The sequence below is a fragment of the Pelodiscus sinensis genome, chromosome 2 (assembly GCF_049634645.1).
Source record: "Pelodiscus sinensis isolate JC-2024 chromosome 2, ASM4963464v1, whole genome shotgun sequence".
Classification (NCBI taxonomy): domain Eukaryota; kingdom Metazoa; phylum Chordata; order Testudines; family Trionychidae; genus Pelodiscus; species Pelodiscus sinensis.
In genome coordinates this window covers 75,044,924-75,333,281 of record NC_134712.1, presented here as the reverse complement: position 1 = coordinate 75,333,281, position 288,358 = coordinate 75,044,924, and the positions used below count along the sequence as shown (strand labels likewise).

The following is a 288,358-nucleotide window of genomic DNA, read 5'->3' as shown; positions in this document are numbered from 1 at the left end:
TATCCTAGATTTGAGGGAAAGGAGGTTGTTATCTATTGGTTTAACTTGGTAAAATAAACTGATTTGACTGACTATAAGACTGTGTTTAAGCACTTGAAATTCTCAAGCAGCTCTTTTCACCCCCCTCATCCCTTAAAAAAATGTTTTCTTTTCTCTTTTACTTTTTGTTGAGGCCACAAGAGACTCCTGTCAGTACATTTGTGAAACATTTCCATAAAACACTATACAACATGCCCAAGCAAAACTTTTAGGCAACGAACCAAATAGTTCCTCTTTACCTTGTATGCTATGGTATCTCTGAGCAACCTTCATGAAAGAAGAGTATATGGCTCTCTTTTTTGTGTGTGTTAAGGCATTGCAGTAGGAAAGGGAGCTGTAGTCACATGTGGAATCCCAGCAGTGAGTTTATGAATGATGCATGAAATGAAATCTCCTCCCGCCTGGTACATAGAGGGAATATCAGACAGTGCTGTGAAATCACTGCTGTGCTGGGTTGTTTGATGTAAGATTCACTTCAGATGCAGTCAGGAAAGACCACCGAGCCCAGAAGTCTCAAAGTAAATGCATAAAAATGAAAAAAGAAAGATTTTAAATTGTTTTCAGAGGTGGGTTCCTTTTGCCTTGCTGCAACCCCACTTCCTCAAGCCTCTGGCTACAATGAATGGTTGGGAGGAAAGAGCTCTTCCTCTAGCACGCAAGCCTATCATCAGCCTTAAAAATGACAGTGTCTATTATACTCTTTGAAAAGAAAATGACCAATTTTACAACCTTTCCTCATTTAAGGGAGGTCTGAGGGGAAAGAGAAGAGAGTTAACAGGATAAATATAATGGAAAGTGACCTTATTACTAGTAAAATGGATTAAATTATCTCTTGAGAATGCTGCATGGTAGTAGAAGGATCACAGGGACAACAGATGTGCTTTCTGAGGTATGAGAAAGAAGGTGTCTCCTTCTCGATAACTTCCCTGTCTGGCTGCTCCAGACCTAAAGCTGAGGGCCAGTAGCAGTACGTGGTGCATAAGGATTAAAGTACTAACTCAGCCTGCATAATCCCAGGTCTCCAAACTAATCACCATCACTGACTGTTATGAAGACATGAGGCATCTTTCCATTTGTGTCATTGATTTCAACAGGCCTTGGGTCAGACTCAGCAGACCACCCTGAAGTTACATCACACCGAGCAATAAACACCACACTCAAGAGTCATTGGCCAGCAATCTTCTCCTGTTTTGTGGTGTTCACATGGCCTTGAGAAGCATGACATCTGCATCCCATCCAATCTACCATCAAACCACACTTGCAACAAGTGCGTCTCTGTCCCTGGCACCATTTTCTGTGAAGCTTGATTCAGCAATCTGCTCCTTCGAATGAGGGGAGGAAAATTGAACAGTTACTTAGTGGCCTGTAATTGAATTGTTCATCATCCAATCCACTGGGATGTGAAATGCCTCATATATAATAGATACGTCATTAGGATGCGGATGACTTATCCAACCAAACAATGGGTACTTAGAGGTGCAAGTTGTTCTTATCAGCCTCTTGTAACTTGAACAATCCAATTCACTTTTTTCTCTTTTTTTCCCTTCCCTCCCCTTCTCTTATTTATTCTTGGACCTGGACTTCTAATATTTCAGTCATCTGAAGTGGGTTGTATCCACAAAAGCTAATGATACCAGCTACATGTTTTGTTAGTCTTTAAGGTGCTGCTAGACTATTTGTTGTTGTTTAAGTTTTTCCAGTTACAGACTAACTTGGCTACCCCTCTGAAGCTTTTGGGCACAGAGAATGAGTCATCTTTTTACTCCATGAGAAGTGAGAGTGGAACTGGGTGAAATTTTGGGTTTTCTTGATGTTAACTGGGAGTTTCTGACTTTGGATGAATCTAAAATGCAAAATAAACCTCACAATTTGTTAACAAAATCTGCCAGACTCCCTGACATATACTACTCTTCCCCACCAGTCTATGCAAAATGTAGCTTCTTACATCACTTTCTTGTCTACTATCATATTATTGCAGATCTGACCAGATCACCTCTGAGTCCTTCCACTGATTTCCCCATCTCCACCAGTCCAAGTTCATACCTGTTGTCCTTTAAGGGTTTGCGTTTAATCCACTTAACTGCCTATGATCTCATCATAATGCCTTCTATACTCTTTTCTTCATTATGCCAGCTTTGGGGTCCAACATGTCTGAGCCTTCCACAAGCTTAATAGTTTCTTCCACAGGACACTAGAACTGGTGTTCAGGCTTTTTAGTTACTCTTTCCTCTAAGGACCCACTACTGCCACAAGGCCCACAAGAAATCGGCTGCCAAATAATTCCTAAGTAGAAGATAGCTGGGATTCAGTTACTGAGAGAGATGCAAATAATAAACCATTGCTTATATACAAGCAGTCCCCGGGTTATGTACAAGATAGGGACTGTAGGTTTGTTCTTAAGTTGAAATTTGTATGTAAGTCGGAACTGGTACATATTGTAGGGGAAACTCTAGCCAAACATTTCTCCAGAGCTCAGTTTTATTCTCCCACCCCTCACTTCCCTCAGTCCTTTATTCTCAAGCTGAGGCGTCTGCTGAGAAAAGCCGCTCCGCGTCTCCCTGGTCTGCTGGGGGGGGGGGGGGGGGGCACTAGCTTCGCGTCTCCCTGGTCTGCTGGGGGGAAGAAGCTAGTGCGGGGTTGCCTCACCCCGTTTGTAAGTAGGGATCTGATGTAAGTCGGATCCATGTAACCCGGGGACTGCCTGTACATGTTGTATCATACTCACTTCCCCCACATAGGTCTGTTAATCTATTTGATTTTTTAAATTGTAAGCTCCTTGGGGCAAGAGGCATTTCCTTCCTATACCTCTGTAGAGCATCTAGCACAATCTGTGCCTTACAGCAAGGTAGATACCCTTGATTTATATCTATGAGTGCAAGTCAAACTGTAACCTCAGACATGAAAGCACTAGTGCAGCCCTCCATACTACCAGATGGTCAGGACAAATTGTACAGCTGTTGACACAGGTTTTGTCATTTGCCTCAGGGGAGGGAGAAAGAAAAAACAAAGAAGGGTACCCCACAGAGGAAAGATCAAGAGGGCAGGAAGAATTAACCCCTAGACAACGTACAGTGCATCCAAATGGAACAAGCCACGCCGTTATAACCAAAAGTCTGCAGGTTATGCCTGATCAACAGCATATAACACACCTGATATAGGGTAACACATCACCAAGCTGTTTTCAACAGGAGTTGTCACTTGGCAGGAGTAAAGGACAAAGCAAAAGCTGAGCTCTGTATGGGGAAAAGACACAGAGGGCAAGAGCAATTAACCTCTGACAGACAATATAATGTATTATAGTCATCATCTGATTCATTAACTACAGTGCCCGGAGAAGAACTGTGCTCATACTTGTACGCAAATCTTGCAGGCATCATTTACAAAACACCACGTGCTCTGCATTCTATGGTAGCAATCTGCATTTTAGCTCATGTATCATTCTTGGACATGGTAACTGTAGCCTAAAATTCCTAGTGTAAAAAAAGATGACAAACAAAAATGCTAAAAATGTTGAAATTGAAACCTTAGTCATAGAAAAATATGGAAGAACTAATAGGTTAAAGGATTGTATAAAATGGCTGCTGGTTATACATTTGCTAGCTTACATCTACTCATTAGCAAAAAGTGACTACACCTCTTTCCATGACTATGGGACTTTGGAGCACTGGAAAACTGGGTCCTGCCACTGGATTGCGGGGTGATCTTGGAAAAGTTTCTGTATCTCAGTTTCCTCATCAATAAAGTGGGGTTAATGCTACTTACCTTGTAGAGCACTTTGGGAATATGGTTGGAAAAGTCTCTGTAAAATGGAGGCATTTTTATTCCTCATATGAATAATGTGATCTGCCATTAACTGCTATACACAGATGTTTATGTGATGTAGTTTATGTGAAACACTCTCTGAATGTATAAGGAGATGGCTTCCATCAGGGCTCTAATAGAGAGACCTTAGTTTACTGCGATGCTTCCCAGGGGTTCTCAGAGTTGTGAGGCAACTAACAACCACTTGCCTTTAAGGTGAGTAAAATTGGTCTGCCTGCTGGGGTTACCTCCCTCACTACAATGACCACAGGCAATGCAAGCACTCCCCTCTAGGCCTAAACGACGAGGAGTCCTGTGGCACCTTATAGACTAACTGAAGTGTAGGAGCATAAGCTTTCGTGGGCAAAGACCCACTTCGTCAGATGCATGTAGTGGAAATTTCCAGAGGTAGGTATAAATATGCAAGCCAGGATCAGGCTGGAGATGACGAGGTGGATCCAATCAAGGAGGATGAGGCCCACTTCTAGCAGCTGATCTGGAGGTGTGAATTCCAAGAGAGCAGAAGCTGCTTTTGTAGTTAGCGAACCATTCACAGTCTTTGTTTAATCCAGAGTTGATTGTGTCAAACTTAAAGATGAACTGTAGCTCAGCAGTTTCTCTTTGAAGTCTGGTCCTGAAGTTTTTTTGCTGCAGGATGGCTACTTTTAGAGCTGCAATTGTGTGTCCAGGAAGATTGAAGTGTTCCCCTACAGGTTTTTGTATGTTGCCATTCCTAATATCAGATTTGTGTCCATTGATTCTTTTACGTAGGGACTGTCCAGTTTGGCCGATGTATATAGCAGTGGGGCATTGTTGGCATATGATGGCATACATTACGTTGGTAGATGTGCAGGAGAATGTACCAGTGACGGTACGGCTGATCTGGTTAGGTCCTGTGATGGTGTTGCTGGTGTATATATGTGGGCAGAGTTGGCACCGAGGTTTGTTGCAAGGATTGGTTCCTGAGTTCGAGTTATTATGGTGCGGTGTATAGTTGCTGGTGAGAATATGCTTCAGGTTGGCGGGTTGCCTGTGGGCAAGGACCGGCCTACCTCCCAAGGCCTGTGAAAGCGAGGGATCATTGTCCAGGATGGGTTGTAGATCACTAATGATGTGTGGAGAGGTTTTAGCTGGGGACTGTAGGTGATGGCCAGAGGTGTTCTGTTGGTTTCTTTCTTGGGCTTGTCCCATAGCAGGAGGCTTCTGGGTACACGTCTGGCTCTGTCGATCTGTCTCCTCACTTCCTCGTGTGGGTATCGCAGTTTACAGAATGCTTGTTGAAGATCTTGTAGGTGTAGGTCTCTGTCTGAGGGGTTGGAGCATATGTGGTTGTACCTCAGTGCTTGGCTGTAAACAATGGATCGTGTGGTGTGTCCGGGATGGAAACTGGAGGCATGCAGGTAAGTATAGCGGTCGGTAGGTTTTCGGTATAGGGTGGTATTGATATGACCGTCACTTATTTGTATCGTGGTGTCCAGGAAATGGACCTCCCGTGTAGATTGGTCCATGCTGAGGTTGATGGTGGGGTGGAAGCTGTTGAAATCATGGTGAAATTCTTCCAGAGTCTCCTTCCCATGGGTCCAGATGATGAAGATGTCATCGACATAGCGTAGGTAGAGAAGGGGTGTAAGTGGACGAGAGCTGAGGAAGCGTTGTTCCAGGTCAGCCATAAAAATGTTGGTGTATTGTGGGGCCATGCGGGTGCCCATAGCAGTGCCACTGGTCTGGAGGTATATGTTGTCACCAAATCTGAAATAGTTGTGTGTGAGGATAAATTCACAGAGTTCAGCCACCAGTTGTGCTGTGACATCATCAGGAATACTGTTCCTGACAGCTTGTACTCCATCTGCATGTGGGATGTTTGTGTAGAGAGCCTCTACATCCATGGTGGCTAGGATGGTGTTTTCTGGAAGATCACCTATGCATTGTAGTTTTCTCAGGAAATCCGTAGTGTCACAAAGGTAACTGGGAGTGCTGGTGGCGTAGGGTCTGAGCAGAGAGTCCACATAGCCAGACAGTCCTTCAGTGAGAGTGCCAATGCCCGAGATGATGGGGCGTCCGGGATTTCCAGGTTTGTGGATCTTGGGTAATAGATAGAACAACCCTGGTTGGGGCTCTAAGGGTGTGTCGATTTGTTCCTGTGCTTGTTTAGGGAGTGTCCTGAGCAGATGGTGCAGTTTCTTAGTGTATTCCTTAGTGGGATCTGAGGAAAGAGGCCTGTAGAATTTGGTATTGGAGAGTTGTCTGGCAGCCTCCTTTAGGTAGTCAGGCCTGTTCATGATGACAACAGCACCTCCTTTGTCAGCCTCTTTGATTATAATGTCAGTTGTTCCGGAGGCTGTGGATGATATTGCGTTCTGCATGACTGAGGTTACCAGGCAAGCGATGCTGTTTTTCCACAATTTCTGCCTGTGCACGTCAGCGGAAGCATTCTATGTAGAGGTCCAGACTGTCATTTCGGCCCTCAGGAGAAGTCCATGTGGAGTTCTTCTTCTTGTGCTGTTGGTGGGAAGGTATCTGTGTGTCAGTGCACTGTTCAGTGTTGTGTTGGAAGTATTCCTTGAGACGGAGACGGCGAAAATAGGCTTCCAGATCACCGCAGAACTGAATCATGTTAGTGGGGGTGGCGGGGCAAAAAGAGAGTCCCCGAGATAGAACAGATTCTTCTGCCGAGCTGAGTGTGTAGTTGGAGAGATTGACGATATTGCTGGGTGAGTTAGGGGTACCACTGTTGTGGCCCCATGTGGCAGGTAGGATTTTAGACAGCTTACAGTCCTTTTTCCTCTGTAGAGAAGTGAAGTGTGCAATGTAGATCTCCTGTCTTATTTTAGTAAAGTCCACTTGTGCAGAAGGTTGGTGTTTTATGAGAGACTCCAGATTGGAGAGCTCTTTTTTGATGTTTTCCTGTTTGCTGTACAGGATGCTGATCAGGTGGTTCCTCAGTTTTTTGGATAGTATATGGCATAATCTCTCACTGTAGTCTGTGCAATATGTAGATAGCAATGGATTTTTCACCTTCAGTCCATTTGGTATAATGTCCATCCGTTTTCATTTGGAGAGAAAGATGATATCTGTTTGTACTTGTGCAAGTTTCTTCATGAGGTTGATAGATTTCCACTCCATACGGCTAAATGCAGTGCCTTGCATGGTGTCAAGTATCAGAGGGGTAGCCGTGTTAGTCTGAATCTGTAAAAGCGACGAGGAGTCCTGTGGCATCTTATAGACTAACTGAAGTGTAGGAGCATAAGCTTTCGTGATCTAAAAGTAGCCATCCTGCAGCAAAAAAACTTCAGGACCAGACTTCAAAGAGAAACTGCTGAGCTACAGTTCATCTTTAAGTTTGACACAATCAACTCTGGATTAAACAAAGACTGTGAATGGCTTGCTAACTACAAAAGCAGCTTCTGCTCTCTTGGAATTCACACCTCCAGATCAGCTGCTAGAAGTGGGCCTCATCCTCCTTGATTGGATCCACCTCGTCATCTCCAGCCTGATCCTGGCCTGCATATTTATTCCTGCCTCTGGAAATTTCCACTACATGCATCTGACGAAGTGGGTCTTTGCCCACGAAAGCTTATGCTCCTACACTTCAGTTAGTCTATAAGGTGCCACAGGACTCCTGGTCGCTTTTGCAGATTCAGACTAACACGGCTACCCCTCTGATACTCTAGGCCTAGTTGACCCTGCTCTCTCTCACTCACCCTCTCTCTGCAGGTCAATATTCACAAATTCCAATCCCAGAGCCCTCATGAGCATCACTTTGGACCATGCAGACCATATGCATTGGACTCTCAGTATTCACAGATTTGCTGCTTTCATAGCAGCACACACCCCCGCTTACCAGTTTTACCTCAGATCACCTCTCTGTGTGTATAGAGATCCAAGTGATGTATTGAAAATACATGGTTATATATAAAATAATGTTATAACATGCATTCTAGAACCTAAACTTAATTGGATAGTTTGTCTTGCACAGCAGCACTCATCCAACATCCTATCAGTGTTTTAAAGCCAGGCTGGTGTGTGACCCTCTATTTGTAAGATAAATCTTCTGTTAGCTTGCCTTCTCGGTGAAGGATCCAGAGTGTATCTCTGCACCTCTGCTATACCCCAACAATGCATTGTCTTTCCACGTAAAAAGGATCCCCTCCTGCTGTTTATTTCTACCTGTCCATTTCTTCTGTTGAAGATTTTGAAATCTTTTGATTAGTATTTGACTCAGAATACTACAGACAAGCACTTCATACATGACCAGTCTCAGAGATAAGCATCTTTTACCTTTTGTTTGAAAGGAGCCTGTCTCAGACCCTGATTGCTTATACCGAATGCTTGCCTGAACAACATAATTTTCAGTACAGCTTCCTAACTCCTTAACTATTATCCTTACTTACATCCACCGTGATTATGATGACCACGGGCTACTGGCTCTCAGTGGAGATTTCACACTTTGCTACCATTGGTGAATTATTTTACATATATCTGGTCCAGGAAATCCTGATAAAACTCTGTGCACCCACTGTGCCCTCTGTCAGTTGCCACTCAGGTTGCAATTATACACTACGATTTTTAAAGGCATTTTAAAATCAATACTCCAAAGAATATGCTCACTCTGCTTGTTTTCTGCTGGAAAAATTCTCCCGTCTAATGAGATTTTACTGTAATTTTTTCCAAATATGAGCATTTCAATATTTGCAGTGAGTACAATGCTGCAAATCGGATGGGTTGTAGAATGTGGCTGGAACCTGAACTGTGGAGAGATTCACATCTGCTATGATCCCAGTAGAACTCCCTCTTCCTAACTATTTACTGTGTGTGGATTCATTTCTTTGGTCTGCTGAACATTCTAGGTGTGGGTATGCTTTTAAGAAAATGGCTGTTTCAATGAAGTGCCCCAACAGCAGCCTATTCATTTCTTCCAGGAGAAAATGACAGACTGAGTTTAATGCAGCCTTAAGATAAAGGTAACATCTTTCCAGTCTGTAGAAGGAGTGAGTTTCTAGCCTGTGCTCATTTCTTCCCAGTATCTCACTCAGTCCTGCTTGCCTCTTATTATATAACTGTTATTGTTGCTGTTGGCAACTGGACTATTACATATTTGCTTCCCCAATGAAGCAACATAGCTTTTTCTTTTCTTCAGAGTGTAATTGTAGATATTTTTATTCATATAAGGCTCAGTACTGAGCACTTTGGCCCTGATTCAGCAAAACATTTAAGCAGGCGCTTAATTTAGGCATATGATTTAAGTGGTCTTTTTCAATGGGATGATTTACATGCTCAAAGTTAGGCATATGCCTAAAAGCTTTCCTGGATCAAGGACAAGGTGCTCAGCATCTTGCAGAATTGTGCCCATAGAGCCTGATCCAAAACTGTTGAAGTCAATGAAAAGACTCCTATTGACTACAACATGCTCTGAATCAGGCCCTAAATCCAATAGTCTTTTCTAGAACCCTACTACAGGTTGGACGTCCCTGATCCCGCACCCTCTGGACCTGACCGGTCCGATATGAGGGATTTTGCCGGTCCAGGGGAGGTCATTTCTGGCCTCCTGGCTGCCAGACCCCTCCCGCCTTGGCCGGACTGTTGCCCTCCCCATTGGCTCCCCACACTTGCTGGCCCTGCTGCCCTGTCAGCTCCCATTGCCCTACCAGGCATCCCCACCGCTTCTGCTCACCGGGCTCCCACTGCTGTGCCAGGCAGTCCCACCACCTGTGAGTGCACCAGGCTCCTGCTCCAGTGCCTGGCAGCCCCTCCATCTTCGTGCACCCGGCTCTCAGTGCTGTGCTGTGCAGCCCCACTGACTCTGAGCACGAGGTTCCTCCGGGCAGCTCCGCATTCTCTGCACCGGGCTTCTGCACCTACCGCTCTGCTGGAAAGCCCTGCTGCCACGCATAGGTTTCCCACAGCTCTGCCAGCCTATAGGGCTCCCAGGAGCAAACCCTCCAGGGGGACTGTCTGCTCCTGGAATATCCATGCTCATGCTGAACCACAGATGTTGCCAGACCAGAAAGTCCCGGTTAAGAGAGTTTCAATCTGTCCTGCCTTTTCTTGTAGCAATAAGTACCAGAAACTGAATGGTGAATATGTTCTAAAGGATTTCCTTGAACCAGTTTTAAATTAATTTCTTTTTAGTTTCATTGTGTTTCTTTATTTTTGTATTACAGGAGCAAACAGGTGCTGCTGACTGACCTTTTCTGTCCAGTTCAGTACTACATATACCTCTATTATGTCACCACTTATTTGTCTCTCTTCTCTAAAGTCCTTGCCTTTTTAATTTCTTCATATGCAGTCAAAGTCTGTCCTCATGCCTCTGATCTTTTTCATGGCCTTTCTCTGGACCTATTCCATTTCTGCTGTATCCCCTTTTGAACTGGTATTCAAGGTGAGGGCCCACCATCAGTTTACATAGTAATATATTTTTAGCTATATTTTCTATCCCTTTATTATTTCAAACTAAGATTTTGTTTGCTTTTTTAAACCACTGTTCCACACAGCTGTCCAAAATGAGGCCTAATTCTAACTACTGAATGCTTACATTTAATTTAGAACTGATCACTGTGGAAGTAGTCCAGCATTTTCCCTTTAATGTAGATTATCTTACATTTATTTACACTGAATTTCATAGGCCAGCATTTTGTGCACTGCCTAGTTTTGTGCAGTACACTAGAATTCCTCACTTCTTCCCCATCCTAAGGGTAATATCTTAAGTCCTGAATAAGACTCGTGGGCTTGTCTAGACAGTGTGTGAGTCTGCATGAATGTATCATGAACTAACTGGACGCATGGACCCTGCAGGCAAGCGCTAGAAGTCCCTGCTATTTATCTATTTCCATGCTAAAAACTCATCATTCGTTGCCACCATTTGCTTTCCACTTCTTAACCAGCATTACTTTGACTCAACCATTCCTTTCACTCCATGACTGCTTCTTTTTCCTTAGGTGGCCATCAGCAAATGGCAGCTACAAAGCTGTCACCTACAAAATGAAACTCAGTTGCCCCTTCTCCCAGCATTTCAGGCTCAGATGCTCAGAGCTTCTCTAAATTAGGCTGGTGCTTGGCAGCAGCACCTGCAGGTGCCAAAGCCCAGCATTCAGAGAGTGACACAACTGTCTCTGGCAGAGGTTGGAAATGGATGATAGGAGAGGGATCATGGGAAGATTACCTGTTCTGTTCACTTCCTCTGGGGCATCTGGTAATGGCCATTGTTGGAAGACAGGATACTGGGCTAGATGGACATTTGGTCTGACCCAATATGGCCATTTTTATGTTCTTAAGAACAGGTGCCACAGCAAGTGACTTTTGCCTGGAACAACAGGTCGTGTTTTGGTCTGAGTAAAGGCATCTGGCCTCTCTCTCCTCCTTGCAGAATGTTTCCTACCTCTTGTAACCTAGAGGCACTGAGAAGTGAACATGAAGTCTGCTCTATAGCCTTAGCTAAGATTACCCAGAAGCAAGGAAACCAGCAATTTCATGGAAGAATGTTCTGGACAAGTTTCCAAATGTTTTTTCTTCCAAACTCAAGGGGTTGAGATAGAATCCTAGGACTGGAAGAGACCTCAGGAGGTCATTGAGTCCAGCCCCCTACCCAAAGCAGGACCAATCCCAACTAAATCAACCCATCCGGGCTTTGTCAAGTCAGGACTTAAGAACCTCTAGGGATGGCGAAAGTTTTGTTAAAAATCTGAATTTCTGAGCATTTATCTGAACAAAACATGACACGACTGACATGTTTCCAGAGCTCATTCCATACTCTCAGTATACACAGAACCTCAAATGCCACTGAAAAGCAGCCCCCTCTGGAAACGGAACATAGCTAACAGTCTGCCCCAGCAACACTGCACAACAGTTTCTAGGGAGAAAAGTAAGAAAGTAACTTCTCTAACTAAAACCTCAGAGGAAATTTTAAAGAAAAAGGATGTGTCTCAGGCTGGAATGTGGGGTGGAAGCCAAGCAATTTGTATGTAGCCATTTTGACCTTTTGGTTAGCCCTCGTGCTAATTCTGAGCCTTAACAATGCAGAGTACTGTGAGAGGTGCTGTTTTCACCTCTCCTCTCTCTTGTGCTTGAGATAAGGATAGAATGCTGAGGCTAGTGAAGACCTTGAGATAAGGTGGCATCTGAAGGGAATTGTTAGGAAAAGGGGAATAATTGTTTATTGTTATTATATATAAACCGACAGTATATATATTGGCCTCTAATTGTTTGTTGCTCACAAACGCAGAGTGAAGGCCTGTTTTCTTCCACAGTGGCAAGGATACAGAGATTATTGCTTGAGAGAAATGTTTTCGGCTCTTTAATTACAAAAAATGATCAGGGCCTGAGCTTTATATCCAGCAGCCTTAATATCAGGTTAGCAATATTAGGCTACTAGCAGGGCTAATTGACTCAGTACTGTGTATGCACACATCTAGGCCATTGTTATCTCCCTTTTTGGCTACTGCAGGATCTCTCTCACTGGCCTCTTTGACACTCAGTTTGCCCCCACTGATACATTCGGATAAATCCCCTTCTTTCACAAGTCCACCTGTCTGCTATGTCCCCTGCCACAACCCCCCTTCCCACCAATGCTTCTGCTCCTTTCACACCAACTTTCTTAGATGCAATGCCCTTGTCAAAGCAATCTGTTAAGACACTACCCTCTTCTCTTTCAACTCACATTTCAAGATCTACTTCTACTGTGATGCCTTCAATCTTAACTGTAAAAACGGCAGGACATTGGAACAGACTGCCTAGGGATATGGGGAAGTTCCTTCACTGGAGGCTCTCAAAAAGAGGCTGGATAGTCGTCTGCCTTAGATGATTTAAATAAATAAATCCTGAATCTGTGCAGGGGGTCAGACCAAGTGAGTAGAGCCCTACACAGATACAAAATTTTGTGTCCATATTCGCATCTGTAGTCACAAAAATGAGCCAGGGTTATCTGCCTCCCTAAATGTGCAGTTTGAGAAACAAAATTTGTATCCATGTCCACATCTGTATCTGCAAAAAAGGACCCAGGGATATGTGCATCCACTCATGGATATAAAGCAGATATCTGCAAATTTGCAGGGCTTTATAGATGACCCAACAGTCCCTTATACCTCTATGGTTCTATAATACTAAGGCGCAGGTACATGCAAGCACTTGTGGCAGGGAATGGATTCTAACCTGGTGCTCCCTCTCGGACTCTTAAGAATGATGATACTAAAATACCAATTAATAAAAACTCCATACACTTGTAAACTACATAGCAAACTGAGCTGTGGCTTATGTGCATGTATTCCTAACATAATTGATTAAATCCCCAAAGCACACCCATCTGTAGATTTGAATGATCTTCAGTCTAAAAAGGCACCAAATGGCCAGGGACAACTGTGGTTACTGTTCTGTGATTATTTCAGTGATAGTGAATTGTAGTCACATTGCTCCGGGTCCCATCACGCTTTCTTCTCAATCACAGAAAATTCCGGAACGCCACAAATGGCTTTGAATGCCCCTCTTTGATAACAGCTCTGACTTATCTCACATCTAACAGAAATAATTTAACTTCAATCATTGTACTCTGTGCAATCTTCATTTATGGTTCCGGAAAACCTTTTCTTGTTAATTAAATCTGGACGTGGGATCTCACATTCCTTGCCAAACTACTCAGCAGCATGCAGATGTCACAAATGAGAGCAGTACATGAGGCAGTCTGGAGATTACTGGCTGTCACTGGGAGTCATTCCTTCCATACTAGAAACAAATTACTCTTGCTGAGTTTTGGGGCACCTATTTTAAGATGTTTTTTCTTTCTTTTTTTTTTTTTAAACAAATACTTTTGGTTGTTGCTTCTCAGAAAGCTGGAGTAGAGGTGACATCATTTGCTAACACTTCAAAGTGCAGATAGCAAAAAGTTACTTCTGTTCCAACTTCTGCAAGAGTCCATAAAATACAGAGATGGAAGATACTTTAATTTAGAACCCCAGATGTAACAACAGGCCCCAGATATTAAGATAGAAATGTTTCCCACTTCTCGGGGGAAAAAACATAGGTGCAGTCAAGACCAGCAGTTCTCCTGAAGTTTACAGGAAACGTACTTTGACTATAAAATATGTGTTATTCATTTTGCCCAATTAAACTTTATTTTTCTTTCAATGGCACTTCAACACCTGCAGTTGGGCTGTGTCTATATTGGCACCCCTTTCCGGAAAAGGGATGCTAATGAGACACTTCGGAATTGCAAATGCCGCGGGGGATTTAAATATCCCCCGCGGCATTTGCATGAACATGGCTGCCGCTTTTTTCCGGCTCGGGGTTTTGCCGGAGAAAAGCGCCAGTCTAGATGGGATCTTGCGGAAAATAAGCCCTTTTCCAGAAGATCCCTTATTCCTATTCTTTCAGGTAGGAATAAGGGATCTTCCGGAAAAGGGCTTATTTTCCGCAAGATCCCATCTAGACTGGCGCTTTTCTCCGGCAAAACCCCGAGCCGGAAAAAAGCAGCAGCCATGTTCATGCAAATGCCGCGGGGGATATTTAAATCCCCCGCGGCATTTGCAATTCCGAAGTGTCTCATTAGCATCCCTTTTCCGGAAAGGGGTGCCAATGTAGACACAGCCATCGTGTTTGTGAACATACAGCAAATCCCTGATTTAGAAGATGAGAAACTGCATAGAGGCAGGGTTGACTTAGGAGCTCAGGACAGAAAAGCCATGTGTAGGACTGACCTACTTGGGTATGTCTATACTGCTGCTAAGAGCATGCCTCCCAGCCTGTATAGAGGCTTGAATCAATGAGCAGAAAAGAGCAGTATGGAGATTGCAACACAGGGGGGCTTGTACTGGGATAGCTAGCCTATGCTGCAATGTCCATGCTGCTATTCTTAGCGCTCTATCTTGAGCAGAGTTAGTGCATGTCTGCCTACTGGGCTGGGAGGCATGTTCCCAGCTATAGTGCAGACATACCATTGAGAATAATACACAGAGCTATGCACATACAAAAAGACTACTACCATGTTTTCTTCATGAAGCACACAGTCAACCTGTGGAACTCCTTGTCAGAGGATATTGTGAAGACCAGGACATTAACAGGGTTCAAAAAAGAACTAGATAAATTCATGGAGGTTAGGTCCATCAATATTTATTAGCCAAAATGGGTAGGAATGGTGTCCTTAGCCTCTGTTTGTCGGGGCTAGAAATGGATGACAGGAGAGGGTTCACTTGATTACTTATTTCTGTTCACTCCCTTTGGGGCATCTGGCATGGGCCACTGTTGGAAGACAGGATACTGGGCTAGATGGACCTTTGGTTTGACCCTTCTTATGTTCTCATATTTTTATAGTCATTTCAGTTCCTGAGATGGGTTTTTCCATTGGATGATAAAAAAAAGTTAAAATTTCTTTCTTTTTATCTCTTTCATGAGAAAGGCGGGTGAAAATAATTTCCTGTCCAATAATTTCCTGAGGCTATTGTCTTGCATTCTAAGGTGAATTTGCTCTGGCCATGCTCCAACCCCTTTTGTGTTTGCTTTCCACATACTTTTAAGCAAGTTTTGTTACACAAGTGCTCAAGGAAAGGGAAGAGCTGCTCAAATATTCACACCAGAAATATAATATTTCATGATATGGGATTTTGTGGATGCATAAAATGCTTTGCAGGTCCCTAGCAAAGAAGTGAGGAAATAATTTAGAAGAGGCCCTATCCTCACCTTTTCGAAATTAAATCTGCAGATGCTGTTGCATTGCATAAGGTTATTTCTTCACTGCAAAGTGAACTCTGGCACTGGGTCTGAGCACTTGGGCTAAGTTTGCTCGCATCTGAGTTGCCACACTGCAAAATTACTGTCCCCCTGAGTTACTGTGTTCTTTCTTCTGATGAGCTCACCTGTGTATGTTGCCAGGCCTTCTGGGGGCATCTCTCATCTTAGCACCACAGCAAGCTAAGCCACTTTATGGTCCTTTCCCAAGAACTGGGGGAGAAATTGTTTGTCTTTTTGGGCACACAGAGATAACTGTAGGAAGGCATTGAAGGACCATCAGCATTCAAGTGGTTTAGCCTGAGATTGTATGTTACCACGCCCTCTGATAGTTTCACTCAGCCTATAGTCCAGGATGGGCCAGCTAGCTTAGGTGGGAAGCACCATTAAACTTGAGAAAAGGGATTTGGTGCCAAACCCAGAATCTTGGGGACAGGGAAGACACTGTTAAATTCTTTCCCTTTGTAGTCCATGAGTACTGGTCTTCTCAACATAATTCAGATAAAGCTTGACCCAGCCTTTGGAGTTCTCCTAGTCAGGCAGGTCTTCTGTTGCAACTCTTGAGGATCCTGTCTCTCTAGTTTGGAGGAAGGGGCTTGATCTCCCTGCTTAGCTTGAAAGATTCGAGAAGACTGTTGTACTGAGTGAAACAGCTGCAGGCATACAGGAGTAGATTCACCCTTGCACTGGGGCAGGCACGGTCAGAAGGAGTTTGTTGATCTGTCAAGGGAGATGTGGCATGTGCCTTCCCTGTTCAAGTTCTATGGAGGCCAGTAAAAACTCAGAGCCACTGTGGGGGCTGCAATTCAATGTGGCCCTCCAAAAATGGCCCCCACTGACAGCAAACATTATTGTCTCACATTAACTTCTAAAGAGAGAGGGTGACAGTTAGGATCCAAGATAGTTGACTAAGGGTATCAGTGGATGGATTAAATCCATCTGCCCTAACAATTAAGATTTGATTATAAGAAAATGCTGCAGAAGCCGGATAAAATATTTCAATATATATCAGCACAGTGGGGCGGAGGGGGAGACTCCAGCTGAGAAAAGTTGCAAAGCCACACACATACAGTGCAGGAGAACAAGATTAACATAATTTATTCACTTCTGAAGTTGGAGGAGTGAACACAACTAATGTGCTAATCAAAATACTAGAAGATTGTTGTACCCCAAAAATAAACACCCCTTTCTATACTGTGTGTTCAACATTTGCAAACAAAGAGCACATGAGACATCTGATCATTTTGTCACACACTTTCAAATAGCCTTCCTATTGGTGTGGGGACATCTCACAGAAGTGATTTGCAATAGCATTAAAGGTGGGTTTAAAAGTGATCAGGCAAGGCAGCGATAGCATGGACAGGAGCAGCTTTAATCTACAAGAGTGCATGGATGCATGCAGGGCAAGGGATGCTATGAGTCCTGCACAGTAACAAATGACAGCTCTGCGATAAGACTGTGCAGTAAGCGCTGTTCAAAAGAAAATAGTATGATACCAGACCAGGAAAACAAATGCACGCTTGTAAATGAGATACAAAACGAGCTTAGGCCAAAAGTCCCAAACAGAGCTAGGAATTGTGAGTTGCCAAGAAACCACGTAAGTGAAAATACTGAGGATGACCGGCTCCGCATTTAAGGCAGTGGAGTGAGACTGGAGAGATCAGTATTCAATTCCTGCTTCAGCCCCTGACTCCCTCTGAGACCTATGGCAAAATCAATCAGTTCCCATCTGCAAAATGGAGACAATTGTTCCTTTCTTCTACCCTTTGCCTGTCTTGTCTATTTAGACTATAAACTCTTCAGGCAGGGACTGTGTCATTTACACTTGACTGGGGCCTCTAGTTGCTACTGCAATACAAATAATAAGTAGGGTTCTGGAGAAGTGACAGAAAAGCTAAAATTGATAAAGGGTAGCCATTTTGAAAAATGCATAGCTTCAAAATAGAGTAGGAGACTGCCAGTGACCATGAAATAGAGTCTCTCTTTTTGTGTGATGAATGAATTCACAATCCCTTGTACGCAAATCAGACGATTGTTATGCTGACAGATGCTAATAGCTGCCAGCAGGTGAAACTTAGATCCAAGGACAATCACAGATATTTTTAAAACCAATGGATGTGCCAAGCACTTTTAGATTCAACAGGAGGAGTAGTCAAGCCTGTTTATATATGAAAGACAGCTGCAGGAAATGGTTGGACCACTCTTGCCCATGGCAGCCTATGTGAGGACTGAGGGGTTTGCCTGGTGGCAAATGCAGCATTAGAATACTACTTTGCAAGCTTTTGTGTGTTAGGGTATATCTACACTTGCACCCTCTTTCAAGAGAGGGATGCAAATGCAGCTGAGCAAAATTGCAAATGAAGCACGGATTTGAATTTCCTGTGCTTCATTTGCATAATTGTGGACTGCCGATATTTCGAAATACCCTATTTTGAAATAACAAACGCTGTGTTGACATGATTATTTTGAAAGAAACCCCTTCTTCCGAAATAACCGGTAAACCTCATTTTTTGAGGAGTAAGAGTTATTTCGAAAGAAGGGGTTTCTTTCAAAATAACCGCATCTAAACAATGTTTGTTATTTCGAAATAGGGTGTTTTGAAATAGTGGCGGTCTGCGATTATGCAAATGAAGCACAAGAAATTCAAATCCGCATTTCGTTTGCAATTTCGCTCAGCTGCATTTGCATCCCTCTTTCGAAAGAGGGTGCAAGTGTAGACATGCCCTTAGAGATAGGAAAAGCCATGAGCATGATACTGAAAGGAAGCAGAGAAAATTGAACTACATGTGCATAGAGTTTAGTAAACTGGCAGACTCGGGCATTTCTAAACCAGGAAACTACTTACTGTTTGTTTCTATTGTTTTCAGGGAAACAGGACTTTGTGCAAATAAACAAGATTATACCTGACTTTTATCATGAATTTCTTATCCTAGCCAAAAGGTTCTGAGTAGCAGCATAAAAAATATTACTAATGAACTTGCTATACGCAAGAATATGAAAAAAAAGTGACAGAGGAAATAGTTATTAAAAAGTGATTGCCAGGCATGTATAAAGCCTTATTGTCACAGGATAATCCTGAAATGACAGGGACGAACTGTGTGTTGTTCAAAAATGGCAGTAATGAAAGCTGAAAAACTACGTCTTCCAAATTGGAAGAAACAGGAGATATTAAAAGGAAAAGACAAGTGTGAGCCAAAGTGTTTGCTTCTAAGTTTGAATGTCCTCACAGCTTGTGAGCAGTTGGAATTACAGTTTTGCACTGGGTCCCATCTGTAATGGAGGGCCATTGTCAAATCTAAGATGGCAGTCCCAGCTCCTGAATGTGTGGAGTCAGTACACTCAGCTTCTGGAACCATCATGGTCTCTTAGATAGTAGCTGGACCCCATCCATCTTTACCAATTGAAAAGCAACCTTAATTGAAAAGCCTCATTTTTAGTGGGTGCGGGAGGAACCATGTTCAGTTACATGGAAAGGTCAGTCACTACATGGCCTTCTAAAACAGAGAAAAAGGAATTTTTAGTATGCTTCTTGCTTCCTCCCACTAGCCAGCAATCCCCATTTGGTCCTGTACATCAGCAACCATAAAGCTTATGGTATTTAGAAAGCAGCGCTATGCAAAAAATGTAACCTGGATTTCCTCTGTCACTACAGCCCAGCCTTTACGTGTCAAAACAGGAGGTTCTTTTCCTTGTATAGAATCATAGAACACTAGAACTGGAAGGGACCTTGAGAGTTCATCAAGCCCAGTCCCCTGTCCGCATGGTCAGACCAAGCATCACCTAGACCATCCCTGATAGATATCTGTCTAACCTGCTCTTAAATATCTCCAGAGATAGAGATTCCACAACCTCCCTAGGCATTTTTATTCCAATGTTTAACCACCTTGACAGTTAGGAAGTTTTTCCTAATGTCCAACCTAAACCTCTCTTGCTGTAGTTTAAGCCCATTGCTTCTTGTCCTATCCTCAGAGGCCAAGGAGAACAATTTTTCTCCCACTTCCTTATAATACTCTTGAAAACTACTATCATGTCCCCTCTCAGTCTTCTCTTTTCTAAACTAAAGAACCATAGTTCTCTCAGTCTTCCTTCATAGGTCATGTTCTCTAGAACTTTAATCATCCTTGTTACTCTTTTCTGGACCTTCTCCAATTTCTCCACATCTTTCTTGAAATACGATGCCCAGAACCAAACACAATGCTCCAACTGAGGCCTAATCAGTGCAGAGTAGAGAAGAAGAAGGACTTTTCGTGTCTTGCTCACAACACTCCTGTTAATGCATCTCAGAATCATGTTTGCTTTTTTGTAATAGCATCAGTATGTTGACTCATATTTAGCTTGAGGTCCACTATGACCCCTAGATTCCTTTCTGCAGCACTCCTTCCTAGACAGTCACTTCTCATTCTGTATGTGTGAAACTGATTGTTCCTTCCTAAGTGGAGTACTTTGCATTTGTCCTTATTAAACTTTGTCCTATTTACCTCAGACCATTTCTCCACTTTGTTCAGATCAATTTGAATAATAACCTTAGCCTCCAAATCAGTTACAACCCCTTACCAGCTTGGTATCATCTGCAAACTTACGCGTACTCTCTATGCCAATATCTAAATGAGATGATCTGCATCTTTCTTTTATGGAGACCCACTAGGAAAGGTAGAGTCAAGGATTGTGAAAATTTTATTCACAGTATCTGTTTCAGGGGATGAAGTTTTAAGGCTGGAAAACATAGATTTGGGAGAAATTAGGAGAGAGAGAAGCTACTCATGTACCAGCTTTAGCTCAACCAGACCTTGTTACACCTCAAGCAATTGTTCTTGTTCCAACACCGCATTGGAGGAGTCCTGTCCCACTGCAGAAATCCTTCTTGCAAGCAGAAGGCAAATCCAGAAGAGTGCAAATCACATTAGTGTTGCTCTAGTTTATTTTTTCAAAAGATGTGTTTAGCTCATTTGCCTTATTTATTATTTAGCCTTGTCAAGGGGCAACCCCCCTCGACAGTCTGGAGTCCCCAAAGTTTAGGTAACTGCCCTCCTTTTCCAGGGCGTACACGGTCTGTAGATTCAGTTCATAGCTAATGTCTCTCCATCAAGATATATATGGCCTATAGGCCTAGTTCAAAGCACAATTCCCTCTATCAGGGTACATACAGCCTGGTGGCCTAGTTCCAGAGTACAGTCCTCTCTATCATGGTATATATGGTCCTGAAATCCTAGTTCCAAAGCACAGTTCCCTCTATCAGAGTGTATATGGTCTGGCGGCCTAGCTCACAGGGGAGGCCTCCCAGATCACTAGGGAGCTGGTCTGTTCTGGGATGGGGGGGAAGGAGAGAACCCAGGCCCTCCCACACCATCTGTTGGCAGTGGAAGATTCCGTTGCCTGCTCAGCGGTGATACCTGCCAAAACGTTCCGAGCTCCCAGAGGACAACTCTCTTCCCTGGGCTATTTCCTGCCATTCCCGGCACGCTGCTCCACTCTCGGGGCATTGCTCAGTGGGTTGGACCCTCCTGCATGGCTTCCCTGGATGGGGCTGTCACTGGGGCTGGGGCTGCGAGGGCTCCTGCTCCTGGGACTGCTGCTCCTGGGGTGGCTGTGGCTGTTGTTGTCGTTTTGGCTGTGGTTGTTGGGGCTGTTCTGGAGCTCCAGCCTGAGTTCCTTCCCCTCTGGCGGTCAGCCCCAACTGAGTGGCTTCCTGGGCTTTTATACCCTGCCTCCCTTGTGAGCATGCCCAGCAGTGTTGTGGGGGTGGGGCCTTTTCAGCCAGGTGGGCCAGAACAACTCCCTGCTCTTCAGTGCAGGGTAGATACATACTGTCACAAGCCTCAAAATCCTAGTCTTCCCTTCCCCTTACACTTCTGAATAAGTGTGTCATCTTGTGAGACACCATTTGATGGTTTGTGAAACCTAATTACCTATAGAGTTTCTGGTTGAATAACTATCTTTATATTGGTTATTTAGTTTCCTGGTTATTTCATAGGAGAGGCAGGCATCAGGTTATAATAGCAAACACCAAATTTAAGACTCATTCAGATGTAACAGAGTTTGTTGAGAATAAGCCTAGTTATCTACCTAAAGCAAAATGCAGGACAATGTAGCACTTTAAAGACTAACAAGATGGTTTATTAGATGATGAGCTTTCGTGGGCCAGACCCACTTCCTCAGATCAAATAGTGGAAGAAAATAGTCACAACCATATATACCAAAGGATACAATTAAAAAAAATGAACACATATGAAAAGGACAAATCACATTTCAGAACAGGAGGGGGATGCAGGAGAGGGGGGAAAGGAAGGAAGGTAAGTGTCTGTGAATTGATGATATTAGAGGTTCTCCTGTTCTGAAATGTGATTTGTCCTTTTCATATGTGTTCATTTTCTTCCACTATTTGATCTGAGGAAGTGGATCTGGCCCACGAAAGCTCATCATCTAATAAACCATCTTGTTAGTCTTTAAAGTGCTACATTGTCCTGCATTTTGCTTCAGCTACCCCACACTAACACGGCTACATTTCTATCACTTACCTACCTAAGGTATTTCTGCAACATAAACCTGGCTATATAGCCTAGGCACTGATGGAAATTTACAAAGTTCTTCTGTCTTCACAGAGTGTGGTCAGTGTGTGAAATCTGTTTTGTTTTGTTTTTTTTTCCTGTGCATGAGAGGCTATCCTAAACTCCAAATGATGCACAATGTAAATGAGTTGGTAACAAGTTTGCAAATTACTTATGTGTAGAATCTGTATTAGTTTGTACACAAAATAGCATTTCAAACCATCATGTACTAACATTCTGACTATCTGCCAGTAAAGGGAAATTATAAATTCAATGGGAATTAATATTTCTCACCTGCTAAATCTTTGTATGTTATCCCTGTAGCTAGTGTCATTACCTTTGCTGTAATTCTAATAAACAGTAATGGGTAGGAGCCCACTTGGTAATAAGTGCTGAAAAAGGTGTGTAAGGTAGACATACTCTGTAGAAAAGAATCCAGGATAATTTGCAGCAACCATTCAGGCATCAGTGCCAATCAAAATTGCCTGCCTGTTAGAAACAACTGTTCCCTCACAGATGCTACCAGTTGTAACAGGCCAAATTAGAAATAACGAGAAAGTCAGAGACATAGTTTTGTTCCCAGACACAACTAATAATGGCTGCAAATTCACAGCCAGTCTAAAGTTCTCCCAGTCACTAACTGTGATGTCATTTTGAGGTCCCTGGTCAGTACACTCCACCATCCAGCATTCCTCAACATCTAGCTGCTCATTCAATCCTCTGCTTTTTTTGTGGTTAGCCTACAAAGGTATAAGGTGCTTCCTCAGCCCTGATATATAGGAAACCTCTAGGAAAACTGGGGCCCTGACAGGTTCCCAAATCTGAGCCATTCTCTATAAAAGTGACAAACTATAGTAAAGAACCCAGTAGTCAAACATATATGAAAATAATTTGTTGGGGAATAGATGGTTTTTGTAAAAGGAAATCATACTTCACCAATCAATAAGAATTCTTCGAAGGGGTCAACATACATACGGACAAGGGGGATCCCATAGATATATTGTACTTAGATTTCCAGAAAGATTTGACCAATGGCTCTGAAGCAAAGTAAGCTGTCATGGGATAAGAAAGAAGGTCCTTTAATGGCAAGTGGTTAAAAAATAGGAAACAAAGGGTATGTATAAATGGTCAGTTTTCAAAATAGAGAGAGGTAAATAATGATGTCTGATAAGGGTCTTTACTGGGACCAATCCTATTCAACACATTCATAAATGATCTGGGGAAAGGATAAACAACATGTAATTCAAAACTACTCAATATAGTTAAATCCCAGGCAGACTGCAAAGAGCTACAAAAGGATCTCACAAAACTGGATGACTAGGCAACAAAATGGAAGATGAAATTTAAAATTGATAAATGCAAAATGGAAAATGTGAAGCCAGATATACATATAGAATGAGAGGGGTCTGAAATTAGCTTTCACCACTCATGAGAGAGATCTTGACATCATTGTGGGTAGTTCCCTGAAAACATCCACTCAATGTGATCTGAGGAAGTGGGTCTGGCCCACGAAAGCTCATCATCTAATAAACCATCTTGTTAGTCTTTAAAGTGCTACATTGTCCTGCATTTTGCTTCAATGTGTAGTGACAGTCAAAAAGCAAACTGACTGTTGGGAATCATTAAGAAAAGGATAACTAAGAAGACAGGAAATATCAAATTACTGCTATATAAAACCATGATACACCCACTTCTTGAATACTTTGTGCAGATGTGGTCACCCTGTTTCAAAAAAGGTACACAAACCAGAAAAGCTTCAGAAAAGAGCAACAAAAATGATTAGGGGCATCGAAAGGCTTTCATATAAGGAAAGATTAATAATCCTGGGACTTTTGGGCTTGGAAAAGAGACAAAGTAATGGGACCATGACTGAGTTCTATAAAATCATGACTAGTGTGGAGAAAGTAAATGTTGTTTACTCTTTCCCATAACACAAGAACTAGGGGTCACCAAATGAAATACATGGGCAGCAAGTTTAAAACAAACAAAAGGAAGTATTTCTTCACACAATGCACAATCTATGGAACTCTTTATCAAAAAAGTTACAAAAGCCAAAACTGTAAATTAATGGAGATTAGGAACATCAATGGCTATTAGAAAGGATGGGCAGGGATGGTGTCCCTAGCCTCTGTTTGCCAGAAGCTGATAATGGTGAACAGGGAGATGGATCACGTGATGATTATTTGTTCTATTCACTACTTCTGGAATGCCTGGGATTGGCCACTATCGGAAGACAGATTACTGAGTGAGATGGATCTTTAGTCTGACCCAGTATGGCCATTTATATACTCTTAATTCTTCATCATATTGTGTGGGACTTACCTGATACTGAGTGGGTGGTAGCAGGGACTTTTATAGGCTCTTTTCTGTGGAGAAATACTACCATAAACTTAGCCCATTTTGAGTCGACCATAGGAAACACTGCCTATTGGACAGGACTGATTGCTGGAAGAAATCAAGGGTAAACAATTGGTCATTATCTCAGAGAAGCCAGGGGATGAGACCTGAGTGTTTAGACAAGGGGGTCCTAAAGACATGGGGAAGGAAATGGAGTCCAAAGATCAGACTGTAAGATTGAGGCCTACATTTAATCCATTTATTAACTTTCCAGCAACATTGTTCAAGTATTCCTGAGCAAGCACAAAGAGATACTTTAATGTATTGGCTAAGGTTCTCTATTGTAGAGACCATAAGCATACCATGAGTAACTGCTAATATCTGACTTTTCCATATACAATAGTTCTATTTATTTTTTTAAAAAAAATCCATGCTATAGTTTTGCTTTTCTACACCCACAGGTTTAATAATCTAACTAACATCTGAACAGCATATTGAAGGTGTAAAATCCCAGGTACATAGCACACAATCGTATTGATGCCACTTTCATCTTTCCTCATTTGTTACTCTTTCTTCTTTTCCCCAGATCCCAGGTAACATTTTGGCTAGGTCATTGTGCCAATAAATTACTATTGAATCAATATGTCTGAAGAGCCATCAGTTCTAGCTACATAATAAATAAGAACTACTAGTTGTACTGAATGACACATCATTTCACAGAAAATAAAGAGGGGCTAGTTTGTAAACTCTTTGGGAAAGGAACTGCCCTTTCAATTTATAGTGGCATAGTGTAACAGCATTTTGTGTTTCCCAGCCTTGATTGGTGCCTCTCTGCACTGCCACAATATAAATAGGTAATAAGTCGTCTTTCAGGATAGGGATTTGTGGGTACATTGTAATGATAAAGCTCTCTCTCTTTGTGGAGTTGGAAGAAACTTCCAAATTTGAGGCCAACTGATAAAAGATACAAAACCTTAAATATCCATTCCAGACGTCATTTTCCAGTTCAGCTGTCTTTGTCCAGGGCACATTTTGCATTTTGCTAATGACTTTGATATGATTAGTTCTTCACATTGGCCACAGCAATTCTTCCCATTACACATTCAAGAGACATACTGCATGCTTGGGTAAGATTCTGGAGATAGAGTCAAATGCTAAGTTTTATTTAGAGGAAGAAGGCATGCTTGATAAAACAGCTTTATCTTGAAAGGAATTCCAATTTTTTTAAGCTTATCATGCTTCTCTTGTATTCAGTCTAAATGTCACACATCACCATCTATAGGTTGGCTATTGTCGGTGACCTTTACATTACCTTGAAAAAGCACTGGCAGCTTTTTTTCTTCCAGCTACTCAAAGAAAGAAGGAGAGAGGGAGGGAAGACACTGAACTCTTTCATTGCTGGCTAACCTAATACCTCGTTTTCAATAACACATCTAGTCCCTAACAGGTGACATTAGGGTTATAGGCACTGAATACCAATAGCTACAGAATTAGAAGAAAGCAGTAAACTACACAGAATGTGCTACCAAAATAGGTCACATCATAATGGATGTAAACTGATATATGCACTATAAAGTATTAATTTTACCACAAGGGACTGTAAGTCCCCAAAGAGCAAAACATAAATAGGAGAGATAATGTGTTAAAAAAATTAAAAGACCAGTTTACATTGGATTGAAGATTAAACAAGAGAAAATGTTGGATAATTAAATGCTAATGATTCAAGCTGGGTGCTTATGTTTTGGCTTACTTGCCTAATAGTGTTAGCATTTAAATGGTCAGCTTTGAAGTTAACAAACAGCCTATTAAAATGCATGGGGGGAATTCTCAGCTCTTTGGGTGCCATTGTTTCAGGCTGTCTGGCTGCAGACTCAACAAAACAGCACTGATGGGATTTACATAGTGGTTTTGCAACTGGAAAGGCTAGAAACTTTTTTTTAATGAAAGCTTATATTTCCCAGCATGTGGGAAAGGCCTAAATCTGCTAGTTTCTTCCAAACCCTGGGATTTCTATTGTCCCAGCTGACTGCTTAAATGGAAGTTGTTTGGTCCCCAACCCCTTGCTATGTATAGTGATCATCCTACTGCAGCCAGCCAAAAGCTCCCCTGGATTGCTAAATTCACTTTTATGTGCTCTTGGAAGGGTTAATAGCAAATCCACTCCTGTCATAGAACGACAAAGGAGGTACAGAGGCGAAAATTACATCTCATAATGAAAATTCCTCAAGGTGCTGCCACTAGTGAAAGGACAGAAATAATTAAGAGATAATTGTCAATGGAACAGCACATTCTCACAGGATAATGGTCTCCTGCTGCTACAAGAATGCCAAGGCAAAGCCAAGGCTTTTATGGAAAATAAATGTCATGGTGAGGGCAAGACATTTCCCCCCCAAAGCACTGAACGTTGATCCTATGACAATGTTTTATTATTTCGAATCACCGATGTAGAGTTAATCATTTTATCTGACGGATACTGGTGCAGTAGCCTCTCTGTACCATTGCAGACCTGCTGCAATATGACATCCTCAGAGAAAAGGCTGTGTACTTCATGTGATGGGATTGATATAATATCCACATTATACTTACCATGCTTGCCGTTCCCAGTCTTCACCATGCAGGGATGAGAGATACCTCTGGTTTTTAACCCTTCCTAATAGGACGTACTGTGGTAATTTGGGCACTACTAGGTGGTAACTTGGTAAATATTTATATTGTAATGGCCACCACAGTAGAGACAAGATGCAGCTCTCATTAACATTCAATGGAATGCTTTTCTTTGACTTTACTGGGAGAGATTTCAGGCCCTGGTTAAACGTAGTGGTTTAGATGGAGACTTATAAATAATTGGTTTAAACTGGGCTCATAACCTATTTTGTTTCTTTATGGTATACAAAGAAGGCCAGAAGGGTTTTGGATTTTTCATCATATAACTATTAGGCATTAGAAAGACAATGTGGGTGAAGTTATATTTGTATTGATCCCTTAAAAGATATTACCTGTCTAACATCCTGGGCTCAGCATGGCTATACCAATACTGCACATATCTGTTCGGTTTGCCAGCTCAGACTACTCCTGGTTTTGATGAAGGAATTAGTGGAAGTGTCACAAGAAGACACAAGTCTCAGACTTCAGCAGAAGGGCTGGAGGCTCTGAATCTTTAATAAAGACTTCCTTTCTCCAAACAAACAAAAAAATGAAGACTAACAATAAGCTGACTAAAAAAAACCTTGTTTGCAGCATTGCTGTAGCAATGCCAATCACAGGCTATTAGAGAAAAGGAGGGTTAGGCAATAAACCTTTTTTAAAGTATTACCTCACTTACCCATCTTTTCCATTTCTGAGCTTTCGTCATTCGTTTTTATGCGGTCACTCTACCACTTAAAGGTAGCACTTTCGATCAGAAAGATGAGACAATACCAGAACCTATGTCTTTGATTCAGTCACTGATCAGTCACATCTTGCCAATAATTCAGATGGTTAACTCTTTAGGGAAGGGACTCTTTTTATCACTGCTCATTGTCTCTGCAGCAATACTGTTACCTACCTGATTTAGTGTGGGTGTATTGAGTGACTATTCATCAGGGCATTGTACTCTGTCTTTCATACACATTTTAATGTGGTAACAGAGTAAATTAAATCTGTTCTTTTAAAAAAATGAATCCAAGATATAGTGACGACACCGACAAAGGGAGATGCAAAATACAACAATTGTATCAAGATTACACTGACAATTAAAAACTGGCAAGCGTTTTGCGAATGAGTGCCTTAGGATTTTTAATATTGTATTTTTAACCAACTAGAATATCAAGAAAGTAAAGAAATATGACATTCACCGGGGTTTTCTGTCTGGTAAAATGATATGAGAAGCACTGTGATCAGGTTTATGATCTGAGGGCCACCTTTCATATTTTAAATTGTGTGTCAAAAGTGGCACTCAAATGAATCCTCCCTTATGGTCAAAACCTTTTCAGCTGTCTACTTCAAAAAAATTCTCTTTTTCTCCTTCATGTCCATTCGCATTTTGATTGTCAGCACATAACAAAGAGACCATTACAAATCATAAACGCTTTTCATGCTAAATCACACTATGTCATGTCACTTGGGTAAAAATCTTTTGTTCTTGTTGTTGTTTTTACTAGGTTAAAAGGAATTCTAGAAAGTTATTTGACAGATATTCACAGCACAACTTACTACATTCAGCTCTTTTGGTACTGGTGCATTTTTGTGCATCCTGCACATAATTATCATAAATGTAATTGCTGTACAGGCCATCTATGGTGTTCATGTAGTTTCTTTGGCTATGTTTTAGTCTATCTTGTTGGGCTGGACTTTCTGACCATTGTATACACCAACTCTAAACAACTTGTTGTAATCACATGCGAAGCACATTTCTCTAGTGGTGCTACACAACAGAATTCACCAATGGATGGTAGAGAATTTTGGAGGTAGGATCACAACATATGGTGTCAAAAAGGCATGTTACAAACCAACCTTATCTGTTTTTATCCTAAGATCACATGACCATCCACCGCATTGAACCTAGTAACATATTATTATGTATTTGCATAGCTGTAGCATCTAGGAGCCCTAGTAATGGTCCAGGAATAGTTTTGCTAGGTGCTCTATAAACACAGATAAAAAAAGATCTTGCCCTTACCCTTTGAGTTAACAAGGAGCTGCTATTCTGGGGTTAGTGACTCATCTCTCAGATGCTCCAAGCACACTACCGTGGCTGGTACTTAGGGGATTCTTTCCAACAGAAAGACAGCCTCTTTACCACCTTCATATTCCATGACTTACAGCAGTCTTCCAATGGGTGACTAGTACATGGTTAAATGCTGCTTAGCATGCTTTGGCTCTTTTGTGTTTGAAGAAGAAGAATAGGAAAGGTAATACTTCGCTCATAGCCAGTGCTTGTCTTCCAAGGATCAAAATGAGCTTTTTACTGGAGGCAACTAGTACACCCTTTTGTACAGAGAAGGATATAGAGGCACTGATTGGGTGTCTGAAAGTCCAAGGTCATTCCCAGGTTTTGTCTGCATTGCCACTGCACTCCCTGCTCCGGCAGTACTCAATGAACTTTTCCCCAGCAAGCTGTGTAGGATTGGGCTCTGAATTGTTGCATGAGTTGTCCTCTGCATCACCCCACAGTGTAGTAGCTCTTGTACAAATCACATATAAGAGTATAGAATTCTGATATGGTGGCAGTTTACATTCACTTTGCATAGGTAACTACAGAAAGTTCAAGGCAGTGAACCGTTAGGCATAGGACAGAGCATATCTGCACAGAGTAAATGTCAGTATAGATGTATATAAAAAACAGTCCCAAATCCTAACCCAGATTGTTGGGCAGTGCGCTAGGGAGCATCTCACAAGAAAAATAATAATCTTTCATCAGGACCATGACAGCAAAGCAGGTGCCACCCAAGTTGTTAACCAGGTCCTACACCTTTTGAATCATTGTATGTCTGATTTTTAGGACAGCTGACAAGGGTTTGTGTGTGATTTTTAAAAACTGGATTACACCAAGAAAACGCCACATTTCACGGGTTAGTTACAAAAGCCTTGGAGAGAACAAAGCAAGAGAACACTGACCACAAAAAGAGAAAAGTACAGTGGGTTTTGATAAATAAATAAATATAACAAGAGAACTGTATCATGAAAAGGCTGGCGAAGATATAAAGAGAACTGAATCTGGGTTGGAGCTTAGTCACATAGGTGACCAACCACAATCAGTTGTCCTGTTGGTGGTCTTTAAATAAAGGTCAAACAAAATTGTACTAAAAGCCACATGGAGATAATTTAAAGTGTTTTTTTAAAGCAGTAGGTTGCCGGGGGAGGTAGTGTTCTGGTCTACTATCACTGTATTTTTAATAGAACTTAATTTGTTCATCAGTGTTTGGAGTGACCCTTCTTTGAAGCATTCTATAAAGAACTTTTTGCTATAGTTCATTTTTTCTTTCATCTTACAAGGAGTGGTTACTCCCCCAGTATTTCAGTGGAACAGAAATCTTGAGGCTCGTGATTGTTTGCTTGCTTACCACTGTACCGTGTAACTTCTCAGGTGGGCAGCAGGTGCAGGGTTAGTCTAATGGGGCACAGAGCACAGCCAAAGCGTACCGGCTCCACACCCTTAGTCTCAATTCTCGTAGGACATAAAGAGCAGAAGATCTATGCACCCAGCATGTCAATTTAACTTATTTAATTATCAAACAATTGATTTAAAATATTTAAGGGCCTCTGGTTTTGATATTGTGCTGATTATGTAGATTTGGTTATGGCAAAGAATAGGTGTCCAGTTATACAGTTTTCACATGTAGCTGCCAATTTGGATATGAAAAGGAAGGTTTTGAATATTATGGTGGGCATGCAATATAAGTCAGAGACGGTAAGTAGGCTTGGACGAATTAGATTTTTAATGACAAATGTTTATAAATGTCGATTTCACTGCACACACACACACACACACACACAAATATTTTCAGTGATAATTTACAGATAGACAAAGTAATAAAAATGCTGCTTGACAACTTAAAGTTTGAGGATATTTACTTTGTATATTTTGACATATGGTGTTGACAAAATGTGTTTTAACAGTTACAAACTTTTAACTTCTTGAATTTTAACTGTCATTAACTTAGTATCTGTCTCCCTCCTCCATAATTTATTATAACTATGAACATTTAAAATCAATGAAAATCTGTTTATTTTCAAAGTTTTTGACATTATCCATCAAAATTATATAAAAATGCATATAATTGTAACTTTTTGTGGTTGGGCTGTTTTTGTACAGCAACATCAGGGGTCCAATCGGATACTTATTCAGAACTACCCAATACAAACACAAAACAAATGGAAACCTGTCATAAAGAACATATCCCTTTGGGAAGATGAGATGAGTGGATGAGGAAGGAAGTTGAAGGTCAAAATTAGTGATGGGGTATTTTATGGATAAATCAAGGCTGATGCTAAACATATATGCAGATATTTGCATCTCAATATAGTGAAATAAATATAAAAATAGTTTTAAGTAAGTTCTTAAAATTAAAGGACACTTAGACTCTGCATCAACCCTGTGCCAGGAGACATTTGCTTCCACTATGATATGTTCATGGACTGCCTTTTCATGTGAAACTATTAGAGAATGATGCAGATAGATGCTGTACATCCTACTGAAGTGGGACAGCTAATATCTTTTTTGGGACCAACTTCTCTTTACACAGAGCTTGTCTTGAGGTCTGGAAAAAGGTATGCAGTATCACAGCTAAATATAAAGTGAAATGGATTGATAAGCATAAGTAGTTAACACATTTCAAGAAACCATTCAAAGTGAAGTGAGCAATAAATACCTCTGTAGCCACAGTATGAAGAAGAGTTAGGCTTTGTTTATACAGCTTTTAGTAACACAGCCATGTCCATACAGCGATGGCTCTGGGCCCCCCCACTATAGAAAGGATGTGGACGCATTGGAGAAGGTCCAGCGGTGAGGGCAACCAAAATGATTACTAGTCTGGAGTGCATAACCTATGAGAAGAGACTGAGGGATTTGGGTTTATTTAGTCTGTAGAAGAGAAGAGTGAGGGGGGATTTGATAACAGCCTTCAACTTCCTGAAGGGAGGTTCCAAAGAGGACGGAGAAAGGCTGTTCACAGTAGTGATGGATGGCAGAACAAGGAGCAATGGTCTCAAGTTACAGTGGAAAAGGTCTATGTTGGATATTAGGAAAACTATTTCACTAGCAGGATGGTGAAGCACTGGAATGGGTTCCCTAGGGAGGTGGTGGGATCTCCATCCCTAGAGGTTTTTAAGTTTCGGCTTGACAAAGCCCTGGATGGGTTGATTTAGAGGGTGGGATTGGTCCTGCCTTGGGCAGGGGGCTGGACTTGCTGACTTTCTGAGGTCTCTTCCAGCAGCAGGATTCTATGAAAAGTCAGGCACTGTAAATGCTGTTTGTCCACATTTTTATGCACATACCAACCTAGGTTCAGGACCAGGTCGGAACTGACAGGATGACGAATAGAAGGTAAGCCCCCCTTTCACAAGGTAAGGTGCGGTAACTAGGCAACAGAGGGTGGCAATCTGGTACGTAAAGAAGTGATTTAAGTTGTTTGTACCTGTCTATAAAAGGACACCGCAAAGGGTGCTCTCCAGCCAACCTGGGGCGGGGGGGCGGGGGAGAGGGGAGGAGAGGGAGGGCGAACTAGGTGCCTAAACAGCAGGTGTCATTGCCTAAACTTACAGAATGCTCAGTAGCTTAATTCTGACTGACTGCTGTTAATATCTGTTATATGGCAATAGGCCTGCCCGGTGTTGGTACCTTGTCAATAACCCCAACTATACGTACAGTATGATGGGGGCTAATTTGGCTACGACAAATCAGGAAAGGGATCTTGGAGTTTTCGTGGACAGTTCTCTGAAAACTTCCACGCAGTGTGCAGCAGCGGTCAAAAAGGCAAATAGGATGCTAGGAATTATTAGGAAAGGGATAGAAAATAAGACACAGAATATCTTACTGCCCCTGTATAAAACTATGGTACGCCCACATCTGGAATACTGTGTACAGATGTGGTCTCCTCACCTTAAAAAAGATATTTTGGCCTTGGAAAGGGTTCAGAAAAGGGCAACTAAAATGATTAGGGGTTTGGAACGGGTCCCATATGAGGAGAGGTTAAAGCGACTGGGACTTTTCAGTTTAGAAAAAAAGAGACTGAGGGGGGATATGATAGAGGTCTATAAAATCATGAGTGGTGTGGAGAGGGCCGATAAAGAAAAGTTATTTATTAATTCCCTAAATAGAAGAACTAGAGGTCACCAAATGAAATTAACGGGGAGCAGGTTTAAAACGAATAAAAGAAAGTTCTTCTTCACACAGTGTGTAGTCAACCTGTGGAACTCCTTGCCAGAGGAGGCTGTGAGGGCTAGGACTATAATAGAGTTTAAAGAGAAGCTAGATAATTTCATGGAGGTTAGGTCCATAAAAGGCTATTAGCCAGGGGATAAAATGGTGTCCTTGGCCTCTGTTTGTCAGAGGCTGGAGAGAGATGGCAGGAGACAAATCGCTTGATCATTGTCTTCGGTCCACCCTCTCTGGAGCACCTGGTGCTGGCCACTGTCGGTAGACAGGATACTGGGCTAGAAGGACCTTTGGTCTGACCCAGTACGGCCGTTCTTATGTCAATGCGGGCCATAAAGCACAGTGGTGTAACATTGTACAGATCTCTGTTGTACAGATCTCTGTTGACAATAAACCTGCTCAATTGATTTCAAACCTTGCCTGCATCTGTCATTTCCAGGACCTCTCAGAGATCTCCTGTGTTGACCGAAATGCACGGGGTCTAACACTCTAGATAAAGGGAGCACCAATTGTTACGCATGCAGCCGAAAGTTTATCATCACCGACGGAGTAGGGGTCCTGACAGAAGCGCGCCAGGACAACCCAGGCCAGACAATGCTGACACTGACAGTTCAGAACACCAAAGGTACCGATGTACAGAACGTACGACACCCAGATTTTCTTCTCAGAACATATTCTGCGGTATCGGAGTGCTGTAAGTAAGAGATTTCTTGGTGTTTCTAGCATGTTTGCTGGATCTTTAAAGTGTGTGGTGTTCCATGGTTTCTTATTTACAGTTTTCTGTTGGGTTCCATTGCTGAGCTTGATGGTGCTGTCCAGAAAATTGATGCTATTGTGAGAGTGTCTAGAGAGTGTTTGATGGATACTGTTTGATGAACATTGGTGGTTGTTGAAGTTGTGATGAAAATCTTTGAGGGAGTTTAGGTCATCTGTACAGAGGAGGAAAATGTCATGTATCTCAGTAAGATCATTGATTTTATGGTATTTTTATCCAGAAACTTTTCTTTGAGGTGGCCTATGAAGAATATGGCATATTGGGAAGCCATCCTGGTACCCTTGACTGTTCCTGTTTTGGATAAAGTGATGGTTTGTTGAATGTAATTTTTTTAAGGTTGAAGATGAGCAGGATATATTTGGTGATGGTATTTGGGGTGGATATCTGAGTGTTATCCATTCTCTTGTAGATATTTGAAGCAAGACAGTCATGGCGAGGGATTTTGGTGTATAGGGATGCGATATACATGGTAGAAAGCATGCAGTTATGAGGGAGGTCTTTGATGTTGCAGAATTTTAGGAAGAAGGCAGATGTATCCTGGAGGAAATTAGTTCTTTTGTGTAATGAGTGGTTTGAGGATGGTTTTTATGAGTTCCAGTATTCCTTTGATAAGAATGCCATGGCCAGATGTGATAGATCTACCTGGGTTCCTTTTTTTTGTGTATTTTAGGAAGCATGTTGGAGGTCCCTAGGATTGGTTCATGGAAGAAGAGCTCTGTAGAACTTAAATGCTTGTCTTTTTCCCAAAGGCAGCTCATTCAGTAAAAGATACCCACTTGTCTTGTGCATATACTGGGATCAACATGACTAGAGCTATATCGCTAAACCACTGAAAATATACTGGGTTTCAAGAACACAGTACTATCATTTGCAGGAAAATATATAATAAAGCACAACTCTGGAAAAATCTTTCCTTCTTTGACTCAAAAAAATTATGTAAATCAAGCAAACAAGCCCTGAGGCCATTGTCTGTTGTAGTCTGGAGATTACTCAGGTAATCTGACCAGACAAAACACTTGCACAAAACTCTGTGTTGGGACCCCAAAATACATAGATTAATTCCAGTCCATCATCACTTATGGGCCACAAAAGAACGTATGCTGTGATAAATATTACTTTGTTTTTAGTAGAAACCACAAATTTCCATTTCAAGACAGGTACGATGAGGAATTCCCCTGTTGAATACACAGCAGTGATTCTCACATGCTATTTTTGAGGACACAGAACTCTGAGTAACTCCTAACTCTTACAAATCTCTTGGTTTCCCTGCACAACCAAAACCATCTGAGAGAAACAGCCCATTTGAGTAACAATTGGAATATTAAAAGAGAATGCTAGATATTGATGATGAGGTCAACAGTCTGTTAGATTACCTATCTCGTGTGTGTCCTTGAATGCAAAATGTGGGCAATGAACTATTCACCTTCCATTATTAGTATTCAGATTAAAAAGGCCTTGAACAGATCTTTACCCAGTACCTGAATTAGAACTGTGAGTATGCCTTGCTGCTAAGACTACTCAGTGCTGCATACTACCAGTACAGGATTGTACAGCTCCAGTTTAGGATCAAACCTGCTTTCTTAAGAAATGTCCCTTTCAGGCAAAAGAGATTTAGTATTACATAAGCCCTTCAGGGAACGTTCAGCTCTTTGCTTCTACAGAGAGAGCGTAGGTTATTCTCTACCTTTCACAAAGTGATATTTGATAGGTATTCCCATTAGCTGGAAAAGGTATTTTGCTCAGTGAAACCAGTTCATGTTTTGCTTCTGAATGACTACTGTTCCCTAAGGAAGAGCACCAGTCCCCTGCAATTCAGTACCAGGCAATGATTTTGTTATGCCCGACACACATCAATCAGACTAACAATTATTTTTAAAATAAGGGTGGGAAATGGCAGAATCTGAAGAGGAGACTTGATCAAACGGAAGAAGTGTTTTCCCTTGTATTTGACACTCTTTGTGTCTGCCAGCAGGGTGCTTTACAGGCACATACTGGGAGAAAAAGCAGTCACAGCTAATTTTATTCAGTGGAGATTATTCACTTCTCTTTCACTATGCTTCATTATCCCTATGCCATTTCTGGTGTAATTTGGTTTTGGTCAGTGACTTTTAAAATCCGCAACCATTGTTTTTAATATTTGCTCCAAAAATGTATTAACATGAGATGTTGATTAGCCTCTAAATGAGCCATAGACAGTGGCAAGAGAAGTTTGCTTTTGAACTGACATCTTATTTGCCTGGTTAGTGCTTCAAAGTGCTTGCAACTTTTTTAAGCTATTTGATCTTTTGGTTCCATTTCATCATTTTTACTATGTTTCTTCTTACACTCTCTTCTTCCAGGTTTTTGGTTTCCATTATCACTAGGTTTCTGGTATCCTATTATACCTGCCTTACTGGCCCTAAATTTACAACTACATAAAAAAGAAAACGAAGGGACATATGCACTATTAGGAGCAGGCAAACATTGAGATTCAGATGATATTTGCATTCAGAAGTCATCTTATTTGGATGATATACAGACTGCAAAAAATGTGCTCTGAATTTCAGATGCCAGGAATTTAGAGAAGCATTAAGCACACCTTTAGAAATCTAATTTCATAAGGTTAGAGCTCCCATATTGCTGGCACCAAGCCAGAACAGACCAAGTCTAGAGTACATAATGGCACACTAACTTCACAGGCCAGATGATACAGCCCTTATGGACTCAAGTAATCACAGCAGCTTTAATGGGAATTCACATATGAGTAAGTGATGTCCAGGATAAGGCATGGATCCACAATGCAGCCCTAAGTTTTTAAACTCCTAAATTAGAACTACTTACACTAGAGTAATGCTGATCTTTAACCTGTAGTCCACAAGCAGGGGACAGGAGCCACACTGAGGAGGGTCAAGCTTCATAGGCTTTTTAGGCCAAGTGTCTGTACCGGCCACCACTTGTAACATGGATGCCCCTGTTGGCAGCAGGGATTAAACATGGGATGTTTTGAGCTTAACACATGACTCTACTGCCTGAGTTAAAAGATCCAATTCTCCTAGTCCAGGCTGTGGCAGGCTCATGAATTGTTCATTGGTCTAGACCCACCTGCCTAAAAAGGGACAAAACACCATACCTAGCAGAGATAGCTTTCACTAGGTTTGCCAGAAAAAGCTACAAGTTCAGGCAAAACCAGACTCTGAGCGCAGAGAGCAAACTAACCTGTGATAGGGAGAGAAGTGAAGGCAGGAACATTGCAAGAGCAAGATTTCTGACTCCTTTTTTATTAGGGCAGGAGACTCTAGCAGCACTATGAGAGACATGCTGATACACTTGGCCGAGTGACCTCAAACACGTGTCTAGCATCACAGACCGGGCTGTGCATGGAGGAGCTAGCCTACCCCACAGTTCGGATTGCCACAGCTAGAGTCTATTTTTGGATGAGAGCTAGCACAAGTGTCACCTCTGGTTGGGAATCACACACCCCAGCTTAAAGAGTAGAGGTACCCAGAACCAGCCCCACTGCATCTGCAGTTACTCAGAATGAATTGTGTAATGAACCAGGGGCTCTGAAGCAATTGACATTAGAGAGCTTTTGCAGTAGACTTGGGCCATAACATCTTCTAATATCGATACTTCCTATTCCAAAAATGGCATTTTAGAACACAGCCACCAAATATTTCAGAGTACCCTGCAACCCAAAGGTATGTCTAGACTACATGGCTCTGTTGACGGAGCCATGTAGATGAGTTTACTAGACATAGGAAAATGGAGCAGCGATTTAAATAATTGCCACTTCATTTACATCAAAACGGACGCTGTGCCAATCAGCTGTTTGGTGGCACAGCAGGGCAGTCTGGACGTGCCGCAAAAGTCCTCAGGCAGAGGAAGGGCAAGCTTCTTGTCTGATTTGTGAACCTGACCAAAAGTACTATACCACACGTGCAATGTTTTACAATGTATTTCAGCCAGTAAAAGAAAGTGAACTCCAACTGACATCTGATAAGAAGGAATTCTGTTTTGTGGACTCCTTCCAGCTGATATCGTCCACAACTGGTTCCACTCCTTTAACAAATATTATCAAGACTTTAGTTTGGGCTCGTTAGGGACGTGTATGTGATAGTTTATATGTGGCGGAACAAAGTATCAATCACAAGTCCTTAATAAACCAAATGTTCTTTTGGGGTGTCTGCAGGCCAGTACTAGAATGAAAGTGATGGGATGGCTTGCTCAATCCAGCCCCATTGTTTTACTCATCCCAAGTACCTCCTTATTTCTAGCTCACCGCCTTGCAAGGCCCAGCAGCTTCTGTATTGAGAGTCTCCCGTAGAAGGGCTTTTCCCTTTGATTATAGTTGAGCTGTAATTGAGACCAGCTGGTTCTCCTCCTGCCTCTTCCCTGTCCCTTCCCTCAGGATGCAGGGTCTATTACTTCCATCACACTTGTACATTGGACTCATTCATGAGGTTCTGAAAGGTATGAACAGAAGAAAGTGATTAACATGGTGGATTTTTTTACCCTTAAATTATATTTCTCTGCCATTCTGTGCCATCTGAAGACATCCCAAGAATAACAAAACACCAGGTTCTGTCAGGTTCCCCAGTTGAAGCTTCAGATGGACTCAAATAAAGAGCTCTTTTCAAAAGAGAGCCTTACAGGGATTATGTAGGACAGTAGATGAAAGCTCTCACTACTGTGATAACAATGGAAATATTCACCAAATTAGTATTATCAGTAACTTCACGGCCTGTTATTCTCATTTGGGAAATAAGAACAGACATCAGGAAAAATGATATTTTCTGTAACCTGGGAATACTACTCTGGGAACTCAGAAAGAGAAGTATGTGAATGGGAAAATTACTGAAGAGAGGCCTTATTCAGCACTCCAGTTGAGGTGAAGCCACTAGAGCTACATATAGTTTTCCACGATCCATGGAGAAGTTCCTATGGTGGGATGGCCAACCAGTTAGACACGAAGAGTCAAAAGAGCTGTGGATAGTAGTGCAAACAGCCACACATCCCTCCCCCAGAGCCAGGCACCCCCAAATCCCTCCCATTCTAACCCAATGCCTGGGTCTCATTGGAGCTGCCACCACCAGAGCCATGCACTTCTCCCTCCAGGAACTGGGGCGCATGCACAAAGCAGGAATGTGGCTCTGAATGTGACAAAACCCTGAGAGCTGCATTTCTGTGAGCAAAGAGCCGCATGTGGCTCAAGAGCCACAGGTTGGCCACCCCAGTCCTATGTAGTCCATGGTTCTGACTCTATATGGGAAGGGTGAGCAGAGTGGTGATTTCTCCTTCCCTTTCCCCTCCAGACTTTCAGGCTGTGTCCAGACTCAAGGGTTTTTTCGAAAAAAACTTCTCCTGCATCTAGACTACAGCCGCATTCTTTCAAAATTAAATCGAAAGAACGCGGCTTTTCTTTCGACGGCGGTAAACCTAATTCCACGAGGAAGAACGCCTTCTTTCGAAAGTGCTCTTTCAAAAAAAGGCGTTCTTGAATGCAAACAGGGCTTTTTCGAAAGAGAGCGTCCAGACTGCCTGGGTGCTTTCTTTCAAAAAAGCGGCTTGCTTTTTCGAAAGAACTGCTTGCAGTCTAGACGCTCGTTTTCAAAAGAGGCTTTTTCGAAAGTATCTTTCGAAAAAGCCTCTTTCGAAAGAGGCTTGCAGTCTAGACGTAGCCTCAGTAAGTTAAGGAACAGCCAGAAAAAATGTATGTGGAAGCAGAAGATAGTGTATGAAATGACCACACTGGTTCAGGAACCCTAGTCCTTTGGCTTTCTGGTCATGTAGTTCCATTGGGTCTGTGTAGGCATGGACATCTTCCACTCCCACTGCCTCTTTCTACTGTACAGGGGACACCATAGGAACATTAGCATATAATGAAGCAAATTAACTTTTCTGCTGATTCTACACAGAGTAGGTGGGTGTTGGCAGAGGGGCAAGGAGAAGAGAGCGTGAGGGACCATCTTTGTCCACCGTGACACCAGTCCTAGCCAGACCCATCCCATTCTCTCCCATGGGTTACTAACCACTGGCAGGTTAAGTGGAGGCATAGCGCTGGGAGGGACAAGGGAAGAGTGCTTCCACATCAAAATATAAAAGTGAGATGATCTTTAAATGCTACTATTTTTCATAGGTTCAGATAGGGGTTAACAATAAAAAAAAACAGGCACAAAGAATTGGTTTTCTCTCTGTACACGCACACACCCACACATGTATATGAGACCACATTTTTAGCTAGTGAAAATCTGCCTGGCTTCAATAATGTCAGTGTAGTTGAACAGATTACCACAGGTGAATACATTATATTTTTTAAAATGTTAAATATGTATTTAAGTTTTAAAAGTCATGTATCAATTAAATGCAAACCAAGTTGAATCACTCCCTTTTCCAAAATAGGCCAAACCTGCATTCATTCTGTGATTCTATACCCAGGCAGTAATGTTTACTATTTAGTGCACAATTTAATGTGGCTATAGTGTAGAACAGGACTGGGACATATCTGAGGTTGGAGAGCATCACTGACATGTTTTTAGCCAAATGAGTCATTTGAAGATAGTGCCATTAACAATGAGGCATGATTCTCTAAAAAGTAAACCAAAACTTTTGATACCAAAAGGAATAAAAGATGCAAGGATTTACCTGGAACTTGTTTCCCATTCTCTCCTTCACACACTTTCTCTCAGCTACTGAATTATTCCCTCTCGTAAAACCGTCCTTTTCCTTTAACTTATGATGATTGACTCTCCCTGTAAACTGTTTTGTGATATACTCTGTATGAAAGATGCCATATAAAAATAAATTGCATTGTATTCTATCCAAGTGTCATTCGACTTGAAATTACATTCAAGGATTTTTTTTCCTCTACATTTTAGGACTGACTGGCAAGCCAAATCAGTTTGATTTGCTATCATAAAGGCTAAATAAAAGGGCAGGGAACTCATTGCCATTTCAATAAAATTCATGTCATTTTGAAATGCAGTTTTCTTTCTTACCTGCATGTTTGCATGGGATGCCATTTGGACTGCTTGTGTGTTTGCATAATACACTGCCTGCAGAAATTGTTTCATTTTTAAATGTGGGATCAATTTATGCCTCTTTGGTAGACTCATTCGCAGGGGAAAAGAGATAGTCCATTGGAAAATTAGTCTTTAGTTACAATATTGAGGATGGTGAATAAATGCAGCCTTTTGCTGATACACAGAGACTATTTCTTTCCTTGTAGTAAATCTCAAGACACCCAATTAAACCAAACCTACAGCATGCATACAGTCAGCCTGTTAAATTTGCCAGAGATAAGCTGTCACATCATCAGTCAACGTACTTTATATTAAACAGTATGAAATTGTGACAAAATCTCTGATTATCTGATTAGGTTGCAAGAAACAGAGTTCCTTATTCACACTGAATTTTGCATATTACGGATGTATTATTTGCATTATTAGCTGGCACATATTACTCACTAACTGTAATAAAGAAAAAAGGAAAAATCACTCTGTTGAACATTAGTTTTCAGCTGTTACTTCCCCCCAAATAACAGAAACATTTTTCTTATTTATTTCACCACAACAAAAACGTAGAGTACAGAAGAAATTTCAGGGACATGCAGGTAAAAGATAGGTCTTTCTCCTGTCTTCGTCTGATCTTGAAAAAGATTGAAAGAAAAATTAGACATTTATATGGATAGCAAAGATAGCTGGGGTTGTAAGAGTAAAAAATTGACCATCAAGGGTTTTGGAAATGATTAGGCTCCAGGCCTAAGCCAACCTCACAATAAATATTATTCCACACTATCTGCTATGTACAGGCAGTCCCCGGGTTACATAGATCCGACTTACATCGGATCCCTACTTACAAATGGGGTGAGGCAACCCCGCACTAGCTGCTTCCCCCCAGCAGACCAGGGAGACGCGAAGCGAGCGCCCCCCCCCCCCCCCCCCAGCAGATCAGGGAGACGTGGAGCGGCTTTTCTCAGCAGACACCTCAGCTTGAGAATAAAGGACTGAGGGAAGTGAGGTGTGGGAGAATAAAACTGAGCTCTGGAGAAATGTTTGGCTAGAGTTTCCCCTACAATATGTACCAGTTCCGACCTACATACAAATTCAACTTAAGAACAAACCTACAGTCCCTATCTTGTACGTAACCCGGGGACTGCCTGCATATATATTCCACTATATCCACACTATCTGGATTTTCTTGAACCTTCCTCTGAAATATCTGGTATTGGCAAATGTTGGAAATAGAATAAGGGATTGTGGACTTCTGCTCTGATCCAAGATGGCGATTCTATGTTCCAAGTTTCCAAATGACATGAGAAATAGCAAATCATTAAAAAAATAAATCAGGCTTTAACAATCTCAGAGAACTGGTAGGAAAGATTCCCCGGGAAGAAATTCTAGGAGACAAAAAGTTCAGGAGGACTAGCAGTTATTCACAGAGACTGTCAAGGCTGTTTTCTACCCACTAAGGCAATTTGAGTGCAGAAATTGGGGGCCTGCAAGGGACTTAAAAATACCCTGACACTAAAGACTTCTGTTTAAAAAACTCCCCAATGTCACAGATGCCTTGACCTTAGATATATCGCTGCCACCCTTTGAGAACCCTGGAAGACACACTTGGGAATTTCTTCCTATGGAGTACCCTCGGCTTTTCAACCCTCCCTGTGGAGAGAGCTTTAAAAAAACCCAACCGGCCATAGTATTTTCTCCAGGAATTGAAACTAGGAAGGGTATTTGAATGTACAGGAGAAGGGTGTCTGAACAAATGAGGGGGATACTATAAGGGTGAAAGTGGGCTGCATGATAAATGCAAATTAGTGCACATTGGAAAACACAATCTGAAGCATGTATACAAACTGTTGGGGACCAAGTTAGCTTTTACCACACAACAAAGGGGCGTTGGAGTCATTGCAGATCATTCTCTGAAAATGTCCACTTAGTGCACAGCAGTAGTCAAAAATGCTAACAGGATGTTAAGAACCATTAGGAAAGGGATGGATAAGACTGAAAATATTACAAAGTCGCTTTACAAATCTATGGTACACTCACATCTTGAATACTCTTTGCAGTCTAGTCACCCCATCTCCTCAAAAATATATTGGAATTGGAAAGGGTACAGAGAAGAGCTACTAAAATGAATAGGGGTATAAAAGAGGAAGAGAGATTACAACGACTAGGATTTTTCAACTTGGAAAAGAGACAACTAAATGGGGGTATGATAGAGGTTTACAAAATCTTGACAGATGTAAAAAACAGCGAATAAGGAAATGTTATTTAATCTTTCACATAATACAAGAACTAGGGTCACCCAATTAAATTAATAAGCAGCAGATTTTTTTTAAAAAAGAACTATTTCTTTACATAACATGTAAAGAAGGCCAAAGTTGTAACAGCTTTAAAAAAAGAACTAGGTAATTTCCTGGAAGATAGGTCCATCAGTGGGGTATAATAGCTGCCTTCCCAAATCACCAGCCTGGCCACCCCCTCAGACTCTGCCCCCAGAATGGCTATTATAGGTCTATTGGGAGCGATGTGTTGCAGCCCTTGAGCACTGGCTCATCTTATGCTCTGGGGCCGGGAAAGCTTCAACTCCCCATTGCCTACCTTCCCTATGCTCCGTGGCTGGGGATTCTTGGGCTATATGCTGGGGGAGGGTCGGGGGGAGGTTAGGTTCCCATGGGGGTGGGGTCTGGAGGAGGGGTTGGGGACTTGCCTCCCCCCACTCCTACTTTCACCCACTTCCCATGGGTGAGTTCATGTAAATATGGTCAAGTCCTGAAGCCTTCCCCCCATCTCTGGCTCATCACTGTGTGAGAAGACCAGTCTTTATTTATACTTTTCAAACCTATTATACTTTTTTTCAGGTAGAAGTATTGTACATGATTTTAAAGTCTACATTAATGTTTCCATTTCGATTCAAATTTACAACCAATCACTCCATTGGAAACACCACTTGTAACCAGTTGACTATAAGGATGTTGTTGGGAAAATTCAGGGGGAGAATTATACCCTCATTGTTGGAGATGTAGGGAACCCCCTGGGTACCTCTCCCCTTTGGCACTGCTTTCCTGTGCCTCTTTATCAGTGTTTAGCTGACACACTAAATTATCTCTGTATTGCATCCCCTCCCCCCCCAGCCTGATTAGCTACTTCCTTTTAATTATCCCAATCAGCTTTGGGAGAGGCCAACTAATGGGTGTCAGCAAGATCAACAAGCTCCCCTGTTAACTCCCTACTCTCTCTCACAGGCCCTTGCAGCCCTACATTTCTATGATTCTGTTATCATTGCTCTTCTTGTCACTGAGCAGTGAATACAAGCCTCAATTTGCACTCCCAGTTCTGCACGAGGTAGGGTAGGATTGCACCCATGAACATCACTCAAAGACAAAAGTAGGTGAGCATACAGGAAAGGAAGAATGCAAAATTCTGACAATCTAATTTTCTTTTCTGTTTATTAGAGTTAGCATGGGCTGTATGACAGCCAATAATGCACACAATACTCGTGGTGTTATGTATGCAAAATTCAATACAAGGAAAGCACTTTGGTTTCTTTTATTACATTTTGTGGCAGGAAAAAAAGATTTTGCTGAGTATCCTGCAACAGCAATTTCTATGGGAGCTGTTCCTGACTGTGTCACTACAGTATTGTATGTATCATCATCATATCAGCTATCGCTGTCGTCAGGTTTCATTGCAAGCTTCCTCTGTGTCACAACTGCTCCACCACTAAACAGTAATCTTGGCAGCAAGGGACCATCTTTTCCAGAAGGGAGAGGCAATTTAGCCTCCATAGCAGCATATCAGCTTCCAGCTTGTCTTCAAAAGACCATCAGTTGTGATGAATTATGTATAACGACGATGCGAGATATTGCCCACTAGGGAATGGGCTGACATTAACAATCTCATATCACTGAGGGCCTCAGATCACAAATTCTCATGGGCAGAGAAGAAACACTTGTTCTTTGCCCACCTATCTGTTTCCAAAATGGTCCCCTTCCATAGAAGGCTTTTAAAATTTGATAAAGTGTGTCACAAAACCCAGGAAACATCCCTTTAATATACTCACTGCGTACAAAATAGGGACCAAGTTAAAATACTCAAGAAATAGGGCATCATTAGCTTGAACATTTTCAACTATATTTTCACTATAGCCTCATCTAAAAGCACATTTGCAAGTGCTTTTTGTTGAAGGAACCCACACAGTATTATTATATAGAGATAAAATAATGTAAACAACAAATAGCTAGCACTCTTATCAATTCAGTTCCAACAGTAGGAAATAAAAGAGGATGTGCATAAATATGCAGTAAACACTAATGTGAGTTACTCATACGAGGGGGGGGGATAATACACCTTTAATGAGTTCTTTAATAAGCATGATGCAGGATTTTCCAATACATATTAACCCTATTTATCTAGTGCCACAATAACTATGCAGCAAGTCTAGATAGATCTATCTAATCTATGATTGTAATGAAATGCTATACACAATTCCACAATGTATGTCAGCATTTTATCAGATGTCAGTAATATATACGAGTGCATTTTATCATATATCATTCTAAACTAACATATACGAGTGAGGCAGTGGTGAGATTTTTTTTAAAGTAAACTTTGCGTCCTCCAGCAGAATGGTTACAAATCTGATTTTCTTGTGACAGCTACTAAAGGTCATAACATCTAGTATTCTTTCAGACTGTGACTCAGCCAATCAGAGAAGTTGTACTCTGAATACTTGTCCAGATCTACTGTCCAGAAATGGAATTCTGTAAAGCTGCAATCTACTCATTGTCATCTAGAATTACAGTTTGTGTCAAAGGAGCACAAATAAAGTGCCTTCATGGATAACATGAGTTTTAATAAAATTAAAAAGGCTTTTTCTATTTGTCTAGTAGTTACATAGCCATTTTGCAACAGAAGGTAATCCCTAATTTAAAACAATTTAGCATTGTTAATTGATTTATATTTGTTGTTGCCCACACACACACTCTCTTATCTATTCAATGGGACGAAGAAAAGACTATCAACCCATACTGCACTACAAATGAATGCAGACATTTTAGAACAGTAAATATGCTCTTTAGTATGAATTGTGCATTCTGGGCCTAATCCAAATTGCTGAAATTGAAAGGTGCTTTCTCCTCTGACCTTAGGAGGCTTAGGATCAGGTCTAGATTCTACCACCCTTCCTTACGTTAATTAGTGCCTTACTCCCGGAGTAGATGCACTAATTCCAATGGGAAAAGGGCAGAGTTGGGCAAATAAGAACTACTTTTCTGTTCATAAGTAACTGGCAGTTCGTGATCTACCTTAAACACCTTGGCCAAAAATGTTCACGCATGGTCTGTCAATGGGAGCTTGGGCACAGTGCACTCCTGAAGATCAGTCCACGTTTGCCTTCTCTGCACCATTTGACGATGATTGCCAAATGCTACTTGTCCCAACTCAAGATGCTGCAAGAATGAATAGAAATGCCCTGAAGTGATTAATTTTTTTTCTTACAAACCAAATGCAAAATCATGTTAAACAACTGTTTCAGACCTTCAAAGCCCTCACCTGGGTAGTCCCATGGGCCCAAAGTCCCTGGACTCAGTCATTTAAAAGCCAGATTTAGGTGACACTGAAATCCAACCTCCCTCCCACCCCCAGCTGCTGCCTAATCCTGTAGGAACCTAATTTTTCATTGCAAAAGTCCTATAGCACCCTACATTTCTGCCAACACACTGTGAACTCCTGCCTCAGACAGGTGTCCAACTGTCTGCTTCATGTCTAATCCCCAGCATGACTCACAAGCAGGATGCAGAAACGATGAAGATACAATGATTGCCTTGCTATGTAGTTTGTAGCGCTCAGACCCAGATATGGTCTGAGAATACCTAACTACACACACATTTGCATGGGGAGGGGTGTTTCCTTAAAAGCTTTAGCCCAGTGGCTAGTATACTCCTCCAGGATGAAGAAATTACTCACTTTGTACAGTGCCAATGATTCTTCAAGATGTGTGTCCCCATGAGTGTATGCCACTCTTAAGTGTGTCAGGGTCCCTGCACTGCTGATCAGAGAACTTAGTAGCAGTGTCTATTGGGCCAGTACATGTTCTCGAACTCCTTGTGCTACAGATGTTGAGGAATTGATTTTATAACTTCTCACTCTAATGTATAACTGATTTTATAACTTTAACTGGAAGAGTCAAACTATCTCCAGTTATAGCAAGCTCTTGTGAAAAGGGTCCCTGAAGGAGGATGTGGAAGAGTGTTGTGGAGATGTAGAGAGGTGAAGTTGACAGAATACATGGAACAGATGATCTCTTGGACCCATATGTCTAATATTATACATTCCCAGGCACAACAAAATGCTGCAAATGGTGGCCAAAGTGCATGTTCACAGACAGTAGGGAGGTATGGTTTTGTAGCAATTTGACACCCTGCTTCTAAGCACCACTTGTCAAACGTGGTATGTAGAGGCAGGAGGCTCAGTTCAAGATTGTGAACTGGACGGCTTATTTTTCAGGAATTTTCCATTTTTGTATGTGGCTCAAAATGGTTTTTGTTGGAAAATGAGATATATAAGGTCTGTGTTGGGGGAGGGAGAGGGGGGGTAAAATCTCTCTTTTGCCCTGTGCAAAATTCCTAATAATCTGAGACTGGCCTCAAAATCCTTCAGGATGTGGAAAGGGGTCTGGTTCTTCTTAGCAAAGGAGATATCTTCCACTGTGGTCTGCAGCTACTTCAGATCTCTGGACAAGTGGAGCCATGATGCCTGTCTCATCACTACAGTCATGGAGGTGGGGGACAAGATATTTCTTGTCTGCATGCTTGCATGTCAGGGCATGCTATGATGGCAGCATTTGAGAAGCTGTTTTAGCAGGGTCTACGATGGTTTCATGGATTGGGTAATCTTCAAGGATGAAGAGTGGAGGATATTGAGGAGCTGATGGTGTGTTCCTTTGGCTTCCTCCAGTGGTATGTGGAGGGTATCTAGTACTCTTTTTGCCAGATCCTGGAACACTGGTGGTCTGACATTGATGTTGGTGAATTCATGACCTCTTCATGTGGGGAAGAGGAGCATATGCTTTTTCCTTCTACTCCGTGCTTCCTTCTTGCTCCTCCATTTCCTGGGGCCTCAGAGTCTGTGACTGAAGGAGCATGTCGAGTGATGCTTGAATCTTGTAGGGTAGGTTGCCAGTGTGACACCCCAGCATCCCAATATGACTTTTGTGGCAGCATAGAACCTGGCAGAGATGTCCTTAGGTAGAGGGTGGTGGTGCCATCTGCGGTTACAATCTCATACCCTGTTGATGGTAGCTCCCATATGAATTTTGGGAGGATTATGCTGAAATCTCTTCAGACTCACTAGCTGTCTCCTCACTTGAAAGTGGAGGGCATGGCATAATTGTGGGAATATGTGCCATGCCCAGCAAAAACTTGGTGCCATGACATCACTATTGACAGGTGGGTCCAGGTCACCAACCTGGTGGAATTCTGTCAGTACTGATCATCCCATTGGTGGTGGCCGTTCTGGGAGTGGCGGTGGGGAATGGCAACTTTAGACCAATCTCTTGGGTGCCAGACAGGTTATTATCCCTGGCAGTACCAATGTTGACTTGCATACTGTGAGACTCTCTTCCTAAGGTCTGTCACTTGGTCCTGAAATTTGGTGCCCAAACCCAAAGAACCTGCAGGCTTGTCAGTGGTACAGGATACCAATGGTCACCAGGGTCTGTGGGTGCAGGATTTGGTTTCGGAGCCAGCAGCGTTGAGGATATCAAGCAAAATGGCAATTGGTTTTGACTAACCCTAGGCTTGCTGAGGGAACTTCCCATTGTCCTTTTTTTATTATTCATGACAGGAATCACAAGACTATTTCTTTGACCCACTATCCTTGGAAGTCAAAAAAAATTGAGGGGATGACTCACATCCACTGAAAGACTAGGATCAAAGAGCTTCCTCCATAAAGACAATTTTTTAGTGAAGCTCCTTATTCTGCAAGGATCTTGGCTGAAGCTATTGGCAGAGGGAACACTTTTTGTTCAATGTGGCCTTTGCAAGGCTGCAGATGCTCTGGGAATTCCTTTCTGTGACTAGGGTTGCCTCACTGCAAGTGAGGCATTGCTTGAAGTCCAGAGAACCAAGCATCATACCCTTGTTCAGGGGTGATCCCTCACTGGGGGATGACAAATGAACACAATCCTATCTTCTCTTTCTTTTTTTCTTAGGCAACAGCCAAATAAAGAGTAGAACGAGGAAAAAAACAAAAACAAAAGAGACTTCAAAGGAAGCTAAAAATGAGCAGTTGTAAAAGCTTCCATCTCTACTCGGGCAACGGAGTAGGAATTGAAGATGGTTAGTTCACACATGTTGGCTAGCCTTGCAGCACAACACAAGGAGAGATGGCCCAACTGACATGGCTATTTAAGTTCTCCAGTCAGCAGCCCAGGAACACAGACACAGGTACATTGGAGCACCCATAAAGACACTACTCAAAAAAGATAAAGTATGAGATGCCAGTTCAAATCCCCCTTCTACCTGATGCAGGATTTGAACAGGATTTCCTATCTCTCATGGGTATTCTCTGGGCTTGTTGGGTAATTCTTGTGTGGAACTCTCTCACTACCTCCTTTAGAAGCCGTTACTCTTTGCATAAAAATACAATAAAAAAACACAGTGGGCCAGGGAGTGTGAATGAGAATGACTGTATAACCCTGTGAGACAGGATACCCCTGTATGAATTCCTTCTCATCAGGGAGTAGGGGGAATTGAAAAGAACCTCCCACACTCTGCAGGAGTTCCATAAACTCTTCACTAACACTCATAAAGGAGGCTTCCATCTCCTTTTCTTTTATCCAGTTAGGCATTGCTGCTTCTGTTCTTGCTGCAGATTGCTTAGATGTCTGACTCCAGGTTCCTGGCTCTCGATCCCAAAGCATCCTATGTCCCAGAGAGGGATGTGACTTATGACACATCCTCTTCCCTCACATCTATTATTGATTAGGTTATGTGGCTCCCCTCCTAGTATACTGGTTTGAGGAAAACCATTCTTCGGCAACTCTCTCCATGAATTGTATAGAGAGACTAGCACCTAACTCAGGCTTTGTGGGTTCCATTGGGTGGCTAGAGCATCTAAGTTCCTTTATGGACTGGGTCACAAAGCCAGTCATTTTAACTCATAGCTGAAACCACTCTAATAACTGATGGGGTAACATAAGCTGAAGACAAAGTACAGAGACACACAGACACACGTCTACATACTCTTCTCATCAGTCAAACACCACTATCCTCCAGCTTTGATTCCTTTCATGACCCCTTTATTATGTAACCAGACACAGTCTTGTTCTGTGTGTTCCTGTTGGGGACATTAGAAATATCCCCACTTTTCTTTTTGCTGGTCGTCATCAGCAGGATCCTTGATGTACCTGTGGGTAACATGACAGGAGAGTAAAACCTGCACTACAGCTTGTGGCCTAGCATCCAAGGTCCCAGTTCCCTTGAGCATGGGTGTAACTTTCAGGCTTGAGGGGTGTTCTTGATTGGGATCTGATGGATAGCTCAGGCCACCTTCTGAGGGCTCAGCCAGATAGATCCGCCAACATCTTGCAGAATTCTTCCAGCAATGAAGAGAAAAAGGAGGTAAATTAATCATTTCATGAGAAAAGTTGGGACTCTGTTTTACATCATATAGTAGTGTTAAAGGGCTTCTTTTTGGTTGGCTACTTCATCACCCTTAAAATAACCGGTTGGTCAAATTGCCCCTTATGACTGCTGTATCCAAAATATACCAGTAATGACTATGTTTTTAGAATAAAATTTCCTCTAGATAATCAGCCTAACTGAAAAACTTTGCTTGGTTTCATACCTCCTTTATAGAACACCATCAGTAATGAATGCTTTAGAATTGGAACATAATTTTGATTATCTGAGCGTTACTTTTGATTTCTGGAGCTCAGAGACAGCAGGATTTTATAAGCCCACCCTGCTGCATTGAAGATAACAAATATAATACAATAATCAATCTTCTGTAACTTGGAACATAGAAGGGGTGTGCCTATAGATCTGTCTATCTACACATACACATACATACCACCATCAAGGAATTTTATCATCACAGAGAGGGATATAAAAATAATTTGCACAATGCTTGTATTCATTATTCATCTCCAGAGCAAAATATGTTTCTTTCAGTACCCATAGTTAGACTATGCATTAGGAAGTGAACTTAAAAGGTAATTTCATTAAATTATATAAACTTATATCACCATGGGGCTTACTAAAGCCCGAGTTAATAAAAATCAAGCATTACAAGAATATTACATTTTAAAAACTTAAAAATAACACAGTGAAGATGGTAGAATAGGAAAAAATAGTAAACTGAAAAAAGAAAGTCACACTAAATCCTAGCAGGAACATAATTTGATGCATCACATTAAAAAAGTTAAAAGACACAGACAACTTAGTTTATTTACAAAGGAATTCAGATTAAAAATAAAAGATCCTGTAATCAAAGGGAAGGAAGAAAATAAAAATACAAAGTCAGGCTTGCCAGGAAAAGATAAGGAAAGTAAAAAAGCAGAATGAGTTAATGAAAGCCAAAGGGTTTTAGAAATAATGACAGCAAAGGAAAATAAAAAAAGGACTAGAGAGAAATATATGTTACTAAGGGAGAAGAGAAAAATATCAACTATGATCCCAAAATGCTTTTTAAAAATCAACATTTAACAAGGCAATATAAATCAAGGGTACAGGCTATGAGAAAATAATTGACTTTGTCAGTGTAGCTATTGATTAAAAAGCCACTATGGGGATATTAGGAAGTATGGAATATGTAAAAGTGTCAGCATATCTGAACGGTATGCATCCTGGTGGTAAGATATATATGGCCTTTAAGTACTTAGGAAAGAAGAGATTAAAGAGGTGCAGCAGTTGTACACCAATTTGGGTTCTCCCAAGGACCCAGAGGAGGTCACTTTAGTAATGTCATCCACAAATGGAGATACGTGAGGGGCATTCCAGAGTATATGGGCACTGAACATGTGTAGTGGCTCATCCAGGTTATTCCTATCATGGGGCCGTATATGCAGTCATTAGGGCTATCCCGGAAAAACTCTGCTGCGTCCAGGGAATGCACCTGCTCTTCTGACATTTTTTGCGAAAGAGCAGACGCGCTCTTTTAGAAGCCCTATCTTTGTTTCATGAGGAAGAAAAGCTCTTCTGAAAGAGGAGGCTTTTCTGAAATTTGGCCTAGTGTAGGCAGGCCAAATTTTGGAAAAGCCTCTTCCGACAAAAACCCGCAGTCTAGGTGTAGCCCTAGGTGAACTTCAGGGATCCTATTAATTTTGTTTTTGCAACATAAGCATATGCCTTTGTGTTTAAAAAAAAAAATCAAAATAAAGTAACATCTGAATGCTTGAAGGAAGTCAAGCATTTTACTGAATTACTGGCAATTGCGCTATAGTAGTTCTTACTGGGCACAGAATGTAAAGGAAGAAAAGTAAAAACATCAAAAAAGGAAGTGTCCATCATCCTGGAAATTACCATTTGTCTTCAGTTTTTAGTGTAATATAGGAACAAATACAGGGTTCAGACTTTTGATTCAGCAAGGTATCTAAAATACATGGCTAATACACCTTTAGAGAAGAAAGTGGTTCTATGCCAGCTTCAAATAAAACCACTACAGAAGAGGCTGGCCAGTGTAGGCGGTTGCTGGATTGATGCTTATTCAGATCAAGTTGACAAAAAAATGGGAGTAGGTGTGCAAAGGGATAATGCCTCTTATTCCAGTTTATAAACCTGACAAGTTATGATGGAGGGGCATTGCTGAGCCCCTGTAAAATGTACATAGGCTGGAAAGGTATATTCTGCCCCCCCTTATCTCCCCACTCTGTGTGTGTGTGTGTGTGTGTGTGTGTGTGTGTGTCTACACTGCACAGTTATTTCGAAATAACTAGTGTTGTTTTGAAATAATATCTACACAGCCATTCCCTTAGCTCAAAATAATTTCGAAATAATGGACGGTTTATTTGGAAATCTTTAAACCTCATTCTACGAGGAATATGGCTTATTCCAAAATAGCTATTTCGAAATAAGGCGTGCGTAGATACTTCACTGCTGCTATTTCGAAACAGCCCCTCACCAGGGCCATTCTAAGTTCTCTCTCTCCAGTACCTCTTGGGGCTCTAAATCGAGATCGCATGTCTTCATTAGGGAAGCCTGCCTCGGATTAATTTTGAGGCTTCCCTGCAGTGTAGATACGCTATTTTGGAATAAGCTATTTCAGAATAGCTATTCTGGAATAGTTTATTTTGAAATAAGCATTCAGTTTAGAGGTACCCTAAGAGTCAATTGCACCCTATTATAACTGTTTATATTATAGTAAAACCAGTTAGGACAAGAGCCTCATTGTCCTAGGCCCCATACGAAGACATGGTCCCTGCCTGAAAGAGTTTGTAAACTAAGACAACATGATAAGTGGATACAACAGACAAGGGATATGGGTATATGGTAGAGTGAGAAGAGTAGTGTAATTATGCAAGTCATATGCTACAATATGCATGACTAGCTACTTCTGAGATACTAAAATTTATATAAATACATGAATATATAAACATATTCTAAATAAATATTGGTACAACTCCAGATCCTATGGAGATCACCAGAACCAGGAAGACCAAAGGGCACAAATTCACAAAGAAGAAATGCCAAAGCTGATCACCTCTGACAGAATTATAGAATGAGCAGATGTGGGAAATACCATCATAAAATTTAGCATTTCACAGTGATGCTAAATTGTGCTTTACCAATTCATTCTAATTGACTTAGATACAATAGGTAAGTTCAGTACAGGACAAAAGAACCTTCATTTTCCATTCTTTTGTCAATCAAGGCCAGCCTGGCAGTTCTGAGGTAAGATTCCATCCACACATCTACATTAGGACCCATTATCTACCTTTTGTTTCCAAGATAAGGCATATGTGAATGCTTCACCTAGCTCAAATAAAATAAAGAGGGTTTAGAGTCTACATTCAATTCTCAGAAAGCTACTTCACAGGGCCACTGATGTGGATGTGATTAAGAGGTAGATATTCTTTAGGGTGGGTGAGGAATTCTGGGATCCCAGAAAAAGAACACATAACATGAATGAAAATGAATCAGCCAACTACCCAAGCTATAGTCAATTTCAAATGGAGGGAAATATATTTTTCAGCTGCAAGCCCACCACCAATATTTAGGTTGCCCAATCTCATCTTCCTAGCATTATGGAACGCCTCCAAGAGGCTTGGAGGAAAGGATGGTGCTAGAGAGATGGCTGACCAATCCCCCCCCCCACCCTTGTTGAAGAGAAGTCATAGATCATGGTGATCCCTGTATGAATCATGGAACATAATCTAGCACCATGCTTTTAGAAAGGGAAGAACAGAGTTGAAATTTAGGGGAAATTTAAGCAGACTTTTGAGTCAATACATTTTGTCTTTGTAAAGAATGCTATGAAATCTACCCTGGCCATAAAATGCCAGGCCCTTTCTTTTATCCACTAGACAGAACACCAAATTTTATTACCATTATGGCTAGAACTCCAAAGTAACTCTTAGAATGAATTGTGTGATTACTCTGATCAAGACCAATGGCTCTGACTCTTTTCAGTGGATGCGTTTAACTCACAGCTTTTTGTAAGAGCTGTGTATTCAGAAAGAGAATTCTAAAAAGAAAAGTATGGTACAGAATAGGTATAGTGTAGAAGGGTGGGCATTTTTCATAATCCCCCCCCCTTCTTGTATTTAATGTCAATAGGGTAAATACCCTCAACTAACCTTTCACTTTCTTAGCTACTTGGGAAAATGCCCCCCTCCCAAAAAATGGTGACTATAAATAAATATGTTGCTGAGTAAATTACAGCTGCTAGAAAAGCAATAAAGACAGCTCTATGGTAACAGGGACCTTTTGCCTATCTCGATCATTTGTACGCATAAATCTTGCTTCCTAAATCATGACATCCCTCACTTATGCACACACGATGATGTCTTCTTTTGTTCATTTTCAACATCTTGGCTCATCTCAAAGTAAATATACATGCATTCTTAATAAAGGAAAAAGCTTGTTGCTACGTTTCACACCTGATTTAAACAATAGACATTTGGAATTAAGTTAAGATTAATTATAAATTTGCAAAACAGCCAAATAAAATAGCACTGAATGCGGAGACACTAAAGGGACCCCAGTGCACATCTACGCTAGTTTCATCTGATTTCCATTCAAGCAGGATGGAGCCATGGTTCATGAGAAGCCCTTTTGAGAAAATACAAAGTCTGTTCAGCAAAATCAGTGATGCAAGTTACTCAGATTTCAGGCTACACCTTTAGAACCCATGTCCAGATCCCATAAACAGCCTATGAATGCAGGAAGTATGTATGAAAATAGGAAAAGACCATGGGGCTGAAGGACAGAATCCTCGGCTTCAACATGCAGAAGTGTGGGGACCCAAATGTCCCACTGGCATGCACTACAACAGACAGTCGCCACACTAGCTAATGGAAATGTAGGCCTCCCCCTTGACTCCATCACCATACACAGAACATGTCACATTACTGCTGGGTTTTGAGTGTTATATGCTTTCCTGAATTTACTCCTCAAGGTCTGGGAAAGTAGGGAATAAAATGGCCAGTGAATGAATTTTTGTGTCTAACATTCTTTTGGCTTGTAAATAAATCCATGTCAGGTGAAAAGTGTACTTGGTAATTATTACCCACCAAATAGTACTTTTTAAAGTATCATTTTCCACTGATACGACTGCATTATTTTAAAGAACAATTTGAAGGACTTGATCTCACTCAAAATGGGGAGTATGGCTGAAGACATCAATGGAAGCAGGGTTTGGCAGGGGCTGGTTTGCAAAGAACTGCAAAGCCCTTCCAAACCTGTAATATTTATAGAACCAGTAATATAATCATCCCATTATTAAACCAGAAAGTATTCAAAAAAGCATCAGAGGGGAAGCTGTGTTAGCTGGTATCTGAAAAAATGAGGAGTCCTGTGGCACCTTACAGACTAAAGACAACAAAAGAAAGAGGGCACAGGTTGGACCTCCCTTGTTTGGCTCCCTTTGGACCTGACTGGTCCTGAAATAGAGGGGAATTGCCAGAAGGGGCGGTCCTTCCACTCGTGGCCAGTGCTCAGTCCCACTGCCTCCTCCCCCAGTCAGGGTTCCAGCCTAGCCCTGCTGCTACCTGCGTGGCTGTGGGTCTCCAGGCTGGAGCTTCCTGGCGGCTGTTGCCACCAAGACTGGCGCTCTGTGGTCAGGGTTGGAGCTCCCTGGTTCCTGTAGCTCCTCAGCTAGAGCTGGCTCCCTGTTACTGCCTGGCCGTTGGGGCTGGAGCTCCCCGCTGCGCCACCCATGCCTTGCCCCTCCCACGGAGCTCCCCCTGCTGTGCTCCTGCCCTGCAGCCAAACCTCCCTATATCTGGGCGCTGTGGACCAGGAACATCCGCAGTCCTGCTGGACCACGGATGTTGCTGGACCAAAGAGTCCCAGTTAAGGAAGGTAACAACTTATTTATTTAATACTTATTTACACAAGTAACGCCATTCTTTTGTTCTCCTTATAGATACACCCATGCCTCTGTAAACTCCACTCCAATTCATCTGATGAAGTGGGTTTTACCCATGAAAACTTATGCCCTAAGAAATCTGTTAGTCTCTAAGGTGCCACAGGACTCGTTTTTTCAAAAAGCATGATAATTAGGTTTTATTAAAAAAATGTATGTTAAAACTGAAGAGCCATCCATCCACTTAAAACAAGAGTTCTGGAGGTTTTGCCTTAATAGTTAACGCCTTTGGCTTTTCCCATTTCATTTTGGTACATTGCTTCCATTAACAAACTTCAGACTTTCTTCTAGCCTACATATAATTAATTCACAGCTCATTGTATACCGAGTGATGAAAAACGGTGCACACCTTTCGCAATTTAAACTTCTATATATATTTTTCTTTTTTGCTACAATCACAGTTGCTCAAGTACAAAAGAAGTTCAAACCAGCCACCAGATCCAAAATTAGCATTTTATTCAGAACATTGGGGTCAGAGGTGTATCATTTATATTCTGGTACACAATACAGAGGCAAAGCTGTTGTCAGAAGTCTCTCCAGTTCAAAAGCTCCTTTTCCCAACATACTGTTCCTAGTACCATCAGCATCAGGCCACCCCTGTCTTCTTTTTGGTACAAATTATGTAAAACGTTTGTGCTAAGAACTTTTCTCCCCTCCCCAAACCAAAAATTAAAATAAAAAATAAAAAATAAAATTGAGTACTCTAGCTACAGTTCAACAATTGAATCAATGCCACTTGTTTGCAACCTGTTTTGTAAATACTTTATCCATAACAAAAGATATAAACATGCAAAAACCTGAATCCATAGTCCAAATAATACATACACATGTTCTGAAGTTTCTGTACTTCCCAATAGACTATGCCAATAAAACATTATGTACACATACCATTTTTTACAGTGAAGTGGGAAAAAACAGTACCAGAATTTTAAAAAAAAAGTGTACATGGATTAAGACCAAAATGTGCCTAACATTCTACCATAAGAAAAAAAAATCAATTCTGCTACAAACTGGTGATATGAAAACTCCCTTTATTTGCAACCAGCTGCATAAGTTTTAGAATTTTAGTGAAAAAAACTCTAACATCTAAAACTAGAAGTAATGTACATTTTTCAATCTCATGGTCTTCTCCCCCAGATAATAAAATGGCTCCATGAGGGTTTTTTTGTTTGTTTTTTTAAATTTCCTTATTAATAAAAGCAATGCAATGTAACAAAAGCATGTTGAAGCATACTGTGATTTAACTTAACTCCTCCCTGCCCCGACATAGTTTGTCTCTTTAATGCATCATTTCAGAAATCAGTACCATTAAAGCCTTAAACATAAAACTAATTCCGATCTGTAAAAGGTACAAAAAGGCACATAAAATCCCAGTGCTTCTGTACTGTAAAATTCAAGTGTAACTGAGCTCAATATTTTTTTTTCCAAACAGCATTGGATTACTGATATTCCCACTGAGCCCAAATTGGTTTGCAGCCTATGCCAAAGCCTTCAGCAAGCACTTGTGCTAGTAGACTACAAAGTTAAAGCCTAGCTTCTGTATGCTTTTTGGGAATATCAGTTGAAATGTTTGTACTTGTCCAAAAACAAAGTTCACTTTGAAGTTCAGTCATCACCTCCACCATACATATCAGCAAGTTTCTTGAAACGTGGGCCCCAGTCATTTAGGTAGTCATAGTCTTGCTCACCACCACTACTTGAGGAGTTAAGAGAGCTCAAAGATCCAGCAGTAGAGCCACTGCCTTCATAGTCAAAGACTAGGAGGGAGTCATATGGTGGGGCCGTAGGGTCATTGTCAGCTGCTTTAAGTCCCTGAAATAAGGAGAAAAGAAAAAAGACAAAATTCTATATGTGATACAGGAAGCCAAAGTGTAATAAGAATACATCAATTCTATCACATCCTCTGCAGGCTGAGAAAACCAGATTCTTGCTCTCATACATTTCCTCAGATTTCAACCACTGAAACAGCATTCATATCTTTGAAACTTCAAGAATATAAATACATTGAGTTTTCTGTTCCTTCTGGTCATGTGGTTATGCATCTTTAGAAAACATCGTTATTACTGTGATTTCTACTGCAGTAGCAGCCAAATTAGGGTTAGGAGCTGTATAAACAAATATAAGACACCCCCTAAGCCAGAGAACTCACAATCTCAGATATACAATAGAGACCATGATTCAAAGACGAACTAAAATATCAATGTTTGTGATACATTAACAAACCACAAACCACTGGAGTCTGGAGGTAAAGAGGGGTAAAGAAAGGAAAGGTTAGGACAGACAAGTATGCTTGCATAGATCAGCTACAACACTGATCTCACATGGTCCCAGTCTAATCACTGAAGACAGCAGGTCTTTGGTTAACCTGCACATGCCACAAGTAGTAATTAGGGTATATTTAACTTCACTACTGTCCTTAATTTACAACACTCAGGTCACCTACCTCTAAGCCCTCTAAGTCTCTCTCTGTCTATATACATATATAGAGCCTAAGTTTTATGAATTCTACAATGATCACACATGAGCATCATTTCACAAGTACAAATGAATGTCACAAGTAAGCAAAGCTACATGTATGATAGAACTCTAGACATGTGTTAATGTCTCTTTCAATTATTGCCCTTTTGTGATTGTAAACTTTGTTTCAAAGTCTTCAATCAATTAGACAGCCAAGAAACAGTCAATGATTTTAAAATTGCAATTCTAAGGCTGAGAAAAAATAGAAAAAACCTAGCACCCTGGTGTCACCATAATTATCAGAGGAGCTGGAAGGTTTAGTGGAGAAGTAGTAATAAGACAGGTCTGGCAAATATAACCGCCTGGGATTGCTTTGTTGGTGGAGCTCATTCCCAAAACAGGGATGATAGGCAGATGTGGTCAATCTCATTTTGGAGGACATTTTTAAATCAATACAAAGCCAGACAGGAGTTCTGTTTTCATTTGTGGATGAAAAATTTCAGTTATCTACATCCTGAGGAGGAATGAAAGAAGATGACATGTATAGATATGTATAGCTAAGTGACTTGGCTACATGTCTGACACTTCTTCCCAGCACCTAGTAGGCAGCAGATTAACAGCCATTGCTGAAAAGGAGAGTACCACAGTGAAGGTACTCTCTGCCCCTTGAAGCAAGGGGAGAGTAGGGGAGGAAATCTCTCAATTCTTTCCTGATTCTCCCCACCCAACCTTCTTACCCAGGTAAAGCCTAAAACCTCAGTCTACCTCTAGAGACTGTAGAAGACTAAATGAGAGTCTTTTGCTAGAAATGTGGAACTGCTCAAAGGAGTGGACACAAAGGCTTAAGAAAGAGGGTTGAAGCCAAGAAGACAATGTCAACAGAGCTGTACCTCTTCGGGGGGGGGGGGGGGGGGTCAAGCCTGCAATTTCTTCCATTGGATGTGAAGTATTTTTTCAAGGCCTTCAGCTTAAGGATCTACTTTGGTAGACATTGTCCACAGATAAATTGTCAGCCAAAACACTAGAAAGCTTAATGAAGAGAAGACTGAGGGTCCTGTCAAGCCTGCCTTTCTTACATTAGCACTAAAATTTCTCTCACAACAGCTTCCTGACAAAACAGATTATCTGCAAGATTGAGTATTTCCTTGGAGATTATTATCTCTTTTCAGTAAAATTCCTTCAGAATGGTTTGACATGGGATGTTGTAGGTATAATCATGTGACATAATGGCCTATTGTATGGACACTGACTTTTCTAAATAACACCCTGGCATAGCTAATCCAATGAATTGGGCCAGATATCATGTATGCCTAAGAGGGAAACACCAGTAAAACTATGCACCTCATTCTCTTCTGCTTTGTGTAACCATTCACAAATATGCAAAATGAGTGTAAAATGCTACCAAAGTGATTTAATAGCATGTTATGCTTACTTTGCATGGGTGTATATGAATATATAAGGCAACAGAGAACCCAGCCCAAGGTATTTAGTCTTTGGATAGTTATGATACTAATAACCTCAGCCAAGAACATTTCTTTAATTTAAATAAATGTTTCGGGTAGGACAACGTCACTGAGCTGGTAATTAGTAGCCGGCATTACAGTCATCTTTTCGAATTATTTAACCAGGATAATTGTTATATTTCTTTTCTGAGTTTTCCATCCTGAGAGCTATAATAAGGACAAATGAGTCCATCATCTTAAATGTCTGTAGCTGGAATGCAATGTCTTATCTGGTCCAACTTCAAAGCTCTAGTCTTTTCTGTTCATTTATGCTCTTGAAACAGAAATATGATTTTACTTACTGAGTTATATATAGCTAGGTCTACACTGTTGAATATTCTTATTTTCAGCCAGTCCCTTAAGCTTGCTCAGGGCTACAGACTCTCCGCCTTTTGGATGTAGGTGACTGGGAAGGAAGAGAAGTGTTGCTTCAGCTGAGAAGGTTACATGGGAAGTATCAGGGGTCTCTCATAAAAGCCATACACAGTGCTGGCCTGGAGCAGAAATTCTGGAGACATTCCTACAGTTTACACAGTTGTGCCACACACAAGATGGGCTTGTGAGTCTGACTCTGGGATACGAGCTGAGCAGGTATTGGTAAATAAAAATAGCTCCCCCATGCAACTGTAGAAATTCTGCCAGGCACCAGGCATTAACAGCATAAAACTTGGCTTACGGACTGAACAATCTCTTATTACTTTCAAGTTGGTACTTGGATTTTCCTGGTTCAGCAGCATCCACTGCCAGCAGTGGATGAAATAAAACGGAGGCTGAGTTTACAGGGCAAAATGGCAATGAACAATTCATTGTTCCAGAGGCATACTTAATGTGAAAACTGTTTCCCTAAGAAAAGGCACCAAGAGGCAGCATTATGGAGAGATCAACATGACCAAACGTAAGATGACATTTGCACTTACAGCAAGGTTAAAAATCCCTCTATTTTATCATCTAATGCTCCAAATTTAAATACAGTAACTTTGGGGAAGGCAATTAAAATTTTCCTCAATGTATTCTTGGCAAAATATTAACTAAATGTTGTGGAGGAAGTTTAAAAGGAGACAATTTCAGCTTCCTGTTGCTGAAACACAATCGCCACATTAACCCAATATGCCGTATACTTCTATTGTCTGGTGATATTTCTATGACTAGCTGGCTCTCCCTGCCGCCATCGGATGTGTTCATTACTAGAGAAATCCCTGTCTAACAGAGCCAGTGAAAGTCATTTGGGCTGGGCATTCCCATTTGAAGAACCACAGGGCATTTGTCAGATGGACATGCTGCCTCAGTGGAGTTGTAAACTCTACTCAGACTTGGCTGCAACCTTTCCCTCTTTTGGTCTATGCCTCAGGCCCTGCTATTAATAGAGGAGACACGAAGAAGGGAAAATTATACCCGGAGTTAACCAAAAAGGTTTAGCAACCTTATGTTTATATAAATTAAGCACATATAATACTCTCCTTTTAACTAAATCCTGAACAGGAATGGGGAACATTAGAGAACGAATCAATGTTTTTGTGCTTATATTTTCATAAAGTCTAGTTCTTCTCACATACGAGAGATGTTTGGTGGTATTGGGATGCGGCATGGGGGATAAGGAAGTGGAGCCTATGGGGTTATATGAATGATTGTAACGATCTAAGAGTTGGCTTTTGAAGAGTGAGCATATTGAAGGGCACCATTTTGCAAAGAGCTTAATGCCATCAACAGCAATTTTACTTCCAAGTGAGTGAAGGGTTCTCTGCATCTCATAGGACAGGGCCTTTAGTTTGTAATTTAAATTTAATTTACCTCAGGCTATGTTCTGTATTGATTAGAAATAGATCTTTAGCCTCAAGCTCTCTGCCACAGTACAATTTGTTTAAGATCTCTGTTCAGGGACAGTTGACTCTTGAAAGATAAACCATTAGACTGAATAGTGCTACTGCAATGTATCCTTAATTTGCATGCTTTGCAAATCCTCAAGTATTCTAAGTGTTAATAATGTTCCACTTTTTAAAACTAAAAAAAGAATGCAGAATGTCTACAGAGGATTCCTAGTAACACATGACTTGTCTTACCCACTTGAATAAACTGGACTGGAAAAAAAGGAGTATTTTGCTTAAAATTAGAAACTCATCTATCCACTGAAACAGACAAAGCAAGCAAGTCCCTTTGGTAATTTTTGTTTATGCCTGCAAACCATATTACATTATAACTAACTCACAACTGGAATTCATTCGTCTTTGGAAAATGTTTATCTATTAAGCATAACTGTATAAATATTTTCAAAATGCTTGACTGTTTTAACAGCATATTTTAACAGTTGTTTTCAACTGGCAAGTCATTAGGACTGTACAGCATATTCAGTTTCATATTCCCCATCATATTAGGAAGATTTCCTTGAATATTACTTGAGTAATCAATTGATTACTAACATGAGAGAATACAGCACAGGGAACAATTCTGTACTGGCAGAGAAAGGGGAACAGTTAGACTCCATTTTCTGTTGCATGTCCTCAAAACAGAAATGTTCACCTTATTTCTTTTCTACTAGTAATATCCCTCACTCTCCATATTAGGTATACTATGCTTCTTCTTTGTGGAATTCAAAGATGGTTCTAGAGTGAATACTGGGCTAGCCATCAGCAAGTTGCCTGAATTTAAACGTATGGCAGAGACATCCTAACATAGCCAGGAGCAACACCACACGTGGCAGGAAAAAAAATATCTAGAGATACTATGTGTAGAATCTCTGACAGAAGATAGTGATATTGGCTTGTACCAGGAATCATTGCAGCTGGAGAGAATGGCTAATTATCACCATTGCTGAGTAAACAATGATGTGGTTTGATCTTAGCAAATTTTTCTTGTGACAGGAAGATACTGTCCATGATTACTTGGACTAAATAATCTCAAGCCCATAGCAAATACCCATAGTTGGGAGAGGGTACTTGTTAGAATGTCCTTCAGCTTTGGACAAAGATGTTTGATTATCTGAACTATTTAGTTTAGCTGTTACGAGTCAAGAGAAAGATCTTGGGAGTTACGTGGATAGTTCTCTGAAAACATCTGCTCAATGAGCAACAGCAGTCAAAAAAGCAAACTGAAAATTAGGAACCATTAGGAAAGTCATAGATAATAAAACAGAAAGTATCCTAATGCCAGTATATAAATCCATGAAAAACCCACATCTTAAGTAGTGTGTGCAGTTCTAATCTTTCTGTGTCAATAAAGATACATTAGAATTGAAAAAAAATACAGAAAAGGGCAACAAATACTCTAGCAAACACAAAAGAGATGTGAACACACCACATCTGGTTTTGGTTACAAATTCAAATATACACAAATGCATTTTTGAAAAACTTTCTTTATTTCAATCACTTTAAACTGTTTATTCAGATAACCAAGATTTGTGAAAGGCAAATGATTCTTTAAAATTTCTTCTGCCCAAAGAAATAAGCGTAAAGAACACACTGAAATGTGTAACATTTCAAGTTCCATAAAACAAATGACAAACATACTAAAACATTTAGTCAATGATTAAAAAAATAATAATAAGAAACGTTTATAGGGAAATATTTCTTTCATAACTGAAAATATCTTTTAAAATTAATTCTGAATCTTCATTCACCGTTGGTCACATTTTAGTTACTGCTGCAAGAATCAAAGAGGCACAGAGCCTCTTAAAAATTCTTTGACAAAGAAAGTACTTAAAGCACTTACATAACGTTTAATTTAGCTGCCCTACTCACTAATCTTGTTTGCTGGAACTCTTTGGTCTTTTTGAAGGAATTTGAATTTTCACCATTATCTGGATTCAAAGGGTAAATGTGTGAGGAAAATCAAAATGAACTTCTTCCATTATTAAATTAATCTGCATTAATAAATGAATTTAGGCTAAATTATAATTTTGTTAGTCTATTTATTACTTGGAATCCACGGTATAATCCCTCTTGGAGATATTGTGGTTAAGGCTGATAACATAGTATGAATGCAATTAATACAAATGTACAAAAGTTAATTGACATATCTTCCCTTTCTATTTGAATGAGTTAATTAAATTTGTCTTCTCTTTAAAAGGCCAGATTTATTTCTATCTACCAAGGTCATTTTAATTGTATAAGCAAGTTTTAAAAAGTTATTATGTTCCAAATGAAACAGCTATTCATGCAGAGTGCAATTAGCAACATATAAAAGCCTATCCCATCCTGCAAGGAAAAGTGTTTTTTCTCCTTTACCTCATTAATGAAGTCCCCAATATCCCCAGGATGAGGAGCAGCTGATCTGACTGGGTACTGAGGTTCTGCATGGATTGGTCTTTCATCAAGCCGTCTGATCCCCACAGGTTTAATGGCATCTGGTTCTATGGTATCGGGTTGCTGAAGCTGGCTTAAATCATAGTCCTGAAAAGAAGGAAACAAAAGCAACAAAAATGGATTCAGAGATTTTTTGTCAACAATTTTATAGGAAAATAAAATAAACCAAACCACATTCAGCAAAAGACATACTTTGAAAATCATAACATATATTGAGAATGATTCTGTAAGTATCCTAATTGAAATTTGTCATTTATATTCATGAATAATGAGTAAAACCATCATTTCTTTTATATTTCCTTGTCTACTTTGTCAAATGTCTATATCCCATCAGCTTTGCAGTGCATCTCATCAATTTTCAATTGAGAAACAGATTTGGAGTAGCACTATTAAACAACTAAACAATTTACCTAGTAAATACTGATTTACTGTAGGATCAGATGCCAAAGCTGACTTGTATTTTTCAAACCAAATAAATGCCAGATACTGTCACACAGACACATACAAAAGTACAGAGTTCTGCAATTGTATAATACCTTCAAAGACTGAGTTTTAAGACTGCTTGCTGATTTCATGTGGCTTTTCATAACAGAAAAGCTAAAGGAGAAAAATGACATGAAAAGTACAAAGCTTCTCAGATTTGGCCTTAATTCCAAGCACTTTCTGGAGATTACACTTGGATCTGATCACTAAGTACTTGATTCTGTAGATTCAAAACTCCTGGCTGACTGATGACACTAGCATAGATTATGAATTCCATGTTAACGGAAGAAAAAAAATTAACTGAATATCTATAGATTTAAGATATAAATCCCCATGCTGGTCTGCTTCGGAACAGCGCCCAATAACTGGATGCCTATCCAGTCCCTGCTATACAAGTAGCATAACTTCAAGGCTGCTCTACATTTTGCCAGCGGGTCACTAACCCCGGGCCATTCTAGCAGCCAGGCCACCCACACCCACATTTTATGCACTGTGCCTCTTACACTGGGATTTGAACTATGGGGAGTGTTGGAGCTGCTACTGTGGTCCTGTACCATCAGAGAGAGTTCCCTTTATAGACAAACTCCTCCTGGAGCTGGACCCCTTGGCTTTCTGGAGCTTTGTACCACTGATGTGGGGACCGAGATCTGACCCATGAATCCTTAGACAAGGGCTACGCCATATCTGGCCATCATTTTTTAAATTATGACCCTTTCAGAGAAAGATGCAAGAAGTTAAAACATGCCAATTATATTTATTGGAAATGTTCAAAATCCCTTCGTATTAGTTAAGATTATTTTTCCACATAGAATTGGCTTAGTAATATTATCACCGTTTCTCAGCTTTGGGACTGAGACCTGTTGATGGCCATAAATATGTAGTTAAAAAGGTGGAACAGCACTGATGACCTCTGGGAATGGAATTAAATTGGATTTAAACTGCAGCAAGGGAGGTTTAGGTTGGACATTAGGAAAAACTTCCCAACTGTCAGGGTGGTTAACACTGGAATAAACTGCCTAGGGAGGTTGTGGAATCTTTATAACTAGAGATACTGAGGAGCAACTTAGATAGGCATCTGTCAGGGATGATCTGGGTGCTTGATCTTGTCAGGAGGGCAGGGGACTGAACTTGATGACCTCACAAGATTCCTTCCATTTCTAGTATTCCATGTAGGGATGTAATAGTCCAGTAAATTAAATGACAAGTGAAAGCTTATAGGTTAATGCTATAGACAACATGCATTTCCCCTCCACTCCTTGCCAGACCTACCCCGTTGCGGCTTTGCATTTGAAGTGTATTAGGAGCCAGGCGGGCAGGCAGCCTGGATCAGTTCTGGCTCACACTGTGTCCGAGAGCTCAGACCCACCCACCTCGGACAGGGGCTGCTGCCACTCCACGCTGCTGCCTCTGATTCAGAGGCAGCAGTGTGGGGTGACAGGCAGCCGGTGCGTGAAGGAAGATGTTTTTTAAACTGTTTCCTCTTGCGAACCAGCTCCTGCCTGGCACCCCACACTGCTTCCTCTGATATAGAGGCAGCAGTGTGGAGTGGCAGGGAGCTCCTTGGAAGTGGGGCCAGAGCACACCAGCTGCCCGTACCATGCACGGGGACTATAGAATAGTTGAGTAACAGATAAGAATTCATGAGATTAATCAACTATTCAATTAGCCAATATTTAACATCCCTAATTCCAGGATTCTATGAATTGCACAGATTTAAAATGTATTGCCTGTTTTTTAATTAGCTAGTAAACTACTTGGGGCAGGGACCATGATTTCCTCATAAAGGTACTCAATACACAAAACAGGATAATAAGACATTCTCCACTGAACAGAATGTCAGGTCAATATCATGTGAGAACTGATGAAAGGTGCACAAAAAGAAGAAAAGAGCTCTTCTCTCTTTCCCCCTCAAGTAAAATATCTCAAAATAGTTTAGTGTCATATCACTATCAGAAAATTCAAGTAGAGGCACAGCAGAAATTATGAAATCAGAATCTATATGCACTTTTTCACACCCTCATAAAAGACAAATGTATAGCACTTCAACAGAAAGGAATGAAAAAAAATTGTTGTTTTTTGTTCTCAATATTTTCATGAGGATGTACTTAAGGAATTATAGTTAATAACAAATTTAATACAATTTTTATGATACTGAAGAAAAATCACACAGCAGAGCAATAACAAACAAGTCAGGAACAATAACTGAAATATGTTAACGCTCTTTTTTGTAAGTTGGTAAATATTTCTGGCTCTACAGCTGTGGACATTACTTCCTACTGCAAGTGGGTACAAATGAAAGCTTTGGGTTAACCAGAAAACTCTGTTAACCGGCATCGAGGCACTGTTGGCTGATGTCATCAGTAGGTGCCTCCTCTCTCCTGCAGTCTGCCTCGAGCTCAAGTATTTGGCACATTCAATTAACCAGCATTCTCCATGAGTGCAAGATAACACTTTCATTGTACTGCTACTGCCAACTTTGTCTTTACAGAGGCACCTAGACCTGTAGTTACCAGGGCTCAGTCTATGATACTCCCCTTCCTTGTTTTTCAGGTGTGGAAACTGGTGTTGCCAGAATGTCATTGTCAGGGAAAGCATGGATCATTCATCAAGATACAGACTGTGCCTATTATTAGCATATATTATGCTCTGATAGCATGAAAACATATGTACTATATATCAATCAGTCATAGGCAGGCTCTAACCATTCCACCAATAGAATTCTATATTGGACCAAAACCACACAAACAGCATTTCTAACTGCTTATCCAGACTGTTGCTATAGACAGCAACATTTACAACCAGATTGAGAAAGCAGATGGGCCTTACACTTCAACCGAAGTTGTGGAAACCAGACAACAGAAATAAATTCCAGAGTCAAGAACCTGACACCAAGAACATTCTGCCTAAAACCAATTCTATTGTTTGAATTAAGGGAAATTGTAGACTTCATAATGCTTTTGGAATCATAGGTAGAAACACAGGCTTAATGCATTTTTTCCAGGCACAACAGCTTCATGTGTCCTTTCTCGCAGACATACCAGATGTTTCCATGAACCTCTCACCCTTTGGGGTTAAGTATTTGAGCAAACGTGCTTAAGACTACAGTAGAAAACGACTCACGAGCTTCATGTAGTGCAGAAAATGATGAACTATTTAGTCATGGTAATCAATGTTTGTCACATATCACATGCTCTTCATGTGTTGTCCTTTTTGCAATTTATGGTGTTGATATTTATCTAGAAAGCCCTATACAGTTTGGGTCCTGACTATTACCTCTTTCCCCCTTTAAGCATGAGGCCAAATCACTGTTTAGCCCTAATTTGTGGAAGACAATCAACAAAACCAACAGTCACTACCTGCCAAATTGTTCAGGCCTGCTTGACACTGCTGAGGCGGACAGCCTCAGTCAGGCACAAATGGCTCATACTAGCTCTCTAAGAACACATCTGTAGACTGCACTTTGAAGTTGCAGTTTGGGCTGGAGCTCAGGCTCTGATGCCTATTAAGGTTGAGCTCCAATCCACACACTGTCTGCCTCGCTATTTTAGAGTTTTAGCAGGAGCCCTGCAAGCCTGAGTCTCTTGACTTGGGCTGAGAGACTTGCTGCCCTGGGCTATGTAGGCACACCTTCAGAGGCTCCCTTTACATACCAGCATCTTCTTCTACACCAATCTCCAGCAGCTTTCAAAGTAATCCCTCGCTGTGGCTTGCATATCAGATAGATATAGTTAACCACAATTTGTGACCTGGTGTAAGAACCAGCAGGACTAGAACCTGGGATGTACTAGTCCAGGGCTCCTCTGGAAGTACCACTCTTTATAACCTGAGTGATGGCTGCTCACAGACCACCAGGTGGGTTATGCTGGTATATAAATTGGGAAGCCATCATAGGGAGCTGTCTGCATGCTTGCTTCTGCTCCACAGCTTTCTTTGCTATACATCCTAGACTCTGGCTTCTGACCCCAATTTGCTCCAAACTCCATTATTTGCTTGCTGTCTAGAAGGTGGTGCCTGACACCGAACTTCCTGGTATCCTGACCTAAGTTGACCCCACACTGCTACTCATCTCCTAACTGCAATTTAGTAGCATACTGGTGCACATAGGCCACCCACAGCCCAGTCGCTCTTGCACAAGATCAGATACAAAAAAACTGTATCTTTCCCAGCAACCTCCAAGGTCAGGCTCATTGAAGTACCTCTTGGGAAGAAGCTATACCAGTATTGTGCCAGCCAAATTACCAAGCCAGAGGCCCATAAAAGAAACCTGATGGATTAAATTATACCATGAACTTGAAAAAATAATATATTTACTAGGATATTACAAAATTATTACATTTTACTTTGCCTATCATTGTTGCTAGCTACTGAAATAAGTTCACTAAATAATACCATTTTCCCCTATTTTTCAGTTTGTTCTTTTGGTGCATTTGGTCACACATTGTATATTCTCATGGCCTTGTAGATGCATGAGACAGGAAGCTCATATTGTTATGGGTACTGTTTTTCTTGCTGAAAAGACCCCTGTAAAAACATCAGCACTGAAGCAGAAAAATCTTATTTTTTCCCTTTCCTTTTTTGAAGTAAGAAAAAAAATCTGGACATTTTGTTGAAAGGGAGCTCTAACAGGAACTTGAGATTTCTGAATTAGACTTTTTAAAAGAAACAAAGTAGACAATATGCCTTTAAATCATGGATGGCGGTGACTTGCAATGAACAGCTCTCTAGCCTTGCACTCCTGAACCAAGACATCAGCTGAGACAGGATCAAATGGCAACCAACTAGCCAAGCCCTAAAAATTAACCACTTCCTAAGTAGGGGTGGATTGAAGGGTTCAAAACCCCAAAGTTGATTGCTTCCTGGATCTCCAGTGCCATAGCACCTGGAAGAACCTACCAAATAGTCTCAATTGCCAGACTATTTTACAATCCCTGAAAATCACTCACCCAAGAGTATACACCATCCAAATGGAGAGATTCCTACAATATCTCCGTGATAAGCCTGAATACATGTCCTCCTAACACTACAGGACAGTTGTACGTTGAACAATCCTTACTCTGAAATTGAGAATCTTTCCCTTTTCATGGTGTAGGATAGCTGTAGTCCAAAGACCAAGGTCAATGAACAACTAACTGTAGGAAACAGGGGAAAGCACCCTAGATATGCTCACTCGTCTCCAAAGGGGTAAGTAAAGGTATACAAATTATGAAAGCTTCAATGTTCCCCACAGCAACAAAACATTCAGCAGTTCAATTACACAGAGACAGTAGTCTTTATAACAGCCTAAGAAAATACTGTCTCTAATTTCTTCCTGGCTACAGTCTTCATGACAAATATCACTGAGGGACAAGAGACTAGATTAGGAATATATCCAATGGAAGACTCTTTCCCCTTGTGGCAATGAAGGGAAGAGAAAGGAGTAATAAATACTGAGCAGATGAAACTTTCTCTCTCATAAAAGCATTGTGGGATCATGTCCTTATTATCACTAACTGGGGACAGGAAAGATACTCATAGAAAGCAACTGCCTCCTCCCACCACTGGAGCTCTGCAGAATCCCAGAAGACAGACCAAGAATCAGGAATAGTGATGTTCAGTGGCCACTAGACATGTGCTTCAAGCCCCTTTAATTTATTTTGCTTTGGACAGCAGGCAGACCTTCTCCTGTAACAGATAAATCTAATGTATGTGCCACATTCCAACACAGCTATATGCTTCTAGAAATCCACATACCGTATATTCCGGCGTACAAGACGACCTCTGATGTTAAAAAACATCCCCCAAAAATCGGGGGTCGTCTTGTATGCCGGATGCCCCGCCGCCGGAGCCCCTCCGCGGCTTTGAAAGCCTCGGGGGAAGCCGGCGGGGGGGCATCCCAGGCGCGCATGGGCTGCCCCCCCGCCGGAGCCCCTCCGCGGCTTTGAAAGCCTCGGGGGAAGCCGGCGGGGGGGCATCCCAGGCGCGCATGGGCTGCCCCCCCGCCGGAGCCCCTCCGCGGCTTTGAAAGCCTTGGGGGGAAGCCGGCGGCGGGGCATCCCAGGCGCGCATGGGCTGCCCCCCCGCCGGAGCCCCTCCGCGGCTTTGAAAGCCTCGGGGGAAGCCGGCGGGGGGGCATCCCAGGCGCGCATGGGCTGCCCCCCCGCCGGAGCCCCTCCGCGGCTTTGAAAGCCTCGGGGGAAGCCGGCGGGGGGGCATCCCAGGCGCGCATGGGCTGCCCCCCCGCCGGAGCCCCTCCGCGGCTTTGAAAGCCTCGGGGGAAGCCGGCGGGGGGGCATCCCAGGCGCGCATGGGCTGCCCCCCCGCCGGAGCCCCTCCGCGGCGGCGCGGAGGGGCTCCGGCGGGGGGGCAGCCCATGCGCGCCTGGGATGCCCCCCCGCCGGCTTCCCCCGAGGCTTTCAAAGCCGCGGAGGGGCTCCGGCGGGGGGGCAGCCCATGCGCGCCTGGGATGCCCCCCCGCCGGCTTCCCCCGAGGCTTTCAAAGCCGCGGAGGGGCTCCGGCGGGGGGGCAGCCCATGCGCGCCTGGGATGCCCCCCCGCCGGCTTCCCCCGAGGCTTTCAAAGCCGCGGAGGGGCTCCGGCGGGGGGGCAGCCCATGCGCGCCTGGGATGCCCCGCCGCCGGCTTCCCCCGAGGCTTTCAAAGCCGCGGAGGGGCTCCGGCGGGGGGGGAGGGGGGGGGCAGCCCAGGGCTTTGCTCCCGGTGCCTCTGGTCTGCTGGGGACCATCTCCAGCAGACCAGGGACACCGGGAGCAAAGGAGGCGGAGGGGCGCTGGGGTATAAGATGAAACCCTATCTTTTAATTAAAAAGATAGGGGGTCGTCTTATACACCCAGTCGCCCTATACGCCGGAAAATACGGTATATTTAATCTCAACAGATCCTTAAATCAGGAAAGTACAGGCAGTCCCCGGGTTACGTACAAGAGTAGGTTTGTTCTTAAGTTGAATTTGTATGTAAGTCGGAACTGGTACATATTGTAGGGAAAACTCTAGCCAAACATTTCTCCAGAGCTCAGTTTTATTCTCCCACACCTCACTTCCCTCAGTCCTTTATTCTCAAGCTGAGGTGTCTGCTGAGAAAAGCTGTTCCACATCTCCCTAGTCTGCTGGGGGTGGGGGGCGCTAGCTTCGCGTCTCCCTGGTCTGCTGGGGGGAAGCAGCTAGTGCGGGGTTGCCTCACCCCATTTGTAAGTAGGGATCCGATGCAAGTCGGATCCATGTAACCCGGGGACTGCCTGTATAGTAAACTAAAGTAAAGACATACAAATAAATACTCATTTGATGGTTATTTGGGTCTGTACTGCTATTATTATGAAGAGGAGAAAAAAAGATTGAAGAATAATGCATATGCAGTATCTCTGTTTTACAGATGTCTGTCAACTATTTCGGTCTGATAACTGAATGAAAAATGTTTGAAAGTGCTTCAGTTTAACAAATGGTGCGGTCTGCACTGAATACTATCAAGAACAATCTCTTATGTAATTTCAAGGACCAACAACTGACCTTCTATTGAGCATCTGAAACTGCTGCAAGTGGGAAAAAAATAGTTATGCCAAGGAATATATAATTGGAAACTGGGTTTCAGTAACCATTAATACAATACAATACAAAGTACTTGTATGCCACATCCTTCATACTAAGCATCTCAAAATGATTTAAAGATAGGAGAAATTTTTACAGAGTATTAATAACACGCCCCCCTACCCCCCCAAAACATAGATGTATCTGAAGGGAATCCAATTACAATGGATCCATTCTCCTGAGTAAAATTTCAGGGACTGGACTGCTGCCATGCATACTTCAATTACAGGGATAGGCACATATTATACAGGCTATATTACTAAGCAAAGCAGAAAGTTATATTCATTCCCAAGTATTCAGGTGTGAAAACTACCACATTGCATTGATTGGGGAAAACAAATATTTGATATAAAACTGTGCAATCCTAATTGGAATAAAACAAAATAATAGAAAGTATTTTGATATGCTCAGTATTTGAAACCAGTATGAGAAATGGGCCACATTATGCCTTATCCTGCCTGCATGCCTTGTGGGGAAAGAAGTGAATAAGCTAGCAGTTGAGGGGAAAGTTGTATAATTTAATAGGATGGTGCCTTCACCCAGCACACTACTACAGGGGAATGTCTGGGTAAGGGCTACATCTTTGCAACAAGTACAGCAAGAGGCACTGTGCTGGGACCCTGATATTTCCAAGTGTCCCAGCACATGCGAACATAAGAAAGGCCATACTGGGTCTAACCCAGTAACCTGTCCTCAGAGAGTGGTCAAACCCAGGTGCTTTAGAAGGAATCAACAGGAAAGGTAATCATAAGTGCTCCATCCCATCACCCATTCCCATTCTGGCAAACATGGTCTAGAGACACCACTAGCATGCCAGTTAACATGCAACTTTCCACACTATTCCAGAGAAGAGGGTGCCTCCTCATGCCACAGAATTCCACCATGCATACTTCTATCATTTAATCTAATTCGAGAAGCACACAGCAGAACATTGGTACCATTCCGAGCTTTCAAGGTTACGTTTCCTGAAAAAGGACTTGTATATACCACATTTTTCTTTACTGTGGAAACAATGTCATGGCTCTGAGGGCAACTGAAGAAAAAAAGCTAAAAGGCAAGGCCTGCGGTGTTGAACTGCGGCTAGAAACATCTAAAAATGGGCAGATACACCTGACAGAATGTTGCTCTTATCTTCAGACTGGGTATTGTCCCTTCTGTGTGAATTGCAGGTTTGATCAGACTCCCAATGAATAGGATGCCTACTATTTACTTTTCCTGTTCTGGACCAGCTGCTCTGGCTGTATTTAAATTTGAAGATATTTACTTAAATAATTAACATGGGTTTAACAGATTGTTGTTGTGATACAGTGAATTACACTAAGTTATATTAGATAACTGGAACTGGTACATGAATATGTATTGTAACTGCACAAGCCAGATTCTTAAGTGAACTTGATAGCAACTGCTGTAAACATACAAAACACTGGGCCAAGCAGGGCCTATTTTTCAGAAGATAATGCTCAACTCCCACGGCAAGATTAAACTCATACAAGTTGTCAAATACAACTGCCCACAGTCCCTATGACTGTGTGTGTAATATGAATGACTACATACTCAAATGAATAGTCAGCTACCTGACTAGCTATTTTCACATACAATTACTTGATTTGCATACACAGCCAAAGAAATTGGTGAGAGGAATCACAGCTGCCTTCTATTTAAAATTCAGGACTTTTAGGAAACGTACCCAGGCATTCCATATTGCAATTTGATTTGACCAATATCTAGAAGAATTATCATTTTCAGCAGAATCGGTCAGCTGTTACTCACTAACTTAAGAAAAAAAATATTAAAACACCCCCAAACCCTTAACTCTGAAGAGAGTTTACACTGAAAATATTGGCCCTGATTCTATAAGGTGTACTAAGCAGACTGAACCCTGCTCTGGCTCAAGTCAACAGGCTCCAAGGAATACACTGATGTACATCAGTAGTGCAGTTTTTCAAGGGTAGTGCTATTTGGAAAAAAAACTATATTCGCACTAATAGTCGATAGCTTTTTTTAAATTTGCCATTCACTTTTAGTTTCTTTCTGCTGCTTTGGTTTTTCCCATTTGTTTTTATTATAATTCTATCTGGAGCCTTGCAACTGTATAATTTCCTAAGATAACCAAGGAATCATCTATCTTTTCTTAATAATAAAAAGTGAAAGGGTGTGGCTACACTGCACCTAGCTCGAAATAAGCTACGCAATTTGAGATATGCAAAGTGCGTAGCTTATTACAAGTTAATTTCAAAATAGTTTATTTCAAAATAATAGGTGCGCTGTCAAGACATGCAATTGCTATTTCAGGATACCAGAAGTATCCCAAAATAGCGCTGCAGTGTAGACGTACCCAAAGCTAAACCCAAATTGCAGATAAAGCTTACACATAGCCACAGACTCGAAATATATTAGAGTATTGGAAATGGAATTGGAATGGTGTAGGAAATGGAATTAAGAAACCATTATTTTCTATAATGAGGTAACTAAAATAATTCCTTCACATGAGCATTGTATGTAGTCATTCAGAAATCCAAGTCAAATTTCTTAATATACAAACTTGGGCCCAGTAAGAATTTCATTTTCATGATAATAATGACGATGCCTACTGCCTTACAACAGTTAGTTTACTCATTATCATTCAGAAGTTGATATAAAGTGAACGTCAATATAACACAAAAGTTAAATGATGAGGAAAAATTACCTGATAAGCCCTTTTATGTCACTTGTCTGATAGGATGGTGAAAATAAAAAACAAAACAAAAACAGAACATAATAGTTGGCGTTTACACTCTCATAAGCATAATACACAAATAGGGTCCACAGCACAAAACTGACAAGGTCTTAAATTCTAGGTTTCTATGAAGAGACTACTTAAAATTTCCTCAAGTATATTTTCTTTTGGTATATTAAAGGAAGGAGCAGAAGGAGTCCAAAGACCCACTGGATAAACTCAGAGGGCTACTCAAATATCAAGCATATTTCACTATTTAAATGCTGTAATTAGTTTATTCTTCAAATAATCAGGCATACAAAATAAATTTGGTAATTTCATGACATACAAAATACTTTGTTAGTAATTTAGAAGTTAGACCCATTTCACCATTTTGATTTTATTTTTAATATTCTATCACATCTATAATAAATTCTACTACTACTACTACTACATATAAACATACACAAAATAATTCTTATCTTCAAAATGATCACAAAACATCAGCACTGTAGGCTTGCTGATTTTTAACTAAGAGTGTCTCATGCAGAGAACTCAGATTTTATGAGAAAAACTCACAAAATCTTAACATGGCTTAAAATCTCTTGGAATGGAGAAGTTTATAGGCAAGATAAAAATATAAGTTTAAAACAATAGGTTCAAATCTTGCAACACACGTGATGAATAGCACCTACTCGCTGTGCAATACTACTGACTTCAGTGGAACCAACTGCATAAATGCTATTCAATGGGAGTGAATTGGTTCCTGAGTTAATAGGGGATTTGAGAATTAACTTACGTAACTTATTAAAGAAAAGCATAATTCACTGAGAAAACAAGGGAATGGTTCAAAGTTATTTGGTCAATTTTTACTCTGACATCCAAATCAAACATCCTCGTGGCTCCACATAAATCACATCAGTATCTTGATTTATACTTTAAAATGAATGACTGACCTTCACTGACTGTTAACGGTATACATATGAACTATGTTGCATGCGTGTGACTAAGTGCATTAACAACGAGTCAACATAAGGTTTTGATATTTAGAGTGACTGAACTGGTTACAAATTGAGTACACATGTCAAGGGAGAGAATTATAATGTCACTCGTTTGTCCATTGCACCTATCATATTCACTAATGACGGCAACATTAAAGTCATGTAATCGGTTAATAATCAGTACTGTCATTAGTGACAACAGAACTTGTCTAAGGCCTAAACTAGATATGTAATTTCAGGAGCGAAGTATGAGATACTATTCAGATTGCATCTGCTTTATTCTTTTCCTCTAAAAATATTGTGCTAAAACCTCAGCTTTTGAAGTCAAAGTTATGAAATTTACACCAGCTGACAAGCTCTCTTGTTGTCTTGAACTCAACTGGCCATATTACTAAACACTGGAAAATATACAACCCTCCCTCCTCACCCTGAGAATCAGCAGCTGTCTTCTATAGTTTGGGGACTCTTACTATCCATCTTTAATAGAAGACCACCACTTTATGCAGGGCAGTCTATCTAAATGTATTTGCCTAGGATATAATGGTGATATAGTCTGACATGAGAAGAACATATTGTATATCTGTTGATGTCCTGGCCACAGTAACTTTCACACTCATCTCTATCCTCTCTGCCTACCACAAGGGAAGTCAGTCCTGGAAGAGTTGGAAGCCTGGAACACGGGGAGGACATGCAATACAAGCAGAATAGTCTATGGCTGTCTCTCTTTCAAAAATCAGAATGACCAAATATTGCTAGCACATCACCATTATATACAAGATGTAAAACGGAAAATAACATGATTCTGCCTTCAGTGCTCATCTGAAAGAGATTACTATTAAACTAGAGAAAGAACAGTGTTTGGGTGTATTCAAATTCTGCCAGTCACATCCCATCACCATTTTAAATATCATACTATTCTTAAAATTTCAAGCATCAAAGAGCATAAGGTATTTGTTCACATGACCTGTGAATGAGAGCAGTAATAGGACATGCAACATCCAAAGGCAACACTCAACTGTCCCCCATGTAATAACCCTGGCCAGGGGCCACAATCACCATCAGTGCCTACGATTCCCACCGAGCAACAAATTCTCATACCTACCAAAACTCAATACCACTAGTCAATGTTCCCGCTAACCTTTTCCATCCATGTGAAGATTTTTTCCATCCATTGCGTAGAAAAAATTTAAGTGCATCAAGGCATGTGCAAATATGCACCTCAAGTAGGAAAAAAAACCCTAGTTGTGGGCACTTTGCTAATCAGCTGGACAGCAACTGAATCTCTCTTGAGCAACCTCACAAGTGCTCAGCTTACAGCTTATTGCCACTATTCTATTTCCACCTACTCCTTCCCCCCCAGACAGCAGGGCATGTATCCTGTATAGATTAAGCATACATCTTATGCTGACTAACAATAATTAAAACACGAAAAGTGTTAAATAAGGAGCTACAAAGGATTGTGGGTGCAGAAGAGCTGGAAGTTAATGAACTAGAAAAATCAGTGCACATCAGGATTGATTTTATTTTTTGCGGTTTTCAAGCTTGCAATTCATCTATGTAATAATGACATCTAGATATAAAACAAGACATAGTTCTAGACTACAATCTGGTACTATCTGTATAAAAAAAGTGATGAGCATATAGTTTATTTTATTCTTCAAATATATAACATTAGAAATGACCTAAAAGGTATTATCACTTTTAAATGGAGCCAACTATGCATGAGGACAGGTTGGGGGCAAGACAATGATTGTAACCCAAGTTCCCTCTTTCTTCCTCCCAGCAGATCAAGTAAATTATACTTTGCTCAGGAAGCAAAGATAAAAGGGTTACAACCAAAGTCCTAGTGAACAAAAGCCACAGCAAACATTCAAGAGTGCATATGCAGCCAACATTGGGGGATTTCAATAGAAACAAATGAGAGATGCAGCTCCTGGGAAACAGGAAATTTAAGGATTAAATATAGCCATGTCTCACAGGCCAATCAGGCTGCTAGGGACACCTAAAAAAACCAAAAAGCATCCACTAGCAGGTGCCAAGTAAGCCTGGAGAGCTGTACAGATGAGGAAAATACTTGCAGCAGCTAGCATGCTCTAGTTAGTTGGCACTTAATCCCCATGTGAACATTCACTCTGACTGTGCACTAAGGGAGTTTAGCCTAATATATTAAGTGGAGTAAGAGCATCCACAAGGAGAGTTAGGGGTTAGTGTGCTTTAAATTCTCACCCTATTTTACTTCATACTAGCTTTACTGTGTAAACAAGCCCTTGGTATGACAGGAAAGCAATTGCAGAACCTGAAATTGCTCAAAAATGATAAAGAGCATCATCCCAGGAAACATAAGGATCAGGAAAAGTGTTTGAGGAGGCCAATGATGCACAGAACTCACTAAGGGGGGCTCCTAGCATACAGAAAGCATCCGTAGAAAAAAGAGATCTTGCTAATATGAGCCATTGAGCGAAGACACTGTTAGAGAATATCACAAAAATGTCTGCTGTCTGGGAGGGGTGGGAGAAAGGGTAATCTTTCATTTTCAAAGGCTTTTCACTGGAAAATCAACTATATTTTCCATATGAGTGGTCTTGTGGCACCACAGGACCACTCCTTGTTTTTGCTACCTCCTGTGATGTGTTTTCCATAGACAATACTTTGTTCATTTGATATTACTAATAATATGCACATCTCTACTTCGTTCACCCAATGATGGCATGCACTTTCCTGTCATTAAATCTCATAACCCCCCTTCCAACTATTTTTACATTTCCAGAGGGATAAACGAAAGCACAAAAGAACCAATCATCTCATATGAAAGAGCCCACTATAGTTATCAAAGCCCATGAGTAATCTGATGAAGATTCCCTCACAGAGTTTCTCCATGCTTTTTCCCCTCAAAAGGTGGGGAAATCTTATTTATTTTGCAAGGAGGGTAGGTGAAAACATCAACCAGAAATCTTGTGAAAGCCTAATCCTTGTGGTTAGATTAGGTTACAAATCAAGGGTCTAAGAATGCACTGGGAAAAACTACCACTCCTGTGAACATTATTCCCTTTTTAAGCTCTCTTCTGGCTCATACCAGCTCCCCAGCAGTTGGGGAGGAGAGGAGATAATTTTTCTTAAGAATCCTCCAAGTCAGGAAGCAAGGGATGACACTATGGGATGTCTTCCCATCTCATCACTCTGGTGTTGCAATGATGGTGCTTTCACAGGCGCAGAGGAGGGTGGATACCAACTTGTAAACAAATCATATGGCAGCATTCTCCTTTAGAGACAGAAAATCCAGTGCCCTCTTCCTTGATACTCAATTGAAATCTAAAGAGATGCTAATGTGCTGTTCTATAATCAGAATAGCTAGTATTTATAAAGGGCTTTTTATCCACAAAAATCCACAGTTTTAATTATTTTAAAATATAGGAAGCATTCACTTACCACTGAAATACAGTGATGCTCAGAGTGGAATGTATTAGCCATTCTGCATCAGTGATGCTACATAGCAGTATTTTAGAGAGGAAGTGAAGAACAACATTTAAAATTTGAAACAACAGGGTATTTTTATTTTCTTTTAAATGCAATTACCCAAACTGAAATTTGGCCAGAATGTGAAAGGATGAGTAATGTCCAAAAGTGGAGAAGACAGCATTTTACATTTCATATAAAAGGCAGGAGTTGGACACCTGTAAAACTGCTGAGACCTCATTGGAAAACAGCGCCTACTTTCAGGATTCCATCTATTACCCAGCATGTGTATAATTCATTGTGAGAACTGGCTGTGTTATATAATTTGGTAATAGAAAATAAGATTTATTGCCTCTTCCATGTCTAAGCCTACACTTTAGAAGCACTAAACATATTTCTCACCTGGTCTTCTTCTCCACCACCTTCTTCATCATATTTCAGAATATTGTCCCTTACGTCATCTTCTGGATCGATTAACAGCTGTTTGGCCTGACGTTCCTTATCACGGCGTTTCATCCATACCACGAACATCAAAACTAGAACTTGATTGAAAAGAGGAAAGACCAAGAACAAAAACTTTATTATTCTCCACGTTATACTTTAATTTACACCTTATGAAAATACATACTCAACCATCATCCTGCATATTAAGGCAGAATTCTACCCCATGCCATAGTTTAGTGTAAGAGATTTAATTGAATTATTTTGGTAGCTAAAAAACACCACATCTCACAATACAAACACTACTGAACTCTTGAGACATATAAAATGATCTGATTCTGAGATGCACCTTTCTGAAAGTATAGCCGGGAAAAGGGGGTAAAAGTGGTGAGTCAGAGACAGCTTTAAACCTACAGGTTATGCTAACTTATGGTGACTGTGAGTGTCCACAAATGAGTTGAATAGCCTAGAATAACCAGAGATCAGAGTGATCTGGCCAGACTTCACCTCCCTTCAACACACTTCCTTGTCTTTGCCAGTACAGGCAGTCCCCGAGTTATGAGACCAGCAGACCAGGGAGACGCCGAGCAAAGCCGCGGAGCACGCAGGCAGCGGGACCGCGGTGTGTCTCGGTCCGCCGCCCGCGTCTCCCTGGTCTGCTGGAGGGGGAGGGGGCGCGCAGCTAGTGCGCCCCCTCCCCCCCAAGCAGACCAGGCTTTTCTCCGGACGCCTGTGGTGGAGCAGCTGGGGCGCTGCCGGTTGGTCCCGCAGTGCCGCTCTGGGTGCGACTGGACCAACCCGGCAGCACCCCAGCTGCTCTGCTCCAGGCGTCCCCAAGTCAGCCGCTGCTGAAACTGACCAGTGCTGACTACAGGAAGCCCGAGGCAGAGTTGCTCTGCCCCGGGCTTCCTGGAATCAGCCGCTGATCAGTTTCAGCAGCAGCTGACTTGGGGACGCCTGGGGTTCTTAAGTTGAATCTGTATGTAAGTCGGAACTGGCGTCCAGATTCAGCCTGTTGAAACTGATCAGCGGCTGATTCCAGGAAGCCCGGGGCAGAGCAACTCTGCCTCCGGCTTCCTGTAGTCAGCTGCTGGTCAGTTTCAGCAGCGGCTGAATCTGGACGCCAGTTCCGACTTACATACAGATTCAACTTAAGAACAAACCTACAGTCCCTATCTTGTACGTAACCCGGGGACTGCCTGTATACCTCTCCTTTTTCGGGCAATGCGAGTGAAGAAGAAAGTGTTCAACTACCCTATATGACCTAGTGAAGGTCCCTATGTATGTAGTATTTATAGGGAGATAATTAAGTGACCTTTGTGGCTTCTCTTGGCTAGCTAAATTAGCATAACAAAGGGGCTGCAGAGCCCAGAAGTAGGATTTTCATATTAAACAAATTATTATACAAATAAACTGTGTTAAAAGACTACTGTTAAGGCTGCAAAGTTAAGCATGCCAATGTGTTTTCACAAAAAATCAAAAGGAGCGTGGACCTTTCTAATTTTAAGGGCAATTTCCATGGTTTTATTTTCTGAAGTTGAGAACTTTTCTCTCAAAATATATATATAATTTTTTTTTGTAAACCCACTGACGGCTTTGAGAGCTGAAGTGCTAGGTATTCTCTCAAAGTGTTGGATTACCCCTTGTCTCTCTGCAGAGGAGGTAACTCTCTAGTCAACGATCAATAGAAATGTTGTGAAACAGACTATATTTAAAATCACTATGACCTAAATTCTGCTCTCAGCTTTGTTAGTCTAGATCCAGATTATTTCCACTGACTTCAGTGGAATTACACTGGACAACACAGTTCAGAATGTTGTAGGATCTAAAAGAATACCTTCGCTCTGAGCCCTCCTGATTTAGTGCTTTCTGTACAGAAAAGGTTCAATTGTGCCTTTAAGGCATAGGCTTGCATTGGGGGCTTTACAGAGTTGCATCTCTCCTGAAAAGTGCTGGGAATTATTCTGTCTGAATGAAGAAAAAGGCCTCCCCAAGCCACTGCATGTGCAGCAAGTGCAACCACTAAGCTGCATAAAATGGAGCTTACTAAACTTCCCCCAACTGTGTACTTGTCCCACTCTACTAATAATAGTTGGACTTCACATAGTGCATTTGTCAACAAAATGAAACATCTTAAACTCAGATTCTTAGACCTAGCTCCAGAAAAGCAATGACTTGCTCATTCAAACAATACAGGGTCATAATAAACCTGACTCATAGCCAAGTCTGCAAAGTAGGATGCACACTGCAGGCGATTATTTAGACTGAATTTCACAATGAGATGATTCGGAGTAAAACTGAGCTCGGAAGTTGTATATTATTTACTTATACAGTGTCACAACACTGCATGGCACATCACAGGATCTGAAGAGCCTGGCTTTGATCCAGAAGTCTAAGCCATGTGGATTACAGAGGTTAAGAGACTAGATGACTATATGATAAACAGAAGCTTATAATGCAACTAGTCACTCCCCTCCCTTGCTGCCTTAAAAGCTGGTTCCCCCCAGCACCGTCTCTATGGGGGACAGGGGAAGTAGAGGTGCAGCAGAAACGGCGCAAGTGGAGACTAAAGCAGTCTCCACTTGTACTGCTTCTGCTACAATTCTGCTCTTGAAATGTACATGAGCCTCAGCGGAAAGCAGAATCCTGATAGGGCTCTTGTACACTCTTGTACGGCTCAGGCTCCACAGGGAGTGTGGGGTCAGCAGAGGAGTCCCCCGCTGGTCCCCTGCTCCCTGTGGGGCTTTCCACTGGGGCTCTTCTACATTTCAAAGGCTGAGGCACTGCAGGGAGTGTGGGGCCAGCCAGGGACTCCCCTCACCTCAGCCTTTGAAATGTACAATAGCACTAATGGGGCTCTTGTACATTTCAAAAGGAAGTCCTGTGGTCCCTGTGGGGCTTCTGCTTTTGTTCTGTAGTAAAAGCCCAGCAGGGCTTTTGCTACAGTTCAAAGGTGGAGGAGCCCTTATAGACTAACTGAATAGTCAATGGAAATCCCATAGATCTAAATTTAACATCCCTAATGTGGATGCATGATGCAGGGTCCATCTGAACAGTTCAATTTGTGTAATGAGGTGTCAGTTTAAACTTTAATTTGGAGGCAAAAAGAAGAGTGGCTAGAAAGTTGGCTTTACAGTTATCAGATTTTTATGATTGCTTATATTTCTTTTTGTTTGAATCTTGACAATTCTCAAACACTAGTTATTTTGTTACTTTATAAGCTAAAGCCTTTAAAATAAAAAGGTTATTTTTGTAGGAGAGAGAGGGTGACTGTATTCCTGGTGCAGTATGTACACATTTCAAATTAGAACTAACAAAGTGTTCTGGTAGCAATGAATCTCATTCATCTGCCACATAACTGTCTGAAGAACATTTGTAATTGATTTGGGATTTATTATAGCACTTCACTAAATCAATGGCTAACATTTTAAGAATGTTTCAATAACAAATTTTAATGTATCATCTCTGTGCACAGCCTTCTTTTCCTGGACAAACTGTTATTACACAAATCTCTTCCATGCATGGGAAGTTTATTCTTCTTTATGACTCCACTGCATCATTCTGCATATTCTGTCTTGGCAAAATCTTAACGGGTGAATCCCTTTCTTGTGTTCCCATTGCAATCAGAAGTCAGCTAACCATACATGTAAAAGAGCTACAGTGTCTAATTTCACTACAGTGGATATAGATGGCATTTGATTATTTCCCTCATCAAATGCACTAGATACAAAATAGAATTCAACTTTCAGCTTTCTGCAGCACTTAGATAAACACACACACACTGCTCTTGCATGACTAGCTATTTGTTAGGCCTTGTAGAAGAGACTGTGATGTACCACCTTCCCAAATCATACATTACTTTACTTAATTCCATTGTGTTTGAGATATCATTTGGCTCTCTCTCACACACCCTGAAGCAGCCCAAGGAGTGACTGGACCTCAGAGAGCCCCTCACCTTTGCTCGCCACTCACTGAGGAAAGGTGTAACCCTCATTGTGCCCAGGAGGAGTCTCGGCACTCTTACGAACACTGAGTGTGGTAAACACAATAGGGCAGCTCCGAAAACTCCAATCCTGAAGTGTCTACACATGGGCCAGTTATGTCTTAGAGATTCTTAGGACTGTATTAGTAATTATCATCAGAAAATCTGCATTAAACACTGCATTAAAGCAATAAAAGTAGAATATGGGCAATTCTTTAGGACCCTTATCTGAGAGAGAGATGCTCTAGGAATTACTCTGGGGAAGTTGTATGGTCTGTTTTACAGGAGGTCAGACTAGATGATCACAATCGTCCTTTCTGGCTCTGGAATATATGTATCAGCACTTGGATGGCTGAGGAGTAAACTATTACCACACACACAAATCTCTTCTGGGGAAAAAAAGCCTCATGTTATTTGTCTAGGTTTGCTCTTGGGAAATACTACGAGAGGAGCTACAGAACTAATTTTCCAAAGACCTATGTACTTACTGAGTAAGATGATGATACAGAGCAGGATTGCAATGATGGCACCTGTACCCAGTCCTGCACCAACAATTCGATCTACATCGGTACAGTCTCCATTTATGTCACACTGGCAAACCTTCACCTTCAGAATAGATGTGCTGGACTTGGGAGGATTTCCAGAATCTGTGATTATTATAGGAACATCATAGATACCAGCCTCAAGGAATCTGATTCTTAACGAAAGTTGGGCATGATCACCTGTAGGAGAAAATATTTTAAGTGTAAAAATAAAATGCACTGCTTATGTGGATATTAAACAATGATAGAAAATGTACAGATTTTTGAACTCTGTATTAACTTTTTGTTACTAAATGTACCGATGCAACATGCTTATTACTGTGAACAAAGTTAGCTTCTAAATTTAATTTTTAAAATCTTTCCCTCATTCTCAAGGGAGCTCACACTAATGGCAACACTTCATTCACATTAATCTAAAAAAATCCAAGCAGCTAGGGAAATAATAACCACCATCAGACAAAAAGGAACAAAACAAAATGCAGGCAGTAGTTCATTTAAAATAATTAGTTTCCGTTGTGCAAAGTAATTTTACCGCTAATACGAATGATGGTCCAATTCCTCTTAATACTAGGAGGAGTTTCTGGAAGTTCGAAGGCAAATGGTCCTGCATTTGGATCAATATCACGGTCTGTTGCTGTGATGTTAGTTGCATTGGGCTGTAGCGTTTCACAGGTGGTAGCCTCTTGAGGATGCACTTGGGGTGCGTTATCATTAATGTCAAGCAAATATATCTGAAGAGTGCCAGTTCCACTCATAGGAGGAATTCCTTAAAGAAATAAAAATTGGAATCCTGATTCTGTTTTGTATCAGAAACCTATTTACAGTATTTTATATACACATATTTCAGCTACCCATGTACATAGGTTTAATTAGAGTGAAAAATAAAATTTCGTTTGAGGATCATTAAAACACTAAGAACCCTAACTCATATTACTCAAGATGAACCAAATTGTTTTATAATGTTTTTCATGTCAGAATGTCAGCTATTAATAAACTTAACACGTGCTTTTGAAAGAACTGTGAATACTCCAAGCTAGACTGTGACTGGGCCTGCCCAAGAACTGCTTGAGTCTAGTGTTGACAGCAGTGTCCATGTTCCCTGAGGGTCAAGAGTGCAGCCCACTGAAAGGGACTGGTGTGTACCTGCTGCAATCTCTGAAAACTTAAAGCAGGGGCTGCTTTGGCCTGCCATCAAAGCAAAATGCCTCCAGGAGCTCATGATGGGGCGGTGCGCTTCCACATACCTCTATTTCAGGACTGTGACTTTATAAACAAAATCTGTTACTCGGCCTAGAGGCTACAAACCTGCGTTTGCTTAACTTGAAGTACATGAGTACAGGCAGTCCCCGAGTTATGCGGATCCGACTTATGTTGAATCCGCACTTACGAACGGGGCTCTCTCGCCCCAGACCTCGCAGGCAGCGGGACAGCCCAGAACGCAGCGGTCCCGCCACCTCGACCTCTGGGGCGAGAAAAGCTGCTCCGGGTGCCCCTGGTCTGCTGGGGACCGTCTCCAGCAGACCAGGGACACCCGGAGCAAAGCCGGGGAGGCGGAGGTGTCCCGCGCCTCTGAGGCTTTGCTGTGGCAAAGCCTCAGAGGTGCGGCACCCCGCTGCCACTGCGGCTTTGCTCCCCGTGTCCCTGGTCTACTGGGGAGGGGGGGTGCAGCTAGTGTGCCCCCCCCCACCCAGCAGACCAGGCTTTTGTTGTGGACCCTGGGGTAGAGCACCTGGGGTGCTGCCGGGTTGGTCCTGCAGGGACCTATCTGGCAGCCCAGCTGTTCTGTCCCAGGCTCGAGATTCAGCCGCTGTTGAAACTGATCAGTGGCTGATTCCAGGAAGCTGGGGGCAGAGCCATTCTGCCTCCAGCTTCCTGTAGTCAGCCCCTGGTCAGTTTCAGCAGCAGCGGCTGAATCTGGAGCCAGTTCCGACTTACATACAAATTCAACTTAAGAACAAACCTATAGTCCCTATCTTGTACGTAACCCGGGGACTGCCTTCACTGTCTTCATTATGACTGTCTTTTGAAGGCACAAGTGTTGGAAGGATTAGGGCCTTAGGCTGGGGCTACAGGAACAAAGGCATTGCCACATTGGACCAGAACAGTAGTTCATCCAGGCCATTAAGCGATCTCCAACATTTGCCAACACAAACTGTCTATTTTTTAGCATTTACTTTCATAACTCTTGGTATTCTTATCTTATCTATATAGTTTTTAAAAACGTCTTTAAATCTTGTTAAATTCTACCTACAAAGACGACCCAGGGCAATGAGTTCCACAGTATAATTACCCATTAGGACAAGTAGTAATGGGCTTAAATTGTAGTGAGGTTTGGGTTGGACATTAAGAAAAACTTCCTGTCAGGGTGGTTAGCCACTAGAATAAATTGCTTAGGGAGGTGGTGGAATTTCCATCATTGGATAGGTTTCAGAGAAGATTAGGAAAACACCTCTTAGGGATGGTCTAGATCGGGGTGGTCAATAATTTTTAACCGGGGGCCACTTCAAAAATTTTTACAGTGGCTCCAGCATGCCCTGGAAGGGGAGGGGCCTCAGGAGGACGGGGCAGGACTAGAACACTTCCATGCTTCTCTACCCACAGACCCTGATTGGTCTGGGGGTGGGAGAGTGCGCCAAGTCTTTGTCCCTCCAAAAGAGAACCGCCAGCTGTTCTTGGCAGTTCCCTCTAGATACCCATGTCCCTGGTGGTGGGAGGAGACTTCTCATGCTCCCCCCTGCTGCTCCCAGGTCAATCTGGGCCTGGGGAGGGGGAGCACATGAAGTCTCTCACTCCCTGCCTCTGCCCTGCAAGGGAGTGCCGTGCTTAGAATCAACTGCCGGCTGAGCAGCAGCTGGCGGTTGACTTTAAGGCTATGTCTAGACTACAAGATTTTTTCGAAAAAAGTTGCCTTTTTAAAAAAAAAAAAATTCACCTGAGTCTAGACTGCTGCCACATTCTTTCGAAATCAAATTGAAAGAATGCAGCAGTTTTTTCAACAGCAGTAAACCTAATTTTATGAGGAAGAACGCCTTTTTTCGAAAGAGCTCTTTTGAAAAAAGGCGTTCTTGACTGCAAACAAGGCTTTTTTGAAAGAGAGCATCCAGAGTGCCTGGGTGCTCTCTTTGGAAAAAGCAGATAATTTTTTCAAAAAAGTTGTGGCTGTCTGGACGATCTCTTTCAAAAGAAGCGTGTAGTCTAGATGTACCCTAAGTGCTGAGCCCCTTGCAGGCCGGGAAGAGACTTCATGCGCTCCAGCTACCCCTAAGCACTGACTGGCCTGGGGATGGGAAAAGCACGCGAAGTCTCCTCCCATCCTGCCAGCAGCAGAGCACCATGCACTCCTTGCAGGGCAGGAGGAGACTTCACACACTTCAACTTGGCTGGATCTGGCCTGACAAGTCAGTTCATCCAGCCCGTGGAGGCCCTTTTGTCCACTCCTGGTCTAGACAGTGCTAGGTCCCTGTTATGAGTGCAGAGGGCTGGACTAGATTACCTCTTGAGTTACCTTCCAGTCCTATGATTGTATGATTTCATGAAACTTGACATTTTTTAATTTCATTATATGCCCCTTCTGTGCTTATTATGAAATAAAGGAGAACAGAAGTTTTTGATCTACTTCCCTATACTATTTTAAATACTTTTATGATGTCAGTTCTTAATTGTCTCTTAAAATTTTCTCTCATGAGATTTTTTTCCCACGTTCTGAATATATACCACCAAATTTGCAAAATCCTTTTTGGAAACGAGGTGACCAGTAAGTAACACAGTTTCTAGATTAAGGATAAATCATTGATTGATGGAATTGTAACACAGGTCATATCTCGAAAACCCAGCATTCTCTGGTCTGGCAACATCTGTTGTCCAGCAGGACCATGGATGCTCCTGGACCAGAGAGCCTGGAAGCTTAAGGGCAGGAGAGTCAGCAGGGGCCAGGGCAACAATGTCAGCAGCCCGGCTGGAGGCAGTGCAAGACTGGGTATGGAACCCTGTGGCAGCCTCCATCTGCCCATGGCAGCGCGGGGACAGGATGGAGTCCCCCAGCAGCTTGGGGATGAGGCCAGAGCTCCATGGCAACGTGGGGCTGGAGTCTCCTAGCATATGACAGGAACACTGGGTCGGAGCACCATGGCAGCCCACGGGAGCGTGGGCCTGGAGTCAGAGATCCTTGGTAGAGGGACTGGAGTCCCCTGGCAGCTTCCTGGTCACAGGGCCAGGGCCCCGCAGCAGGAGCCAAAGCCTGCACTACCCCAGGGAGCTGGCAACAGCTGGGGTGGGGGAGGGCGTGGCAGGGTGTCTGTTGGGACAGCCTGCCAGCAGCAGGCGATGGGAGTTGGGGGCCGGTGGCAGAAGATCTCCCCTGGTTGGGCAAATTCTCTCATTCATGACCGGTCAGGTCCCAATGATGCCAGATCAGGGTTGTATTTCCAACTTGTATTTCCTATTATTAGTGCCCATCCAGCTCTTAAAATGTTGTTTGCTTTTTTAAGAGCAGCTTATCATAGAGGTAAGGTCTTCATTGAGGAATCCACAATGATGGCCTGGCCTTTTCCCCCCCAAGGTGCTGCAGTTAGCTTACAGCTAGAAATATATAATGCACGTTTCCTCACAGCCATCTCTGGATTTGGGTGTGTCCTAAATAATTTTGTGTCATCTGCAAAATTTGCAACCTCATGGGCTAACCCATTTTCCAGACATTTGATCAGTATATTAATTTCAATATTCGTATCTTCTGCCATGGTGAAAACTGAACTTTTATTTCTACATTGTTGTTTTGCATGTTAGCTTCAAGTGAGTACAATACAATGTCATTACAATATATAGAACTAAAGCTTTCAGAACATATGTAAATGTGAACACATACCATTGTCAGATGCAAGGAAAGTAGCATTATACATGTTGTTTTCCACATACTGTGATTCTCTGTCCAATACTGCAATTGTAGTTATCTGTCCACTAATTGGGTCAATTTTTAGCCAGTTTGCAGGATCTGAAAGCTTTGAATACCTGCATAGTTGATTATAAAAAATTGTATTGATCTGCCAAAAAGCTTTTAAAAATGAAAGATAACAAATATATTTTAACGACACATATATCTGGTACTATTACTGTGTTTTCCAAGTTTGTTTAGCTTTGAATTCTTGAGTTTTTTGGATATACATATACTGTTTTAATAAAGCTTTTAAAAGCCCTGCCAAGTAAGCAAGTGAATACATAACTCTCTTTTACATAAGATATATATAACGGTCTGAAAAGTGAATGTACACTTCATAAATGAGTAAAATGCGCAGTTTTCTTAAGCTACGTATGACTTATTCACCATAAAAACAAAGATTTCACATTCAACCATGATTAAAGTATTTTAATAGGAACTCCTACTTGATTTACAGCATAAGACCCATTTATGTGGCCTTCTCAAGTCTGTTAACTATGTGTGCATGCATGTGCAAAAAGAGGGAGGAGATAGTAGACATATTCTAATTTGACAGCCCTAGTTGGTGACAATACTTGTGAGTGACAATATCTTGATGGAAAGATACTTGTGTTGACCTAGCTCTGTCTCAAGGTTGGCTTAACTACATCCACTTAGAGATGCAGAATTTTTACAACCTGAGCAACTTAGTTCAGTCAATATAATTTTCTCTGTAGACCATCCCTAAATAAAGAAAAAGTAAAATTATATGAAGCCTCATTTTATACGGCAAGTACAAAGGAAAGATTTTTTGCCTGCATGAATTCCACAGTTGATTGGGACAGGATCATGAATCTTCATCTGATGCAGGGTAGCCTTAAAATGGAGCCCCAGTGGTCACAGCCTATGATCCCAATTAAAAAGATCTGTCAGCATGAGCATAAATTTAAGCCCCACTCAATTCATGGGGACTGCCTGTATGCTTAAAATTCTGTATGTGTTTAGGTGCCTTGCTGAATTCAAGCCCTATGAGCAGAAGATAATGCCATGATTTGCCATACCTGCAAATCTGAACTGGATGCAGATTTATTTGCCACACCACTTTCAGAGCCCACCCGTAATTCCAATTCTACATTACAGTAGTACACAGAGATGTAAGACATGGGCTCATTACTTCATGCCCAACCCCTAAGAAATACAGCATTTCTGCTGTGTTTCAAGTATCTAGAACCCTGTGTAGAGGGCTGTGGGATTAGGCCCAGTTTCAAGATTACCAGCCTGGGATAAAACAGGGATGTTCTTTACACCGTACCTTAAAGCAGTTTGCTGCATGAAACGATCTGGGTCTTGAGCGGTGAAAGTAGTTAACACGTTACCGGCAAGAAGTCCTTCCTCTTGCCGGATAAGCTTAGGGTTTGGAACAAAATATGGACTCTCATTCACATCAATGATAGTAATGGACACAGTTGCTGTTGACTGAGGAGGATGCTGAATTCCTTTGGCCAAAGGCACTTGATTTTCCGCAGCTACAGTAAGCACAAACATCCGATTGGTCTCAAAGTCAATTGGCTGGCAAAAACAAAAGGGGAAGAGATATTAGCCGTTGTTCATATTAGTGACTAGCATGCAAATAAAAATACTTTAAAAGTTATATTTGTATAGTGCTTATATTGAGCTAGATGGTCACAAGACCTAAGCAAAAGAAAACCACTTACTGAAATGCTAGTATGTATAAAAAATACAGAATTCTGCAGCTCTTAAGGACAATTTCTGCATCAGCTCTACTAGTGCTAAGGGCAGCTAGTAACATCCACAGGCAAAGAGATTCAGGGGGCAATGAAAGCATATCTGACCCATGCTTAGTGGATTTAGCTACTCCTGGTGCCCCCAGGGGCATGTTCCTTTTTCCACTGTGACTGATTAAGAATTTCCTTCCGACTTCTGCCCCCTCAAGCATCCTTAAGACAACTTAGACCGAATCAGTGCTTAGAGATTCTCTGGGGAGGATTTCTTCAGAATGGCATTTATTTATCTAGATTTATTCTGCCCCCCCCCCCCCTCCATTCTGTCAGTTTTTAAAAAAGAATTTAATACGAAGTATTTCAAGCAGATTATGCCCTTGGGGATTTAATGTGATTCTCTTTATACTGGTTTGATTTGAATATCATTTTGTTTGCTCTTTCAGAGGTTTCACATATCTAACTGTCAGTAGATCTGAAATGGACTTATATGTGTCTAAATACAAGACACACAAGCAGCCAAGTGTGTCTTGTTAGCACAAACATAACTGGCATCTTCGAGAAATGTCAATTGCATAGTATGGGGGGAAATAACCTAGCATGATATGGAGCCAAGATTGAAGTATAAAGCCACAGATTTCCCCCCCTAAGGTACTGAAAGGATAAATTAATAATAATTGCACCATATCCCAGACTGGTACAGAGGCATTTAAAGCCTGAGTGCTGGATTTCATATCATTTCACCTACTTGAGTAGATAGTCCGAAAAGGAACCAGACAAACCAAGAGTCCAGACGCTTATCAAACGGATGAGAGGAAATGGGATTACTTCTTGACAGATTCAAATTGTAGTACTGCCTTTTTATCACCATTTAAAAAAAATGGACATTTTTTGGCTGGTGAATTAAGGTGGAGTACCTGCTCTATACAAAGTTTTTGAATGAGGTTTTAAAAATAGCAGAGTCAGAATAGCTTCCTTTCTTTCATCTTCAACTCCACTCTCCTTCTACTCTGGTATCCTCCTGATTGGCTATTTTGTATCAGGGGTACAATGAGAACACACTAGCATTGTATTTGTGGGGAAAGGCTTCCCTAGGCCTGGAAGACCAATGCTGACCAAAAGGCAGAAAGTAGTGTGTTTACTACTCCACCAGTCAGCTGTTAATGATAGTTCTGAAGCTGCATCTAAGCAAGTAGACTTTCCACAGCCTAATTTTTATTTCTGACAAATAAAGTTTTTATAATCTGCCATTTAAAATCTAGCTAACCTGATTTTTAGAACTGGTAGTTTAGACTGCTCCTGATAAAGTAAGTAGGAAAAACATCCAAAAGGAAGCATGACGTACGTTAACTTTAAGTTGAAATTTCACACTGGCCTCAAGATTGAGCTGCACAGAAATATTTATTCTCATTGATTTCCCATTTATCTGTCTCTGCTTAATTCAATGAATTGTGTGTATCACTTACCTTCACAACAGTTACCAACCCATCATTACTATTTGGATCAGTCAGAATAGTAAATCGACCTGTAGGATCTCCACCAGTCATTCGGTACATTGCATTCCAGGCGGGAGTGTGTGGCTGATCCTTATCAGTTATGGTTAGATTAGTTACTATGACATCCACTCTATTTTCAGGTACCTCGCCATAAAACTACAACAAAGAAAAACAAATGTAAAAATGTATCTATAGATTTTAGAAATATGTATCTGTCTGAGAGTCTGTTCAAGATCTCCTCCTAAGTGGTAAGCACTAGGATCACCAAATCTGGTATGCAGCTTCTTCTTCGCCTATTTAAACCAAGACTAGGATTTGGTTGTGCCAGGAAAACAGGAAATGCCAGGAATGAGACTGTTTTCCAGAACATAGAAAGGGAGAGGGCAGAGGAAGGGCGCAATATTCACAGATACCACTGGGGGCAGAGAGCACAGGGGAGAGCTATACTACAGAGTGACTATAGCAGGCAGCTGTTCCACCAAAGAGTGGCCAGCAAGGCTGGGGCACTGCTATCTTGTTTGTCACCAGATTGGGAAAGTGGGCCCCCCCCCGCCTATGCGATAGCTCCTAGTGGTCCCCTGCCCTGGGAGGGGGCAGAAGGAAAGCCCTCAGCAGTCCCTCCAACCCTCCCGTGGAGGAGAGGGAAAAAAAAGACCCCATTGCCCCTCTCCTGGACCAGGAGTGGCCAGGCAGAGTGAGAAAGACCCAGGTAGCCCACCTGACCCAGGAGGTGGGAGGAAGAAAGCTCCTGTTGCCCCTTGATCCAACAGGGGGCAGGGAGAAAACCCCCTGTCCTGAAGTGCCCAGGAAATGCTGGGTTAAGTCTTCTAGTCTACTGTGTATTTGAGAAAGACTGTCTGGCTGTGAGCAAGCCTCTCTATCCATCCATTTGTTCAAGAACTCCTCCTAAATGGTAAGCGCTTAGACTTTCAAATTTGGTAGGCAGCTTCCTCTTAGCATCACTTAAAACAAGGTTAGGGTTTGGTTGTGCAGGGTGGTGGTGGTGGGGGGGGGAGATGAAGCTCCCCCCAATTTGTATGGGAATGAATAAAAAGAACATGTTCTAAAGGTACGTGTAGACTGCGTTGCTCTTTTGGGGATACAGGAAGTACTCCGAAATAGCAACGCCGTGTCTTTAAAAGCGTCAGCTGTTTCCCATTTCTAGGAGGGTTAAGGGATTTGTTGAATAGTGCCTTATTTTGAAATGTGGCACTGTACAGACACCATGAAATACTCCTCAAAAGCAAGAAACTGGTATTCATCTTAGTCCAACTGTGCACCAAAAGGCATATCCTCTGTTGGTATAAACGGTCTTGAGTGGAGCTATTGTAATCACACACCTAGGGTATGTCTAGCTACAGAGTTTTGTTGGAAAAATGGCCATTTTTCTGACAAAACTTGAGGAACATGCACACTGCAATTGCATTCTTTTGCAAGACAACTGAAAGAACAGAGAAGTTTTTCCGGCATTGGTAATCCTCATTCTATGATGAAGAAGCCTTTTTGCATAACAGTTCTTACACAAAAAGATGTGTGTGGACGTGGAAAAGGGAGTTCTTTTGGAAGAGGAGGAAAGAGGAAAAAGCACAGGCGCCCTGGTGGACATTCCATCCATAGTAATCACAGCTTACATGCGAGAGACCGTCCGTTCAGTCTGGACGCTCTCTTTCGAAAAAGCAGGTAGCACCCACACAGCAAAAGTTCACTGAAAAAGTGCTCTTTGGGAAAAAGAGGAGTCCTGTGGCACCCTATAGACTAACAGATTTATTGGAGCATTAGCTTTCATGGGCAAAGACTTCTTCTTTTGGAAGATGTTTTTTCAGATGATCTCTTCCAAAAAAAATTCTTCTGAAAGAAGCCTGTAGTCTAGACATAGCCAAGTGTGGCTCACTGTTCCATATAGTGGCACTTATACCACTTAGAGTGAGAGATAATCTACAGCTTTACAGCTCAAGTTGTAGAGGTTCCTACACAGCTCCAGAAGTGCCAGGTTCAAATCTGCCCAGTTGTGGTTACACTGTGATAATTTATATCACCTCAGGATTTTGCTCCATATGTTGAAAATCTGTGAGGATTCCTGACATCTTGCTTTAGTCAATCTAGTCAAAATTCCCTGTGATCCATATATTTGAAAAAAAAATAATCTGACAAATACTTTAATAAAGGAGAACACCAGCTGGCAGTCTATCATTATTAAACAATAATGTGACAGAGCAAACTAAAGACCTATATAAAACCACTTAAGAACTGGGGGAAGGGAGATTGAGTCTTTAGCTAAACTATTAAGTTTTGGATTAACTATGGTATGTTCTGAGGCACAGATTCCCCTCTAATTTAAATCTTTGTGAAACAGCAATTTAATTCATGAAAAATTCCTTGGAAATGGCTACAAACATTCATACCCTTCATTTACTTCTGAGCTGTACTTACAGTCATAGCAGTGAACTCTGGAGGATTGTCATTGACATCTGTCACTGTGATGACAGCAGTTGCTGTGTTTGAAAGACCATATGTTGGGTTTCCTTCCATGTCCGTAGCTTGAATTATTAATGTATACTGCTGTACTTTCTAAAACACAAAATGACATCAACATAAGTTATATACAAAAACAACATTCCAGCAGGACAGCAGGTGTTCCATAAATTGTGCTTTATTACGCAAAGAGCCTATCATACTGTTTATTCTAGTTAACATCACTTGAAATGACTGAAGCAAAGTTTACACCACCAGAAGCACAGCAGTACTTTGCATCTAAAGATATTAAAGTGCCTGCATTTTTCATACATCACTTGTGACTGGAGAGGGTTGCATGATATACTTTTTCTATGAATAATGAAAGAACTTTATACAAGTTACTGTTTATTACCATAGAGCTAGAATGTGACTAAGCTTTGTTTGAAATGGAAAAAAGGATAGTAGTTCAACCTAAATAAGGAGTAAGTCCCAAAGAGTGTTACAAGATCTGAGCCAGGGAGTATTTCTGGCCAAATGCTTACAACTGCCAAAGCTCTACTGCGACAAAGCCCAAGTATTAGAATGTAGCTGCAACTTCTTGATATCACTATGGAAACTGGAGCTGTCATGGCTAACAGAAACTAGTAAAGTAAATAAAATGCTTCCCCTTCCATCCTTGATTATCTCCATAAATGTAAAATATTGCAAAAAAGACAGTCCGTTACTTTTCCCAACATGCCAGTGCCAGTTACTTTATATGTTGTTAAAAACAGCACACAGTCCAGAGGATCTGCATCTGTATTCTTTAATCATTGCTGGAATTATTTCAGGTCTGACTGTGGCTTAGTGCTAGCTCTATGAAGAAGAATTGCCTTACAGATTAGATCTCAAAACTAGCTGGATTGGTACCAGCACATTTATTAAAAAAATTATTAAACAATTAAAAACATTTTCTGAACATGGTTAACTTCTTTAGTGCTCCCTAGGTTGGTGCGGTGATACCTATTGCCTGAAATTCACTTCTTCTTCCAGCAGAAAATTGGCAATAACATGAGCATTTATTACTCTGAAATATTATTTTCATTAAATGGATTATTGACAACTGCCAAAGAAAAAACATTTATATAAAAAAAAATAAGGATACCCTAAAAAACCTGAAAATTTCCTACTAATTCTCATCCACTCCCAAATATACAGGGAGTCCCCGGGTTACGTACAAGATAGGGACTATAGGTTTGTTTTAAGTTGAATTTGTATGTAAGTCGGAACTGGCTCCAGATTCAGCCGCTGCTGAAACTGAACAGCGGCTGACTACAGGAAGCCCTAGGCAGAGTTGCTCTGTCCCTGGCTTCCTGAAATCAGCCGCAGATCAGTTTCAACAGCGGCTGAATCTGGACTCCTGGGACAGAACAGCTGGGGCACTGCCGGGTAGGTCCCCGCAGGACCAACCCGGCAGCACCCCCGCTGCTCTACCCCAGGCGTCCCGCAACAAAAGCCTAGTCTGCTGGGGGGGGGGGCGCACTAGCTGTACCCCCTCCCCCCCCAGCAGACCAGGGAGACCCGAGCAAAGCCGCGGAGGCACAGAGGTCCCGCCGCCTCTGCGGCTCTGTTCCTGTCTCCCTGCTGTGCTGGGGGCGAGTTCCCCCCAGCAGACCAAGGAGACCCGAGCAAAGCCACACAGGCGGCGGGACCCCGCTGCCTGTGCGGCTTTGCTCCTTTGCCCCAGAGCAAAGCCGCACAGGCGGCGGGGTCCCCCGCCTCTGCGGCTTTGCTCCTGTCTCCCTGCTGGACTCCCCCCCAGCACAGCAGGGAGACAGGAGCAAAGCCACAGAGGCGGGGGACCCCGCCGCCTGTGCGGCTTTGCTCTGGGGCAAAGGAGCAAAGCCACACGGGCAGCGGGGTCCTGCCGCCTGTGCGGCTTTGCTCGGGTCTCCCTGCTGTGCAGCTTTTCTCGCCCCGGAGGACGCAGTGGCGGGACCGCTGCGCTCTGGGCCGTCCCGCCGCCCGCGAGCTCCGGGGCGAGAAAAGCCTCGTTCGTAAGTGCGGATCTGACATAAGTCGGATCCGCGTAAGTCGGGGACTGCCTGTGCTCGAGCTTGTAAATTGGAGGTATGCAACTGACTACTTCATAAGATAAGAAATCACAAGACAGAAATCTTGAGTCAATCTCCCTCAATTATTTTTAAGAAATCTAGCAAGGCTCCATATTTCTCATTTGCTTTCAAATTTTGGAGTGATATTAGGGATGTGAAAGAGTAGTGGATTAGTTGACTACTAGCATTTCCCCCCCTCTCTTGGGGGAGAAGCAGAAGCTAGTGCTGGGGAGAGCCAGTTTAATAGCCGGTTCCCCCCAACACTGTATCCGTAGTGTCGCTTCCAACCTGTGCTGCTGCCTGTATTAGACGCAGCAACGTGGTGGGAAGGGGCAGGGGAAGCTGCTCTGGTAGCAGTCCCCGTCCACAGGGGGTCCCAGAGAGGAGTTGGGAACCCCCATGGCCAGGGGCTACTTTGCCGCAGCAGCCTTTGTTCGGGGGCAGGCGGGAGAGAGGAAGGAGGCGGGAGGAAATCCTACATCCTCAGTTGGACCCCCTGCGGACAGGGACTGCTGGACCCAGCGCAAGCTGGGACTCAGCAAGTCCTACTCAGTCCTGCACTCTGAAGGAACTACAGTTTAAATGTAGGAGAAGCCGAACTGCCTGCAGGACTGGCTCTTACCACATTTTTAACTGTAGAGCCACATAGAGGGTAGGTCCTTCTGAGTGCATTCCCTTATTGACTAATTGTGACGTTGATAAAAATTGTATCGACTACACGATTACCCAATTAGCTGCCTCTTAACACCCTTAATTGATATTAGTATGTACATACTGGCCTAAGCTTTATAAGCATGCACACACTCGAATCTGACTTTCGCTTACAAAAGACGTAGGGTCCAATTTAAAAAAATCCTTATTAAGGAAAGCACTTAAATCAGGTGCGGGCAAAATATGGCCATGGACTGGATTTGGCCCGCCAAACATTTGGGTCAGCCCTGCCATGACCCTCCTGATTGCTAATGTCCTGCAGCCCAGTGGGGGTGCTCAGGCAGGTTGCTTGCCTGCCCGGACCCACATGCTGCTCTAAGTGTCCAGCTGCTGGGGCAAGCAATCTCTGTATCTGTGCCACTTGGGTGGGTGGGAGACAATGGGTTTCTGTATTTCACCTCTGACCCCAGCACTGACTTCACAGTTCTCATTGCCTAGAAACTGGCCAGTAGAACCTGCAGGGGCTCCTTCACCCCAACTTTCACCTGGGAGGTGAGTGGAGGTTCCTTTGTTTTCCTTCATACACAAAAGGCCCAACATTGCATACTATGGGTCAGTTTGATATTCCGCTGGTAAAGCTAACATGCCCCTTACTACTCTGCAAATAGAGCTAAAGGATCTGATCCAAAGAAGTATGTCCCATGTTCTTTAAGTTGAGGAACATGATGTGGTACCCAAGCTGGGGAAGACATGAAATGTTGAAACACGATTCACGTGCAGCCAATCGCTTTCAGCACATTCACTGGCAACTTCTGTAACAGTGCAGTATGCACTTCCCCACTCCGGGTTAGAGCATCTGGCTAGTGAATGAGAACTCACCCTCCTGAGACAGATCCCTCTGACAGCACTATTAGAACTGCAAACTATTTGGCTGCTTCAACACCATCTCCTTCAGTGAAGCAGCCAACTGATGGCTGCCGCTGTCTGAGAAGAGACACTCTGTATCTTTTCCACTCCAGTTATTTTAGAGCAGCTACAATTTACTCTTAACTTGCCAAATGTGCCTACCATTGGCTTCCAACATCTGGAAACATACTAATGTTTTTAGTTTGTTATGGATTAAAAATGCTTTATTTTGGTCTAGTATTTTAAATGAGTATTTATCAGGCACTATAATACAACAATGTTCAACAAAGATGTCAAAGCACTTATTTCTTCCAACATCTTTTACAGTTATTCACTTGTACATTAGTAAAGAGATCAGTGAGTAGAATTAATGGCAAACTACTTGGGTAAAAAGCATCTATGATGGTTAGTTTAAGGATCTACAGGGAAGTCCGGATATGGCAGCTGATTTCTTCTGTAGCATATCAGGTACTGCAAGTTGCTATGCAGGAGACGACTATGCAGTGTGCTGTGCATGCAGTGCAGCTCAGGAATTGAAGGGGAGGTGAGATCCTTTCTCTTCATGTGGAGCTCCTGATTGCCACAAGACAGGAGAGTAGCTCTATTTCTCATTCCCCTCTTTTCCTAAGGAGCTGTGCAGGAGTAGGGTGGAGCCTCTCTCCTGAAGAATCACTGCCCCTCCTGAGACACAGCTAGCTTCAGCTGACCGAGTCAGCACTGTCCTGCAACGGTATTGCCCGCGTGTGATTTTTAACTCAATGAATGCAAGCCGGCAAGCATGTCTGTTAAGGGTGAGTAACTGTGTTGCAGTTGTGTAAGTGAAATAATGCTAAAATACAGATCACAGGACAGTTCACAAAAAGAGATGCATAAGGAACTGTGTTAAATTAGGGATGTAACAATTAACTAGTTAACTGGTTACTCTTGGTAACTATTTAACCAGTGGGCTGGGGAAGGCTGCTCCAAAGCAGCCTGGCATTTAACTGGTTAACATTTTAAATTATAATTAACATTATTATGTTAAATAAATATATTAAATAATGTTAAAAAATAAATTATATTTTATAAGAAGCAATAAAAGGGAATTTTACTGCTTTCTGTATATGTCTTATTGACACAGCTTTCAAAGGCTGTAAAAAAATTTGAAAGTCATTTTATGTCTTATTGACAGTGGATTCTTGGTCTGGGTAGATGACAGGGCAGACAGTGAGTAATTTATCAGCTAGGCTGTAATCTAGCAAAACAGATTAGGGTAGGTGGCTAATGACTGGAAGGAACTAGCCAGCCACTAAGAGCCTACAAGGAGCAATCAAGAATACATAAAAGCAATGGTTTAAAGTTCTCTCTTTTATAAACATTTCATTCTAAAAATATTTTCTAAAATATTTTTACTTTATTCTGCTACAATACTAATTAACATTTTTCTCGTTTATTTTAAATCCTTTAAACTGGAGGGGGGGGGGGGGAAGACAGTGGAAGGGCAACATAGGACATACGACTAATGGACTAACATGGATTTAATAAAGACAGAAACAGCATACCTGTGCTCAAAAGTGGGGTAACTCATTACTAAACTATTATGCTCATTTGCTTTATGCTTACTTAAAGTGGTAAAATATTGCCCTAATGTTTTCATATTAAACCTTTAAACTAGTTATGCTTTGTAACTAGTGCGGACAGTGCTTTTTAATCCTACATATTATAAAGACGTTTGCTAGAAACCTCAAGATGAGTCTGCTTCTAGCCTGAAGTAAGGTCATCTCCAGGTCATCTCATCATCTTCCCCGCAACCATACCCACTGCAAGACCCTTGCCCCCACCATCTTCCTTACTCTAAGACTCCTTCCACTTTCTGAGCTAATTCATCTGAATGTAAATGACTGAGTCCTGATGCTTTACATTCTACACATGTAAGCAGGGTCTGAACCACTGCTTCCAATGAAGCCAACTGCCCTGTAAGATTCAACTGTTAATATGTAATTACATTTCATGCTGGAATGGGAAAGGAATCTGGAGTGTGGTTATGTAAATCCAGTTCAGCCAGTGCTATAGGTAGCCAGTACAAGCAGCGGTAGGCAGCCAGCGGGGCAGCTAGCAGTGGCAGGTGGCCAGTGGAGCGGCTGGCAGGAGCAGCGAGGAGTGGCCAATGGAGTGGGTGAGACACCCTCTATCACCACCTCCTGCCCAAGAGTGGGAGGTGAGCTCTGAAAATCACTTCGGAGCTTTGGTCTGCCTTGACCAAGGGCAGCCACTGTGAGTGGGGTACACAGAAAGGTTGGGCATGCAAATGGGACACTTTCATTGCTGGATTTGTGAGCCTGAGAGGCAAAAGATATTGCTCAATCCGCTTGAGCTGGGACATTCACTCATGGGTTGGTTATGAACTCTGTCGCTGTGTCTAGACTGGCAAGTTTTTCCGCAAAATCAGATGATTTTGCGGAAAAACTTGCCAGCTGTCTACACTGGCCGCTTGAATTTCCGGAAAAGCACTGACGATCTCCTGTAAAATCATCAGTGCTTTTCCGGAAATACTATGCTGCTCCCGTTCGAGCAAAAGTCTTTTTCCGAAAGACTTTTGCGTGAAAGGGCCAGTGTAGACAGCACAGTACTGTTTTCCGAAAAAAAAGCCCAGAGCGGAAAACCGCGTCTAGATTGGCCATGGATGCTTTTCCGCAAAAAGTGCTTTTGCGGAAAAGCATCCTGCCAATCTAGGCGTGCTTTTCCGAAAATGCTTTTAACAGACAACTTTTCCGTTAAAAGCATTTTCGGAAATTCATGCCAGTGTAGACGTAGCCTGTTTGTGGTGTTTTCCCACGTTAATGCCACGTTATTTCTCTCCCTCTTTCATTAAAAGTTTCTTTCTTACACTCAGACTCCGTGCTTGCAAGTGGGGAAACATTGCCTCTCGGAGGCACCCAGGGGTACGTGAATTTCCCAGGCTATTGGGTGGGGGCTCAAGCCAGTTCTGTGTGGGATGGATGAAGAGGAACCCCTAGATATTGAACCCAGCCCTGGCTGCTGCCAGTGCTTCCTGGCAGAAGGGTTACACACAAAACTAAACTCTAATAATATCCTTTACCCCTAAGATATTTGCCAAATTCCTGGTTTTCAAATCTTAGGACTGGTGTTTATACAGTATCAAAGCAGCCATAAGGGAGCGCTGGTTGGGCAGTGCTGCGCCAGGAAAAAGATTACATTTGAAAAAAAAAAATGTGTAAACAGACAGCTTTTAAAACAATATAACCTATAAAGTTCAGGTCTGCCTTACCTCTCTATCAAGTCCAGCTGCTACTGTGATAATGTCACCAGTCTCATTGTTGATTGTAAACATATTCGGTGAGGGGGTGCTTGGGGCCTGCGACAAGATTCTATATCTCAGCATCCCATTCAGTGCATTGGGATCATCAGCATCAATAGCAGTGACAGTCATTACGTAGGTTCCTAACAGCACAATAAATAATTAGTATTAAATAAACAGTTTGCTTGAATTACACAAGGTCATTTCCAAGCACAAATAATGGTCAAAACATTGACTTCTTTTGATAAACATTACACATTCTTTCCTTTAACCAAAGGAAATGGAATAGGCCTAAGTCCCAGGATTAATGAAGCAATTGAGCACATAATACAAGATAACAACACTGGTGTTTATACAGTATCAAAATTGCTTATTACTGGAAAAAGCTCCAAAAGGTAATCAAATGCTACAGTTCTACCATAAACACATTTAATTAACAATGAAGGCTCTAAAGTTTAAATAGCAAGCTCAATTGCTGGGCGAAATGAAACTTACGATAGTAAAAACAGGTTGAATTTTAAAATGTGGTGTATATGTTAACTGTGTATGAGAATCAATGTAACAACAAAAAAATCAAAATAAAGGCTTTTCTAGATAGAATTTCTTTTGCCTTTGCAACCATGACGGTTTTAAAATCATGTTGGTTCAAGAACTTGGCATAATAGGTCTTCAAAGAAACAGTGGGGCATGTCAGTTGTCCTAAAAAATCCTTGGAGTGCAAAGAAAAAGGTTTTTTCCACAAAATTTGTATCCACATGTAAATCTCAACTTCTTCCAACTTTGATGTTGTTCAAACACATAATTCTGGTTCTGAAGAAAGCCTGAAGCTGTGCAGATTGATTCCAAATCCAATTTTTTCCAGTATTACTGAGATTTACATCTAGGCCTATCATATGCATATACATGCCCCAATCCTGTAATTAGAGTGCATCTAGACTACAAGGTTTTGTTGACAAAAGTGGACTTTTGTCAACAAAACTATACCTGCATCTACACTACCACCAAGTACTGTTGACAGTAAGTCGACAGAAAGCAGTTTTGTCGACGGCAGTAAACCTCATTCTACGAGGAATAACGCCTTTTTTCGACAGTTACGTCGGAAAAAGGCGCTATTGCAGCCATACTGTGCTTTTTCAAAAGAGAGCGTCTAGACTGTCAAAGAAGTGGCTTGTTTTGTCAACAGAGCTGGCTGTAGTCTATACGCTCTTTTTCAACAGAGGCTTTGTCGACAGTATCTGTTGACAAAGCCTCTGTCCAAAAAAGCCTGTAGTCTAGACGTACCCTTAATGACATGCAGTTGACAATTGCACTTGTTCTCTGTCAATTGCATGACTGCATCTATTAGAGATGCTAATTTTAGACTCTTGTTTTTCTCAGTCTTGACCTAAATAAATTGTATCACATAGATCACAATCTACTATGCAATACATATTATATTACATATAGTTACTTTATATATAAAACAGAGAATAATCTCAAAATTTATATGTAATGTTATAAACTCTCTGAGGTTATTACATGGTGTTTCTTTTTTAATCAAGAAAACTATTGTAGATTTTTTTTTTAAAAAACGTTGAGGTTTTTTTTTTCCTAGACACCGAGTCACTGGTTTCTTGCAGTTACTGCCTTTGAAAAGGACACTTGTGTAGGCTGCTAGAATATAATACACAAAAATCTTCAGGGTGTATAAATACTCAAAACTGTCACAGGATAAACAGAAGATAAAACAAACAATTTTTTCCACTACCAAATACAGTGTCATTATTGTAAATCTGTACACCTTTTAGTTTTATTTTTAATCCCATGGAGTTCTCTTTGCTCAAAACCTGACTAGTCAGGGGAAAAATTTTATTACAGGAAGGGGCATACTAAAAGATCACTAATCAGTTACCTAGAAACATGCTAATCTTCCACAATAAATTGCAAAACAGTTATTTGGCCTTCCTTATTTGTCAGATTATTCCAAACTTGAATGGGGGATACCATAATGTAAATATTTGGTTGTTGTCCAAATACAATATTTCTTTCTCCATTTTCCTTTTCTGCATTGTCTCTCACTCATTCCCTAACACGTGTAATGCTTTTTTCTGTTAAATTAATTTTTATCATCCAAAAATAAAAATTACAAATTAGGGATAATGACAATATAGCATCCTGAAGTTTTTGTTGATGCATCTTTCAAAACCATTATTACTTCTAAATGTATTTTTCTCTGAAATTAAAACAACCAACCAAACAAACTATTTTTACACAGAAAGCCTGCTTTTACCTGGCTTTGATCCTTCAGGGACTGTCCCATTCCAGACCTGGTGTAAGAACTCAGGCCTATTGTCATTCATATCAATAACATTAATGACAATATCAATAGGATTCTCCACCTGGTTTCCATTTACATCCACTGCATGTGCTCTCAGCTGCAAAAGTCATTGGTAATTATGTGAGCTTACAAAACATCTGAACATACATGCACATTAGTACAGAAGACAAGAAATTGTACACTAACCATTTTACCCTGAAATATTTCAGTATCTTATTACTTCCCTATCTTGAAGACTCAATTTTCAGTTTACTTAAGGGGAGTCTGTGGAGCCTGAATTAAACGGGCAAAACACATGTAACTGAGGGCAAAAGGAGCTTATTAAATTTAAGGATAGATACTAATTTCTTTTTATTTTCTATTTTTGAAGGTCCTTTTTCCTTCTGGAAATGTCTTGCGTTGAGAAAGAAAAAATAGTCTCAATAGTTTACCCAGAGGAGATAGATTTATGAAGGGCAGGTTTCAGAATGCCCAAGGCCTAATTAATTTAAGGATCCTGAATTACTTTTGGAATAATAATACTATAGAACGTTTTACAGGCTTTTGTACTTCTTAACCCTGACTGCTAGTGGAAAATGTCCTGAACTATTCTACATGGAGATCTTCTGTCCATCAGAAAATGTTTGTTGGTGATCCATCTGGAACAAGTATTGCTTCATTTTTGTAAATTCTGGAATGGTATTATGTAAACTGTGTTGTAAGAATATATCAAAGGAAAAGAGAATATTCTTAACTTACAATCTAAAAAAGACGAGTACAGGCAGTCCCCGGGTTACGTACAAGATAGGGACTGTAGGTTTGTTCTTAAGTTGAATTTGTATGTAAGTCGGAACTGGCATCCAGATTCAGCCGCTGTTGAAACTGACCAGCAGCGGCTGAATCGGACACGCCTGGGGCAGAGCAGCTGGGGTGCTGCTGGGTTGGTCCCGCAGTGCCGCTCCTCGGCGCTACTGAACCAACCCGGCAGCACCCCAGCTGCTCTGCCCCAGGTGTTCCCAAGTCAGCCGCTGCTGAAACTGATCAGCGGCTGACTACAGGAAGCCCTAGGCAGAGCTGCTCTGCCCCGGGCTTCCTGGAATCAGCCGCTGATCAGTTTCAACAGCGGCTGAATCTGGACGCCTGGGACAGAGCAGCTGGGGCGCTACTGGATAGGTCCCCGCAGCGCTGCACGTCGGCGCTGCGGGGACCAACCCGGCAGTGCCCCAGCTGCTCTACCCCAGGTGTCCCCAAGTCAGCCGCTGCTGAAACTGATCAGCGGCTGATTCCAGGAAGCCCGGGGCAGAGTTGCTCTGCCTAGGGCTTCCTGTAGTCAGCCGCTGGTCAGTTTCAGCAGCGGCTGACTTGGGAACACCTGGGGCAGAGCAGCTGGGGTGCTGCTGGATTGGTCCAGTAGTGCCGCACCTCGGCGCTGTGGGACCAACCCAGCAACCCCCCAGCTGCTCTACCCCAGGCGTCGGCGAGAAAAGCTTGGTCTGCTGGGGGGTGGGGAGGACGCACTAGATGCGTCCCCCCCCAGCAGACCAGGGAGACGCGGAGTGGCTTTTCTCGCCACAGAGGACGTGGGCGGCGGGACCGCGGTGCATCTCCCTATTCTGCTGGGGGGGGGGGGGGGTGCACTAGCTCTGCCTCTCCCTGGTCTGCTGGGGGGAAGTGCCCCCCGTGCCGCCAGAGGGGGCGACAGTGGGGGAGGCACCTCACACTAGGGCCCCCCCCCCAGTTCATAACTAGGGGTCCGACATAAGTCGGACTGACGTAACCCGGGGACTGCCTGTATCTATTTAATTTTGCTGGCAGGGTATGGCAAAAATTGTTCTCACTTAACAATTGAAAATTCAACAGTCTAAAGTTTATGTCTAATTCTTCCTAAGTGATATTTGGGAGTCCTACTCAATATACCTTAAAGAAGCTAATACAGTCAGTGCTATGTCCACAGGAGAGCTTCCCTGCTGACACAGCTACCACCTTTCATGGAGGCAAGACTTATTAAGACAATGGGGCTATGTCTACACTACACAGTTATTTTGGAATAAACTACTCGGCTACGTCTACACTGGCCCCTTTTCCGGAAGGGGCATGTAAATTTCACCTATCGTCGTAGGGAAATGCGCGGGGGATTTAAATATCCCCCGCGGCATTTAAATAAAAATGTCCGCCGCTTTTTTCCGGCTTTTAAAAAAGCCGGAAAAGAGCGTCTACACTGGCCCCGATCCTCCGGAAAAAGCCCCCTTTTCCGGAGGCTCTTATTCCTACTAAGTCGGAATAAACTTAATTCCTTCAAAGTAGGAATAAGAGCCTCCGGAAAAGGGGGCTTTTTCCGGAGGATCGGGGCCAGTATAGACGCTCTTTTCCGGCTTTTTTAAAAGCCGGAAAAAAGTGGCGGACATTTTTATTTAAATGCCGCGGGGGATATTTAAATCCCCCGCGCATTTCCCTACGACGATAGGTGAAATTTACATGCCCCTTCCGGAAAAGGGGCCAGTGTAGACGTAGCCCTCTAGTATAGTTATTCCGAAATAGCTTATTTCAAAATACCATGTCTACACTGCAGGGAAGCCTCCAAATTAGTCCAAGGCAGCCTAATGTAGATGTGCTCTCTCAATTTACAGCCCCAAGAGGAATAACTTAGAATGGCCCTGGTGGGGGGCTACTTCAAAATAACAGAAGTGAAGCGTCTACACGCACCTTATTTCAAAATAGCTATTTTGGAATAGGTGTTATTCTTCGTAGAATGAGGTTTACAGAAGTCGGAATAAGCCATCTGTTATTTCAAAATTATTTTGAAACAATGGAATTGCCATGTAGACGCTCGCATAGCTATTTTGGAATAACGGCAGCTATTCCAAAATAACTTTGCTGTGTAGACACACCCTGGGACAGCACTTTCCTGTAGGCTTAAGACTGTTTCCACCAGAAGTGCTACAGTATTGGAGCTGTATCGGAGCAGCTCCATTGGTGTAAATGCTAAATGCATCCTGAAGTGGAGATCTGGGAGGCAAAAACATGTAAATGTAGCTCAGAAGTTGTTTTGACACAGAGTTATAGGACACAAGGAGTGAGATTTGTCTACCATGTTCCGGAAATTCTGTCTTAAAGCAGGGCTACTCAACACGTGGCGGCGCACAGCCGTTTGTTTGCAGCCCACGGTGTGGTTTGGGTTTACGCAGAGCTCAACATGTGGCCTGCGGATGGGATGCTTTGAACATGGCCTCCACTGGGAATATGCTCCAGGTGAAGAGCCTCCCAAGTGGGGCAAGCATTGAAAGATACAAGCGGATGGGCTGGCTGGAACAGCTGGGTACAGGGTGTCGGCATTTCTAGCCCCCAAGGAGAAGGCGCCGGGAGTGCTGGGGCATTGTTGGGAAGTGCTTTGTATTCATGCCTCTTGCTTCAGGGTGCAAGAAGCTATTTGCATATATATTTGCATACATATTTGCATACATATGCAACCACATTTAAGTTGTGGCCCTTGGCATGTGCTGAGAGTATCGTTGTGGCCCTCGGGGCATCCACAGTTGATTAGCCCTGTCTTAGAGCAGTGCTTCTCAAACTGGGCGTACTAATGGGTCACTCCAGTTTGTTTACCTAGGCTGCATCTAGACTACATTCCTTATTTTTTGTAAAGGGATGTAAATTAGGCATTTCGATATTGCAAATGAAGCTGGGATTTAAATATCCCGCCCTTCATTTGCATAATGGCATCTGCCGCTTTTGTCAAAACAGGGCTTTTTCAAAAAACAAACAAAAACGGCAGTTTAGACGGGAATCTTTCGAAAATAAAACCCTTTTTCGAAAGATCCTGTAAACCTCATTTTTTGAGAAGTACAGAATCTTTTTCAAAAGGGTTTTATTTTCGAAAGATTCCTGTCTAAACTGCCGGTTTTTTTAAAAAAAAAAAAAAACATTTTAAAAAAAAGCAGCAGCCGCCATTATGCAAATGAAACACAGGAAATTTAAATCCTGGCTTCATTTGCAATATCGACACGCCCAATTTACATCCCTTTACCAAAAAAGGAAAGTAGTCTAGACATACCCTTAATGGCCCTCACAGCTCCCGCTAGCTTCAGTTCACTGTTTGCAGCCAAGAGTTGCTGCGGAAATCAGCGTGATCCAAGCTGCTGCTTTCTGTGGCTCCCTTTGGCTGCAAACAGCAAACCGCAGCCAATGGGAGCTGCGAAGCTCCGTGGCTGCGGAGTCGTTAAGTAAACAAACTGGAGCGGTCAGTTAGCAGCTCTCTCAAAGTGGACCCATGGTCCACTTCGAGAAACGCTGTCTTAAAGATTGTCAGAAAATTCCTTAGACAATAATACTTAAAAGCTGTAACTGAAAAGGAAAGAGCTAAAACAAATTATATTGGTAAATTCAAATTCTTGGTAAAATCTGATGAATTTTAGAACTGCTTCAACCTAATATGGTTAAACTCCATGAATGACAACTGCCAAATCCTCTGTCCAGGAAGCAGGGTTACACTTGCTCCTCAGATGAATTGTTCACTATAGCTATTTTACTCTGGAAATTCTCTCCAGGAACTCTCTCTTTCCCCCTATCATTTCAAATGGAGGCCCATTTCAGGTCAAAACTTGGTTTCCTGCTCTGCAATCAAACTTTTTTTTTCTATTAGGGCTGCAGAAATATTTGGTCTACTTTGCAATTTCTTTAGAACAAAGAACATAGCTTTCATAAACAGAGAGACCTAATTTACAATTATAATTCCATTAAAATGCTTAGATATGCCCTGAAAACGAAAACTGGTAGCTTTTCTTCCCATCCATTTCTTACATTTTAGCAGCTGCAATTCCAGTATAATTATGTGCAAGTTAGGGTGTTATATTAAAAATAAACTTCTGGCAAACGATACGGTGGAATTTGTAATCAATGGCATAAATCAGAAAAACAAACTACAGCATTCACATTTCAGCCTTTTTTAATTATCTAAATACAGTAAATCACATTTGTTAAGCTGTTTAAACATGTGAGGAGTTCCCTGTATTACGTATAATAAGTAGAATAAATATAAATTCCAATCCGTATAAACTCTTTAAACCACATCTTGTAGAAAATTGTGCCAGATGCACAAATCAAATTTGAAGCAGATGTTACTCTTTGATTTGATAATCTGGTTTATGGCAAATTAAAATCTTACATGAAATGAAGCTATCTGCTCCCGATCTAAAGGTTTCGTCACTGACAGTTGACCTGAGATTGGATTGATGATGAAGATTCCAGTTGGAGGTTGGTCAGCTCCTGGTCCAGTAACACTGTACCTCAGCGAAAGACTTTTATCGCGATCAGACCTAATCTAAGTGTCAAGAAGATGAGGCTTATGTAAGTTAAACAGAACAAGAAACTAAAATTTAGAGTGAAGAACAGTAGATTGTCATTCATTTAATTATATTTACAAGACAATAATGGCAGAGGCATGAACACTAATAGACTTTCAATATTTTACAATACACGGTCTGAAAATCCGTGTCTGAAATTTTCAGAAGTGTAATGTGACCCTTCTGTACTTTCTTCCCCCACAAGGGGGTGAATTATATTACTAAACAACAATTAGATGCTCTTTCCCTCAAATCTATTGCACAAGATTTCTGAACACTAAAATATACTGCAAGATAGTCTCTTTCATTTTACCTTTCAAGATCTGTGTTCAGCATTCCACATTTCTTTCATAATACTTGATAGTATTGCAACCATTTATCCTTGTGAACACATGGTTACTGCAGAAGAAATACTGAACTCTGAACCGAGTTTTCCGCTAACAAATAAAGTAGAAATTGATTGTACAGTCTGTTCACTAGCAGCTTTTTCTACACCTTTAAGAAAGTGAATTGCAAATGCACAAATAGGGTGGAGCCATGTTTATGTTACTCTGGCACTCGCCCCCCCCACATCTTATCCCCACCTCCAGTAAACTGGATGTGTGGGAACACTAGTGGAATACCTACTCCCCCATCTCTGGTGCAGGAATGCCTGGTGATAGATGCCTACTTCCTGTGTGGCAATGTAGCTTCAATCAACCATGTCCTTTCCCTTATTTCCCTCCTCTGACATGCCTCTCTCTCTCTCTCCACCTCTCAAACACAGACCCAAACACACAAGTGGGGAGATTCTAGTGCAGGAAGCAGCAGAACTGGCTGAGTCACAACTGCCATCTTTTGCATCAGTAGAGGTTCCCTCTACTTCAGGGCAATTGGTGTCTAGATTTAAATTTACTTTGGGATATGTAAGAATAAAAAGAGCTCATAGCTCACAGAACTAGTTCCAATATCCGATGTACAGGTGTCAACAGAATTTGGTCCTTTAATCTTCAATAAGCAGAATGATGATCAATGACACTAGAAACTGACATCCAAGGAATTCTGAAATCATACCCGGCCTTCTCTGTTAATTGCCTTACCCTAACTAATTCCTGAGGAAAAGGCCCTCTGGAGTTTTCTGGTAAATTGATTGGAGGGATGACCCAGTCTCTCTTCTGTCTCTGCAGATGACTGCTGTGCTTATGTTGTTGCCGTGGAAATACTATTTCTTCAATTTTCTTCTGATCCTTACAAACATATATTAGAATAAGAATTAGTAAAGATGTTATACTGAAGAATAGTTTTCATACTGCCTGACATGCACTCTTCATTTAGGGTTGCCAGATGGATTCACAAAAAATACCGCCCTCCCACCCCCCAAAAAGCTGGGGGGGAAGGGACCAGGGCTGAAATGCAATTGTGGCCCCTTTAATTCCCAGGCTGCTCCCGCCTCCTTCCGCCCCAGCCAGCTTGTCCCACATGGCCTTCCGTGGGGTGCTCGAGCCGGGCCTTGAGAAACAAAAAATACCGGACATTTTAAATGTCCAGTATTTTCTGAAATTTTTTATTGGATGAGAGGTGCAAATACCGGGCTGTCCGGTTCAATACTGGACAACTGGCAACCCTATCTTCATTCCATGTTCATTAAGCTATTTATTGAATTTTCAGTACAGTATGGAAATAAATAAGATTATTAATTTATCCTTGGAAATAATGGCAATTCCTTTATTCTTCATCATGCCACTTGGAGATAAGCTGGAATGATAAGCAATTTATTATCTGGTACTGCTGTGTAAATGACTTTGCACTTTCTATATTCCAGCTGGATAGTAGTTATATTGTGCACGCATTTTAATAGGATGCCTTTAAAATCTCATTAATTGGAACTACAGTTCAGGTAATGTGCTACTGTATATTAAATTGAGATCTGGGTTTGCAAAAATATAATTTGAGTTCTAAGAAAAGTTTAATACATACTGGTAAGGAATGTCTGAAATATTTATGACCTTATTAAATCGCATAGAATTAATGCTGTAATTATTTTAAACCTGTGTCACCCATGATGGATGTTGTAGATGACCCACTTTGCACAGTGGACATTAATCTCTGCTGGGTGTCAACATTTCCTTTATATTCCTTTCTACATCTGCAGTTATTTCAGCAGTTAGCTCTTGATGCATATGTGCACACAGACATGCTAGTCTGGTCAGGAAGATTCTCTCCCCCTCCAAAAAATACATTCTTTGGAGAAAAAATAGTTGTTTCTAAATGTGTCAGAGGTGAAAAATCACAGGTGCAAACTGAAAGCCAGTTTCTGCTATTCTCACTCCCTCTGAATAGTGCTTATCAGCGAGTAGCACCAGACTAGCCAGGGTGCTTATTTAATATCAGACACTACATGCTTCTTTATTAAAACTTGTCCTTAAATGTCTCAAAACCTCACAACAATTGCTTGTCTTAGAAAGATATTCAGCATAACCTAATGCAAGCTATACATAAGTCTTTGATTTGTATTATTTTACAATGGCTATATCAAGCTATGAAGAGTATTTAATTTTTTAAAAGATGCTTTGTAAAGGGATGTAAAAAGCAGGCAGTAGTGAAAGGGGTGAGGGTAGCATAATTATCACATAATATTTTACTACAGTGAGTATATTAGGTTAATTGCATATTGGCAGGTTCAATTTTGTGTTACTTTGGCTTGGCTTATATTGGTTTCCACCAGAGGGAGACTATCTTTCCTAAAAGTAATGCTGGAATCATAAATAATTTACAGCCCCCAATTTGATTACTAAGGGACAATACAAACCCAATACTCTATGCCATGAATGCTTTCCTACTATTGTGGTAAATCTACAGCTCCAGACTAATCTTGACTGATGGATTCTAGCACTGAATTGCTTATTTTGTGGTTAAATTTAACTGCTTGAATAAATACTGCAGTGCTCTCAAGCAATTATTTAAAATAAAGAAATGACCACTTCCAATTAAAATTCAGGTACAAATCTCAAACTGTACAAACAAAATGTTCAAATACAAAGGATTTCTGGATCTGTTTAAAGATCCAGGTTTCCATGACTTTAGCAGGACTACAAAACAATAGATTATGGAACATTATTTGTAAAGCTTTACAATTAATTATTTATGTATGTCAAAAGCAGAAAGTCAGATGTGGAGGTGAGTGACAGATATAGTCTAAAACCTACTGTCAGAGACATTTCCAAAGGCAAATGTTTTACCTTCACTGAATGCTCTGTAAATGCTGGCTCAGAGCTGAGCTTCACTACCACTTGCCACTGTTGCTGGGTTTCCTTGTCTTGAGCGTAGACGACGAATTCTGTGGGCTCCACAGAAAGCTGAAAGCTTCTTGCTGCATATACCACACCATCGTCATGTACTCTAAAGTCTGCTGGTGCGCTGCTTTCAAACTGTATTTTTCTCTTTTCATCACAGCTTCTAAACCCCACTGTAAAACACAAACACCATCATGGAGGTAAGAATTGCAAGAGACAGAGCCCGCTTAAATTCAGTCATGAGCTGGTTTGAGACGGTCAAGAACAAAAACCTGTGTCTTAAAAGACTATTTGTTGCAGTCACAATAAACTCCCTGCCATTATATGTTAAGTGCACACATTATTTGGGAATTAATACTATGAATTTTATGGCTCAGCCCATACAATAGTGGCATCTTTCAGAGAAGGAAGACTAAGCTCCTTTCCCCAGTCTGACTGCCTGTCTTCCACTACAAAGATCTTGTGCTCCACAACCAACACCCCTTTTACACAGGAGCAGAACTAATACAGCCCCCAATCTCTGACCTTGACTGAAATCACTATCACTAATAAGGGTATGTTGTAGCTGATCTAAAGGAAATTAAAGGTAATAGGGGAATAAAAAGAAACCTTGGGGCTCTAACACAGAGGAACTAGTGTCAAAGGGAATCTTTTTTTTTAAGAAAGGACATGCCTTTTTCATATCCAGAGTTAGTCAGATTTCACTGCAACCCCATTAAACTTTCTACAGAGAATAACAAAATAAGTGCAAAAAGCACATGCATTTTGTTGTTCCTATTATGGACACCTAAAATTATAGAAAAGGATGGAGTGGGATGAAAGTAGTCAAACTGCTATCATGGACTGAAAAAAAATGCCCTGGACATTTTTAATACGTGGCAATCATCACAACAAACTTGATATAGATTCAGCACCTCCAGTGCTAACAGCAGTGAAGGAAGTAACAGCACAGAGGTCAGTTCCCAACACATGGTATTAGACCTACTTTCTATTCCTGTGTCTGCCGCTGACATGCTGTATTACTGTTTCAGTTTCCCCATTTGTAAAAGGGGAATAATAATAATAATAAGAAGAAGAAGAAGAATACACTTATTTCACAAAAATGGACGCAATTCACCTTAAATCCAGTCAATTTCAGAAAGTAAACTAAAAGCTACTGCATGTAAATGATTTAGAGAGAATTAGTAAAACAATATACATACAATACTGTAAAAGTACAACTGAAGATGTGATCATCTTCATTTCTAGTTATTTTCAGTGTTACTTGTAACAATAGTAAGTAAAGTACATAGTGTAGTTTATTAACCGATAAGCAAAAGCTTATAGGTTAATGCTATAGACTACACACATTTCCTCCCCCTCTCTTTGCACATACATTTTTAGCAGGGTAGCCAGCAGCCCAACTCAGTCCTGGCTCACAGCATGTCCAAGACCTATCCCTGCTGTGGCTTTGCATTTAAAGAAGCCAGGTGGGCAGGCGGCCCGGCTCAGTTCTGTAACCGCCCCACGCTCCCCAGACAGGGGCTGCCGCCACCCCATGCTGTGCTGTGTGAGGCAACAGGCAGCCAGCCAGTCCATGAGGGTAACTGTTTTTTTAAACTGGCTCCCCTCGTGGACCAGCTCCCACCTGGCATCCCATGCTGATGCCTCTGATACAGAGGGAGCAGCACAGAGTGGCAGGAGGCTCCTCGGGATTGGGGATGGAGTGCGCTGGCTGCCGGCCTTGTCTCCGGATACTATAGAATAGTCAACTAACCGATAAAAATGCATGAGATTAATCGACTATTCAATTAATATCCCTACATCAGATGGAAATCTGGCTTTATAACTGATAATTTTCTTTTAATATTTTCAGATCATCTTGAGACCTTTAGAATGTAAGAGCAACATAAGTGTAAGGATTATTAGGAAGGTTGAGCTGAAATGTAGATAGTGAAAAGTTGAATCCTGTCCCTGTGCCACATGTTAGTGCTCAACTAGACACTGAAATGAACGGTGCACAGACGACACGACTCCAAAAATCTGAATGTCCCTCTTAAAAGAAATCTCTGCTAAATTCTGCACCACATTATTTAAAAAAAAAAAAAGACAGTAACTATAGTAGAGTTGTCAGAAGAAAAGATTATAATTTTCGGTACTTGAACTCCCAAGGACTGGGATGGACATTCAAATGACATAAAATTAGTTCTCTCACTAATCCTTTTGTATTATTCAGGGTGTCCCACATGCTTCCCTTTGACCTTCTACGCACCCCCCCCCCCCCGACTCCTCATGATGTTTTTTCAAAAACCAGAAAATTCAACAGAAATGTTAACGCAGCTGCTCTCTGAAGGAAAATTAAACAAGAATGGGCAGTTAGCTGTGATGGAACATAGGTCTCCATCACCCGTTCCGGCAGTTAAATCTGCTTGGGTTGTTTGGGGAGGGGGGAGAATCTGTTTGAGGAATAATTCATGAAGTTCCCACACCATTCAATTGGGGGCAAGGTTAATTTTCTTCAAGGAAAAAGGCACATGAATGGCCATTAGGGTTGCCAGGTGTCCGGTTTTCTACCAGACAATCTGGTATTTGCACCATCTGCCCCCGCCCGGCTTCTGCTGGCAAGTAAAGGGAGTGCCAGCTGGGGGTACGGCCGGAAGGACTCCAGCTGCAGCCAGTGGCTGCACTCCCTCCCCTCACCAAGTCTGCTTCCTGCCCCCTCTTCTTCTGTCCCCCCCATCCTCCCCTCCAGCCCCACGGCCCCAATCCCCTCCCCCCAACTCTGCTTCCTGCTCCCCTTCCTCTGGGCCCCCCATCCTCCCCTCCAGCCCCACAGCCCCCAAACCCCTCCCCCCAGCTCTGCTTCCCGCCCCCTCTTCCTGCCGGCCAGCACCACGGCCCCTGGACAACCTCCACCCCTGTCAGCCCTGCTTCCCGCCCCCCACTTCTCCTGTCTAGCCCCACGGCCCCCGCCTTCCCCGCCAGCTCTGCTTCTTGCGCCCCTCCTGGCCAGCCCTGCCCCCCCCGATAAGCGTGTCCGTTTTTTTAGCGGCCATCACGCCTGGCAGATGTCACAGAATCTGGGGAACGACAAAGCTATCTATATGCAGAAGCTCTGAATCTCTGCACTGCTGGCTCCTGCTTTCCTTATCTGGCTCTTTGACAATGCTGCTGCAGAGATCCTACACTTCATACATCTTAGGACTTCACTGATTTTTTCTAGTAAGTTCCCTGGGGGTATGTCTACACTGCATTCCTCTTTCGAGAGAGGAATGCAAATGCAGCTGAGTGAAATTGCAAATGAAGCATGGATTTGAATTTCCCGTGCTTCATTTGCATAATCGCATCCGGGAGCTATTTCGAAATACCCTATTTCGAAAAAAGAAACGCTGTCTAGATGTGGTTATTTCAAAAGAAAACTCTTCTTTCGAAATTACCCTTACTCCTTATAAAATGAGGTTTAAGGGTAATTTCGAAAGAAGGGTTTTCTTTCGAAATAACCGCATCTAGACAGCATTTCTTTTTTTGAAATAGGGTATTTTGAAATAGCTCCCGGATGCAATTATGCAAATGAAGCACGGGAAATTCAAATCCATGCTTCATTTGCAATTTCACTCAGCTGCATTTGCATTCCTCTCTTGAAAGAGGAATGCAATGTAGACATACCCTGGGTCTGTATGTACTAAGTCGTACCTATTTCATAAGATACAGCCAACCCCTTCTTTCACGTTAAGCCACAGATTTACAAATAGAGCTCTTTAGGAGGAAGGGGTAATATCACGGGGCAACATATCCCCAATTACACATAAGAACAAGGAAAACCACATGTGGAGGAGCCCCTTCTAGGTCTGAGCCCACCAATACCTTCCTATTTCCTTATCCCTACTACTTGACCCAATTTACCAAGGCAAAGTCATATTCTGTATTGTAACACCTGGCTGAAAAAAAAATACATGTCTTCTAAATCAAGTAAAATAACTGGGTACCGCAACTCTATCATTATAAAGAAATCATTAAAGTTTAATTAAACATACATCAATGTTCTGACCTTCTAACCAGAATGCAACACCACACTATTGCAATATCCTCAAAACAGCATTCGAGTAAATTAACAGTATTTCACATTTTGTTTTAGAGAATGCCATTAAGAGCAGCTGTGAATCCTATTTAGAAATAATCAGATCAGCTGAATGGCTCTGTGGACAGTAAAACTATGGGAGGACCTTCTCAATGATTTTTTAAATAATTTCAGAGAAGGAGATGAGCAACCAAACAGAATGGGGTAGAAGATAGACCGGGTAACTAGAAGCATGTCTTTATGCAGTCTAGTAAGCAGGGAGCCTTGCAAGACATTCTGTTAAAAACAGTTCAGTTTGAAAGGATCAGCAAGGAATCAGAACTGTATACATGACCCATGGGGCTTTGTCAGCCTTACCACCCCACCAGCTGTGGCTACTTCCTGGAACCCTACTTCAGAGAAGACTCCTGTTGCAGGGGAAAGGAATATTCACCTGTGAATCTTGGGGGCATGATCTAACTCAATGAGGGGCAACCTGTGGCAAGCAGGTCACATGCGTCCCATTGGGATTTTATGTGTGGCCCGCAAGACATTTTATTTACCGTTGCTCACTGGTTTCTGTCCACATAGGTTTTATCCTAGCAATATTACTGAAGTGACATGCACATAAAGCAAGGGCATGTGAAGTGAGAAGTGTGCTGACTGCACACAATGTAGACAGAGAGGCGTGTGCTCCCTCTGCAGCCAATCAAAGTATCTCTACGGTTCAACCGGCATATCCTGCAAATTCTAGGTATGCAAGAACAATTAGTAAAATGATCCTATTCCGGGAGATCCTCTCGGTTATGACAGTCTTGTGGCCCACTCTCCAGCCTGCAACTCCTGATAAATGTGGGGGTGGGAGGGAGCTGGCAATTAATGTAAATTGTAACTTGATTTCTTTTTTCCTTTTTTAAAGGTAAGATTTAAAATGAACAGTGCAGTGAACATGGTTCAGAAGAACTATTAAGATATAATTATATGAAAAAATATTTTTAAAAGTATTATTAGTAGTTTTATGCTTCCAAAATTATATACTAAAATTCATAAGAAATTTAAAGATTTTCACCAGACCTTCTCTCATATAGATCCTAATAACTTTTTAAAAAATAAAAAAATAAAGATACTACCTGGTTCATTGATATTCTTCCTCCAGGCAACTATACGTTCTAAGGTTCAATGAAAATGGCTGTCTTTTGACAGCACACTGCTAAAAATGTATAAAATTGTCAGTGCCCTGGCAGAATTATTCTCCATCTGCAAAGAACACATATTAACAAATTACAGAGAAGTATAACTGTTCATAATTAAATTACTTTGACAGAGTACAGGTTGAGCAGTAGCTACCATTCCCCCAACTATATGGCTAACTGTCTTGTAAATTTGATTCAGCTTAGTTTGTTTAATTTTTCAGTGCTCAACTGGTATCAACAAAGATGGAAACCTAATTATTTGCTTTCGATGCTAATTTGAAGTGAGTTTTTGTAGAAGTAGCAAGGAAACATTTTTCATTGAGAATAGACAGTGCTGGTACTAATCATGTTCCAAACATCTTGAAAGGGATGCATATTTCCAAAATAAAGTTCCTTTCAAAAATACATAAAGGATATATTTCACTTTAAAAAGATTTCTCAGCTATATTTTTACTGCATATTGTTGTTTCAGTGCCAAGAAAAATACCAGATGTTCATATAGTCTTTTATTGTTCTTTATTAATTTATTTATTTATTGACATAAATAAGTCAAATATAAATCTTTTCAAGTTAAAGGAAGCAGCTTAATTATGAAAGGCTGAAACTTAAGATTTCAAAAAGTCTTACGTCACAGTCCTACCAACACTTATGCTCATAGTTTAACCTTGTGAATATTCATGCGGCTTCCTGCGGCTCCCCTTGGCTGCAAACGGTGAACTGCAGCCAATGGGAGCTGCAAGGCTCTGTGGTCTGAAGCCAGCAAGTAAACAAACTGAAGCGGCCTTGTAGCAGCTCTCTCAGAGTGGGTCTGCAGACCACTTTGAGAAACACTGGTTTAAAGCATAGGTGGGCAATAAATGGCCCACAGGACAATTTACCTGTGTATCTGCAGATATGACACCTTTCAGCTCATGTTAGCAGAGAACAGCAATCTACAGCCAGTGGGAGTTGTGGGAAGTAGCATACCTGTGGAAGAGCAGGTAAAGATAGTGCCGGCGGCCCACCGATGGCTAAACCTGGCAAACCGAATCCCGTGGGCTGCTTATTGTTTTCCCCTGATTTAAAGTTATTTCTGAGTGTGAGTATTTGCAGAATACAGGCCTTAATCCAGAGGCATTATTTATAATTTGTCATTATTATTTGTATTATTATTTTGTTGTTCAATATGGCGTATTTTAAAAGATAATCCATATGATTGTTAGAGACTAAATAAAATTTACTCATTGAGGATTGCTTTTATTATATGCCAACTAAAACCAATATATATTTGTGGCCTAAGAGGGAAAAAATTTAACCTCTACAACCATGAAAAGATAAGATAAATTCCTGAGTCTCTGTGGTATTGAATAAAACTCTCAAATAAAATTTCCTTGTATGCAATTAACAAAAACCTATGTCTTAATGTGTAGTATACAAAACGTGAAGTACTACTAAACATGCAGTTTTACTTAAGAGTACGCTGGAGAACTAAACCATTCACATACTCATGTCTAATGAAATGAATGATTCATAATATCTGTAAAACACATCTTTACTCTCATGTACCTTAGTAGTAACCTTCAATTAACTAGCATAATTTCTTTTACAACTGAAATATATTTTCAGTTGCTCCGTTAAAATATTGGTTTGCAATTTAACAGCCTACTCCTGTGATCCTCTCTCATTCAAAACTCCTACTGAAATCAATGAGAGTTTTAACTAACGACTGAGAAAAGAGTGTAAGGATTATTCTGTATTATATAATCACTAAAGATACTTTCATACTAAATGTTAATAAGCTTCCTTCGTGCTGCTCCCACAACAGTCAGTGTGGTGGCTTGCTATTTGGATTTTTAGCTTTAAAATGTGAGAATGCATGTTTGCAAGACAGAGAGAAAAACGATTCAACATTTGCTTTAATTTATATTAAAAAATTATTTATCTTAGCTTAATGTTATCCTCAGAGCTAATGTCCACTTAGTGGATATTTTGGAAATTATAATTTCCAAGTGCTATTTACATACATTCCTGGTACAAAGAGCCCCAGGGACATAGCGACAGGAGGGCCAGCAGCCCAGCTGGGGCGAGATCAATGGGACTAGCAGCCTGGTACAGCACAAGGCCAGAGCCTGCAGTAGCCTGGGACATCAGCTCAGGGCCAGATACCATGGAGGGCAGCCTGGCAAGACTAGGGGTGGCAGCTGTGGAGCTGCCAGTACTGACTGGGGTGGTAGCGGTGCCAGCAGTGCTGAGGGGCAGCGGGTTAGGGGGCTTGTGACAGAGGACCTCCCCTCGTCCGGCAAGGATGCCAGACCAGGGACATCCAAATGGTGTAAAAAAGCATTTAGGGGCACTTATACAGACTAACAATTTTTAATATCTAAGCATTGTAAGGTTTCTAAAATGCAAGGGCTATTTAGTAGAACTTCCCACGTTAGTGGATAGGAAAACTGGAAAAAATAGTTTTTAAAAATAAAATACACTGTTTTGTACAACCCTGTATTTTCTTCAGATTTTCTTTGCAAGGGGATCCAATCCATTACTTCCAATTTAAGCATCTGAATAGAACTACTCATATTTCAACTTGTGCTATTCCAGTTTGACACAAGAAATGCCAAGGAGATATCCTTCAATACAAATGTAGGTAATCTTCAAGTAATATATAAAGTTATTTTTTTTCTACTATCAGCAGTGTAGGATTATTGTAGCAATGAAGAAGTATATTCTAGCCTGCTTTATGCATCACCAGTGATAAAGATTCTGAAATCAGATGATGAACATAGCAGAAAAAAACAAGTTTCATTTTTGGACAACAGAATGAGCTACGGTAATTGCATTTAAAAATAATCCTGTCTTCACTTGTAATATGAGCAAATATGGCAAGAAAATTATTCATTGGAGAATAAATATAAAATATTAGGTCATATTTAAACAGTCACTTCTCTGATTATAACCATACTTAAATGTTATACTTAAACTTTTCATTGTATCTTTCATAGGTGCTCCAATTTCAGTATTCTTTTTAACATGTTTTGCAATTATTTTTGTAGCAACTTTCTATTATGCCATTACACACATTTTGTAATTACGTCTCAGAGGGGTAGCTGTGTTAGTATGTAACGGAAAAAAACGTGTCAATTAGAGTGTCCGTGCTAAATGAGGTTAACAGAGTGGGCTGTAAGTGCCCAATACTTAACTTTTGATATCATTAGGATGTTGAAAGTAGTGGCTCATCCAAATTAGGTCTTGGTTCAGACCTTGATTAAAGGTGTCAAATTTGCAGATGAAATTTTGTAATTATTCCATGTTCTACAGAAAAAGTGTCTTTAAAAGTCTAATTCATTTTGGCTGTTTCTGTTTTTTGGATGCCTGACTTGAGACACCTTAAAGTGGACTGTCATAGAGAAGTTCCTTAGTGCTTTCATAAAAGCAAACATACTAATCCACTAGTCCCTTTTAAAAAAGTTTGGTTGATATTCTTAGGATATCTCTACCCTGCCAAGAAAAAAACCTGCGGCTGGTCCATGCCACCCAGCTTGGGCTTGCAGAGCATGGGCTGTGTGGCTTCACTACTGTGTAGATTTCCAGGCTCTGGCTGGAGCCTGATCTCTAGGACCCTAGCACCATGCATGTGCTAGCCCAGTGTTTCTCAACCTTTTTTTTTTTTTTTTTTTTTTTTTAAATAAAGTACCACTTTAAAAAAAAAAAACCCCTTTTCAAAAACAAAATTGTTAAGTACCCCCAGTACCTACAGTTTTCAGAGACACAATTGTTTTTCTACCATTATAACACATTGTTTAAACAACTTAATCGTAGCCGGGTGATTAAATTTTTGGGTGTAAAAGTACAAAAATAATAAAGCACTGTAAAACTTCAAACAAAAATTCAATTTTCTCTAAATTTCAGTTAACGTACCCCACAGACTTCGAGTACCCCTAAGGGTACTCATACCATTGGTTGAGAAACTCTGCTGGCCCAAACTCAGAAGTCTACACAATGGTGACAACCCCCCATAGCACCACAATCCTAAGATGGTTAGGACAGGCCAGCCATGGATGTCTAGTTGATGTATAGAAATTCTCAGTGTGTTACATTCTGACATCCTTATTAAAGTTGATTAATACCCAATGTCAATTAGTCATATGCAATACAAAGAATACAATGGGAGTTTAGATGTTTATTATAGCTCTTTGATTGTATTCTCACTTAATGCTCTGCAGATTTGTGCAAACTCAGGGCAAGATTGTAAAACCGTCCCTCACGATGATATGGCGTTAATCACAGAAGCAACACAATCAAAATCAGCAGGACTATTTGTCTGAAATGATCGAAATGCTACAGGTTCCACAGTTTTGGACCGTTAGTAGGTCCGTTTTCCACAGTTCCACGTTGTAAGGCTCCCTTACTCAGTTCCCTAATCTTTTAGTAAAACAATAAAAAAATATCCCTAATAACAACAATAAAAAAAAAGCTTAACTTAAGGAGAAAATATTTGAGGAACTGAGACCTAAGTTCCAGGGCTTGTTTACCTCATCTGTTGAAAACAGTACTAATATAATGGTTTAGAAACAAGTTGTGATATGTATCAGTTTAAACCTTCTGCTAGAATACAAGTGTTAGTCTCTGGAATTTATAGACTTTTACACTATGGATGAATTATAAGAGCAATATCTTGGCAAAAATACTTTCTACCAGTTTCTGCTATATTTTTCAGCATTTAGTGTAAGAGCTAATTTCTTTCCAAACAGCAACAGTATATTCATCTTCAGCATCATACAGAGTATACTAAGCACTGTTGTGTCAATTAGCGAGTCTATGGTTATGGTGTATGCGTAATGACTAAAATAATGACATGCAAGGCAATCTGGATGTCTATGCAGACACAGACAGAAGTTTTGCTTTTATTTTTCTTATTCTCTGTCCAGTTTTATAGATTTTAATTTTTAAAAAGTACAGCTGTGCTGAATATTTTTGTTGCAAAACATAAATGAGAAATATTGAAACTAAACATTGCCTTATATTCACTTTTTAAAAGCAAATTTTCACATTCAATGCCACTTGGTTTCCTCTTAAACTAGCTAACTCAATATAAGGCTCTATATTTTTAAAGTAACCTGTGAAAGAAAATACCAGCCCAAGACAGTTCGATCTTTAAACTCACAATGAAAGTCTTGCAGTTCTTTAATAAAACAATGTCTCCCACTTTCCATTTCCCAGAATCCTCTTTGCTTGTTGAACAAAGTCATAATAGGCATGCCAGAATGAAAATAGGGATAAAGTTCTTTCTGTTTGATAGAAATGCCTATGCAGCTTTTCAAAACAGGAATACTGGCCGTCAGCAAAACACAGATTTGGTATCTCAAACAGAGCCCAAATTACATCTGATTCACTGATCCTTTTCAGTTCTTTTTCCTGCCGTTCACTAACACAAAATCTTTCTGAGCTTTGACATCCCTTTTGTGTTTTTTTTTTTTAAACAAGAGTACACATCTTGGGGTGAAGAGGGAAAATGTTTATATTTAGACACTACATTTAGTTTTAGTTTTAAAATATATACCTATTTACAGATTACGTGCCTCCCTCTTCACGGTTAGTAAATAGTAAATATAAGCCATAGTCTGCAGTGCTCTGCTGAATTTTTTTTCCTAACTGGTTCTAGTTGGAAAAAACACCTCAGTATAAAGTATCAATTCTGTACTCCAGAACATATAATCTGCAATATTTTCTCAACTATACAATTATAAACAATAAAAAACCAAGGTTAATTTCATATGACCACAATGCATCAACTGACTAAAACTATTAAAATCTAATTTGGTAATTAAAAAAATATCTGTTGAACATTCAGACTAGGAGACTGAAGGAAAGTTTATCCATATTTCCAGCAGAAAATAGACCAGCTTCAGAGTTTTGGCTCTGAGCAAGAACAATTTTTTTTCTTCAATATATTTTAAGATAATAGCCTCGTCTCACATTTTAGAATTTAAAAGGCTGTTTTAACTGCAATAAAATCATTAAATATTAAGTTGTAAAAGGAAAGAAACCATTTTTTTGTTTGTTATCTCTAGAAAATGCAAAAGACAGCTCCTCCTACCTGCCGCCTAATGTAGTGGTTCTCAAACTTTCTGACTTTCAGCTAGGGTTACCAGGTAGACGCTCCCCAAAAAACCATAGAACCATATGTCTCCATAGAACCTTTCTAGAAGTAATCACTACAGCGCTATTTTCTAGCCAGCATTCCTACAATAAATATATCCTATTAGCCAAGGCTGTATGAGCAGTAACATGTAGGCTGTGTCTAGACTGGTAAGTTTTTCCGCAAAAGCAGCTGCTTTTGCGGAAAAACTTGCCAGCTGTCTACACTGGCCGCTTGAATTTCCACAAGAACACTGACTTCCTACTGTCTGAAATCAGTGCTTCTTGTGGAAATACTATGCTGCTCCCGTTTGGGCAAAAGTCTTTTTGCGCAAAGCTTTTGCACAAAAGGGCCAGTGTAGACAGCTCAGATTTGTTTTGCGCAAAAAAGCCCCAATCGCGAAAATGGCAATCGGGGCTTTTTTTTGTGGAAAAGCACGTCTAGATTGACACGGACGCTTTTCCGCAATAAGTGCTTTTGAGGAAAAGCGTCCGTGCCAATCTAGATGCTCTTTTCCGCAAATGCTTTTAACTGAAAACTTTTCTGTTAAAAGCATTTGCGGAAAATCATGCCAGTCTAGACGTAGCCGTACAGTCTCCAAGATTTCACCCTATAATTCATTACTTTGTAAGGCATTTTATGTTTATTGGCACAGTCCTCACCAGCCCACATTATCCAGCGGGAAGACATTTGGGTCTGTGAGTTGCTATTGAGCGTGTATATCTGCATTGTTCCCTCAACGGGAAATTAAGATATTTTTATCAGCAATTGCCTGATTCTTTAACTTTTGAAATGGGTGCATATTTGTGATGGTGATTGAGGAATCTAATGAATCAGAGCTCATGGTGCTCTCTCCACCTGACTTGTGCTTCTCTGTCAGCTCTCCTATGCCCATGCTGGCCCAGTTTGGCACATGGCCCAGTCCGGCACAATCATAAAGATCTGCCCGTGAGATTCAAACAAACAAACAGTGGTCAAAATTTTGGAAACTGTAAATATTTATTACAATACAGAGGTGTCTATTAACTTTTCATACAGGGCAACAGTGTTTGGTAATGCGTGTTCTGGCTCTGCTTTTAAACCCCAGAAGATAAGTCTTGTTTTAAAATAGCTAAGTAGTGCTTTAATTTTAGTCTACAATTTACCTCAGGAAAAAAAATTCTTAATTGTACAAAAATATCCTACTTGTTTTAACATGGTGATTTTATATTCAAAAGGCAAGGAACCTGTAGCAGCAACAGCCCTGAAATATTTACACTGACTTATTAGAGAGAGAGACACAGAAATAAAACTTATAAATACTAAGGATTATACATTCAATACATCATGTGCAATGTTAACTTATATTTAAAATGTTAATTGATTAAATGCTACATTTAACGGGTTAACCCTACAGCAGTCTCTAGCCAATGGTGTGACGGGTGGGCTGCTCTAGGCCCAGCCTTGCCACAGCTGTGGTTGGGGGAGCAACTTCTCTGGCTGTGCCTGCAGGTGGTAGGGGCTGCTCTAGCTATGGCCCTACCTCACCTGCAGGCAGTGATGGCTCCTCCAGCCCTGCCCAGTGCACCAGCCCTGGCCCCACTGAGGCGAGATGTGGCTGCTCCAGTCTTGCCATGGGCTCTGCCCTGGCCCTTTCCCCGCCATAGCTGCGGCAGGAGGGCTTCTCATCCTCTGGCTCTATCACTCAGCCCCTAATGTGCCTTTGCACAACGGGGGCTGCTCTAGCCCTGCTGCATGCTTCAGCTCTGGCTCCACAGCAGACGGGAGGAGCTGCTCCAGTTGGGCCCATTGTGCTACAGGCAAAGTCCAGCCTGTCAAAGCCAGTTAACTGGTTGCCTTGTAAGCAGGCAGATGAGACACCTGCTTATCCGGTAACTGATTAACTTCTTACATCCCTAATATCCAGTCTCTATCTGGCAGAAAACTAGCTGCAGTGGCTGCTGAATGTTACTTAGACTTAAGATTTTTTTTAATTGAACACACTTGCACACTAATATCTATTCTGTAAAGTTGTCCAGTAAATTGGTAAACTATAGTGTGATACATTTCACATACAACTGTAGAACAGTTGCAAAATTTCAAACAAGTTTTTCCTCTGTTTTTTATAGTACACTTGAAGATAAGAGAACAAGCCATACTTAGACTGACAGTGAATTGCTTGTATTTGAAGAGCATCAGTTATCTTTTTATAGTTATTTGAATGCCTTCTTAATATACTTTATGCATCTACATGAATGACAACATAGTATCAGGAGACTATATCTGCAAAGTAGTGACTAAGGAAAGCAAGAAAGTATACAAATGCCAAAGGCATTGACAAGGTAATACATAGCTTTTATTCTGGAAGGAACCTGTTAGTGTCTAGATTTTTCACTGTTCTGATGGCCTGCAGTACCTGCTTGTATTCATTATTGCCCCCTACACAGGTTACATAGCCTCAACGGGTTTCATTTTTCTTAGAAATAAACAAATAAGGCAGAGGTGAGTGATCATTTTTGGTGGGGGGCCATTCCAAGATTTTGGAAAGTGGTTAAGAGCCACACTTATCTGTGGAAGTGGTGCAGGGTCTAGGATGGAGACTGGGTGTAGTATGGTGCACAGGGTAAGGAACTGGAGAACAGGAGACAGGGTCTGGAAGGTACAGGGTCTGGGAGGGAGTGGTGACTTGGGGTAGGGGGTGCAGAGGGTTTGGATGGTGACCTGGGGGAGGGAGCTGAGGTTCCAGAGGCAGGGTCTGGCTGGGAGGCGTTTACCTAAGCCTCTCCAGCCAGAAGCCCTGGAGTACCCCTAATACAGGCTGGGCTCCCTGACTGCTGCCGCCCCAGACTGCTTAAAACTGCTGCAGCCCCAGACTGCTTCTCCTGTCCCCCAGGCCAATCTCTATGCTCCTATTGGCTGGTTGTTCTGGCCAATAGGAGTTAACGATTGGGCTGGGGATAGGAAGATCACCCAAAGACTCCCTCTCCCTCCAGAGTCACATGGAGCAGTCCTGCGTTTAAAACAGCAGCTACTGTGTGCTTGAGGGTCCCAGCACAGCGGTCCGTGGGGCAGCTTTGTGGGTCGGATCTGGCCCGTGAGATACATCTTGCCCATCCCTGAAATAAGGGTTAATATTATCCCTCACATTCATTATAAATGAATACAAGTAACTAGAGGGATTCTTCTAACATCACAAACCATGAAAACTCACCTATGTTTTATAAATCAGAGAAGAATCTCATGGATGATTACAAGCTTATGTTCATTTCAGAGTCAGGCAATACTCAATACAGGCAGTCCCCGGGTTACATGGATCCGACTTACATCGGATCCCTACTTACAAACGGGGCGAGGCAACCGCGCACTAGCTGCTTCCCATCAGCAGACCAGGGAGACGCGAAGCTAGCGCCCCCCCCCCCCCAACAGACCAGGGAGACGCGGAGCGGCTTTTCTCAGCAGACACTTCAGCTTGAGAATAAAGGACTGAGGGAAGTGAGGTGTGGGAGAATAAAACTGAGCTCTGGAGAAATGTTTGGCTAGAGTTTCCCCTACAATATGTACCAGTTCCGACTTACATACAAATTCAACTTAAGAACAAACCTACAGTCCCTATCTTGTACGTAACCCGGGGACTGCCTGTATGTGCTTTTTAATTTGGGACCTAAGGTCTTTTGAACTAATACAGTAAAGTAAATTGTAATCACTACAAGAAATCTACTGCCTAAACACTCTGCAGTGACTGCCAGCCACTCCATGAATACCATGGATGACTGGTTATACGGGTATCATATCCTCAATGACATCCAGGGTAACACTCCCACTTCTTGCTGGACCAATAAGCAAGAAAGAAGAGAAAGAAAAATTTGGGTCGCCGGTGTGTCAACACAAAGAGATACCACTAGGATACTAGACCAGCTTTGTTACTCATGTTAATTAGAGCTCTTTGAAGGCCATATTCTTGAGAGAGGCCCATGTTAGTGTCACTTTTACCTCAAACTCAGGTTTCTTTTCAAAATGCATTAAATTAGTGATTTTTTTTTAAACACAAGCTTCACCTGGCAGTAAAGCAGATAAAAATAGAGTGTAGAAAGCAATTATATCTTTCCTTTCTTCTCCATGCCTAACTACATCATAAAGTTCAAGCCCTTGAAAATGTAAAGAGCAGATAATTGTGGTTTTGTCTGAGAAAAGTCAAATTGTAATAATTTTCTTTCAAAGACAACGACCCTCCCTTATATACTCAGTCTAGGAGACTACAAAATTGCAAGGCTCAAAAATAAGCCACTTGAATTAGCATAAACAGAGAATAACCAAAACTACAACAAAAAGTGTACTGTTAATAAAAGTAACTGATAGAATTGTTTTCTTGTTAAAATGCAGATGAGTGGAACAGCTTCACAACATGAATATGTATGGTAATACAGGATGGGAAAAAGATCCTTGAATATGAAATGCAGATAAATGAGAAGGGTTGCAAATTTTACAGCATTCATCTAAGAAGCATCTTATGTTATTATACAGTCAACACAAATTAAGACATACTTTAAGAGACAGTACCAAGACAATATTGTGCAAATGTATGCAATATATTCAAGGTAAAATGTTATTAGGGAATCAACTACTACACACCGGGCTGAATATGCTTTAATATAACCATGATGATTCTTTCCAACCACTGAAGAACAAAAAGAAATTAAAAGACCTTTTGATATATTTGAAAATATATGGGCTTCCTGTAACAAATGAAGCAAATTTTTATCTGGACTTTCCAGTGGATTTTGCTAAGTGCAAGTACAAGAAAGTGTTCTTTAGCTTCAATTTGTTTTGGATTGGCATGCTGGGTGAAAATGGCAGGTGGATTGATTGATTAACTACAATTAAAATTCTACTTTTAATCAACATGGGGCAGGAGTAGAATATTACCTTTCTGAAATTTATTTCAGGGTGAACTAAGTTACAGGATTTTGGAGATCACGGATTACATTTAGCACAATGAAAATCTTACTGAAATGTTGTTCCTAAATGAATTTCATTAATTCATTCAGAAACAATACTTAAGGTATTAATGCCTACCACCAAGAATTCTCTTTGATAAACAGCAATACATTTTGGCCTGTGAAATCCTGATTCATGAGGTTTCTAGGTCATGATACTGCCAAATTTCACATTTCTCAGTAAAGACTACTGTATAAACATTCTCTCTTCAAACACAATGGAAACTTGTTTGCCTCATTATCTTGATTGAAAACTCAGGTTGTTTTCCTTGATCTACAATGGCACAATGGGGCCCTGATCTCTAACTTAAGATGCTCAGACTCCTAGGCATTACTGAAATATAAATATTAATTTCTTAAAAAAGAGGAGTTGTCTCGAGCATGTACCAATATCTGGGTGATGGAAATGCAATTTTTGGTAATTTGTAAAGAAAATAAAGATGATTGTTTTTTTTTCCCCAAAGTCGTCTTCTGCTTCTACTTCTTCCCCATTTCCTAGCTATCTGGGGTCAGGTTGCAGAATTAGTCTTTTTCCAGGCTTTCTGGTCCATTACCTGCTTTATATGCATTTCAGTTTCCTGTACACAATTAATCCACAGTTTTCTTGGCAATTCTCTTGTTGTCTGCCTAACTCTAATCTCAAATATCTCCCTAACAGGATTCCCTTGATTCATAGCTATAGCATCTCAACCTCCTTTCTTTCAGTGTCTCTCCAACACCACAGACCTCCAAAAATCTTCCATCATCTCATTTCAATTGCTTCAGGTTGCACTTAAATGCCTCTTTTTGCCACCCTTGCCTCTAATATGTACAGAAGAGCTGGCCTTAACCATAATTGTTCTGTAAATAGTGTGGGTCTCCATTAATCATAAATAACTCAACTATCACAAGTCAGACCAGCAGCCTTGCTTGCAGTTATCTATTTCTTCACTTGTCACTAACCTGCCCCTCAGGTACTTACCCACAGAAACCTGATTTAGGCGCTGGCCCTCAATGCTAATATTCATCTTTCTTGGTTACATATGAATAACCCCCATGACTTCAGTCTTTTCTTTATTCATGTTATAGACATAGTTTGTTAGTTCTCTGTTCCAGGCATCAACTCTATCAATCAAATATTAATCACTTTGACACCATATTGTCTGCCCAGATCAACTCATACCACCTTCCATTTGGATTTATTTATAAAGTCCATCAGAATTAAGAATAGTAATGGACTAAACACTGAACCCTGGAGGAGCCCAACCTTCATCTCATAACTCTCGGTTACACCAAAGGGCATTCATGCTTTTGTCCTGGTCCCCCCTTGCACACCTATCTCTATTTGAACAAGATCCACCAATTAACAGAGGCACCAGCAATTGCCTGCATACTTTGTTGAATGCTCTCTCCAAATCAAGGAAGCTCAACTGTGTGCAACATTTCCCTCCAGCTTCTTTTCCACCAGCTGTCTAGCAATAAACATGCCATCTGTCATCCTTTTTCCTTTTCTAAAATCAAACTGATCCTTTCCTACAATGGGCTCCACTAGTCAACAAATGTGGCTATCTTTGATTCTCTCTCAGTTTTATGCAGTGAGACAACAGCTTCATTCTTCAGCACTTCGGATAGTCAGGCATGACACTTTTTTTTTTTTTTGCATATCAGTAGCAGTTCAGACTTTCTTCATTCTCTTGAGATTTAATCCTTTTCAAATTGTGTGGGGGACTCAACTGAGCCAGTGTACACCAACCTCTCTCAAGTCTTTGATCAGTTCCATCCTGATGTCATGCGGACCTGCTGTTTTTCCAGGTGACATCTTCAGCAGTGCAGTTCTGACGTCTGCCTCTGACATTCTTACTAATTGATTTGTATGATGACAATAGAGCATATGAAGGGTTCTCCTCATTAAGCAGACCCTCACAGTATTCACGGTATTAATAGCAGTCAATTATGTAATATGTCCTTTGTCACAAGCAATCTATTTCTGTGGGAAATATATGCCAAAAAATGAAAACATTCTGTGCACTATATTTTAAACTTCTTCAAATTTTATTTGTCCAAACACCACAATATATCCATGTCTGTTTCAATTATTTTGGCAATTTATTTCAAAATATCAGTCAGCAAGTATGTCTGTAACAATGCAGGCAACAAAAGAGATTCAGGCTACGTTTTTTGACTAATAGATTCCTCACTGGGAATATCAATACAGAACTCTCGAGTAATAATTCATTTAAACTAAAACACAGAAATATATTTTCTTTGGAAGCAGCGCAAAGGCTTGGGGCAGTCAGGCGTGATGGAGAAGCGTAGGGAAAAAGAAGTAGTTGCCAGGAAGGAGCCTAAATGTGAACTTGGGAGGATGTGGGTGGGAGAAATATGGCACGGAGTGAACAACAGAGATGGCGAGCCTTTTCCATGCGGACTGACTGATCTAACCTCTCTTGTTCAGTCAGGCACATCTGCCCCTTTAGCTGTGTCTCCTGGCACCTCCACTTAGCCACCCTTTCCCTCAGCCTTTATACTCCCACTCCTATTTAAAACCCTCACACCAGTCAGTTTTCCCTTCTGAATCTCACTCTGAGCCCCTCAGAAGCCCTATGTGCTCGTGCTGTCTGTACCCTCAGATCATATGCCTCCTGAGTCAGTCCCATGGGCAGGGTGCTGTGAGGAAGACAGCCTTTTCTCTTCCTTCCCTGCAGCTGAGGCTGTTCTCTGTTCTGGTACAACAGCACCTGGTGGGAAAAAAGTGTAACTGTCGCACTTCTCAGCACAATGCATTTTTTATGAGAAAAAATTCTGCATAGCACATGAATTCTGCAAATGCACAGTGGCACAGAATTCCCCCAGGAATAGCAGTCTGCCTTCTGTGTTCCTTGGGAATGAGGAGTTCACTCTCGCTTCCTTCCCCACCCTCATCTGCATGATATTTCTTTTTGGCAAGTTGAAGATAGTTGTCAAACTTGTTATACACATCTCCTAAAGTTTACTTCTTGACTGTTGGTTTTGCTACTTGCTTGGAGGCTATATGGGTGGCAATCACTTCTTTCGAATGGTTATTTTCCATCCCCTTTCTGGCATCTCTTTCATGTCTTACTTTTCCTGCACCATTCTTCAACCGATCATTAATGTCTGGAATGTTGGGATGGATTGTACACTCAGCAAGTTCACAAATGACATTAAGCTGGGAGGGAGGTAGAAACATTAGAGAATAGGAATAGAGTCCAGAGTGACCTGGAAAAGTTGAAGGATTGGGCAAAAAGAAATTTGATGAGGGTCAACAAGGACAAGTGCACAGTCCTGTACTTAGGCCAAAAGAATCCCATGTACTATTACAGCCTGGAAACCAAATGGCTAAGTGGCAGTTCAGCAGAAAAGGACCTAGGAATTACAGTAGATGAGAAGCTTCGTCAAAAGTGTGCCTTTGTTGCCAAGAAGGCTAATGGCAAATGGGCTGCATTAGTAAGACATTGCCAGCAGATCTAGGGAAGTGCTTATTCCTTGCTATTTGGCACAGGTGAGGCCGCATCTGGAGTACTGCATCCAGTGTTGGGTCCCTCTCTACAAAAAAGATGTGGACAAATTGGAGATAGTCCAATGGAGGGCAAAGAAAACGATTAGGGGTATATGACTAAAGAGCAGAGGATGATGGAACTGGGCTTATTTAGTCTGCTGAAGAGAAGAACGAGGGGGACTTTGCTGGCATCTTATTTGGAACCAGGCAATTTTCACTGTGGCAGATGACAGAACAAGAAGCAATGGTCTCAAGTTACAGTGTGGGTTATTAGGTTGGATATTTGGAAAAATTACTTCACTAGGAGGATTGAGAAGCACTGGAATGAGCTATGTGGGGAGGTAATGGAATCTCCACCTTAGAGATTTTTAAGGCCAGACTTGACAAAGCCATGGCTGGGATGATTTAGTTAAGAGCTGGTCCTGCTTTGAGCTGGGGGTTGGATTAGAACAGGGCTACTCAACATGTAACCCATTTGTTTGCAGCCCGCAGTTCGGTTTGGGTTTATGTGGGGATCAACATGGCCCATGGGTGGGATCCTTTCAACGTGGCCTCCACTGGGAACACACTCCACAACAGCGAGGCATCTCCCAGGTGGGGTGAGCACTGAAAGATGCAAGCAGACAGACTGGCTAGAACAGACGGGTACATGGTGTCGGTGTTTCTAGCCCCCAGGGAGGAGGCATTGTGGGAAATGCTGGATCCTTAGCCTTGTGGGCAGAGCCTGAGAGGTACTGACTGGCTCACACTGGCCACGTTTGGGACCGGTGCCGCAGCTTAATCTTTCTATTCATTCCTGTCAGTGTGAAAGAAGCTATTTGCATATACATGCATATACAGGCAGTCCCCGGGTTACATGGATCCGACTTACATCGGATCCCTACTTACAAACGGGGTGAGGCAACCCCACACTAGCTGCTTCCCCCCAGCAGACCAGGGAGACGTGAGCTAGCGCTCCCCCCAGCAGACCAGGGAGACGCGAGCTAGCGCTCCCCCCAGCAGACCAGGGAGACGCGGAGCAGCTTTTCTCAGCAGACACCTCAGCTTGAGAATAAAGGACTGAGGGAAGTGAGGTGTGGGAGAATAAAACTGAGCTCCGGAGAAATGTTTGGCTAGAGTTTCCCCTACAATATGTACCAGTTCCGACTTACATACAAATTCAACTTAAGAACAAACCTATAGTCCCTATCTTGTACGTAACCCGGGGACTGCCTGTATATGCCACCACACTTAAGTTGCAGCCCTCGGCATGTGCTGTGAGTATCATTGTGGTCCTCAGGGCTTCCAAAGTTGAGTAGCCCTGTATTAGATGATCTCCTGACGTCTCTTCCCACCCTAATCCTCTATGAATCTATGATTGTGGGCTACACAGTTTAGCATGTCCACATACCATCTCAGTTTTTGGATCAATATATTCTTGAAGAGGCACTATTACTCTTCTGCTGTTTTAATTTACATATCTAAGTGTCCCACTAATCTTATTTATATTACCACTGCACAGTCTAAACATTTTGATGCATGTTTCATTGAAGCAAAATTTATACTAGATTAATTTGCCAGTCATGGCTAATCACCAATAATTTGTCTTGGGGTGCAACAGTCTTAGTCGGGAGAACCTTACAGTCACTAACCATCTTCCTCTGGTTCTTTTAGAATAGCTAGTAATCTATTTGTGTAGTGACTCCACTACTTCAATGTGTAAACATTACTTCTTTTTTTAATCAAATGTTGGTAATCACAAACTGATTGCCATCTTAAGCAATGCAACATCCTCTATGTTCTGCAATTACAGTCCATGCTGTTTCAGAATCTGATCGTACTTGATCAACATGTGCTGGTTTGAGCACTGAAGTCTCCCAGAATGAGTAATAATTTCTCCAGTCTGGAAATTACTGCTAGGTTCTGCAAGCTCCAACTGACTTCTTTCTTCTCTCCGGCAGTCAATCTTGTCTTAGGGCAGGGGTGTCCAAACTTTTTTCAAAGAGGGCCAGATTTGATGAAGTGAACATGCGTGAGGGCCGACCATTTTGCCTGACATTCTTTGAACCATTAAAATTAAATGCAAATTAACTATTTTATGCAAAGTTTATTGCAAACGGCATACTTTTCATTTCGTCACATGGATGACAAATCTAAACAGGTGTTAAATCACTCTGCCTTTCATATCTGAAGGCCAGATGAAAAAAAATCCAGGAAGCTGAAATATATGTCAGGAACATTGTAAAGTACATTACATATTATTGGTAATAAAGGTTGTCTGTCAACTTTTAAGTTAAAAAAATATGAACAGGAACATAACACCAAGTATACATGTTGTGTCCAAATATATTTATAACTGATTTAGACCAACTGACATTAACTGAGATTTTACAATGTATTCATCTCAATACATATGGATTCGTTGGGGGCCATAAAAGATAGATATTGCCAAATTACCTGTGGGGCCGTATTAAACCAGAACACATGCCGCAATTGGACCGCGGGCCGGACTTTGGACATGCCTGTCTTAGGGCATATATTGATACCACACACAGCGGCTGTGTCTACATTGGCATCCCTTTCCGGAAAAGGGATGCTAATGAGACACATCGCAATTGCAAATCCGCGGGGATTTAAATATCCCCCGCGGCATTTGCATTTACATGGCTGCCGCTTTTTACCGGCTCGGGGTTTTTGTCGGAGAAAAGCGCCAGTCTAGACATGATTCTCCGGAAAATAAGCCCTTTTCCGGAGGATCCCTTATTCCTACTTGAAAGTAGGAATAAGGGATCCTCCGGAAAAGGGCTTATTTTCCGGAGAATCACGTCTAGACTGGCGCTTTTCTCCAGCTTATCCCCAAGCCGGAAAAAAGCAGCAGCCATGTAAATGCAAATGCCGTGGGGGATATTTAAATCCCCGCGGATTTGCAATTGCGATGTGTCTCATTAGCATCCCTTTTCCGGAAAGGGATGCCAATGTAGACACAGCCAGCATGTATACTCCTTCACTTGTATTCATACAGTGGTCATTCACCTTAACAACTTCTCATAAAAAGGCACATCTGTAAACAAAACCATATATGACAACTATTGGAACTGTGTTTTCTTATCACTTTCCCAAAAGTGTTTTCTGTAGAAAATGGACATATGATTTCTTTCCTATAGGAGAGAACGTGCTGCACAGATGATACCAATGGAAGGGCTTCAGTTTCCCCACTATGCAATGCTAGCTCCCAGAACAAGGTCTGCCTGAAAAATATGAGGCTCACCTGACCAAGAAGGGAAAAGAGCATTTTAGCACAACTTACCAAAGTAATGAGGAGGATTTTAAATTAGGATCAAAGGGGGCAGGTGACAAAAGCCCGAAGTTAAGCATAAAACCAAGGTGATCATGATGGATAATTAGATGTTGTAGAGGAGACATGGAAAATTATAACAGGATCATGGAAGCAACAACAACAACAACAACAACAAAAACAGAGGGGGATTCTGTTCAACATCTTAGATGTCTACACACAAATGCAGGGAATACATGGAAAAAGCACAAGGAGCAGCAGTACATAAGCTAAATTATTATTTAACTAGCATCACTGAGAATTGGTAATGTAAGTCTGATAAGTCTCATGGCTTAAATACTAGCACAGAGGAGTAGAGCTCTCCCAGGAAGGAGAGGCAGACTAAAAGGAAGATGGTGTTGCATTATACAGTATTTTATATATATTTATACACACACTTGGTCCAGAAGGAGGTGAGAGAGAGATCGGTTGAAAGTCTTTGGGCAAACAATACAGATGAAGTTATGGTAGGAGTCTCCAAATTCATGGTAATAAAAATACATCAAGGACTATGAAACCTGAGCTCCCACTATGAAATCTGTTTTTTGTATGCTACACAGATTTCACGAGGAGACCAGTTTTTTCTCAAATTGGGGTTCCTGACCAAAGAAGGAGCTGCAATGGCATCACAAAGTTATTTTAAGGGGATTGCAGTATTGCCACCATTACTTCTCTTCACTGCCTTCAGAGCTTGGCAGCTGGAAAGTGGTGACTGTTGACTGGGTGACCAGCTTTGAAGATCATGCCCAGCTGCAGAAGCACAGAAATAAGGGCAGCAATACCATGACACAACATCCTCACTTCTGCATTGCTGCCTTCACAACTAGACAGCAAGAGAGTGGCAGCTGCTGATTGAGGCCTCAGCTTTACAGGCAGCACTGCAAAAGTAAGAGTGACAATTCCATATACTGACATTGTTATTTCTGTCCTGCTGCTGGTGGTGGCTCTTCCTTCAAAACTTGATTCCTTACCAGCAGCTGTTACTCTCTAGCTGCTCAGCTCTGAAGGCAGCACTGCCACCAGAAGCTGTGCAGAAGGTCAGAAATACCACAACTTCTACCCATCAACAATAACCTTGTGACCCCCCCCCACTCCTATTTGGGTCAGGACCCCTACACTTAAAACACTGAAATTCAAATAGCTGAAATAATGAAGTTTACAATTTTAAAAATCATATGACTATGAAATTGACTAAAATGGACTGTGATTTGGTAGGGCCATAACTATAGACCACCAAATCAGGAAGAGGAGCTATACGAGGCATTTCTATAATAAATATATCCAAAACACAAAAACCTGATAGTAATGGGAGATTTAAACTACGCCGACATCTCTTGAAAAATTAAAACATTTTCCTGTATGTTCTTAGACTGTATTGGGGACAAGTTTTGTTTAGTGACCAGGAAGACAACTTTTTTAGACGTGATTCTGATCTAATAGAGCAATTGTTACCAAATTTGAAGGCAGAAGGTAATCTGGTACAAGTGATCATGAAATCCTGATTTCATAATTCTAAGGAAAAGAAGAAGAAGTGGAAACAGCAGAATAAGGACAATGGACTTCAAAAAAGACTTCCACAAGAACTGGTAGGAAAAATCCCCTGGGAAGAAAATCTAAGGGAAAAGGAGACATTATTAAAGGCATAACTGCTAAGTATTCAAATCCAAATAAAATAGGAAGAATACTAAGATGCCAATATGGCTCCATCATGAGCTGTTTAATGACCTGAAAATAAACAAAAAAAGGAATCCTACAAAAAGTGAAAGTATGAACAAACTGCTAAAAAAAGAGTACAAAAGAACAGTACAAGCATGAATCTAGTAAACAACATAGAAAGCTAGAAGAAAGAAAGATAAAGGAAAGCATAGGTAATAGATTAGGAAGGAAGCAGAATTAATAACTGATGACATCAGGAATGCTGAGGCACTTAATGCCTGTTTTTCTTTAGTCTACACTATGAAGGTTATAGTGATCAGAAACTCAACAGAGTTAATATCAACAGGAAGAGTGTTAATTCAACACGAATGCAAGAAAAATAAGAGAGAAAGAACCAATTAAAAACATGAAATTAAGTTTATATATTCAAGTCAGTAAGCCAGATGAATTTAATCTTAGGTTACTTTAGGAATCTGCTGAAGTAATCTTGAAATAGTTGGAAATTATCTTTAAGAGCTCATGAAGGACAGGTTAGGTGCCACGGGACTTAAAAAAAAAAAAAAAGAGCAAACATAGCACTTATCCTTAAAAAATGGGAACGAAGAGGACCTAAAGATTAATAGGCTTCACTAGTTGTAAACACACCAGAACAATTTGTCAGCATCCAAGATAAAAGGGTAATAAGTAATAGATAATGAAGATTTATCAAGAACAAATTATGACAAAACAACCTAATTTTCTTTTTTTGACAGGGTTACCAGCTTAGTGTATGTGAATAAGCAGCAGTAACGCTTTTGACACTGTCCCACGTGATAGTCTTGTAAGCAAACCAGGGAAATGTGGTTTAGATGAAGTTGCTACAAGGTATGTGCCTAACTGATCGAAAGACAATTCTCAAACAGTAGTTATTAATGGTTTGCTGTCAGTCTGGGAGAGTATCTCCCCAGTGGGATCCTGCAAGGGTCAGTTCTAGGTGATGTACTATTCAATATTTTCATTAATGACTTGTATAATTGAGTGAAGAGCATGCTTATAAAATTTGCAAGTGACACCAGGAACTCTAGGAGACAGGTTTAGTATTCAAAATGACCTCAACAAATTGGAGAATGGGTCTGAATTCAACAAGATGAAATTCAATAAAGATAAAGGTACTTGGGAAGGGAAAAAAGCACAAAATGGGAAATAACTGACTAGACTGTAGTACTGCTGTAAAGGATCTGGAGATTGTAGGAAATCATAAATCGAATAAGAGTCGACAATGTGATACAGTTGTGAAAAAGGCTCATTGTGAGGTATATTAACAGATGTGTCATATATGACACGAGGGAAAGAAGGCTAGAGGCAACTGTCCCATTCTACTCTGCAGGAGTACTGTGTTCAATTCTGGATGCCACACAATGAAAAATGTGGAAAAGCTGGATAGAGTCCAGAGGAGAGCAGCAAAAATCATAAAAGATTTAGAAAACCTGCCCTATGATGAAAGGTTAATAAGCTGGACATGTTTAGTTTTGAGAAAAGGCAATTGAAGGGGGACCTGGTAACACTCTTCAAATATGGTATGGGCTTGATCTGAAGCGAGAGAGATTTAGATTAAATACTAGGAAAAAACATCACAGCTCTAAGGATATGAAGCACTAGATTAGGCTTCCAAGGGAGGTTCTAGAATCCTAATCACTAGAGGTTTTAAGAACAGACTGGACTAGGGACAAGCAAAATATAGCCCATGGGTCCGATCTAGGCCACCGGATTCAGCCTACAGCTCAGGAAGAACCTTGGGCAGGATCCTTTGCTTCAAGAAAAGACTGCTGGTTTCCAAATGGAATTTATGGCAAAACAGCTTACCGGCACTTTAGCACACCATGCTGCCGTGACTACGTAATGAGCATGTTCCTTCTATGATGGAATGTCCCCCCCCCCCCAAGACATAGAGAACAATCTTGTATAAAATCAGCTACATGTGGCATCTTGAAAGCTAATTCACAATCTATCTACATGATTGTGAAAGTTATTCATGACAGACTTCTTTTTTCTTTCCAGTTCATGAAGTGCAATTCACCTCTAATAAATCTCAGACACTTACTAAAACCATGATATATTTTATATCCATATGAGAACACTTCTGGTACATAAATGCATTTGTTTCTGCTACGTAGACTAGAGAAAGTTGTTTAGTGAAACAACATACTGAATTTCTGTTGAAACAAAACTGAAAAGTGTGAAATAGCAACCTGTCATCAGACATTCTGAGCTTGGTGTTCATCAATAGCAGCTATAACAATCCTCCCCTCCCATCTATGCCTGAGCAAATTGACAAATACCATCTGTATGGCAGTGTGAGTGCAAGTCTTGCCAATCTACTTACTGCACAACAGGACTATATTCCAGCTCTGGATTGCTATTTGGGTCCATTTCACTCTCTGAACATGACTGTTCCTCCAGGTTGTGATTTAGGACACAGATTAAAACAACCCAGATTAGGGGTGTAAAAAAAAAATCTTTTAAAATGGTATCTACATAACCATTACAAATCCTAACCATTAAAAATTCTAATATACAGCAGGTGTAGGGAGGGAAGGATGGTGAAGGAGTGCCACTGTGGTTCCCAAGGAGCCAGCTGCCCCGTACTGTGGGCTCTGCAGGTGCATGCTGGCTCCTAGGTTGCCACTCTGCTGTGGGTTCTGCTAGCACCATTTCCATGGAGTTGGCAGCCCCATGCTCTGAAATATAAGCCAGCTGCCGGAGTGCACCAGCTACCAGCCTCGCTCCTGGGGAGCTGGCTGCCCCACACTGCGAATTCTGCCAGCCCTAATCCCCGGGCATTGGCCCTGTTTCCTGGGCATGGGGCTGGGAGTCGGTGCATGCCTGCAGATTCCACAGTGCAGGGCAGTTGTCTCCCTGGGAGGGCAGAGTTTAACTAGTGACAAAAAATGATATGCATCAACTTATCGGTTAACTGATTAGCCTCTTAACCCAAACTACACTTTCTTCTGCTTGTATCATACGGTTTAAGGCAGAGGCTCTCCACCGTGTTTATTTGGGGACATCTTGAGGAGAAAAAAAAGTCAGTTCTGTAAGGTTTTTAGGGTCATAACTTTAAGGATGTGAGTAATCCCATCAAAGTTACTCAGATGCTTAAACAGATCTTAATCATATGCCTAAATCCCATCCTGTATATGGCTGGATGCACTGGTCTCTGTCTGGAGGAAGGCCAAGCTGACTAACTACACCATGGATTGACTAGTTAATGTGCCCGGGAATCCCTGCTTCAGGACTGGCTCACCAACAAGTAAGGTGGGTCGTTGGCCTACTGCCTAGTTGGATAGTAGTCCTAAGGCCCGGGCCCTAGCTCAGGGCCAAGCATTAAACAGTTCAGAGGCTGAGGCAGCAGTTTATAAAGCCATGCCCCTTGATTAGGATGGGGCAACAACAAAAAATACAAGTAATTTAAACAGTTTAAGGCGCAGGCCTGTCCACAGCAGGCTGGTCCCCTTGTTGGCAGAGCCGACAAGCGCAGGGGCTTTTATCCCTACAGGCTGCCACCGAAGGCAACGAGTGGCGTGGGGGGAAAGGGGGAAGACAGATGCAGGCCCACCCACTCAACCGCATCCCACCCTGGGCCCTAATAGTGTCAGCGCGGGCTGCCATTGGGTCAAACAGGGATCCTGGCCGCAACACACTGCCCAGCTGACCTCCATGTGCTCAGCCAACCCAATGTCGACTGTACCTGGGCTGCTTCCCAGTTTCCCCAGGGGCCTATATGGTACAGTCTCTGCTCTACGGCGTTCACCTGGGACAACAATGCTGGCAGCATGTCCATGGGCTCTGGGTCCTGAACAAGCAGAGGTCCACGTGGTGCATCCCAATCTGCTGTGTCCAGCAGGGGCGTTGGCTGTCCAGGCCAGTCTTCTGGACCTGGCAATGCTCGAGGCAGCCCAGTTTTCTGGGCCTGGCAGCAGCCCAGGCAGCCCAGCCCAGTCTTCTCTCAGAGGGTGGGGGCAGCTGCACCTTTCTCCATGGGAGCTTGGGAAGAACCTCTGGCTTGCTTGGCTGCTAGGCTCCAACTAAGTCCCTGCTTTTATGCTCCTGGCCCCGCCCTTCTGCTTCCTGTGGGTGGGGCTGAGTTGTTCTGGCACCACCCACCAAGAGGTCTTACAGAGTGTTTTCCCTTTCAGGTCATCAGGAGTCCAAGCTGACTCACTACACTGGAACTGCATAAATCAGGGCCTTAGAGAGCTGAGAAGTGAATCTGACCAAGTCAGTCAGTTGCATCATGTTACAATGTACTTACTGCATTTCCACACAGTAAAATTTACACTGACATGGGGTGTAAGCATGTGACACATAGCTGAGATGGTTGAAGAGATTATCTGTGCATCCATTGTCTGTATTAGATAATGGTGTAAGAGTTAAAATTCTGACATACAGAAGATTCGATAGCTGGGAGCGATTGATAGTCTGTTCCGATTCTCTCCTTATGGCTTAAAATATGGTCTTTAAAGCTCATCTTCTGTGAGAGATGGATATCTTTAAATCAAAAGCAGTCTTTCTGGCAGTAGGAAAAAGAAATAGCCCTAAAAACATGAAATTGAGCAGCTATGACCCTACATTAGGTATTTGAGTTACTTTTTAAGATACTGGTAACAAAACACTGGTAGTTTGCTTTTATATGCTGCCAAAGGAAGCCTGAATCCATTGAAAATGATATGCAAAACCAAGTGTCCATTATTAAGTAATCCTTGCAATTCTTTAAATTTCTTTTGTAAAATCACCAACTTACAAAGGACTGATATTACATAGTTATAACATTAATGGGTAAGCACTGACAGGTTTGTCCTTCAACAGGAAACCTACATCCAACAGATGCCATAATTGAGCTATGTACAGTACCGAAGACATTAGGGTCAGCAGCCAACTAGTCAAATTAATAATTTTCTTAGCCCACAAATACGTATGATTGCTGCTCTTCATTAGCAATGTTTGACTAAGTTCATGACGTTTTAATTTCAAATAGAGAGATGTGTCTTGTGCCCACAACAGACAGTTGTTTCATTATGAATATAGTTAAATAATTGTCAATAACTTTTTGTGTGACTACATTTTCATGTAACCTTTCAGTTGCTGAAGTGCATTTTTTTCCAATATTACTCTTTCATTTGTACTGACCATACGAGGGATGTTAGATAGCGGGTAACAGAATAGTCAATTAACTGAATTAATTGTGGGCAACTCCATTTGATTGTATCTGGGAAGCCTGTGTGGGCACAGAGCTCTGTCTGAAAGGTCTTGGAAAGAAGTCTTTGACTTCAAAGTATAATACCCAGAAAACTAAATGCAGTTTAGTACTGGACTAAAAAATAACTTCCTTTTTTTGTTAATATTTAAGGCTCTGAAAGGTGCAAATACTTCTTGCAGTTACTTGATTATGCTTTGGAGACTACATGCCAAGTCTACCTCACCCACTGTATTATGTCCATTTGCATGTATATACAATTAATCTAATCGCCTATTGTTGTCCTCACCCCATTAACTTCCATCTACCTGGAAATCAGAGACCATCATTCCCAAGTGTTTTGGAAACACTCCAGAACGAAGTGTATGCTACTGTGAAAAATAAATTCTCCAGTGTATAAAACACAGAATAGGATACACGTTCTATTCCTGCTTCTCTGATTGATTCACTCTGTGACCTTGAATTAAATAAACAAGCTCAGTGAGCAAGTTCAAATTATCTCAAGTAATATAATTTTTCATATTTATACAAATTGGAAATAAATAACATTTAGGAAACCTTCAGAAAATGCTTAGAGATGCGAAGATGAAAGATAGTATGGAAATGCTAAGGATTCATTATTATTATTAAAATTATTGTAGTAGAGGATTCATATTATAGAACCCACTAATAAGCATGTTCTGATCTGGGCAGAGAAGCTTGTTAGCACAAAGGTATCCAGAGCTTTAAATATTTCTCTGATCTCGTTGGTACACTATTTCTGCACTTCCTTTAAACATCAAGGACTCCTCTCTCCTTTCCAAACACAGAAACAAGCCTCTACTTTCTCTGGAATATGAATTCATACTTGGTCATACAAGCATTGGTAGATAATTTAAGTGGAAAATGTAAATACACACAAATGTTTCAACTGGTGAATTGTCCATCTTTAACCTGCTGCACGGGCAACTCAGTCATATAGGGAGAACAAGTGGTCATCTAGGGCAACAAAATATCAAGGTCAGCAAATTGTTTCGTTACTATTTTGTTTACTGTACAAATGACCTTTAACTAGGAGGGGAAGTAATCTTTCTGGTTTGCCTTTGGCAGTAAATACTAAAAAAAAGCATTTGTGCTTGACTGGTGTCTGGGGAAATCAGAGATGGAAAGTTCTAGATTTGCTTCTTTATCAAATTTGCCAAGTGTTCTATTGCATGGGAGAGATTTTTATAGTTTTCATTTCACTCTTACATCATTTCAAGTCATATTACCAAGAATATTACAAAAGGTCTCAATAAAGGAGTACATATTTGACAACTTTCCCTTTCAAAAGGTTTGCAGTTTAAACAAATATTTTTGCCTTGGTTTTAAAAGAAAAACACAACATGTAGATTTTACAGAAAAAACAGTAATGATAAATACAAAGTAATGCACATGGGAAACAACACTCCCAACTATACAAACAAAACAATGGGGTCTAAATTAGCTGTTACACTCCAGGCAGATCTTGGAATCATAATGGATTGGTCTCTGAAAACATCCACTCAGCAGCAGTCAAAACAGCCAACAGAATGTTAGGAACCATTAGAAAAGGGATAGATAATTGAAATAGAAAATATCATTATGCCACTATATAAATCCAGGGTACACCCACCCCATAAATAATGCCTACAATACTGGTCAAGCTCTCTCAAAAAAGATGTATTAGAATTACAAATAGTAAAGAGAAGAGTAACAAAAAGATTAGGCATATGAAAAAGCTTCTATATGAAAAGAGATTAAAGACTGGGTCTGTTCAGCTTAGAAAAAATACAACTATAGAAGGATATGATAGAAATCAGTAAAATCTTGAATGGTATGGAGAAAATGAATAAAGTGGTATTATTTACCCATTTGCATAACACAAGATCCAGGGGTCACCTAATAAAATTAAAGGGCAACCAGGTTTAAAACAAACTAAAGGAAATATCTTTTCATACAATGCAAAATTACCCATGGAACTCATTGCCAAGAGATTCTGTGAAGGCTAAAAGTGTAAGTGGGTTTGTTAGTGTTGTTCCCCACTCTGGCACCCCAAGTGCCTTAAATACCTTGCCTGTATCTATAGGCTCTATTTAAGAAAAACTTCCCAGAGTCACAGATGCACTGGCTCTGAGAAAAACAAAAGCTGCCACCATCAAAGCTGCCACCTTAAAAACAAACAAACAAAAAAACACCACACACACCAAAAACCCAAGGAAGAACACTTGAATTCCTTCTCATGGAATACCCCAAGTTCTTTTACCCCAAGAGATCTTAAAAAAAGGGAAAAACAAGCTGCAGTCACTGGTAGCTGATCACTTAGGCAGACACACACAGACCCCTCCTGTCTTCCGGGACACAAGAATCTAGTCATCTCCATAAAAAAGTGATTTTATTTAACAAAACAAAAGATATACTTGAGAAAGCATACTTGGTTACTAGGTGTTATAGAGCAACTGAGAAAAACAAATTAAAACAGAGAAAATCTCTGGGAATAACTTAGATAGTGAATGGGGGAGGAAAGGCATGGATTCACACAGAGAAGTTTAAACCAAACAACCAAAATAAAGAAAAATACCCTAATTGCAACTAGAAATACTTTTCCCTCTACTCATGATCTGTGCTGATTCACACTTCAAGGCCCAGTTCACCCCCATGTCCAATATTTCTTATCGGCATGGTAATTCTGATTACTGAATATGTTCCCTCAAGTCCTTAAATTAGAATCACACAAAGAGCAAGCAAGGAATCCAAACACAACCCAAACTCCAGCACTGCCTCCCCACTGGTTCCCTTTACCCCACATCAACACCCAATTCCTCCAACCCATCATAGGTTTTATTTTTTTGTTTTTAAAAAGAGGTAAGTTCATGGAGGAGAGGCCCATCAATAGCTATTAGCCAAGATAGTCAGGGATGCAATTAGGGATGTTAAATATCACTTAACTGAATAGTTGAGTAACCTCATGAATTCTTATCGGTTACTCGACTACACTATTACATCCCTAGATGCCACTCCATGTTCCAAGTACCCATAATCGTCTGGATAACAGGAGAAGATGCGTCTGGATAACAGGAGATAAATCAATTGAAATTGGTTAGTTCTCTTCATTCCTTCTGAAGCAGGCATTATCCACTGTGAGAACTCAGGGCACGGGGCTAGATGGATCTGACCAAGTATGATTAGTTCTCAAGATTTTTGCATTCCTAGGCTGAGAATTTGTATTGCAAGTTAAAAAGAAATTATAAATGCCTGAAAAATTATTTATTTGTGAAATGATAAAACTTTATAACTGTGCTATCAGGCACTGTTTTAACAACAAGAATTGATGTATTTATCATTAGTGGTAATTTAGGTTAAATTACACTGCTTTAATATTTTAAATATGAGAAGTTATAACATAGCGAATCGCAAAGGGAACCTTTAATAATAACCTTGAATATCAGTCTCTCTCTTTCACCAATCTTATCAAGGGAAGGGAGCTATTTTTACCAAAACTACTAAAATTACTATATGAAATGAGACAAATGTAAAACACTCAATTTCTTGAGGACTGAGAAGGTGACTTTGGTAAATATTGATCTAATGTCCATTTACTGAAAGGAACACTCAACCTTTCCAAATGAAAATGTTTAAGATGAAACAGAAATAACTAAATCACAATTCATAATCTGTTAAATTATTAAACTCAAGTACCAACATCATCTCTGAGAAAAAGCCTTAGTTTAGGCTTATTATTTTGATACTGCAAATTGTGTGCAAAATAATAATAGTTTCGAGGTCTTCATACTTATGTAAACTCTATGCTCATAACATCAGCTGATTTACTAAAAACAGCAGATACACATGAAACAAAATGATTTATTGTGCAATTGAATAGCTAATGCGGGGCAGCCACATTATTAGTGTGAAATTATAGAAGACTGAAAAGCTTATTCTAAACAGAACCAGCTAGCAGTGTCTTGTTAATGCATGAAAGGGATGCAGATTGGAGTCTAATCAAATCAACCTTATGTTCTCAAAAGTCTATACAAAAATTTTGAAAACATCTAAAAGCTCATAAAACTTTTAAATTGAGAAAGCCAGACTCCCAAATATCATGTCACTGATTCATTAAAAAGCTGTAGGAGAGTTTATTTTCAGTATCTTCTTGCTATGTAATGTAACCATCTTATGAAAACCAAAATCTACAACTGTTAAGAAGGTTCTTTGTATTATGCTACATGAGAGAATGTCACAAGAGAATACTAACACAATCATAATTAAATTAATCATGATTTTAATTGGTGATTTCACTTTGAAAGTTACACCAAAAATATCATTGGATTACAATTTTATAGCAAACCTTTTTGTTTCAAAATCCAAATACATAAATGCCATCCAAGACTAAGGAAACATACAGTCAGTTTTACAGAGCAAAGTCACTGGGGGTACATCTACACAGCAACATTATTTCAAAATAATAGCGTTATTTCAAAATAGCTTAGTCCGCATCTACACAGCAGGCAGTTATTTCAAAATGTCAAATTACTGTCAAGCCAACACTCTGTATGAGGACTAAGGGCAGTCAGAGGAAGAGTGCTGTATTTCGAAATAAGTGCTGTGTAGACACTCCCCAATTCCAAAATAAGCTATCTTGAAATAAACTATGCAATTGACGTAGCCCTACTACGTAGATGCACTCTGAATCTACAAAGAATATGCTAAAAGGAAGCAAGAGAATATTGCAAATATTCCAGATGACTACAGGAAACCCCCGCCTTACGACGGCCCGAGTTGCAACCCCCTGCACTTATGACCATTTTTGTAAGTGTGGAAGGGTCCATAAACCCCTGTCCTCAGCCCGCAATTATGATGGTGCACAGCACCGATCATAAATGCGGGTTCGAGTTATGATGTCCCCAACTTGCGATGCTATCCCAGGAACTGGTTGCGTCACAAGTCAGGGGATGCCTGTATGCAAGCTCCAACTGCTTGACTTCCAAGGGAGTTCTGTGTGAACGAGGACTACAAGAATTGGCCCTTATTTGTCTATATTAGAGAGAAAATCATCAGCTTAAGTCAATGGAGATATGACAATTTATATCAATGGAGGAGGATCTGTTCCTAGGGTTTTTCTAAAATTTTTCACCATTGTTAATCCAATGGTAGGAAAAGTGGGTACGCTTGTATCCACAAGGCATTAACTTTGAACCTATTGTACCATATAATCTTGCTCAGAACAAGTCTAGATGACTGTTTTTAAACCTCCAGACAATCAAGGGTGCTTATTGCCAGTACCCCTACCATTGTTCCTTTGAGCACAGAGGAGCTAGTGGCAGCACCTTTTAGAACAACAACAATGTAGACAACGTTTAGTGAGTACACAAGCTGCTCTTCATAACTGCAAGCAGAGAAGGGGAGATTTCTTCCAAGTCATTTATGGTAATGCTCACATCCACAAATGTTATGTTTTGCTCCCAGCAATGGCTCTCTCAAAAGCTTCAAACAAATAACTTGAAGTTCTTCCATCTACATGCAAAACTGAAATTGGTGGGAGTCAATTTACCTGGAAGAGTCCAGTGTGTGAAATTTGAACGTATTAACCATCTGCAATAGGTTTTAGATCAATGTAGTGACCTCAAACAGATATGAAAGTATATACAGGCTGGACTTCCCTGGTGTGGCACCCTCGGGACCTGAGGTTTCCCAAACCAGGGAGTTTGCCAGACCAGGGGAGGTCAGTGCTCCCCTACTGGCTGCACTGCTCCTGGGCTCTGGCCTGGGCTCTCTACCCTGCTTCCCCCCAGGGTCTCCTGAGGTTCCCGCCACGACCCTTCACCACTGCTGGCCCTGCTGCCACAGAGTGTTCCCCAGCCAGGGCTGTCCCACTCCTAAGGCTGCTGGCTACCGCTGGGGATTTCGGCCACCCACTTTCACCAGCTCTTCAGTTGGGGGGGGGGGTTCCTGCTGCCACTGGGGGGCTCCAGGGTGGCCCAGCTGACACTGGGAGTTCTCCAGCCAGGAACGGGGCTCCCTAGCTACCTTGCTCCACTAATACTGGGTGTTCCCCGGCCAGGGAGGGGAGGGCTCCTCAGATGCCACCTGTGCCAGCCAGGGCTCTCCAGCCCTTGAGTTGCTCCCATGTCCAGGGCTCTTTAGTCTAGCAATATCCAGAGAGTCCCAGATTTGGGAGGTTCAACCTGTACTGTTAGGCACATCCAACAGCATTACATTTAGTTAAAATTTCCCTACCCCTAAAAATACTCTTCTTCTTTCATAGCTTATAAAATGTTTTGCTAAATTTAAACCATTCTGGTTGAAAATTTCCATGCTGAGCATCTGCCCTGGACTACATTTTTATTTTAAGTTTCTGCAAAATGGTTCAGCTATCCTTATTTAAGAATTAGGTTAGGGGAAAAGTATTAAACTATTTCTTACAGTTAATGAGCTAAAAGGCTCCACTTTGCTTGGACTCCAGGAGCAGGGACTTGAAATGCAGCAGAATAATCTCACCCTAAAGGCTGAAGGGGTATCTTTAGCTTCCCTGAGGAAATTGAGTTGAATCCTAGATCTCTGAAAATAGCCACTTGCACAGGCTCAGTAGAGGCTGGTAACAAAAGTCTGTAGGAATGCTCCACTTCTACAGAGTTCCATGCCAAACACAGATTGCTCCTCCCACACAGAGGTCCCTGGGCATGCTTCAGCCTAGTGCTATAACCCTGGCAGATGGCGCTGCACACAGAACTGAAAGAAGGGAAACAGTCCTGTGCTCTCCATTCTCCTTTCTGTGGATCCAGGCAGAAAGGAAGAGGAGGAGGAAACAGCCTGACTTGAAGGGAGAAAGGTGAGGACCTTGGGAGGAAGAAAGAAGGACTGTACAAAGAAGGGATAATGAGGAACTAAAGCAGAGGAGGAATTTACAGAACAGAGGATGGGACAGCGGCAAAGCGGGAAAACGCAGCCAAGACAGAAGAGAACAGACTCAAGGGACATGCTACAAGATATAAAATAAACCACAGGCTAGTGGGGCAGGAACAAAAGTGTCTAACCCAGGAGTGAAAGTAACTTACATTTCTTACAGGTACTGTCCTATCACAACTCGCCCCCTCTGGGAGGGGTGTTGTTGCAATAAATGTTTTACAGATACTATTGTGGGGGGGGGGGGGGGGAGAGAGCATGGGGAGCTCAGGGAAGAGGGTTGGGATATGGGGGAGTGCAGGAATGAGAGTTGGAGTGTATGGGGGCTCAAGGCAAGAGGCTGAGGTGTGGCAGGTGCAGGAGGCAGAGCAGATGACTGGGAACATGGGGGGATGCAGGAGTCAGTGTTGGGAGTGTATGAGGGGTTCAGAGCAAGGGATTGGGTGTGGAAGGCAGGTGCAGGAGGTAGGGTAAAGGGCTGGGAGTGTGGGGTGAGGAGCAGGAGTCAAGGTAGGAGACTGGGGGTGCAGGAGTCAGGGTTGGGTTGTATGAGAGGCATAGGGTTAACTTACCTGGCCAGGATGGGGCCGCTGCAGCCAGACAGCCGTGACTGGACAGGGGCCAAGTCAGGATTGCGTCAGCTGATTCCATCTCCCCTCCTACTCCTGCCACAACAGGAGTGGGGACATCGTCAGATGGGGGCCAGACTGTGGGGCCCATTCTGTCCTCTCCGATGGGCCGGCTTTTTAAATAGTCCACCCTGAGATGGCTCTCATCAGAGGGGTGCATCCCACTACTTTCACCTCTGGTCTAACATACTTGAGAATGCTGCCCTCCACAACATGGTTTAGAACCCATGATGTCTGAGTCCTGATGGTGCAGTTTTTACTTCATCCCCTCCTGTAGATAGCCATCAGAGAACAATAGCCTGCTATCACAACCAGTTACTCAATTAGCTCCAATGACAGAACATTCAAAGATTAGGAAATACCAAATGTATTGGTTGCTCATGCAGCCTTAATCTAGTCCCCTTTCACATTTGCATTGTTTTTATCTTTAATTATGTGATCACACAGTAGTTTTCCACATCAGCTCTGCCTCATTCAGAGCACAAGACAGATAATACCATCTCAATTAAGAGGTGTATGAAGATTGTTTCACAAACATTGATGAATTTCTCAGAAACAATAGCCATAAAAAGCCTGTGGCTAAAGACATTGAATTAACTGCTGCTCATTATAATTATTTCAGTGTATACCATCTCAGCAAAATACAATGTTCTGTTAAACATTCCCAATAACGCTTATGAATATACCCAATGTTTTTTACATACTTAAAACGGTAATATATCATTGCTACTGATGGCTAAACAGAGGGTTTTTTGTCTATATCTAACCGGATGTTTCCTATCACTATGGCAAGTCACCACTCTCAGGGCTGGCTCCTGGTACAAGAATGGGTGAAATTTACAGAACTTAAAAGTTTCCAAACCACTGACTTCACAAGGGACAGTGCGTGCAGCTCCTGAAGCACAAACACCGGACTATTTAGCACCTCCATCCCCAGTGCTCCCTGTAAGCTCCCTGTAAGCTGTGCACTTGTGCAGCTGCTTAGGAGAGATTCAAATGCTGCCCAGCTGATTAGCAAAGTGCCCACAGCTAATTTTTTTGTTCCTATTGATGGTGCACATTCACACATCTTAGTGCACATAAAAATATTTTATTCTGCACATGGGCAAAAAAAAAAAATCCGAACATGGATGGAACAGATTACAGGGAATATTGCTCCCAACTGTTAGCTCTTTTTGAGCAAAAAATGGAACAACTTCCCATCAGTAAAGCTCTGAGGGCAGGTGAGCATGGAATGCAAAGTAGGGATGTGAAAGGTTAAGGGGTGGGGGATGGAGCAGAAACTTGCCCCGCCACTGGCAGGGCCTGCTCCATCCCCAGGGGGCCCATCACGGATAGGGGTGTTATAGCATGGCTGGCGTAGCACCTCTGTCCATGGTGGGTCTTGGCATGCCGCAGGCAGGGGCTGCTCCAGCTGGGCTGGAGTCCCCCTCTCCCCCTGCAGCCTGCCTCCCTTTTAATCAGTTAACCTGTTAAACACTCCTGTTTAGTTGGTTAACAAGTTAAATGTATTTTAAACCCCTAAAAGTATGTGTATGGTTTTGAAGTCGAGGTTTAAATTTGGAACATGATATAAAAAAAAAATACAAAGACATGCTATACACTGAAAAGAATAAATGATAAAATGTGCCTCCTATCTCAAGCAGAGCTTTGAGTAAGGCTCAAAAACTTGTTTCCTGCCAACAGAAGTTGCTCCAATAAAAGATATTTCCTCACCCATCTTGTCTCTTCATTTAGTGGCAGTAGGATGCTTAATTTTAAATTCAAAACCGGCCACAATGTGATACTGCTAAACCAAACAGCTGAAATAATCCAGCCATAAAATAAATTAGGAGGCAGAAGCAGGGGCGGCCTGTGCCTATAGGCATATTCGGCAGCCGCCTAGGGCACCAAGTTAAATGGGGTGCCAAATTCCCTGCCACTTCCCCTTCCTGTTCCAAGGAGCGCAGCGGCTTCCCTGCGCCACAGGAGGGGTGAGTCGACCCCGGAGGAGGAGCGCGGGGAGTTGGCCACGGGGAGGCAGTGCACGGGGGTTCTCTGTGCCTCGGGAGGGGGAGGGTCAGCTCCAGGGGAGGCGGCGCGCAGGAGTTTCCCGTGCCACGGGAGGGAGGGTCGACCCTGGAGAGGCGTGCACCGGCTTCCCTCAGGGGAGGTGGGGAATCTAGGGAGGAGGCTGGTTCAAGGGACTCTCTCCCCCCACTGGCACCCTGTTCCCTCTCCCCTGTCCCCAGTCACAGAACTCCATCTCTAGCCTCCCTGTCTCCAGCCACAGAAGTCCATCCCCAGCCCCTTCTCCCCAGCGATGTGGTGGTAATGGCAGTTAAAGCAGGATAGAGTAATGGACTATTTTGGATTTGTAACAACAACAATTATAATCAGGGCTCACCAGCCGCGCTGTCCGGCCATCTGCGCATACGCAGATCGTTCTGCGCATGCGCAGATCACCCGAACCCGGCTTTTCCGGGTTGCTATCTACTCGCCACAGGCGAGTAGATTGCATTATTTGTCAAGCCCTGATTATAATTAACATTTGTAATGCATTTTTATTTGAAATCGTACTGAAATATCGTCTAGCTGTCATGTACAAATCTATTCTGAAAATTTCCTTTCTCCATTTTAATTGATCTCAGAAACAGTGGTTGGACGGATGGACAAACCGAATAATTATGCCTGTTTAAATAAATAGGCTTAAAAAACATTAAATGGAAAATAGGGGCAAAATGCTTCCCAGTTTACCAAAAACCTCAGCCTATATCTGCCCTTGGGGTGGCATGGGGGGGGGGGGGGGGGCAATTGCATGGTTCGCCTAGGGCTCCAGTTGCTGGCAGCTAGTCTAGGGCCACCCGTGGACAGAAGAATTGGGGCACCCAAAAGTAATTTCTTTAACACCAATAAACCAAACATTTTAAGTCTTGTGTTAAGCCTGATTCCAAGCAACACTGCTCTTGCAAGAGTATATAGGTATACTATGCATTCATGTGGCTATCCTAAAACTCTTCTGGATAAAACCTGACTAGATGTTGGTTGCAGAAGCAGACCTACCAGCAAGCTTATTACAGTGCAGCAATGAATGACAGAGTAAGACAGCCTTTTAGACATGGTTGTCTTGGAGATAACAGAACCTACTGTATTGATTACAAAAGAAAACAAAAAGCTGGGTGCACTTTCTAAAGCTTTTAGTCTGCTCCCTTTCATGTTGATTTTGCAGAGAAGGGCCTCCCTTCCATGGGTATGCAAAGAATGTAGGCAGGATGACTAACTGATTTAAGGATGAATTCTAGCACTAGCTTTCGATGATATATTTAGGATGCGTTCACAGCACCACTTTATCTTTAGAGAATGTAGTATTTGGTGGGTTCAACTGACATGAAATCAAAGATGGCTCACTTGGAGAGTTTAACACTGCAGAAATGCTAAACCTTCCCTAAAATAAATTTAAACTCGTAAGTATGTTGAAAAATAAGTTTCACCAGTTTCATAAGGCCCTTTTACTATCCCCCATAACACAAGAGGTTTTCTGAATGGGGGATTTTTAATTGAAATTAGCCTCTCATGAATCCATAGATTAGTGATTGCAGATAAACTTGCAGATAAACTCATCTGCATGTAAACATGATTATGAAAAGCCCAAATAATTGCAAAAGGTACTGTTAGGGAAGAGGTCTGAAACTAAGATTGACAATTAAGAGAGGCAGTGTCCAGCAGCTTGTCTAAAGAGATTCACACAGCCCTTTCAAAAGCAAACTGAAAGCTGTTTCCACTCAATTGGAACACTCTCAGAACAAACTCCTTTAAGCAGCTAGAAGCAATTGGTCATATGTGTGTGAGAGAATGTGCACTACAGTGTCCACCATCACAAACTGACTTTTGCCAACAGGTAAAACACACTGTAATCGAGAGATCAGTTTCCCCCATGCACAGAATATGAAAGAACTGTGGTATTTGTTTTTACCATTATTGGCAAATGGCAACCATTTTACTTCATTTCCTTATTTCCATGATATCTACTTATCAAATTTTACAAATCCCCTACACCTTTGGCATAAGATTAAACAAACAATTTCAGTACCCAGGGAATTTTTTAAATCAAATTACAGTGGAATGAAGACAGAATACTGCAGTTCTAATGATAACCCAGTATCCTCACTATTGAAATATTCAATTTAATTAACACATTGAACCTTTAAATATCTGATCCAGCCCATGAAAGATAATTTTTTTTTGCTAGACGTAGCATTCAGTTTAAGCGGACCCCTTTTGGGAGTTTGTACCAAGAACATACTGGAAAAGGATTGTTTCTATTTTTTCCCCACTTTTCTTGATAATCTAATTCCAAAATAAGTTTTATACTCCTATTGAGTATAATTACCTTATACTGAAAAAGTTAAAATTGAACTAAGGAGCTATCACCGCCCATGTTGTCATTTGTTTTAAACAAGGGGGCTGAAAATCACAGTACTACCATGGCAACTGCAGTGATTAATATCAATAGAAATGTAGCCGTGTTAGTCTGGGGTAGCTGAAGCAAAATGCAGGACAATGTAGCACTTTAAAGACTAACAAGATGGTTAATATCAGTATTTTCAGGTTCACATTGCTATCCTGCCTGTAGTTGCTAGCAAAGTGTCAATATTGTCGGATGGTGAGTTGGCTTTCATGACATCTGCCTGAACACATGGCCCATAAAGATGTTTGATATTATGGTGACACCTATTCTCCATCTGAAATTCTCACTGGACAGACTTGCTATTAGAGGTGCGTATTAGAGTTTTACTCATATTTTATACATAGGATCTACGTTCTACTTCTGCACTGAACAATTTGTGTGTATTTGTAACTATCATAATTTTAAGAGTTACTGATTTTTGCACATTCATTTAAAAATCTACATCTACACTAAACATTTGGCACAGTACATCCACACTTAGGGTACGTCTAGACTACGTGCCTCTGGCGACAGAGGCATGTAGATTAGACTACCCGGCATAGGAAAATGGAGGCATAGGAGGCATACCTGGGAGGTCAACAAATGCCTTTGATGTCGACCACGGAACGTCCAGACTACTGCGCTGAGCCGACAAACAGCTGATCGGCTCTGCGCGGCAACCATATAAATTTAAATGAAGCGGCGATTATTTAAATCGCCGCTTCATTTTCCTATGCCGGGTAGTCTAATCTACATGGCTCTGTCGCCAGAGGCACGTAGTCTAGACGTACCCTTAGTTCTGATTAACTATAGGGGAGGAAACAAGATGATTTAGGAAAAACAACTGCTCACTGATAATATTCTTCATCGTAGTCTCTTTCTTTACAGTACTTCCTCTTCATCTTGTTTCTTGTGTGAAGTAGATTGTTCCTTGAGTGAAAGGGAAGAGTCTACTAATATACAGTTCAAAAACTTCAGTGACTGTTTTTATCTGTCTATTCCTTGTCTTCATAGACTAAGGCCAGAAGAGACCACTGTGATCATCTAATCTGACCTGCACATTGTAAACCACATAATTCAATCCACCCACTCCTGAAACGGACGCATCATATCTGCCTCAGTTACTGAAGTCTTTAAATCATGATTGCAGAACTTCAAGTTCCAGAGAATCCACCATTACTTTAATTTAAATCTGTAAGTGACCTATTCCCCATCCTGCAGTTTCTTTAGTATACCTAGATAAAGACTTTGTGTGTCCTCTGATTTGGTCCTGTTAAACTGTTTGAATTGAACTTTCTCCTCCAATGTGTTAATTTCTACTTTCATATCCATTAGTCACACCCCTGTTCCTTATTATTTTTATTCAAAACTGACAAATAATTTGTTTAGGTGTTGGATCATGTTTGGATTATTTTCAATCTCCACCTGAACTTTGGTGTTCAGCAGTCCTACTTCTTTCCTTGTTATTTGTATGTTACTGAATCTTTTTATTGGTTTTAATTCCCTTTGCAAGTTTCAACTCTTCTGGACTTTTGGCAGCTCTCACTTTTTTTCTACACTTCGTGACTGCCAAGAGGCAGTTTTCCTTTTCTTCCATTTCTTGTAAACTTTCTGCATTCTCTTAATAATTTGTTGGGGGTGCGTGCTCTTTCCACTTTAGTCTGCAACCCCTTCCATGTTCTGTTCTGACTGGGTGGATGAAGAAGTGACACTTGAATTAAAAGGATGTTTCAGTAAATCAATGAAGACTGGCATTTCTTTCATTATTTTCATTTATATGCCTTTCAAGTGACTATATTTGAAGAAGCTAAGAGATTTCAAAATTAATAATGCCAGAGACAGAAAGCCTATGTCAGATTGTACCTTGTTGTGTGATCAGATGAGGGGAGATCCAGAACTTCCTGGGATCAGTTATTACGAGTCCTCATGGGTTTAAAAATCAGATTTGTCTCAGCTTTAAGAGACTCTTCAGACCATAGATCTTCTGATCTTGCTTTGACCAAAATCTGAACCACGCTTTTCACATGGCCCCACAGCAGTTTGGGGTCATGTGAAAAGCACCTCTCCATAATTGATTCAGGCCTAGTAGGCACAGCCAGGGGAAGGGTATATGTACTCTGGCTGGAGGACAGATAGGCACACAAATATACAAACTCTCTGAAATAGATGTCCATTTCTCTACTTCTGCCCCCTGCTGACCCATGGGGTTACAGCTGTACTAATTCCCATCTCTGGCCCTTTGCTGCTGCCCCCTGTGGTCATTCTGCAATGACCCTCCTGCCGGACCCCCCCCCCCTTTTTCCATTTTATGAGAAACAATTGAATTCCAGGCACATCCAAGCATCCTGTCGCAATCAAACCCTTACCTTGCTTTAAGTTATGATAAGAGGAAGCTGCATACCAAATTTGGTGGTCCTAGCTCTTACTGTTTAGGAGGAATTCTTGAAAAAAAGGACTAACACACATTTCTAAAATATATACTGAAATATAAATGCCTGGAATCTGGTAGCACATGATCAAGTAAAATATCAGAGATCAACATCAGAGTGAGTATGTGTTGAAAACTGAATAGTATACCTCCACATAGTATACAAGCTGAACAGGTCACAGGGTGACCAGATAGTAGTAGATGACTCTGATCATCGTCACAGGATGATCCTCTAGGATAGATATAGGTGAATTTTCCAGGAACATAAATTTCTGACTCTTGTTGTGAAGTTTCAGGGAACTAAATAATCAAGTTGTATCCTCCTTTTTCATGTATTATGTCATCAATAAAGACTAAACTCAGAAAATAGATGACAATTTTGTTGATGATTTGAGGGAGAACAAAATATAAAGATACTGTTCCTCAGTTCCATTAAATTTGCCTAAATCAAAATAAGTTTTGTCAAACTAACTATGTGAAAGACATATGGACAGCAATAATATGCATATTACAGTGATATTTTTATAGTCATTTTCAGATTCTGTGTACACTTTCATGAGCAGGAGCAGTAGTAGTTGGATTAAAAATATGCACTCTTTTGGGTGAAAATTCTTCCTTTAACATACGATTGCCAGGCACAGAATACCTCCTTTTTGGAGAATAACTTCAAATAATTACTCAAAATTAGCCAATGCGAAGTTGCAACATAATATTTAAATCTATGAAAATGTGGTTAAACAATTAGAGATTATCAGTATTTGATTTTGCTTATTACATGATTGCAGCATTTCAATGCAAACTCTTTTCAAGAAGAGGTGGAGAATTTTAAAAGACCCTTGTAGTGGTGTTCCCCTCTCCGTATGCCAAAACAATACATTTTAAACATCTGATCCTTTGTGTTCCAGAAAAGACAAAATTTTAATCCTGGATTTTTTTGTACAGTCCTTCAGGGACATCATCAGAAATCTCTATTTAAGACAGATGACACAGTAATTGGTATACATCTAGTGCTTGCTGAATTGTGCTCATGTCGTACTCATGTCGTACCAGAGAGTCTATAAAAACAAATTTCACCATATCGAGTGGGGAAACAATGATCTTCTAAGTTATCTATCATTTCTTTTTTTGCAGTTTGAAATCTTTTTTAATATATATATTTACGGGAATTTTCAATTAGCAAAGGTGTTTATTTGTAGAATTCTTAGATGCATGTGGCAGAGCTACACAGAATGGTTAAATCTAAAGTTATTTTGCCCACCTACTAGGCTCCAGTAAAGCTGAAACAAGCTCATTTAAGAAAAACAAAAACAAAACGTGACATAATTACAACTAGACTCAGGAAGGTTGCCCCACCTTACGTTCACATTTTATAGAACAAAATGAAACACTACGAATGTATTAACATTTAGATTAGCAGACTCTTTGTGCTTTCTATATCAACAGTAATTGGTTAGCCAATTTACAGAATCTTATCAAAGCTAGTGAATAAAATAAATATTTGCAAACTTACATCTTGAGATAATTACACTAAATGGAACATGTCTTCCTCTTTCTTTTTCTTTTTAACAGAAGCCACAAGTGTCCATTAAAATGTTTTATTGGAATTCCAATCTCTAGTCACACTGCAGTATGAGGCTTTATATAATCTATTGATAAAATTCCAAAGCCAAATACACTTTATCCTGTCAAAATTCTCTTGGGAGAATTTGAGCTTCAAAGTTCAGCCCCAACATCTCTCTCATACATTTTTCATGACATTTGAAATTTCCAGAGTAAAGCCAAATCTCCAAAATATTTTCAAAATTAAGAAATACCTAACAGATAGACGTGAAATTTCTAGAATAAAGGGGAAGAGGATGAAGGAATGGGTTAGTACTGGTGAGAGAATATATACCATTAAATAATGTATGCAAAACCAATAAAAGCATGATCCTTCAACACTTACTCGTACAAATGACTATGTTGAAGTCTTGTCTGATGAAAGCCTGGAGGATTGGTAGGTCAGATCCTGAAGCAAACTGCTTGAGTATGTCCTCACTTTAAGACGCGCAAAATCCCAAGTGAAGTCAATGGAACTACTCATATACCTCAAGTTAGGCATATACTTAAATTATCTTTGTAGCCTGATGTCAACTGAAGTAGCCAAATTTTTCTCCACTCCTAAAAATTTCTAAAATGGAAGAACGTATATTGGCTGTCTTCTTCGTTGGTAGAGAGACAGGAACACAGAAGGTGAGAGGTAGATGAGAAAGAAAAGAATTTTCATTAACTGATCCTTTGTTGACTGCATCCATATTTTGATATTAAATCCAAGATGGCAACATTGCAAAAAGCATGTCATTTTTAACTTTTGCTTATTACAGTTCAATTTCCTTGTTTTTCTCCCTTTTCCCCTCAAACCTCTGTATTCTGTCCTCCTTCCCCCTGCTTCAGACAATTATGCCACTGTGCAGAAGAAGTAGAGAAAGGACAGAAAGTGCAAAGGACCCTATATCTCCGCTCCTGGATTCTGTTTCAGCAAAAGCAGAAGGATGCTAACTAGCCTCATATAAAGTGTCAGTTTCACTCTATATCCACTGACAACATGGGAGAGGCTTTATTGTGAAGAACCTCCACACTATAATGCTGCAACAAGATTTTTTCAAAGCTCTCGTCAAAGAATATGGGCCATTATGTAGGGAGGCAGGAATGGGGTTAATCAGGCAGAATAGGATTCTTGAGATTCAGTCTTTAAAATGTAATCCAGCTTCATAACTTAGAAGTGTTTTTTTTAAGTATCAGAAAAGCACTTAAAATGGGACATAGCTGTTAGTTGTCACTTCATTACATTCTCTAGGGTACCATAAAAATGACAAATTGATCTGACCCATGCAAAATTATTGTTAGCTAAAACACATTCACTTGAACAAAAGCAAGAGGACTATGATTCCTGTAACCAACAGTATTTTACACACCTGCAAGTATTTTATACACCTACAATTTTTCATACTCTTATCTCATTAATAATCACAGTTCAAATATAATAAATTCAACTCTACCTACATTTACAAGGAAATATTGCTTCCACAATACAGTGTTTATGCATCAATTTCAGTAACAGCTTGTTTTCATCTAGGGACAAAGATAAGTACACTTCACATAAAAGATATCTGGTTTCCAGTGCTGTTATTAAACAGACTCACAAGAATCTGAGTTCGCACAGAAGAAACATTTAAAAGTTTCTAACATAAATGACAACTTTCTTTTGTAATCTATTTTTAGAGCTTTTAAATATATACACTACTGTTAAGCTAATACTTATTCCAAATTAGGTAAAATTTCTACACAAATATAATATCAAAGCTCCTGAAGAATTGTGATTACAGAAGATTGCATCTGTAATTGATACTGCATATTTAACTTTTCTTTTGGAGGGCACAGTAGGAGACTGGAAGTTTGATTTTTCACACAAATATCACCTCTAAATGATCCTGCAAATGGTTGAACACAGCTGTAAAGTGCCAGTGTAGATGTAGCCTGATATTGTAAACTCTCTGGGATAGAGAAGAAGTTCCTGTCACTGCAACAGTTAGGTGAAATTAGTTATAGCATTACATTCCAGCTACTCAGGCCTTGTCTACACTTGAAATGGTACAGCAGCACATCTGCACTGCTTCAGTGCAGAAACAACCTACGCCAATGGGAGGGTTTTTTTTCCCCCCATTGGCAGGGCTCGACAAATCACTGAATCTACTCACCCGTGGCAAGTAGATTTCAGCCGGTCGCCCTGTTCACCAGCGGCACACGCATGCGGCTCTTGTGCATGAGCAGTGCGGGGCTGGCGAGTAGGTTTCGCCACTGTTTGTCAAGCCTTGCCCATTGGCATATGCAATCTACCTCCCCAAAAAGCAGTGAGGGTTGACAGAAGCACTGTTTCCTCTGGGAGTTAGCTCATCTTAAGTAGGCCACTGAGGAATATGGATTTTACACACCATAAAGTGGTGTGTAACTTGTGTGTAAAGTTTCAGGAGCGGGAGTTTAGAACCTGTGGCCTGAGGACTGCATGCAGCCCATCGCAGTTTTAGGTGTAGCCTGCAAGACATTTTGTTTACTGTTACCCACACACAGGGTTGCCAGATTCTGCTGGTTTCCATCCATGTCGTGTTTTTTTTTTTTTTTTTTTACACAGGTATTAGGAAAGTGATCCACACATTAAGCAAGGGCATGTGAAGTGAGGTGTGTGCTGGGGAAGAAAAAAAAGGAAAGAAAGAAAAATTAAAAAAAAAAGAAGTAAGGATTGAGCCCAATCCTTATTTTTAAACTTTCCATGGACTCCCTGCAGTACCATCACGGACTACCAGGGGCCTGTGGACCACAGGTTAGGAACCTCTGTCATAGTACAATTAAATGGGGGAATACAAGCAAAAATAAATACATTATCAACCAGATAAATATCAAAATGTTCAGTTTATCTTAGCTCGATATTTTATTTGAAGGCCCTCATGTAAAATAAGAGAAATATGGTCACATTTAATTCAACAAATAAACAAATGAAAGATTAGATGTAGTCCACTTACAAAAGTATTAGAAAGACAGGACAGTTGAGAAAAGTATTCAAGCTCTTCTTCAGCTCTGTGTAGCTTGTAAGCTTGTCCGTTTCACCAACATTCGTTGATCCAATAACAGCATTATCTCACCCATCTTGTCTCTCTAATATGTTGGGATGAACATGGCTTTACCACAACTGCAGACAAAAGCATGTTACATACAACTTCTGCATAAAGCAACCCACTGAAGTCTTTTAATGTACAAAAATGAATGAACAGATTCTAAAAGTTATGGAGATGAATTTTCATATTAGTGCATCTTAGGGCTGTTTTTCTTCCCTTTTCCAAAGACAAACTGGTTTAGAACTTGTTAGAATTCTCAAAGATCACTGACAAAAAAAATCCTCAGTTTTTTCCAATAGAAAAAAAATTGAAGAGTGTATTTCATGTTTTTTTCCTGAAAACCTAACCAAACTATTTGGTTTTGTTTTCATACTGTATGCCTTTATAGGAGATTGCACACTTTTCCACAAAAACAGATTCCAAAACATATCAGACATTATACAAATGAACATCTGTGATACTTTTTAAGCAGGTATGCAAATGCATACAGGTTAGAAATTATTTGCTTTTCAAAGCACACACTCAATTTATTTTTACATTGCAATAAACTTAGTTTCAGAATAATGTGTAAAACTTCACACAAACACAGAGATAAGGCAGTGGCTATTTAAATAACCTAATACATGGACATTTATTTTTTGGAGATTGTGGACTTAAGTATAGACAGTATTCTCTCAATATCATGGACGTTTGTGGTCAAGAGAGTTTTTGTAGTATTAAAGGAAACAAGATAATGAAAATACATCACTCCCCTTTTCTTGATTCTCCAGGTCTCATTTTGAGGGTTGAAAACTGAGGCATATGATAGCTCTTCAATTTAGCCAAACAAACACAAGCTATAATAGGTGACTATTCCAACACTAAATTAACCATTTCATATATAGCTGTAAGGGTCAATCTGTACTAAGCAGATGGTACAAAAGAAAGAAACAGCTTTGTTCACCTGTGTTGCATAAGATCTTGGTTCCTCCTTTGTCATTAATAAGGAGTACATATAAGGTCCAAAGATTCCAAAAGATGCTCCTTGGAAGCAGAATTCAAAACAAAAGCCTCTACTCCAAGGATGTTATCAGAGTGATTTACATACTGACATCCTTGATTGTTCCAAGTAGCACAAAAAACAATGGCAAAGAATTCAATAGGGGCATAACTTCTCTCCAAGTTCCAATTCAGGAAGCTTTGGCTGTCATTGTTTAGCAATCCTCCCATCTAGTGCAGAAATAAGGATAGAGGAGCACAGACAAGGTAATAATTAAATACAAAACCCTACTTAGCTATCTTAGTCAACGAATGACAAGTACTCTCTATTTGGCTAAAGTTCTTAATACTGTGCAGCTGCACATTTCCATGTGCACAGATATCCTTTTCAGTTTCTTAGCTCTTTTTCTAGAGACAAGGTGGATGAAGTCATATCTTTTATGGGATTTCTCTTTCTAGCCATCATCCAAAACTGGACTTCCAAACAGGGCCGGACTATGGGGTGGGCGCACCGGGTAGCTGCCTGGGGCACCAACCGATGGGGGGGGGGGGTCACCTGATGGCAGCTGTAAGGGGCGTGCGGCGCCCCTTACAGCTGCCATCAGGTGCTGCACACCCAGTCCCAGCGGGCTGCAGTGGCTGCCCAGGGCAGGGGCCGCATTAACCCCTGCAGTGCTTTTCCCCCGCGGCTGCCCTGAACAGCCAGGTGCGGCCTGCCAGGGTGGACCTGGGCTGCACACCAGCAACAGTGGCCAGGCAGGGCATGCGCCATGCGCCCACCCGCACACCCTGGGGGCGGGCTCGCGCACGCGCTGTACGCCTGGCAGCAGGCTCACGCGCCCCTCGGGCAGGCTCTCACATGTGCCGTGAGCTTGGAGGCAGGCCCGCGCACCCCGGGGGCAGGCTCGTGCATGTGCCATGCAGCTGGAGGCGGGCCTGCGCGCCCCAGGGGTGGGGGTAGACTCGTGCATGCGCCATGCACCCAGGGCCGGGCCCACACGCCCTGGGATCAGGCCCGCGCATGTGCCTTGCGCCCAGGGCGGCACCACCCGCCGGGCCCCGGGCCCCAAAGTTTATTGGCCAAACTAATATTTATTTCAGTTAAATATTAGTTAACTGAATAGTTGATTAACCTCATTAATTCTTATTGGTTAGTCAACTATTCTATAGTCCCTGGGCAGCCCCTGTCCAAGAGGGAGGGGTCTGAGCTCCTGGACCCAGCACAAGCTGGAACTGAGCCGGGCTGCCTGCCTGCTTTGCTCTAATACACTTTAAATGCAGCTCCGCAGTGGGGGTACGTCCAGGACCCAGCACAAGCCGGGACGGAACTGGGCTGCTGGCCAGCCTGCTAAAAAATTTACTAGCAAGAGGTGGGGGGGAGGGGGGAGAAACGTGTGTGATCTATAGCATTAACCTATAAGCTTTTGCTTATTGGTTAATCGACTATCCTATTACGTCCATAGGCCAAACCCATATTTTGCTCAACAACTTCTGCTGTTGTATGGTTATAATAGATCTTCACATAAGAACATCTTTAAATGTTGCAAAAGATAGCTCATGATGTTTAACCTTGTTTATAGATAGCATTCTACATCTCCAAAGCATCATACAACTTCCACAATGGCAGTTTGATCTAGGTAAATATTCTCCTTTTACCGACTCTTTCTTCTAATGCTACACATGGAAAGCTGACGGTAAAGCAGGCATTAGAGCTCAGGAGTTCTTGGTGCATAATGTCTGTGCCCATTCCTGCAGAGCACCTGTACCTAAGCAGGAATGGGCAATCTGCGGGGTTCTGTGTGTGGCCCATGAAACATTGTTTACTCTTAACAGAGTTGTCAGAGTCTGCTGGTTTATCTGTGTAGTTTTTTTCCTACATGCATATAAAGCAAGGGCATGTGACATCAGATGCATGTTGATTGCACATAACATTTACTGTGAGAGCCCTGTGCTCCCTCTGCATCCAATCTAAAAGCTGCTACAGTTCAATTGACATTTCCTGTAAAATTCTTGATGTGTAAGCACAGTTAGCAAAGCTACCCTATCCTGGGAGACCATTTTGGTCATGACAGTCTTGCAGCCCACAGAGATGAAGCAAGCCACACATGTGGTCCACTCACTAGCCTAGGTTGCCTAGCACAACTATAGGCCATGGTGCAGTGATGGAAACACCACCCTGTGGAGTATATCTGTGCCCTCCACAGGTACCCGTGCTAGCAGCTCCTGTTGGCCACAGATCACAATTCCTGGCTAAAAGGAGCTGTGGAAGTGGTGTCCTGATCCAAAGTGCTTCCCATAGTTCCTGCTGGCTGGGAATGGTCAACGGCAAGCACCTGTACCTGTAGAAGTACAGGTAAATAAAGTGACAGAGACCTACCAGAGGCTAATCCTGGTGAACTTCCCCCATTTTATTGCCCTCCCCTGCCATAATGCCTTTCTACTCCCCTAATGCTGTGCTTGCTGTACCTAAGAACACAGATTCTGAAACAAACTTTGCCTAAAGTGAGTTTCTCTGTCCATCATTATGGAACTGGTCAAATCACATTGATCGAAGTCACACAAAACACACTAAAAAGTTGCACAAATGTATTTAAATGAGTCAGTAAATCTATAAAGATACTTCAAGTTCAATGGCTAGCCTTCTGAGAGGTATAATTAATGATTTTTCTGTTAGAGCCCACTATTACTGTGTGTGATTTGTTCTTAGAAACGAGCAAGGGAGAAAAGAGCAAAATATGTTTGCAGCCTACGACTCTGATAAAGTTAGTACAGATTACAAAAACTTTTGCTACTAAGAGGGAAAAAATTATAAACAAATATATCTGTAATTCGGAGGTCGAGGACAGCCTGAAGTTAGAATGAATAAGGGAAACAGATCTTCCACAAATCTCTGCTCTGACACAACAACTCCTCCAGTGAACTGGAGCTAGATTTTAAAAACAGAACTTCTGTGTTGTTGTCCTTAGAGACTCATCAGCTAACCTGACCTTAGATGGATAGAAGTTGACCTGGCAAAGGCTTCTAGCAAGGGATCCAAAATAGGCTCTACAATATGGCCAATTTGGGTTGCAATTACCATTGTCACTTGGGGAGGAGCAATACCCTTATCTGGCACAAACAAAAAGCCACCCATAAATTGCTCAATTGTGCCCAGCTGAGCAGGAAGAACACAGGAGAAAGCTTTAATACAACCAATGAAGAAAAACAGGATGAGCTAAGTAGAACTGGTGGACTACAGCAGCGGCAAGATGTAAGCCAATTGTATCCAATGGTGCAAAGCCTAATCCAGATGGAATGATAATACCAGTGTCAGAAGCAGACAGGAGTTAGTGTGGGGGAAGGGCAGAAATGAGCACTCACAAAGCAACTGTTAGAGCGGTAAGTCACTTCAGAACTCACAGGCCTTGGTTACTGGTGCATGCCTAACATGTATTTGGCCTCACTGCCTAATGCTTTATTATTAACCATTAATGCTTAATGGTTTATTGTTATTAAATCATGGCTTTTAAAATAAAATGTTAGGGATTTTTGCCATTCATTTCCTGTCTCAGTTAAAGCAGACATGAAAGTGCCCACAGTATCACAAATTGCTGCTTGATAAGGCAGCATAATTCAGAAACACAGGCAGTTTAAGTGTCAAGTTCTCTCCTTTCCCCACTTTGTAAACTTTGCAGCTCAAGAAACTGATTTGTGACCCACAAGCCAATTCCCTGTTCAGTTTTTTCAGCAGCATTCTTTAAACTTGGAACCGGTCACAATGTGAGCATTGCAGCCCGACTGAGAAGCATCCATTTTCCTTTGAAGGACCTTTGCAAAAAGAACCTGAACAGTGTGCATCAAAGGGACTCTGCTTTGCTCTCAGCACACAGCCTTGTGGTGCGCAGCAGTGCTATGCTGGCTCCAGGAGTGCTTTTCAGATAAAAGGATACTGAACAAACCAGAATTAGGTGTTGATTTAAAGCTCCCCATTCAGTTTCTTAAGATGCAAAGTTCAGCAGATGTGCACAAAGAAAGGGTTTTGCACCCGGGGTGGTAGTGGTGGGGAAGGGGGAGCAGATTCAAGCGTAGGGCAATGCATACATAGAGTTTTAAAAACTGTTGTTTAACCTAATGGATATCTGAGTTTCCTTGTCTTGGTGAGACCTTAGCTTTGCATTTGTGTGTTCACCCCAAGTCCCAAATGAACATCGATATGACAATCAGCATTCCCCAGTTTCTAATACACTATTAGAGACCATTCATCTGAAGAAGTGGGTTGTGCCTACGAAAGCTCAAACCACAATTACATGTTTTGTTAGTGTCCAAGGTGCTGCAAGACTATTTGTTGTTTTTAAAGTTAATACTCTATTAATTCATTATTAATTATTATTATTTTAAGAGAACTATTTGAGGGACACTAAGGCCTTGGGTCAATAAGAGAGATACCGTTGGGTACACCTGAAAACTCCAAAACCTAGGTCTAACGCTGAAGAAATCAATGTAATTGTGTGAATAAAGATTTCCTTCTTACATGAATAAAGTTGTATTTTCTCTTAGGCTTTCTAAGATTTGGAGACACTGTGCAGACAGAAGGTATAATCAACAGTTTTCATAGAAGTCTACATCTATGGTCACAGAAGAAGGAAACACACACACACACACACACACACACACACACAACTGATTTTGCCATGACATATGTGTGATGGCTATTTAGGCTCTTGTATTTTGTCCACTATTGCAGGATGTAATTGCCAGATATTGATAGGGAGAGGGGAAAAAAAATTACTTGCTACAGCTGGGTCCCTAGGTTTGCTCCAGGACTTGTTTCCTGCATGAATTATATAAGCTTATAAACGCACCTCACTGCTGCCAAACATTTTTTTGACAAGAAAGAATTCTGCTCTGATATACCAGTCTACAGCTAGAGTAACTTTACCAACATCCATGAAGTTACTCAAGATTTACATCATTGTAATGGTGTACGTGGTGCAGAATTTGACTCGAGCCTATACAGCATGTAGTAGTATAAACACGGTGCATATGAAGTGAAAAATAGTGTGCTCTAATGTGATTTTGGGTTATATCACTTGAACTCTGTACCTGCATGGGTAAAAACAATCTTTTCAATCTAGATATAGTATATAAAATTCCTAATGATGATGATTTACAGAACCTACTTTTAGCAAGTGGTGTTTACATTAAAAAAAAAAAGTTTTCCCACCTCCTTTTTGAAGTAACTGAAGATTAACACAAGCTCCACACACCAAATAGTTCAACAGAAGGTAAAACAAAAGAATTTGAAATTTTTGGGGGGAAAACAAACAAACAAAAAAACCCACACCACATACATGAGGACAAGTTAAAGTTCCATAATTTTTCAATACATAAAAGCATAGTAGTCATTTCAAAATTCTATATTAGCATTTTCAGTGATAAAGTCTGCCTAAAATTACCTGTGGCATAATTTACAAGAGTCTGAGACTGTTTTTTTTTACTTAAACAAGTTATTTAGGAAATACTATTAATAAAACAGTTTCTAAATTAGTAATGATTAACTGAAAATAATTCAAAACCATTAAACTTACTAAATTCACATATATTATCTGAAGAAGATAAAAGAAAGCTTGCTTAAGTGTCAGCAAGCTTTTGAAAACAGTAATATTTCTAGGTCTTGGTTTTTAAACTGATGTTCTATCCCAGGAGTTGTATCTTCCTCATCTACAATCCTGTCGAGGTGTCAGTAGTCTGAATATTAAAAATGACTCATTTATAGGCTTTATGTTCTTTCAGTTTACAAGAAACCCTGTAAGTTTCATTTTATTCATATGTACTTGGACATTTTTATTGGTTTTAAATTTTTTTAGTGCTTTATATTGCATGCTATACACTAGTGGCATGATTCTCAAAGTGATTGAAGCTCCTATTGCTTCTTTCAGACTCCCTTTAAATCTGTTTATTGTTTCCTACTATTTGCTGGACTGACAAAATAAAAATAACAACGATAACTGACAACAAGTCCATGTCCTAAAACCTCCTGACTCACTGTCCAGTTCCTTCTGGAGGCACAAAGTGGATGGAGAGCCTAATGGAGTAGCTGAGGATTCCCTTGGCATGGGGAAATTCCAACTTCGATGTCTACACCACTGAAGGTGTTCTCGAGTTCTTGCAACTCAGATGCTTGGCAACTCTGTAAACCAAGCCACACAATCAATTACACATAATCTCTAAGGCACTTGTTCATACGGTGGGACTGACCTTCTCTTTTAGGCTCAGTTAAGTCAGAGTAATGGAGTATGTAGGTCTATTTGGAAACCCCTCCCCAGCCTTACGGGAGGGAGTACAGAAGGCGATAAGAACACCAAGCAACAAAAGATGCTGGCTTTCATTTCTGCAAATAAAAATATTCATTAATTCAGGGCATGGGAAACCTTTTTGGGTCGTGGGCTGCTGACCCTCAGAAAAATCATTCAGGGGCCGCACACAAGTGAGAAGAAAAAAAAATCATTTCTCCCCCAAAACTCTCACTGACATGACCCCGCGACTGAGAAGGAGACACACTCCTCACATTCTCCTTGCACACCAGAGCCTAGAGGGGCCTAGGCTAGTAGATTTGTGTGCTCCAGCCCCGCGGTGGGTAGCAGGGGGACTGGAGCATCAGTGCAGACTCCCCAGTGCTGGAAGGAGCCCTGAGCATCGGGGGCTGGATCCAGGGAACTCGGGGGCTAGAGACCTGAGGTTCTTCACCCCTGCATTAACTGAACATAGAGACAATAATGTTGAAAGTAACATCAATTTGGTTTTTATCAAACACCAAAAAATATATATCAATTTTTTAAAAAATTGCCCCATCTCATTTCTAAATAATGAAGTTTTTCCTTATAAGATGCCTACATTTAAAAACAAAACCAAAAATTTAATCTGAAATGATTTAATTTCTTTTGGTCTCCCTGCAAGCTTTATTCCATTCTCTTGCCTTTGAATAATCAAACGTTCCTGCACATTAATTTTCTATTTCTGGTTTTAATTTGGGGGACACATCAGTGAAAGATTATTTAGCACACAAAGAAGAGATTTATTAGAAGCTACTGCTTCAGAACATCCTAAGAGAGGAAGATGAAAACTTGATGTGCATGAATGTACTTGATCCATTTACACTAGGCTCCAATCTGTGCAAATATTTTTAAAATGTACAATTATTTTCCTATTATGCAAGGAAGGTAAAAAAACCAAACGTACAGTGCAATAAGCAGAATATTTACATTGTAGTGTAATTATAAGATTACCAATATTAGCACATCAAGCTGCCTACATGTACTTATTTCTTTATACTTTTAATATTTTTATGTTGTCTAAGACACACACAGGATCCTCAGATCAGCATATGATAAATACAATGCAATCTGCACTCTATTGGTTTACAGGGACAACCAGTCATCTGAACAGAATCCCAAGACTATGAAAAGTTAAGAACTCATTTATTTGCTCATGAAAACTGGTTATAACTCTTGTTCTAAAAAAGAGATCTCTCACTTTTTTATGTTTGATGCCATGAGGTAGTAAGTGCACACTATTCCTGCCATTCCCAGGAAGAACTGTATCTGTTCATCACAACATTTTCAGATAATCCAACCATAGGAATCAGGAAAAAGAAGAAACTTTTAAGTAGTAATTATTTTAAATACAATCGTCACACGCATACACACTACAAGTTCAATGGGGCCTTGTATTCAGTTACAGTTTCCTAGCCTATGCTCTCATCTGATTAGAATTTCTGTATCCTATGGTCTTGAAAAATTCCTGTTACCTTCTTTTGTGTTAAGGCACTAAAGATGGCAATTTACGTCTAATTAACGGAACTGAGTCATAATGACCTCTTTTCTTTTAGTCATGATTTGAATGTTAAATGTCCAAAATAGCCACGAAGATTGGGCTTTCAGTCCCGCTTCTTAAGTATTTGCAACACAGGGCTCTCATTCAGGCTTTCTGCTTTGCATACAGTCACAGGGCTAGAGGTTATCCACACTGAGAAATTCTTAAGATGGTATGCACAAAGGGATTAAACAGCATGCCACCAACTTTAATATTTTAGCTATGCAGCCATGTTGAAGCAGGCTAGTTCACAGTCTCATCCTTCAGAATCTGTCGATTTTCCATTTACCTTTGAAATGGTATCCTTTTACCAGTTCCTGAATTTGATAGCATTCTTTATGAGGGATCAATTTCCATGCAAAAGAGACAAAAGACAGGATGAAAGACAAGTTAGAAGCAAAGCATACAAAGAGCTGTGCATCTGTATAAAGAAAAGCATGATAAAGCAGTTCTACCACACTGATACGTGATGATGAACGATGAAGTAATGATGAAAATACAAGGATTGCAAAGAAAGCAAAAGCTCAGAACAAGCACAAACAACTATATTTTAAGGGAAACTGTAGAACTTCTGTCTCAAAAAGGAGGAAAAATATTACTGATTCAGCTCATCTTGATTTTTAACTGCTGATATGCAGAATGAATAAAAAAAGTACACCCCCCCTAAGATACTAAACATCACTCATAACAAAATGCAACTCAAGTTATATTTTCCACTGCTCTATTCTTGCCAGTGTGAACTCTTTATAGTAGCATAGACAGAAATAAAGTATATGCATAGGGCCAGATCATGACCCAGGCCTAGGATTGCCAGATGATTTCAACAAAAATACTGGACACACTTGTCATTACATCACAATCTACATTACATCTTATTTGGAAAATACTGGACATTTATATATTCTCATTTATATTTTCTCAATTTCTTTCCCAAACAAAAAGCTCAAATACTGGATTCTCCAGTTCAAAACCGGACACCTGGCAACCCTACCCCGGCCAACAACCAAGGCCTGGATTTTTTACACATACAATGACCAATGGTTGGAAATATTAATTGAAAAGATATACTGACAAATTTAAATCCAGCCATTCAAAAAACAATATGAAAACAACTTGAATTTACACCCAACCCTACATTACGAACAATTACTGTGATTCTACAATCAATCATATATTTTCTCTGTTTAAAAAGTTTCTCTCTCTTTATTATGTGAAAGAACAAAAATGAGAAAAAAGAAGACCTTGAAATTGAAAAATGGTTTAGGAGACTTGACCCTCACAGATGCAGACTTGATATCTTTGATAAGGGTGCGTGGGAATAGCAGGGCTCGAAAAATATACAGGTCATTTTGCAGGATTGGGGCCCTAACAAACTGACTCTACAAGAAAACTGACTATATACAAAACTGAAAAAAAAAAAAAGTATTTCTCCCTCATCATTTTTAATTTTATTAATTGCATCTATAACAAGTTAAAAAAATTCGACATAAATGTGGTTTTAAATTGACAGAATCCTTTTTAATGTTTGACTAGATTTCATTGAGAAAGTTATGTAAGTAATTATATATCAATCTGCTAACATTTCTGCTTTCATTTCAACTCAAGTGGTTTTGCCTGTAAAAATGAAGACTACTTTTTAAATTCTCAGGTTTAAAATGTAAATATTAGGATTACAGATTATAAAAACGTTTAGTACTCAGTTTCTGAATAATCAAGTGTGTAAATTGTCCAATAAAAGGATCACATTCACAGACCAAATATTTCTAGAATGTAATCTATATATAATACTAACAGTCAAATATTATAGAGTAACAACACATGCACAGAATAGCTATGCTGTTTATTTCACTTGCATAGAACCTTCTGTATCTTTTTTGCCCATACAATGATCATAGGAGAACCAAACTTTGCTTGGAAAAGCACTGGAAAAGGGAGATGATAGCTTTGATGGTGTGACCTGGGCACAAGAGGGGCTTGCACACAAGTTTAGTTTTTCTTTTGTAAGGACAGATTAGGTAAATTACAAATTAAAAAAACCCCTCTAGTACTGATTTTTTAGATTTGTCAAAAGAATTGATGCCCTATTAGGGTTGCCAGGTGTCCGGTATTCATCTGGACAGTCCAGTATTTTCGCCTCCTGTCTGGTAAAAAAAATTCAGAGACTACCATACACCTAAAATGTCCGGTATTTTCTGATTTTTCCCCCAGCCAGGAGGTAAAAATGCTGTGCACCTGGCAACCCTACAAACACTCAGCGCCCAGCCTCCCTGCCTCCCCATACCTTCAGTCCCCATTCTTACCTGTTTCCGCAAGGCTGCCAGCACAAAATGACTGTTCCTATCCCTGCACTCACTCTTAAAGGGGTCATGATGTTTTAATGCTGTTTTATTTTAATTTTTTTTTTTTTTTGCTTAAGTCTTGGAGTCTTTTTTTTTCCCCTTTTGCTCAACAACTTTGGTCTCCTCCCCCGTCCCCCCACCTCCGTTTTTTTTCCTTCAACAGAATTTTCCCCCCCATTTATTTGTTTTTGTTGCGGTGGGGCACATTTGGTATTTGTGTTTCAACCATCTGGCAACCCTATGCCCTATTAGGTAAAATATTAAAAACCTGACAAAAATCTCAGAAAGCTGTCCCGCCCCTCCCCCCCCAATTAAAAGCACATTTAAAATAAAAAAAGTGTAGATGTGCAAAGTTGCGTTTTGTTAAGAACTCTTTCAAGAAATTGTTTTCTAGCTCTCTGTAATAAACCATTACTGTACTATCACACAATATTCTCATAGAAATAGAAAAGAAAGAAATGAACCACTAACTATAGCAAACAGTGCATAAACTGTTCCCCATTTTGTTAATACGCTTAAAATGATTAACTTCTCAATTCACGGCTTGTGAAACAAAAATAAACATTGATGGAAAAGTTTATCTGCACACATTATATGTTAAAGAGTTGAATGAAACACTGTCCTAATCTACACTATCCATAAACATCCATTTAAAAGCTGCTAATCTTGAGATCCTTTCTAAGGCCATGGTGAAGAAAAGTGACTTGTCCATTAATGACTGACTTCTGCTGGGACTCCTACAATTTAGTTCAGGAAGAAAACATGTTTGAAGTACAGTGATATAGAGAAGAATTTGAAGAGACATAGAATTGTAACACTTTCTGACTTGAAAATTCAAGAGTTTGCATTTTTTGTTCACTTTTCATCTTTGAAAGAAAACGGAGACAGGTAAAGCAGCTTTTCATAGATTCCAAGTATGGATGTGCATGTTTAACTAGTTATTTGATGGGAGCTTCAGGGGCCTGATTCAGCTCTGTGGGGGGCCTGCAAGAACAAGGGACGCTCCCACCTGGCCAAGGGCAGAGAGGCCATTCCAGCTATGCTGGAGCAACAACTCCACAACCATTATTCCTAATGGGTAAGCCCAATGTAATAAATTTGCCTTTCTAAATGGTTGACCAGTTGGGTGCACTAAAGTTGGGTCTTCAAAATATAGAGAGAATAGTCTTTGTGCTTCTGTTTTAAGGTTTCTGTTCTTGATGCTTCCTCAGTTCCCTAGATAGGCTACCATGCTGGTAGTGTCAGACCAGATTAAGACTGATATGCCCTTAGTTAAATGTTCAAACCTTAACCAGGAGAGAAACACAACTATGGTCTCAAAAAGTATTACTCAGAAGCTGAATTCTTCTGCTTGACCACAAACCTCCAAACAAACAATAACCCGGGAGAAACTTTAGCCAACCATGCAAACCAGAATCTCTCAGAATGTCTGTCAACAATTTCTGCTCTAGTTCATAGATTTTTCCACCTAACTTTTGAGGGTCAATGCACATGAACTTTCAAAAGTTTCATAGTAGCCAAACCTTGTGGCAAAATTAGTTGGCACCTGGCCAGCCTGACTACTACACTCCTTTAAGATTTGCCACCACCCTATATCCATAAGTCACAAAATTAGGAAACTAGGAAAAATGAATAAGGAATCGTTCCATTCACCTCTCAGTTTCCATCAAAAAGTACTTTCTATATTAACACAATATGAGAACCTGTAAATATTTCTATGTGGATTTGAATATTCTTCATAAAGCTAGACCTAAGCAATTATTAAAAATAAGTAGATATTTAGCATTTGCAAGCAGCTACCAAACAACATCAATTTTTGCCAATACAGGCAGTCCCTGAGTTACGCGGATCCAACTTGTGCCGGATCCGTACTTACGAACGGGGCTTTTCTCGCCCCGGAGGACACGGGCGGCGGGACCGCCCAGACGCGCTGCGACCGCCCAGACGCGCCGCAGTCCCGCCGCCTGTGTCCTCCGGGGCGAGAAAAGTGTCTCCGCGTCTCCCTGGTCTCTGGGGGGGGGGGGCACCCAGCAGACCAGGGAGACGCGGAGCAAAGCTGCGGCAGGACCGCGGCCGTCTGGGTGGTCCCGCCGCCTGTGTCTCCCTGGTCTGCTGGGGGGGAGGGGGCGGCGCAGCTAGTGCACCCCCGCCCCCCAGCAGACTAGGCTTTTCTCACGGACGCCTGTGGTAGAGCGGCTGGGGCGCTGCCAGGTTGGTCCCGCAGCGCCGCTCCTCGGCGCTACTGGACCGATCCGGCAGCACCCCAGCTGCTCTGCCCCAGGCGTCCCCAAGTCAGCTGCTGCTGAAACTGACCAGCGGCTGACTACAGGAAGTCGGAGGCAGAGTTGCTCTGCCCCGGGCTTCCTGGAATCAGCCGCTGATCAGTTTCAGCAGCAGCTGACTTGGGGACACCTGGGGTAGAGCAGCTGGGGTGCTACCCCATTCCTGGTCTATTCTTCCCAGCACAATGGATTTTCTGAGATGTGCATAGGGTAGCTAGGTGTCCCGTATTGACCCGGACAGTCTGGTATTTTCACCTCTTGTCCAGTAAAAAAAAAAAAAAAATTCAGAAAATACCGGACACCTAAAATGCCAGGAGGCAAAAATACCAGACACCTGGCAACCCTACAGACATTCAGCAACTGGGTCCAGGCTCCGCCCCCCACGAATCTCCCCTCCACTTACCAGGTTCCACAGGGAAGCTGCCTTCTGGGTCCGATCAAGAAAACAAGATGGCCACTGGCAAAAAAGCCTAAAGACTTTTCTTAAAGGGGACATGCTGTTTTAATGCTGTTTTGTTTGTTTATTTAGCTTAATAACTGGGGTCTTTTTTTTTTTTTGCTCAACAGCTTTGGTCTCCCCCTCTTTTTTTTCCCCCATTAACTGAATTTTCCCCCCGGTGTGTTTTTTTTTAAGAGGGCGAAGGGCGGCGTGTTCAGTATTTTTGGTTAAACCATCTGGCAACCCTAGATGTGTATCAATGGCATAAGGGACAGTGTGAAAATCCTGGGTTGGAAAAACAGAGCCTATAGAGAGTTGCTTCAAGCAGTACAAGACCATAAATCCACTTTTTCCCAGAACGCTTTTCTGCAAGGACTAGAGAAAAAGGAACAAATGCCCATTTTTGTGAGAAAGTGGGGTTCAGAGAACGTGGGCAGGGGAGAGAAATGCTGGTGACATCTAGGGTTGTCAGGTGTCCAGTTTTGAACCAGACAGTCCAGTATTTGAGCTTTCTGTTTGAGAAACAAATTGAGAAAATATAAATGAGAAAATATAAATGTCCGGTATTTTCTAAATAAGATGTAACATCGACTGTGATGCAATGTCAAGTGTGTCCGGTATTTTTGTTGAAACCATCTGGCAACCCTAGTGACAGCCTCATACAGGAAGAGAAGACGAGCTTAGGTAGGGGGCAGGCAGAGCCTGAGCAGTGACCCCCAGTCCTCAATGGGGAGAGGGCTCAGACAAGCAGCTCAGGCCAGCCCCATGCAGGAGTGGGCAAGGGGAGGCCTCCAGCTGGCCCCAAATGGTTCCTCATTTTCCCTTTGGAAATAGGATTGCCCTATACAAAAGTCAGATCAGTTCTAAAATGTGCATCAGAAGTTTGGGGAGGGTGCAAAGCCAAACATATCCTCCCTTCCTTTTTCAAGTGCAACGTGAGCCTTTTAATAATTTATATCTTAATTCCAAAAAGCACTCAAAGATTTAAAGACCTGTTGCTCGAAGGAAGTATGCGCCAAAGACAGCAACTCAGTTTTGTATGGTTAGACAAAGAAAAAAGAATTCTTTACATAGAAAGAAATCTGCCAGGATGCTCAAAAGGCAAGTGTTCCTTCATCTAATAATGTTACAAAAACTCCAACTGAGAGAACACCTCAAAAATTTCAAAGGAGGTTCTCAAATGGCAGATTTATTTTCCAGGAAAATGGGAACATTTAATGCACCTGGCAAAATAAAACTTTGAGAAGAATGTACTCCCTTCATGCTATTGCCAAATCCTAGAAGAAAGTCTAAAGCTTTTCTCCATAGATTAGAGTGCTTTTGATAGAAATTGTTATTGCCTACACCATTTTCCAAAGCTGAAAATGTTTTTTTCCAACTGATCAAAAGGTATAAGCTTGAAAAGGGGTAAAGGAGCTGACGGGTTTAAGTGGAGATCAACATCATAATTTTGGCACAGCCTAGGGCTGGTGTTCAAGATACCTTAACTAGAGAGATTTGAAAATAAAAAAATATCCCCCCAATACAACTTTTTGTCTAAAAACACAGGAAAGGAGATTGAGAGAAACTCAATGTTTAAATGTTTTTTATTGGAGTTTTAATAATGGCTTCCAACTCCACAGTGGAACATCTTTTGTCCCCAGGGTAAATGGGCGATCCTTAGCCATAAAACAAAGTGTAGGGTTGCCAGATGGTTTCAGAAAAAATAAGGACCCTGATAATTGTTAAGCAAAAAACCCCCAAAAAACAAACAAACAAAAAACCCAAAACAGCGTGGCCCCTTTACAAAAACGCATGGTGAGGCTTTTTGGCCCTAACAGGCTGCCAGCGACCGCCCGCTATCTTACCTCCCTACACAGGGCCGGACAGCTTTCCTGCAGAACCAGGTAAGCACTAAGGCTGCCAGGCTGCCTCCGTACTGAGTTGAACAGCCCGGGCTTTTTGCCTCCTGGCTGGGGGGGGGGGGGGGGGGGGGGGGGAGGAAATCAGAAAGTAGCGGACATTTTAGGGTGTCCGGTATTTTCTGAATTTTTTTTACTGAACAGGAGATGAAAATATCGAACTGTCTGGTTCAATACCGGACACCTGGCTACCCTAGAACTGAGAAAAATTGAAGTGTAGCCACAAGAGAGAAACAGAACCTGTATTGCTGAGATTTAAACTTCGGGAAACTTGTGATGTAAGAGCATCCCAATGTAAGACAAGGGGCTCTCTGGTATCCAGTAGTGCGTTTCTGCTGGCCTAACCATTTCAGAGTTCATTAATGTGTCATACACTGTATCTGATGCATTCTACTAGAAAAGTAATTATTTACATACTGTGTGTATGGTAAATATCCAAGAGTCTGTACAAGTATGAAGGACATATGAAACTAAAATATGTTTAACCAGACTAGATTGGGGAATGGATAAAACAGGTTTCTCACAGATAAAAGGTCAAGCCAGTGTAACCCACATGCTTAGTGTGGTTACTGAGCAATGCAAATGGTACCTAGACCGCAGCAACAGTTAAGATCAAGAGACCTCTATAATCTGAGAGCCAGCTGGCTCTCAGCCCATGCTAGAGGGTAGAAGCTCCTATACTCTGCTTCAGAGGTCCCAGGTTCAAATTCACCTGGAGATGGTTACACCAGCATCTCCTGCCAGTTTTGATCAGACTCATTGGAAGTCACATGACAAGTGGTCATTTATTTACATCACAAAGGGTATGTCTACACTACAAAGTTAGTTCGAATTAACTTTAATAGGCGCTACACATACAGACCACTATTTCGAACTTAATTCGAACTAGTGGAGCGCTTAATTCGAACTAGATAAACCTCATTCTACGAGGACTAACACCTAGTTCGAATTAAGTAGTTCGAATTAAGGGCTGTGTAGCCACTTTATTCGAACTAGTGGGAGGCTAGCCCTTCCCAGCTTGCTCTGGTGGCCACTCTGGGCCAAACCAGGGAAATTCTCCTGCCCTCCCCCCCCCCCCCCCGAGCCCTTAAAGGGGCATGGTCTGGCTACGGTGCCCGTGCCAGGTGTAAGCCTGCCAGCACCCAGCCAGCAGACCCTGCACCTGGCACGGCACGAGACAGCCACCCGCTGCCACCCAGCCCTCCGCCTCTTCCCGGGACCAGGCTGGCGGCTCCCAGGAGCCTGCCTGGTCTAGTGCAGACATCGTGGACCTCATCCAGGTTTGGGGGGAGGCCTCTAATGTCCACGACCTCCGCACTAGGCACAGGAATGCAGCCATCTAGGGCAGGATAGCTGCCAGCCTGGCCACCAAAGGCCACATGCAAACCCAGGAGCAGGTTTGCATGAAAATCAACGTGGTCCAGTGAGATCCCCGACCCTGAGCTTTGAACATAAGAATGGCCGTACTAGGTCAGACCAAAGGTCCATCTAGCCCATTAGCCTGTCTGCTGACAGCGGCCAACACTAGGAACCCTGGAGGGGATGGACCAAAGACAATGACCAAGCCATTTGTCTCGTGCCATCCATCTCCAGACTTCCACAAACAGAGGCCATGGACACCATTTCTACCCCCTGGCTAATACCACTCCATGGACCCAACCTCTATGACTTTATCTAACTTCTCTTTAAACTGTTATAGTTCTAGCCATCACAGCCTCCTGTGGCAAGGAGTTCCACAGGTTGACTATTTGCTTTGTGAAGAAGAACTTTCTTTTATTAGTTTGAAGCCTGCTACCCATTCATTTCATTTGGTGTCCTCTAGTCCTTCTGTTATGGGAACCAATGAAGAAATTTTCTTTATGCACCCTCTGCACACCACTCGTGATTTTATAGACCTCTATCATATTCCCCCCTCCGTCTCCTCTTTTCTAAGCTGAAAAGTCCCAGTCTCTTTAGCCTGTCTTCATATGGGACCTGTTCCAAACCCCTGATCATTTTAGTTGCCCTTTTCGGAACCCTTTCCGAGGCCAAAACATCTTTTCTGGGGTGAGGAGATCACATCTGTAGACCGTACTGAAGATATGGCATACCATAGTTTGATACTTCCCCTTCTTCTTCCCCTGGCTTCCCCCTTCCAGTTCCCTCTTCCCAGGTTTCCCCCTCCCTTTTCCCACCCTCTCTCTTCCCCTCTCCCACCTCCTTTTCCCAGTCTCCCCAGAGGCTAATCCTCCCCCCCCCCCCCAGTTTTGTTAAATAAAGAGAGTTTCTATTTCTGAACTCACGTGTCCTTTATTTTGTACATCAGGAAGGGGGGCTAGGGAGGGGTAAGTGGAAGGAGATGAGGGAGGAATGGGGTACGAGCCCCCGATGGGGAGGACTGGGGTGGCTCTGCGGGCTCCTCGGGGTGGAAGCTCTCCTGCAGCCCCCCGATTGACCCCCCAGATGGCAGCTTACGGCAAGTGCAGCCGGGCTGATGGCCGAGTGCTGTGATGTGCCGAGTGTGGGCACTCAGGGCACTCCAAGTCAGGATGCTTTGCTGTCCCTCATCATGGTAGACAAGCAACCGGGGAACCCTGAGAACTGTCTGTCCGGGGTGGGGGTTGAGTCCCTTTAAGCACAGCCCTCAGCTAGCCTGAGACAGCAGCTCCACGCTCTAAGTCCTAACCTGATGCCCTGCCAGCACTGCTTCCAGCCAGCCTTAACTTCGGTTCAGGGTCCACTCAATGTGGACATGCTAGTTCGAATTAGCAAAACGCTAATTCGAACTAGTTTTTAGGTCTAGATCAGGGGTGTCCAAACTTTTTTCAAAGAGGGCCAGATTTGATGAAGTGAACATGCGTGAGGGCCGACCATTTTGCCTGACATTCTTTGAACCATTAAAATTAAATGCAAATTAACTATTTTATGCAAAGTTTATTGCAAACAGCATACTTTTCATTTCGTCACATGGATGACCAATCTAAACAGGTGTTAAATCACTCTGCCTTTCATATCTGAAGGCCAGATGAAAAAAAAAAATCCAGGAAGCTGAAATATATGTCAGGAACATTGTAAAGTACATTACATATTATTGGTAATAAAGGTTGTCTGTCAACTTTTAAGTTAAAAAAATATGAACAGGAACATAACACCAAGTATACATGTTGTGTCCAAATATATTTATAACTGATTTAGACCAACTGACATTAACTGAGATTTTACAATGTATTCATCTCAATACATATGGATTCATTGGAGGCCATAAAAGATAGATATTGCCAAATTACCTGTGGGGCCGTATTAAACCAGAACACGGGCCGCAATTGGCCCGCGGGCCGGACTTTGGACATGCCTGGTCTAGATGCACTAGTTCCAATTAGCTTAGTTCGAATTAGTGCTGTAGTGTAGACATACCCAGAGGGGTACACTTGCACCCTAGTTCGAATTAGGGATGCAAATGCTGGCATTCGAAATAGTCAATGAAGCAGGAATTTAAATATCCCACGCTTCATTAGCATGATCTCGCCGATCATGAGGAGTAATGTTAGTTCGAACCAAAGGGTTCAGTTCCAACTAACGCATCCCAGTGCACACTTTCACTTTCGAAATAGTTGGCATTCGGAGTAATGCACCGGCGAGATCCTACTAATGAAGCGCGGGATATTTAAATCCCCCCTTCATTGACTATTTCAAATGCCTGCATTTGCATCCCTAGTGCGAACTAGGGTGCAAGTTTAGACATACCCAGAGGGAAGAAACAGATTTTCATTTTAGCAAACACAAGTAAGGGAAGGAACTAGCATGGAACTTCCTTCACCTGCACATCTTCTTCCTCACCTCTGCATGAGCTGTTTGGAGCCAACAGTTTAACTCTAATTAAAGTGATAAATTGTACATTAATTCTTTAGAGGAGCAAACAAACATTATTATATCCCTGAATAGTCAAAACAGAGATATTGCAGAGTGCCCAGTATTAGGAAAATTCAGGACAGGAGATGTAACTAAAGCTGGTGTTTACCAAAACACAGCTGCTATGATCCAAGTACAGAGCCAGAGATGATCATAAACAGATACTTAATGCATGCTTGTTAGTTGGCTGTCAGCATTCAGGTTGTGAACTGTAGCACCAGATCAACTTTAAGGCACCCAGGATTACAGAACAAGTGATGACACAACCCATTGCTGTCTGAACTGAACCCTAGAATGTGCAGAACCCCTCATCTAATGTGAAATAAACCTTCTATATGGTGACTTAGGATAATTTTCAAAGGGAAAGAAAGAGGAACAATGTTTTTAACCACAATTCTGATGCAGGAGTCACCAAATGACCTAACACCACCAAAAAGGTAATTGTTTACAAACATTTCTGCTGGAAAGCTACAGGTGGGGAAGATCAGGATGTCCCAAGAAACCTTGGTAAGTCTGTTTCACTATCTTTGGAGCAGGGGGCGTCTTCTATATGAGAAGAAAATTAGTAAGACTGGGATTTTTCAGCTTGGAAAAGAGATGACTAAGATATATGATAGAAGTCTATAAAATCATGACTGGTGTAGAGAAAAATAAATAAGTATTTACTCCTTCCCATAAGAAAAGAACTAGGGGTCACCAAATGAAATTAATATGCAGCAGGTTTAAAAACAAACAAACAAAAGGAAGTATTTGGTCACACAACTGCAGAGTTAGCCTGTGGAACTTTCTGCTAGAGGATGTTGTGAAGGCCAGGACTTTAACAGGATTTACAAAAGAAATAGATACATTCATGGAGAATAGGTCCATCAATGGTGTTAGCCAGGATGGGAGGGCTAGGTATGGGCAACAGGGGTTTGATCATTTGATGATTATCTGTTCCATCATCTCCTCTGGGTCACCTGGCATTGGCCACTGTCAAAGAGACAGGATACTCAGCTAGATGGACTTTTGGTCTGGCTGCTCTTTATGTTATCTTTTTTTTTTTTTTTTACATTAGTCATCTACACGTGCAAGGTTAAATAGATATAGAAAGGGTTAAATTAGGTTGGCTAAAGAATGCATATGCTCTGCAATTTGTATATAGTGCTTAGCAGTTGTCAGAAGGCCTTGCGAGACGGTATGCTTAACTGGAAATAATGAACTTGGAATTTGGCTTAATTGAAAATAGTGGATCTGGAGTGTGGCTGATAAGATAGGAAGAAAGTCTTTGAAGGAGGAGACCCAATTACCAGGAATGGTTTTAACCCATTTTATCAAGGAAAAAAATTCAAGAAGCAGGGATTATAGTCACATAGGTTCCAATAATTAAGGTATAAAAAGGTGAACTCAAAGCATTCATTGCTAGCATCCAGCTGGGCTCAGTCAACATGGGTTTGAACATCCCTGTGCTAGCTGTCCCATCCACTGGACGGTTGCTGCGTGTATTGGGGGGCCCCATGGGGCACAGCATGGCCTGGGGAACTTGTGGAGGGGCCTGGCACCCACAACAGGGGTTGGGCCAATGTTTGCACTCACTGGCAGCACTCCACTCCTCCTAATTCCAGCTGCATTGCTCAAGAAAGGATGGGAAACTTTAATCTGACACTATATAAGAGATTGACTTTCAGAAAGTGACTCCTTTAAGGTGTTTTAGGTGGGGCACCCAAAGCTTGCAGTACCCCAAATCATTACTCATTTTCTTGAAGTTCAAATCAACAAAAAAATAATTTTACATAGCAATGTTACAGAACTATTAATAAAAAGAATACACATTTAAGAATCTGGAGGGAAATGAAGGGAAGAATTACTCCGGGTACACTAGCTGTGCTCATCTTCCTACTTTTAAGAGCTCATTCTCTGTATAATATATATGAAAAATAACCAAGGTAGGGATTTTTACATAAAGCTTGTCATGTCATATTTTAGAATTATCATGGACAAATCATAGAAAATCAAGGTAAAATGGTTTTTTTTTCAAACCAGTTAATTAGCCATTGATCTTCTATTAAACCAGCCCCCACTATCGGAATGAATGCCTTTGCCATTTCTGAAGAATATTTCCCATCTGCCCCACCTTTTCTATTTTTTCAGACAGAGCTATTTACAAGGAGCTGAGTAATTTAACCTTCATTCTTCTTTCTACTCTCCCCCATTCCAATTTATTGCTCAGGGATAGACAATCTGGATTATCAAATGATCGTTCTTCACTATATTCTTGTAGTAGGGAACCCTCGAGCTTTTAACTACTGCAGCCTAGAATTAGACTAATTAGCTGACACTTTCTGAAAGTTGCTCTTTTGATTTTGTTTCTGAACCTTGGAACAGTGCAACTACCACTCAATTACAATGTTGTATTGTTGGAAGTGCCACTGGCCAATGGAATCAAAATCAGATACACTTACTGGTTTAAAAACCCTATTGTACACCTCTGGAGATTTAGGAGAACAAGAGTGACAGCTGCCTGACACCAGTCACCTCCCAGTCTCAGGATGTACGGTATAGCCCCGTTACCACCACCATTTCTCCATAGCTACTGCCTACAAACCACTACGTGGTCCCAACATGCTGTTTAGTGGCCCCATCTTTAGTATGCTAGGGTACATCTAGACTACAGGCTTTTGTCGACAGAAGTTTTGTTGACAGATACTGTCGACAAAGCTTCTGTCGACAAAGAGCGTCTAGACTACATTCAGTTCTGTCGACAAAGCAAGCTGCTTTGTCGACAAAATCCTGTAGTCTAGACACAACCCTAGATGCAATAACACCTTCTTTCGACAGAACTCTGTTGACAGAAGGCGTTATGCCTCGTAAAATGAGGTTTACCAGCGTCGACAAAACTGCTGACAAAACTCAGCGGTAGTGTAGACGCAGGTATAGTTTTGTTGACAAAAGTCCACTTTTGTCGACAAAACCCTGTAGTCTAGACACACCCTTACACTACATAGAAAATTCATCAAGACTTTTGCAAATATCTCACTGAGAAGGTTTTGTTTAATTAAAAATAAAAAAACTAATACAATAATTTGTTAACAGATATACCATTTAATACATTCATGACTGTAAAAACTGGAAACAATGAAAGAGAAACGTAGACAGCAAATATCCTTTTTTGGCTATTATCTTAAGAGGCAGAAAAGAGAAATCAGGATCTCAGAACCCTACATATATGATAAAAAAATATATATACTTGATATGTATTTTTCAGGCTACTTCCCTCCCAGAGCAAAGAGGGTACTAAAAATGTTCCACATTCTTTTTGACACTTTTTTTCCACTCAATGTTACTTCCAAGGTTAACACAGAGGAGAAAAAGAGATCATGGTAAAAACAACTATAACACCAAAGTGTTTTTCACTGATGTAAACAAATTGGATATATAAATAATCCAAAAAGCAAAAGAAAAAAAATTATCTTTGCACGTGAAGAAATTTAAAATGACATTCTGGAAGTAACAAACATCGAAGTATGGACCCCCACCCCAGCTTTTCATAACTCAATCTCATGTTCAGTGGAAAATTACCTAACCAAAGGGGGGGGGGAGAAGACAACTGACTTGACGGAGTACTATTGTGTTTTTGGTCACATGCATGGGATGCAAATGCTCAAAAAAGTTCCATTTTAGTGTGTTAGGAATCATAGAACACTAGAACTGCAAGGGTCCTCGAGAGGTCATAGAGTCCAGTTCCCTGCCCTCTTGGCAGGACTCAGTACTGTCTACCATCCCTGACAGATGTCTATCTAACCTGCTCTTAAATATCTCCAGAGATGGAGAGTCTACAACCTCTCTAGGCAACTTATTCCAGTGTTTAACCACCCTGACAGTTAGGAAGTTTTTCCTAAAGTCCAGCCTAAACCTCCCTTGCTAAAGTTTAAGCCCATTGATTCTTGTACTATCCTCAGAGGCCAAGAAGAACAATTTTTCTCCCTCCACCTTGTGATACCCTTTTAGATACCTGAAAACCGCTATGTCCCTTTTCAGTCTTTGAGTTTCCAAACTAAACAAGCCCAGTTCTTTCAGTCTTCCTTCATAGGTCATGTTCTCTAGACCTTTAATCATTCTTGTTACTCTTCTCTCGACCTTCTCAAATTTCTCTACATCTTTCTTGAAATGTGGTGCCCAGAACTGGACACAATATTAAAATTGAGGCTTAATCAGTGCAGAGTAGAGTGGAAGAATGACTTCTCGTGTCTTGAAGCAGATTTCATGTAATTTTCTAGTTATTTGCTGCATATAACAATCAAGCAAATATGAGGAAAGTATATAAATATACAGGTACACACTAATTTATTGTTGTAGAGTCCCATAATTCCACACCTTCCCACATTATCTATGCACCCATTACCATAAAAGGAAACAAAGTTTTTGCAAATGAAGCAACCAGAAAATATGTTTTCCTTGAAAAGGATAAGTGAAATTTTCCTCGTGTATTTTATTAAGACATCTTTCAAAAGAGGAAACAGGTGAAGACAACCAATTAACACCTTTGGTAGCTAGCACTTGGCTGTCTAGCAAAAAGAAAAGCCCTCTCACTCCTGGCCATAAAAGACTATGCTTCCTCTAGCATCCATCCTGAAGCTACTGACAGGATTTATCTTAAAAAGAACTGATTGTTTACCATACAAATATTCTCTTGTTACAAATTAAATCAAATTATCCTTCCTACAGTTTCCATTAAACACAAATACGCTTGTGCACACAGCCTGTTTGGGAGGCAAACAAAACAGGAGCCTATCAATTGTGGTTTTTTTCTGCAGCTGAAAGGCTGCAGATATTGAGAAGTGAGAACTACTCACTTATGTGTTAAAGCATAGGTGTTCAGAGAGCATAAACTGTAAAAAACATAAACAGACTCATTTCCTAGTATTTTAGTGTTGGCATTTGACCAACATGTCCTACAATGAAATAAAGTACATGTAACATCTAGAAATAAAAACTTTAGAACATTTACTCCTTATTAACATATGCCCTTATTAACTTTTTTCTTTTAATTGCATTCTAAGTCACTGGAATTTTCAGCCCACTACTGAAGGGCAAACTACAAGTATCCAGCTAAACAGATCCAGCTGTCGAGATACCAAACAGATTAAATTCAATCACACACACTTGGGACCCTGCCAATTCTAACACATCTTGATAGGCTGACTGACGCTCAGTTTCTAATCACACAGCTGCTACAGGACTCTTTTGAGTGCTTTATAAGAGTCAATGTAGCAGTAAAACCAAATGCAAGGTTATCAGAAACATTAAGGGTCTCTTACAGGTCAAAAAACTTGTGTATGCACTGCATGGAACATTCCAACTAAAGCTATGACATATCTAAGCAGGACAATCAATTTTGATAAAGTCCCCTAACTCCCTTCCAAATTTCCGGTTGCCATTTCTGGAAGATCAAATTCCCGTGGTAAGGTTTTGAAAATCCCAGTTAAAGTGGCAGGACTCATACCCAGCAAGTCTTTTTTTTTTGTCTACATGCTTTAAGAGAAATAGCAGACAACACATACACAAAATCTTAATCTACCAAACTATTAACATTAGGCCAGTGGTTTTCAAACTTTTTTCTCATGACCTAGTTGAAGAAAATTATTAATGCCCATAACTATCGATCTTAAAGGCTAGTTGACTATCCGATAAGCAAATGCTTATCGAATAGTCTACTGACTGGTCAATTCCCTCCACCCCCTCTGTCTCTAGAAGATAGAGGCATCAAAAGGGGGGGGGGGGAGGTAAAAGGGTACTTCAAAGCAGCAGCGCCACACAGCTGAGCTGGGGATCAGCTGTGCGGCACTGCTGCTTTGAAACCACAAGGCCGTGTTTCAGAGGGGCAGCCGCAGCTCAGCTGTGCACCAGTGCTGCCCCTTTAAAACGCCAAAGTTCCATGGAGCCCGGGGTCAGCTGGGGACTCCTTTTGTGTTTCAAAGGGGGAGCGCTGCACAGCTGAGCTGGGGATCAGTAGTGTGGCAGCTGCCCCTTTGAAACACCACCTCTGTGTGTTTCAAAGGGGCAGCTGGGGACTCCCCAGCTGATCCCAAGCTCTGAGCGGCATTTCCCCAGAACCCCGAGTCATCTGGGGAGTCCCCAGCTGATCCTGTGCTCCGCGTGGCATGCAGCGCAACATGGAGACCAGGGTCAGCGGGGGACTGAGTCCCCCACTGGCCCCGGGCTCCATGGCTTTGAAACGCACAAGAACCCTGCATGCAGCCTGGAGTCAGCAGGACTTCGCACTGGCCCCGGGCTGTATGCGGAGTTCCGCATTTCTCCTTTGAAATGTACAAGAGCCCCCAGCAGGGGCTACTAGTCAACAGAAATTCCATTGACTAGTCAACTAGTCAATTAACCACATTTTAACGTCCCTACCCACAACCCAACATAATTTGACTAAAGTGTGGGCTCCAGGATGGGGCTGAGAATGGGAACTTTGGGTTGTAAAAGGGAGCTCTGGCTTTGGGGAGGACGTGTCAGGGCTGGGACAGGGAGGAGCTTACCTCAAGCAGCTCCTGCTCAGAGGTGCAGTGGGGTGCTAAAGGAAGCTTTCTGCCTGTCCTGGCACCGCAGACCGTGCTGCATCACAGAAGCAGCCCACGGCAGGTTCCCTCCCAGCTAATGGGAGTGTGGAGCCAGTGCTTGGGGCAGGGGCAGGGGCAGTGGCAGTGCATGGAGCCCTATGCACTCTTCTCCCCCACCCCCACTTTCCAGGAGCCAGGCCTGCTACTGGCTAGTTCTGAGGCACAGCAGTTTGCAGTGCCAGGACGAGCAGGAAGCCTGCCTCAGCAACCTCACTTATCACCCTGTGGCAGTGAGACCCAGTGCCCGACATTCCATGACCCCGTACTGTGTCACGACTCCTACTTTGAAAACCACAGGATTAGGCACCTTTTCCCCGCTCCTCCCCCACCAAAGTCGAACCTAAAATTAGAAACGACGAGTGGTCCTGTGGCACCTTAGAGAATAACACATTAAATGATCTCACTAAATACATAATCTACATATATATTTATGTTAGTTTCTAAGGTGCCACAGGACTATTCGTTTTTAAAGTTAAGTGGCTACCCCTCTGAGGCTTCTAAAGTTAAAAAAATTGAGGGTGGAGCAGAGAACAAGACTTAATGCATGGGCGTGGGGGGAGACAGAGTTGTATTACAAATTAAATGGCTTGTAACAAAGTGTATCCAGCATTCCAATGAAATACAGGATCCAGGGAGTACTATTTTCTTGACCCCACTGAAGTTTATACTGACTACGGTCAGACTCAACCAAAGAAGGGCACGGATGTGAGGAAACAATACTTTATAGTTAACATGCATGGTAGCAAGGTGATCACCACAATTCTGAAGACTAGATTATACTGTACATTTTTGATGCCCACAACCCAACAAAACAAAAACTCTACTCCTCCAAACAAAACAAAAAACCCTAGGTAGATCCAGAATACTATATAGTTGTAATATATTTAATTTATTTATTTAGGTATGATTAAATCTCCTACATATTTCCAAAATGCTACATGAGTACAAGTCATACGATTTTCTCTCAACTAGCTCTGAGACAACATGTCTGAATGTTAAAATGCAGGCCAACATGAACACGCAGTCTAATTTTAACATTACTCTGAAGAAAACAAAAAAGGATATAAACAGCTGGGAACTCCTCTTTCTACCCTGCAATCTTACTTTGAGAATGAATATAATTCTGAGTTATGTATCTTCTGGAAGGGCTTCTTACAAAATTATACCTATAAACCACATAGATGATTATATGACAAAGTAAGTAAATTTGGATTCTGCACCAGATCCTTCGACAGCAAATGATGTCTGCAAAAGAACTTTCCCAACCCACACACAGTTCCTGAACAATTTCTGCCTCTATAATTTAATCTCAGAATTTCTCTTTCCCTATTTTATCACCCAGGAAGTTTACATGAAGTTACTCAGCTTCTCTCTTTTTAAGCAATAACTTTATTTCAATAATTAAATTCTCATAACACATAATCTACATAACACCTAAATATACATAACAGTATACAAAATAGTATAAAAGAATCCCTGCTTCAAAACAGAATATGGCAGTCCTTGTTCTAGTTTACAGCATTCCAAAGTCTCTGTATCTGACATTACAAGGCTAGGATTTGATGCAACTATTCAAAACAGTAAAGGTCCCCTGTAACTCCCCCCAAGACCCTGTTAGAGCTCTTTCACACTATGGCTTGGAGGTCACAGCGGAGGGGAATTGTGCATCCATGATTGCTTTCAGAGTACACGACTAGGGAAGAAGCAAAGAGTTTGAGAGAAGCCATGGATCTAAGCACTGACCAAAATACTTGACCAGGTACCAGAGGGGAAGCAAGCTGCACCCAGAAAAAAGGACTGAAGAAACATTTCTCCCTCTTCCCATTCCCTGCAGAAGACTAACTGTGAACTCAACTATAGCTAAGTGGTATTCCACACTCAGGACTGATCCTAAAGGATCAATCTAGTCACAGTCCAAACTGCTGGATCTTCACATGGAAAACTGTGTGAGGGAGTAGGGATGATAGATATCGGGGCAACTGAATAGTTGTGTAACTGATAAGAATTCACGTGGTTACATAACTATTTGATAGTCCCCGGGGGCAGGGCTCTCAGCTCCGGCCTTCCTCCAGGGGAGCCCCTTACAACCCTACACTGCTGCCTCCATATCAGAGCATAGTTTGTGAAGAGAGTCAGTTTAAAAGCCAGCTCCCTGTGCAGACCAGCTCCGCCTCCCATGGAGCAACTTCTGTCTGTGGTGAACTTGGGCTGCCACGGACAGATCCTGCTCCGCAGCAGCCTCTGTCCACTGGGAGTTCAGTTGAACAAAAAATTTCCACCTCATAGGGGATGCCTTTGCTTTGTTGGCAACAAGCACTGTTTACAATCACACTTGCCACAAGAAAGCATTTGCCACTGAGGGAGATTAAGCACCTGTGAATGACAAAAGGTTCATAACTCAATTGCCAGGGTAGACAAAGTTTAAATGTTTCAAATGAAGCCACTGAGATACCGCACTTACACTCTCATAAAAGAATAAAAAAAGACTGACAGCCACCTTATATATATGTAAGCCAAGGTTTCCAAGGACAGGTAAATAGGAAATTTGAGGAGTTGATTCTCTATTCACTTAAACCAGAGTAAATCAGGACGACCACATTAAGTATAACTGGTCTAAGGCGGCAAACTGGTCCTGAATCTTTCTCTTTCAAGTCATTACAGGCAGTCCCCGACTTACGCGGATCCGACTTACATCGGAACCGCACTTACGAACGGGGCTTTTCTCGCCCCGGAACTCACGGGCGGCAGGTTGCCGCCCGTGTCCTCCGGGGCGAGAAAAGCTTCTCCCGGTCTCCTTGGTCTGCTGGGGGGGGGGGGGGGGTCCAGCAAAGCCGCTGGACCCCCCCCAGCAGACCAGGGACACCTGAGCAAAGCCGCCACCTGGGCGGCTTTGCTCATTTGCCCGGGAACAAAGCCGCCCACGCTCTGCAGTACACCCCTTAAATATTTCTTTGGCCATTTCAATATCAGGATTAATTTAGCAGACAATGGGTAAAGATGCCTTACCCAGCGTCAACCGACATTTAATATAAATTACTTCAAAATAATTTTAAATATAATAAAAAAAATACAGGTTGAACTTCCCTAGTCCAGCACCCTTAAGACTTGTGCCAAACCACAGAATTTGCTGAACCACTGGAGGTCAATACTGTCTGGCAGCATTACCAATATTCCCACTGCTTACTGGGTTCTTAGAAAACATTTAAGGGTAAATTAGAGCTAAGTAACAGCACAGAGCACTGAGAGCCAGGAGTAATGTCTGTAAACAAACTTTATGGGACCTCAGGAATCTTGGCCAGTGATAAGTGGACATCTGACTAATTAAAATCATGCTGGACCATGGATGTTGCTGGACCACAGAGTGCCAGACGAGAGAGGTTCAACCTGTATTGTACTTGTTTTTCCAGTTAACAGATCTATATTGTAGCTTTATCCATGTGGAAAAAAAAAAGAAATAGGAGCATATAATACAATCATAGAAGATTAGGGTTGGAAGAGAGATCAGGAGGTCATCTAGTCCCCCCTGCTGAAAGCACATTATACACGTTCTTGTAGAGATCATCTCTGTATTTTATGTCATTTCCTTTAACTGTATTTTATTCTCTTAAGCCTGACATGATTTTGTCACACTGACTCACAATGGGAAGTAGGCAAAGTGAGTAAAAGGGAACTAGTGGCAAAGTGAGTAATAATTCAAGTAAGGATGGCAGAACCTGGCCCTGATTCTTCGTCTTGCAGTTGTATGCACACGATATTCACAAAAATACACTGAAAAAAAAATCAAACTTGTAAAGTCTATTTTTTCTAATTTTCATTAATACTGATGCCATTAAAAAAAGTATTTGAGTTTGATTTGGCCTTTGCTTTAGGTTACATGAGAGTGGGAAGTTTTTCCATCTCTTCACCATTTATCTTTAACTGATGTTATAGCAGGTGTGAAACTATTAGCTGTTAGCAGCTAGTAACAGATTTAGCAGAAATGACATTCAGTATCTATACCCTGACGTATTTGGAAACCCTCGTCATCCCATAGATAACTTCTTAGATCACACCCACTACAGGTTCTTTGAAGCATGCAGGCCTGCTTAGTTCATATTTCTGCTATGTGGCCGTAGACAAACTCATTGTACCAAAATAAACCAAAGCCAACTTTCTACCTTTCTTGTCCTACAAGCTAGTTAGTGATATTTGAAGAATTCCACATGGTGGGCTAATGACCTCAGTAGAAGAGAAGCAGAATGACAGTTAGAAATGCTGTATGTACGCCCTCACTCTTTCCCCCCCACTCCGGATCCGATATGAAGGCGATGGCTTGAGCTAAAGGCCACTCTGTTTATGATTCACTACCACTCCTTTTAACTCATTTGTTTTAAACCAGTGTTCATGTTTGTAATACTCAAAGAGCAATTTATATATTCTCTTTTTACTTGCGCTGTACTTTCTGATATATACTTTATTATAAGTCTGTGATTGGGCAATTGAAGTATGAATGTTGTATTTAAAAATAAATGAAATGATATTAAGACTGTGACAAAAGCTAGAAATGCTGTCCCTTAGCCAGTTGATAAGCAAAAAGTTATTGGAAACAAAAATAAAAAACCAACAATAGTTCCGTTGTAAGTGTAATAGCAAGGAGCTATACTCTGAACCTCTCGTTTTTCATTATAATTTTCTATACTTCACCCTCTGACCCTATATTTCAGTTGAATTTGTATCTGGGTTTTTTTTTTTTGGGGGGGGGGGGGGGACTCTCTGCTGGGGTTTGTCTAGTTATGGCAGGAAAGCTCTCTCAAAGTGGCTACTGTGTCCTAACTACAAGTCAATCCAGTTCCTCTGAGCACTAAGTCCATAACTGGACCCCTTCAAATAACAACACTTCTGTCAATGGTTTTTGTGAGCTGCATTATCCCAAATGGGCATAGAGTAAATTGGTTTAAGGATAAAACTACGGTTTATAGTTGTAACTTGGTCCCTGTCCACTGATGGCTTTGGAGACCAGAATCAAGGCCTTGAACAGATACCAGAAGCAGACAGGGAGCCACAGCGGGAAATAAGGATGGGAGCGAAAGATTCATGGCAACCTGCTTCTTTTGTATTAACTGGAGTCTCCACATTTCTTCCATGATCAGCCCCAATTATAGTGAATTGTAGTACAAGTAGAATCTCTGTAATTTGATGTGATTTTAGTTAGTTGGATGTCCACTTACCATGGATGTGGCCAAGTTTCAGACAGTTCCATGAAGTTTATTTACAGTCACCGTCCTGGCTCTTAGATTTAAAGAACAGCAGAGAACACTAATTTACCCCTAGACGTCTTCTAAGAGCCCAGTAAGCAGCGGAAATGTTGTTAACACTGCTAGCCAAAACAGGCAGTCCCCGAGTTACGCGGATCCGATTTATATCGGATCCGCACTTATGAACGGGGCTCTCTCGCCCCGGAGCTCGCAGGCAGCGGGACCGCCCAGAGCGCAGCGGTCCCACCACCTCGACCTCCGGGGCGAGAAAAGCTGCTCCGGGTGCCCCTGGTCTGCTGGGGACCGTCTCCAGCAGACCAGGGACACCTGGAGCAAAGCCGCGGAGGCAGAGGGGTCCCGCGCCTCTGAGGCTTTGCTCTGGCAAAGCCTCAGAGGTGTGGGACTCCGCCACCACTGCCGCTTTGCTCCCGGTGCCTCTGGTCTGCTGGGGGCCGTCTAGTGGCGCAGCTAGTGGGCCCCCCCCCCCCCCGCAGCAGACCAGGGAGACGTAGAGCAAAGCCCCGGGCCTGTGGTAGAGTAGGTGGGGCGCTGCCGGTTGGTCCCGCAGCACTGCTCCTTGGCGCTACTGGACCAACCCAGCAGCACCCCAGCTGCTCTGCCCCAGGCGTCCCCAAGTCAGCCGCTGCTGAAACTGACCAGTGGCTGACTACAGGAAGCCCCTGCCCCGGGCTTCCTGGAATCAGCCACTGATCAGTTTCAGCAGCAGCTGACTTGGGGATGCCTGGGGTTCTTAAGTTGAATCTGTATGCAAGTCAGAACTGGCATCCAGATTCAGCCGCTGCTGAAACTGAGCAGTTTCAGCAGCGGCTGAATCTGGACGCCAGTTCTGACTTACATACAGAGTCAACTTAAGAACAAACCTACAGTCCCTATCTTGTACGTAACTCGGGGACTGCCTGTATTGATTGTGGTTTGGAAAATTCTCTGCTTTGGCACTAGTCAGGTTCCAAGGGTGCTGTACAGCCAGGACATGACAGGCCTGTGGATTGCTGTGGCCAAATCGTCACCATGGTGGAAGGGGCAGTTTTCTGGCAGAGCAAAGGCTGTTTTTACCACCAATATTACACGTAACGATGATTTGCTGCTAAGGCTCTGTACCCTCTAGACAAATGAAGCATAAGAGGAGAAATGCTCTCCATGTAAGGAGGAAACAGTGTCATTAGTTCCTCTGTTTTCCCCTTCCAACCACCATCATGCCACATTTGTGCATGCAGCGTTTGAGCTACCTCATTTCATCCATGTGCTTACCTGCTGTATTTATTGTGATGTCTTTGTAATGAATCGTTTCAGTCATAGGTTTCTCAGCACTTCTGAAACATTCCTCAAAAAGTTTTAAAAACATCTACATGTTTTGTTAGTCTTTAAAGTGCCACCAGACCATTTGTTGTTTTTTAAGTTTAACTTGGAGGAATGTTCAGAATACTTGTGAAATTTGATGCAGCAGAGATTGTTGGGGGTGGCTGCTGGTGATGGAATTCCAGACTTCTGCTTTCTGGTGTGTGGGTTACACTAGCAGGTAGACAGAACTTCTCATGTCTTTCTTCAACCACTCTGCCCCGCAGTGGGGAGTTTTTGCCAAGGGCTTCTGTACCCTGGAATAAAGGAGCTCCATGAATTCCCTTCTCTCTGCTCCTTTCATCTGAGCATAATCTGCTCTGTTGGAATGGGAACACTTGTGCAAATGTGAGAAAATAGGGTATGTGGTGTGACAATGTCTGGGTCCCCTCACGCAAAATTAAGCAACGAGGAAAATATTGCCGGCTGCACATAATATCGGTAATTGAGTCAAGAACCCAAAACAGATACAATCGAAGTGAATGGCCACTTGAAAATTTGCCTGTGACTTTGTAAGATGCCTTCTAATAGCTAAAGATCATCATTTCTTTAAAAATAGTATGATTATTCATTAGGGATGTTACATTTCATATATTTTTGTAAATGTATAACATGCTGAATTCTTCTGTGGGAGGCAGCAGCAGAGAGTGGGAGAGGAGCATGCAGGTAGCTCCATGGGAGCTGGCTTAAAAGCTGGCTCCCCATGTGCACTGTCTGATACAGTATGCAGCAGCACAAGTGGGGGTTGAGAGGCATGCAGCTTTTCAGGAGCTGGCTCCCCACATGCACCAGCTTCACGTGCACATCCCTACTATTCATATGACTTCCCAAAAAGTCATACTTTCATACACAGACAAGGTGTAATTTAAACCCACACACAAACTGAAAGAAAGATATCAATATTAATAACCATGTTAGATACCAGGGGTGGAGGGAAAATGTCTGAATGTTTTTGCTAATTTAATTTTTTCCTTATTATGCAATTATGAATGACATATTTGACAGTAAAATGATCTCTTAAAAGAGAAGGCAGCATCAGACCTACCCATATTACGAGCAGCTAGCAACATTTTCCTCGTTGCTTAATTTTGCGTGAGGAGACCAGGAAATTGTCTCACTACAGGCCCTATTTTCTCATATTTGCACAAGTGTTCCCATTCCAACAGGCAGATTATGCTCAGATGAAAGGAGCAGAGAGAAGGGATTTCATGAAGCTCCTTTATTCCAGGATGCAGAAGCCCTTGGCAAACTCCCCACTGAGGGGCAGAGTGGTTGAAGAAAGACATGAGAAGTTCTGTCTGCCTGCTAGTGTAACCCGCACACACCAGAAAGCAGAAGTCTGGAATTCCACCACCAGCAGCCATCACCAACCAACCTCTCCTGCATCAAATTTCACAAGTATTCTGAACATTCCTTCAAGTTAAACTTTAACAAATGGTCTGGTACCACTTTATAGACTAACAAAGCATATAGATGGTGTCATGAGCTTTCGTGGGCACAGCCCGCTTCTTCAGATGTTTTGTTAGTGTATAAAGTGCTACCAAACCATTTGTTGTTTAACTTTATCTTGTACAGACTAACTCGGCTACCCCCTGAAGATTCCTCCAAGTGAAAAGCAACCCCTTGAGATTCTTCAGAGACACAAAAAGGGCTATGGGCACTTGTATTGACATAAAATGACAGGCATTTCTTCCTGAGAGGTTAAGGGGGATTGGCACCTACTGGGGTGTTGCTCTCTTTAAAGGAAGGTTTTATATGGCTCTTTCTTCTCTCCTAGGGAGAAACCGTGCAACTCCCAAAACTCTAGGTCTAATCTGCCCACCATACTGTGCTCGGAGGCAAGCATAATTCTGAATTAGAAAGAGTAGTGAAGCCTGAGCACACAGACTTATTTGCAGCTCTCAAGCTTCTAACAACCTGAGAAATGTGGCAATTGGTACCACGAGTTTCATCATAATGTCTTTATTATGGGTGGATGGATGTAATAAAGAACTTATCTGAGAACCAAATGGGACGGAAAAAGACCAAAGCAAGTGATAAGCACTAGAATTCCAATCCCCAAGTGAAGTGAATGTTGTGCACGGAACAAACCTTTAGTGTTAAGTATGAATTTCTACGAAATGCAATGCCTTTTAAGCTCTAATTACATTTGCTGTGGTGATTTCAGGTTGTAGTCAGTAACAACCTGTGCCAATGATTCTAGAAAGAAAACACCCAAATCCTAAAGAAAGTAAAGCCAATATGGATTGGATCTCCCTTGTCAAGCACCCCAGGGATCCTAGGGTGTTTGCCAGACCAGGAGAAGTCCGTCCCAACATGGCTCGTGCTGAACTGCTGTCCCTCAGCTAGGGCTCCAGCCCAGCACTGTTGCTGCCTGTCCAGCTGTGGCTCCACAGGCCAGAGCTCTCTGGCTGCTGCTAGTGCTAGAGCTCCACCGCTGGGGCCAGAGCTCCACAACTGCTGCCAGACCCCAAACTCCCAGCTGTGCTGCCCGCTCCTCTGCCCCCCCCCCCCCCGACACGGGGATCTCGGCCAAGTCGCCAGTTCCCCCCCCCCCGACACACTCCTGCCATTCAGACCGACCTCCCTATACCTGGGGTCTGTGGTCCTGCTGGACCATGGATGTTTCTGGACCGGAGTGTCCTAGTTAAGGGAGGTACAACCTGTATCACCTAATTGTTGATATATTGCGTAATTATGTAACAAAGTTTTACTTTTACTCAAATTTATTGCAGCCTGAAAGATCAGAGACAAACTGATTTGTAACTACATCAAACTCCTAAAATCAGTAATGAAAGGTAACCAAGGAATAACTTTTATATTTAATCATTTTGAAAAATATGTATATTTATAGCTTGTAACTGCATTTAAAAGATACGCATGCTAAAGGTAGCCACATATGGTTTTCTTATGGGAATCACAAGGAACTGCTGCCTTTTCTTCCTCATGGCATCCTGCCCTCCATTCTGGCATTTTAAATGTTCACACAACACTTTTTATTAAAGGCTCTCAAAAGTGCTACACAAATATCAATCCCTGCAAAGCAGGTAAGGGAGGTATACTTAGCCTATTTTTACTAATGCAGAAATTAAGGTAGAGAGTGATTTGAAGGCTACATTTTAAAAGGTGGCCTCTATTTTGAGTATCACAATTGGAGCGCCCAAATTTAATCACATAGGCTTGATTTCAAAAGGTCCTGAACACCAGCAACTTCTGTAGACTTCAAAAGCCAGCGCATCTCAAGCCCAAGCCCAAAGTTAGACACCCAAAATAGGAGACCATGTTTAAGAATTTGGCCCCTACTAAAAATCACACAAGAAACCATTCTCTAATACATGTCAAAAGATGACGATTTATGTTCTTGTTGCAATGTTAAAATCTCGGACCCTATACCTTTAAAAGACATTTCAAAACCAGACCATTGTAAATAAAAAGGAAATGGGAGTTAAAAAGAAATATTAGTTTCATTAATTTTTGGTCCCATCAATGAAAACCATTTTTTTAAAATCTGTTCAGGAAATTAAAGTTATTGGCAATAGCCACAGTGTATTTCACAAGAAAAGCCCCTCTGGCAACAGCTGTCAGCTTTTACTTTTGGAATCGGGATCTGCCTATTGGCATTGATATAGCTTGCAGATAATAGGCTCATTACAAATCAAGGACAAATAAAAATCCATGGAAACCACTAGGGAACCCTAATGTTACTTATCATGCTCACATTATGCAGTTGCACATCAGTGCTCCAATACTAACAATTTCATTACATATCTAGATTTCAATTAGCTGTAAACCCACAGAAAAAGATTTTCAGTCTTGCACAGATAAAAAAAGAAAAAGGAAGTTGTTCCCCTGACCATGTAAGTAACAATCTAGCTTTAAATAAAACAAAGAGGTATCACAAAAATCTGTTTATTAGGAGAAATATGTATAATATAATATTGTATCATAGTATTATATTCTAAAGTCTAATGTACGCAGAAGTGCAATAATTACCAGATGGATGACAGTATCAGTATTCTTCGCACAGTACAATAGAGACACTGTATGTAGTTTATATGAAATAATAAAAACACCTACTCTATTTTTTCAGATGATCTTTTCTATGAAAGTTAGAGTTTCCTTTTTGTGCAATTTTCTTAATAAATAAACTAAGTATAAGAAACTAAGGATTTTAAAACACATTTATTCAAGTAAATGTGTAACCAATGAAAACGTCAGTGGTTACATGTGGGGCGGGGGAGGAGGCGGCAGCTCTCTGGGAGCTAGTGAATGCCACTGCCTCTGATAGAGAGGCAGGAGTATGGGGAGGCAGCAGGCATCTTTGTGGGGTTCAGTATGTACCGGCTCCTGCCTGGCCACTCCCATGCTGCTACTTCTGATACAGAGAAGGCAGGCGCTGCATGTAACTGGTTACACTTTTACAACCCTACAAGAAACCCACTGAATTTGTGGGTAATTTTTTGGCCCAATACTCAGGTTTGTTTTGAGTTACAAGAATATTCCTAAAGCATATAGACCTAATATATAGACTATAGATGTACCCTAAGACTGAAGATTTTTCCTCCCAAAATGATGCAACATCGTTTTCTTAAAATATCCTTTTGAAATCTCCAGGATTGCTTTGAGTAGTCACCGGGAGACAAGATGCCGATACTGAGAGATGCCAGACCAATCCTGGAGGATTGTATCAGCCTATCCATTTTTTTAGAAACTCCCTATTCCCCCAGCACAGAGATAGCAGCAGGCGCTTCCAAAGTTTTCCTTCAAAAGGCTTGATGTAGGAGGAGTGTTGAGGCAAGGATATAGCACTGCAGCTCATATAGCAGCCCAGAAACCTGCCATAAATTAGACAGGCCCTCAGATTCACCTAAATTATGCCGAGGGCCTCTCCAGTCATCTGGAACAGCCCAGGATTAGGAGGGCACAAAGGCGGTTTAAAACCATCATGGCTCTCCCACCATTGAGAGGCATGGCACAGAATCTCATCCTCTGAACAGATCGCCTGGTTTGCGCTGCTGACCAAACTGCCATCTCACACTTTGGGGAAAAAAAGAAACGTCTGACATTAAAATGGAGCACTTGGTTCTCGTATTTCATATAAAGGTGTTCACTAATTGTCAACTGACTGTGATTTATACAGTCATTAAAATGTAATGGTAGAGGAAAGGTCATTCTGTTTGCATATGAGGTACGGAGTCATTCTCCATTGTTTTGCAGATCTACTGCACCTAAAGTGACAACAAATCAACACTTTTCCCCCTAATAAGGGGCAGGTAATCCAATAATTTATAAATCTTTACATCTTTGGCAGCCAGTGTTGTCCATTTTCCAATTGTTCTGAAGCACTCTATCCTTGTCATCACACAATGCACTGAACATCTACACCCAAGCGTTGGGTGGAGGAGAACAGGACCCCCATATATTTGGTATTTGCATAGTCATGATACTAGAGCACAACTGTATTAGAGAAGCTAAGCCTTGTTTTTTATGTAATATTTCTTTTCCTTACTGCTGGAAAAATCCCTTTCAAATATGGAGAGTAAACCATTCAGAGATGAATTCCCAATTCTGCAAATGGCTTGAAACAACAAGCTCAAAGGTGTGAACACTGATTGCTAATGATGACACGTTATATATGGACACTATTGATTAGCCAACTTCTGATCACATCAGTAAACTATTCGGCTACTAATTATCCAACAATACACAATTACCTCTCATACCAACTCTCGTGCTAAAAGCCCCAACAATCTACCCACCTGAAAATACCAGCTGCTTCTCCCAAAAAACTTATACATTGAAATTGTTTATTAATACAAAACATCTTTTCATATTGCATACTGAAAACTGCAAGAAAAATAAATGATTTGAATTAAATGTAAAATGAACGTTATTTTTCTGAAGTGTAGTAACACTGAATTTAGATAGTTTGCCGTAGAATACACAGGGTCTTGGCCATTAAAGAGGTCACATACAAAAAAATAAGATGAAACCCTTCTACATTCTTAAGATTTCTTTGATATTAAAACTTTTTATTTTGAATGTATGCTATAAAAACAGCAATAAATTGCAAACCTAACACCACAATTTTTACCCCTCATGTAACTTCAACATTATGTACAACCTACATGTTATTCTCCATTTACCAAATGAATACAAATGGCCAATGATACACCTATATGAGAAGGTTGTATAATAGCTACCACAACCACTTCACTCAACCTCACCATCGTCGCACTTGTTTTGTTAACAAGACAATCCTTTTATATAAGACATGCCCACAAAGTAAGTGCAGGTTTATATTTAAACCTTATCAGGCACATTCTTCTGCTGTGCCCACAACTACTCATTTTAATTTATGGGGGAAAAAAAGTTATTTTATCAAACTGGATAGAATTTTACAAAGGAAAAACAATATAGCTGAACAGAATCCCATTCAATAAAGGATTCCATTTCCATTAAGCTGAGTTTTCGTTTTGTTTTTTAACAAGTATAAGACAGCGATCAATTTAGCTCATAGCATGGTCATTTTTAAACAAAAATAACAATCTCAAAGAATAACTTAGAGTTTATTTTCAGGAAATACAGATTAGAAAGAGACAGGATTTTCAGAATTTGTGTGGAGGAAAATAAAAAGTGTAGTTCAATCCTTGTATAATAGGAAAAAACTTCAAACATAATTTTCATTTTGCTTTATAACAGAACGACAGACACCGTTATATCCCCTTCAGTGATCCTTAGCAGGGAATTGGAGCACAGATTTCATTACAGAGTATTGATCTTATTAAACAACAGGTTCTGAATTTATTGATCAGTTCCAACTAAACCCCTTACTGTTTGCTAGGCCATGCATGATGTGTAATTCCGGACTACTAATCAAAAGAGCAATACAATGCAGCCTGCTTTCCCCCTTTGGTCAAATCATAGGTGTTTTTTTTTTTTAAACAGTACATAACACAGAAACTACATGACTGACCTTCTAGCAAACAGCACAGTTGTAACCATGTCAGCCTCACGTCAAAAGCTCGTGTCAGAAGTTCATCTCACCAACGAAAGTTGGTCCAATAAAAGATGTTACTTTACCCACTTTGTTTCTCTACTAGCACACAGCATATAGCATTAAAGCTAGAGTTATTCTACATTCTGCTTCTCTGTTACTAGACTAAATATACAGAAATATATGAAAGTTTATTCTAAATGTATAGGGTATTAACATTAAATATTCAGAACTCATTTGCTACTTGAAATCTTATTTTAAAATGGGGTTCTAGATTAAGGTATCATTTTCTCTATTTTCATTTGTATTTAAGACAGGCAAGAATGTCTATCCTGACACTCAATACACTTGGTTTTAATTTAAAAATAAAACTGTAACAACGTACAGATTCACAGTACAAAACCTCGATACAACATACAGATTCACGGTACAAGGACCTAAAAGAGTATTACAAGGAGGAAGGAGAAAAATTGTTCTCCTTGGCCTCTGAGGATAGGACAAGAACCAATGGGCTTAAACTGCAGCAAGGGAGGTTTAGGTTGGACATTAGGAGGGGAGATTGTGGAATCTCAGATATTTAAGAGCAGGTTAGAGAGACATCTATCGGGGATGATCTAGACTGTGCTTGGTCCTGCCGTGAGGGTAGGGGACTGGACTCAATGACCTCTCAAGGTCCCTTCCAGTTCTAGTGTTCTATGATTTTACAATCCTGCAAAGTAAGGCCCAGAGAAAGAATTGTGATCTGTGTGGGTACACTACTACAACATATGGAGCCTGGCTGCCTTCAATACTTGTCTGGATCACAGCACACATATATAGTGGAGGTGCTGAGAACCATTCAACAAAACTGTACACCCCATGTACGATGGAAGCCACTTCAGGCCAGAGGGTGCAGCGTCACTCCCTAGAACCCCTAGTTCCAGCAACTATGGCTATATGTATGAAATATTTAAGTAAGATAAATAAGTAAACAAGGTTTGAATAAAATAGACAATGTACAGTAGTTGGAAATGGTGGTACAGTGGCATTACAACTTTGTCTTGTGAGCCAAGGTCATTAACATTCAATGTTACTTCTTTATATGAATGCCAGACTCATGGAAAAAAAAAATGCTAAACTGACAGTTCAGGAGAATACTTAAATATTTTTTCTAAGCTATCCCAAGGACTCAATTTGGATGGAGTCCTTCATTTGGGAATAGTTACCTGTCTCACAGTGCTTTTCATTTGTTAAACTTGCTAGAGCAAGTTAGAAACAGTGCTGCAGCCTTTACTCTGTCATGAAACCCTTAGTCCTCTGAATGAGACTCAGTCACACATGTAATCCCACTTCCCAATGAACTCAGTTATACTACTAAATGTAAGGATTACTCATCTAATTAGTGGATAGTGGCTTTTGTGACAGACACGTATCTTCCAGATACTGGACTGAGACCAACATTTTTTTCCACAATAGACTACTGAAGAGTCATCAGTTAGTAAGTCCTTTCATATACCACTGACAGATTGAATTTGAACTAGTGACCTAGAAGTGAAAGGCTGTATTCCCCATTACCAATCTCTTGAGAACTGAATTAATCAATTTTATAAAAGCAAGTGTGTGCACTACAGTGCTATATTATTAAGAAAAGGAAAATGTTGTTCTTTTGAGTATAAGGGTCAGTAAGAGAACTACATATTTTTAGATGGCATTATTATTTTTATGGCACCAAAAAAATATTTGTTCTTTATAGCCTATAAATACAATATCCTCTTTTTGAAGGGCTCAGAAGTCTAAATAATAAAAACTTCACACTGCCTATTAATTCTAATAATAATAAAGCAAATAATAAATGGGTTTGGCAAAGACATTTTTATAAAAAATGCTTATAAAGTATGTTTCAAATAACTTACTACTGTGAAAGGCAAATTAAAAGACAATTGCTATGGACTACAAATCAAAGCAGGAGGGGGCATGATTAATAGTTAGTTAGGTGCTACCGTTATGTACTCATACTTGTATCTGTTCAACAAGCTTAATGTATATATGAATAAGGAAAGATTGAAGATGGCTAGTGAACTACCAACATGTTAATGATACTCTCAGAGCAGCATAGGACTGAAGAGGGATTTAAACCCAAATTTTAATTTCAAGAGCTTCATTTACCTTTTTTCACAATGGATTCCTCTCACTATTTATTCTGAGGTGTTATTTTGTGGCAAATTACATTTGCAAACTACCTAAGCAAACAACCATACATTGAATTGTAAGATTCAATAGAGTGTCGTTCTGCAATACAAAACCTCAGAACAAGTATCAGGTGACATTTTAAGAGTCACATTTCTTTTTGTATTATGGCTGCAGTTACATATGCAGGATATACAATACCATTAGATAGAATAAAAATAAAATGAAATACAAATTTTTAATTCCTGATTTCAATAAGGCTGTGGACAATGGGTAGAACCAGTAGATAAACACAAACAGCCCTCCCCAATCTCTGTATTTGGCTATCAGTAATGTTTAAAAACCACACATTAGTGAAAGACAGGCTATTTAAATTATTATAAAACTTATTTCAATGCAACAACTTGATTTAAATCCAACACTATTAACAAAGAAACCCAACAGAAAAGGACCATGAATTATATTTTTTAATTTAGACAGAGGTATGCTAAAGGCAAAAACTAAAAGTGTACTTGGATTTTTTGCCTGCATTTGTTTTCTAATTTAGTTACATTTGAATATCAATTTCCAAGCTAAACACCATCACTGATCCCATTTTAGATAAAGTTGTGTTCCACTATTACCTTCAGTGTTATCTAACCAATCCCTTTATAGACAAGCTTCAAATATTATCTGCATTTGCTCTGAAAAATATGTATTATTTGTTTCAGATTTCAAACTGCACAGGATCAGATTTTTAGACACTTTTGTATTAAATACATCCCATCGCTGCTGTTCTTTTCAGTGACAAAATATACTTTTCTGAGATTCGTCCTTTTAAAGCCACAATAAACTTGAAACACACAGAGGCCTGAAAGGGGACACGATAGCAGTTTTCAAGTACCTAAAAGGGTGTTTCAAGAAGGAGGGAGAAAAATTACTCTCCTTGCCCTCTGATGATAGGACAAGAAGCTATGGGCTTAAATTGCATCAAGGGAGATTTAGGTTGGACATTAGGAAAAATTTCCTGTCAGGATGGTTAAAAACTGGAACAAATTTCTTAGAGAGGCTGCAGAATCTCCATCACTGGAGATATTTAAGATATCCAAAGGTTGGATAACAAGAGTGCCATTTCAGGAGGCTAGAGGGGGCAGCAGCCGTGCACTCTGGGACGCAGTGTGCTTTTCTTCCCATTCCCCGGACGCTAAGGGAGTGAGGGGAAAAGTGCTTGCAATCGGTGTATGCCTCTCACACTTGGCTAGCGAAGGGAAATCACCAGCTGGGTGCGAGAGGCATGCACCGATTACAAGCACTTTAGGGCCCAGGGAATGGGATGAAAAGCACACCGCATCCCGGAGTGCATGGCTGCTACCCCCCAAAATTGCACCCTTGTTGGACAAACAGCTATCTGGGAGTGCTTGGTCTTGCTGTGAAGGAAGGGGACTGGACTTGATGTCTTCTCAAGGTCCCTTCCAATTCTAGTGTTCTATTTTCAAGCCCTAGAATTATAGGGCAATTAGGAATCTTTCCCAAGCTGGTGTCATTAATGTCATCATTTAAAAACCAAGTGAAAATGTAATTCTTATGGTTATAAAGGTAATACTGCAAACAAGGAACAACTTTCTCTGGAAGATAAGGCTTATGTCTACAGGCGGACAGCTCTAGAACTTCTAATCACTGCTTAGAACTTTTCCAAACTGCTGCAAATGGAAAAGTAAATTTTTACTGTTCCTATTAAGAACCTTGTGGGAACAGACACACAAGCATCAGATTTCATTCTGCTGACCTTCTATGAGGAGCTAGATCTTTTCCTCTCTCACCAGCCATTCAATGAAACCATACCAACTGATCTCAGTTGAGTTACGAACCTGTTGCCTTTTTCCTCAAAGATTACCTGCAGCAAGACTCAGGAAGTAATTGGAACTGGAATCATTTGCAACAGAGTTAAGAACAATGGAGCTTAATCCTCAACTACAGTAAACTTCCGATAATCCGGCACCTTTGGGACCCAGGGGGTGCCGGATTATCAGATATGCCGGACTATCAGAAGGGGGGGGCTATAAGGGGTCTGGGGTGGGGGAAGGATGCCACCCCAGACCCCTCATAGCCCCCCCTTCCGATAGTCCGGCTCTGCCCCAGGCGTCCCTGATTCAGCTGCTGCTGAAACTGACCAGCAGCGGCTGAATTGGAGATGCCTAAGGCAGAGCAGCTGGGGCGCTGCCGGGTTGGTCCCCGCAGCGCCGCACCTTGGCGCTGCGGGGACCAACCCGGCAGCACCCCAGCTGCTCTACCTCAGGTGTCCCCAAGTCAACTGCTGCTGAAACTGATCAGCGGCTGATTCCAGGAAGCCCGAGCTCTGCCCCGGGCTTCCTGGAGTCAGCTGCTGGTCAGTTTCAGCAGGAACACCTGGGGTGCTGCCCAGTTGGTCCCGCAGCCCCGAGGGGCAGCGCTAGGGGACCTACCCGGCAGCGCTCCAGTTGCTCTGCCTCCAGCTTCCCCGATTCAGCCGCTGGTCAGTTTTAGCAGTGGCTGAATAGGGGAAGCTGGGGGCAGAGCAGCTCCAATGGTCCCGGCTGCCCGGAGCACTTCTGGGTTCCTGATGCTGCCGGACCATCAGGAGAGACGGACCGTCAGATGCCGGACCATCGGAGTTTTACTGTATATCTTAAACAACAAATAGCCAATCTTAGAGACTAAAAAACATAGGAGATCATGAGCTTTCATAGTAAAACCCACATCATCAGATGAGTTGGAGTGTAAACAACAGAATCCAAGATATATTTATAACAGCAAAAGAAAAAGAAAAAAAAGTGTCTTGTAGACGTGAGAACTGACAGCACCAAATCATGCCTTCCAAATCTCCTCAGCTGCCCAGGCATGGTATGAATTTCACCTGCAGGAGGACAGCTTTAAATTATGGTGCAGAGTCCATGTCCTATTTCCTTCTCCTCCCTCTTTTTCCCCAGTATGGGTGTGTCTAGACTACGGGGTTTAAAAAAAAAAAAAAAATAGCTTCACCTGTGTCTAGACTGCACACATTCTTTCGAAAGTAAATCGAAAGAACACGGCAGTGTTTTCAATCGTGGCAAACCTCATTTTACGAGGAATAATGCCTTATTTCGAAAGCACTCTTTTGAAAAAAAAGTGCTACTGAATGCAAACTGCTTTTTTGAAAGAGCGTCTAGACTCGTTAGAAAAAGAAGCTTGCTTTTTCGAAATCTGCCTGTAGTCTAGACGCTCTTTCAAAAGAGGCTTGTAGTCTAGACGTAGCCTAAGACTCCTCCCCCGTTACAGAGAAGCATACCTCTATTAGAGTAGCAGGTGAGGAAAGGGCTACTGGAGCCAGAAGAGCTGCCTCTGTCAGCTTTACACTGCCTGGAAATTCCCCTGACAGAGAGGAAGTTCTCCGAGGGAAATCTCAAGCTGGTGTACTTTCACTTTGCACTGTATAAGGGGCTAGATCCTCATTCTACTCCTATTGCCCAACAAGAGACCATTAACATGATCCAGCCTTTGTATCTCCTGAACTTGGATAAGACCTGATGTCCTGGCAACAAGATGAAACACCGAGTTTTCCTTCATAAGTGACAGAGATGATATCAGAGTTTTGATGAAGGCTCTCTTTCCAGCACTAGAGGGAAGTGATGGGTGGCACTTTGTTCAGGTGTGTGACCAAGTGATAGCTGTATCACCCTGGCCACTCAATGTTGCACCATGGAGATGGCTACAGGCTCAACAGAAAGCAATTAACCACCTTCTGTTGGGGGATTACAAGCATATGGGTGGCAATTATTAGGCTACTGACAAGACTGGGAGGTGGGAGAAACAGGTCACATGGGAGAGAATCTCAGCCAGTGAGCTGTGTGTGGAAAGCACCTGCTGCAATATGCTTATGTCATGTCCTGTTTAGCAAAGAGCTGTGGAATAAAAGGTACATGTGGTGAAAAGGAAAATCAGCCAGTGAGTGTTTATGACTACCAGGTAATGGAAGCAAGGCAAGGTAATATGGCACATGAGTATCTGAAGAAAGTGCCCCATGACAAGGTGATCAATGAATAGCTAGTTTGCTTTTCACCGAGTCTCAGAGAGGTAGCCATGTTAGTCTGTAGCTTTAAAAATCAGTGAGTAGTCCTTAAAGACTAACATCTTAGGGAAGTGGTCCCCAACATTTTTGGGTGGCGGGCGCCACACGGGCCTGCCAGGCTGTGGGTGGGGCTGTGAATGCGCTGGGCGCCTGGGGTACATAAATGCCCCGCGGGCACTGTGTTGGGGACCCCTGCATTAGGGTATTTATACACTACAGAGGAAAAAAAAACCCCGAAGCTGCCACTGTCAATCTTCCAGAGTTCAAATTAGCAGGTCTAGTGAAGTCACGCTAATTTGAACTGAGAGGGGCATGCTGGTAGATGCCTGTCATCCTGCTTCCCTGAGAAGTAAGGGAAGTCAAAGGGAGAGTATGCTCCCTTCGACTTCCTGCAGTGTGGACAGTGCCAAAAGTCACATTAAGGTAGTGTGACTTCAGCTACGCAATTAAGGTAATTCCACCTTATCCCATAGCATAGACATACTATATATTTTTTTTTAATCTGTAAGGGTATCATGAGATTTTGTGTGTGGGGGGGGGAAGTTACCTGTCAATTGTTGAACTGGTATTAATGAGGCTAATTAAGTGGGCTGGAAGTGTCACATTCTTAGCTTTTAATGTAAAAATAGAGTTGTTAAAGGCAGGGTACACTGGCTTTATAATGTGACATCCAGTTAATGTCTTTGTTCAAGCCCAAGGTGGAGGTATTTTAGAGCCTTATAAACATTTGTTCACACACAAGAGAAAAGGAAAATGAAGTTCTCATTAATATGACAATTGTATAACCCATTTTAACACAACATTTCATCACTTCACATCCTTTTATTTTCAGTAGTTACATTTACTTGACAGAAAAAAGTAACAAAATGAAACTGGAATGTAGGGTTTAGAAAAGCTAAGTTCAATATTTGAGCTTAAATTCAAATAGAAAAAATATTTATTCAGAATTCAAGCAATAAAGGCTACAACATTACAAAGATGACTACCCTTGACAGTTTGGATGTAGACATAGGATTAAGTTTTAACCTTCAGTTACAACCAAAAGCCCAATGCAATTGAAGACAATGAGATTTCATGAATTTAAGTGAAAAATTAATTTTTACCAACTGTGTATATTTAATATATATTTAATTACTGTTATGAACTGCATTTTATCTACATATTATCAGTTCTTAAAAAGACAAACATTTAGCAATAGTTTAACTAGCACTATAAAGAAAATAAAATTGGACACCCTAACATAAATCAGATGTAAAAAATTACAGAAGTTGAAAAGACAAAAAAAAGAAGAGTTAATCTAGATATTTTACAGCCGTTCAATAAGATGAACAAGTATTTTACACCTAGTCTAGGACAGAGGGCCACAGGCCACATCTGGCCCATCAGCAATTTTAATCCAGCCTTTGAGCCCCCACTTGAGAATAGGGTCAAGTGTTTGCTCTTCTCCACAATGCTCCCAGAAGCAGCAGCAGCAGCATGTTCCCCTTTTGACATCTCCCATGGCTTGGAATTAGTGTGGCACATGCAGGGCGGGGGGGGGGGGGGGACGGGACAAGAGGAGAAGCACAAGAGCCACACTTCCACATAGGAGCCAGCTAAGAGGGGATAAGAGGGACATGCTGCTGCTTCCATGACAGCAGCCTGAGATAATAAGGGCAGCCCAGAGTCTGCACTCCCCTCCACATCCTAACCCCCTGCTCCAACCCTGATACTACTCCCAGGGCTCATCTAGACTACGCTAGAATGTCGAAAGAGGATATACAAATCCTGCGAGAATTTGCATATTTTTCCAATCTCACTTTCAAAAGTGGTGCTTTCGAAAGTGAAAGTAATTTAGACACGGTTTTTCGACAAGGCGGGAATTGCCGAAAAAGCCATGTCTAAACTGCTTTCACTTTCAAAAGCGAGCTCAAAGAAGATATGTATTCTTTTGACACTCTAGCACAGTCTAGATAAGCCCCAAATCTCCAAACCCCTCAATCCAAGCCTGGATCGTCCTCCTGCATCCCAAACTTCTTGATCCAGCCTGGAGCCCCTTCCTCTATACCAAATCCTCCAGCCCCAGCCCAGAGCCTGCACCCTCAGCCAAAGCCCTCACACACATCATTACTCAATCCTAATTTTGTGAGCATTCATAGCCCTCATCACTTAATTTTCATACCCTGAAGTGGTTTTTAGGCCAAAAGGTTTGCCCACACCTGCACTAAGATAATCTATATTTAACTGAGGGTGTATCCTCTTGGCAGCCAATATCCCTCCAATCAGGAGCAAGAAAAGCACCAGGACATTTACTATCAACAGCTCATTATACAGCTCCTCAGCAAACCCAGGACTATTCAGCAGATTCACCACACTACATCAGTATTTCTTAAACTGTGTTCCACGAGGCAGTCGGAGGTCTGCCGCAGAGAACAAGAGAGTTGAAAATGGCCACCCTTAAAGGGGCAGGCAACCTTTTTTATTTATGTATGTATTGCTCAATAACTTTTTTTTTTTTGCGCTCAACAAAAAAAATCCTTGGTGTTCCTCATAAAAAAAAAAAAATTTATTGTTTGGTGTTCCTCCGTCTTAAAAAGTTTAAGAAACACCGCACTACATTATTGATGGTTGGGGAAAAAAGGTATAAAGCTGTTTAATTGCACTGAACTTGAATTCCTCCTTTACCTGATTGGTATACTCTCCCCTCCCCTTTGATATTTTTTCTGGAGTGCCTAACAGTAGGGTTCCTTAAAATAGCAAAAGGATCCTCTTCAGGCACCTTGAGAGAATATGGCTTCTCTTTCTCTGCCTGAGACGGCAAGGCTAAGGGAAGCAATAGTAAACAAACAAACAAACCCACCATACACAACAGTTGGTGTTTCTTCAGCCTACAGAAGAATAAAGAAATGGCATTAAGGAGTTCACTACAATCCTATGCTACAGAGGAATGCATGACTAGCTGTTGAAATTCCAGGGGATTTCCATTTGGTTCACTTTTAGCAACTTGAGAAATGATGGCAGCAAAGAAAGAGGTCAGCAACCAACTCTCTCTTTATATTCATGCTACCTTCCATCGTCTCGGTTTCCATTTTCAGACTCCATAACATGGACCTCATACAGAGTCTAGATCCGTGGTCACCAACCAGTCCATCATGATTGACTGGTTGTCACAGCCAGTCGATCAAGAGGTGTTCCCAGTCCCTGCTTGTTGCCCCCCAACCCCGAGGAGCCCATGGTGATACCACAAGTTCCTGTGAAAATGGAGCTAGTGCTGGCTTCCTGCAGTGTGGGGGAGGGAGGGAACGTCCTGCAGCTTTGCACCAGATCCGCTTCTCAGGAAGCACACGCAGGATCTGGAGCACCTTCATCCAGCGCTATCCAGAAATCCTTGTTCCTGGAGACCCCCAGATACTAGCCAAGCTGTCCCTGCCCCCTCCCTCTGGCCAGACCCCCTCACCAGTACCCTGCCCAGGCCCCCACCAGCACTCTGCACCTGCCCCCTGCCCAGGCCCCACCATCATCCTGCCCTGCTTCCTGGCCAGACACCATCCAGTCCCTTGGCCAGACACCATCCCTGCCTAGACACCCACCAACACCCTGCTCCTGCCCCCTCCCAACTGGCCAGACACCTACCCCATCCCTAGCCCACTCACTGACAACCCTGTTCCACACACTGGATCCCTCATTTTTGGCCCCACCTCAAAGTGGGGAGGGGCCCACAAACCCTGAAACCCCAGAAGAGTTAATATTACCTACCTCTCCTCCCCCATGGGGCTGGACTGCCAGGGGACTGAGTTATTCAGTTGGGGCCACATCAGTGAGGTAGTTTTGGAGGGTTGGGGGGTTGCATTTCACTTGTGTGGTTCCCGACTGATTTTTCTGTGGGTCAGTGGAAAACACTGAAACATTGTGTTGGACATAATATTTTATTTAAAAATGAAGCTGGCGAACAAGCCCCCCCCAATTGGGGCCAAGCTCCCATCTGGCCACAGCATGATAACACTCCTGCACCACCTCCCGACCCCAACCCTGAGCCTATCATACACCTGCCCTGAGCCCCTCACATCTCCAAACTCCTGCATCCCCAGTCTTCTGCCACAACACTCCTGCACCATCCATACACTGCAAATCTGCTGTTCTGAGCCCATCATACATCCTATCCCAAACTCCTGCACCCCCACATCCACAAGCCTGCAGCTTGCTCAGCAGCACCCCAACCCTCCAACTGACTCCATCCTGGAGCCCCCCCTCTGAACCAGCATCCCCTTCTCCACCTGCTCCTGCACCCAAATTCACTCCGAGAGCTTGCACCTCTCACCCTTTCCCACACCCAACTCCCTCATTCCCACCCCAGAGCCTGCACCTCCTGTCTCAATCCAGTGATAGTGAATAAGGGCTAGGGACAGAAAATGGACAGGAGGGGAATGGAGAAGACAGAGCCTCAAGGAAGGGGTGAGGTCTTGGAGAAGGGATGGGATAGATCTTGGCTTTCCCTGACATTTAAAAAGTGATCTTGGGTGTAAAAAGGTTGGAGACCACTGGTCTAAATGAGACATCAACAGAGAGCCAGCCAATAGGCCCCATGTAACAGGATTCTCATATAATTCGTCTACCATTCTCCAACCAGTTATTTTTTTAAAAATTAACATTGTTATTTTTAGTAGTTAATTACGCCCCCCAACCCAAAATGCCAAAACAGACTAAAAAGATTTGGTTAGTAATAGTTAAGGCTGTGAAGTGTTTGTAAAAATAATTTACTATTATACACATTTAAACATAAAAAAAATCAAACACTAAGTCCCCACAAAAAAATCATTGCCCATGGTTAAATTTACAATTCAGAACTCAACTTTAAAAGTTGATTAAAACACATACTTGTATACAAACAACACTTTATATAATACTGGCCAAATATATAATTGGATTAAAAAAAGAATTAGAAAAATTAATGGCTGAAAGGCTCTTCAATGGCTATTAACCAAGATGTGCAGGAATGGAACTCCATGCTTTCATATTCCTAAGCTTCTGAATGCCAGAAGTTGGGACTGATCAATAGGAGATGGATAATGGATACATTTGCCCTGTTCTGTTCATTCCCTCTAAAACACCTGGCACCTGCCATGGATGGAAGATGGGATAATGACCTATCTTAAAACACCCTTAATTTCTGCCTTGTAATGATGTTTTGAAGAAGAAACTGAGCTAATGCTCATGCATAAGGTTATTTCATCTCACTGTCCAGCTCTGTTACTTTCTTCTACATTCTATAACTATTTCAGATCTGGAAATTATTAAGTACACAATCCACATAAAAAAAATCTCAATTAGAAAAAAAAACTCTTAGCACACAACTTAGAGCACATGTGCAATAACAGGACTGACAAAACAAGTATCTTCAAAAGCACTACCACAGACTAGATCAAGCATCTGTAAGCACAGGGTCTGATTCTGCAAACATGAACTCTAGTAATTTTACTCACATAAATAACTGTTTGCAGGACAGAGTCTAAAAGATTTAACTAAACAAGCTAGACATTTATTTTTAGTAAGACTTTTTTTTTTCCAAATGATAAACTTAAGAACTTTAAAAAAAAAAAATCATGTGACAAATCAGCACAGACATTAATACTTAAAATCAGACTCATTCCTTAATTTACTTTTTCGCCCCATGTATTCCAAGGAACATGTTATATGACCTACATCAGGGATTATATTCATTGTAGCGTGTAGGCATAAAAGTCATGATATGGACACAATTGGCAGTAAATTAAAGGTAAAGTTTTATCTCTCTGATTTTTGCTTTCATTTGCATATATCAAAGTATTTTAATCTTTAACTTTCAAATTGGAATGGCTTCTGAGTTGTTCCTAAGTATTCTACCACCCCAGTTATACCCTCTAATAAAGTAAAGGCAGTCCCCGGATTACAGTGAACCCTCGTTTATCGCGGTAGATAGGTTCCAAACCCGACCGCGATAGCTGAAAATCCGCGAAGTAGGGACACCATATTTACGTATTTATTTAACATGTATATTCAGACTTTTAAAACCCTCCCTTTACGTAGTACTGTTAACAAACCACCCTTTAATGTACAGAACACTTAATGCATGTACTACAGTACCCTAAACTAAAACAGGCACAAATATTAAAAAAATCCACGATATATTTCTTTTATAATATATACATACGTAATGAAAAAAGTCCGCGAAGTCGTGAATCCGCGATGGTCGAACCGCGAAGTAGCGAGGGCTCACTGTATGTACAAAATAGGGACTATAGGTTTGTTCTTAAGTTGAATTTGTATGTAAGTCGGAACTGGCTCCAGATTCAGCCGCTGCTGAAACTGATCAGCGGCTGACTACAGGAAACCCTAGGCAGAATTGCTCTGCCCCTGGCTTCTTGGAATCAGCCGCTGATCAGTTTCAACAGTGGCTGAATCTGGACTCCTGGGACAGAACAGCTGGGGCACTGCCGGGTAGGTCCCCGCAGGACCAACCCGGCAGCACCCCAGCTGCTCTACCCCAGACGTCCCGCAACAAAAGCCTGGCCTGCTGGGGGGAGAGGGGGCGCACTAGATGCACCCTTTCCCCCCAGCAGACCAGGGAGACCCGAGCAAAGCCGCGGAGGCCCCGCCACCTCTACGGCTTTGCTCCGGTCTCCCTGCTGTGCTGGGGGAGGGGGGGGGGGGGGGAAGCCACCCCAGCACAGCAGGGAGACCCGAGCAAAGCCGCACAGGCGGCGGTACACCGCTGCCCGTGCGGCTTTGCTCCTTTGCTCTGGAGCAAAGCCGCACAGGCGGCGGGGTCCCTCGCCTCTGCGGCTTTGCTCCTGTCTCCCTGCTGTGCACAGGGAGACAGGAGCAGGAGACAGGAGCAAAGCCACAGAGGCGGGGGACCCCGCCGCCTGTGCGGCTTTGCTCCGGGGCAAAGAAGCAAAGCCGCACGAGCAGCGGGGTCCCGCCACCTGCGCGGCTTTGCTCGGGTCTCCCTGCTGTGCTGGGGAGTCCCCCCCAGCACAGCAGGGAGACCCGGAGCAGCTTTTCTTGCCCCAGAGGACGCGGTGGCGGGACCGCTGCGATCTGGGTGGTCCCGCCGCCCGCGAGCTCCGGGGCGAGAAAAGCCCCGTTCGTAAGTGCGGATCCGACGTAAGTTGGAGCCGGGTAAGTCAGGGACTGCCTGTAGTCCTAGTAGCCATTAGATCCCACTGACTCAAATCAAAAATTTTTATTCTAGCTCCTGAAAACCAGAGAAGTGCTTTAAAGAAGGATTAGGATGGATCTCAGGTTCTATCGAGAGAGACCACAACTTTGTCTGCATTTAAACCATAATAGGAATTAGGAAAGGAGTGAAAGGTGTTCTATACCATTTGTAGTCAAGAGATTTTTAATTTTATGCAGACAATAGCAAGTCTGATTCAGAGCTCATTTACACTTACGTAAAGCAGAATAACTTCATTGAAATAATTGGAATAATAATGATTTAAAGAGTGAGCAAAAAAATCAGCCCCCCATATCTTCTGTTTACATTTAGGAGTTACTCTGAACTAGGCCATAGTGACATGATTGTACTGCATCTTGATCACAGGAATAATGTAATTCTAAGATTAAAAAATGAGTCAAGATTCTTTAACCTTGCTGTGAACTTTAACTTGCAAATGAAAGAATGTTTGCCCCCCTCCCTCCCACACACATAGCTGTCTTATCCATGGTGTGACAGAAGTGAAATGGAAATAAATGAGATACTTGAGCCTGTGGGTTGAGTTTATCAGAGACTGCACCAGTAACCGTATGAACAGTTCCTATTTCTACAGCAGCTGCTAAAGCTAGTAGTAACAGGGACAGAAGATAGGCAACACTCAGGGAACACTCCGGGAACTACCTACTTCTTTACCCTTAGAAAGAGGAGAGTGCAGTGTGAAGACAAACACAAAGAAGAATTCTTTAAGCAGCAATTAAAACTCCCTGACCAGGAAATGCCTATATTTCTCAAGCTCCTCACTGCAACACATCCTATTGGATTGTTCCTACTGCTCTTAGTAATCTGCATGTTTTTTGCAAAATGTCCAATTGAGAGTCATCTGCTACATTCTGCCTCTTTCGCTAGACATAGTTGCCGTTTGTGGCTTGCCACAGAAAGCATATACAGTGAAAGCATTGAGTGGATGCAGAGCTATGCAGCCATTTCTGTCCTTACTGCTTCTTCTCTTCTCTACTCCTCTGCCAGGCTATTCCCCACACATCCCAGGCTAGTCTGACATTTGTGAAAACCCTGCCAGTTAGGAAACACTGTATTAGAGACACATCTACTAGGAAGTGTTCACCTATTAAGAGGAAGCAAAAACTTCTATTTTGCAAATATCTCCCCCTCTACCTCTTTAGAAAAGATCATAAGTGAAGAAACTTAGAAACGGTTAAAAAAAAAAAAAACACACCACAACCACCCAGAATATACAGGATCCTAAGTGGTTTGTGAGCTATAGATCCTCACCCAATATCCTGTATAGGAGGCCCCCCGACTTGCAACTGCCCGAGTTCCGACCCCCTGCACTTACAAAAATGGTTGTAAGTGCGGAAGGGGCTGAAAACCCCTGACTTATGACCTTGGCCTGCATTTATGATGGCACACAGCACCTATTGTAAATGAGGGTTCGAGTTATGACACCCCTGACTTGTGACGCATCCACTGGAATCAACTGCATCACAAGTTGGGGGCCTCCAGTACAGTATATGTTCATTTATAATATTTTAAAACAGATTCCTTCTATTTATTGCATCTTACTGAATGTACAACTGGAATATTCTTAGTCATGATCTCTATTAGTCACATAAGTGACTTTCATTTAAGTTTTGGGAAGGATGGGAATATAAAATTCTATAATCAGAAACCTTAAAGATGATGGCCGTCTAACCAATAAGATAAACAGGAATTAATAAAACAGGAATTACATGCTTAGGTCACGTTCTGAGTCAACATTTTTTAAGAAAGAAAACAAAGTGAGCAGCCACTGTCTATTTTATTTCCAGTGGAGAGGATAATAAAGTCTCTGTGCCTGTGATATCACAATGCATAGAAAAAAAAAAACCACACACAACAAACAAAATTTTTTTTTTAAAGCTCTCATTTCTGCAACCCCAAAGGAAACCTATAATTAGAGTGACTCTGAAGTAACTCCACTGACTTCAATGGAGTTAAAGATAGGAGACTCTTTACTCATGGGATCAGAATCAGTTCCAGAATTTTTCTTTGGAAAGCAAAATGTCATGCAACTATACTTCAATTGTCATCTGCATCTAGCTTAATAATCATCAAATGGGCTTTTCACAACAATCATATTTCAGAATGAAAGTATAATTACATTTAAGTCAAAGACATGCAACGATGCACTGTATGTTTATGTGTAATGGCAAATTATATGCTTTTAAGCATGTCAAAATGTTCAAAAGAATTAACCATTATAATAATTCTACTGAGAACTTGTGGTAGGAAGACAAACTCCCCCAGGTCATTTTTCAACTAGTTCATACTATCTCGCATAATGTGATACATATTGTATGCATTGTACATTTTTTCAATTCCTATTTCCCTAAAATGTCATACATTTTAATATCTTTCAAGGGGAGACTGGCTATATTACACTACACATTTAGGGGAAGAAAAAACGTTAAAAATCAGTAGTGTATTGAGTGCTTCATGAAGCTGACAGTGAATGCAGAAGTTTTTCCTCTACATGGTATTGTCTCAAATCCCCCTTAGATTAGTAGTGACAAAGTCATTACCATCAGATGGTTGATATGAAACGAGTCTGATATCTCAGTTCAATTTTTAGCAGATAGTGTTTTTTTTTGGGGGGGGGGGGTTAAATCAAAAGAAAATTGTCTGGTTAAAACTAAGGAAAAAGATTTGTCAGAAATTTCAAATGAGAGAAAAGACTGAACAGCCAAGGAGACTGAACAGAGCAATGTAGGGAAGATTTCACTTGTCTGTGGTCTCTTGTTTTACGATTACAAGCATTCTGTCTCCAGTTCTTCCAAACAGGAACCCTTCCACAAGCACTTCTCTCCTTAAATTGTAGGTTTTCCAGGGCAAGAACAATGCTGTCTGTGGTCTTTGTTCAGCACCTACCACAGTGAGAACCATAGGTGCTACTGTAAAATAAGCAACAATACATATATGTTGGAGAATGAAAAAATCCCCAAGTTCCCTCCTAGCTGACTACCCTGTTAGGAAAAATAGGAACTTCAATTTATTGCATTAATTTCTAAGCTATCCTTTTAACAAAATATTTTAACAAAATAAATTCTGCAATGGGGAACATTTACTTCCTTGAAATGAAAGGCAAATACTTGAATAACTCAGTTTCTAATACATTAAAGATAATCAATTATTTCTGCATTCAAATTTCCATTATAGTTATTAAAGCACAAAACGGGTCCTTAAAATATAATTATCAGGAGATACTGCTGCATACAGTTTGCTAAATCAAGACTAATGCTTTTGTTTCAAAGAACCATTTGTGTTTTCGCTTCATTTAAGAAAGATCTTTTCATTTCAATGTCTTGATCTCTATAGCCATATTCATATGGGACAGAAACAATTAATGGAATTAAATCCGTTCTTATTTAAGATGTATCAGAAACTTCTTGAAACTAATCCTGTTGATTAGCTCCGCTATTTCTAAATTAGCTAGAAAGCAATTTCTTCCATATTCACAAATTATAAAACAGCAAAATTAATGTGTATTGCTTACATTTTAGACCATATTACAATTCCACTTAAATGTAACTCTTGAGGTGCAATTTTATACACTAATAAAAACTTAGGAAATATGCCATTTTGCATTCTAGAAAGAGAAACACCACCTGTACCTCCCCAAAAATAAGACAAAGAACTGCACATTAAATCTCCAGTCCAGATTATTCCAGTGACTTCAGTTAAATTCAACATAGACACAGGAATGTACGGTCTGCACTTGCAGAGTCTGTTGTGGTATTAGGACTTTGTAGGCTTCATTCTGGGCTGGTTTTTGTGTCAGTAAGACATAGATCTGAATTGGGGCAATAAAGAGCCAAGGTGCCTAACAGGTAGCAATGGCAATATTCTGCTTCCTTGCCAGAACTCCTCCCAGAGACCCCAGAGTGCTAGCGTAGCAGGCGCACTGCTACATCTCTTAGGTATACTCTCCTACATCCATGTGAGCAGTAAACTTAACTGGCCAACATATGGAAGGGGAGAGCCATGGCTCTGCTATCTGAGTGTCGCTTCAAAGGTGGGCTTCAAAAGAAATAGTAAGAAAATAGGCTTGGTGCTAGCCTGAGCACAAAGAATGCAGCATGTATGACCCCTTCATAGATCATATAAGGTGGAAGGGGAAGGCTCTTACTCCTCCATTGATAGTCACGTAAAGGTTGTTTCTGGTACTACAGTGAGGACATATGCTAATAGTGCAATTACTAAGAAGTAATATATAAGAAACAGTTCAATGTGAAATCTTTGCTAAGGAGAACATAACGGGAGAGTCAAGGTAAGATTTGCCAGAACTCACAAATCTTCAAATTATTGTCATGGGAGGTTCACAAGTTACTGTTAAGGTCAACAAACTATCCCTCAAGCTCCATTACAGTAAGTTGAGGGGGAAAAAAATCAAGTAATACAGCTGAAATAAAAAGGTCTTATTTAATAAGTTTTTAAAAACCCCTTGAGTCCACTTTATCTTTAAGACTATAGATAATAATAAACAGAATGTCTCTTCTAACAATACCATTGAGAAGAGGCTGTCCTTCATCTAAACTCCTCGATATGACCGCATTGTAAACGTCTTCGGGAAATCCAGTCTTGCATAGTATGCCTTCACATGTTGCTTTTATTGGTGCCTGAAATACAAGACAAAATTTATGTAATACTTGCACTTCCCATTCAGCTTAGAAACATTTCACTTGGCATAAACCCTATTTGTTGCTACACCATCTTTTGTTTCTAAAGAGCTTCAATTAGAACTCTGGGGGCAAAGGGTTAATCTTTTTGATAACTGGAATGATGGAACAAATCCCACTTGTCTTGTAAGACGTAAATAACACACAATCTTGATTCCTTTAACAACTGAACATTTCAACTAAAACAGTCATTGAGACTGAAGTGGAATAACAGAGGGGACAAAAGCATTCCTTCCCCTGGAAATAAACCTTGCATAAAACTCATCATCAACTTTTCAAACGTGTATATGCTACTTTTGATAGAAGAGATTTAACTAGCAGTTTAAATGTTTGGTTGTGAGTACTTGTCTGCATTCACTCTATAGGTAAATGGTTGGAGGGAAAAATCATATGTAACATTTTAAACAGTTGAACCTACATTTAAACAGAAATCACAGAAAGGACGTACTATCGTACTACACCTTCTGGGTAAAAAGAGTGTTAAAAGAGAGAAGGAGATATTTTTTAAAATCAGCATAACAAAGCAATATATTAACTTACAATGAAACTGAATTTACAATCTCATTTTGAAAACAATTTTTTTTCCAAATCACACATCTTTTGCAATTTGGGGAAAATAACTTCCACAATAGGCATTTAAATGGCCATTTTCAACTAACTCTTTCTCCTTTATTTTCAAGCAGGTTTTAGAGTTAAATAATTAATTCATCAGCTATGTATAGTCATTACAGTAACCACATAGGATTTTGCTATATGTGCTACTAATATACAAATGAACCAAATAAATCTAATCATAATTTTAAGTTGTGTTGCCAAATAACTCATGTCATTAAAAATATTCTTGCTGCTAAAGCCCGAGTATCCATTATTATATAATTTTAGCCCTTACCTTTTGAAAGTGATAGATAAAACAAAATATGTAATTGTGATAATGGACCATATTTGACTCCCTTTAAATGGTCTTACAGATCTCAGACATATTCATACATGTTATAGCTCAAGTTTTTTTGATTCATTAATGGGGATACATGTACCCTCATCTTCCATTTCCACATACGGGTAGTCAGCATTCCAATTCCCATTACAAAAAGTTTATCACTTGGGGAAATTCTTGAAATGGTCATCTGAGCCTCATCTAGCTGATTCTGGTTCATCTCAAGAGTTGTACCAGAACAGAAATTCTGCCAGCATACTGCAGTTTTGCTTTTAATTAGTCTATCATCCATTATGAGGTAACACATTTTAATCAGGGTAAACACCTGTACAAAGTAGTTACATGTATCTGTGTCCAATTAACTTTAAACTGTGAACTGGAATTAATTGTGATCTAGGTGCAACAAAAGATCTCCCAGCTATGCACAATCTACGCATCTTTACAAATCCCTTGTAATTTAAGAGTTATAACTTTGCAATTGTGTGTGTGTGTGTGTGTGTGTGTGTGTGTATATATATAAAAAATAGGAAGATCATAACTCTTACATTAGGAGGGACTTGTATTGAAAGTTCAGCCAAATCTCAAGATTTATAAATGACAAAGACATGTAAAGATTGCCCCCCCACTGAAAAACTAGTAAATTAAAAATTGACTGAATCTTCCTAACTTTATAATTCAAATAACTGTTCCATAGCTTCCAGAATTGAAAAAAAAAAAAGAACTGTTTTACACTACTGTGCCAAGATGAAAACACTTGTGATAGGACAATAGTCTTTTCAAGGCATCCCTTAAATAAACCCTAAATGGGAAACAAAGTAGAGATAACAGGATTTTTAGAAGCCTGCACTAATGTGCCTGGGAATCCTTCAGCCTTTCCAACAAACTATATGTACTAAACAACTCTTATAAACTGAAACAATGCCCAATGAAACAAAGACTTCAGGACATGAATAAAGAGCCCTCTTTATTCCTTCATTTGCAAACTCTCAAGTTTATCCAGAAACAAAAGACAGTATGCTGTTCCCAAAAACAGCCCATTGTAAAACATCCTTTGGGAATAAAACCCCAAGAGGAGGCAGAATTCTAATGTATAAAAAAAAACCTAAGTCATGCATTTTCAGTTAAATAAAAGCATAGCTTGAGTCATGACAAGATCTCAGTCATATCAAGTTTAGCTCAGGAGTATTAAAAATCACGACTGGATTTAAAAAATAATATCTCCCAGAAAAAACAACCTGAAGTAAAAGTATGAAATGTTATGATCAAGAAAATATTGACATGCGTTTTCCTATCCTTATTGTCTGAGACAAAAGAAAGAAGGAAAAGGGAGATTATAAGGCATACTGTTGTAATATATAAGGCTTTTTCTGTGGCTAGCACAGTCCAGAAGACCAGCTTGAGCAAAATATAACACAAATGGTACAATCATCCACAAGAGATGACTACAGAAAAATTTACCTTTTAATATAAAAGGCAGATACACATACTGTTACCAAAACCTTCTAATTTTAAGGGGTGTTTTAAAGCCTCTAAAGAAGGGGTGGGCAATAATTTTTAAGGGGGAGGCACTTGACAAATTTCTGAAGTGGCCCTGGGCCACCCCAGAGAGTGGGCCCAGGAGACTTCTCCTACTCCCCTACCCACAGATCCTGATTGGCCTGGGGGGAGCATGTGAAGTCTTTGCCCTCCACCCCCCTGGCACCTAGAGAGAATTGCCAACTGTTCCGAACAGCTGGCAGTTTCCTCTAGGCACTGCATACCCCTGGCTGCAGGAGGAGACTGTGCACTCCCCCACCCCAGGCCAATCAGGACTTAGGGGAGTGGGAGCATGTGAAATGTCTTGCTCCTGCCCTTACCCTGCCAGGGGTGCATGGTGGCTAGAGAGAACCATCTGCTCTTTTAAAACAGCTGGCAGTTCCCTCTGGTGCTGCACACCCCTGGCGAGGGAGGAGACTTTGCACATTCCCCCATCGCCTGGTCTTGATTGGCCTGGGGGGGGGGGGGGGGAGCAGCATGTGGGCCATGAGCCGGATCCAGCCCATGGAGGCCATCTTGCCCACCTATGCTCTAAGGTTGTATCTTCACTGCAGCATTAACTCAGCCTCTTATCTGTGCTTTAGCCCAGCCCCCACCCCTACACAAAACTATTATCAGGGTTTGGAGATGCAATAAGCACAGTCTAGCAGCTTATCCAGATGTGGGTATAAATTTGGATCCAGGTTACCCTTTAACTCAGGCTGGAAGAACCCACTCACTTTACATCAGTGATGCAGGCAAAGGCATTCAGATACTCACAGTTCTGACTCCTTTTCCCACTCCTACCCCCCAAGATGGACAAGTTCTCCCACAATTGAAGAAAGGATGAAACCTCTCAGGACAAAGAACAATAGACTATACTCCAGAAATGCATAGATGAGTGAAGAAACAGTCAAGATCAGGGATGTTAAAAATCATTTAATACACTAACCGTATGAATGCTTAAAAAAAAAGTAGTTACACAATTACACATGCTGTGGGCTGTGTGGTATAAAACTTTGCTGCAGGCTGTGCAGTATAGAGCTAAGTCTCCTCCGCAGGAATGGGACCTCCAGCCTACTAACCTGGATCCTGGAGAGGAGACTTTGTGGTCCTTGCCTGCCTGGCTCCCACAGAGTAGGCTTTGGAGCCAGCTGAGTTTAACCAATAAGCATCAGCTTCTCAGTTAAAACAGTTTACATAGTATTTTCTGATTTCTGTGCATTATCAAAAGTTGCAATGTAAGATAGAGCTGAAATACCAAGTTGTTTGCTGTTTCTTAATAACTGGAATTTTGCAATTGTGGCCGGATGTAATTTTACATTTGAGCCCCAATCCTGCAAACAATGTGCTTACCTTCAAAACAAGTGGGCAGTCCCATTCAAGTCAATGAATGAAATCCTGGCCCCACTGAAGTAAATGGGAGTTCTTTCATTACCTGTAATGTGGACCAAGATTTCACTCTGTGGAACTCTGCAGGAATGGGGTATTGTTTTCCACTGTTGGCTTGAATCAGTGGAAGAAATGTTGCTTTCATTCAAGTTTTTATTTGTAAGTTCAGGGCTTCCAGAGTTCAGCTTTAGAGCAACCTATTCATGGTATTTCAATTGGCTGTATTTAAAATGCTCCTGATTTGTTTTTCATTAAAAGTTCTTCAGATATAATCTGGTCTAGTACCTCATTAAGCCAGGGGATTTCTAATCAGAAAATGTTGATTCTTAAAGCAAACTGTTAAGCTTTCTTTAAAATATTTACTCTGCCCCAAATTTAAAAAAAAAAAAAAAAAAAAAACCTACTCCTTCTGCACACGTGTTCAGTAAAATGAATTACAAAGCAAAAAGAAAGTTGTCGTCATTGACTATTGCTTTCCCATTCACAAAAACCTCCAAACACTATTTTCCTGCTTTTGCCTAGCCCTAGAAACAAGACCCTTACTCCAAAAACGCACATGTGCTCAAGCAAACAGGATGAAGTATCTGATGTAACAAGAGGCTGTTGAAATTGCAGATTTCCTGTCCTACCACTGGGAAAGCACAGGGTAATGAAAAACTTAAGACATTTCATCCACAAAAGATGACAAAGGTGTCCATCAGATCTCAACATTCTAATTAGAAAAATAAACTTTGTAAAAATCTGAAGCCATCTTCATCTTAAGACTTTGTAAAGGACAAAACTACTATTTTGAGTTGTGCTTCACAGTTTATTTTACTTAAAAAGGAAAACACACACATACTTTATACATCATAATACAAAAGATTTAGAATACCCCTAATCACAAACTTGTTTGATAGTAAAGTAAAAATGTAAAGTCTACTTTACTAATCTTCTGGGCACTTGCAAGGCCTACTTGTTTTTCCTGACTGCCAGAGATGGGTGGGAGATCATAAGATCTGAACTATGTTCAGCTGATGGGTGGTGATTACTGAGTCCCTGGGGGAGTGTTTGTAGAAATCTATTTTTTAAATATTCCAAGTCACACCTAGAGGAAAGGGTAAACACTGTTTTTAGGACTGTGTTCTCAATCAAATCAATAAATATTGACTGAAACCAAATAATAATGTAAGCAAAAGACTTGGCATTTATGGACCTGCCATTTTGCAAGCTGCAAATTTTATTCTCATAAATCATTTATGAAAATTGAAAGCCTAAATTTTCTTTCCTCATTCAGGCTAAACCAAACTCCCGGGGACTCAGGTAAGAAGTGTAGGATCTGAACCAATTGTTAATCAAACAGATTAGGTTGCAGATTTCCCAACAGTCGGCATTGTCCTCTTCTAAACTGCTGAAAGAATTGCAAAGTGAAGTTGAGTAATCCTGGCACTCAGACCAAAACTGATTACTCTCAGGTCAATAAACTAAAAACTCTTTCATTAGCTGGTTTTGATACAATATAAGCTTTCCCTGAATTGATCCATGTTTAAGGATCCTACACCTTTCTCCTGTGCCCACAAGACTAACCCTCTAATCAATGAGACTAATATTTTGTTAATTAATAATGGCTAGGCTCAGGGCAGAGGGGACAGTTATAATCAGATTATCTAAATTTCAATACACTTTTTGCTGTAAAAAATCATCTCTGTCACACACAATCTTTGCAGGATTGGGACATCACAAGTTGGGAAAAGGACCACTATTTTTATTTATTTGTGGAGAATGAAACCTCTATTCCAATCAGGGGGCCTCTGCATGCTCATTAAAATGTAATAATAATGAGTTTTAAAATGGATATAATATAGGGTTTGTTTAGTTCCACTGGGACTGCTCACATACACAAACTTAAATACGCATATAAGTCTTTATTGGAGTCTTCAATATCAATACGCATGTTAACCTAAGAAAGGAAGAATACAAAGACATACCGGTAGGAAGATATTCATTCAATAATATATTTCTCAAAATTATCTATACATGAACAAAATGAAAATATATAGCATTATTTGGCAAAAGGTATAAAAAAGGCCTTTGATGCTGTACTTTGCAAGTCAACAGCCAAACTGGGAGAGATATTTTAAGCCATTCTGTTATCCAAATGCTGTTATCCAAAACACTGCACTCCTCATTCCTGATATGAACTAGGAAAAAAATATCCTACTTAAAAGATAATACCACATATGGGGAAATAATTTTCACAAATGAGGAGTCAGCACAATCAATCACAAGATCAGAAAAGAAGCAGAACATGAGTCACTTATGCATGATCATCTCTAATGAGTAAAAATAAGTTTACTCAACTTCCTTCAGCTATTCTTACTTCTCTGCTGTATGCTTTTTTGTTTTGTATACCTTTTGAATATTTGTTAAATAATTAAAGAACTCTAATAGAGAGGTAGCTGTGTTAGTCTGATCTTGCTAAAACAGAAGGAAAAATTATGTAGAACTTTAAAGACTAACAAGATGGTTTAATAGGTGATGAGCTTTCCTGGACCAGACCCACTTCCTCAGATCATATTCTGGAAGAGAAATGGCATGACCATATATACCATCTTGTTAGTCTTTAAAGTTCTACATTGTTGTTTTTTCCCAGATCAAGTGAAACTTAAGAGTTCTTTATAAAACAAAAAGAAAAACTATCTGTTTTAATGCTGGGCCTGAAGTGGCTCCCAATGAAGTTCCTGGAAGTTTTCCATTGAGTTGAGCAGTAGCCAGATGAAGGCAAGAAGCTAAACTTTTGGATATACATATCCTCTGCCAAATTAATTGCAGTTTTAAAGTAAGGCCATTTCATTCAGTTGTCAAAAGTAGTTTATATTATTTATTATAACATCTTACGCTGAATTTATTTATAGGCTTGTATTTCAAAATAACACCATAGCAAATTGTGTGTATGATTGGGGGAGGGGCGATGGGGCTGGAAGAAAAGAGGCGGCTCTTTTTAAACATGATGTCTTTAACAGATTTTAAAAAAATTTATGCTTTATTTATGTAAGGTTAGTTTAACATCCTGTACACATAACATACAATGTTAATGTAATTCTATCATCCTAACAAAACAAAATGAACTGGGTTAATAAGATAGAAATTTTGTGTGTGTCAAAACCCAATTATTTTATCTCAGAGTCAATTTCTAGAATAAAGTCATCTTTAAGTCTAATAAAGAAAGCTGCTAAAGATCCCAAATCATTTCACAAAACACATTTTAATGTGTCTTCCTCCAGTTAATGAACAGTCGGTTAATGTAAAAAAAAAATCCTTTTACTTTTCTGTCAAAAGTTCTGCATTTCCACAGGAAGTGTGGAGACACCAGTAACACAGAGACCATCCCATGACTATAGATCCTTGATTATAGTTTTTGTGATGCTGCTAATTGCTGTAGGACAAAACAAATCTTAAAATAAGTTTTTATCAGATTAAAAGTTTTCCACTGACTCTTCAAAAGTGGGTGTATTAGGAATAATAATTAGGATGCATCTAATGTTCAATAATATAGAATTTTCTACCTGAACATCTGGAAAGTTTCACATGGCAACTATTCTACTATTGATTCAGTAGGTCAGTAAGTGTTTCAATAATATTTTAAATATGCCTTCTGTAACTTTCAAAGTAATATAGCGAAGATAACATCTACTCAGTTAAAAACAAAAGAATTAAAAAATAGTTACCAGTATCATGCCCCGAATACTCATGCCTGTGGTAATATAATCATATTTTCACAATGTTCTTTTAATATATTTTAGTGAAGTAATATTTGTGAAATATACCAGCATTGGTGAGGGAGACTGAAGCCTCTCCCAAAACCGGACACACACACACACACACTACACTACCAAAGCATCTTAAAAGATGATCTAAAAAACCACAGCTAGAGGTGAGAGGGTACTTCAGTCTGTACAACAGGGGTGGGGAACCTGACCCTGAGAATCAGGTTTACCCCAGCTTTGGGGAGCACTCCAGCTCCCCTTGCCACCGAGGGCCTGGAGCACACAAAATCTACTAGTCTGGGCCCCCCTAGTCTTTGGTATGCAAGGGGAATATGGGAAATGCCTTTCTCCATCTCAGTCAGGGGCTTCCCCCCCCACCTTCTCACTTGTGTGCAGCGCCCCCCCCCCCCAACTGATTTTTCTGTGGGTCAGCATCTCCTGACCCAAAAAAGGTTCCCAACCCCTGCTATACAGGAATTCAACCATTTCTTTTTCACTGATGCTGCTAACAGGGATTTCAGTGAAACTTAGGGGGCAGTTTTGCCATATGGATTCATTTACTAGGAAATGAAACAAAACCAACATTCATTCTATTGGTCTAGGTGAAGTTCAAACCAGAAACTTAGGTGTGAAAGGCTCAATATCACTTTACTTATTTGTATTGTTCTAATTGGCCCATGACCATAGTGTCCGAGCCCCACCACAGCTATCCAATCATCTTTCATATATTAAAAAAAAAAAAAATCACAGTTCCCCTTCTGAGTGCTTAATTGTTCTTTGCATTTCCATCAAACCTTTGAAGGTCAGATATACTTCTTTCAACAGTGCCACTCCCTCACAACTCTATGTCCATCCAGCTTTCCTGTTTTTATTTCAATTTTCTCCTTACCCCCACAGTAGCAGTTGATGTTTTCATATATTCCAAGGCCAGAAGGGACAACTGTGACCCCTCATGAATCAGACAAATCATAGACCTCCCCCAAAACAAAAGCACATTTTATAGAATAAGGACCAATTTAAAAATTGTTACCAATGGATAATTCACCGGAACCCCATTGACAATGGTTAATTGCTCTCAGATAAAAATGTACACCTTATTTCCAGTCTTAACTTGTCGAGCTTCAATTTCCAACCACAGAATCATGTTATACCTTTCTTTTCTAGACAGAAGAGCCCATTTTTAGATATTTGTTTCCTCCATAGGTCCTTATAGACAATAACCAGGTCACTCCTTAACCTTCTTTCTTAAGCCAAATAGATTGAGCTTTTTGAATGCATCACTATAAGGCATGATTTTCTAATCCTTTCATAATTCTTTAACAGATTTATTGGAGCATAAACTTTCATGGGCTTTGTCAGACTAATACGGCTACCCCTCTGACTCTGATTCTTCATAATTCTTTTGGCTCTTCTCTGAACCACACCCCCAATTTATCAACATCCTTCTTGAATTGTTAATGCCAGTTTTCTAATAGCAGACACACCTGCTCTACCATAAGGAGGTAAAATCCTCTCTCATGTATTCAAGGATAACATTAGCTCTTTCATAATGGGAACTCATTTCATCTGCTTATTACCAACTCTCCCTATCTCCCTTTCCACAGTTTACTTCTCAGAAGAGAGTTCCCTGTTGTGTAAATATGTTCTACACTCCTGATTCCTACAGGTATATATTTAGCCATATTAAGAACACAAGTTGCTTGTGCCTAGTTTACATAGCCATTCAGATCACTCTTATCAGTAACCTGTCCTCTTGGCTATTCACTTCACCAGTGATTCTGATAGCAAAGCAAATATCTCCTTTTACCCCCTTTGATATTAAGCTTTTGCATAGCAGCAACAGAAACATGTTAAAATTCATCACCAGCAAAGGGCCAATTTCTAACCTCAAATGGTCTGCAGATGTTGCTGAAAAACTGAGATTAGTATCTGCTCTTAAATTCCACCCTTTCTCAAAGATAAATTGTTATAAAAATCTCATTCCCAATATTTTCCAGTTCTAATCATCTTCTAAATAACTCAGACATGACTGCTTCACTCACTACACCACTGACAAATGAAGTCAACAATAACTTGTGATTTGAAATCACAAAATAAATTAACAGCAAGTAGCTTGGATATTTCACAATAATCTCTCCCAAATTAACTTTTGTTTACCAGAAGCAGTCACTATAGAAAAAAGTTATAATGTATCTATTAAGTTTCTTAGCAGTACATAAGTAATGAATAAAATCTATTAAAATAAAAAAACTGGTTTCCAAACATAGATTTATAAAACTGATTTCATACCTAAGTTCCAACTTTGTTACGCTCCATTAAAAACAGCCCTAACCTGAATTAGTAGATACCCAAACAAGGGGGAAATTGGATTTCCCAACCGTAACTGGAGTGATACACAAAAGCAATTAGGCTAGTTCCTGTCCTTAATTCATTGTGCTTTAATTTTAAATCAGCTCTGGGTGAAAAGATGGTGGAATAATAGCCTACTGCAGAATTCATGATTTAAAAGATTTACTAAGTGATATGGTGTATAAACAGAAAAAAAGCACAGTACAGACCACACAAAAACACCCATAAAGAAGCTAAAGGTATGGCTCTGCCAAATTAATAAAACAGAAACAACCACCATCCAGATTTCCCCACTATACACAAACCCAGAAAACCAAACCAACCTTCTTAGTGACCTATTAAAAGATGTTTCAGAGTAGGACAGCAGTTTCATATGGAAGGAACCTGGGTACCCAGTCAGACAATTTTCTATCATGAAAACTAACATCCTCTTAAACTAGAGAGAAAATCCCCCAGCTGTTTAGAATCAGTGTTTCAGCACCTCCCATGCAGGGTGCAGCCATCAAACCCTAGCAAAAGGGTAGAGAATGTAGGGGAGGGAGACAGAAAAAAAGGGGCAAGGTGGGGGACGTGAAAGGGGAACTATCTGGGAAAGAAGGTGGGATTTTAGATCATTTCAGTGGCACGAAGCAAAGGAAAGAAGGTATAATCCAGGCTCTGCACCATGGACAGTGACTCTGCTGCTATTGCTGCTGCTACTACCGCCTTCGCTGCCTCCTATCCAGACACCAGAGCCTCTGCAGGTCTACAAGGAAGCCAAACCACACAGTCTTCTCCACACAGAAACGTACTCACACCGTCCTGCTAGAAACACCTCCTTCTCCTGGTACCGGCACACTGCGCTCCCCTCCCCCAAAGAGCCAGAAATGCCCCAACCATAAATACCATTAAGGGGGATAATCTGCGCCATCTGTCCTCAGATGTACTGCCCTCTCTGCCCCTTGCACCCGACTTCACACTCAACTCACAGCAGCAGCAGCAACCCAGATAATGACATTCATCCCAAACCCCCAACCCAGAGGCACCATCAATGTCCCACACTAGAAAGGAGAAGTGCCTGGGAGAACCCCACCCCAAAGAACCCCCGTTCCTAAATATCGATCAACCACTAGGAACACAATTTCCTACTAGCCTTAGCCTGCAGCATCCAAACCCTTATACGGGGGGACACCCATCCCAGAACTTAGGAACCTAGTTACCCACACTGATCACCCTACCCCAGGTACATACTCCAACCCCTACCTCAGCCTGCCCTCCCCCAATGCCAGAGCTATCCACCCACCCTACGGATACCCAGCCCCAGAGCCACTCCCCCTTCACAGGGAACAGGAACTCTACCCCCGGGACACCCTGCCTGGCGCCAGACTCTCCCCAGCCTCCCAGGAGCTGGGTCTCCTCCCAGGAGAGGGGCCGGAACTGTAACACACATGGACTGTGGAGTCCGGGCCTGCCCCAGTGGAAATTTCCCGTTAGCTGAGGCGGGGGCAGGCGAGGTGGAGGCGGCTGATTAAATTCTTCCCGGGAAAGGATTAACGGGCACAGGGCTGCGGGAGGCGGCGGCGGCTCTGCCTGCTCCTTAGCGGAGTCCAGAAGGCGATCCCCAGAGACCTCCCCAAAGCCGGAGCCCTAGCAAGCGGGCTGCGGGGCGCAGAGTGCCCTACCCGACAGCACCTCGGGGGTGGCGCCCCGAGACGGGCGGAGGTCCCGATCCGACGTCCGCCCCCTGGCTCCCTGTTCACCCGATAGTAAGTAAAGGGCGCACCAGCCCAAGCACAATGGGAACCCCCGCTATTGCCCTGCCTGCACCGTAGTCCTGCCAAACCCAGGGCACGCTCGCTACTGCCTTCTCCTGCCCCGTTCTACCAACTCCAGGGGATCCCCGCTACTGTCCTCGCCCCTCTCTTCCAACTCCAGGGGACACCCCTCTTACTTTCCCTCCCTCCCGCCCTTCCAACCCCAGGGGACTCCCCGCTATCGCCCTCCTTTTCCCGGTTCAAACAACCCCTGGATACCCCTTCTCCCCCCCCACCCCGTTACCAGCCCCCAGTGGATACCCCGTTATTGCCCTCCCTACCCCCGTCCTACCTGCCCCAAGTGACCCCGGTAGTGGCCTCTCTCCCGGCCCCAGTGGACCCTACCATTGCCCCCAGCCCCACCAAACAGAGAGACCCCCCCACTATTGGTCCTCCCAGCTCTCAGAGCGGACCCGCTCCCAAGCAGCCAGGCACCAGCTCTCGCTCTCGGAAGCACTAGGCACCAGCTCCCATCCCTTCCTGAGGGGCACCAGCGCCTCCGCCGTCCCTGCCCGACGAGGGGGGTACCATGGGGAAAGGGCCCCAGCCCCCTTCCCAGCCCAAGCACCGGCTCGCGTCCTCCCCACCCCTTTTGTTTTGCCCCTCGGCTCGCCCCGGCAACGCAAAGCAGCCACCTGCTCCCCGCAGCCCCCTGCCGGGGCAGAGGCAGCAGCCCCAGCCTGCGGGTCAGCGCCGACACACGCGCCCCGCTCCCCTTCCCCGGCATCGCCGCCAGCAGGGGAACAAAGAGCCACAACCCCGACCCCCCGCCTGCCTTTACCTGCTGCAGGGCCGCCAGCAGTAGCAGCGGCAGTAGGCTCCGCGGCGGCGCTCCCGCTATCCGACACATGGAGACGGAGTGCGTGGCTGGCGGGGGAGGGGGGAGCGGCGGCCACCAGCGGTCTCGGGATGCGGAGAAAGTGCGGGGCTCGGCGGAGCGCGGGCGGCTGCGGGCGCTGTCTGCCCCCCTTGGGCTGGCGCCGAGCCCGTGGCGCTGCTGCGGGGATTGCTCTCGCTGGCTCCTGTGCCGGGTGCAGCGGGAAGGCGACGAAGGGTGGGTGAAACTCAGCCCGGGTCAGGCGGCTGCTCCGCTGCTTCCCCCTGTCCTTGGTGCAGGGAGAGAAGGGGATGGGCTGGCGGAGGAGGATGGGCAAACAAAAGGCAGGGGGACGAATAGTGCCGGCGGCCGCTGGCTCCTCTGCTGCTTTCCCTGCTCCCGGAGCGCGTCCTCTTCTCGCCTCCTGGCCGCGGGCGCGGCTGAGTTCAGGGCAGGCAGGTCTCCTCGCAGCGGGCGGCCCCCTGTGCACCGGCAGCCCCGCCGCTGCTCCCGCTCTGCTGCATGCTCCGCGCCCGAGTCTCTCTCTGCCCGTCACTTTCTCACTCCTCCCCTCCCCGGAGCAGCCCCGCGCACAAACCCCTCCGCTCGCACAATGATAACAATGCCAGCCGGAGCAGCCGCTGCCGCTCGCTCGCTCGGCGTGCGTGTGTGTGTGTGTGTGTGTACACGCCTTCCCTGCGCCTGGCAGCAGCTTCTCCTCCCTGGCTCTCCCTGCCGGCCGCGCGGCCAATGGGAACCCAACTACCCGCAGCAGCTCAGCCCTGCCCCGCCAGGCATCAGCCGCCCACGGGGTGGGCAGCAGCAGCCGCCCAAAGAGAAGCGGGTTTGCTGCAGCCAGTGGGGAGTCACTGGGGGTCTCTGCGAATTGTTTGCAAATGTAGGTTGAGCTCTTCTAAGCCGGGGAGGAGGGAGGGGAGGAGGGAGGATTCCCCGGCCGGCACCTTGTGGCTATCTCGGCCAGACAACAAACAAATACTAGAAATTGGCCAGTAGCTCGGTGCAGGACCGTTTTGGAATCGGCGAGTGAGGAAAGGGCTGGGGAAGGGACGGGGGGGATCGGCCCCTCTCCCGCCTCGCCAGGGAGACGAACGTGCAAAAGAAACAAACAAACTCCAGGCGCCGGGAGGAAGCGCCCGGCGTGTCCATTGTTTGATGCGAGGCGATCGCGACGAGGCAGCCACCTGCTGGGGAGGGGACACTGGCGCTTGGCTCCTCCGCTCTACACCTCCCCCGCCGTCGCCACGCTGGGCTTTGAACAGCCCGTTAGGAAGTTGCGGCCACTGCTTGCGGTTTAGGTAACGAGCTAGTTTGCAAACTCGCGGCCTAATGTATCAGCCAATCTTTCCAAACTAGGGGTGACCAGCAAGGGCGAGGGAATGGGAGGGGGATTTTAAGCGCCTAGATCAGAGAAATCAGAAAAATTCGATCAGACACCGAATATCAGGAGTCTGATCACCCTAGATTGGTCGAGCTCCAGCCTGGGGGTCCATAAAAAAGGTCAACATGCATAACGGAAACGAAGAGGGTTGCTGACTGAACAGTTGCAGCAGCAAGTATCAGTGCTGGGTCATTTGCTGTGCTGGCAAGGATTCCCCCTCACCTACAGGTCACTGAGCAAAGTTGTTTTGCGTCCATGCATCGGAGCTCCCATCCTGGGTCATGGTAAGGGGAGGATTTGTAGGCGTTAGCCCTCTAGACGCTCCAGCAGATACAAAATGGAGCACGTTCTTTGTTTTAAAGCGTCTCTCTTTACACTTGAACTTGCAATTTAAATGGCATCTTTGTTTTGCTTTGCTTTGTATCTTTGTTTTGCTCGTTGTTTTGGAAATAAATAATAATGCAAACTGCCATGCAGGGGTTATTGAGAAGAAGGCTTGTGTGTATCTTTATATTTAGTTAGTGATGGGGGGGGGGGGTTGAAATCTACAAACTAGTGCAATGTTGATTTCATTAGCTTCAGCATCCAAAATAATGATTTTGGAGCTATGATAAACTCTTTACCCAGCCCAGGGAAAGGAAGAGGCCCTCTCCTGCTTGCAACAAAGAAGGGAGAACTGAACTCTCCTCACCTTAAGCCATGCTTTTATTGGCCATAGGAAGCTACACACCTTTTTCTCTTTCCCTTCGCGCCACACCATGTCCCAGCCCCATAATCTACACAAAACCTGTTACCCAGGCCAGGGTAGGAGACTGTTGACATTAAAAACACCTGTGAGTGGCATAAACTATGTTGACAGGAGAAGCTCTCCTACCAATGTAGCATTGTACACACACTTATGTCACTCAGGGGGTGGTATATTAACCCATTTTGGCAGACTTAGGCTGTAGTGTAGACAGTCTTAGGCTATAAGCATGTGGTTACTACCAAAAAAGTATGTTTACAGTGAGATATCAGGCATGATTTCACAGACTTGTCGATTTGTCGAGACCATTGTGATCATTTAGTCTGACTTTCTGCACGTTGCAGGCCAGAGAAACTCATGCACCAATTCCTGTAATTGACCCAATGTATCTGTTAATCAACTATTTGCTGTAAAATTGTAGTGCATTATTTATGAGAGCTCTTTATGTCACCAGAGTAGCATTACGGGGTCTTAGTAGAAAGAAGAATCAGCCCCATCATTTTGAAAAACAACTTTGTGGCTTTTTAAAAGGCTGTGGTCCATAGACCCATAAAATTGTACATTGTCACAAACAGTTGGGAATAATTTCTTTAAAGAACTATAAATAATAGAAATTTCAAAGTCCAATAATAAGGTTTTGCATAAAAATACAGTCCATAGCTCATTGAAAGTTACCCTGAGCTGCACTACTGCTGTTTGGAACATAGGATAGGGTGGAAGGTTGAGTTTACTAGGGATGTTAAAGTGTAACCATGTACACAGTTAACCAATGAGCCTGGTCTCATTGGCTAACCTTCGCAGTTACATGCAGGTTTACGGTACGTGTAGGAAGCCACCTGCCTGTTTCCTTCCCCCCTCGCCTGCACTGCAGAGGCAGCAGAGTGGGGGTAGGGAAAGGGAAGCTGGTACATGCGGGGATCCGACTTAAAAGCTGGCTCCTTGTGCGTACCAGATCCTGGGGAGCCGACTGATTCCCCCCTGTATAACCACTGAAAATTTCAGTAGTTACATATTTACTTAAATACATTTAAACATCCCTAGAGTTTATTGAGTTTGCACTTGAGCGAGCACAATCTTGGATTCAGGTAGCAATACCAATTTTTATCTTTACTCCTAGCTTCTTTTATCTAAGGCTATGTCTAGACTACACTGATCAATCAGAAAAAGGTACGCAAATTGCAGAGTGCAATTTGTGTACCTTTTTCCAATAGTTTTTTCGGAAGAGGCTTTTCTGAAATTTGGCCCATCTACACTGGGCCAAATTTCAGAAAAACCTCCTCTTTCAGAATAGCCCTTCTTCCTTGTGGAAGGAGGAAGACAGAGCTTCTGAAAGATTGCGCCTGCTCTTCCGCAAAAAAAAGCAGAAGAGCAGACATGCTCCCTGGATGCGGCGGAGTTTTCCCAGAATACCTCTGGTATCCTGGAAAAAACCTGTAGTGTAGACCTAGTCTGAGGGTATTTCTGTCTTATCTAGATTTCATTTATTAAACAATGTTATGAGGATAAAATGTTCAGTTTGTATGGGTTATAGATCTGTCTTTGTATTTCCTATGAAAGTAGATAATGATTATTAACATTTGCATAATTATTTATTGAGAATTATTTGCATTTATTTAAAGCTTTAGATATTTTACAAAATGCAAAGAGTACAAAATGTAAAACTCTATATGTATGTAAAGTAAACAGAATGTTCAATAGAATAATGAAATAGTAATTACACAGTATCTATCAGCTCTGGCCCTCATATCTCTCAACCCATATATTTCCAAAATGTTTGGAATATAGCAGCAGTGTGTCTGGAAGAGTACCATATGCAGCGTCTGATGGACACATATCATGGAACTCTTGCTGTCATTAAATTACTTGATAGAAAAAGTCATACTTGAAATAAAAATTGGTTTTACAACACTTTTCTATTCAGGCCTTTAGCCGTCAACAAGCTTTTGGCAGAGGATCAGATACTTCTGCATTGTCACCAATGCAGCTAAGATCAGTATCTGGCCCATGGCGTTTTCCCAATGCTGGAGTTACTCCTACAGCAAAGCAGGGCATACTTTTCCAAACCTACCTGCTTAAGAGCCCATTTTAATGTAGCTACTTTAAGGTGAATGTCATGCTTATGAAAGGTGTCAGGATTACCACCACTGGTGACTCTTGTTCTCTATCCATAGGACATGCTGTGGCAGAACAATCTTTCCTACATTGCTCTGCCAGTGCAACAGATCTCAACTTTGATCTGAGGAGGTACCTGCATAATTACAAAGTGATTTTAGTCTTTGCTAAATCTGCAAAAAAGATGCTAGCCATTTATCATAAGAATGGCCATATTGGATCAGCCCATAGGTCCATCTTTCAACAATGGTCAAGGTCAGATGCACCAGACAGAATGAACAGAACAGGTAATCAAGAAACCCATCCCTTCTTGCCCACTCCTAGCTTCTGGCAGAGACTTGGGAACACCATTCCTTCCCATCCTGGCTAACAGCCATTGATGGACCTATTCTCCATGAATTTGTCTAGTTTTTATTTGACCCCTGTTGCAGTCTTGGCCTTCAGAACATTCTCTGGCCATATGTTACATATGTTGACTGAATACTGTTTAGGAGGAATACTTCCTTTTGTTTTAAACCTGCTGCCTGTTACTTTCATTTCGTGATCGATCCCTAGTTCTTGTGTTATAAGGAGTAGTTAGTAAATACTTCTTCACACCAGTCATGATTTTATAGATCTCAATCATGTCCTCTCTTAATCATCTCTTTTCTAAGGTGAAAAGTTCTAATCTTATTAATCTCTCCTGAAATGGAAACCGTTCCATACCCCTAATAATTTTTGCTGTCCTTTCTGAACTTTTTCCAATTCCAATATATCTTTTTTGAGATGAGGTGACCACATCTGCACATACTATTCAAGATGTGGGAGTACCATGGATTTATATAGAGACAGTAGTTCTTTTAGATGTAATACTGAAAATAAATTTGTTCTGCTTTAATGTTTCTCAGATATAAAGTGTTAGACGCATACACAGACCTACAGGTCAAGAAACCACTGGCAATACAAATAAATTCTACTTTCTAGGTGCTTTATAAACTCATACACTTTAGGGCCTCGAGGGACTATCATAATCAGCTACCTCCTGCACGTAGCAGGCCGCACAACTCACTCACCTGCACTCCTGCAGTAGGCTGATAGCTTCTGGCTGAGTTATTGAAGTCTTTCAAATCTTGATTTACAGATTTCACATTGTAGAGAATCCACTGTTTACTCTAATTAAATCCAGGAAGTGACCTGTGCCCTATAATGCCTTCATTTGTAATGGTGAATTGGTGATAACTGTTCTCTATAGAGGAACCTGGGAAATTAAGAGTACAAATCTGCCCATCATCATGAAATGATTTGTATGCTGTTTATGTCCTTCTATATTTCAAAGAAAGAAAACACAATTGCAGGAGTTCTAGATTATAGGTGCTGTTCCCAAAATTGCAGATTTAAAAAAAGAAAGGGGTGATGATTCATGGGTCTGGACTGGGCCAGTGGTGCTAGAAGTTTAGAGCATTTGGAAATGTTGTAAAATGTGGATTCATGATTTAGAGAAATTGCTTTTATTGGCAACTAAGGTTAATTACAGTGGTACTCCAAAGCCTTTAAATTTGACTGTAAAAATTCATTCTAAGTTCAAATTTAATACACAGCGGAAAATCCATTGCAGCAACAACCTCCATACTTTCAGAAAAATCTGTTTGATGATTTAAAAAGATATTTGCCTGGTGTTCAGTGTTTTTTTCTATTCATAGGCTAGAGGGGGGAGGAATAGCTCAGTGGTTTGTGCATTAGCCTACTCAATCCAGAGTTGTGAGCTCAATCCTTGAGAAGGCCATGGGTGGCAAAAATCTGCCAGGGATGATACTTGATCCTGCTGCAGAGGAGTGGACTCAATGATGTTTTCAAGGTCCTTCTAGGCCTAGGAAATAGGCAATCTCCATTCATTTAGGACTTCAAAATGGCTTTGTTCTTTGCAATGACATTATGGAGACATATTTTCTTGTGTTGTGCAAATAAATCAAGTTTTAAAATATCCTTAAATGCTGTACATATTCACATGAACAGGTCAGTAATCTGCATTTCAATAAGTCTTAAAGCCTTATTTAGTATGAAGGAGTACTCCTGTATTTATATAAGACATTTAGGAGCATGGGGATAGGAGTCCTGGATGTGCCATACACTTCATGTTTAAAACTGGATAATTTCCTTACTACAGTACTGGACAGTATACTAGATAGGCGTGTTACTGAGAATAAGACACCTAATCCCCATCCTTTTTTTCCTTTTCCCACAGGTCTCCGTATGGCCCCTCCAGAAGATAAGATCACATGGGAACATTTACAATGGATATAGATGCTTAATTTTAGGTTCTGTTTTTTTAAAAACTTGATTCAGTATTTGCTTCTTGTTTGTCTTTTGTTTAGGAGTGTGAACTCTAGCAAGATATGCTTCGCTAGCTTCTGAAATTACCCTAGGGATTTTAATTCCTTAACACTTATTTTAAGTTTTTTTCTAATTAGGGCCCATGTGTTAAAAAATCCATTTCTAAAGTGTCACATTGAAGTTTTTCATAGATTTTTAAGCCCAGAAGGGATCAGTATAATCATCTAGTCTGACCTCCTGAAAAACACAGGCCATCAAATTGCACTCAGCAATTCCTGTATTAAGCCCAATAACTTGTGGTTTAGCTAGAGCATATTTTAAGAATGATGTCCAAGCTTGATGTAAAGTGATGGAGAATCTACCACAACTCTTGTTTAGTTGTTCCTATGTTTTAGTTACATTCAAGGTTAAAAAATGGTGCCGTTTTACATGACTGCTTCCCATCAAGATATTGAATTTGGTTATTGTGTGGTCATTATTTCTTCACAGGTCAATTACAGTTATATCTGAACAAAACCCTGTGTCTAGACTTAGTTGAGAGTAGGAAAAAAATTATGAAAAATTTTGGGAGTAATGCTTACCTACTTCATGGGTTGTTATGAGGCATTAGTTATGAATGTTTGTAAATCCATCATGTGCTCACGGGACAGAGGATGCTTTATAGTATGGTAAATGTAAAATATTATTATTTATCTAGCAATTGAAGGTTAGACTGAGACTTGGGCTACACACCACACAAGGGTGAATAAAACCTGCCATTAGTTGACATTCCTCAGTGAATTATCTGGACCTTATGTTTCAGCCCACAGAGATAAATAGGTCCTTCACACATACATATTGTTGAGTGATATGGAGTGAACAGGGAATGGCTGGAGCTCTTACTTCATATATCCCTGGTGCCCTGAAATACTACCCAGCACTGAACTGATGTGTGGAGGTATCAATTTGCCCCACCGTAGGATTAAAGCATATTATTATTCCACCTGTTCTGGAAGTAACAAGGAGAGTATTGAGTCTCAGGGCTTGTCTTCACTACACGGTGGACCGACACTGTAGTGATCGATCCACCAGTGGTTGATTTATCACATCTAAGCAAATGTGTTAAATTGACATTCAAGTGCTCTCTGTCATTTCTGATACTCCACCAGGATGATAAGAGTAGCTGGAGTCGATGGGAGAGCAGCCCTCGCTAACCTGACCATGTGGAAAACAACAAGGTATGTTGTGAAGATTGGATTGATGGGGGTTAGGGGTATGTGGACTAGGCCTCAGAGAAATGCCTCAGTTCATCTTACTAATGACCCCTGTCTGAGGGCTGTGCCCAAAGCAAACAATCTGTATTTCAGTAAGGCCAAATGTAAATGTTGCATGGAATGTTAAATGGAACAGAGGCTATTGGCTATACTGACAGGATGAGAGACTGTATTCTGGAAATCAGAGATTCTGAAAAAGATTCAGGAGTCAGGATGGATAATCAGCTGAATGTGCGTTCCCAGTGTGATCCAGCGTCAAAAGGGCTAATGTGACCCTAGGATATATAAATGGGAATCTCAAGTAGGAGTAGAGAAATTATTTTACATCTATGTTTGATACTGGTGTGACTGGTACTGGAATACTGCATCCAGTTCTGGTGACCGCAATTAAAGAAAGATGTTAATAAATTAGAGAGGGTTCAGAGAAGAGCCATGAGAACTATGAAAGGATTCAAAAACGTGGTACAGTGATAAATTAAATAGATAGAATTTTTGAGTCAAATGAAGCGAAGGTTAAGGGGTGATTTGGGGGTAGCCCATAAGTATCTACATGGATAACAAATATTTTTTCAGTCTAGCAGAGAAAGCTATGACACGGTCTAATGACTAGAAGTTAAAGTAAAACAAAATCAGACTGAAAATAAAGCATATATTTTTGAAAGTGAGAGTAAGTAACCACTGAAACATTTTACCAAAGGTTGTAGTGCAGACTCCAACACTGATACTTTTAAAATCAAAATTGAATGTTTTTTTCCAAAAAAGTATGCTTTTGGAATTATTTTGGGGGGAGGGGGAGGGGAGTGCTATGGCTGTGTATACAGGAGACCAGATTAGATGGTCACAGTGGTCCTTTCTGGCCTTGGAATCTGTTCTCTGCACTACAACCTTAATCTATTCTCAAGTAAGTATCTAAGGAATCTTTTATTGAGCATTATGTGCCTTTCCCTTCAATCTCTTTACATCCTTTAACATTTCACAGCAAAACTGTGAAATACAAACAGAGAGAAATTGCGCTGATAGGGGAGGGGTCTCTGAGTTCAGTGCCTCCCACTATCTCGTAACAGCTGTCTGTTCCATCTGTATAAATGAAGTGAAATGGGAAGGTATAGGGCCCTAATGATTATGTTGCAATGTCCCCAAATTTCTCTCAGTGGGCCTAAATGGGAATACAGAATTAAGCCTGAAATTAAACTTAATACGCCTTCAGACTCCTTCAATACTCCTGCTCAACATAATTCTACATCATAAGAATATGAGTTGTATAATAATCTTATAATGCAAAATCCCATCAAATTAAATTGTGTCAGTGTTTACTACAAAGTAATACACATTATTCTATGTGAAATCATGAGAAATAGAATACATTGCCCATGCCTCTTAAGCATGCTATGTGAAATCTGAGCAAAAGTTTGACTGTGCCAATGCCAACTGAAGGATATCATTACATTTGTTCCAGTCAAACCGAATCTCAAAAAATCAGAATGATATCAATGAAAGGTCGTTAGTTTGAAACTAAGAGGATATCAAATAATAATTAACATGTAATCATAGGGCTCTCCAAACAGCCACTGGTTCATCTGGACTCATCTTTTCTTTGGGAAAAATGTCTGTTAAAATAAATACGCTATTAAAAATGAAATAACACTCTTTATCTTTATCTTGGAGTTATCGTGGATAGTTCTCTGAAAACATCCCCGAAGTATGCAGTGGCAGTCAAAAAAGCAAATAGGATGTTAGGAATTATTAAAAAAGGGATAGAAAATAAGATGAAGAATATTTTATTGCCCCTATATAAAACTATGGTATGCCCACATCTTGAATACTGCATACAGATATGGTCTCCTCCCCTCATAAAAGATATGTTAGCATTAGAAAAGGTTCAGAAAAGGGCAACTAAAATGATTAAGAGTTTGGAATGGGTCCCATATGAGGAGAGGCTAAAGAGACTGGGACTTTTCAGTTTAGAAAAAAGGAGAGTGAGGGGGGATATGATGGAGGCATATAAAATCATGAGTGGTGGGAAGAGCATGTTATTTACTTGTTCCCATAATATAAGAACTAGAGGGCACCAAATGAAATTAATGGGTTGCAGATTTAAAACTAATAAAAGAAAGTTCTTCTTCACACAGTGCACAGTCAACCAGTGGAACTCCTTGCCAGAGGAGGCTGTGAAGGCTAGGACTATAACAGTTTAAAAAAGATCCAGATAAATTCATGGAGGTTAGGTCCATAAAAGGCTATAAGCCAGGGGGTAAGGAATGGTGTCCCTGGCCTCTGTTTGTCAAAGGCTAGAGATAGATGGCACAAGACAAATCGCTTGATCATTGTCTTTGGTCCACCCCCTCTCGGGCACCTGGCACTGGCCACTGTCGGCAGACAGGCTACTGGGCTAAATGGACCTTTGGTCTGACCCAGTATGGCCATTCTTATGTTCTCATTCTGTTTCTGTGACACAGCATCCTTTGTTGGAAAATCTCTGACATTAAAAAATGTCACTATGTTATTTTTACTTTACATGGATCAACAAGATAAGCAATTCAGTGCCTTTTTTAAATTTTAAGCACTGACTTTAATTGAGCTACTCACACATGTGTTAGGCACCTGAGTAAGGATAAACTAGGTTACATGCGGTGCTAAATCATGTTAGCTAACATGGTCTACATAACACTTACTAAAAGTCTAGTATAAATAAGGCAGTGTGCTTTGAGCATATGCTAGCTGGTCAATGGAGACTTCCACTAACTTCAATGGGCTTTGAATCAGCCCCTTTAGGAACACTGAACACCTGTATCCTATTGAAGCAAATGTAAAACAGCTCCACAGGCTGGCCTATATTGAAGTGGGGTGGATTTAATTTCCACATCTCCTCCATTCCTAAAATGCATGGAGTCATAATATATAGAATTTATATAGATGGAGGATTAAATTTCACTCAGTAATAACTTCTGTATAATCTTTTTAAAATTCTATTTACTTCTATTGATGTCATCTCTATCAAATTCCGTAGGACCATTTCATAAGACTCTGAACACTGCATTATTAAATGAATAGTGCCAAGTTTCTTACACCATGACCATTGACCCATTTTGTAATATTTGTGTTAAGGATTCCTGCATATATATGTTTAAATCAATCTATATCTAACACACACCATACTTTTTATGATAGGTGATAACCCATATGTATTTTTCAGTGGAAGATGCAGTAAAGTCTTCTTAATTTTATTATTCAGCAAAGATATATCCACATGTGTGTATAAATTATTTACTGTACTCCTGGAGATAAAAAACACACAATGTGGAGTAACCTTCAAAGACTTACAGTGTTGACAGAATATGTGCTTTTAACAGACCTCTTTTTCTCTTCTGGTCTCTTTAGTGAGAGAATACCTTCTTTAAAAAAACTGAGTTAACTGTAGCTACCACTGAAATGATAAATAAAAGATCCGATTTTTTAGAGGAGGCTGTTTCTTCAACTGATAAAGGAGTAGCAATGTCTGTCACAGAATAATGAGATTAATTTTGAAAACAAGCTCAGCTTTGGACATTATGTCCAAAGGCAATGACATGATTTTTGTTATTGTCTTGAAAGAAAATAAAAAGTCTTATTTTATGGAAAACAAAATGAATATCAGGAACATTAGGCAGTAGGCAATCCTGTGACTTTGGGGACTTAGCAAATGAAAGTTACTTTTAAAGTTGATGACTGAACTGCTACAGGGTACATTTTAAAAGGGTTTAGATACATGCCTCCTATTGATTTTATTGGGATTCATGCAGATAAAACCTTGCACAACAAGTCCAGGATTTTCTTGAGTTGATTGCTTTGGAAACGGTTTCACGGGCAAAGCCTAAACAAGACGAAGGACAAAGAGTACTTAAAACAATTTTAGTTTTATGTAGTACCTTGAATTTATGAAGAAACAGTGTTCGTCACACTGCTGAGATTTCCTTTGAAGTGTGTTCTTCCCTGCCTTTTCATCTATTTATTGTATACATTATAATAGGAAGTTCTATCACATGATCACACCATTTTGTAGTGTCAGACATTTGGCATATACAAAATGGAACAGTGTTAATGATGCGGTGGACTCTTAATTCTGAATTTAATGACTTTAGGACAACTAACATTTAAACTTCTAACTAGTGTTAACACAGATTTTCCCCCATGTAATATAGTTTCACTTAAATATTGTACAGTATGTTGTAAAGTCCCAGCAAATTGAAATGGCAAATCTCCAAACCTGATGGTGCTAAAAAAAGAGATAATTTATCTTTCCTGAAAACATAAGCAATTGCATTATGTTTAGAATTCTCTCCCATTAAAAATGTAGAGCAAATCCTAGGTTTTGTACCACAACCTCAATGCAATATCCTCTGGAGCAACTAAAAAAAATCCCATAGACTTGAGTGGAATCAGACCCTGCATAACGTGAGCACTGTGTTCCACTCAGAAATTATTGTCAAAAGGTATTTTGGAGAAGAAAGTGTAGTGTAGCAATTATTATGAACTACAGCTGCTGAGATGTTCCTGGTTTTCTTCTTTTAAGCAAAAGAAGTGACCTTCTGAATAGTATTTAGTATACAGTACTACATACTGTATGAAGATTTCATATTAACAGACATTTTACATTAATATTAATATAACTAAAAATCGCAGGGCTTTTAAGTGTTATAAACGAATAAAGTATCTTTTGAGAAATATTCTTTTCAGATCAGAGATATAAAAAAGCAGGACACTATATATATAGATGGGATGTAATGACTTTTACACTGATCCTTGACTGAATAGTAGAGTGCAAATTCCTAACTGTTATTAAAATGTAAGTCTTCATTGCCCTATGTGTCTGCCAAAATGAACCACTTTATAACTGCAGGTACTATTTTCTCGGATTCCTTTGTTTTCCCCTCCAAGACTTCTTAATGCTATTTTAATGATAACATTGTACGTTATGTTCTTTTTTTGCTGCAGCTTGCTGACATGAACTTTTATCATATGTGATACAGTGAAAACCACAGGAAAGCTGTTTGAAATACCAATTTAAAACAGTAAAAGGCTCATTCACTAAGAACTATTTATTCCATATTTGCTATTGCCATTTTATCCCTGATTACTGCCCATCTTTATTCCTCATCTTTTCTCCATTTTATTTTTCTCTCTCTTCCACAGCTATGGCCTCCTTTATTTGCTGCACATTTTTGAACTCTGTATACTTGAGTTATATTTTTTTCCCCTGTTAATATTTAGAGAGGAAAATATACTGCTCACCTTTTAGTGGGCTCCTATTAAGAGTTGGAAACATAGCCTAATAATATATTAAAACTAAATTTTAGCAGCATTAGAACTTAGGTGTAGACTTGGGCTTGCAAAGCCAGGGCAATAAACCTTTTTCACAAGATCATCTTCTGAAGTCAGCACTAGTTCTCAGTGATGCCCAGCTGGGACTTTATCACCAAAAAACGAAATATGTATATCTCATTATATTACATGGATTAAATCTGGGAATAAATTATAAAGGAATTTTCATCCCAGCAGAAAAAATAAAATATAATTAGTACAGTAGGGATCTCCTCCTTATATTATAGACTTTAAATACAGTGGCCACCAAACATTTGATTCCCCTACATTCCTGCTTGTCTTTCACCTCGCCATCCCTTTTATCCGCACATCTGCTAGCATTAAGAAGTCTTGGGGTACATCTATACTGCAGAGCTATTTTGGGATACAGGAAGTATCCTGAAATAGTTATTCCACGTCTATTAAAGCAGCCCATTATTTTGAAATAGATTTTGAAATAACAGGTGGCTTATTCTGACGGCCCAGTTACCCTTGTTCCACGAGGGTTAAGGGGAATTTCCAAATAGAACATTATTTTGAAATTTCAAAATAAGCTATTTCAAAATTCAATCAAACTAAGTTATGCAATTTGCGTAGTGCAAATTGCGTAGCTTATTTTGAGATATGGGTGCTTTCTAGACACACCCTTGGAGTGAGAAAAGGGCCTGCAGCCCCAAGCTGAACGTAGCTGCTTAGCTCAAGAAACTAAACCTGCGTCTTTAATGCAGCACCTAGTTCTAGCCCCTACAGCTGGTGGTCCTGCAGAAGCATTGTCACTCACACACACCTCCCCCACGTCCAGGGGAAGGAGGACTATACAGTTTGGCTGAGTGTACAGAACGGCCAGCAGGGCACCTTGGGAAGGGCTGGAGGGCCCTTATTTTGAAATAACTGCAGCTGCCCTGTCTATACAGCCCCTATTTTGAAATAGCTGTTTTAGAAAAGGCATTATTCCTCATAGAATGAGCTCTACCAACGCCTAAATAAGCTGCCCATTATTTCAAAATAATTTTGAAATAATGCAATTGCTGTGTAGATGCTCACATAGTTATTTTGGAATAACAGCCATTATTCCAAAATAACATGGCTGGGTACACATACCCAAAGGGAAATAGGCAGCATCCCATGTTCTCTGCATTCTTTATGGATATTCGCTTTCCTGTGCCTCCTTCCTTAAATACTCATCCTCTTTATTTCTTATGCAGTCACACCAAATGATGCATTTGGGCACTTCGCTTTCAGTGGAATCTCAGTATTTTTAAATCGTACGCTCAAATAACATGGACAAGATTGTGTTTCATGGCCTTTTTGCCTTGGAGAAGAATTAATTGAACTAATGCAATAAAATTGGGACACTAAGAATTTCTAAGTAGGGTAACCACAGCCTCATTGAAATTAGCGAGCTTCTTACTGTGTCCTATTATTATTAAATATCTACATTTTGGTAGTAACAAAGAGGCCCCAATTGGGTTTTTGTCTCATTGTGATGGGCACTGTATAAACATAGTAAGGGGTTACTTCTTGATCCTGGACAATACTTATGGGTCACTGATTATAGATTTCCTGACGCGTGGGTGAGCAGCAATTACACACTCCAACTACTCTAGTTCTGAGAAAATATAACTGAAACCCAGAGATGAGTCGCATTATGAACAGATCCCACACACAACTTTAATGAGGCCATTTAGAAAATGGAGAAAAAGGAACCAACTGTATGTGTTGAAATGGTTTGTCCTGACTAAGAACAAAAGTAATGTACCAAATTTTATGAGGATGTTATAAAAGACAAAAATTAGAAAGAATTTTTCAGCAACAATTAGATGTTTCATAATAACTTACACATAATAACCATTGACTCATGCCATTGCAGTACTAAGTTATTGGGTATTGTTTAAAAACTCTGTTAAGGTTTTTTAAAAACTGACAACTCGAAACTGGCAAAACAAGCCTTTATTTAAAATATGACAGCCAGATACTTTTTAAAAAACATGAACTGATACCTGACTAAATCACAAGAATTTTCATAAAGAAATTTGCAATGTCCTGATATAATTTTGCACTAATCTATTATAGCATAATTTGCCCTCTTGTTTTACAACTCCACTGATTGAAATCTACTCCAGTTTGCAAGACCAGATTCAGTTCCTTCCTCATCCCATATTACCCGATAATGCCTAAAATATTTGCTGCTTCTTCCCACACAAGATTTCTAAAATCCAAACTTTTCTCTGTTCATACAGCTAAAACTCTTGTCTATTCTCTTATCAGGTAGAAGAAAAGAGCCACCTAAACAGGAGTGAAAGTAACTTAAATTGCTTACAGATACTGTCTTATCACAACCTGCCCCCTGTTTGGGGGAGGAGGGGCTAAACACGTGGAGCGGGATTAGCCATGCAACAGTACCTATAAGAAATGTAAGTGTGGGCTGTAATACAGAGGGGAGGGGAAAGGCTCAGGGCAGAGGGTTCCGGTGTGGTGATGGTACAGGAGTTAGGGCTGGGGAAGAGAAGGCAGGAGTTAAGGTGGGGGTGTTTGAAGAGGGAGCTCAGAGTTGGGGGATATGAAGAGAGGGCTCAGGGCAGGAGGCTGGGGGATGCAGGAGATGGGGATGCAGGAGTCAGGGTTGGGGTGTATGAGGAGGAGGCTCAAGGCAGAGGGCTGGGTGAGTGCAGGCAGGACAAGGATAACATTTCAGGAATGACAGGGGGCTGCAGCTGCACTTATCCCAGTTGCTGAGTGCTTTTCCCCCCTGTTTGATGACCAGGGAGCGAGGCAAAGTGCACAGCCTACGTCCTTCTTTTATTGCCCTCCCGTGGGCAGCCAGGAGTGAGAGCAGGCTGTGTACTTTTCCTTGCTCCCTAATCAGCAAAAAGAAAAAGGACCCACTCAGGGACCAGGGTAAGTACGGCTGCAGTCGTGCTCCCCGACTCCTTGAAATGGTGATGGGGGAGCCTCTGGGCTGGGGCACACACACAGACACCCACCAACCCCTCTATCCTGCCAGACTGCTTCTAGCACCATAGCATGCAGGAAGCCCACGGAGCAGGACTGGGAGCACCCTGCCCCTGCATCTAAGTGCCCCAGCTGGTCAGTTTATTGCCAGAGCTCCGCACCGGCTTACTTTCACCTCTGCTCTTAAATGGCACAACAAATAAAATTCACGACCATGACCAACCACTGAAAACTTTTGAAGCTCGCTCAATTTCCAAATGTACAGGCAGTCCCCGAGTTACGCGGATCCGACTTATGTCGGATCCGCAGTTACGAACGGGGCCCGTCTCCCTGGTCTCCAGCAGGCCAGGGAGAGGAAGCAAAGCGGCGGAGCACACAGGCAGCGGACAGCCCAGACGCGCCTGGGCTGTCCGCTGCCCGTGTGCTCCGTGGCTTTGCTCTGCTTTGCTCCTCGTCCCCCTGGTCTGCAGACCAGGGAGAGGGGGAGCAAAGCAGAGCAAAGCCGCGGAGCCCGAGGGCAGCAGGACAGCCACGGCGCGTCTGGGCTGTCCCGCTGCCCCTGTGCTCCGCGGCTTTGCTCCGGACGCCTGTGGTACAGCAGCTGGGGCGCTGCCGGTTGGTCCTGTAGTGCCGCTCTGGGCGCTACTGGACCAACCTGGCAGCACCCCAGCTGCTCTGCCCCAGGCGTCCTGATTCAGCTGCTGCTGGTGAGTTTCAGCAGCGGCTGAATCAGGACGCCTGGGACAGAGCAGCTTGGGTGCTGCTGGGTTGGTCCAGTAGCGCCGAGGAGCGGCGGCGCTACTGGACCAACCCAGCAGCACCCCAGCTGCTTTGCCCCAGGCGTCCCCAAGTCAGCCGCTGCTGAAACTGACCAGTGGCTGACTACAGGAAACTCCTGCCCCGGGCTTCCTGGAATCCGCTGCTGATCAGTTTCAGCAGCAGCTGACTTGGGGATGCCTGGGGTTCTTAAGTTGAATCTGTACGTAAGTCAGAACTGGCGTCCAGATTCAGCCGCTGTTGAAACTAATCAGTTTCAGCAGCGGCTGAATCTGGACGCCAGTTCCGACTTACATACAGATTCAACTTAAGAACAAACCTACAGTCCCTATCTTGTACGTAACCCGGGGACTGCCTGTATACCATTTGCCAAGTAAGTTGTGGTGTTGCTCATTTTAATTTTGTCCTAATATTTAAAGTTGTGTGATGGGATTTGGGAGTGTTGGATTTTCTAGTATGTTCTAGTATGTTCAGTTCTTGCCAGCTGTTAATTCCTTTTATAAAATGCCTCTTTTGATTTCTCGAGAAAAAAGTAATAGCCAGGTTTGAAAGTATATCCAGAAGCCAGAATATGTGGGCTGATGGTAAGATGGTAGGGTCCATGGCTGGTTGGCAAAATAAACATACCAATAGGTACTATGGGTAAATGCAGAATACAAAAGTCTGAATCTAATTTCACTGCATTTTGAGCCAGGTGACCATGTTGAAACATGTAAACCAATTTAATCCAGGTATAGTTTTATTATATTAACAGGAAGTGATTTGGTCCTAGACAGCAGGCAAAAAATTCATTCTGCCTCTTCCTCAGCCCCCTATTTGTAAATTAGAGGCACAAGACAAACCATCTTTGGTTGCTCTCTGAGCTCTTGAATCTCTCATCTGCAACCTGCCATTCTTCATAGCAGTGGTGCCAGGTTACCATGTCAGAAATACATTGGGCCCTCTAATCATTGAGTGAATCTTATCTATTGCTTTCACCGAGAGAATGGAGTCTGCAGGGAGCTGCAATCAGCTCTGAGATGCAATGAAAGTCATTGTCATCAAGATTATGTATTTATTTATCTAGATTTATAAGAAGGGAGAAAAGAAGCACCTATCCTAAGCTCTAGACACCCTGGCAGCTATTTAAACCACAACCAAGCTCATAGATAAAACTCTTATCAACCTTCATCACATATAGCATCAATTAATTAGACCCTACTGCAAAAGAAAATGAGATAATTCTACACATATTACCCCATTAATCTCTCGGAGATCAAATTTCAGCCCCAGTCTACACCTGCTGAAGTGATGAGCTGACTTAACTTTTCCAGAATGCTCTGGAAAACTCAAGTAGGCAGCCAGATAGTTGTGAAATGGCAAACGCCATACAGATTCAACTTAAGAACAAACCTACAGTCCCTATCTTGTACGTAACCCAGGGACTGCCTGTATTCATAAAATTCAAACCAATAAAGAGGTCAAGAAGTAGTTGTACTAGGAAAGCACCACAGCCCCTTTCTGAATCACTCGTTCTCACCCCACCATCTATATATTGCCATGGGATTTGGATAAACTGCGATGAAAAAGTGGGAAGAAAGAATGCATGGGTAGAAGTGTAGAAAATGTAGACTGATATGAATAGTCTTGGATGCAAGGAAATTCTACAAAAGTTTATGTCACTGTTGTTGATGTGAAAAAGTTTTACTTCTTCTGGCTCAGACAGCAAAGTCAGACATTTTTCAGAGAGGAAACTTAAATTGCCTCCATTCAACCACAGAACCTGGGACCTCTTCTTCTTAGGAATTATCTTGTGTTATGGAAAGGTTTTATGAACCATTAGGAGCAACAAACCAAGCATAGAACCTTTATCAGGTTGGGGCTCACTGCCAGGATGTCTCGGGCTGGTCACTCTGTGGATTAGATTTTCTGCAGGCTTGGAGCACCCTCTGCAAGCTGATGTCTTGCCCACTGTTACCTTGAGCTAGTGTCTCCACCACTTGTCAGGCCCGTCTTCCTCCCTGCCCAGTGTCCTTTTCTTTGTGATACTGCTCCACAGCTGTGCTCCCTCACTCTGGAGCTCTCCCCTCCCAGGTTAACCTAACCCCTTATACCCATCTTGCCACAGTGACCCTGCATCATTTAGCTCCTGCCTCAGGGGCAAACTGTAGACTGAAATGACCACTCATCATTGGCAAGGGGATGTGGGTCTATTGCCTTCTCCTGCTCTGGCTGCCTCCCTACTACCCCTTAGGCACCTGTCACTGAGCCCTAGCCTGGGTATTTGCCTGGCAAGAGCTCCCCAGTTTTGTCTGTCTTTCCCCAACACGTCTTTGCCTCAGGTACCCTCTCTAGCCTGCCAGACAGCCAAGTTCTTCCTGCTCCACAGCTGGAGCTAGAGTGAGTTCCTGTCCAGGGGCCTTTCTTGTAGGGCCTAGCCAGGCCCTGATTGGCTGTCTCTAGCCCTCTTCTGATTGTGTCTCAGCCCCAGCTTTCAGCCAGGACTGCTTTAATCCCTTATGAACTAGCGTAGGGCAACCATCCTGTAAGAGACCTGAAACATAGGCCCTCTGCTTTGAATAATTTGTTCTATTCACAGAAGTTGCATAGTAATCAGGGACAATATCTGCATCTCTGACTTTTGCCTCTCCCACTAGCAGTAAAATATAGTAGGGAACACGAGGGAACTAACAGCAAATATCAATGGAGATGTGGGTCGCAGCAGGCCTGGAGAGGGTGGCATGGCAACACAGGCTGCCCCGGCTCCCCCGCCCACGTGGAGGGGGAAGTGACCCCTGCTACTGTTGCACCAGGCCCCCTGTAAAACTCCAGGCCACATTGGTTAGGGAAGGGGGCAATGGGGTATAGAAGGGGTAAAGCTTGGGGAAAGGTAGAGAGGGGGTGTGGCTTACAGCTGTGGGGTGGCCCAGGCCCCGGCCTTGGGCAGTGTGGGGGATGCCCCAGGCCTTGTTTCTCCCTCTGGATGGCCTTGCTGGGTGCCATTCCCCCCCCTCTCCCCCCCGCACTGTCAGTGCTCCCTGAAAACTAACTTGTCAGCTACTCAACAGAGATTCTAATGCCTCCCAACTGATTAGCAGAGTGCCCACAGCTCAGGTTTCTACTGGTGGTGCACATTTGCTCATGCCTCTGTGCACACAAACAAATTATTCTACACAGGGAATGGAAAAAATCGACATATGAATAGAAAAAATAGAGGGAACATTGCCTTCCCCCCACTCCCACATTCTTTGTGATCTTGTGGCAACTCCACTGCAGAAACAGTCTCAGGGCTTAGGTCAAGAGGATTAGATCAAGCAGCGCTTGCAGCTGTTCATCATAGTACTTCATCCAGACAGTGAAATTCACTCCACAGAGAGATATGTGTTTGTCTGCAAATGCTGTCTCTGAGACTTCGAAAGAAGTAGAAAACAAGATAAGATTCTCAAATAGCAGCCACATGGGATGAAGTTTAAAGTCATCCCCAGGATTCTGATCCTGAACTTTTGAAATCAATGTAATTTTGCCACTGATGCCAGTGTTACAGGTCCACTTCCACATAAAATTATTTTTCAAACTATGTGAATACCTTAATTACAATAAATACTGATAATATTGCACTTAACTTTGATATGTAAGAAAAGCACCTAGTCTGTGTCTAGACTGCATCCCTTTTCCGTAAAAGGGATGCAAATTAGACACATTGCAATTGCAAATGTAGGGATTTAAATCCCCCTGCTTAATTTGCATAAAAATGGCTGCCGCTTTTTTCCAGCTCAGAGCTTTGCTGGAAAAAAGCGACAGTCTAGACACGGATCTTTCGGAAAATAAAGCCTTTTCTGAAAGATCCCTTATTCCAAGGCTTTATTTTCCGAAAGATCCGCATCTAGAATGGCGTTTTTTTCCGGCAAAGCTCCGAGCCGGAAAAAAGCGGCAGCCATTTTTATGCGAGTGAAGCGGGAAAGATTTAAATCCCCGCTTCATTTGCAATTGCGATGTGTCTAATTTGCATCCCTTTTACGGAAAAGGGATGCAGTCTAGACACAGCCCTAGTGTTTTTGAATGAAAAGAAGTAGGAATGACTGGTTCCTTCCAGTATATCACCAGGCATGGAAGGATTAATTTTTAGTCCTAAATGTCAATTTAATTGTACACAGAAACTGACAAAAATATTTCCATGTATCAAAATTTATAGAGGCAAAGAAAAATGCTGCTTGATAACTTACTAGAGTGTTTTATTTAAGGATATTTACTTTTTAAATTTTGACATGTGATTTTGATAATTTGTGTTTTAATTTTTATTAATCTTTTAACTTTTTGAATATTAACATTAACAATCAGTAAATAATTATTGTCTCACCCCACTGTAATTTCCCACAGCTGCAAAAACTTACATAGACAAAAATAGAAAAAAAATGCTTATACCAATAATGTTATGCAACTGTGAAAATTTAAATGGAGAAAAATACTTAGAAATTATCAGTATTATCCTTTGAGATAATACAAAAAAAAATCAGATTCTGCCAAGCCTATATATAGTCTACCATTTCTGTAAAATGAATGTAGAATCCTTTTTTTTCAAACTTGATTTGTTTTGCAGATCTTGTCTAGATTTAGGTAAGAAGACAAAACAAGTGTAAAGATTCTATATGGTATTATAATTTACTGTGTGGAAGACTTGTACAAAAATTTTAGTGGCTGTTTTATACTATTTTATGGAGGCATCAGTGCTGCTTCTTAGTCAAAGTTCAGGTGTAAGCTTTGCATTGAAAACAGGGACTCAATAATTTTACTCTATTCGGAAAATAAAATGTGTCCTCCCCAAAATTAAAGCATTTGCTCTTTGGATATTGAATTTTATTTTAGGAGTTAATCTTAAAAAAATAGGTATTTTAAAAATTAGCACGTGGGGTCAATTTTTTTGTCCTTAAAGGTCTGAATAACAGAATAAAAAATGTTCAAACTTCAGTTTCAATTAGCTGAAATTTTAGGAAGTGGGATACTCTCCCCTCAGTGAAAATGGCTGCCATCTTTCAATGGGACTGAAGCCACCATTTATCCAGTGAAGGTAATAGTTTGTATTGAAATGTACATACTTTGGTGTGCTTATGGAAGAAAAGGCAAGGTCAAAGAAGTCCGCTATGCACTTAGAACTGAATGTGTGTGGTTTGTAGTATTAATTAACTACTGATGGAAACTGTTCACAATCTTGGACCAGATTTTACAAATGCACGGATGGGCAGGAATGGATTATTACACAGGAAAACTCAGCATGTGACTAGAATCCAAATTCATGGGGTAGGGAGAAGTGGGGGAACAGCATATATTTAAAAAGAAAACAAGGAGAATTTGCTTGCAAACTGCGACCTGTCATAGAGGGTCACACTTGCAATCCCAATTTGACTTTTGAGGCCTTCTCTGAACTTGCAGTGTACACTGCTAGATAAAAGGCAGTTAAATAAAGTCTCTGTTTGATTTGTAAACTGAGCAGCTTTAATCTGGAAGTCATAGAGGGAAAATAAATGTGGTACATGATGGATGTCATTTTTATAGTGTCATTTCTCTGGCCAGAGTTACACTTCAACTGCTCCACTGATGAGATATGGGCCTCACTGAGGATTCTCATGCCTCATATTATGCTATCTGCAAACCCGTATCCTTTAAAAAACCCCAAACCCTACAGCAACAACACATACTGCAATCATCAACATTATATAATTTCAACCCAAATCAACAAGAAACTACAGAGCTCCAGCCTGCATAACTGCTACATTAATAATTTCCTTTGTTTCTAAGTATTTCCAGGTGGTCTGAATTCAGTTTCAGTTATTAGAAAGTAAAAGTATTTAGAAAATACATTGGTACCTATGAGGGGATATTATTATCCAATATAAAATAGATCTCCCTTTTAAAAAGAAGAGAGAAAGAGTATTAGAACCTGAAACACTGAGGCTGTGTCTAGACTGGCAAGTTTTTCCGCAAAATCATATGATTTTGAATTTCCGCAAGAACACTGACGATCTCATGTAAGATTGTCAGTGTTCTTGCAGAAATACTGTGCTGCTCCCGTTTGGGAAAAAGCCCTCTTGCGCAAATCATTTGCGCAAGAGGTCCAGTGTAAACAGCACAGTACTGTTTTGCGCAAAAAAGCCCCGATGGCTAAAATGGCGATTGGGGCTTTTTTCGCAAAACCACGTCTAGATTGGCCACGGAGGCTTTTCCACAAAAAGTGCTTTTGCGGAAAAGTGTCCTGTCAATCTAGATGCGCTTTTCCAAAAATGCTTTTAACGGAAAACTTTTCCGTTAAAGCATTTCCGGAAAATCATGCCAGTGTAGACGTAGCCTGAGTGTGGGGTGTAGTGATTGGAGACTGAGTTTGCCACAGAAAGATGACCTTAATGAGAGGACCAGTCAGTGAGAAAATGGTTATAGGAGAGAGAGTATAACATGAGACAAAAATAAAAGTGGAAAAGTAAAAATGAGTTAAAGAAGATCATGTGACACATTGCAGCGGACTTTTTAGTTTCTACCACATTTTTGTCATAGGAATGTAAGGATTCCTACACAGCAAGTGAAAGTAAGGATTCCTATACAGCAATTGTAGCATGGTTGGACATGCCTGTGCTAGCTTTTATCTAGCTAGCGTGAGTAGCAATAGTAGCATAGAAGTGGAGGCAGAGACTAACAATCCAAGTCTGTGCCCAGGATCTTGGGAGCATTTGTCCTCAGTAGCAACTATCCTGTACTATGCTATTCACATAGTACAGGATATGCTATTCACATAGCTGGAGTTGCATATCTTACATTGGCTTTCTCCCCATGTAGATTTGGCCTTAATGAACCATACAGATGTAGGAGAAAAACACGGAGTGTGTGTTATGAAAAGCTTAAATTGATAGTTGATCTGTCTTTAAACCACCAGAATTATCTTCCCTTCTTCCCCATATACCTTGAATACATTCTTATAATTAGTTCTGGAGAAACATGAATCAGCTTACCAGACTTATTACTAGTCCTGAAGAATTTGAAACTACTCATAACAGAAGAGGCTAAGTGCTTTGAGAGATAGGTAGCATTATTATTGTCTCCATTGTACGTGAGGAGATGAAGGGCTTAGCTTAGATTTTGTTATGAATTTTAGAAAATGTTATATAACAATGTCACCTTAAATAACATTCTCATAGCAAAAATGTTGGAGAATGTGTATATGAAAAGAAAGTTTAGGATATTATGCCCAAGATTACACCAGGTGTCGCATGTGTGCTGAGGGGTTGCAAAGGAGTCAGTTGTGACTGTGAGAACCTGGGACCAGTTTTATGCAAAGTGACAGTCACCTGCACAGGGTCATCTACTAGTCAGGAATTGCTGGAGTGCATCATGCTCTGATGAAACTTCCTGCTCACCGCACCTTAACTATGACAGGGAGCATCAGGATGAGAGGTACCAAGGCAAGTTGCATCTCCACTACATCCCAGCTGGAAATATCTGGTCAACTTGAAAGTTCTTTGCACCATCGGCTTCAACAAGAGTTTCTGGCCCTTTGAATTCACATAATCTAAACAGTATTTTTCCTCCTAAGGTTGTTATTACTGGTGAAATTGAAAACACAGCGTGAATTACAAACTTATTGTAACTGCAGAGCGTACTTCATTTTATAAATGTACTGGCATACGAGGATGAGAAATAGTTCAAGCAGATTCAGTTCTCGGTTTACTGTGTCCTTCATAAAGGAATTTGGACTCTGAATACAGAGGAGAGACCAGCAACCTGATCTTCCCACTGCTTGCTTCGCTGAGTCCTACCTGCCTTTGAGCAGCATCCAGGTCACTAGCCTACTTTTCAATTCTTTTAATGGAAATAGAACAAAACTCGGGATAAAAAACCTTAATTCTAATGAAGTTTCTTTATTAATTATTATTATATTATTATTTTGAGTGATGCCTGAGGGAGTGCTAGGTGCATTCCAATGAAGAAAGGACAGAAAACCCTAAAATGGTCTTGCTGAAAAATAAAATTAAAGCAATTTTCAAAATGAAAAGTCACTGAATGAAAATGAATTGAAACTTTTCATTTTGAAAATGTGTAAATGAATCACTTTGATTTATCTTTTTAAGATTTTTTTTCCCAACTGAAACAATTTGGTGAAATTGACACAGATTCTCAGCATTGAATCTTGATTCTTCTCTGAAAAAGAAATCACTCCAAAAGTTGTGATTAGCTCTATTTTGGATACAGAACCATGTCATGCTTTTGGGCACGAGAGCAGGAGAATGCACAGTTGTGTTATACTGAGGGCCACCTTAGTCAGCATTTCAGTCTCTGTCACCTCTGTTGGATTTCACAGGTCATTTCTTCTTCTTTTCTCATACACCAGCCCAGACGCTAGGACTATCGGAGTAAACAGTACCTCCCATGATGCTTGTTGCATAGGAGAGTGGGATGCAGTCAGAGAACGGTCTACTATTGCAGGGGCTTTGGGGGAGGGGAGATGGGAGTGGTTGGATGGATGTTCCAGAGGCTCTGCTGCACTTTGCTAACTTTTCCTTGTATTTTTGGCTTAACATGCCTTTTTTTGCCATCTAAGCAGACCCTGCTTGACAGAAGATAGCAGGTGGAAGTTATTTGTTCTCCTTGCCTGTCTCCCAGCCGTCCATCAACTTGAGATGCTGCAGCCCTCATGCAGGACCTGAGGTGCAGCAGCATCTCTTTCCACACTTGACTCTTCTGTATCTCCCTTTGCCATGTATGGGAGGTAGCACCAGAAAAAGGTACACTTCTGGTTCTCTCCTCTAATAGTGGACCATAATTGGAACCATTTAGGTAGTCTCCTTTTTGTCATTTTCAACTCAAGCTACTGAAACAAAAAAGTAAAGCAGCGGTCTCCCCATTTATATCTTCACTCACATTTTGCAAGTTCAGTGGTTTGCTTATATTTTGTAAATAAAATTCCACTTTCATTTTTGAAATATTACTTTAATAGATTAAAAAAATAAACCCTGATGAAGTGGATGGGTGGGTTGTTTTTAGATAATGAGGAACACAGCAGAGAAAGGGTACATCTACATGGCAGTGTTATTTCAGAATAACTGACATTATTCCAAAATAACATAGTGAACGTCTACACTGCCAGCCTTTATTTTGAAATAATGTCGAGCTGGAAGACTTCTTACTCTGACTCCGGTAACCTTCATTTCATGAGAAGTAGGGCAAGAGTGTTCTTCCTTCAACTTTCTGCTGTATAGACAGCGCCAAAAGCTGAATTAAGCTATTTCGTTTTAAACTATACGACTGACGTAGCTGAAGTTGTGTAACTTAATTCGAGTTTTGCCCTGTTGTGTAGACGTATCCAAAATGAGTAGTGAGCCAGTAGTTATGCTGGTACATTGTACAGGTAATTTGACTTCACTTGTTTCCTTCACTAAGGCTCAGAGGATTGAACTGTTTCTGACTGTTTTAAGCACAGTGGTTCAATATATCTAGGCTATTCATGTTCTGAACCATTGCTGTTTTCCCCCAAGTCCCTACACTAAAGCATTGCAGTTGCAAAGCTATGTGGGTAGCTAACCCACAGCTCCCAACATAGATTTCAAAAGCAATGAATTCTGGGGGTTTTCAGGTCACTGGTGCACACTGGACCAGTAGGAGAAGGACTCTGAACGGTTGCAGTCTGAACTATTTTAGTACTGGCTGCACTAGCACAAAATCAAAGCCAGCCTAAACTGGAAGCAAATCTAATCCAAATGGTATTTGGCAGTAACACAAACCACTTGGAAGCACTTTGGTGTGAGGATGTGAGCACTTTTACAAGAACTTTGGAAGGTCTGCAGGGTTCTTAGCTTGATAAATTTCTCTAGTGTAGCTAAGGTGTGAGAGAGGTAACAGGGAGGAGCACACTGATAATGTGACTACCAGTTTGGGGGAAGTATGCCAAAAGTTGAGGGAGCAGTGAGCCCAGAGGGAAAAGAGGCAACAACTGAAACACATTTCATTTCTAGAGTGAATAGGAGGAAGCCAGGTGATGACTTTTGATTCCTGTCAGCAGCCATGGGGGCAATGTGCTGCCAGTCCAGAACTGTTACTCATGACGTTCACTAACCAGTTTAGCACTGCCAAAAAATGGATGAAAAGAACAATAAAATAGAGAGAGGGAAGTAGTGCATTAAAGTAGATGGCAAAGAAAAAAGGGAAAGAGGATTGAAAAAAAGAAAAGAAAAAAACTCTCAAGGGAGCTATACCAAGGGAACTTTTTTAAATACCAGAAAAGCTAATACCAAGATACCAGTGCATAATACATATGATTCTTGCAGACAAATCCAGTTTTAAGGGCAGCTCACACTTGCCTAATCAGACACTGTTCTATCATTCTCAATCCCTGCATCTGAGCATCCTTACAGCCTTTGACCCACTGCTCCTCATTTGCTATATTCCTCTTTATCCTCCTTTCCTAAGCTGTAGACTGGGCCCTAATATTACCTCCCCTGCCGTTTTTTTGCCCACTGTACAATAATCCTTAAATCCATCACAACAGGAAAGTTGTTAGGTCACCTAGTCCTTTCCCCTACTGGTACATATAATGTGTTCTCTAGAATACAATATACACAATAATCTCCAGGATTTAACCAGTCTATTTTTAAAATACATTGACACACACCCCAGCCTGACTCAGGTTACAAAGTAAAACACCTGAAAGTTAGTAAATGGCACTTTTACAGTTGTCCAGACACTTTAATTCTGCTGCCTTGTGCAGACAACCTGTGCCCTGCATGAGACAGACAGAGGTGCAGTGGAAAACAACAGTATGTTATCATGTAATTGAAGACCTATCATAATGGATATACACAAGGGAGCTGAATTAAGGCCGTTACAGATTTTTGAGTATTTGCCTTTGCATCCAAAACAACATTTTTCATGTAATTTTTTTAGAGCTCTCCTTACTCCTGGAAAAAAATCATTATGTACAACTGTAAAAAATCCAGATTTTTTTTTTTTTTGCATCACCAACAGAATTAGAACACAACCTTCAAGCTTATAGAACAGACATTTACCATGTGAGCAATGGCAGCTGGCAAAAACTTATCCCCTGTTGGAGGAGGAAATTTCTGGGCCACTGGATACCACATGCTGGGACTGTAGAGTCTTTGGAAGGAGGCTGACCCAGCTCCCTATTTTCTCTGGGATTTTGAGACACTTATGTCCCAGATGGGGCTGCCAGAATGAAGATGTGTGTACTTCTGGGGCCATGAACTAGGCAAGTATGGTGATAAATCACAAGTTGGAATGGGAATCCCCATCTCAACTGGCTCTCTCCCTTCCATATTTACCTGCTGCAGCTACTCTTGATCTGGCAGTGTATAGTAACTCCAAGAGTTGCATGTATTGTTGCAATTATGGCAGAAGCAAGGGCCTAGCAACAGGACGTTTCCCTGCTGAATTTCACAGACCAGCTGCAAATAAGAGATGTTAAGAGTTTCTCTTAAAACATGACAAAATTGTTTTATAATAAAAGGGTTAGGCGGGGGGGAGGGAGGGGGCAAAGAGGACAACTGCCCTGAGACCCATTCAAATCGGCTAGGGATTCGAGCAGCCTGGAACGTTTACAGGCAATTTATCCTTCCTAGGCAATTTATCCCAGGGTATGTCTACACTACCGCGCTAGTTCGAACTAGCCGGCATTTAAAAATGTAGCCGCGCGGCACGGGGTTCGAACAAGCCGGCATTTAAAAATGGCGCCGGCCGGCTTATGCAAATGAAGCCCGGGAAATTCAAATCCCGGGCTTCATTTGCAAGTGTGGTATGCCTACATTACCACCCTAGTTTGAACTAGGGTGGTAGTGTAGGCATACCCCCAGTGTTTAACCCCCCCACCTGGGACAGTTTGGAAGTTTCTCTTATCGTCCAACCTAAACCTCCCTTGCTGCAATTTAAGCCCATTGCTTCTCAGCCTATCATCAGAGGTTAAGAAGAATAATTTTTCTCCCTCCAAGCTGTTGTCGAGTTCCCTCTCAGTCTTCTCTTTTTCGAGAGGAAACAAAGACAATTCTTCCAATCTTCCCTGATAGGTCATGTTTTCTAGACCTTTAATAATTTTTGTTGTTCTTCTCTGGACCTTCTCCAATTTGTCCAAATCTTTCATGAATTGTGGCATCCAGAACAGGACACAGTACTGCAATTGAGACCTAATCAGTGCAGAGTAGAATAAACTCAGACAATAGACGCCTAATTATTTTTCTAGGATGGCAGGAAAGATCTTTCCTTTGTGAAGCATATGGGGTGTGTCTAGACTGCAGGGTTTTTTTCTGAGAAACGACCGTTTTTCTGAAAAAAGTCACATCCACACTGCTATTATGTTCTTTCGAAAGAAAATCTAAACAACACAGGGGGTTTTCCAACATTGGTAAACCTCATTCTACGAGGAAGAACGCCTTTTCCGAAAGAACTCTTTTGGAAAAAGGCGTGTGTGGATGCGGAAGAGGGAGCTTTTTCGAAAGAGAGGCCTCCAGGAAAAAGCACAGGTGCCCTGGTGGCCACTCCATCCATAGTAATCACAACTTAAATGCGAGATAGCATCCATTCAGTGTGGACGGTATCTTTCGAAAAAGCAGATCACTTTTTCGATGCACTTTGACAGTGTGGACGTTCTCTTTCGGAAGAAGTTTTTTCGGAAGATCTCTTCCTAAAAAGCTTCTTCTGAAAGAAGCCTGCAGTCTAGACATAACCATGGATCTCTTTTTTTTTCCAATAGTGGAATTTGACATCCTCCTCCCAGATCAGCATTAGAAAATATGCTGAAAAGTTTAAAGGGGAAAAAAAGTGAACACTTCAAGGTCCTGGCGAGAGTCTAGACAAATTGGAGAAATGCTTTATGCTCATGAGAATATCAAGAGATTAAGCACTAGACAATAACAAATAAAACAGCATTCCAGCTTACCAGGATACTGTTTCTATAGCTTCATCTACACTACGACAGAAAGTGGACTTAAGCTATACAACTCCAGCTATGGGTACGTCTAGACTACATGCCTCTGTCGCCAGAGGAATGTAGATTAGGCTACCAGACATAGGAAAATGAAGCGGCGATTTAAATAATCGCCGCTTCATTTAAATTTACATGGCTGCCGCGCTGAGCCGACAAACAGCTGATCAGCTGTTTGTCGGCTCAGCGCGATAGTCTGGACGCGCGGGTGTCGACATCAAAGGTATTTGTCGACCACCCAGATATACCTCCTGGAATGAGGTTTACCTGGGTGGTCGACAAATACCTTTGATGTCGGCAGGGGAGCGTCCAGACTATCGCGCTGAGCCGACAAACAGCTGATCAGCTGTTTGTTGGCTCAGTACGGCAGTCATGTAAATTTAAATGAAGCGGCGATTATTTAAATCGCCGCTTCATTTTCCTATGTCTGGTAGCCTAATCTACATGCCTCTGGCGACAGAGTCATGTAGTCTAGACGTACTATGTGAGTGGAGTTACCTCAGTTTCTACAGTGCAGAGGGAGGGAGGCTAGATGGGAGAAACTCTTCCATCAACTTTTCTTATTCTTGTCATATGGAGTAGAGTAAAAGGGTTGATAGGAGAGTGATCTGTGATCAATTTGCCAGGTCTTAAGTAGATCATCAGTGGATCAGTCTCAGGGTACTGCTACACAGTGGTTTTTTTTTGAAGAAGGTATGCAAATTGTGCTCATATTTGCATATCTTCTTCCAATTCTTTTTCTGGAAGAGGCTTTTCTGATATTTGGCCCATCTACATGGGGCCAAATGTCGGAGAAAAACCCTCTTTCGGAAGCTCCCTTATTCCTCATAAAATGAAGTGCACAGGGGCTTCCGAAAGAAGGGTTTTTTCTGACATTTGGCCCCGTGTAGATGGGACAAATATCGGAAAAGCCTCTTCCAGAATCAGAAGCGAGCGCAATTTACATACCTTCTTCGAAAAAAACCCCAGTGTAGGTGTACCCTCAGAGTGTTGATCCGGGCTGTAGTGTAGTTGTAGGCTACACGTGGGTGAGAAAATGAATGGAGATAGTTCTCTAGACAGCTATTTTTACTGAGACAGTGCTGCACTTATGTATCCTCTTTGGAAAAAAAATCATTAATATACTTAAGAGCAGTGAAGCAGAAGATTCTGACTGTAGCCCTAGCTTGTACAGCAGATAGCAAAATGTGAAGGTTTTTTCATTGCCTCACTCTAAACGCAAATCTAAAACCAAATCAGACACTAGTAAGGTAAACAAGGACTTTCCTCAAATGGTGAGCTAAATACTGATCAAGAACTAAAGATGAAAAGTAATGGCCAGATTTGCCTGTCTTGTTTTTATAGAGACCAGTGAGAAGAAATTATTTAAACCATTAGTTATTCATTAAACAATGTTATGGTTCATGTTCTTTGGAAAATCCACATCCCTTAGTGATGCACATAAAGGCTATGTCTACACAGAGGAGCGATTCATGATAACTTTGGTATCCTGAAATAGCTATTCCATGTCTTAAGAGCAAGCCCGTTATACTGAAATCTCATTGCATGAGGTTTAAGGGACATTTTGGAATTGCACCTTATTTCGAAATAAGATCGAAATAAGCTATGCACTTTGTATAGCTCAAATTGTGTAGCTTATTTCGAGGTAAGGGTGCAGCGTAGATGCACGTGTACTGTCATAATCCTTGGTGTAAACAGCACTATGTCCACAGAAGAGCTTCTCTGGTCGATATACCTATCACCTTTTGGAGAGGCAGAGTACTTATGCCAATGGGTGAAGCTCTCTCAGGGTGCATCTGCACTGCACCATAAGTTGAAATAAGACATGCAATCTGGATGCGCTCAAAAGATGTGGAATAGCTATTTTGGGAAACCTCCGGTATCCCGAAATAGTGCAGCATTGTAGATGTAGCCTCACAGGTGTAGATAGAATCTTAACTAAGCACTACAGTGGTACAGGTGCATTGGTGAAGATGTGTAGCTTCAGCATTGTAAATAATATATAGACAAGCCCAAAGTAGAACTTCTCTCCTCTCCCACCAAGATTTTACAAGCTGTTTGCATTGCTGTCTCAAAAAACAGCAGACTGAAAGTTCAGGTAGTATCCCCAACTTGTTTCTTCCTCAATGCTGTCCTCTCTTTGAATTTAGTTAATTTTAAGAAAATGTTTAAAAAGTAAATATGGCAAGTTGTCTCATTAAAATCACTGTTAAAATGTTAAGCTATAAATCCTCCTGCACAAAACAAAGTTAGAGGCTCTATTCTTGTACAATAAAGTTGACTGGACTATGGGTATGTCTACACTTGCACCTTAGTTCGAACTAGAGATGCAAATGTAGGCATTCGAAATAGTAAATGAAGCTGGGATTTAAATATTCTGTGCTTCATTAGCATAACCTCGGCCACGTGCTGTTTCAGAACCCAGCTGATTCAAAAGTGAAAGTGCGCTCTGGGCCACGTTAGTTTGAATCAAACCCCTTGGTTTGAACTAACATTACTCCTCAAAAAAGCTAATGTTACTCCTCATTTTTTGATATATTTACATTAGTGGAATGTCTCAATTCAAGCTTTATTTCAGCTAATGCCATGGTTTCAGAGGTCTTTGCCACATGATAAGGGAAAACTCAAATATAGCTTCAAAAAAGCTTGTCTTAACACCTACTATAGCCTCAAGCGGACAGTAATTTCTTTGTTCCTAGGAGCTCATCTTACTGAAAATATTTTATACAAATGTTACCCAGTTACCATGGAACATTTTGGTTGAATGGTCTTAAACTGAAGCGTGGGGAGCTGTAGTATCTCAAACAGAGTCTTGATGAGTGAAATTGACTGGGATGCAGTGGTAGGCCTTTCATCACTCGTAACTCCAGTAGTAGGGTAATCCAGGACCATATGCCTCTACTAGGGATGTTGGCTATCAAGTAATTGAATAATTGAGTAACCACATGACATCTTAGAGGTTACTTGACTATTCTATAGTCCCTGAGGGTGGGGCCAGCAGCCAGTGCAATCCATTCCCACTCTTGGGGAGCCCCCTGCCACACCGAACTGCTGCCTCTAATACAGCCTCCAGCCTCTGCCTGCAGAGAACTGGGGACTCCCTCCCACCCCTCGACAGGGGCTGCTGGCCAGCCTGGGCCACTGCGGACAGAGGCTGTTTCGAGGCAGCCTCCCCTGCCCTCCTCCTCCCTTCCACAATGCTGCCACAGGGTGGGGAGAGGTAGCTCTTCCCACCTCTCTCTCCTGCTCCCCCTTGCTACCGCTGATACAGAGGCAGCAAGGGATGGGGAAATGCAGGTAGTCAACTAGATTAATCAATAAGCCTAGGCTTATTGGTTAATTGTATAGTTGACTACTCGTTTACATCCCTAGTCTCTACTGCTGTGCTTTGCAAGGACAGTCCCTCCTAAAGAACTGGGATGGGGGTGATGTCTTTGGGAGCAAAATGGGGTAGAGGGAAGTGGATCCAAGACTATGCAGATCTAGTTCTTGGAAACAAACCATGGGAAGAAACCACAAAGCAGAAATGTTGCATCACTGTGACAGCAGGCCAAATTGTTTTTGGCCAATGCCTGATGGGTCCAAAAAGGCATTTGGAGGAGTGAAAGTAATAGCAGCTAATAGTGTTAGCTGGTGGGAGAAGAAACAAAAGTTTCTGAATTGTCAAGATGAACAGTTTGGAAATACTGTATTTGAAATATTTCATTTCACCTGAATGCAATTTATTTGGTTTGATGAGAAAAATTGAAGAAAAAAAGTTTTTGTTTGAAATGGCTCTAGATTCTGGGGTGATTTTTTTAGTTCAGCCACTAAAGAGAAAATGTGGGCAAATTGGAAAAAGGGCAGAGAAGAGCAATACAAACAATAAAAGGTCTAGAAAACATGACCTATGAGGGAAGATTGAAAAAATTGGGTTTGTGTAGTGTGGAGAAGGGAGAACTGAGGGGGGGAGGGGGACCAAACAGTTCTCAAGTACATAAAAGGTTGTAAAAAGTGGAGGAAGAAACCTTAACCTCTCCCTAATCTCTCAGGATAGGTCAAGAAGCAACAGGATGAAAATTTCAGCAAAGGTAGTTAGGTTGGTCATTAGGAAAAGCTTCCTGCCAGAGTGGTTAAGCACTGGAACAAATTGCCCAAGGTTGTTGTAGAATGTTTATCATTGGATATTTTTAAGAGCAGGTCAGACAAACACCTGTCCGATATGGTCTAGGTAATACTTAGTCCTACTGAGAATGCAAGAGACTGGATTAAATGACAATTCAAGGTCCCTTCCAGTCCTATAATTCTATGATTCTATGAAAAAAGTAAATTATTCACTCCTAGTCCCTGTGATATGCCCCTGATTTAGGAAGTGATGGTATATTTTAATCCTTCAAGATCCCTGAATTACTCCAGCATGATATGGCCACAAATGAGTCCTGGTCTTTGTCACAAGCCACTAGTGGCTCTCATGGTTCAGCAAAAGCTCTGCACCTCATGGGCCTGCCCTGTCTCTACCTCTGATCTCATTTCTGAAAGGAAAGATATTTGCAGCTTCCGTATGGTACTTTCCTTCCTTTGATAAATATGAAGAGGAGAAAGGCTAATATGGGAAATCACAGTCTTATCAGTCTGATGTGGGGCAATATACCATTATTACAACAATATCCTGGGGCTGCATTCAGAAGGGGGCTTGTACATCAAATGTTGTAAAAATGCATTGGAAGAGATGGTCTTGCCCCAAAGACCATATACACAATTTAACTAAAACAACAAGAGAGGGAAGGTAGCATGAGAGAAAGGATGAAACAGGGACTGAAGCAGCTGATTACATAGAATAGCTATGTACAGAATTAGATTTATGCAAGAGTTTTTATTTTTTGGTCGGTGTAAAATATAAAAAAAATATTGATTTCCATAATCTCCCTTGTCTTAACCTGTGAATATTCTCAGATAAAGCTATCTGATAAAAGACAAGTCATGTAAGTTTATAGAAATAGGTCATGGCAAACCAAATAGACTTCTTTAAAATAATTGCCAATTTAATAGTGAAAGGGGACATGATGGCTATATTACAGTATATTTGAATTTCAGTAAGTGATGCAGTAGAACACTACATAAAATCTTACCAAGAAATTGGATAAAGGTCAAATAAAAAGACACGACAGAGTAAAAACTGGTTTACGGGAAGACGTATGGACTTTAATAGTAAGGTCTCTAAGTGGAAACAGTGACAATATCAAGTTAGGTGCCATAGGGATTATTGTTTGTACTATACATATGCAATCTGTATTTATATAACACTAAAACAGTGGTTCCCCAACCTTTTTTACATGGGGGATTGGCGAACCTATTCACAAATGTTCGGCAGACTGGCAGCATTGTATCTGCATATTTGTATATTCATTATGCAAATAATCAATATACAAACAGGAAAATAAAATATTATCTGTCTGCCTGGTCCCTACCCAGCCTCTGCTCGCCAGTGTCTAAAACCCTTTGATCTCCACCCCTACGCCCCATGCCCGTTGACCCTTTAACTTTACCCAACACTCCTTTGCCCCAATCTCACCCCCACACTCACCAGAGTGAAGCTGCCCTCTCTAGGGAGCATGGTCATCACTGCGGCGTGGGCAAGGGAAGCGGCCATTGGCGGCGTGTGCCCTCCCTCCCCAAGCACGCCCCCATGCGTGGGGGTGGGAGGAGAGCACTGAGCCCCAGCCGGGCCACCATCTTGCCTGGGTGGGATGGAGGGAGGTGCTTACTGCTCCGCCTCTTCCTTCCACCAATGCTGACAAAATCAGTTGTGCAGGAAGGGGAAGTGGCTGTTGGAGGTGTACGCGCTCTCTCCTCATGTCCCCCACTGCGCGGCTCTTCCAGCTGTGACCGCAGCAGGCGCCTGCCCCCCGCCGCATGGCTCTTCTGGCCCTAGACCCCAGAGCCACTGCAGCCCGGCAGCTAACAGGCCACGGCCCAGCAGTGAACCTCAGCTCAGTGGTTGGCAACTGCTGCACTAGAAGATTTACCTGGCATGGCTCAGCTACTTAACTCAAATAAACTTTGTTCTTCATTTAAATCATTGTTCTAGGGTGGAATGGGGGATGACAAGGGTCAGTATATAGGCTGCTCTGAGGAAAGAGGTCAACCCCATCCCTCTCTCACCATAGCAGCTTGGGGCCAGGTGAGATGTACCTGATCAGCTGCAGTGGACACAGCCGGGATAAAGATGAATGTCCCCTCTCTAGGAGACAGACACACAGACAAGCAGACACACAGACAAACTCTCTGAAATATATAGTAGACAGCTGTCTCTTTTTCCTCCCATGCCTTCCTGCCCCCTGCTGGCCCAATGTGGTGATAGCTGTCCCTGTCCCCATATCTTGCCCCTTGTTACCCCCTTTGGTCATTCTGAAGTATAAGTCCATCCTATCAGACCCCTTCTTTCCATTTTATGAGAAACAATCAAATTCCAGGCACATCCCATTATCTGGGCACAACCAAACCCTTACTTAGCTTTAAGTTATGCTAAAAGGAAGCTGCTTACTGAATTTGCTGGTCCTAGCTCTTGCAGTTTAGGAAGAGTTTTTTGAATAAACAGACTCACGGACAGACAGACGGAGACACACACATTTCTAAAATATATAGTAAGATGTTACTGCATAAAAAGTAATTTATTACTCTATACTCCAGTGCCAGAGTTTGGCTGCTGTTGTGTGAGTGGAAGAGGTCACTAGGAACCTACTCTATCAGTTCCTTTTTGGTGTGCAGAGACTCCAGCATGTTGTTCTGTGAGCCTGGGAGACCATGGGGAGAAGATTGAGTATTACGGTCAGCAGAGCTAGTAACCAGAAAGAGGATGGAACAAGACTCTCTTATACACTAGCTGAAGGAAGAGGACACTGGAGGAAGTGTATGCTGCACCTTATTAAGGGGCATAGCAGATGCCACTCATCCATGCATTCCTTCTGCAAGCCACGTTCTATGGGGATAAGTCGGCAGCATTGTTGATCTCTCACTGTCATTTTGCAATCTAATGTTTGACATTTTTTGAAGTTTTTTTTAAACAAAATTTTTTAAAAATTAAGACTTGAATGGGCTCAACTTAGTGCAACTTCAGGGGACTCATTGTCAACACTACACTCTTTTGTCAGAGGTAGCAACAGCAGAAACACTAGTGTAGAGAGACCACTGGGAACTGCCACAATTTTAATGAGCATGCTGTCTTCACAGTGGTTGCAATGTCAGAAATCCAGCTACACTAGCACTCCCACCAGTGAAACTACACTGATTTTAGCAATAGTGGGTAATTTAAAGAAAATACTCTAGCATTGACAGCCAGTCCAATGAATGTTTTGGTTGAGTGAGGGAAAGGTGATGTGGAAGAGAATTCCATTTTATATTGTTGATAGTATTAGGATTCAACTAATAATCAGAAGCTCCAAATTTTGAGGACTCCCAAATGTAAATATATGACTAATAACTAAGTTTATGCACTCATTAAATGCAAGCTTGTATCACAGTGAATTTAGGACCTGCAATGTCTTATTGGTGGAGCTGCTTACATCCATGTCTACAGTAGAGTTTTGCATGGATAGAACTACTTTGATATAATTAAGCTGTTGTGAATTTTTGAAAGTTTTCCTAGTATGGCTGGCCCCAAGTTAAGCTAACACTGTCTGACAAATTCACAGCTTTGGGTGTGTTATCATTTACAGGAAAAATGGCACTTTACTTATCCAACTCCAGCTGAAATCTTGCCTCACCATAGAGCTCCTCTTCCAAACTATGAAGAGTTCCGTAATTAAAAGATAGTAAATTTATGGGTATTTAAAGAACAAAAATTGATAGTTAAATTGGATTGATTAAAGGAAATGCCTGAGATCAGCATGTTGATCATGGACCCTCTACCTCTTTGGACTCTTTTGTTTTATCATTTGACAAGAGAAAGGGAAGAGATAGCCCTAGACATGCTACTCTTCTGCTCACCATTTCTAAGTTCAACATCAATAGGATTGGATACAATTTTTTATAATGACATAGTGAATGAAGAATTTTTCACTTGTAGACATGCTGGGAAACTATTTTCTGAGTAAAATATTATCAATATAAAAAGGCTCAGCCAAAGGAACAGAACTAGAAGGCATAAAGCTTTACCTCTTAAAACTGAAGACCGAAGCAATTTTTCACGAAAAATGAAGGATTAATACAGCAATACCTTGGGGTTTTTTTACTATAGGACCCAATTCCCAAAGTTCTGTCATGCAGTCACATGGAGGAAAAGCATGAAACCTGAATTTACAAAAGTAGTAAATCAAATTTCTCCCTCACACCATATTAAACATTTAAAACATTCTAAACGCCACACTCTAAATTACTATATTTTTCTTTCCCGGGGATGTGATAACAACACTTACACCATTGTGATATTTTCTGAGTTAGCAGTTATATTCCATAACACCAGATGTATGTTAGGAGTAACAGTGTTGAATTTGGGAAGAGCATAAGCATTAAAAAAATAAAGAATTACAGATATAGACGTTATGTGCTTCCACAAAATTCTAGTACTGAAAGCTAACTCGAAGTTAAAATACTTTCAAAAGGAATATGACGTCCAATGCTTCTCTCACCTGATCCCAAGGCTGTGAAGTTTAATGTGTGTATGTGTGTAAGAGGGGGATGTTTGGGGAGGGGTTACAGTTAGAGCCCTATGATTATCTAGATATATATTTTAGAATTGTCTGTCTGCCTGTGAGTCTGTTTGTTCAAGAACTTTCCTAAACAGTAAGTGCTAGGACCACCAAATTTGGTAGGCAGTTTCCTCTTTTCCTAACTTAAAGCAAGGTCAGGGTTTGGTTATGCCAAGAAAATGGGAAGTGCTGAGAATGGAACTGTTTTCAGTAACATGGAAAGGGAGGGGGCAGAGACAAGAGAGACACGAAGGGGAGGAGCACAGAGTGGAGGGACATGACACTTAGGCTACGTCTACACTGCTCATTAGCAAATTTCACACTCTCATTTCCATATCCTCTTCCGACCCTTTATGCGGAAGTTTTTGCGCAAAAAACCGCAGTGTAGACGGGGCCATTTTGCGCAAAAAAAAAAAACCAACCTTTTGCACAAGACCCCTGTTAACCTCATTTTTTGGGGAGGAAAGAAAATGCCTGCAGGAGGGGGGGAAGAAATCCTCACTGGATGGTACTCCCCATTCCTGAACCCTTCCTCACCTCCAAACCCTCACTCTTGCACCTCCCACATGCCCCCAGCATCCTATTGCGCCCCTCCCCCCATATCTCCAAAACCCTGCCCTGATTCCTTGCACCCTACACACCCTCAACCCCCTGCCCTGAAAGACCTGGGCAATGCTGGGAACGTCTTCTAGTATTTTAATATAATTTCTAAACACAAAGAGGGTAATTTACAAATATCAATTCACATCCCACAGTGAAGTTTTATATTGGTGCTGGATTGGCGTTAATGGAAATCTGCAAACTGCTCAATCATGCTCTTAGTCAGGACTTAAAAGTCGTGGCTATGTGACACCCCATTTATGCCCTTATGCTAAAGGACTGTAGTACAATTCTTTTAATTACTACTCCCAAAAATATTCAGTAGGATTTTGGACTACTTGCACACTCTAATTTTGCTGGCAGGACATTGTCTTACATCAGTAGAACTCACGGACACATCTCACTGAGCCAGTTCAAAAACTAGCAGTCTGTAGTAGCACTATGAGCACTGAAAAGGATATTACTGGTGGGTAAGTGATCATGATTAGACTTAAGAGCTGACAATCTATTAAGACAGGAAATCCACACCTCTTTCAGTGCTATGGTTTCTTTGTAGTGGACTTGCCTAGAGTAGGCTATTTTGCAAAGCAATTCTCAGAGATATTCTAGCACTAATTCGGTTTCATTAGCAGCAGCAGGAGTTTTAGGGGCAACAGGGTATTAGTAGCTACTAGTGTTTTAAGCACAGCAATGGCTGATCAGGGCAGGGCAAGGACTTAAAAATCAAATAGGGCTAGGATTTAAAAATCAAATACCAGTCGCCACTGACTGGTTTTTCCCCAGGTTGCTGGCTACCTCAGTGGTTGAACTCCTGAGGGAGAATGGCAGGTTTTCCCACTGCACAGCCTCTACAGATTTTTTCCCCTCTAATGGAGCCTCACATTAATTTATTTTAATATATAGTGTAATGTGCATGTGCTCCCTGATTCTCCATTATTTGGAGCTGTAGCAGGATGGGTTTGGTAGCTGTGTCATTGAAGAGGCAGGGCTAAGTATCATATATGTATCCATTGCTGACATAAGTTTGTTTTAATTTTTTTGTAGTACACTCAGATATGATGGGAACAACATATATTTATATAAAACAAATCAGACTCAGATGTGCTGGAAAGTTACTTTTTAAATGAAAGCCTATCTTACATAGAACACAGTGAAAGTCTATGGGAAATAGATGGGGGAGATGCTGCACCCTCTGATTTTGTGGCTGTTCTCATAATAATTTGTCCTTCCAGCCTAAGATGTGCACGTTGTGTTGTCCCACTCCAATGCCTCTCGGGAAGGAGTTATACAAACAGAAATCCAAGTTGCCTAGAAATGTCCTTTTTGAGGGAATAGTTGTAATTCTGTCTTCCAAATTTCCTAATGATTTCCTATTTGAATGTTAAGTATTTACAAAAATCTTTTAGTGTCAAAAATACAAACCACATGAGTTGATTAGTACATAGCTCTTTTAAAAAAATAGGGATGAGTGGCATTGTTTAGTGGGCAAAGAAAGGAAAACTGGCTCACACTTCCGCCTGAATCTCAAAACGAATTCAAACTAATTTTTGTCCAGCTGGTTGGTCTTTTTTAATCTTATGTATTCCGGGGTTCCCTAGATATAAGGGATAACAGTGAATGTTGCCTCTTACTTAGGAAAGCCCCATAACTCATGAGATTTTTTTTAAAACTGGGCTGGTGAGAGCTCTCAGAAAGATTAATTAAAGACAGAAGTAGGACCCTAGTTCCTCTAAAGTGGTTTATCGTGTCTTTTAACATGACATGACTCAACTAACCAAAACTAGCATTAGACAGTCTGGAGATGAAGATCTTGGAGCTCCTGCTCCATCATGCCCTCCACCTCTTCCTGAGGTCATGAGTAATTTTTGTTGTGAGAAGAAGGCTGCAGAGCAATGACGTTTGAGAACTGCTGCAGTAGATGATACATTTGACTCAGCTAAAGTCATTGCAAATGGCATTTCAAGCAACATGAAAGCCAACATTTTAAAATTTGTTTGCAGTTTAAAGTTAGGTAGCTGTTAAACATCTGAAGGAAAAAATGAGTGATTTTTACAGGCCCTCAGTACTTGCAATTGTCATTGACAATAACAGGAACTGGGATTGTTCTGCACTACTGTAATTCAGGCTTCCTCCCTAGTTGCCTAATTCTAAGCACAGCAGTTTGAAAACTTTGGTTAAAGTTTAAACTTAAAATACAGTTAAGCAAAATGGAAGCCTTTCCCATTAGAAAGTCCTGTCTTATCCCACTGCTGATACATTTTAGGTTTAAGCACCAGTCTCTGGGAGTATGTGTGTGTCTCACACCTGAGATAGGTGTTTAAAACATTGCTTGTATTTTTTTCCTTGATACACCTTTTCCTTTGATCTGAAATGAAGTAGCACCAAATGCAATATCCTTTCATTGGGTCCATTGTCTTTGGAGTTCTTGCCCAGTAATGTAATGCTTTTCTTCCTGTCACCCAGAAGCAAGTTAATTTGTCTAGAACACAAGTTTCTCTCCACCTGAAATTGCCTCATGGGATTCTCAATGGAACAGCCACATGCCCTTGTTTGTGAATTCTGGAATCTTTCTGAAGTTGTAAAACCAATTATCTGCCATTGTTCCATGATTGTTTTTTGGTTTCTTTTCCAGTTACATTGTTTACAACAATACTGATTTGCATTTAATCAGATAAATTTCTGGTCCAGTTCCATTGTGTAAACTGGACCTCCAGGTGTTCACATAAAAAGCCATTAGCGTGTTTTCCTTCAACATCTCTTGGGATAGAAGGTCCTATTACTATGAAAATGGAAACAACCCCTATTGTCAAGCAGGTTAAGTGTTGCATGGCATAACTTCCAGACAGCTAAAGATGAATCTTACAATTTTTTTTAACAACACAATTCATATCAGACAGGCAAGACACCAACTGTCACACATAATATCAGTCTCAAGTAGAAGGATTTTAAAATAAATCAATTTAGCTATTTCAGAATTATGAGAGTAGAGGGAAAAGGCACACAGAACACACACACACCTCCCAAATGAACAGTTGAGTGTACATACACAAATGATAGCTGAAATTAGAAACGTCGGCCCAGGTCCTCAGTTGGCATGTCTCCATTGGTGTTACTTGATTATGTCCATTTACACCATCTGAAGATGGCCCTTTAAATTTCATTTGTTTAATAGTCTTAGCAAGAAAAAGCAATGAGAGCAGGTCATATTTTATACATCTTTTAGAATATTCAGTTAATATTTTAAGAGCTGTATAGCTGTGCTTGTACGTTAAACAGGAAAAGCTTTTAAGTGGCAGGTAGTGATTCTGGACTCCCATTTTTTTCATGTAGAGATTGAAACAACTTAATGGGATGGCTTTTCAGAGAGTGCTGTGCACCCTGCCTCTGAATATCAGGCCACTTTAAGCTGTCTCGGTTGGGCATTGTAAGGGGGAGGCACTACAGTGGGGAGTGTACCTTGTGGCTACATCAGGCCATTAGCTAGATCCCAGACTGAAGCCTCCTCCTTCTATTGCTTGCCCCTTAGACTCTCTCTGGACTCAAGGTGCTCCCTTTTCATGGTTCAACCCGAATTAATTAATTAATTCGAACTAAGCTAATTCGAACTAACGGATCCAGACAAAAAACTAGTTTGAATTAGCGTTTTGCTAATTCGAACTAGCGTGTCCACATTAAGTGGACCCTGAACCGGGGTTAAGGATGGCCGGAAGCAGTGCCGGCAGGGCATCAGATGAGGACTTAGAGTGTGGAGCTGCTGCCTCAGACTAGCCGAGGGCTGTGCTTAAAGGGACCCGACCCCCACCCCGGACAGACAGTTCTCAGGGGTTCCCCGCTTGCAAAGCAGTCCTGGATTGGAGTGCCCTGAGTGCCCACACTGGGCACATCACAGCACTCGGCCATCAGACCGGCTGCACTTGCCGCAGGCTGCCATCTGGGGAGAGGGGGCAATTGGGGGGCTGCAGGAGAGCTTCCACACCCAGAAGCCCTCAGAGCCAGCCCAGTCCTCCCCATCGGGGGCTCATGCCCCATTCCTCCCTCACCTTCTTCCCCTTACCCTTCCCTAGCCCCCCTTCCTGATATACAAAATAAAGAAAACGTGTGGTCAAAAATAGAATCTCTCTTTATTGAACAAAACTCAGGGAGACTGGGAAAAGGAGGTGGGACAGGGGAAGAGAGAGGGTGGGAGACGGGAGGGCAACTAAAATGATCAGAGGTTTGGAACAGGTCCCATATGAAGAGAGGCTAAAGAGACTGGGACTTTTCAGCTTAGAAAAGAGGAGACTGAGGGGGGATAGGATAGAGGTCTATAAAAGCATGAGTGAGGTGGAGAGGGTGTATACAGAAAAGTTCTTCATTAGTTCCCATAATAGAAGGACTAGAGGACACCAAAGGAAAGGAATGGGTAGCAGGCTTCAAACTAGTAACAGAAAGTTGTTCTTCAGAAAGCAAAGAGTCAACCTGTGGAACTCCTTGCTGCAGGAGGCTGTGAAGGCTAGAACTAGAACAGAGTTTAAAGAGAAGTGAGATAAAGTGATGGAGGTTGGGTCCATGGAGTGGAATTAGCCAGGGGGTAGGAGTGGTGTCCTTGCCCAAGGTTTGTGGAAGGCTGGAGAGGGATGGCACGAGACAAATGGCTTGGTCACTGTCTTCGGTCCATCCCCTCCAGTGTCCCTAGGGTTGGCCGCTGTCGGCAGACAGGCTACTGGGCTAGATGGACCTTTGGTCTGACCCAGTACAGCCATTGTAAGCTCAGGGCTCAGGGTCGGGGGTCTCAGTGGACCACCTTGATTTTCATGCACACCTGCTCCTGGGTGGCCAGGCTGGTAGCTCTCCTGCCCTACACGGCCACTTTCCTGTGCCTAGTGCAGAGGTCGTGGACGAGGTCCACGATGTCCGCACTAGACCAGGCGGGGGCCCGCCTTTTGTGGTCCTGGGCAAGCTCCCGGGAGCCGCCAGGCTGGTCCGGGAAGAGGGGGAGTGCTGGGGGGCATCGGGTGGGTGGCTTGATCTGTGCCAGGTGCAGGGTCTGCTGGCTGGGTGCTGGCAGGCTTGCACCTGGCACGGGCACCATAGCCAGCCCGTGCCCTTTTAAGGGGTCCGGGGCCGGGAAGGGGGCAGAAGAGTTTCCCTGGTGTTGGCCAAGTGGCCACCAGGGAAAGCTGGGGAGGGCTAGCCTCCCACTAGTTCAAATTAAGGGGCTACACATCCCTTAATTCGAACTAGTAAGTTCGAACTAGGCTTAGTCCTCGTGGAATGAGGATTACCTAGTTCGAACTAAGCGCTCCGTTAGTTCGAATTAAGTTCGAACTAGCGGAGCGCTAGTGTAGCGCCTATCAAAGTTAATTCGAACTAACGTCCGTTAGTTCGAATTAACTTTGTAGTGTAGACATACCCCCAGGGACACTGCCATAGCCCTGCTGCACCACCAGACTTATCAGCCTAAAATCTCCTTGATTGGGAGATTCTGGGAGACTGTGGGCAAAACCAAGAGGGTTGGCAACCCTACCCCAGTGCCCAGCAGGGGGAGCCTAGCTCATCCCTATTCTGGGTTCTATCTCAGGGACCCTATGCCCAGCAACAACAGTCTTCTTAAGCTCAGACCCTGATGCTGCTTTCCTCAGCTTTCTTCCCTGTTTTCTGGCTCACACTAGTTTTCAACTGGAGCTACCACAGCTCCCCATGTGAGCACTCAATCCTTGTTCACTTCTTGCCAGAGTCTGCAGTCAAAGGCAGAATCCCGAGGACTGCTTTCCATCTAGACCACCTCCTTGTATTTAGTTCAATGACCTTCATCTCCAGAGAGTGACTAGATTGCTTCTCACTGTAGCCCCTCTTCTGCTGTAAACTGCCTGGCTTTCTACAAACCCACTTTGGCCCTACCCAGTGGGGCTTCATCTTCATTTAGTCTGTGTAGCTCTGGCTCTCCCCTGGGTGCAGGCGATATGATCAACTGGCCCTTCCTGAGCCATCTTAACTTCTTCTGCATTGGCAGGGATGTACGTCAGTTCACAGGCAGGAGGATCACTGACGACTTTTAAAAATCTTGGCATAATTATATTCTATGTTTTCATGTCATTAAACTAAATAAGGCTAGAACATTCTGTATACACAATTAAGAATATCTAAATTACAAATAACTCAGACCTGATTTAGGTCGGAGTGAAGTGCTCAAGAAATGGAGTAGTGTTGAGACAGCTCCAAAGACATTAGTAGTGCCCAGCACCTGGCATGTTGCTGGAGCGTTCCAGCTCGTGTGTCTCGGGGCCTACCATTGTAGCAAGTGATTTCCACAGAGGTAAGCCAAAGAACGCTGAACTTAACCTACTTTGATATGTGTAGAATTATGACTAAATAAAATGGGATTATTGAATGCACAGTTATTTCTGCCTTTTACATGACTTGTAGTCATTCACCTTTCTTGCTCACTTTGTGACTGTGCACACCCCCAGACATTTTTAAAAAATCATTCAAATGTCCAACAGATTGTAGACTCTTTCACCTGTAAGTGATACACCAGATCTTGCAAAGTGAACTATATTAATGTTTCTGAAGAAAGCAAGCTTTATTTTGGGAGAGATTCCTTGACAATACTTCCCAGAGCATTCACTCCTACTGCTGAATGCCCTCCCCCACTAGCAAAAAAATCCCAAGAGGTGTGCATTGTGAACCATTTTTTTCTCTTTCCACGACACACAAAAAAGCTCCTTCAACAGATAAGCTCTTCCAAGGTTGTGCTGAGAAACAGTGAGTGAATTTATGCATGAGGTGCATCTTTAGGGAGTTGTATAAATGAAGTCTGAATTCTTTCCATTTATTGTAAATCAGAGTTCTGATAACAAAGGCCCTATACTCATGGGTGGATACAGCCCATCCATTTTTAAACCATACTTAAAAGATATTATAGCACAATGAATGTGTTGCACAGTAGCTGGTCAAACGATATTAGAAATCTGTTTAGTTATAGCTATGGCTAACTGGTTCCAGTTTAGACAGAGCTGGAAGGGTTAGTTTTAATATAAGATTGAATTGGTGTCTGTTATAGGCAGAGATGGAAGAAAAACTTTGGTTTGAAAGGTCCTGGTACTGGTAGCCATGATGGTAGTTCATATGCGGCACCCTGGTAGCTAGTAGCTCTAACAGGTAAAGGCAAATAGATGCTTATTTATGCAGTGATATCAATTTGGTGACATAAACTTTTTAAAGATTTTTTTTCTCCACTCAAGCTCATCTGATGAAGTGGGTTTTGCCCATGAAAGTTCATGATACTACAGGTTGGCCCTCCCTGGTCTGGCATCTTCAGGACCTGATTAGTCCCGAATGAGGGTTTTTGCTGGACCCCTGCCACCGTCCCCCTGGCCTGGCCACTGGCCTCCCCACCTCCTGCTGGCCTAGTTGCCCGCTGCCCTGCCAACCTGCTGGGCAGCCATCTCTGCTTTGGCTCCGCCAGGGCAACCAGCACTTGGGCTGCAGGCAGCCATGTGCACCGCATGGTGCGACTCCAGAAAACCTCACATGCCACGGCTCCCTGGGCAGCCCCGCGAGCCGCACACTTGGGCTTCCTGAGCAGCCGCACATGCCGTGCCGGGGCTCTGAAAGCAGCCACGGGTGTGCGCCAGGGCTCCTAGCCCAGCGAGAAAGCCACATGCCGTGTCTTCCAACCTTGCTAGGCAGCACCTCTGCCATATGCTGGGCAGCCACACCATCAGTTCTCTGTGGGCAGCCTGCTGGGCAGCCCCCACCCTGCCAGCCCCACAGGGATTCTTACTGCTGGCCCTCCACCAGGACTCTCTGGTCCTGCAACATCCATGCCGAGTCATGGATATTGCCGGACCAGAGAATCCCAGTTAAGAGAGTTTTAACCTGTATATGTATTTTGTTAGTCTCAAAGGTGCCACAGGGCTACTTGTTTTTAAAGTTACAGACTAACACAGCTTCCCCTCTGAGGCTTTTTAAAGGAGACTGTGACATTTTGCTAGTTTTACTGATTAGTTCATTGGTCACTCAGCTGCTCCAATGGGTACAAGGTGCATTAAGCCATCTGCAGTCATTGTTGATGTAATCATTACTTACAATGATTACATAGTTGGTAGGGGTTTTTTTTTACAAGTGTTTAATAGTGGCTGAAAAGACAATGTTTCATGTGCCACAAAAAAAAGGAAGCCTATATTATACCATGTGTGACTAGATTTCCTCACTGACATCATGTGGCACTTGTTGGGATGTGTGCCATTGTGGCACCCACCAGTTACTAACAAAAATTATACACATACATACATACATATCTATCTATCTATCTATCTATCTATCTATCTATCTATCTATCTATCTATCTATCTATCTATCTATCTATCTATCTATCTATCATTTAAATTGTTATGTAAGAAAAAAATACTAAAACAAGGGATAATTAACAAGATGCATGACCCTGCACAAGGGTTCCCTTTAAGGTGCACCATGAATTTGTGTCCCGCCCACCTCTTCAGCTGGGCTATACAATGGCTCCTCAGCTTCTCCAGGGTGGGGCCACGTGTGCGGAAGTTGCCCCTCCACAGGAGCAGTTGGGAAGTCACCATGTGTCCCTGGCCCCATCTTTATCCTTTCCCCAGGTCTGGAGCTGTGGCCAGGGCAGGGCATGTAGTGGGTGGCAGGCTGCTCCAGCGGCTGAGGCTGGGGCCCAAGCTGCTATGTGGTGGGCGGTGAGCTGTTCTGGTGGCCAGGGCCTGGGCCCATGCCACTGTATGGTGGGCGGTGGGCTGCTCCGGCAGGCGAGATCTGGGCCCAACCCGGGGGTGGCCTGGTGGCTGGGGTGGGGCCCTGAGCTGCCACATAGTGGGTGGCCAGCTGCTCTGGGAGCTGGGGCCTGGGCCCAAGCCGCTGTGTGTTAGGCAGCAGCAACTGGGGAGCAGCGGAGGCAGCTCCAGTGGCCAGAGCCGTGGGGGGGGGGGGGGGGGGGAAGGGCAGCTCTGGGAGCTTGGGCCCAGGCCCCGGCCACCAGTACATGTGGCAGCTCAGGCCCCAACCCTAGCCACCGGAGCAGCTTGCCCTAGGGAAGGGCTGAAATTGGGGTAAGGGCCGTGTGGTGACTGTCCAGTTGTTCCTGGGGTGGGGCAGCCACCCTACATGTGGCCTGCCTCAGAGCAGCCGAGCAGCCACTGCATGGCCTGGCAGAGGAGATGGGCAGGAGGCAAATTCATGGTACACCTAAGGGTACGTCTAGACTACATGCCTGTGGCGACAGAGGCATGTAGATGAGGCTACCCGGCATAGGAAAATGAAGCAGCGATTTAAATAATCGCCGCTTCATTTAAATGTACATGGCTGCTGCGCAGAGCGGATCAGCTTTTTGTCGGCTCAGCGTGGTAGTCTGGACGCGCGGGTGTCGACATCAAAGGCATTTGTCGACCACCCAGGTATGCCTCCTGGGGTGAGGTTTACCCTTAGAGAGAGCCCTGGGCCAGGCGAGAGGAGCAGCCTGAAATGGGTGTGGTCTTGTGCGGAAGGGGCAGCGGAATGCTGCCTGAAGTGCTCCACACCGCACCCCTTTTCCTAGGTAGCCTTCAGAGCCAGTTTTGATTTAAAGGCCAACTTCAAGGGCCTGGGACTCCAGTCGCCACCACTGCCCTCATTCCCAGTGGATGGGTGGTGGATGGGAATCCCAGGTTATTTTGAATAGCGAGGCCCTGGGGAAGTTGCCTCCTTTGTTCCCCCTATATCACTGGGCCTGCTTAGGACTGTTCGCTGCATCACTGCAGTGTAGATGTCAGAGCCATATGTTCAAACACAGGTTAGGAACACTTTAAGATAGGGTTAAATTACAATACAGATGTTCAAACCCCTTGGGTTCCATTGCAATGTAGGCACACCCAGCGACATAGCTTGGGAGTCTGTTTTGTTCTTACCCTCTGGCAATACTTTATTGAACTGAATTAAACTCCCCTCTCTGTACTTGACATAGGATTCAGTGGGGGACGAAGTAAGAAAGGTATCTATACCCAAAGCTGGAGTCACTCTTGCCTAAATTACATTGGCAGGAATGGGATTATTTTCACTAGTCAGGGTTCACCAGGGTGCAAAGCACTTTGGCCAGAGCCCCTTGAATCCCTAGCCCACCCCAACATGCTCCCTGCTCTGGGTGCAGAGAGTCTCCCATAGTTTCTTTACATTGCCTGGAAATTCCCCATCCACTAGAGAATCCTGCATTGTTCTACTAGAGCTGATTTCTGGCTGCCTTGCACCATCTAATGCAGCTAACCAGAGGGCCAAGGATCTGTTTTGCAGCAGTGAAATAGACACCATATAATGGGTCTACATTTAATTAACCTAGTAAATAGGAAATGTATCATTGCTGTTGTTGTGCATGAGCAAGGAGAGGAGCTATGTTACAGCATTTTTTATGTTTGTAAATTACACTCGTCCCACTCTCCTGGTCCACTGTCATTATATGTATAACTGTGAAGGGGAATGAGGGGAAGAGTGCACAACCCCTTATCTTAGCAGCATTGGGATGGAAGGGTGGATAGTGCTTGGTCAGAAACCTTGGTCTCCTAGGCTACTACATCAACCTCATCCACTGCTGCTTTAATTGCATTAAGTTTAATAGGGCCGGGGGGCGGGGGGGGGAATCAACAAAAGCAGTTCTTTGCCATTCACCTTTTCATACCTGTTTTCCTTTCTGATTCTTTCTCCTTCACTCCAGAAATCAAGCAATACTAATGTATTCTATTGTCGATTTGCTATGTGGGATATTGTCCCCCAAGCCTTGAGATGGAAGGCTATTTCTTCTGCTAATCCAACCCTCTAGAGGCATTTTAGCAACTAATCGGGATGAATCAAATCATTCGTGCTGCATATGATTAATTCTGAGCCAATCTAATTTTTATTAGTCATGGGTTTCAGTTACCTAGATTTGCATGACTAGAATTGCCCTTGAGCACATGAAATTTCTTTGTAGATTTGATTTGAAAATGTAGTGGGTAGCTCACCCCCCTCCTTCAACCCATTTTTGAGCATTGCTAATCCAATTGTGTCTAGATTTGCACCCTTCTTAGTACATGTTGTAAAATAAAATCTTTGTGGCAGAACTCAAAGAATCAACTTGCTTTCCTAACTGTGATTTTTAAAAAGCAAATTTAGACCTTGTGAATTAGATGTGCAACACCCATGAAAGGATTAGTTTAAGGAAGTCAGCTCTTACAAATTACTAAACCAGATCCACTTACTTTTGGATAACCTGGTCAATCAGTCAGCATTGGTTCTGAAAATAGAGTAGCTCTAGTCCTCTCATCATCTTACACTAGCTAAGGATCTGTGTTTCTGTGATTGGGTGCATTATCGTGTTGTATCTTTGTAGCAGCAAGGGTTCAGTGAGAAGCTCACATGAGTAGCACTTTGGTTAGATGCAGAGAGAGCACATGACTTGCACACTCGCTGTTGAGTTCAATCAGTACGCACTTCACTTTACATGCCCTTACTAAAGATACTTTACATGCCCTTACTAAAGATATATAGACGTAAAGCAAAACTGGCAGGGGAAAAAACTACATAGCCAGAAACCAATGGAATCTGGCAACCCTGCCAGTGGACAACAGTAAATAAAATATCTTGTGGGTCACACATAGAACCCTGATGGATCACAGGCTGCCCACCATTGGGCTAGACTGTCTTTCCCTATGTTTCCTATATCTATTTGACTTCACAAAAAAAGTAGGCTAAAGAGCCTGTGATTCTCCCAGGATCTGCATAGAAGTTCAGTGATCCTTTAAAGGCCTGGGCTTCGGAGTGAGGGTGTCCACACATGGATGAAGCAGCACGAATACAGAAGGTGTTTTTTCTGGTGCTGAGAGTGGCATGAATGTGCCAATTTGGTTCTAAGAGGCAGCCATACCACAAAATCAGGGTCAACTTGAGGTGTTTGGAGTTGGAACTGATGATTTAGAAGTTAAAGGCTCCATACGCTATTACAAATTCCCTGGACCATCTAGTCCCCATTTTTAGGCATCGAACCTTCATCCAGTGTTTTGAACATCTGATCCTAGTTAGATATATTTGATTATTAAACAAGAAGCAGTTCTGACTCTTGCCAAATGGTATCAGAACAAATGCAACAAAAGCCACAGCATTTCCTTTAATAACATTTTCTCTTTACAAAAAATCCCAGAGAGATGCAGCAGACATATGTGATTTTAATATTATGCTACTTAACTGATGCTTGGAAACATTTGGGAAAACTTTGACTGACTGGTGCTTACAATTGCTAATGAGGAGATCTCAGATACATGCATACAGTAGAATAAAGCAGTTTATTTTTCAGCATGATATCGGAGGTAAGGGGGAAACAAACAAACAAGCTATAGATGAGAGAATGTGGGCCACTGAACTGTACAGGAGCAGCAGTTTTGTGAAGAAGCTAATGGATGGAGGACAGTCTCTGTAATCTAAGGCTGTGTCTAGACTGGCAACTTCGTCTCAGGTGGCGACAGCATGTTCCCCTCCTTATGAAAGCTGCTCCCGCAAAATAAGACTAGAACAAAAGCTCATTGAGATACCAAAACACTTCATAATAACAGCTCTTCCTTTAAGAAATCGACTCCTTTGGTACAATCATCAGCTTTCTCACATTTGAGACCCCCTACTGCTCACATGGTCTTTCCATTAGCCACCTCTTTCCCCCATGCGCTGCGGTTCATCTGTTAGGGTACGTCTACACTACAGCGCTAGTTCGAACTAACTTAGTTCGAATTAGTTAATTCGAACTAAGCTAGTTCGAACTAACGCATCTAGAACTAAAAACTAGTTCGAACTAGCGTTTTGCTAGTTCGAACTAGTAAGTCCACATTGAGTGGACTCTGAACAGGGCTTAATGATGGCCGGAAGCAGTGCCGGCAGGGCATAAAAGGAGGACTTAGAGCATGGAGATACTGTCTCAGGCTAGCCGAGGGCTGCGCTTAAAGGGTCCCGACCCCCACCCCGGACACACAGTTCTAAGGGGTGCCCCGCTTGCAAAGAAGTTCTGGCTTGGAGTGCCCTGAGTGCCCACACTGGGCACATCACACCACTCGGCCATCAGCCCGGCTGCACTTGCCGCAGGCTGCCATCTGGGGAGAGGGAGTAATTGGGGGGCTGCAGGAGAGCTTCCACCCCCAGAAGCCCGCAGAGCCAGCCCAGTCCTCCCCATCGGGGGCTCGTACCCCATTCCTCCCTCACCTCCTTCCACTTGCCCTTCCCTAGCCCCCCTTCTTATTGATGTACAAAATAAAGATAACGTTTCTTCCAACATTGACTCTGTCTTTATTGAAAAAAACTGGGGGAGACTGGGAAAAGGAGGTGGGAGAGGGGAAGAGAAAGGCTGGGAGAGGGGAGGGCAACTAACATGATCAGGGGTTGGGAACAGGTCCCAGATGAAGAGAGGCTACAGAGACTGGGACTGTTCAGCTTAGAAAAGAGGAGACGGAGGGGGGACAGGATAGAGGTCTCTAAAAGCAGGGGTTGGGTGGAGAGGGTGCATTCAGAAAAGTTCTTCCTGAGTTCCCATAAAGAAGGACTAGAGGACACCAAAGGAAAGGAATGGGTAGCAGGCTTGAAACTAGTAAGAGAAAGTTGTTCTTGACAAAGCAAATAGTTAACCTGTGGAACTCCTTGCTGCAGGAGGCTGTGAAGGCTACAACTAGAACAGAGTTTAAAGGGAAGTGAGATCAAGTCATGGAGGTTGGGTCCATGGAGTCCTATTAGCCAGAGGGTAGGAGTGGTGTCCCTGCCCAAAGTTTGTGGAAGGCTGGAGAGGGATGGCACGAGACAAATGGCTTGGTCACTGTCTTCGGTCCATCCCCTCCAGGGTCCCTAGGGTTGGCCGCTGTGGGCAGACAGGCTACTGGGCTAGATGGACCTTTGGTCTGACCCAGGACGGCCATTGTAAGCTCAGGGCTCAGTGTCGGGGGTCTCAGTGGACCCCCTTGATTTTCATGCACACCTGCTCCTGGGTGGCCAGGCTGGCAGCTCTCCTGCCCTAGACGGCCACTTTCCTGTGCCTAGTGCGGAGATCGTGGACGAGGTCCACGATGTCCGCACTAGCCCAGGAAGGTGCCCGCCTCTTGCGGTCCAGGGCAAGCTCCCGGGAGCCGCCAGCCTGGTCCCGGCAAGAGGGGGTGGGCTGGGGGGCATCGGGTGGGTGGCTCTGTGCCGTGCCAGGTGCAGGGTCTGCTAGCTGGGTGCTGGCAGGCTTGCACCTGGCACGGGCACCGTAGCCAGCCCGTGCCCCTTTAAGGGGTCCGGGGCCGGGAGGGGGGCATAGAGTTTCCCTGGTGTTGGCCAGAGTGGCCACCAGGGAAACCTGGGGAGGGCTAGCCTCCCACTAGTTCGAACTAAAGGGCTACACAGCCCTTAGTTCGAACTAGCTAGTTCGAACTAGGCGTTAGTCCTCGTAAAATGAGGTTTACCTAGTTCGAACTAAGCGCTCCGCTAGTTCGATTCAAATTCGAACTAGCGGAGCGCTAGTGTAGCGCATAGGAAAGTTAGTTCGAACTAACGTCCGTTAGTTCGAACTAACTTTCTAGTGTAGACATACCCCCAGAAAACAGTTCTGATCTAGTTCCTGCATGGGGGAAATGCTTAAATAGATTGGTTCTTTGCCTGTTTTTTCTTTAAAAAGTAGTGCTAGGAATTTATGTATAGAGATAGTGCAGACAGACTGATCTACACAAAACTAATCTCACCGACAGCTTCCATGTAGACTCTTATTTTAAATGCCTTTATTGTCTTACAAAAGCAAACAGAAGTATTCAGCCACTAGATTTTTCAGAGCACACAACTATTCATTTCTCCAGGGAAACAGTCACAGGGAATTCCATGTTGTAGATTCAAAGAAAAAAAAGTTGGCACCTGCATATAAAGTTATTCCAGTCGTAGACATCAGTAAACATTCAGATTGTGAAACCGACAGAGTTTCTCTGAAGTCCATCCCATTGCATTGTCATGCAGTTGTTTGTTTATTTGGAATGACTTTTACCCAAAAATGTATTCCAGCAGTGTAAAGTTTTGCAACAGAGTACTAGCCTATTGGGCCAAACTAGTCCCATTGAAATCTGTGGAGCTACTTGTGCAGTGAAGTGCTACTCAGGATAAATAAGGGTGATGAACTCTGGTCTCTAGTGAAATTTTCTATGAGCAACATTTTTTAAATTGATGACACACTGCACATGTTAAACGTGACTTACATTTGATATTCTGTCTCCTGCAACAGTATTACCAGAAATGAAAACTAGTGAATCAAACATCTTGCTTGTCATTAGCCATCTATGTACCCATTTCCTCCCATCTGAAACAAAGATCCAGCTATAAACCTGATTCATTTCTTATTTTAAAGATGTAAATTAATAATGCTCTAGGCAGACATGATTCTTCAGTGGATGGAGCGCATACACTTGTTTTTTATTTTTAATTCCTCATATGGCACACTTTTAAAAACATTTACTTATGTACTGGATGATGGTAAGTTTAATTTCTCCTCAAGTGTTAAAGTTCTGAAAGAAGCTTCTTTTTGTTCACCATTCATGTGTAGAAATGTCTAAAAGTGGTAACCACTCTAGTGCCATTTGTCCTTTATGCAACACCAGGGTGAGGATAACTAAGGGTACATCTACACAGCAGGGCAAAAGCTGAATTTAGCTATGCAACTTCAGCTACGTCAATTGCGTAGCTGAAGTCAAAATAGCTTAATTCAACTTTTTGGTGCTGTCTACACCAAGGCTGTGTCCAGACTCCATGCCTCCGTCGACGGAGGCATGTAGATTAGCCAGCTCGGAAGAGGGAAATGAAGCCGCGATTAAAATAATCGCGGCTTCATTTAAATTTAAATGGCTGCCCCGATCTGCCGATCAGCTGTTTGTCGGCAGATCGGGAGAGTCTGGACGCGATGCCCCGACAAAGAAGCCTTTCTTCATCGACACAGGTAAGCCTCGTGAAACCAGGTTTACCTGTGTCGATGAAGAAAGGCTTCTTTGTCGGGGCATCGCGTCCAGACTCTCCCGATCTGCCGACAAACAGCTGATCGGCAGATCGGGGCAGCCATTTAAATTTAAATGAAGCCGCGATTATTTTAATCGCGGCTTCATTTCCCTCTTCCGAGCTGGCTAATCTACATGCCTCCGTCGACGGAGGCATGGA

At 41.8% G+C, this 288,358-nt stretch overlaps 1 protein-coding gene and 1 long non-coding RNA gene across 8 annotated transcripts; one reads left to right on the top strand and one right to left on the bottom strand.

Moving 5' to 3' along the window:
- Window positions 1-57,067: 57,067 nt before the first annotated feature.
- Window positions 57,068-233,738, bottom strand: CDH2 (cadherin 2). Of its 5 annotated transcripts, none has more exons than XM_075920791.1 (17): window positions 233,065-233,738; window positions 220,383-220,494; window positions 150,992-151,084; window positions 113,454-113,680; window positions 111,315-111,461; window positions 110,058-110,213; window positions 104,870-105,014; window positions 102,571-102,743; window positions 95,629-95,766; window positions 93,169-93,354; window positions 91,276-91,532; window positions 89,916-90,058; window positions 85,587-85,820; window positions 85,001-85,234; window positions 80,492-80,631; window positions 64,805-64,969; window positions 57,068-58,440 (listed from the first exon to the last, which is right to left on the bottom strand). In XM_075920791.1, exons 1-17 carry the CDS (start codon window positions 233,131-233,133, stop codon window positions 58,234-58,236), a joined length of 2,826 nt encoding a protein of 941 aa, XP_075776906.1. In that variant the 5' UTR covers window positions 233,134-233,738; the 3' UTR covers window positions 57,068-58,233. The 5 variants fall into 5 exon arrangements, with proteins under 5 accessions (XP_075776906.1, XP_006127263.1, XP_075776909.1 ...); XM_006127201.3 differs by lacking the exon at window positions 233,065-233,738 and adding an exon at window positions 231,376-231,393; XM_075920794.1 differs by lacking the exon at window positions 233,065-233,738 and adding an exon at window positions 230,814-230,937.
- A 39-nt stretch (window positions 233,739-233,777) lies between these two features.
- On the top strand, window positions 233,778-248,060 carry LOC142827095 (uncharacterized). Of its 3 annotated transcripts, XR_012901508.1 has the most exons (4): window positions 234,035-234,416; window positions 237,416-237,643; window positions 239,578-239,650; window positions 240,815-248,060. It is a non-coding gene; the product is annotated as an uncharacterized LOC142827095 (long non-coding RNA). The 3 variants fall into 3 exon arrangements; XR_012901507.1 differs by lacking the exons at window positions 234,035-234,416; window positions 240,815-248,060 and adding an exon at window positions 233,778-233,998 and having other exon boundaries at window positions 239,578-239,678; XR_012901506.1 differs by lacking the exon at window positions 240,815-248,060 and having other exon boundaries at window positions 239,578-239,678.
- The last annotated feature ends 40,298 nt before the right edge of the window (window positions 248,061-288,358 follow it).

What these genes read in the sequence shown, in the direction of transcription:
- CDH2 (XM_075920791.1), bottom strand. Translation starts at nt 233,133, where the DNA reads ATGTGTCGGATAGCGGGAGCGCCGCCGCGGAGCCTACTGCCGCTGCTA. An exon ending in AGCAGATAGCTTCATTTCAT is followed by an intron (nt 105,015 to 110,057) that starts GTAAGATTTTAA and finishes TGACTTTTGCAG; the next exon opens with CTGAGAGCACATGCAGTGGA. An exon ending in TTTCCTTGCATCTGACAATG is followed by an intron (nt 85,821 to 89,915) that starts GTATGTGTTCAC and finishes TATTTCTTTAAG; the next exon opens with GAATTCCTCCTATGAGTGGA.